The 274,474-nt window shown below is 45.2% G+C and overlaps 1 protein-coding gene across 3 annotated transcripts; it reads right to left on the minus strand.

Annotated features, from left to right (window-relative positions):
* Positions 1-790: 790 nt before the first annotated feature.
* SLC8A1 (solute carrier family 8 member A1) lies at positions 791-115,449 on the minus strand. Of its 3 annotated transcripts, XM_050316963.1 has the most exons (8): positions 113,594-115,449; positions 27,152-27,255; positions 25,002-25,022; positions 24,169-24,186; positions 22,386-22,516; positions 21,446-21,545; positions 16,217-16,492; positions 791-13,633 (listed from the first exon to the last, which is right to left on the minus strand). In XM_050316963.1, the coding sequence occupies exons 1-8, from the start codon at positions 115,426-115,428 to the stop codon at positions 13,257-13,259; spliced, it is 2,862 nt and encodes a 953-aa protein (XP_050172920.1). In that variant the 5' UTR covers positions 115,429-115,449; the 3' UTR covers positions 791-13,256. The 3 variants fall into 3 exon arrangements, with proteins under 3 accessions (XP_050172920.1, XP_050172922.1, XP_050172921.1); XM_050316965.1 differs by lacking the exon at positions 25,002-25,022; XM_050316964.1 differs by lacking the exons at positions 25,002-25,022; positions 27,152-27,255 and adding an exon at positions 27,600-27,706 and having other exon boundaries at positions 113,594-115,448.
* Positions 115,450-274,474: the final 159,025 nt, after the last annotated feature.

The raw sequence follows: 274,474 nt of genomic DNA on the forward strand, positions 1-274,474 counted from the left end.
ACCACTGGAACAGGTTTGTGCCTACACGGTGCTGCTTCCTTCAAGACTGCGGCATATTTTCCGAAGGATCTGACCTGTGTGGAGTATACTACTGTCTAGCTGGGGAGCACATTGCTGTTAGCCAGCCATGGAGTAACATGATCCCATGGCTGGAAACCAAAGCTAGAAAAAAACCCCGCTGTATGGCTTCAGCAGATGCTGTAGGAGCAGCCGTGGTGGGGGATTTTTCCCGATACGATATCAGGATGGGATGTTGGTCTTCAGCAACATGCTGCAGCTGTGGGGCAAATGAGTGGACAAGGGGCAGCTTTGCGGCTGGGGTGTCGTGCAGGAGGGCAGATGGCATGGTCTTGGGGTTTTTGTAAGGAGGAAAAGCATCCTGGAGTCAGGATTAGCAACATCTCTCCCCTCTCTCCTCTGGGCTGTCTGACTGTGGCAGGGGCACCCACCCTCTCCCTTCCCACCCAGCCTGTGGGCACAGCAGAGGTGTAGGGCCTGAAGAAGGTGCTGTGGAGTGCCTGGTCCCCAGAGCGCTGTCACTGCAGAAGCATCACGTTTTGCTTGTCATTAATCATTGTGTTCTGCAGTGATAATGGCCCATCTGAGCCAGGAAAGATAATAGCAATAAACGGACATCCCTAATTCCAATTGTAGCGGCTGAAAATTGGTTGTTGCCTCTCGCCGAGGGATAAAAATGTAACGGAGTCTTGATTGAAAAATTCTGGGGAAGCAGCCTTATTTTACTGCTTTGCCAGATTAAAAAAAGCCTCATACATAAAAATAGACAAAATGAATGGAGAATTTACAAACATCTATATTTTGTGTTAGGAATTGTGATAAAATTAGGAAAACAGCTGAAGACACTGATTTATACAACTGTGACTATTTCAGGCAATGAAGGTTTACATATCACAGTTTAACAAGATAAAAGGTCTCCCACAGAATACATAGATGACAGACAACTCATCTGAATTTGACATAACACAGCATCAAATACAAATGTAATGTGATGAACAGTGCCAGGTCATTCCCCAGTTAGGTAACATACAACCTCTTGAATAAGGCAGTTCAAATATAACTCTTAATTCAAATCACAACATACCCAGGCAGCATGCAGGGAAAAGTAATTTATTTTGTACATTGGAATGACACAACTTGCAACATGTTTCCATTTTATGTAGTTAGAGCAACAGGATATAAACCATTCAAATTATATATATATATATATTTATATATATATCTGAAGTCAACAGTTGTCTTTACTGGAATAAAGATTATCTGTTTTTGGTAAAAATAAAACTATTTGAATTCGCTAATTAACAAAATGCACAGTGATCAGAAACCCAATTCTTCTCACTATTGTCTTCCCTGGCTTGCTCGCATTGCCCTGTGATGCAGCAGCTGTGCAACCCCAGATTCAGAGAGTTCCTTGCAGAGAGGAACAAAGATTCACTGGCACGTGGATTCCGCTGCTGCAGAGTGTGCCACCCACACCTGATGGACATCAGTGCTCCCATCACACCCATATGCACCCCATGGCTTGAAAAACTGCTTTTCCCATCTCTGATTCTGGGCACCTGCCCAATAAAAAGCACTTACACACGTGCCAGACCTTTGGGGAGTCAAAAGTTGAATTGCATGTGGAAACACATTCACTGGAACGGGCCTTTCATTCCTTTATTACCAACTAATTCCTCCAGACCTTTATGACCAAGACATTCAAGAAACTGTGAATCTGCTCAGCAATGAAAAAAATCTGAGCCAAAAATCTCTTTGATATGGTGGTACCTAATGTGGCTGATATTTCCACTGCAACAGACTTGGGGATCACATGGGATAATGAAGACTTTTTCTAGTATTGAAAAGTTCTTTCAAAAGGAAGAGATGAAGAAGGAAAAGAAGATTTTTCTCTATAATAAAAAAGATTAGTAATTTCTGAAAAGACTAATCTAGGCAGCTTCTCCCAGGTGAAGGGCTGTACATCCCCCTGTTTTAACTGGATACCTGCAGGGATGGATCCTCTTGCTAAGGTGTCATGTCCCATGGTCGCTGAGTCTCCCTTGTCCCATCCCCCTGTGAGGAAGGGGACAGATCTGGATGTCAGCAGGATTGCTTCTGCCACTGGTTCAGGGCTGCTGGCAGATGCCAGGTGTGTTGTGGGAATGGCTTTGGAAGGGGCCAGACTTCGTCAGGCTGAAGCCTTGGGTGAGGGTTCTCCATGTGCCACAAGGCCTATTAAGGGCCAACAAGGATATCAAGCCCATAAATAATGAAGAAGCTGAAGTTTGGATGTGATGGAATCCAAATGCTCCAAGCCTGCAAATGGATTCTTGGGAGATGTCTCTCCTTCAGGTGATCTACACAGCAGCCACAGTAGCAGCAGCCAAGACCTTCCTGCTGGACAACTGTCCCAGGCTTCAAAACCCATCTGTCAGCCAGAGTAACTATGGGAGAAACTGGATTTTCAGAGTGATTGTTATGGGTCCTTTTTATCACCTTTACAAAGTTGTCTTGTGCCTCCCTACTACTCTATTTACTCCTCTAGTAAAAAAATCATTGGCATGTTTCTTTGCCCTTAAAGATACAAAAAAACCAAAAAATCTTCAAAAGATGTGGGGAGAAAGGTCCTTTCACAATGACATTCAGAGCAAAAAGAGAGAAATGACATTTTACAGATCATTAGAGAGCTATCTTTGGCAGAATATTTCAAATAAATTATTTTTACAAATATTTTCTGCAGTCATATATTTATTTTGAATAGATCACTTTCAACTATAGGGTCACTGGTTCACTACTCTCTATTAATAGGAAAACACCACAAATATAAAAATATATGAGCTCAGCACAACTTTTAGGCTACCACGACTGTGTCCAATAATTTCAAAAGTTGTAGATTGATACCACGGAAAATATGAAACAGGTTTTCTAACAGCGTGTGTCAGGTTAGAAGATCACAACAGCTCGTGGCTGCTGTAAAACACACCAGGGAGGGTGGCTGGCGCCGTGGCACGGGATTAGCGTGGGAAGGAGTTGGAGGAGCTGGATGCTCTGAGCCAGTCTCTGCCATCACCGGCCATCTTCCCATGGGGAATTGTCTCTCTCTGACCCCTAAGGCTTAGAGATGTCGTGCTGGGTGGTGGCTGAAGGGTGTCCTCCCTGGGCAGGAGAACTGGGGAGCAGGTGGGTGACACCGGGCTCACTGTGCTGAGGGTTCCTGACAAACCAAGCCGTTCCCCGGTCCCGTGCTGTGCCCCAGGAGGGAGCTCAAGTGCGGCAGCTTCCACTCGCAGAGTTGCCTCCTTTCACCTTTGCATGGGAAAAAGCACCGAGGGAGCCGCAGGCTTCGCCCTTGCACCGTGGCCAGATCCTGCCCCAGGCTGTCTGTAGGACCCCAGCAGGATGGTGACTCTGCCAGGAAGCCCAAACCTGAGCCATGGTGGCCCAAGAAGGGGGCTTGCCTGGTCCCAATCTCCCCCTGCAGCACATCCCACCGAGCCCACCAAACACTTAGATTTAAATGTTTCGCTTTGTTTATACAGCATGTACAGAATATACAGCATCGGACAATTATTTCCTAGTAGACTAGAAGTGTCTCCCAAGATGACTTCTTTTATCAACAAATATATATATAAATTGACAGTAATAAAAGAGTCATACCAACAAATATTATGGCTTTTCATATAAGTGTAGCTGCATTGTGACATTGAATTTGTGAGGAACCGTGACAGAGACAGAGAGATTGAGAGGCTCCAGCTGCTGAGCCTGGGGATGACCCAGCTTTGACCCACCAGCACAGGGGCTCTGCATTGCTGGGGCAGTGCCAGCTCGTGGCACCAAGCATGGCACAGGTGGCAGAAGGAAGGTGGAGTTGAATTTATGACCAATGCTCTGGTTCCTGTCACCAGGCAAACCAGTTCTTCTGAAAACTCTTCTTTCAGCCCTGCTTTGAAAAAATTTGGCTCTGTCCAGCTGGGGTCTGCCTGCTCTGTCCCTGGTGTGGGGACCAGGGGGCCAGTTGGGCTGCTGAGATCTTTCTTTCTCTCTCTCTCTCTCTCTCTCTGTGTCAAGGTTTGCACAAGACGTCTATCTGCCCTAGAGTACCCTGTGGCTGTGAGGTGGAGGACACACAGGATGATGGGTAACACAGGATGATGACAATGGCTGGGCTGACTGGTGCTTTGGGTGCATCAGGATGGGTGGTTGCAGCCTTCTCCCTGCCTGCCTCCCCCGTGCTCCTCCTGGGGTGATGGGGAGCTCCCCTCGGGCTGCTGAGCGGGGCGACAGTGGTGGCTGTCAGAGGGGAGCAGGAAAGCTAGAGCCATTACATCCAAAATACCAGAAGACAACTTGCCTTGGCAGTGCCACCCCCACCCTGGCATGCTGTGCCTGTGGGGGGGGAGTCACCTGTGCTGCAGGGCCGCTCATCTGCTGCCTGCCTTGTCTCGCCTCCTGGGATGCATCCAACCACCAGCTGTTCCCTTCCCTTCTTAGACCCAGAGAGCCATTTTGAGCTCTTTCTCTCTTGCACCCTGCCGTTCCAGGGGATCCTTGCTGCCTCAGCCATGGGGAGTGTCCAGCAACCCTGGGACAGGCTGTGCAGGCAGCTGCCAGCTCCCTGCCCGAGCATCCCTCCACTACTGAGTGGGGCAGTGGAAGAAGCTTCAGACGTGGATTACATCTCTGCCAGGAAAGATGTGTTCCCGTGTTCTCTCCAAGCTCACAACAACAGCCTGATTTTTAATCTAGAAGGAGGAGCAGTTGTTCAAGTGTGCAGAAATGACTTTGAGAACTGGAGTGGTCACTCAAGCGTTGAGATAATTAGGCCTCTTCATTAATGCAGAAAATTAGTAATGGATCTAAATTGCTGCTACTGTAATTTTTTGACTAATTCCCATCTAATTTCCCTCTCTTTCAAAATATCACGGCCACTCCCTGCAGGCCTCCCTGGCTGAAACCAGGGCTGATGCTCCCACGAACAAGCATGGGGAGCTCAGGTCTCTCCTCTGGCTCTGCCTGGCAGGGTGCTGGGCTGTGAGTGCCTCTTCCCTCACGGCAGTGATGTGGGGAGCAGCAGCGAGAGAGTACCATGAGGAACCCCCTGTCTCTGAGATGTGTGAGGTTTCCCAGTGACTGCTTTGCTCCTGGCAGTCTGACTGCTTTTTGCTGGGAATATCCCAGGGGCTTGTTTTTGGGGTGGGAGGTAGAACGTAGTATCCTCTGTGTCCTCTTCTTGCTTTATTAGCTGTGGTGTTCACACCTGGTGAACACCAGGTATACCAGAGACCTCTTCAGACAGCTGAGGGACAGCAGTAGGTGTAAAGATGCCATCACTGCTCAGTGGGCTTCAGGAAGTTCATGGTTCGGATTTTACAACCTCGTGCCAGTTCTCCTTAGCACAGAGACCCAGGATATAGAGGGCTGCAATTTACCAGACTCTGCATTTTGTGGGTTTTACTAGCATGTCTGTGTTCTTCCAGCTAGGAATTGTAGGAGAATTCACCAACTTCTGCCCTTCATCCACAAATAAAACTGTGCTGAATTGCTGAACAATGTCCTCAACAGGTAGCCTTGAGAGCTGGACTACGTGCAGAGCTGTGCCTCCTAATGCTTAATGCATTATGGAAAAAAGAAGTAGGACAAATGTCAGGGAAAAAATAAATAACATTTTCTTCCTTGCTAACGTAGTGACTGTAATGTAAGAGGTATTATTGCCACCTATTGCTCTCTTGAGCTGCTGAAAGAAGTGCATGTTTCCTGATTAAGAGCAAGACAAGCAGGTCTCCTGCAAGGCTCCCTGCATGAGCATGTTTTTCTCAAGAGCTCAGAAGATGAAGGAAGCAACAGGGGGCAAACGAATGAAGACACAACAGGCATCGGTTCATTCTCATTTGTACAGGGGGAGTTCAGCCAAGGGGTACCTAATCACAGCTCTTACTGCAGCAAAAGGCCAGGGCAATGTACAGGGCTGGAGCTGAAGGCAAGAGGCGAGGGAAATATCTCAGCATTACACAGAGCAAGGGGAAATCCAGTTCGCTACATCCCTGGGAGTCACAAAGCCACTAGTTTGCAAATGCTTTCATTAATGTTACCACATAAGCTTGATAGCAACCTGGGACACATTTGCACCACTAGGACGCAGTCTGTCCTGTGCCAGCACAGCAATTTTACAGTGACTCAGAAACTCTCCTCATTTCAAAGTATCTCTGCAAAGAAGCTCATCTGCCAGAATCTCAGATTTCTGTAAGTAAGGAGCCTTGTGGGCTGGGGTAGAGGGGTACACACTCCTGGGGATGACAGTGCCATGGATTGCAATGGCAATTTCTCTCAAGAAAATGGAGCAACAAGGCTGAACTGTATGCAGGTCTCACCCTGCTGTCATCTGTAGAATCTCTTCTGAGTCAGAAGTAAAGGAGAGGAAATAAATCCCACCTCAACAAAGAGGTCAGGAGGTGCAGGGAGAGTCTTCCACATCCTGCAAGGTTTAGGAGCTCTAAGAGTGGATAGACATCCCAAGCCATTGCAACTTAACTTTACTTAAGCTGTGCCCATTTTAAACAAGGGCAGGAAAGCCTTGACCCTCCAGTTAAAGCAATTAGTTCGTTCTGGAATGTAGAGGCAGGGTTGGGTTGAGGGGTGGAGCTGGAGCATCTGTAGGACTTGATAACGGTGGAAATTCAGCAGAAAATGTTTAATCTTCCCCAGACTCATGAGTGAAGGACGGTGGCACAATAAAAACTGTGCCTGTGGGTAGTGGCTGGGTGATGAGCAGGAGGGCCTCAGCAAGCTGAGCTCTGCCTCTGCTGCATGGAAATTTGCCTTGCTCCTTGGTTTGTAGGGGCTCAAGTCCACCACATGGGGTGGTTAATCTTTGTCCTGAGACATGGACAGCAAGCCTGAGCTAACAAGTGTTGTTGTTTGTTGCAGTAAGAAAGGAGACTTGTCCCACCACAGGAAGCCCTCATTTGTGGGGCAGGGGGGACACAGACTGCTTCTCTACAGGGGGCTTGGAAGAAGAGGCTCTACAGGGGCCTCAGCACAGAGCAAGGCTGGGCTGGATTACCACTGTGTATAGACAGTAATTTTGGTACCTTGAGATGGCTCAAGGCAGATGCTGGAGGACCCCAGCATCAGGTGGCATGTGCTCAGTGGTCCCCACTGTTACCTGAACTGGAGGGGGGCTGCATGCTGGGAGGGGCAGAAAGCTTTTCTAGTGCAGTACAGCAGGCCAAGGGCTGTTTTGAATCAAATACATAAAATTACTGTCTAGGGCTGGTGCCCATAGGCAGCCAAGCTAAAGGCTGTACTGTATCTGTGCAGAAATCAAGATGCATGTCCACACCCACAGTAGCTGGGGCAGAGGGACATGCTGTGACAGTGCCTAAAACAAGGTTTCCGGATCTGTGTGGGACCCCACAGCACTTCTGCCCTCCCTGTGCTCTCTAACAGTGGGCACCCCACCAGCAGCACCCAGCTCCACTGCTCAGCAGCGCTCCACAGCAGCTGCTTTGGGAACAGGGTGCACCCCAGTGCCCTCTTCCACACTTCTAGTGAGGGGAGACACAGCCTGGCAGCCAGCTTTGGGAAGGGGGAAGGAGCCAAGGGAGGGTGCAGAGCCTGCAGGAGAGGGCGGTAAACCACCCTGGGGACACTGGGCCTCAGAGGGCAGGGCTGGTTGTTCTTGAGATGCTCCAGAGAGACAGCAAGACCCTGCGGAGACTTCTTGGATGCTCTCAGGAGCATACCACAGAATCCTTCCAGTAGCAGCAAGTTTCTGTCTTTGCTGTTAACAGCTCCTGTTCGGCCAAACAGGTCCTTTTCCCTTGCAGTGTCCCTTCTCTCTCGGTGAGGGGTGTTGCTGGCTGGCAAGAGGCTCTTTGGCACCTCTAGTTCCAAAAGCAGAAAGGCTCAAGTCCATAAAAGGTGAGGAATCTCACTGCATTTATTGTCCCTTGGTGCTTTTTGCAAGAATACGGATGTCTCCGGATGCTTTCCTATGCAAGTCAATTTTTTTACAAGATAAACAGGCTTTTCTACAGCTGTGCAGCTTGTCTGTATAAGCGTCACAGTAGCTGGTCATTGCACACTCAGAGAGGCCAGAAAGGTCCCTGGTGCTCTGCAAACGTGCTTCCCCAGATGGGCTTGAGTGCCAAAGCCTACGGAAAACAATTCAAGGCTTTCTCCTGGAGTGACACCATCCAGCATTAAGTTTTCCCTCTTTTCTCTCTCTCCATTGCTTTCTGGCTATGCCCAGCTCTGTCCCTCCAGGAATGTAGCTGAGTCTCCTCCTGAGTTATGAATATGGTCACCAATACTGTTGCACTTGACTCTTACCCAAGCATTTAAAAATAGCTGTAACAATAACATATGGGCTCTGGTTCTCCAGTCCCTGCCCGTAGCAGAAATAGCCTGATGAGTTTACAGACTGCAGTCAGACTCGTGACCAGAGCGGGCTCAAGGCTTCCCTTCTCCCTTTTGTCGTTTAAGGGAGCGATGAGAGCGGGGAGGAAGATGCACAAATGACTCTTGTGATTGCCCCTCATCCCAGAGGCACCACAGGCTGCCTGGGAAGGGGTGACACACAGGCAGGTGCCTTGTTTGGAGATGAGGGATTCACATCTCTGGAGGGAGCGGCTCCTGTGCTGCCCTGGCACAGGTAGCAGTTCGGGTGGGCTCAGCCTTGAGTCACTGATGATTTGCTGCTCTTTTTTTTTTTTTTTTCCCCCCCCACTTTTTTCATGTGTTCAGTTTGTGGCTGGAATTTGCCTCCACTCCTGAAGAGCTGGGAATACGGTTTTTCCAAGATGCTTAGGGCTGTCTCTGGTGTGTTCCTTCTGCTTGTCCCCAAGTGCTTTGCAGTGGCCTGTGGAGCTATTTGGGTGTCTGCCTCTGAATGTTCTTTGCACCACGCTGCATCCTTTTCTGGGGAAAAGTTTACCTTTGGCTAGTGGGGTGCCGAAAGGCAGTGAAAGCAAACAGGGCAAGTGGATAGATGGAGGCCAAGAGTTTAAACCGCTGTTTCTGGCAACATTTCTGAACCCAGGCCTTTATCAGAGATGCTCCACGTCCTTCCCTTGTGAGAGAGGGTGGGAAGGCTGGCAGGAATGAGGAGGAGATGTGAGAACACTGACATGAGTCAGGGGACCCGGGGAGCTGAGCTGTGGCCCACTGGGCAGGCGAGCAGGCACGACAGCAAGAGGTGCCTGTGCTGGGACTGTGCTTCCTCCTGCTGCCTCCCAGCAGTGTGCCAGCCAGCCCAGGTGTCTTCTGGAGGAAGGCAGTTTGCTTTTGCCTTCGGAGAGTATGGTTTAAAGACAAGGCTGGTGCAGAAGAGCAGGCATGGCACCCTTAAGAACACTGGCAGGTGTCTGGGGCTCAGTGGAGAGGTCCTTCCCCTTGCTGCTCACCCGTGACTCCTCCATGAGCACTGGGCACACACACATTGCGCTGTGCATAACCTCGTTGAAGATGCCACAAAGCACACAGCTGGCAGGGAGTAATTGCATAAACAGGGCTGGTGTTTACCCTGTGATTTAGGCCTTGCCCTAAGCAAGCACTGCTCCATCATTCCCTTTGTAAAGCTCTGTGAGCAAACAGTTATTTACTGTCTGTTAACCTGAGTGGCTACACAAGTCCCATTTGGCTTGTTAATTACTTCAGTGACTACAATTCATTCTGAAGAAGCAAATGATGAGAGCAAAACACCAACATCACCTTTCAATGGAAGTAATTATTGGGTCAGAAGAGCTGCTTTGCTTTCACAATCCACTGCCTGTGAAAAGCAATAAACGTGACTGGCCATGCTCGAGGTGGCCTGGGGAGTGGAGGAGTTTGACTCACTCATCTGGGAGGGTGATGAGTGCCCACAGGGAGAATGAAGCAGCAGCATGGCTGGCCAAAAGCAGCATAGGGTGTGGGGAAGGGCCAGATTCATCTGAGAGCAGCCCAGGGATCATGTTAGATCCTTTGGCTGCCAGGGTGTGTTAGTTACTTGCTCTGCCACACATCCCCTTGCACTGGCAGGTGGGAATTCTAGTGCCTCTGGGCCTCTACACACATGGTCATGCTGCAACAAAATCAGCCACATCCTACCCTTCCTCTTTTTGCCTGGTGGCAGGTGTCTAGCCTGGAGTTTGAGAGTCAGTCACTGCTGTTGGTGGCATTCTGACTGGCTGTGCAGCCCCCATCCTGACTTTGCTTGGCAGACAGGCAGGAGCGTGGGCAGGACCCTGGGAGCACACACACCTCACCAGGAGGCTCAAGGAGAGCCCCACTAGATGAAGGCAGTGCTTGCCTGGGACCCATCTCCAGACTGGGTTCAGATGGTGTTTGAGTTCAGCTGGTGTTTGAGTTCAGCTGTTGGAGCAGGACCTCCCAGGCATCGTGGGGAGGTTTTATTTGGGGGCAACTCAACAGAGGCTGCATGAAACACAGGCAGCAGCAACATCCCTGGGCATGCAGAGAGTTTTCTCCTCCTCAGTGCTGGCTGAGCTGGGTCTGAAATGGCCCATGGCACCTGGACAGGGGCATGGTCAAGCAGCTGCTGAGAGCAGCCCAGCGTCCTGGTGTACTTGGTGACCTCATGGCGTGTCTCAGATCTGCTTTGGCACCCTGCCCTAGAAATGCATCCTCCCTTAGAATTAGCTCATGGCTTAACCTGAAGCAAGTCACTGTGAGGCTGTAGCAACAGCATGAGCAGCTCCATGTAACTAGAAGACATGAGCAGAAAGAGCTGCTAAGCACCCTGGGGGCACATGCACGGCTGTCCTCAAGCCTAGGACGACTCAGCACTGATTAGGGACCCAGCACAGGAGCAACTCCTGCACCCGGAAGGGTGGGTTGCACTGCAACTTTGTCCCTGGGTGGTTTCCTGCATCCCCCTGAGGGTGGAGTGGGCTGTGAGCCCCAGATGTATGGCAGCATACTGAGCCTGAGGCACCATGGAGATGGAGCAGGAGGAAAGGTGTGAGATGGGGCAGGAGAAGGTGTGCAAAGCACCACTACCCCTGTCAGTGGCAGAAACACGGTGAATGCAAACTAATGAGTAAAGGAAAGATGGGTACAAAGGGGAAAACAATTGGAGGGGAGAGAAGGGTTTTCCATAGAGAATATGCAGGAGCAGTACTGGATCCATCAGGAATCATTACAAACTTTATTTCTCTGTGCATTGTGTACCATTGATAAGGATCATCACAATTAGTGGACTCACTGCCTATAGTGGTGGGCAATACACACAAACTAAAAAAATGAAGCCAAACAGATGAAAATGAAATCATTGTACATAAAGGTAATCATAAACCTGAACAACCTGCACCTGTGTTTGATTCTCCCCCCAAAACAATGAAAAACAAAAAGAAAAACCCCTAACCCAATCAAAAGTGAAAAAAACAGCTCAAGGAAAAAAACTCCACAACCTCATATTCCTAGAGAAAATCTCACAGCAGATCCATTAAAATTTCCACAGATAGTTCAAAATGAGTACAAATACCCCCAGCCAGCTAGTCATGGTACAAGCATCAGACATGGTTTTCAGCTGAATGGGAAGAGCTCACCACAGACATGCAGGCTGGGAGTTTGCTGGCTGGAATGTCAGGAAACCTGGCAAAGGGCATAGGGTAAGAAGACATCTCTCAACACCAGTGCACAATGTCTCCTTCTCTGCTCGGCTCTCTACCCCAACCTGCACTAGAAGCATGGGGGGGGGGATGCTGGGTTACACCTCCCTGTCTCAATCCTTCCCAGCAATTTCGGATTCGGAGAGTGCAAAGTGTGGCCTTTTCCTGTAGGGCACGCTTCCCAGTTGCACTCTGCAGAGTGGGAGATCTCTTTATGGCCCTTCAGCCCTTGTGTTGAATTACTCTGCCTCCAAATGGCTGTGGGAAAGGACCAGCTTTGTGGACTGGTCCTGATGGCTTAACACTCAGAAACAGGGGCTATCACTAGACCTCTGGGGATACAGGGAACAGCAGGGGACCAAGGGGTTTTGAGGCAGCCACCGACTATAAAGGCAGAAAAGCATGGGAAATTCTGGGATTCAGCCACACTTGTCCCTCTTGGACTGCTCATCCCACTCGGGCTCCCTGGGACCTCGTGTAAAACCTTGTGTGGATAGTGGAAGCCTTCACGTTGGCTTCAGCACGTCAGAGGACCCCAGCCACACAGGTAGGCAGAGCCTGCAGTCTCTGGGGTTTGGGTTTTCCTCCCCTGAAAACCTACATCTCATGGCTGTTATTGCTTCTCATGGACCCATGCAACAAGCAATAAGTGGGGACAGCTTTCCGTCCTTTTACCCCCGCTAAGAGGAAACGAACAAACAAGCGAAAAACCCCATGGCAAAACCAAACTAGTTAAAAATAAATAAAAACCCAGTGAAAAGAAAAACGCTTGTATCTGCAATGCTCAACCCCCCACAGCTGGAAGGACTATCGCTATAGGTTGCTATATACAGATAGATTTCATTTCATTCATGCAAATGTTACAAGTACCACGACAGCATGCCCGAGGAGGTGGAGGAAGCGGGAAGAAAACCCCCACCACCCCCACGCAGCCTCGGCTTAGGACACTGGACATGAGGTTGCAGCTCTGCATCCCCAAAGCATGGAGAGGGAAAGGTGAGGGGCATGTGGGTGGGAAATGCTAGTTGTACACACTCCAAAACAAAACAAAAAAACCAACCCCAAATCAATGACGAGAACGGTTTGTGTTCTATCCTTAGAAAGCTCCCAGTTTCTCCTTTGCCTTCAGTTTGGTCTCTTGCTTTCTCTCCAACGGGGCCAGAGGGGATGTTCTCGAGTGGCGACGGCAGGTGGATGGCAGTTGGAGATCAGAACCCTTGCTTTCCTCTCCTTCCCTCACCCACTGCTCTGTTTCTCACCAGCTACCCTGGCCCTCCTAATTAGCGATGCACCCCGGTCACCTTCATATCCATCTTCCCAGGTGGCTGGTGGGCGGGAGTCAGCGGTGGAAAGGGGCTCGGTGGCCATCAGCTGCTCCTGTTGGTAGAGTTGCAGAAAGGGCCCTGCTGCTGGCTCCTGGCTGGGGCCACTGCCTGGGGAGGGGTCCTGCTGGCTTTGGGGTCCTGCCTAGTTCAAAGGATGCTCCAAAGCCGCTTTCCACCAGCAGGTGTGTGAACATGGCAACTTTCTTTTATTCTTTTTCTCTGTTCATTATACACAGCTTTATATCTATATCTATACCTATATATCACTCTATATAGATATATATAGATATACATATATTTGCTATCTCTTATTGTCCCTTTAGAAGCCCTTTATGTGGCAGTAGGCTTCCAGAGATGAGAAGAATATGTACAAGAGCCAGAGGAGGATAAACAGTGAGGATGTGAGCAGCTTGGAAGTCCGCGGCCCGCCCAGCTCACCTCCAATCTCGGGTCTCCGCCGGTACAGCAGCACACCCACGCTGATGAAAGCAAAAATGGTGAAGAGGGTGACGGAGAAGGCCAGTGTGCCAGGTGAGACTTGGAATGCTTGTCCGTGCGCCGCGTGGTAGATGGCTGCGATGGACCAGGCTACCCCAATTCCCAGGAAAACGTTCACAGCATTGCTCCCGGTGACATTCCCGATGGAGGCGTCTGCGTACTGGTCCTGCGTTGCTGCTACTTTGCTGGCAAATGTGTCTGCAAAGGAAAGGAAGAGAGAGAAACCCTCAGGTAACATCCAGGTAAGGAGGGAGAGCAGCCAGCCTGGGGACAAGTGTCAATGACAACACCTGGAGAAAGAAGGTAATAGGTAAGGGGACAGGGTACAGCCACTTCCATGAGCGCTCCTGAGGCAGAGCACAACTGGCCAGAGCCAGAGTGACAATCAGGGTCCAGAAATGCACAGGAGGGAAATCTCAATGTTCAGAAATATGGGGCTTCCCCCAGTTTGGCCTCAGACGTCCTGCAGTTCTTCAAGTGAGACAACACTACACTGCATTGGCCTCTTCTCCCACATCCACTAATTTGTTCTTGCAAACTTGCAAAAAACTTGGACAGGATGGAAAAGCTTTGTGGAGCCACAATGGTTTGTATTTATCCTTCAGGTCCCTTGAAGTTTTTTTTTTGTATTTCTGAGTTTGCTTTAATGTTGTCTCTCTGATATCTTTTGTCTCTCTGATATCTTTTGCCTCACTGAAGTCCAGTGACCCTGACACTTTGGTAAGCCAGAGGTCATCTTTCAACCCTTGGGAAGAAAAACCATGTAAAATGGTGCATAGTTGCCCAGGTGCTCCACTAGCTTTAATACCAGTGATAAAATTTGGCTGACCTTTTATATGGAAAACCTTGTGTCAACAGACCAGCATAACGCTGCTCTGCACCACAGGGAAGTGCTGATTTTACATCCCAACCCACTCTGGATCTGCAGGGGGAGGTGGCAGCAGGAAGGACTAGCCTCTGGGTTTTGCCCAGGTGAGTGCTCTCGGCTAACAAAGAGGAGATGAGTCTCTGCCATAGCTGCACTCCAAGATTACCTTGGGTACAGGCAGCCGAGTGTGGCTCAGAAAAAGAAAACAGTGAGGTCAAATTTCCTGTGTTTTGATTCTACGGAATTTTCCTTCCACTCCTTCCCAGCGGGGCTCCAAGGTGAGATGGCCAAGGGCAGTTTGGCAAAAAGATCCATGCAACATATATGGGCACATATAAGAACAGAGAGAGGGTTCATTTGCAGCAAAGAAATCAAAAGGCTACTTTATTTAGATTAAAAAAAAAAAGCTACCATGGAAATGCACCTGATTGCTAAGGAAAGGAAAAAAGGTACTTCCCTTGGTTCTCAGCCTTGGTCACGGTGCAGTAACTGTGGGGCAGTACTGATGCCTCTGTGGCTCTCCAGCTGCCAGTGTGGGAGAAGGAGTGGGACACACTGCTGGTGCCAGCCAGAGTGTGGTAAAACCCACATGCAATTCCACAAGCCTGAGCAGTGTTTTCAACGTAGGGAAGGTCCCTGTCAGTCTTGATTTCACTGCACACCCCTCTGATGCCTGCCTGTCTCCTGGAAAGCAGGTGTGGAGGAGCCCAACTAGCACCCAGCTAACACAAGAAGTCTGGGAGCCAGTTGAAACAAGAGTAGCTGAATGTATTCTAAAAAGGACTTCTAAAATGCCACCTTTTGTCGACAAAAGCAGGAGGGAAGATTTTCACCGTCAAGGGTGTGAAGCAGCCCTGCTACCTCCTGCCTAAAAGCTCTACTGCCAGAAGTGTAAAAAATACTCCTTCTTCTCAAACCTTCTCAGATTTGGGTTCTTTGCCCTGAATCTGTTCTTCCTTTTCGTTCTGCTGCTTCTTCTTTTTCCCTTTGATAGCATTAGGACAATTTCAGGATTTCTGAGCATCTGAGTGCTGGTAAGTTGAAGTTTGAAGGTGGTGAGGGATGGTGTGACTGATCTGAGTCGGGGTTGGGCTGTGTTAGAGACCCTGGTCCAGGAACCAGGCTCTGCCTGGCCAGCACAGGCCGTGGAAGAAGGTGAGTGGAAGGCATAAGCTTTCTCACACAAGCTGACATGGGAATTCCCAGAGCAACTGTCCACTGGAACCATCCTCTCCAGTGCACCAATTCATCCCTAAGTGAGACTCTTTCCTGAGCCAGAGGAAAAGGAGTCTGGGTTGTAGCAACCCAGAGTGCACTGGGAGTGGCACGTAGACATGGAAACTTGTGGTTTTCCCTCTCCCTGGTCAGTCCTCAGTCTCTGCTCCCTTCTGAGTCTGAGTGCCCATTTGATCAGGAACCATGCCAGATATTTGTGAGGCTTCAAGAGTTGCATTTCAAGCAACTCCCCCAGCTCAGCAACCTCACCTTGATCCATCTGAACTCGGTCTCATACAAAGGTGTCCGTGCTGGGCAGTGCACCCTGGGTATGGACTAGCAATTAAATCACCCAGGAGCAAGGTTAAAGCAGCAGATGTGTAAAAAGAAAGTGCAGGACTGGCAACACAGGCAGCATTTGAATCAAAGACCAACTTCCTACTCTGAAAGTGGACGCCATGGAGGCTTTCACAGAACTAGATACTTCACAGTCTTTGCAAGATAAAGGTCCTTGAAATACTTTCCATGGGACTGAACCCACATCCAGGATACTGGCTCATCTGAGGCTGAAAAACAACTTCCACACATACCTCAAATCTGTCCTTCGGGGTCCTGCAGAGCAGCGCTTTCCCAGCCCAAACCCAGACCCAGACTGGGCAGAGGTGCACCTTTACAACAAACCCTGTGGTTGTCCCTACCTGGCACCGATGTCCCCAGTGCGACAAATACGACGGCGGTGACCGAGTCCTTCAGGCCGATGGTGCAGCCAAAGTGGGATGCCAGGTCGCCAATGAAAGCTGTCAGGAGGCCGATCATGAGGATGGAGACAACAAAGCAAGCCCAGCCATTCCAGTAGTCTGTTGGGGGCACGAAGGCAAAAAGGACCTTCCAGAAGACGGTCAGAAAGTGCATCACATAGTCAAAGCAGGAGGGCAGCTTCTCCTCCCCACATTCATCGTCGTCGTCATCTTCCCCTGGGGAAAACCAGCAGTGCCTTATTAGACTTGCCCACCCTGGGGGAGGTTGGGCAAAGCTCCTGTGCATACTGCAGGCTACAAAATGCTGTCTCTTATGATTTGGGCCCTAGAAAGCCTTGACTTCCAAGTATCTTATTTTCTGGGCAACCATCAGAGGAGCTTGATGGCCTTTCCTTTCGCCTTCCCACAGCACAGAGAGACCCCCTGCAAAGGCATTGGTTTTAAAAAAAACACCTGCACTTCAGAAAATGCAGAGCCTTACGCCAGCACCTCTGCCTGAGTTTAACCATCAGATGCTTCGTGAGCCTCAGTCCCTGCTCAAGAGCCCTTTCCCCAGAAGATGTGGGAAATAACTGACCTCATACTGGCTGGAACTGCCTGGGGTAGGTGAACACACTGAAAGCAACATGTGCCTCACGGAGACTCCCCTAAGGAAGACCCTTTCAATCTTCTTTCACAAGTGCCAGCTGGTTTTGGTGGTTGATGAGCTGCTAGCTCTGGTGCTTCCCCTTACTTCTTCTGTAAACCAGGATCCAGTCATGGATTTTTGCCTGCCCTAGAACCGCCCTGGCCTGTCACTGCTGACTGTCCTTCCTTGTTGCATTTTCCTGCCCTTTCACATACCTCCCTGTGAGCTTTGTCTGCTCGTTTCTCTGTGTCAGATCTGACCCAGGTCAGTGGGCACTCCCAGCAAAAACAAGCACTTTCCCATTTGCACTCCTTTCCAGGTAGTTGTCAAGCACCCCAGGTCATGAGCCACTTATGGGGCATCATTTGTCACAGCAAAAATGCACTTTCCTTCTTCTCTTTTTTTTCTGTCCCTGATCCATGTCAGTGCTTCACTTCTTACCAATCTGTTGTTAATGCCTAAAATGCAAGGGTCATTTTACCAGTGCAAGCCTGCCAGCAGTCATGGCTCCACTCTGTTCACTAGGCATATTGTGTGGGTCAGACTCTGCCTCTCCTGGTGCTGTGCTGGGCACTCAGCTCCTCCTAGCACACCCCTGCTCATGGCTGTGGTCCCTGTGGCATCTGCAACTGGTCTCCAGTATGGATGAGGAGCTGGGGATGAGTCCTCATGCCCATCCTGCCTGATGTCCCAGGGGCTCTCAAACCCTGTGGGGGGCATGCTGCTGCTGCATGTCAGAAAAGGCTCTCAGGGAGTTACACATTCACAGCCATGGTCCCTGGACATGCAGGCAGGTTGTTGTCCAGAAGTCCTCCTGTGGGTCACAGGGAAAGAGTTCAGCAGACAGTGATTGCCCACTCCCCTGATTCCTTGGCCCTTTCACCCTACACTGGCCCAGCACATCTTCATCCTGTTAGTCCTGGCAGGTGTCTTGGTTTCTCCCTTCCCTGCTCCTGGCATTGGCAGTTCACCTGTCTCTCCAAAACCAGTCAGCATCCAGGGAGCCCCCACTGTGTGGAGCTGACCCCGCCAGTGAGCCCACTGGGGTTGGTGACCTCTTGCTTGACTCCTGCAGCTCTGTTGAGCCATCTCATGAGCCTGCTGGACAGCCTGTCCTCTGGGCAGCCTGCATGGTAAATGTGGAGTGTCCCCAGCCTGGCACAGCACACAGTGCCGGTGTGGTGTGATAGCCAAAAACTGCTCCTGCTCTCAACTGGAACCACTCCCAGACATGGAGGGGAGGTGATGCTCTTCCAACTAAATTAGGGGGAGCCTTCCCGTTTCCTTTAAGGAACAAGGATTCATTTCTATGTTGTGAACGTCAGGGATTCCAAGGCCACTGCAAATTGTGTTAAAGACATCCATTGCACTCTGCTTGGTGATTTTTTTATTGTCTTTGATACTTTTTTTCCCTACCAAGGATGTGGACCAACAGATCTCCTTGCACGGCTATTGGAAGGAGCTCCTTACTAATGGAAGGATTCAATATATAGTCCATCCCCACCAGACAACCTGAGTGAGTCTGGCCCTCCTTCCAGGGAGGATACCTCAGGATGGCAGAGAAAAGGGGCCAAGACCCAGAGTAGCCAAGAGCACCCAATGAAATCGGAGCCTCTGCTCTGCTCCACTACAGTGGGCGAGGGGACAAGGTCCCAAAGGTTTAAGGGAATGTTGGCTCTGTGCCTGGGAAAAGCAGCTTCTCTCAGCAGCTACAGTGCTAATCAGGCCAACATTCCAAATGAGATCGTGTTGCTATTATCTGCCCTGCTGCTGGGCAGGGCGAATGTTCCTCCTCTCACACCTCCCTTCACAATGTGAATCTCTGATGGAATAACAAAATGTATAAAGCCTCTCATGGGGTGAATAAAATGGTCTTGCTTGTATGCTGTGTACCAACATGTGGGTATCAACTAACCCCATATTCAAATAGTGGCTCTGTGCCACACCAACAGAGTTTCTGGGGGAAGCTGCTGGTGAGCTGCTTGCTCTGTTGATGCTCACAACAACAACAACTGCTTTCTGCCTCATCACAAAGGCGAAAAGTCAATCAGGGAATCAAGACATGGCATCCTTCCTGGGAAAGTGGAGGCCAAATGGACATCATCTTTGGAGCTTTACAATATTTGGCTAAATAAAGCCATGACCCTCCAGGGAAAAGTTCTACTCAGCATCCTGTTGGGGTGCAGCTTTGCAGACATTGCTCGTCTTCAAAGCACTTTTGCTGATGTCTCTGCCATAACTTGATGAAAAATTATGCGTTGCTTGGCTTCAAAGCTTCAAACTCACTATGATAAAAAACCATAGCTAATCATCAGCATGGTGTTATTATTTTGGCAGATATAAGTACCTATTCCTGTGTATAGTCATGAAGTTTTCCAGCCTGGAAAACCTACATTGGCCCATGGTTTTCCTTGATGCACAAAGGCTGCCACTGGCAAGATACACTGTGCTTGTGCTCATGCTGTAATTTTGCAGCAGGTATTTTAATCCCCTGCCAAGCTGCATGGCAGCAGGGCTGTTATGGACCTAAATCTTTATGGAGATGATGAAACAGACTGAAAAATGAACATGAGTGCCACTGTCATAGCACTCATCCAGATCTGTCCATCATTCTGTTAAGCAGCTCTCTTTTGAAGAGCTGGCCAGATCCAGTGAAGGTGACGTGAAATGCGGAGTGAGATTGGATGGTGAGCCAGGGGTGCATTCAGGAACAGGCTTGCAAACCCCCAGGATGTTTTTGCTGTGGAAGAAACTTTACAGCTGTTGAGTGCACACTAAAGGAGCTAGGGGTGAGAGGCTCGTGGATGGTGTGGAATGGCACGGAACGGTGTGGCACAGTCGTGCCTGTACCTGCACTGTCCTTCCACAGGCTTAAAACCTGCAGTTCCATCGCTCAGCCTCCCTTCAAATACTGCTGTAAGTTGCATATTGGTTTGGAAATGGGGTTTTAATCTTTCTTTTCTCAGCTGGGATGTTACATCGAAGCGGGAATGTGGGACTTTCGCCCGCTCTCCATGGTAAACTGCAGGGAAAAACCTCAAACTCAGCTTCCAGTGTCTAAGGCATTTTAACTTGTCTGGCAGAAAGGTTGAGGAGCTAAAGCCTGAGTATGTCCAGAGCTCAGAGACAGCCTACTGTCTCCCAACTGCAAGGGACAGTTAATGTCCACCAGAATATGTCCCATTTATTAAATGTTTCTTAATCATCCTGTTAGCACTGATAATGACTATATAGTCATGGTTGGAACAGGGATTTCACATAACTGTAGTCTTTACATGTGTCACAGAAACAGGATCCAAGCATCAGTGATTATCTTTGCCTTAACATGGAATGCAGTTAAATAATTGGTTCTGGCATAGATTAGTTTAGCCATGTTAGCTAGAAAACCTGCAGCAAGGATTGTCTTGCATGATATGTTCATGCTGTATCCAAAATAATGGGAGGTTCTTGCCTGGAGGCTCTGAGAAAAACTATGCTACAACTGAAGGGATCGCAATTTGAAGAGATAGCTGCTGCACAATGTCCTGTCCTTGTTTTCAGAGGCAGAGGTTAAATGGGACGGCCATCACTTTTAATTACTCTGTGCTGGGCAGACATTACCTTGTATAGCTGAGTTCGAGGTAGGAAATGTGAGTGTTCCCCCATGCATTTCAATGCACAATTAGCTAGATGAGCTTTAATTGCCTTCCCCAGAGATTTAATTTAAACGGGTTGATTTTGCCCTGATGTGTGCACACACAGCCCAGGCTGGGCTGGGAGGTTGTAACATCCAGTCAGTGAGTTATCCGTCTGTTAAAACAACATCTAGAGGAGATCTTTCTTTCCTCTTCCACAGATGTGGGAACAATAATCTATCCTGTACTGGGCATACTGGTAAACACGGCACTGGCACTGGCACTAGCAAGAACTGTACAGCAGGGCATTTCTGAGGGAAAGACAATTCTCCAAGATATGGAAGATATGATCATATATGATCACACCCAACCACAGATACTACATGTTGCTGCAGTTGTTGGGCTGCTGAGCCATAAACCTCCAGCCACAGGCGGCTGGAGCAGCAGGAGTTCCTGAAGGCAGGGGAAGTCAAGTGTAAATTTTGGCTCTCAGAGAGTTGCTGTCTTCAGAGCTGGGCACCCTCAGTACTGTGTTGTCCTCAGTGCAGTGGTACAGGGAGAACCAGGGATGGGGACCACTGCTGCCTAGCACCAACATCATCTGTGCCTGTCTGAATTTCGACACTGACTTCATCTCCCAAATCTCTCCCACTGAACTTAATTTTCCCCTCTGCCATCTGGTAACAGCCAGGGTGTTGTTCTGTCTGGTGCTACAGACACACTTAATGCAGCAGGTTCCCTACACATAAGACAAGGTGCTCTTACAAAAGGGTTTAATCAGCTGTCTTATTTATGCAGACACTGTAAATAACTCTGCTTCCTGTTCTGCCTCCTGCTGCTCCTCTACAGCCTGTATTACTGATGCAGCCAAGCCAAGATGCGAGCAAGGTTGATCGTAATTCACCTGGAGCTGTGGTCCAAACTCACCCGCGCTGACAGTAATAGCCTCAATAAACTGCTCCCTCCAGCTGTTTGTGCCAACCACCAGGGCCAGGTTTGTCTTCTTAATGAGCTTGTCCACTGTGTTCTGTGGATGGAAATGCAGAGGAGAGAATTAGGGACTATCAGGCTGGAGATACTGGGCTAAAACTCACTCACGTTAGTGCTTACAGCCATGCATTTATAGAAAAAGCTTAGGAGATTTTAAGCTCAGGTCAAGAGCCCCAGCAGCAAAACCAGCAACTCCCCTCGCTGCTGCTAAAAAAGACCTTTTGAAGCCTGCTCATGATGGGAGTTTGAACCATCTCAGAGACACGGTAAGGCTGGTCTGTTATTTTTTTATACTTCAGAAAAGTGGAAAAGAATGAAATGGCCAGTTTTCAGCTCTTGGTCTGGCACATGCATTCATGGCAGCTGAGCTGCACAACCATTACTTGCATTTAGGGTATCAACCCTCTGCACTGGGAGTCCCAGGCTTGTGGCTCACTCAAGACTGCCTGTAAGTAGGACCCACACCACTGTGAGAACGAGGATATGTTTTAAAGCAACCTGCAGCATTTTGGAGCTCAGTCAGCTCTTAGGCTCACCAGGTTGATGTTTTTGTATAATAATAACAACCACAAAGAGTTTGTGGGTGGGACAGAAAGTCCCTGAAGGACCATGGCTGTGGGCTAAAATGGACAGTGAAGATGCAGAGTGTATTTTAACCCACAGCCATCTCACTAGAGTAACCCTTAGTCTTTCATCATGCCTTGGCTCAGTCACCTCCCAAAGTGTCCCTTGGTCCTGCTCTGAGACCTTGTGGTGCCATGCGTTGCCTCACTTTGCCACAACACCATCCGCATGTGCTTGGCAATCCTGTGCCAACCCAGAAGGAGAGGCCCAGCCAGAGGGGAAGAAGAACAGGGTCAGAGGATGTAGAGAGTACCTTGAACTCGTAGGATTCCTCAATGATGATTTCGAGTTTGGTGTGCTCCCCCAGGACTGGGCGCCCCAGCTCTGCGATGCGACGCTCCTCCTCCTCCTTGCTGGTCAGTGGCTGCTTTTCCTCATTCTCCTCTGCAAAGCAAAGAGCCCATCAGTGAACCAGGCCCAGCTGGTCACTCTCTGGATCTGGCTTCCTGTCAGAGGGGGAGGTCAGGAAGCCTCCATGTGGGAGCATGAGCGACAGAACAGTGGAGAAGGAGGTCATGGAGCAATAGACACGATAGTTTTAGGGAGAAGTGCTAGCAAGAGGTCTGCAACTCATCCGAACTCAGAAGGAGTCCCGTTCATCCTTAGTGCTGGGGAATAGTTTTTTGCCTGGTACCTGCTGTCTCTCCACAGGTATTCTGGGAAGCGGAAAGGTTATCACTAAGGCCGCTCCATTTCCCAGCACTCCAGGTCTGCAATGGGGTATGGTCAGGACAATTCCATCAGCCTATTACAACAAGAGAGAGCTACCAGCAGCCCCAGGGCTGAGATGCATATGAAATCTTGTCTCTGCCTCCTTCTGAGCAGGGTTTGCCTCAGAGAGGAAGCTGGCAGTCAACTCCTGCTGTGATGGTGGGGCTGGTGGAAATAGTACTGGGCCATACAAGTGTGAGGAGTCATCCAGAGGCCAGTGCCTGGCCCCAAACCCTGAGAGAGCAGGCAGCAGAGGGACTACACAAGCAGTGAAGCAGGTCTGCACCTCCACTGGCATCCATGCAACCTCTGGGGCATGGGGACTGAAGCTCATGGCCTTCGTCACTGTCCCTTGTGCAGACCCCACTGAACTCCCTTCCAGTCCACTCGAGGGATAAGCAGAAGAATGTCAGTGCTAAAAAGGACTGGAGTTAAACTGTCAGAGGCAAACACCCCAGTCAGTCCACATGGGATTGACGTGACCCTCAGGTGTCACACTACAGGTACCTTGGATGGAGACCACGGTGCAAGAAAGAGGATGATCTCTAGCCTGGACCTTCCTGAAGACGGGTTTGCCTATCAAAGCGATCAGCAGGACGTCAGCAGGAGGGACTGCACACCCTGTGCAAACTGTCACCGTGCAGTTAGTAAACTAGTTCTATGTCACACGGGGTTAGTGTTGCTCCCTTGCTGGCTGCCCCTCATCTGCACAGACAGCAATGAGTTGCAGGAAAGCCCTTCTCTTCCTGCTGGTCAAAGGGACCCACCTCACTGCCAAAGCCTCCTAAGTCTGAATTATTGTTTTGAGGGCTACTGAGGGGCCGCTCTGCAATGTGTGGGACCCAGGATCTTCTCGTCCTGCAGTGGTTGGCTGAATGACAGATGCTTGGCTGGCTAATAACAGAGGAACAAGCCCTGCTGCTGGGTCTTGCTGGTGGGAAGGGCAGGGGCTAAAACAGCCATGGGGTCCTGCCCTTCCCACAGTGCTTGTGCACCCTGGCAGCTGCCTGGGGAGGGCAGAGCCCTGTGCACACCTCTGGTGTGGGCAGCAAGGAGGGGACAACTGGATCAAGTGGAGAAGCCCACCTTGCTCCCCCAAGGTGGGAGTTAGGTGTGTGTGGCAGGCAGAGCACTCTGTGAGAGGACGCTGTGTTAGAGGGACCGGCTGGGGCAGTGGGGCCGCAGCTCAGCGCCTTCTTACCATTCCAGAGTTTCCCTCCAGGACAGAACAAAAGCAAAGAGGAAACCAAGAGGAAAGAGTGGTGTGAGCATATGGCCATTACGAGAAGGGAAGTGGGGGACAGGGGAAGAGTAGAAATCCATACCTGTGATGGTGAAGCCACCTAGATGAAACCAAAAACGAGAGAGAGAGAGAGAGAGAGATAATAAATGAGGATTAGCATTTGCACAGCAACACGGACACCTTGCAGCCCACAAGGTGGTCCTTCCCTGCTCCATGGCCAGGAACTGTGGGCATGGAGGCTGCTTCCCAACATGAACCCCTGGGGATAGTGTGAGGAGATCTGAACACAGGCTTTTCAACCCACATCTGCAATCTGCCACCCCCTGGTATCCAATATATGCTGTGGAGGGGGTAAAACCAGTGTGAGTCTGCCCTGGTGCCATGGGTGCTTTGGGGAAAGAGGATGGCTTTGCTTCCCTCCCCAGCTGTCCTATCCTGGAAATGGCCAGCAAGGAAACACAAAGGCTGGGTAGGCTCTAAATCTTCCCAAGACAGGAGGCAAAGTTTGCGCTGTCTCTTCCAAAAGGACTGGCCAAGTTTCCTGTCCAGCCACAAACATCCCTAAGTCTCCAAGAAATCCTGTTTCTGCCACACCAGTGTTAGAGGGGGGTGGGGTGGGTTAATTTGGATGCCACAAGCCTGTATCATGGCATGTTGGCAGGTATACTATGGCTGTAACTGAACTACCCCTAAAAAATGCTCCTTGCCACTGCAGATTACCACTCGTTAATATTGGTGACTTTGGGGCTCTACTCTAAGGAGAAATGGGGCATTAGATACCTGAGTTCACTTAAATAGTGCTCATTACCCTAAAAGAGAATGCTGAGAGCAAAGAAAAAAATTCAAGCAAAATCAACTGTCTTCTGAAAATACGCAAACTGGAAAAATGGAAAGGAAAAATGAATGTGCGCTTACCAAGCTCATTCAACAACAGGGCTGTGAAGGAGACAGAGACAAACACAGAAGAAGAAAAGTAAATGAATAATGAAATCAAAAGGGATATCCACAGAAAGACACCAGATCCCAGGGCAGAGATTTCAGATCTGTAAAGCTGCAGGATACCATTAGTGTTAAGACAAAGGTACTAAAAATAAAGGAACAGAAAGTTTCATGGGATTGTGGATTTAAAATAAAAACCATTGCAAACATGGGGTGGACGTGGGATTAAAGGACATACTCCAAAAATTAATTTTCCCCCTTTGAATTTTATGTGCAAGATCTTCCATTGGTCTCGGAGGGGTTCTGCCCCAAGGGAGGACACAAGACGTCCCATGTGCAGCAGCTACTGGCTTTGACCTCCTCCAGCTGCCTAATGGGGAGCAACAGCTCCAGCACACAATTGTACTTTTGTCACATGAAATGAGGGAAGAAAAGTCTGTGGCAAGGCTTGGCTCAAAGATCTCGTTGCTCAACGTTTTAGGTCTCCAAAAAGAAAAAGCCTCTTGCTTAGTGCCCCGGTTGGTCTCGTGCCCCTGAGATGCAGACCCCAACAAAGCTCTGTGGCCCAGGGGTGACATTTCAGAGATGCCCTTGTCTCCAGATGGCCCTTGTCACCTTGCATTGCTGCTTCTTGTACAAAACCAAGTGCAAAAAGATTGCATGGCCAAAGCAGCAAATAGCATCCCTTAAAATTCTGACTTGTCTTCCAGCTAGTGAGTTTGCAAAGCTCAGCTTCTCTCAGTTTTCCTTAGTTATCTGTGTGAACAGGAAAACAAGAAACTTTATTTCCTTTTCCTTTTATTTTTAGCTAACACTTTCAGCTGGGATCTATAGAGTTGGTACCACAATTTTCAAACTTGGTCCTGGAAAGCATGTTAGCCCTTGCTGGACTTGCAAGGCTGAGCCCTTGTGAAGCTGGGCAACTCTGGAGCTGCTGAGTTGAGCTGTCCATGTGTGAATTTATCTTGGCAACATTCTCTATGCTCCATAGATGCCACCAGCACCATTTAGTGATACAGACTCCACCTGCAGTGCCTGAGTCATGCCAGTGTGTCTGATTTTTTTAGCCCAGCTTTTGCTTTGACCCAGCTGGTCACATAAACCAGCAGGAAAGCTGATGGTGGGGATGACGCAGCTGACCTAGACAGCCCCTGAGCTGAGGAGGAACGTGGCAAGTCCCTTCTCAGTGTGGGGACCACTGGGGGCCCTCTCTGTCCTGGTCAAATAATATATTACAGCCCCATGCCTGCTGAAGGGAATGATGATGTCTCAGAAACTAGAAAGCGGCTCCAAGGCAGACAGAGCAAATGAGGCTGACAATTTTCTACAAAGGCTTTAATAATAGTCCATATCTTAAGTGACTCTAAAACTGCTTCTTGCTTAGCCATGAATAGTGTGCAGAACTAGCTGTTGCCATTAATTTTCACCCTATTTTCTAGCAGAAAAAACACATGAGAAAATAGGTGAACTCTGCCTTTTTGGGAAGTTTTGCAGTTGGTTCAGAAATGTGATGAAAGAGGAAATTGTTTTTATTATTCCTGTGAGAAGCTATTATCCAATGCAGAGCCATGAAACTTCATTTGAGTATAACCTGATTTACCTAAACTGATTGCATCTCATGGTACTACCTGCTTGTGCTGTGATTTTCAGCTATTTTCAGATGCTAGTGCCAGCATAAAAAGGCTAAAATTACTACTCTGGCCATGCATTTTATTTCAAGCGAAAGCTGTTTTATCTTCTGATAAAAATGATGCAGCGTTGCCTTTTTACTTGTCAAGACTGAACGTTCTACGTGATTAAATGAAGGTGTAGCTGCAATGTGGCAGGGCAGTCACTCTCAAAACATCTCTGGGGGCTGTCGATGCTCGTTGTCCCCTGCCCAGGTGCCCCGGGGCCATCCTGGGAGGACGCCTTGCTCCCTGGGGGCCCTGGTGAGTGAGGCAGAATCCTCTCAAAATGACAGAGGAAAGAAAACAGAGCAAAAAGGTGCAGCGGCCAAGATTCGAAGGAGGGAGGGCAAAAATGGCCAGGAGCCAAAGTGCGAGGAGAAAGGAGTGTGAGAGTAGGAAGACACAGAGAAAGCGGACGGCAGCGTCTCAAGAGCTGGTCTGGTTTTACTCTCACACCTTTCACTCCTCGTCGTAGCCACACCGGTTCCCCAAGCACAAGGAAGAAACTGCACTCTTTCTCATACTCCTCACGGTCAAGTACTCTAAGGGTAATGAATTTCCTGTGGGAACACAAGACAAAGGCAAACAGATGATTGGCATTGCACACACACATGCAGTTCATGTCCACCCGGGTGCTGTGGTGACAGAGATGGTTGGGTGGGGGAAAGCGGCTGCACATCCCTCCTGGGGCATATGGGGAAGGGCAGGAGCACCCCCACCACCTGGCCAAGGTTGTACCTTGGTGAGCTGGGGAAAGGCTGCGTTCAGAGGGAATGGGAAGTGGTCTTGCTCCTGCCCTTTTCCATAGGCTCTGGGGATGTGAGCTCGGTGTTGCAGGTGCCAGACATGAGTGAGCCAGACAGGGACACACAGGCTGGGCTCAGCCCCGGAGCACGTCCCCCACCTTTCTTCTCACTCATCTCCACCAGCCGGGGCTCCCCGATCTCTAGGTAGAAGGTCTTGTTTTTCTCATACTCCTCATCATCTATCACCTTGATTGATATCGTTTTGCTGCAACAGAGAAGAAGAAATAGAGATTCAAGAGTAAGGGGGAAAAGGGAGGAGGGGAAACAGGGAGAGGAAGAGGAAGAAAAGGTAGAAGGGGAGGAAGAGAAAGAAAAGGTAGAAGAGGAGGAAGAGGGGGATGGAAACAGCAGGAGAAGGGGGCTGCAAACAGAAAACAGTGGTTTTGGTAGCACAGGCTGGAGGGACAGCACAGCCAAAAGCAAAGGCAGGAGCCAATGGGCCAAGCTTGCCTCAGGATGCGCACAGACCACAGGGTCAGAGCACCAGCATCTTGCAGGGTGCCATCCCCCCTGGCAGGGCCATAGGCCAACACAGCTGGGCCAACTTCCCAGAGAAGTGCCTTGGCATGGGGGCAGCATGACACGTCCCTTTCCAAAAACCTAGGGTATAGGACAGCCCCTTGATAGCTTGCACACATTGCATGGGCATGAGAACTAGGAACAAGCACAGACCAAGCCCCTGAAAGCATGATGCACTACTCAAGCTTGTGCATGGAAGAGACTCTGTCTCACCAGGCACAGCAGATCCATGCACAACATCATGTTCAGTTGCTCAGTTTGGACTTTGGAGGCTCTAATTTACAAGCTTGAAAGAGATGTTGGAGTACCACTTTTTCTGTGAAGAGAATGTAAAGGAAAAATGGTCTTTCTGGTTAGAGCAGGGTGATGAAAAGCTTCTCTGATGGTGAGATTTTACTTTTAAAATTTTGCTTCACAAGCAGCACATCCTTTCCCAAGCCTTCAAGGTTTAATTTTCTCCCGTTCGAGAGTTGAGCAGCAATTCTCTCTCCTATGACCCAGAGTTGCTGAATTTGCCCCTGCAGCATCATCAGGACAGGTCCAAAGGACAGTCCTTGCCTAGAGCACAGCCACAAGCACACACCACAGAAGATGAAAGCCTTGCAGGAGGCTGTGGCCACCCACAGAGAGGTTTGCTCCTTGAGCACCCAGTACAGTGAAAATTGCTTTACCAAGGGTAAAAAAAATTAGCACAGAAGAAGTTCTTCAGCTCTTTTCAGGGACTTACATAAGCATTCCAGAAACATCCAGCTGAAAGCTGCTTGCCAGAAGGTGCCCAAACCTGGGGTACAAGGGGTGTGGTGTGGGGGGCGCTGTGCTATTGTGATCCTTCCTACAGTGCAAAGTCCTTGCAAAGACAACATACGAGACAGAAATCCAACAGCCTCTGCTCCGCCCTGGAACGCTCTGCTCACTGTCATGCACTCATGGCATTGCTGATGGGACAGGACCTCCTCCTGGCTCTGACCTTGTCCCAGACAAGAAATAACAACACTAAAAAGCCAGTGCAGTGACTGACTGTAGCCCTGTGCTTGCTGCCAACCTTCTGACTGGGTTTGCTTTCCCCCAACACTTGACAGCATTGCTCTCCTGTGAATGCTCTTAAAGAAGCTTCCCAGTTACTCTCTCCCTGCCCAACCTTGTCTGTCTTGTCCTTCGAAGAAATGTTTCTTGTCCCATCCCTGGCTCCTCAGCACTTTCCACGAGCAGCCAGCACAAACCGAAGCAGCCCCAAGGCTGCTCTAATATATGATCAAGGAGGTTACTGGCGGGTCCCAGCACTGAAAACCCATAAACATGGAAGAAAGCCACGCTCTAGGGGAGTGAAATTCAGGCCACGCTGCTGTAATTTCTGGCTTTCTCCCCTCCTTGCACATCTGCACTGGCCACCCAGAGTCCCTCTGTTAAGCTGACAAGTATTTGGCACCAGAGTCAACATTTTCTACTCATTCAGGGTAAACACTGCAAGCACTCGGAGGAACAGCCAGGATGATTTCTTGTGCTGTTTGCTGTGAGTCAGGAGTGTATTAAGTTTGCCCTTCATGCTCATAATGAAACCATTTACTCAAGAGCAAGTGATGGCTGTGAGAAGTGTAACAATGCAGCACTGCTCAGTGTAATTGTATTTTATAATGAATATCTGTAATAATTTGTCCAGTTTGTAATTATTGCTGCAATAGGTTTGTACATAGGAAAAATGGTTACCAAGCACGCAGCTGATCTTACTCTGTGCTGATGAGTTAGGGGAAATTATCGTGTATTAAAAAACTAATGAAGGATATAAAAATGCTCTCAGCTAAGCTTTCAAGGAGAATCTGGCAGAATTATCGGAATGGCACAATTTCAGAAACATTACTAACAAAATCAATAATTTCCCTGACAACTCCTATTAAAATGTACACTTCATCCTGCCCTCATGTATGAAAAAATAACTTTATTCAGGGAAGTTAATTAAAAGGGATGCCTTCTTGAATTCTGAGGACAGCAGAGGTATCAAGATGTAAACTGCCTGTGGGTGTGCTCTGGCTTGCTGTGTGTGCCATTCCTCAAAGCTTCACAAAATAATTCTCTCTCTCACGAAAAGAAACCTGGGTGCCAGTTAAGAAGGATTGTTCTGATATTTAGACCCAACACCAATAGGACTTCTTTGAATAATGCAGAATAATGGGGCATAAAGTGCCACTGCCAGGAGGTGGTGTTATTATGCAGTTTTCCAAGTGATCATTCTAGGGCGTGAACAAGTGCTCCTTGTTAGGTAGATGAGCACTGCTGCTGTTTCTGCTGTAGAAGGCTGTTAGGAAAAAGGGTAGGGAGAACAAATGCCAAGTCCGCTCTCTGTATGAATCTCCAATCAGCAAGAATTGCTGAGGCAAATTTGTCCCTGTCCCTGGGATGAGACTGCAATCCCGGAGAAAAGGATTACCTCCTAATGGTGTTTGAGAAACAGCAAGTATATGAAAATAACACAGGCTATTCTTAGAGCATGCCTGATCTGCATCATGCTGCCTTTTGCCTGCTACAAAGCCCCTCTGCAGGGTCCTGCACGCATGTGGCCATGTGGCAGTGTTTGATCAGTGGAGGAGGAGGAGGATCAGGCAACCGCACGATTTATCCTGCCTCAAAGCAAGGACTGCTTTCTACAGTAATCTAGGCTGTGCACTCCTGTCACCCTGCTCTTCCTGGACCCTTCAATATGGTCTCTGCTTCTCACTCCTCTGCCAGGCAGAGATCTGCTGTAGAGAGGTGGCTGTGAGGATGTGAGCAGGAACAAGCTACCATGGGGCTGTCTGTGAGTCTGTGGAATTCAGCCTGTGTTCCCAGTGCCCTCACCTAGCCCTGTGCTCCTGCTGCGTTCAGGGTGTGGCTGTATCAGCCTGCTGCCTGCAGTCCTCTTTTTCAGAGGTACGTGTTGCCGTGCAAGGCTGTTTTCTTGCATTACAAGACATGGTGGGAATGAGACAGAGGTGGGTGGCTGGCAGAGCCAGTACAGCTTGGCTAAGGTTCACAGAGCAATGTGGACTGACTGCAGCACTGAGCTCTGCTGAGCTGCCACTGGGCTTTACCAGCTAGACAGCAGGCTGAAGAGACCCAAAGTCCTGACAGCGCAAGCACATACTGAAATTTGGATTTAAAATCTCTCTCTGACCTGTGGCCCAGAGGCCAGCACAAACTGTGATAGTGCTTGTACAACAGAAAACCAAAGGGACAATGATTATGACCTGGAACCCCCAGTGCTCAGTCACTGCAGGGCCAGGAACCAGAAGCCCCAAATCCACGAGACAGAGGGAAAAATCAGAAGATTAAAGCAGCCTCTAAGCCATTAAACATTTTCTTCTCCTTGTGACAATCTGTGGTCAATCTAGATGATGTTTCCAAGACGTCCCTTCTAGACAGAGGTCTAGAATCAACTTTGATTTGGGACTGACAGTGGTGTGTGTGCCATAATTTAATGTCTCCAGGAGCCAAACACTCAAGATCCCATGACTGTGCAAGACCACAGCCCTTGAAAAAGATGGATTTTTTTCTTCCTGTTTTGACCCTCAATCACACTGCCCGTGGGAAAAAGCAGTTTCTGGAGAATCTCTCCGACACATTTTGGATGCATGGGGATAGAGGTCCTGTGTTGGTCTAAACCACCAGCCTTGACACACCTCCCTATCCCTTCCTCCCTGCCTCCTGCAGGGACCCCCAGTGATACCATGGGGCAAGTTTTCAGCAACACACAGCTGCTGCTAGTCGGTTTCCCCTGAGCTAAAGAACCCTGCTCTGGCATGAAGACTGAGGGCCCATCCCACTGTCTGCACTTCTGTACCAGAAACTGCACTTCCCTGAGTCTGTAGTCAAAGCAATTGCTGAGGGAATGAGTTTCATCTCATTTCCGTGTACTGAAAATCAAAGAATAAAACACGTCTTGCAGAATTGCAGCTCCAGCTCTTCTCCTCTTCCAGACACCCAGCAGCAACAAGAGAAAGCTGGTAACTTGGGCATTCAAAGCTCTGCCCTCACTCCAAGTCCAATGCTGTCCATCAGGACTCATTTCAAACCACGATATTTCATTCAAACTGTAAAGATCTTTTGTCAGAACGTTCTCACACAACCCTTAGTTACAACAGCCCATGGAAAAGCCCTTTTGGCTGTTGATGGGGCACCAAAGAAGAGCTGATATGCCCCATCAGATGCAATGATCATCCAGCAGAGCCTTTTCTTGTGATAACTGCCAAAAGCACCTTGGAATAGGAGGACAGGCACATAGACATTATTTCCAACTGATCCTCTCCCAGTCCCAGATATTTGTGCCTCAGGGATTTCCTAGCCAGACCAGGTTTCTGTGTACTTAGCTTTGCTCTGCACATTTCTCACATTGCCCTTTGAGCTTCTGTAAGCTTTTGGCATTTGCAGTATCCCATGTGCCAGGGAGAGTAATGTGACTGCTAATGCCAGCTCAGTGTCATGGACAGCAAACGAAGTGATGTGCACTTGTCATAAGCATGGCAGCCCACCTGCCATTTTCTGGGCACATCTCTGGAAAGGGCAAGAGAGAGTGCCCAGATGTCTGCCTGCAAATGACACAGCACTAGCAGGACAGGGTTGCAAGTCTCCAGTCACGGGGAAGCAAACTGGCTTTGTGCGACGGCAAAGGTAGGGCAAAGAAGAGAGCTAATGCTTAGAGCAAAATGCCAGCTGGGGAAGGCACTTGCTTTAGCTTTGAGGTTGGCCCTGTGAGAACAAGTTGGACCATAAACCTTCTAACCCAGAGGCCTTCCAATCCAGAGATCTTGCCCAATTCAACTCTGCTGTGCACCTAGATCAGAATTCTCGCAGCTAATAAATCATCATTGTGCCCAGACCACCCACGAGCTGGAGCTGGAATAGCAAAGAACTGCACATAGTAACGGTGCCTCCAGTGGGCCAGGAAAATGACAATCTCTAAACACACAACTAATCAGCTGTTATAGCAGTCAGTAATGAGCTTGCCCATGAGAACATGGCATGCTGTTGCTGCCTGGACAGATACTTATTCCTGAATCAATAGAGAGAACAGTGCACTTACGCAGCTTGTCACCCATCCAGCTTCCACTGCTCACCCAGGAGAACTGCATGAATAGCTTGGAGGACTTTCAACTGCAGATTCATAGTTATAACATCCAGGCTAGGCAGTCAGGAGCGTGATCCTGCTGCTGCCAGTCCTGATGTCCCAACAGACAAACATTTCCCACACAGAGAACATTCAATTTTGGAGGGAGAAAAGCCATGAGGGGTACATGTTCTAGAGGTGACATTTCAAAGCCACATCCATCAGTGCTGCCTGTTCTAGCACTCACTTTCAGGTTCCCACAGAAACCTGCCACACTGATTTCTCATACATCTGCTTGTCAGCCAGTCACTTAATTAGCTGAAGTTAAAGCTTGCCATGAGAGATGGGCATGTGGCTTGGGAACCTCCCTGCCTCACACAACTCAGGTGATCACTGGGCACTGGACAGTGCCTGTAAAGAGGAGCAAGTGGCCTGCTGTAGGGCACCAGGCACCATGGGGAAGAAAGGTCCCAAATCATCATCACCAGAGCTGGGCACCACCACAGCCAGCCAGGGTCATGTAAATGGGCTATGGTCACAGTGAGGAGCCTGGACCAGACCCTGGGGCATGGTTGGAGCCAACTACCAAGAGCAAGGCAACTATTCCTCTTGCCATCCCCATCTTTGCTACGCTCTGCTCTCCTCCTGGATGTCCTTATCTGCTCTGTGAACCTCTCCAGAGGCTACAGGGGCTCAAGGCTCCATCCATGCTGTTACAGATGCAAAGAGACTTCGCTGCTCCCATGTCTGTCTCTGCAGCCCACAGCTCTGCTGACTGAGGCACCAGGGAGTGCTTCTGTGCACTTAGCAGCTTCACTGCTCGAATTTCTGACAGCTACTAGAGGAAGGAAGTTGTCTTTTTGCTGGGTTGGAAAAGGAGCTGATAGGGCTTTTCTTCTACCAAACTGCACCTTATGGTGAGGAGGTGGCAGCCTCACAGGCAGAGTGACACCCAAGTCTCTGGTGTAGGCATTAGTCGCAGCCACAAGGGATGTGTGCGTGGTGGGGAACAAAGGACAGGGCAACAAAATGCCTGCTCAGTCAACGCAGGGACAAACCTTCCTGAGGGACAGAAGAGGTGCAAAAATGGGCCAGATTATGCGAATGACCTTGCATAACACATTATTTTAACTATTATCCAGTGGTCTCTGACAGAGGAGAGGGTTCATTAGGGTTTCCTGTCCCTGCTGATGAGTTCCCATCTTTGTAAGATGTCCAGTGAGTCACCCATGCAGGATCCTTTGCTGAATCCAGCCTTGCTGACATGAAATGTCTGTACTTAATGAAAATTTTGCCTGCAGCACGCTGCAAACATGACAGGCAGGGAGAAGGAAAACCTGCCTGAAACGAAGCGTGACGCATGCTTTGGGAAGTGTGGATGTGATCTGATCTGATGTGGCAGCTTGGTTTGCTGGTCCAGCAGTCCAGGTCTGCATGAGGCTGCACAGTCCAATGCCTCCCAAAAATGTGATCGAGCACAACCAGTCTGGACACTGAAAACAAGGGGAGGGGGAAATGGTCCCTCTATTTTCCCTCTACCTCAGGAGCCAAAATTCATCTGGTTACTCTTATTTTCTTGGACGTCCTCCACCTCTTTCCCCAAGGTTTCCTGAATCAGTCTTTCTAAGACCACAGGGCTGTGTTGTCATTTCCATGTCTGCACAAATCAACTGCTCCTCTGGCCTCAGGATACGCTGAGTTTAAATGACGACATACGGCTCAGATACATAACAACGGCCTGCTCCAGAGCATCACTACCAGGAAAATCCCGGAAAAAGATCCAGCCTGCTCTTCCCTGGCCTTGCAGAAATACACAGTGTGAGAGGTAGTCTGCAGAGACAGGAAGACTGAGAGCTGTTGCTGCTTGAATAGCTGGGAGATGACAGGCACAGCTGATGCTCAGTGTCTCAGAAAATACTTTTCAGGAGTGGCGATTGCCAGGTAAGATGATTTCACATACTAGGCTGAATGCTGCTTGACTCTCCTCTTAGGAAGACTATATTGAGAAGTATTTGTCAGATCAGAAATGTTTTTTCTGGTGGATCATCAATGTTTGCTCTGAATTGACTGTGAATTTCATGCTCTGACTAATGCACTTCTTCATTCATCTGCCAATGTCACATCCTGCAAGAGGCCAGCTAGGTGAAGATGAATGGCACTCTCTTGATCTGCCCTAAACTAGTGCCTGAGCCTTTGGTGATGCTTAAATGTGTTTCCTTGTCCCAGGACAGCTGGAGCTGTGGCCTTCCCGTCCATGGCTCCGAATGTGGTAACACAGGACTAAACTGTTTTCCTGCTTTTTCCCAATCTCATTGCCATGCATGTCTAGTGAGGGTGATCCAGAGTCCTGAAAGCTACCTGAGTGCCTGGTGGAGGCAGTATCATTGGGGGATCAAACAGGAGAGATCCATCTAGATCAGTATCTGGAGCTCCAAGGACAACTTGCACAAACAGTGCAATACAAGTGATGACTAGAAAGGAAAACACATTTGATGTGAGTTTGATCAAAAACGCCCCCAGCAGCAATTACTTAAGGTACCTGGGAAAGCTGACAGAGCATAAATAACTTCTCCCCTGGCTTTTCACAGCCCTGCCCATGCCAGCTAAAAACTGCATTAGTCCTGAAAAGTTCATCCTGTGCTGCAAGCAAAGGATTGACTGCCCAGGGCTCAGCCCAGCCTAACATCCTTGCTCAGTATAAAACCCTGCAAATCCCGCTTCTAAGCCTACAGGGTCAAGAACCAAAATCTGACACTTCCCCCCATTCTGCCTTTCTGGGATTTTTTCCTGACTGACCTGGCTGGTCCAATATTTCATCGTGCTTTATTGGTGAGATTTGCCATGATGGTGGGATGGCACGTTGCAGGGAAGAGACACAGGAACACCTGAGAAGGGGTCTATGCTGGATTTTAAATCCCCACTAGAAAAACAAGCACGGTGAAGAATAAAATTGTGACAGGGTTTGAGTGAGAGAGGACCTCTGGGTCAAACCCCCATCGCTCTCCCTGATTGTCCTCATACACCTGATTTTCCCAAGGAAAGCAGCTGGAGACACATACAAGTGCTTCTTGCACCCAAATACATATGCAGATTTTCTTTGCAGCCAGGTTCCCCCTAACCACAATAATTGCTCTCACCTTTCAAATAAATATGAGTTGCTCCTCCCTGTGTGCACCTGGATAGTTGCCATGACAATATTCCTCAAACAGGAGACATCACTCTTATTGAAATGGCTTTGGTCTCCACAAAATGAATTTCAATGAGCAACTGCCAGCAAAAAGGACATTTCTGCAGTTCTGTAAATCATTTAGCAAACTTTGCTAAAGTAAAGCTGACTAAACAGAGCAGTGGGAACCATGAGAAATAATAGATCCATGTCTAATAGCACAGTTTCAGAATCAGGGATTCAAGGAAGTCCAAAAAACATCTGCTGTGCATGAACTGCTCCAGCAGCGCCACTGCAGCAGGACTTTGTATCAATCCTAGCAGTTTCCCTCCCAGGGAAGGCACATTTCAAATCCTGTTTGTCTGGGCTTTAGGGCAAGGGATTCTTGTTTGGGAAGATACTGGACAAGGGGGCTCGGCTGTGCCTTGCCACTCTGCCAGGGCTGCTGACAGCTTGCTCTGCTGCTGGAAGAGCAGCTATACATGGGAAAAGAAGACAAGGAATGTTCAGTGACAGCCGAGGTCATGCCACAGAAAGGGCAAACATCAGTACAGAATGTGCAGGTCCACTTTCAGAGAGCAGCATCCACTGTCATTTTAATTCCATCCTCAGTCAGGAATGCACCTGATTCCTCTTATTTGCTGGCTGGCCCCAAAAGTCAGGCCCCTCTTTTCAAGACACTCCTCTAAAACCTTTGGTGTGATGACCCAGATGCAGGATCAAAGCCTCCCAATGGTGTCACAGGAGTAAGCACTTCACCATGGCTACATTTATCATTCTTTGCCCAGTGAAGGATGCAAGTGACTGATGTCAAGACTTGGGCAGTTCCTGTGACCATTTCGTGCCACGCTGCTGACATGGGCATCACTCTGCTCCTCTCAGCAGCTCCTGTGTCAGCTTAACAGACCATGCTAAGCCGCACATGCACTCAAGTTGCAAACTGCAGAACAGAATGGCACTATCTCAGCCTGTGGTGCTGTAAGCAGTGTGATCTGTATTTGGAAGCACAGGACATCACAAGCAGAGGATGCTCTCTCTCCCTGGAGGGACCCCGTGGATGCTAATGGACTCCTTAAGCTACAGAAAAGCCTTTTGAACTTTTATGACCTTGTCACCAAGTGTCACACTCAACTTCTATTAGAAGAAGTTGTAAGTTAATTCCTGTCAGGGCTCTAGGGAGGTCCAAGCGTAATGTTAACATTTTAGCAATTTAAGTGACTGGCTGCAAAGTTCACTCTTGGTTCAGACCCCCTTTGGCAAGTCCCCCATGCTGGACCAGTATCAGAGGTTACCTGATGAAGTAAAAAACATGAAGCCTCTGGGTAACAGCATACGAAATGCTGTGATTATACAGGCTTGAAACATCAGGGATGCTCATTTCTGAAGACCATAACCCAAGCTGAGAGCTACACCCCAGTGCCATGCCATGCTGTCACTATGTCAAAAGACAAACCCTGCAAGGGAGGTGATCCAGATCCTGCATTCTTATCCCCTCTATCCAAGGATAAGGCCAGCAAGCTCAGACCGTGCCCCGAAGTACTGCCTTAAACAGTGACAGTGTTTGGACCATTAAATCAACAAATGACCCCAAAATCTCAACTCTAAATTCTTCACTAAAGGTGCTGCTTGGTGTTTTCACACTGCCATTTCCATCCTTCGGAGATTGCTCTGCCCAAGAAATAGCATGTATTGGGGTTGAATACCAGCAATGGGGTTGGTCTCTGCCTCCAGCCCAGCTAAGTCTTCAGACAGTTTGGTAGTTGTTTTTTCTTCCCTCTTCCTTTCCAATGATTTCCATCTCCAGAGGGCAGAAGAATAAAGTGTGTCAGCTGAGAGGGGATTTTTTCCTTGTCTTTTTGAACAGTTCCAGGTCTTTAGGAATTGTCAATGATTACCCTCATAGAGACCTTTCTGAAACTAATCTGAAAAGACCAAAGTCCTAGTAGACCCTAATGTCCTCAGGCAGGTGCTAGAAGCTGTGCAGGCCTGTGGGACCCATGTGGAGGGTGCTGCCACAGCAAGGAGTTACTCCCTGCCCCTGCTGAAGGGTTTTGCCACTCTGGCATTTGCAGTATCCTGAGAAGGGCTATTCCAGTCCAGTCTCCCTGCTGCTGGACACACTGGAGGTCAGGAGCATGTGGGCAATTTCAAGAGCCACAATTCACACTGTGACTGACACACCATCTGTTTACTGTAAAATAAATTAAACTGTGAAATACATCCCTCTCGACTGAAACCCTTCAAAAGAGACACCAGGTCTCCTGAAATCCCCAGTGATATGTGAGGTTAAAGCCTGTGGTGGGAGCATAAAAGCAAACACACGTTTGCTCCCTCCCAGTTCTGAGATAGGCAGGAAACCAATCCTATGAGGAGGACAAAAAAAATTCTGCTTTTGTCTCCAGTTACCAAGGAGATTGTTCAAACAAAGCTAAAATAAGAGGAACCAAGTGGCCAAGAGAAACGTGAGAGTGGAATAACACTCAAGAGCTTTGTGGCTGCTTACTGCCTAACAAGCTGGGCAAGGTGCCTGATGATGGGCTCAACCTTGGCAAGCAGCTCTTCCCGTCTTCCCAGGGGAAAATGTCCATATTTTGGTTTACATGTTGGGTGAAAATGGCAAGGAGCATTTGAAAAAGACAATTCAGGGAAGTCCTTGCCCACAGAGATCTCAGCCATGTGTCAGCCCCATTTGTGGAAATCATGGCAGCAGGACACAGCCTTCAGTGGCCTCAGCCTACACCTGTGTGTTCAGGCCATCAGAGGAGATCTTCCTATGGGAGCAAACTAAATCCAGCTGTACGTGGGGCTAAAAATTACACCTTTCGTGGCCAACTCATCAGCTCCAATGTCTGTCTATAAGTTCAGAGGACTGGCAGATATACTGAATACTGAATGGAAAAATCCTACTGCAGAGCCCCGTGGGCACACACGTGCTGGATTTGCTGCTGTGACAGTCATGGAATCATCGAATCATTAAGCCTGGAAAAGATGTCTAAGATCATCAAGACCAACCATTAAAAGTCAGAAGACAAAGACCACCAGACTGTTTGCAAAGACAGGGCTTTCTCAAGTCCCAACTCAAGTCAGGGCTGCATAGGGGCTGCCTCAAGTCCAGCTGCACATTTCTGTTATGCTGGGAACTACAGATGTTACGAGGATGTGGCGATTCCCACACAAACCTTAGAGCCTGTAAGCTGGTTTCCATCCCTCCGAAATCCTTAGTTAAGACAAGAAGAGGGAAAACTTCCCAGACACTGTTTCTTCAGCAGATCCTTGTACGTTACACATGCTCATCCGGATGCCTGGAGCCATCAGCGCTGTGAGTTAAATGCAGTGCCTGTCGTTCAGTTTGCCCACGGCTTTCCGCTATTTTAGAGACTGTTTCAGCTGAGTGATAGTTTGCCAGACTTTAGCCATTCAGACTGAAACTTTCTGTGTAGAGTGGCCGCTCCTGAGACAGTAATGAAAAGCCCCACGATCTCAGCTTTGGAAAAAAAACAGCTGCTTTGCCCTTGCAAATATTTTTTTCCCAAGCACTATATTGAGTAACTCCGTCTTCCTTATGCTTTGGTGCAGAGGATGAAACTTAGCAGAAGGATCTCTCCAGTGCTCAGGATGTGCCAATTTGCTTAAATTAGATCAAGTTCTAAGACTCTAAAAAGTTGCAAAATGTGTAGGCTTCTTCAAACTGGCAGCTCAAAGTCTTGGAAGATTTAATCTGCTCTGGAAATGCTCCATTCTTTCCCAGTGCCAAACCTGCTTTTGCACAGGCTGTGCCCTCAGCAGGGCTTTTCCTGTGCCTGGGAGCCACTGGGGAGCTGGGAGCTCTGGCAGCGGCAGGAAGGCTGGCTGGCCTGGGTACTCATGGCAAGGGCAGCTGTAAGGCCTAAGGAAACTCCACAACCAGGCCTCCTGTCCTCCTACTTACTGTTGGCCTCTGATCTACCAATGTCTTCAGGCACAATGACTTTGCATCAAGGACTTGGCATCCTTGCTGCAAGGATGACAGGCTCTCCATAGTAATTTTGGTAGCCCTCCTTACCAGCTTGTTCTAGATAAAAAGTGAAGCTTGCTGGGACATATACACTTGCCCCCTCATACTCAACCTGAGATCTGAAGGGGATGATTCTCCTTTTTTGTCTGTCCTGATCCTGAGCTCGACTTAGTGAGCCAGGGCTGCTGGAGAAAGCCAGAGGCACAAAACCAGAGCTTAACTCTGGACCAAAGCACTCGGCTGGGTAGGTGGAACCTGCTCCTTGTGTTGGCTGGCTGCAGGCGGAGTGATGCTACAGAGAAAACCCTGCTGCTCCCAGGAAGGGCAATTTGATACCAGAAGACTTAGAAGCATTTGAAGCACAAAGAAGAAGAAATGCACCTCAGTATTATGCTTGGGAGTTTCTCCCTAGCGTGGGCATAGTGGGAACCACAGGGATAGTTTAGGAGTTGTTGGGTGGAAGGAGGGCAGGAGGGAGGCCAAGGGAACAATGACTTCCTGGAGTCCTCACAGTGCAAAGTTGGGGAGGGGAAGAAAGATAAAAATAAAGGTAGTATGGGTTGCCTTTGGCTCCAGAAAGACATACTAGTGATGGCAATTACAGCACTATAAAAGAAGTTAGTTTTAAGAAATGTTCCAAAGACGCTGTCAGGATTCAAGGAAACTGCAGCAAAGTGTAGTAAGAGGAAACTAAACTGACCAAAACAACTAGTCAGGAAATACAGCTGCCTTTTACATTCTGCCCCTCTTCCTCTCTGAAACTCATTTGCTTTTCCTTCAAGCATGGACAGGTGCAGTTGTGGGATATTAATGCTTTCAAAGAAGAGAATGAAATCTCAGCAGGGAAGTCCATTCAAAGATAGGCTGAGGTGCCCTTTCAAATGCTGTGCAATGAAGCCCCCCTGCTGTCATTCATCACATCAGTTCACACCATCTCATCATGATATCTAGTTTTTGGTTGAATATCAGGATGTCCAACAAAGCATGAGCATATTTATTTACTACAGTCAGGTAGGGATTATCTAGTAGCCACATACAGTTAGAGTTTTATTTTCTCACCAGAGTTCGCATTTTTAAAGTTATTTAGGTTAAATTAAACCCTAACCACAACAGAGTTCAGGCATGGTGAGTGAGGGTTTCTGGCCATGTGCCTGAATGTGATGGGCCAGAAGCTGCAAGAACACCCAAAGACTCAGCCTATGGTATCATTATGTGCAGCAAAATATGTGGGGATTTGAACCAAAGCTGGAGAGAAGAGCTGTGAGGCCACAGAATAAAATCAAATTCCCCCCTGCTGCAGTTTTCAGCAAGTTTTGACTGCATTTCAAAATGAATCAGGAAAATCTCAGTAGCAAGTAGGGAACAAACCCCCAAAGTGCTTAGAGTATGGCAGCACCAGGAGAGCTGGGGTGAGTCCCAGCTCTGCATGCACAGGGCTCATCTGTTTGGCTGAGCCAAGGTGCTTGGGGGCAGCTGCAGCAGCCTTGGACTCGGGAGCCCTCCATAGAAGTGAACATTTGTTCACGGTCATTGTTTCCCCAGAGGAACCTTCACAGAGCACATTAGCAAAAGTCTCTAATTTTATTGGCACTACTCAGGGAAGATGTCAGGGTATGGAGAAAAAAAAAGTTTAGGAATTTGAAATGGTGCTGTATGCATTTGCTGAGAGAGATTTTCAATTTTCTGCCTCCCTTTCTGAGAGCTAGACAATGTATCAAAGAACAAGCTTGGGTTTTTCTTTGCTTTGTTTTTGTTCGTTTGTTTTGTGTTGTTTGTTTTGTTTTAAAAAAGAACCCTCTAATAGTGGCCTTTATTGTTTTCCAGTTTATAGCTGCCAGAGAGCCTGGAGGATTATTCTGCACAGAGCTATAAATGATGCCCCATATTAGTGATTGCTTTCACTGATCTTCGGAGGAAAATTCCAGAGTGACTCGTGAAGATGAGATTTCCATTTCTACAACTCGAATAAACAGCTTCACATCAAAATCCTAGCAGACAGGCAGAAAAACATGTTTCCATGGTCCCAGAAACCCAGATAAAAATGCCCAAGGTATATTCCAAGTGGACGAAGATTTGCGTGCAGTGGGCCCTGCCAGAAAAGCAGCAGACAAAAATGATTTCCAGCTGAAGAGCAGAGAACCCTGTACCATGTCCTTGGGCTAGGCAGCATGCTCCAGCGTGAGGGAAGACTTTTCCAGGGGGCAGAAAATGCCTACCTGAAACAGCTGTGCAATAAAAAACGTCAGAGGGAGACTGGTTTGAAAGCTGAAGATAGAAAAGATTTACGTCTGATTCACACAAGATCTAGGTATAGGCACCGATTCCTCTGTCTTTCCTGTGAGGCAGAGCAAGACCCACGTCAGCCCAGTCACTTCCCTGGTGCACATACGGTATCCCACAAATAGCAGGGTCATGTATATCTAATAGGCACTGGTGCACACACACATGCACAGCCTGGAGACGCAGCCTCAGACACTTGTAGCCTCCATGCTGGCTTGTACTGCTTTTGCCTTTTTAAGTCCAGAGCAGCCCTCTTTCCCTTCTGCTACTTCTGCTTGTGATCATCAGCCAGCCATAGGTTAGGGTTTGTTTTCCAGCTAACGGGCACACACAAACCCTGTAAACATGGTGTGTGGAGAAGGGATGGTAACGCTGCAAGCAGCACAAACCTGTTCGCTGACATGATGGGAGTTATAATCCCCACGAATTTTGTCTTTTATTAGGCCTTCTGTATTCACTCTATTATTCATGAATCCAGCCTCGTTTTCTCAAACTGCAGGGAAAACCAAGAGCTAATCAGGATGAATAATTTTTGGGCTGGCACCCTTCACCTGCTGGCACACCATGAAGATGCACCTGGTGGCTGCATGGATTTCCATGCCAGGGCTGTAATGAATACTAGAAAAATGAGAAATATCCAGGCAAATCAAGACCAGCTGTGAAAGCTGCAGCTGTTGGGAAAAATTTTACAAGCCTGTAGGGCTTCCCCTTTTCTAGCATGTTGATAGCTACAGGAAACAGACACTTCTTAAGGTTTTCACAACTGGGTTTCAGGAGGACTCATCAGCCTTATTAAATATAGTATTTCACTCTGTGAACCATTATTTATTTATTTATCTTGGCCCTGCAGTCCCCACAAAGCTGCCTGGAAGTGAGGAAACATGGCCTCACTTCATTTCAGACTGAAGAAATGCTCTGGATCTGCAAGCCAAAGGAAAACAGAAGTCAAGTTAAAAATATGTACATATGTATGGATATAGATTTGCAGTTATTCTTTGTGGCATTGGTTTGGGAATTTGTTCTGTTGCTTTCATTGTGTTTATAGACCTTCTTTCCAAATCTGATCCTTAGAGAAACATATTTTGTTACTATATTCATCAACCATTATGGCATTTTGACTTGCAAAGTGACAGGCCATTCCACAACCAGGACTGCAGCAAGGCCCTGGTAAATAAGAGAAACTAGGCTGGGAAGCGAGATATGTGCAAGGTTTGTTTGTATTGTTTGTAGCTGTTTATTTAATGAAGATTTTTGCACAAACTGGATTCCATGTATTGATGTAACCAAGTTTGATGCCACTCTGTAAGCGCATCCAGGTGACAGCTGATTTTTCCCACTCTCTCCATGCTGTTTGCTGCTTGCTTTGGCTGTGTGCTCAGACCACAAGTGTGTTTGTCCTGCTCCTCCGTGTGAACATTTTTTAAAAGAGTCCAAATGGCTCAGAGGAAAGGAAAGTGACCGACTTTGGAGCTGGCTGTGCACACCAGCCATTTGCACCAATTTGCATGAGATTTGCATTTCATCACTAATCACTACTCAAATGTGCAGAAAATACAATTTTAATCAGCTGACTGTGGGCAAACAAAGTAATCTCTCTCTCTTTCGAGCCAGCAATCTGTCCCGGCATCAGAAGGAGTGTAAATTGCCACTTAGATGGCCTGGGCTTTTCCCAGGCAAGTCAAGCTGCCAACCTGAAGCCTTCAGGATGCCCTTCTCTGCCCATCCGCTCTCCTCTGGTTCCCTCTCCCTTGCAGTGACAGTTTCTTCCAGGAAAGCAGTGTGATGCTCTGTGCTACCCATGCAGTTTTTACTGTCAAGTATATACCAGCATCCCAAAGCTCATACCTGCAAGCAGAGCTTGGAGGTATTGAGGCACAGGACTCATCCCAGAACTGTTGAAACCAAAGGACTTGTCCTCAGCAATGCCCTCCATCACTGGACAGTTTGGTATGTCCAGGGAACACCATTCAGGCTATGGGGAAGCCAAACAGAGTGGAGAAATCTGCTTTCACACCTGGGGATGGGTAATTCACTGGCAGTGGGCTTTGCAGGGCACCAGGAACATCTCCTGATCCATCAGTTTTCCTGTTTTTGCCATGGGTTTCAACTCTTTCCATAATCTGCATGTGGCTTTCAAAAGATGCCCCACTCTCAGAGGTCCCTGATCTGCACCTCTGTCCTGGGGGACCGTGTGGTGTCACAAAGGAAGTCACAGTCTAGTTTTCTTGCTGGGAAGGTGAGGCTTACAGGATCACCAATGCACTCCCATTTTCCTGCCTTGCCTCCCTTCACTCCCTCTCCTTGGGAAGTCCATGATGGTTTGGACTTTTCAGCCACGTTCAAAAATGCATTTTGGCACAGTGTTCTTTTTAGACAATAGAAAGCTCTGGGCTGCCAGCAGAATGCTGGGGACAGAAGTGGAGGTTCGTAAGCCTGGGGCTGAGATATTCAGAGAAATTCCAGCTCTGCTTGTGACCGACTGTATGAGGTTTCAGGAGAATGAGCCAGGCCAACATTTCATCATAGCCTTTGGAGGAGGATGTCACCCAGTCAAGCTGGCCCAGTGCCCAGTGGCCGGTGTCACCCTAATGGGCAATGGGCCAGTTCAGCAGCGCTCTAAGTACTGCCTTTTTAACAAAAGTATTGAAATGGATCTGGATGTCTGGCCTTAACATACCCAGATTAACCAAGGACTGGTTGGTTGCTCAGCTGCTATTTTTAGTTTCCAAAAACAGTGTGACCATGCGCTGCTCTACACTGTCTGCCTGTGAACACTTTCAGCTTGATTGACTCAGGAAATGATTTGACACAAGCATTCCTATATCTGTTACTCCTCTCCAATGTCCCCATGGTGCTCATCTTCCACCTCTTTCCCCACTTTGGGCTGTATTTCAATGCACAGGATTGAGTGGGTGTCTCCAAACGCTGGTGGACTGGTTCCCCAGAAGCTGCCTTGGAGCAACTGTGCTGCCAGGCTCAGTGGGATGCTTCCCAGCAAAACCACCCGAACATGCAGGTGGTGTCTCTGAGCCTCTGGTGCTTTACTAATCTAACAGACTGCTACATGCACTGCCTCTCAGGTTCATTTTACCAATGACAAAACACACTTTTGGAAGCAGCAGCTGTTCGGGCTCATGCACCAAAATACCTCACCAGCTTCAGAGAAGGGAGACTTGATGGGGCTAAACCAGCCATGAGGCAGAAATGGCTCAGCCACTTTGGATTTGCTTGAGCAGCCTTGGTAGGCGCCAACTGAAACGTCCCAGCCAGCTGGAGCCATCTGGAGGGCTGCCTGCACATCAAGATGTCCAGACCTGCCTGGAACACACTGCAAAAGGGATGTCCGACTAGGTCAAAGCCAACAGCTCTAGCTCCAGCTGCCTTTCTCCCAACGTCTCCAGAGCTGAGTGCTGTCACACCAGGCAGGAATGCCATGTTCCTCTTCCCAGATAGTTAAGCCACTGCACAGGCAGAAACTCACTGATAGGGAGGCGTGAAATCCAGCACTGAGCTCATGCTTAAAAACCAGAGGTCCTGCAGGACTCTTTATCTCTCCTGCTCCATGAAATGCAGTCAGATGAAGCTGTGAAAAAGCAGCCATGTGTTTTTTTCCCCCACTTGTGATTCTCAGAGAAAGACAAGGTCTTTAAAAGCTTAGGCAATTATTAGTGGTCTGTCTCTATTTTTGACCAAATCTCAGTCCATCCGAAGAGGACAATTAAGTTTGGATCTAGAAGTCGAAATCTACTTGAAAAAACCCACATTCAACCACACCCTGAAACTCTTCAATGTGAGTTTAAATTCCTGCTGGACTGGGAGCTGCTCCTTTCTAACTACTGGAAGTCAAAGGAGAAAGTTTTTTCCTCTGCAATTCATCATGATTTTTTTTTTTTTTTTTTTTTGGTCAGAATGTACAAGATGTAAATTTATTATGGGTAGATATTTTCTGCAGAACAGATGGGGCCCTGTTGTGCAGATCTGAGCGTTAAGCCTTTTCTGCATCACACTTTCCAGCTGCTCACTGTAACTCCCCAGCCAGCAGTAACACACAGCCCACACCTCACCCGTGGACACATCTGGTCTCATCATGCTGAGGACTGTGGTCGCCAGTGGTCCCAAAAGCAGCAGGGAGGATGGCTGCACACAGAGGAGCTTAGCTCTGGCTCAGCCTGGCAGTGGCTGCCACCAGCTCTAAAGGGTTTGGTAGTACAAGTGAGAATGCCCCTGCTGACACCAGAGACTGAACTGGCTCTTTTACCCCTCCCATCCTCAAAACCTCCTTGCCCTGGAGGAAAAAGTGTTGAAGGACGGGAGGTCACCAGAGACCCATTTTCTGAAATATGCTATTTATGACTGAAAATATGTCCATTTTTCCCATTTTTTTAAAAAAAATGATGCATTGCCTTGTCTTTGGATCCATTTAATGTAATTTGTGCTATTGGTACTGCATAAACTAAATGCAATATTTATATTGCATTTGCATTAACATTGAGCTTACGCAATATTGTTATTGCATAAGCTAGATGCTTATGAATTCAGTCAATTCATTTACAATCTTACTTCCTATGTTCGTAATAACACAAGGCTCACAATGCCCCTAAAGCACCCTCACTGGCTCCTTGCCAAAATGACTGAAACTCTCACTTGTTGTATGAAAGCGACCTCCCAGTCCTAAATCCAGCTGTCCCTGCCTCGCCAGTCCAACAGATCACAAAAGCTGTTTGGCCTTCTGGCCCAAATAACAAAGCTCCAATGCCTTTCCTCATGTCAAAGGTAAACTGTAAGACTCCCGTTTGTGTTGCACCACTCATCATGGTTTCCAGCTCCATCCCCCTTACATCACTCCAGCTAATCGCAGATGGACTCAGCAATCCCATCCCATCATGAAATGAGCTCCATGATATGATCAGTCCCCTAAAAATACTGCTGTTTCACAAGGGGGAGGGCCTGGGCGGGAGAGTGACAGCATTCCTGCTCTGGCATGTTTTGGTCTAGCCCTGCTTGGTTTTCAGCCTGTTCAGGGATATGGAACAGTGATCTTCCATCACACAATTAAATAGGAACCACTTCTTCCTGCATGGAGTCATCTGTTGTGGAGAGAGCGTGTGTGAGATGGATCCCCTTCACACTTGCCATCTCCAAGGAACATGCAAAAAGACTTAGCAAATCCCTTTTTTTTCCCAGGGAGCCATTCTCTTGTCCGCTGGCAACCTGGCTTTTAGGTGGGAGGATAGAGAATTGTATGTGAGAGGTCTGGGGACACCAGGCAGGAATTTCATGTCCCTGTGAAACCGGAGGGAAGTGTGCTGCTAGTGCCAGGTGTGGCAGGGCTTCCAAGTCCTTCCTCACACACTGTTCCTGCCAAATGCATCCATGTCATTTGGCTTTTCATTTCATCTCAAAAGCAGGTGGACAAAGGCTGCTGCTGCACCCTGTCTCCAGTCGGGGCTGTGGGCAGCATGAAGCACACATAGGTGTCTCAGACCTTGACAGACCTGGGCATGCTTTCCCCCTGAGTGTGCAGGATCACTCATCTTACAGACTGCCCATCCCCTTGATTAAAACATTTGTTATCCCTTTCTGATCTCCACAATCCATGCAGAGAGTGATGCCACTTGCCAGGTATCATTCAATTAGAAGCACGTAGGGGCAGGGTAGCCCTTCTTTGATGTACGCCCTTCCCCAGCATATTCACTACTGAACACTCTGAGCTGAGGTCACACGCACCCCCTGCTTCCTCCTGGCACTGCTCCTGCTGCCTCCATCACTCGCTCTGTCACTCCCTCCCTCCCCAGCAGCAGGGGCTGCAGGGCAGCCCTGACATTTATCCCAGGAGGGGAAGCTGAATTACGTCAGAGTCAGCAGTGAGAGCTGCCTCCTTGGCTCATCCCTGAGTCTTGATCTGCCAAGACAAACGCAGGCCGGTTGCAGAGGGCTCCTGGAAGGGTGCCCAAGTGCTCCTCTCACTTCAGTCTATTTCCTCTGAGGGCACACCTGGTGAAACAGAATTAAGGGAAATCATGCCCTCTCTCCAGGTACATCCCACATGCCGGCCTGACAGAGAAAGGACTACGAAATGTAATTAACACCTGGCCCTTTTTTCAGGGTTGACTTTTTCTTCTTGGGAGGAAAGGGAGTTGCGTGGTTGTAACAACCCTGCCAGTGCCATGGAAGTGCTGTCATGCAGCCGAGCCTGGGGACATTCCTGGCGTGGGTCCAGGCTTCCCAAGCAGAAAGCAGTGCTCATCCCTAGCTTCCATCTCCTGCTAGCCTGCCCCCATATGGCCTCAGCATGCCCCAAGGCATGGCTTGGTTTTGGGAGCAAGAGCACCAGAGCAATGGAAAAACCTGCAGCATCTCTTCAGGCAAGGATACAAAGAGTTGAGGAGCTGTTGGGAATCACTGGGCATGACTTCTGAAGTAATGAGGAAGTTGGTCAGTGCACAGGGATGTGTAGGGATTGCCATCTGGAAGACGACAGGGCATGCAACTTGCCCTGAATGCTGCATAAATGGCATTAGATCTTTGAAAGATGAAGGTGACCTTGAGGTGTGTTAGGGGATATTTAAAAAGCTCATGAGGTGCCAGTCATGGAAGAGGAAAGTTTTCCTGAGAAAAACTCAGGGTATTGGGGTGTAAACACCCTGTCTGCTGGGCAGGGGAGGTGATGGTGCTGGTGACACACAGGCAGGTCGGGCTGGCTGGCAGGGAGAATTCATGGCAATACAGTCCATGCAGCAGAGACCACATCACAACTTCTTCTGTGCCAGGGGAACACCTGGAGTTACTCTTGGATTCCCTCCCTATTTCCCCCCCCATTGCTGCAGCCTCTTTTCAGTGAGGGAAGAAACCTTTTCGCAGTCTGCATCAGCTGTCAGCTGCCCCGAGAGCAAAACAAGGCCAGAGCAGAGTCTGCGGTGCCGTGAGGTTTTGGCACAGAGGAACATGGGAAGAAGCACGCAGGTCGCAGACTGGCCCCAAAGGAGGGGAGTATGGTGCTCCTGTTGCACCCAGCACTTGATGTCCAACATAGTTAATGCCTCCTTAATCACTCATAAGCCAGTCCGCTCTGGAAGAGTAATAATAATGATAAAAAAAACCTCTTCAGTCTCTTTGCTTTTTATTTTTCTGTTTGTAAATCTCAAGGCCTTCAACAAAATACTGCCCCTGCAGAGTGAACTTAACCATTAACCTACAAAGAGCCAATGATGATTATGCCTCTGAAAATAGATTTTATCCATTCCTTCCACTCCCCTTTACTGATCTAGACACAAATGCTTAGTGATTGTTACTTGGCAACCATGGTAAAAATGTACTGAGCCACACGTGGCTACAAAGGATGAAATCACTGTCATGAAATTTCCAAAATAAGTACTGTAATACCAGAACACTTATTCCTAAGAGGAACAAATAAATCTCTTCCTTATATATTGTTGTTGGTTTTGGTTTTTAAAAATAATTCATTTTTTTTATTAGCAAGGCACACTTTTTATTCTTGCTTCTTTGTGACTTGATTCATTTTGTTTTGCTGTAGTGAGTATTGCATACATTTCTACGCACATACGGGCACACAACGTTCAGGAAACCATAGATATCCTCTCCTGAGGCCTGGCTGGAAATACAGAGTTGTAGGAGGGTTCACATATGGGCAGGGACATCAAGAGGTCTTTGGTCAAAGCGAGGTCAACCTCCAAGCTAGGGCAGGGTGCTCACATATCTGTACAGATACGTTCATGTGCACTCTTTACAGACTCTCAGAAGCAAGCCCAGAGCACATAATAAGAGGCTAATTCACCTGAGACTGCTTTAAACTAGATATCACTAGTGCAATGAAAAGCTGAGATGGATACCAGTTATTGATTAATCAACTGCTTGAAATTATTGTTGTCAAATATCCAACTCGAGTCTCTATAAATCCATTCTTCTCCTACGGCTGAGCTCCTGTATCCAACGCGATGTAGTCCCAGGGAATACCAAAACCAAGATGACACTTGTAGGAGATACTTTTCCAGATAAAAAACATTTGAGCTTTAATCTTTGATAAAATATTTTCCAGTGAGAAAATGTTTGTGTCATGGCTCTCATGAAAAACTCTGTGCCTTTGGACCTGGTTGAAAGCTGTCCTTGGTAGCCTTTGATTAATACATGTTTCTCTGCTGGTCTCTCAATAAAGCAGGGAAGCAATAGATGTTTTTGCTTTGCTCAGAGGCCTGAAGGCTGGCTGACTGGTTTCTGGGCAGACTGAACCCCACACAATCAGAAAGATCTAAAACCAATGCACACCAAGCTGAATTTGTCAAACAGAAGCCCTTGAAGTCATTTAACTTCTCACCAGGGAAATATTTAATTTCAGAGATTAAACACTATGTTTGGAGACTCAGAGGCAAGATGCAATACTGATTAGCATTTGTCTTAAAGCCTGATTATTCACACTGTTCCTCTTTCAGGGAATATACCTCTTTCAAGCTTGCGCATAAATCTGTGCCCACAGAACTGTTTTCTCCTCTGATCAATACCCATTAGTTGCAACTTTTCCTAGATCTGAGCAACAAGGACATCTCTTCCTCCCCAGGCCAGTGATAGATTGGATCAGCAATCTGAAATCAGATTCACCCCAGTTTTCAACCCACCTCATCCCCAGAGCCCTGTATGCTGCACTGGTGCTCCTGCTTGTCCACCTCTGCTATGCTCCCCTCAGCAGTCAGAAAGGCTACAAGGGCAGTTTCAGCTCATGCAGTGGGAGTATCTGCTCAGCTACCTTCTGCCTCTTAGAGTGGAATTTTGTTGTCAGTGAAGCAATCTCTACCATTTCTTCCCACAAGAAAGGGCGTAGGGAGCAGGATCTGTCACTTCTCTTGAGATATTTCCAGGCTGTTGCAGGCACTGCAGCACGCTTGCAGTGTGCTGTGCATTGAATATGCTGGTTTGCAACAGGAGAAGCCTTTCCCTGCTCTGCTGCTGCAAAGGAATGAAAAGCCCTGGTAGCAAACAGTGTGCTGTGAACCCTGCAAGGGGTCCAGCGTGGTTATCCATTGAGGATGCTCCCTGGGCACAGGCAGCAGGGTTTGTTCAGCCCATCACAGCTGCTGTTCTCTCCCTCAGTCTTCTGCGTCTCAGGCTCCTCTACTGCTGAGCCTGGGCCCCTCTGAGTCCCACCTTGGTGATATGGACTAAACAAGGAAAACCTGTGAGCCCCAGATAGACCCTACTCCCTCACTGACATCTCCAATCCACTCTCAAATACTGCTTTCCTGTACTTTTCTCTGGCTATATTGTAAGCACAAGTCTGGAAAAGACCTCCCCAGCCTTCCCTCTGCAAGGGTTTGGGACCAGCACTTCAAAATCTCTGGGAACCCCTTGCAGCCAGGGAAACGGTGGAGAAAGCAGCTTAACTGTGTGAAATGAGATGGTGCCAAATAAACATGTTCTGCCCTGTTTTCTGGATTCACCTTCCCCACTAACCTATGCCTTCCCCCTTGCAGCTGGCTAGTGGGTTCAGGCTCCTGGGAGAAGGATCCTCTGATGGATGAGTGGCCTATCTTCCTGGGATTTTGTCCTCTGCAAAGCCAGGGAGGAGGCTTCCCAGCTCCCTGCAGTTATTTCATGTCTTCTCTCCAAAGCCTTTGAAAACCAGCTGGCCAGAAATCTCATGGACACAGGGAATAGCTCTGGGACTCCCTAGCTCAGAGGGAGATGCTTTCATCTGTGAAGTGTAATGAAACAATGCTGAGAAGGTAAGAGATCCATATAAACAGTTCTAACTACCCTGCCCAGGCCAGCAACACAAAACAGCCTTAGATTAACAACATACCACAAAACCATGCACAGCATTTTGCATCTGTTTCCTGAAGCTGGGCTCTGGGTTCAGCTGGGCTCTAAACTCTGGCAGGAAACATTTCTGTTTCCTACTAGCACTTTAGAAATGGGTTTGAAGACTGGCTTTTTAATTGGAGAGAACTGCCAAGCTGTATCAAATTTTCCATACTTAAAAGCTGATTTTTCACAAGTGCCATTTTAAAAGATTCTTAAATAAAAAAAAATCAAAAATGTCCCCTGACCTGCTAAATTACATCTGCTTTCTCAACAGACAATGCAGACATGCAGAGCTATGGGTGACTAATAGGTATTTAAGCTAGTTATTATTTTCTTCTGGAAACAGTGGCAAACCACAAATGCTAATCATACCAGATTTCATTATCTCGTGAGCTGAAAACTCAGCGCTCCAGAGAGCTGAAGCACAGGGAGAAATTAAAACTCTGCATCTCAAAAAGACAAGCCCTACATGAGCTACTTTGAAGATTGAGGACCCCAACCCTGATGCGAGTGATTTGTGGGTATATAAAGCTTTGATTGCAAAGAGGTGCCCAGCAGCAGAGCAGTGTGACCATTAAGCCACAGCATTGTCCCTGACCCCATGGCCTTCTCAAGTGCTGTCTTGCCTAAGTGAGCACCCTTTTGATTTTACACCATGTTCTCAGGCTTTGGCACTACCTGTATTGCACTGAGGAGATGTGTGTTGAGAGCTACACGTGCACAGAAGTGCCCGTGGGCATGAAAGCAAAGGTTGTCCCTATAACCTTACTGGGCAAACTCATGAGAGCACAAATCTGAATTTCCATATTCCTGTACTACACCTCCAGCAGCCAAGGGTAATGGTGCTGCCTGCCTAAGTCTTTCTGAGCACACAGCAGGGCAGACACATGCACCTGAGTGCTCCTGGGAGAGCATGAGCGAACAGGTAATTTTAAACCATTTCCACACCGAGCTGCCATCACTGGGAGCATTCTGAGCTCAGTGTCACTTTCAAGATTTAGCCATAACTAAACCCCATTTTCTGGCTGACAATATTGGCATAAATGCCAGGCTCTGCCTGCCCCTGCTCTGCACTCCAAGGCAGACAAAGAGCAGGAGGAAGGATAAATTTCCATCAGTCTTACAGGCAGAAAGAGGAGCTGTTTCTGTGAGATTTTTAGATGGTGGGGTTTTGGTTTTGATTTCCCCAACACCTGGAACAAAAACATCATTTCCTATTTTGATGTCCCAAAAGCAGATGACCTCCCTGCCTCCAGGGCAGCCCACTACCCACTTGCCAGCAAGTGACAGATTAAAACAACCACTTTCACTGCAGTTCTCCAGTCTGGGATCTTTTTGAATCAAAATGAGACAGGCTATTTGCCAATTCACTTTTGAATAAAACGTGGCTTTCAGAGAAGGGCAGGAGGACAGCTGGGAAAATGACAGCTCCTCTGCTGTGCTGGCAACCTGTGGTTTGGGCATATCACACCGGGGTAAGAGGCACAGCAGCAGGGATGTGGCAAAGGGGTGACTTAAGTACCACAAGCGCCACAAGGGTCCTGTGCCCATCTTCTTCGACATCTACATCTCGCTCCTGCTTGGCTCATCTCTGCCCTCTTCTGTGCCTGCCTCAGCTTCCAGCTCTCTTAGGGAGCAGAATCCCAGTAAGCTGCTAGGACAAGCAGTGCAGCAGCAGTCTTGGGAAGGAGCCGACATCTGTGTGAGGGCCAAATCTCCTCAACAACAGGACATGAACGCAGAAACGTGACCAAGCACCACTTTCTCCATTGCCCCACTTTACTCTCCAACCCCTTCCCTCTCCCCCTCCACTGAAGACACCATCAGTCCATGCAGACAGCTTAACAACCAGCCCCCATTCTGTGTGTATCTCCCCAGTACAGCAGCCCCTATATATCTACTAGTTGAGCCAAAAGAAGACTGCCAGTTCCCTCCAGCCTCCCAGCCAGCACCAGTGAGGATCACGCTGGGGATGAGCTGTTGCTCTGGGAGGCAGCTCTCTGCAGCACAGTCAACGCTGGGGCTGGGCTGACATCCCTGACCATGGCCCCACTTCAGCCTCCTGTCTGCAGTGAGGCCAGTGGTGCCATCGGTGTGCAGCAGTGCCTGGAACTCTGACAGCTGCCAGAAGAAACTGATTATATTTTAATATGGTTTATGATTCCCTCCTCTCTTTTAAGAGCCCAGAAGCATCCTAGCGGTCCACTAGGTTCTGGTCAAGGCTAGTTTAGCAATTTATCTTCATGTATGGGACAACATCCTGCAATAGGTGATGAGTTGTGCCGACCTCCACAGGCATCCTGGGACACATGTGGACAACAGACTAGAAAATATGTTGCCTCAGTGGCTCTAAAACTGCTCAGAGATAAAGAAAGGAAAGGAGTAGAGGTAGGAGGTGTTGGGAAGGCAGCAGGTGTCAGAGGAGCCAGGGGATGGATTAGTTTGCATAATTCATTCCTGCACTTCAAGGGGAGGCTCAGGAGCCAAGGTCTCCTCTTGCTGAAGTTGCTTTCCTCTGTCAATGTGCAGCAGAGATGTGATCAATCATGGCCACTGCAGCTCCCCAGTGGCATTTCTAAGCGCTCCACTGAGCGGAGATGAATTAGAGATGGTCATGATGTAGCCGTGGGGTGCCCAAGTCTCTCTTCTGGATTCCCGCAGCTGCTGAGATCTATCCTCGCTCTCCCCTTGACCTGAGACAGATGATTTCCTGAGACAGATGGGATCAAGGAGATAACACTTGTACATAGCTACACCAGTCCTGATAACAAACTGTTAACAAGTGGTGTTTTCAGACTGTACCGCTTTTAAGAGTAGACTGACAACTCCGGAGTAAATAACATGGAGCAGATAAGCCCCAAGTGTTTCTCTGACTGTACAAAGTGCTGATCACAACCTGGGGCAGCGCTCAGCCTGCAGGCCACACACTGGTAAACTTAGCCATGTGGTCTGATCCAGCACACACCACCTCTGCATCAAGGTGACTCAGTTTCCCCTACCTCTATGACAGCATGACACCAGTCAGGCATTGTGAAGCACTCAGACACCTCTGAGCTGCAACTGCTGCATAAGACTCCAGGTGTTGCTGCAAATTGCTGAGCTACTGCAGATTTACACCAATGGCTTCCTTGGGTTGATTTTGGGTTGTGGATAGCAGCGTGACCAACTGGGATTTGGCCTTGTGAGCCTAAACAAGCTCTGGGTTTCCTGAGGGACCACTTCAGCCCTGTTGGTATCAGATGTTCCTCTGTAAGCATGGAGAAATCCTTTGCTAGGCTCATCCTCGTACAGAGTGCATTCCCCGGGGCTGCAGCTGCTCTTCACTCTCTGCTTGCCCAGCCATCTTGATCTGACGAAGAAAGCCCTGAATTGTGATGCGTTCCCTCCCATCTCTCTCTGGAGCCTCAGCTCCTGCAGGGAAAGGGCAGGAGAGCTGCATGTGCCCTTTGCTCCAGCCAAGGGCAAAGACGACTCTATCCTGCACGTGTCTGCTCAAGACATCATGGCCTCTGCCCAGAGGGATGTGTCCTGTTGAGGTCATGCTCCCCCATGCCAGGCACAGCTCCCAGCCACAATTTCTTTTTGACTGGGTTGCTATTTTTACTGAGTAATGCTTCTGCAGGTCATACAGCCTTCCACTCTGCCTCTGCTCAAGGAGCCATCAATCTGCTGGGCAGCTGCTTCCGCATGTGGGAAGGAAGGAAGGAAGGAAGGAAGGAAGGAAAGAAGGAAAGAAGGAAAGAAGGAAGGAAGGAGCAAGCACTTGGGCTGAAACATTGCTGGGACAGCACAGTTTGAATGTAGTCTCCTTTCGTCATCTGCAACCTCTCTTCCCCCAACAGCTTGGGGGACCTTTACTTCTCACCATCATTACCAGGGTCACAAACCTCCTGCATGAAGTCTAGAACAGCCTGCAGAGGCACCTGAGGAGCATGTGCGAACCCCTCCAGGGCATGACAAAAGCAACCGGGGCGATTTGTCATCGCAGATGTGATGGTTGGATCGGGGCGTGATCCCACCTCATCACTCAAGCTCGTAACAAGCACAGACTCGCTCCAGCTGATGCAAAAGGCATCCCCAAACAACTTAGGTGCCAGTGAAACCCTGAACATGCTAGGCTGGATCCAAGGGTCAGCATGACAGGGGTGAGTGAGAAGGCAGACATAACCTCGAACCATAGGGCAAGCACAAGTGACTCAAAAGCTGCAGAAGGAAAGACTGCTCCTGAAAGAGGAAACAAGCTGTGAACGAATGAAGCTACTGAGTGAGGAGGTTATGGTGGTGTTCGTGTCAAGCACTGCAGAGTCAGCCTGCAAATGGAAGGCAGCAGATGTGGTGGGAACAGGCAGTTCCCAGGGCTCCATGGGCTCTGCCATGTAGATACCTGGCCCCAGCACCAAGAGCTAAAAATACACAGGTCCCAGCAGACGCCTGGGAAAGAGTGGGTTTCCCATGGCATAGCCAAAGAAGCCGAGGGCACAGGGGGTGGCACTGAGGCACTAGGGCTGCTGTGCAAACCCAGTGTCATCCCTGTGAAGGAGCTGGGCTGGGAAACGGACAGGAGGAAAATGTGCAGATTTGTGCTTCCCATCTAGTGGACAATCCAGATCCATCAAAGACACCACAGCTTCAGTCAATGACTAAGGTTTGAGCTTTTGTTTACTTCCCAATGGAAGACCCTGCCTCTGTTGTCACTTCTACTACAGTGCCTGACAGCTCTCCAGGTTTAGTGTCAGCCCTACATGGACCCTTCTGGGTCACTCAGCTTGAGCAGTGCACCAACCCTCCCCATTTGGCACCACACTGCTGGCGTGACAGAGCAACCCCTCAAGCCCTCCCACCCTGCTCTGCTGCCCGAGGGCACATGGGCAGGTGGGCAATGGGTCACTTGCTGCCTACAGGAAGCCAAACACATTTTGTATGGGGCCTGGGAGATGCTGTGTGCATGACAGCAGGGGGACAGGGGGAGAAGGGAGCCTTGGGGATGGCTCAGCTCAGTGTTCCTGGAAAAGGGCATCCAGTGAAACTGGTAGCTCTGCTCTCAGTTCATTTTGGGGGGGGGGGAGTCATTGCCAATTCACATAGCCATCTGCCAAGTGAGGGATTTAAACAGATTATGTGCATTAAAGAGGTGAAGAGGATGTTGCTTATCGGTGCAGTGTGTGAGATCTAGTTTCTCCACTTGCAGAAGTACAGGTTTGAGTCAGTGTACAGGATTTGGGCAGTGGCATTATTGAAGTTGCCCACCTACCCACTCAGGTTTGCATGAAGGCACACACACTGTCTACAACTCACTTTGTTCAGAGGCAATGTTCTTGCCAATCTCATCATTACAGGATGATGTAAGTATATCATCCATTATTACTATTTTCATTCTTGACACATGGAAAAATTAATTTTCTTTTAAAAAGTGATGTATGAAGAACCCAGATTTGCCTGAATAATATACGAACCTATAATCTGGCTGTTACCCTTTGTCTGAAGCATTAACATTGCAGAAGGCAATTTAGGATGATTGCTTTTAAGTTGTAAAGCCAATGTTCAATTAGAGCATGAAATGAAAGACTTATCACTAGTACTGGCATAGAGATTTATTCACAGAGTATTTATTTTCAGCCATAAAGATGCTGGTTTTGTCAAAAGTGACATGTTTAGAACAAGCTGCTTTTGTCTAATATTACTATGAAAAATGGTTTAGAATCAAACATTTTTATATTTAGGATAATGACAGCTTTTTGTTAAAAAAATTCAACACCATACTTTGAATTTCAGTCACTGAGTTTGATTTGAGGAGGTTTTCCATTCCTCTGATGGGCCCTGCTGCTCTTGGGCTGTAGAGGATACTGTTCACCTCCTTTTGCTAGGGTGAAGGTAGTAAAAGCTGCAGTGATACCATGAATGTTTTAATGACCCACCAGTCTCCCACAAATCTGAAGCTCTGTTGGACCCCTGAGTGAACTGTGAATTATGTCTTTGTGAAATGCTATGTGAAATGCTGGGGATCACAGACAGCCTTCCTTCCAGTAAGCATAGAAGTAAGTCCAAGGTTTGTAAGAAAAAAAAAGCATGCCAAAGCATTTTTTGGTACCTGCCAGCATTGCCAGCAGTGCCTGGAGCATGGCAGCACAGGAGCTACGGAGTCCTTGTCTGTATGCTTGGGGCTTTCAGGCTACTTCAAAATGGTAATTCCCATTTTGCTTGCTCTTTTGGGTGGCCAAGACACCAGGCTTTCTAGGAGATCTCAAGAGAGTCATGATAAGGCATAGGTTTGTGAAGATCCAGCAGCTACAGCAAGAAAAACCGTGCACACAACACATGAGGTTTCACTGGGGAGATAAAAGAGAGACAAACAGCTGGCTGGTATGTCACGTCATTACACAACAGCTGTTCTGTACGCTGCAAGTGATTGTTTTGTCCCAGGTAATGCTGATTTTCTGCATACAGAGCCATTTCTTTGTTGCATGACCCCTAGGCCCCAGTATCCATTTGGGCCTGTGCTTTCCACAGGAAGCAGAATGGGGTCGAGCCACTGGCTGCACACTCAGGGCTTGCACTGGACTAGGCACAGAGAGCGACCACTGCAGGAATGACAAATAAAATGGCACTTTGCTGCTTGCTATGCCATTGGTGCTTGGAAATATCTGGAGGCCACTGATGGGTGTGAGCCACATGCAGGGGACAGCCATGGTCAGGAGGGCTCAGCCCACCCAGCGCTGGTGGTGGGGAAATGGGGAAGGCGCACATCTCTGTAATCTGCGTCTCCCTAACTCCCTCCAAATCAACGACTTCTAAATGGAGATTGAGGGATGCTGTGGGTCCTGGAGCTTTGAGAGAGCAAGGCCATCAGAGGGGAGAGGGGAGCCCTTCCCTTTGCTGGCTCCCATTGGTGGCAGCCACGATCTGCCTGGTCCCAGGAGAACTCGCCAGTACATCTTGTTCCTGCTTGGCACTATTAATTTGGCTAAGCAGTCAGAGCTGGCAACTCATCTGCACAGAGTCCTGCACGGAATAAAAAGCCCTGGTGTTGAGAAACAAGGCAGGGCCAGGATGGATTAGCCAGCAGGCTCAGTGAACTGCTCCTCTAGGCCAGGCACTGCCCTCCATACCTGTGGGTCTGTATATGTCATGCTCCTTGCACCTCCAAAACGCACCACCATCTCCCAGTTTCTTCCCCATTTACAAGCTGTGACCCAGCCTAGAATCTCAGTCCAGACCAGAGTTTAACCTCCTAAGACTACAGCCATATTGTTCTCTGATCCTCTCGCAGCACTGATGTAAACAATATGCATTCAAGCAGTAACACACATAACAGCTCTCTGCCAGCGTAAAATGGCCAAGTCCATCGTGCTTAACGGAGAGGCACTGATTTCTGCAAGGCAAACATCTGAACTTGAATTGCCACCAGGACTTTTTCCTTTTAGTGGAAATGTTATCCAGCCACACTTTCAGATACTTAGGTTGGCAGTTGTTTAGTTTAATGGTATGAGATGGCTAGTTAGAGCAGGACAGCTGGGTATCTGCAATTAATCTGTGCTTGAAACAGATTGAAAATGAGCAACACGGTCTGCTTGGGTCTTAGGTTGCTGATATGGAAATCCCAATGAAAAGATTAAAGGAGGGAAAGGACATAGCTCCAAGAGAAGTTTATTCCCACAAAAGAAATTGCTGGGTTCATTTATACAGAGCTGTTCCTCAAGGCTGTACTGGTTGTCTCCTTGCTGAGATCTTTCCCAGCTTCACTTTGCAGAGGTCTGGATGGATCAGAATTACACCTTGGTTCTGAGCAGCCTCTGGCATAAGTTTACACAGTGTCAAGAAATGAAAAAAAAGTACTAGAAAGTTTCTCGCAGTGAGAACATTTGTCACTGAGATATTTCATGGAATAAACCCTGGGCATGGGACCAAGAGAAGTAATTGGACTGGCCACGCTCCATGTCTAAGATACTTGTCTTGGGCTTTTCAAATGTGCAAAGAATATCAGCTCTTTCTTCCAGAGACCAAGAAAGAGAGGGGTTGATGGCATTTGTTTTTTCAGCTTGCATATCGTCTAGGCCTTTACCCCAAAGTCATGCTGCTTTGTCCCTTGAAATGCTGGCATCATGAAAACCTACTCTTTTATCGATGTCCTGAAAGCCCTGCAATGCACTGAGTCGCCTGCACAGTGTTGCCAAAGCAGGCAGGAGCAGGCAGGAGCAGGCAGAAGCCTGCCCACGTGGGAGCACGCCATGTGGGAGTCACGCTATGAAACTTGGTGAATTTAGCCCCAGAGTCGTGCAAGGACAGTGTCTCCAGAGAGGCACCTCACCACATGCCTACAGCTCAGGAGAGCCAACAGCGATGTTTGCAGCATGCTTTTTGCTGGCACCTCCCCCAGGCCATCCATCTGCGACCTCGGTCCCAAGGGTGCCTCCAAACTGCCAAGGAGCAGACAAGCCCTGACCCTTTGTGCACGGCCCCGGTCCCTACCCAAATTACTGACAGCTGGGAAAGGGAGGGGAGAAGATGGTGTCAAATGCAGTAGGAAGACTGACAGGGTAGAGAAGGCTGTGGCCAGAGATATCAACCCTGTTCTCGCACTGCCAGCTCTGCACAGGGAGAAACTGGCTTGGAAACGTGTCTGCTTCTCCATTCCGTGCTGTGGATTAAGCATTTAGGCTGTCACATGGAATGGACCCTGCTGCCTTCTGAGCTGAGCACTCACCCATCTCATTTTAAAAATTACTCTTATGAGGAGCTGGGGCCACGTGGATGGGCCCAGCAAGAGGCCAGGAGGGAGCTGAGCAGAGAAAAAGCAAATCCACAGCTTCAGGATTCACCTGGGACAGCTGTGAATTTATCCTTGTGTAGGCAGCTGCTCTTGCTTTGCTGGGCTTGTGGCTGGTTTTGGGGATCCAGCTCCTGTTGCAGGTTGAGGAGGCCTGGGGGGACAGGGATGGGACCTCCCTGGGAAATTCAGGGTCCAGCAGATCCACATGTTTGGAAAGACTGAGTGTGGCTGGCCTGGGCAGTAATGGACAGCCCATGCCAGTTGCATGCAGCCCGCCCTGGACTTGGGAAGCTGCTTCTTACTGCGCTAGCCCTTCAACACAGTTGCTCCTGAGGCTCCTCTGGCATTGCACCACCCTTCTCTACAGGGATGTACTTTTTTTTTTTTTCCTTTCCTTTTAACTAATCCTCCATACTAATATAAGCCGGACAGGTTTTGAAGTAAAATAATAGCAACGGAGGGCACCAGTTATTCAAGCAGTTAGACAGACGTAACAGCAGCCCTGCGATTAGAGACCTGCTGCAGTCCCTGCTGAGACTGCCCGTGCTTTTGAGGGGTGTTCTAAGGATCAGCATATTAAACACTGCAGCTAGCTGATGCTGTACTGCCATGTAGGTAAATACTCAAGCACAGATTAATAGTCAGCTTTAGGAGGTAATTAAAGGGACGTTGAGCCCCCCTTTTCCACCCCAGGCAGCACAGACCACTTGTCTTGGCCGTGGCTGCTGCTGCACAAACTCTGCCTCCGAACTGTGGCAGCGAGCTGAGACGGGTAGATTTACACAATATTTGTTTGCCAACAGGCGATCCGCCATCAATATTTAAAGCTGAATGAGTCTCAAGAGTGGGATGAAGAGCCCTTGATAAGGCAGCATCCATCATTTTGGTTTTTAATTTTGCGCTTGCTCACTCACTGCACAGCATTATACCCATATCAAGTAAATGAATAATGGATAAATAATTCACCAAATGGCTTATCCTCTTGATTCTCCCAATCATCATGAAGCTTGGGTGCCTAGTACAGAGATCCTGGAAGTACCAAGTGCAGGCAGATGGGGTTTGGGGGGTAGTACCACACTGATACATTACTAAGCACTTCTGAAGTCCCTCTGCTAATATAGCTGTAACTCCACAGCTGCTGAGCTGGCTTAATAAAGGCATGTCAAAGCCTCCTGTCTCCCAAAACTGTTCAGGGGTTTTCTGGAATCTCAGCAGCCCCTGAGACACATCTCTGTTCACTCTGCCATGCAGTGGGTGCTGGATGCCCATCCCTGCCATTGTCAGCATGCTGCAAGGGTGCTCAGGACTTTCTGCTGTACCATCTTTATGCTCCAAGAGTTAGACAAATAGAAATGCCAGCCTCTGCTGCCATGACTGAATAGGAAGGATAGGCTTTTGCTACCCCATGGGGCTGTTTGGCACAAGGGCCTTGGACACTGTATATCACAGCTCTCAGCAGCACCTTTCAAAGTGGCACTTTAGTTGAGGGAAAAAGGAATAATGCTGCCAGTGTCTGCTCTAGGAAAGGCAATGAAACCAAGGATGCAACAGTGCTGGAAAGCCCTCCCCATACTCTCTTGTGAGGCTACAGGCTGGCTGCACCCCACTCCACAGCCATGACACATTTATTTCTCCTGTCTCTTCCATGAAACAGGCTGCTGTCCAAGGTTTGGCAGGTCCTTTCTGCTCTAAGGCAGCGCTCTGCTCAGCCTCCACTTTCCAGAAAAAGCATCGAGGTCTGCAGGATATGGATGCCCAGTTCAAATGCTGCAGGATCATTTGCTGGAGTGCCCAGAAGCCTTATTTGCAAGAAGTGGTAACAAATGAGTAACTGGATGGTAAGAGCGTGATAGCTGTGGAGCAGGATTTACCATATATAACTTTTCTGCCAAGCTTCTTCAGGGACCAGACATTCATTCTCACCAGCCCCACAAGTCACACTGACACCATCCAAGAGACCTTTGTCTGTTTCCACCCTGACTCAGCAAGAACATGTCTCAGTGCTCAGCTGTGCACAGCTGTCCTGCCACAGGAATGGGGCATCTTGATCTCTGGTGATGAATAATTACAGCCTAATCCTAGGGCTGGGCCACCCAAACAGGCCCTACAAGCTGCTGGTGACCAAAAGCAGAGCTGTGAAGCCCCCAGAGCCCTGATGCCATCCATGGCTGGAAAGGCTCCACTTGCCCATGCTCACTGGGTGTTGCCATTTCTATAGCAGGGACAGGACCCTGCCACAGCACTGCCCCTTTGCAATGCTGCCATGGCCAGTGCAGCAGCCCAGCTTGCAACTCTGTTTTGAGATTTTAGACTTGGACAGGTCAGAAATCCCCAGCACACTGAGAAAACGGGGGAGAAGAACTCTGTCAGCAGTGCTGCAAAGCTTCCTTGGCCAGCTTCACCTGGCTACCAGACATGTAACTGAGCTGCTTGGGACAACCTTAGGAACCAACATGCTGAGACACATGTTCATTTACGGTGGCAAATAGAGAATCAGCACCATGTGCTTAGTACAAAAGGCTCAGCAGTTCCTGCTGGAAGGTGCTGGAGAGGTTTTCTAGTAGTCGTCAGCAGGGTCTGAACCTCTGCAAAGCAGTCAGCCTTGTGCTGAAAGCTTTACAAATACACCAGGGCTTCTGCAAACCCTGGTCGCAGAGGGATGTGCAGGTGGTGCCACCTGTTCCAGAGCAATATCTCATCCCCTCTGTCTGTAGAGATCCTGATCTGATGTGACGCTCGTGATCCAGGCGTGCTCTGGCTTCAGACAGTTTGTAAGACAGTTGCCTCCTCCTAACTTTGTGCATTTCTGGGTTTCCACATGAGATGTTAGAGCTAATCAGCTCCACCTGGTCAAAGTAAGCCAGTATACGTGGATACATGGCACGTCTTAAAGTTTAGCAAATGGATTCCTGAAACATGGATCCTGAAAACGTGGGAAACAGTCTTGGTTTTCCTGCTATATGGTTGCAGTAAGCAACCATTTTCCAATGGTAAACCACTTCAGCACATCTACAGTACTGTTTAGCTGGGGTTGGCTAAAGTATTTTCAGGCTGCAGACCACCAGCATACAAAGCCCGTGTACAAAGCACAGGTCACGAGTACCCTGTAACATGAGGCAGCACAAGGAATGCACAGAAATGCTTTTGGCTCCCGTAGGGAGCTTTCTGCTTCTCTCCTCAGTCCTCTTCTGTATTTCTCCCAACTGGAGCTGTCACACAGGCATGCAAGAAAACTCATTGAAGGAGTAAAAATGTTGCTCAGCTTCAGCAGGAAACACATGCAGGAAATCCCTGGCAAGCTATGTGCATCCAAGCAGTGGCAGGGAAGCCTCTCCACCAGAAAAAGCCTCCACCTGGCTCCAGTGCCACTGCAGTTTTTCAGCACTAGTGCTTGCAGGGGACACAGAGGTGTGCTACCCAAGGGTATTGTGTTAACACAAGGAGCAAGCTAGGACTGTAGGAAGAGGGGGGATCTCAAGCCGTGGTATAGCCTGGCAGCAAAATCTGACTACTTCTTTTTTTTTTTTTTAATAGCAACAATAAAACTCATTCTTTTGCCAAGTGCCTGTAGCTGTGTTTTGCCACGAGAAATGTTTCAGCACGTGATAGCCGAGTTCATGAGCTAGTGGGATAGTGTTTTTAATACACTTCTTTTAATAGGGAAAATTCACGGAGGTGCAAATGAACAGAGGTGTAAGAGATCCTTTGCCAGCCCTGTGGACAGGGCTCCAAACAGTGACAGCTGGGTCCAGGTCTCTGGCCAAGCCTGTGCCCAGAATGAGGACACAAAAACACGAGGGAAGAAGGGCACTTCACTTCTATTTCCCCCCTCCCCCCCCAATCCAAGGAAGAGAAATAAGAGCCCAGCATCAAAACAAAAAGTGACCAGATCCCTCCATTTCTTTGGTTCGTTTTGTGCTGACCTTTAACAATTGCAGAAGGGAAAACGGGCTGGTCAGCTTGCATCAGAAATTCACTGAAGTGGCTGGTGCATTCTCCTGCTTATCAAATCCAAGCCGCTTGGATAAGCCCTGTGAGCAATTAGTGCTACAACCTCCAGCCAAAAATTTTAGAAGTCCATTTGCATGCAGTTAGGAAGGAAAATGTTGATTAATTTGTTCTGATACGCTCCAGAAAAAAACACACAAATAGTGTCAGGGAGCTCAGGCAGATTATAAATTGCCTTGCTCAAGACTGTAAATATTGCATCCATGCCTCCCTGTATGTTTTAAAGACACATTCATGGACTGTGTCTGTGTGGAAGAGATTTGTTTTAATATTTTACTAAGGAATGCATATTTCATCTGCATGGTGCTTGCAAGAGAGAGATTTTTTATTTTGAAAAGCTTCTTCAGCTGTGAAGACAGCAAGTGTGGACGATACACAGACATGCCACTGCAATAAGCCAGGATGCTGCAGCTGCCCTGAGATGTGATTTAAAATGCACAGGGCAGGTGGGAGAAAAAAAAGAGGAAAAAAAAAGGAGAACAAGAAAAATGGAGCGGGTAATGGCTCAGCAGCAAGGAAAACAAGGCATAAAGCACAGTGCTGAGCCTTGAGCCTCTCCTCACCCCAACTGTAAGTGTGCCAGGGACCAGATGGGTCTGGGCACAGAAAGATCTTTAAGCAGCGACTGCTGCTAATTCAGGGCAATCACCTCTCCCCATCAATAGCCAGGATTTTACTTAGCAGGGCTAGCATGGCATTAGCATTTAGGGATCTTATCTGCATCAGGGAATGGTCAATATGAGTAAAGCTACTTTTCTTTTTTCAAACATAACCAAGTTTCACCCTCTATATTTGCAGAGTAAAAGCTGGAAGTGCGAACGGGGTACAGCCTAGTGGCCCTCATGAATCATACAAGAGCCCCCCACTGTCTCTAAATCAGATGTTGCATTCAGGGGTACTCTGATCCAGGGGCTTTCTTGCAGCACTGGGGCTGCCTGAATTGGTACTCCGGTATGGAGATGTGAAAGCTGCACCCCCTGGAAAGTTTCTGTTTCCCTCAGCTCCTTGCCATGACAGGCTACATGCTCAGCAGTGTGCACAGACAGCTCCCAGTAAGATATTTGCTGGGGGAAGCAATGAGACTGGAGTCTGATGCATTTGAAGAGCAGAAAGCAAAACCGCTTCCTTGCCAGAGTCAAGGACCTACCTGACCAGAGGGTTCCTTTTCTTGAACAGATTGAAGGAATGTCCCTGGCTCTGCACTACCAGAGAAACCATCACACTTGTACTGGAGAGTGACAAAGCCCCAAGCGACTCTACCCCCGTGACTGCCAGCAAAGCTGCAGACAGTTGCAGGACTGAAAGAAAACAGGGCGTATTCTGAGCAACAAGCAGAATTTTGGGGAGAAAGTTAGGAAGACACGCTGAAAGAGCTGCCTTTTAAAGAGCTGATAACATTTGCAGTATGCCTTGAAGAATTTTATCTATTTTTGTGCTGTGAGCTGAGCTCTGCTGATCTAAATCCAGATCAGCTTCACTTCACAAACGCAGCAGCTCTGAATTCAGCCTGGTTTAGCTCTGGCCTTTTATCCCTGGGAAATGTGTCCTGCTCCAAACATTACAGGAGGCACATAGAAGAACACAATGCTGTGAAAAGCACCAGGAATTCAGCCCTTGAAGCCAAAGGAGCAGGCACGTGCTCACAGGGGGTGAAATCCACGTGCAGCCAACTGCAGTTATCCTGAGACACTGTAAGCAATGGCTGGTTCAGCAGCCAGGCCATCCATTGAAGGCAGCTAAAACATGGAAGGACCTAACAGGAATAATGGCAACTTGGAATGCTACCAGGGATGGTGCTAACAATCATAGAATCATGGAATAGATTGGGTTGGAAAAGACCTCCAAGATCATCAAGTCCAACCCCTGATCCAACTCCAATTACTATATCATGGCACTAAGGGCCACGTCCAATCTCTTTTTAAAAACCTCCAGGGATGGTGAATCCACCACCTCTCTGGGCAGGCCGTTCCAATGCCTGATTACCCTCTCTGTAAAGAATTTCTTCCTAACATCTAACCTAAACCTCCCCTGGCAGAGCTTGAGCCCATGTCCCCTTGTCCTATTGTTGGTTGCCTGGGAGAAGAGACCGACCCCCACCTGGCTATAACTTCCCTTCAGGTAGTTGAAGAGAGTGATGAGGTCACCTCTAAGCCTTCTCTTCTCCAGACTAAACAACCCCAGCTCTCTCATAAGACTTGTGCTCAAGTCCCTTCACCAGCCTTGTTGTTCTTCTCTGGACCTGCTCCAGCACCTCAATGTCTTTCCTGAACTGAGGGGCCCAGAACTGGACACAGCACTCCAGGTGTGGCCTCACCAGCACTGAGTACAGGGGAAGAATCACTTCCCTGGTCCTGCTGCCCACACCATTCCTGATACAGGCCAGGATGCCATTGGCCTCCTTGGCACCCTGGGCACACTGCTGGCTCATGTTCAGCCTCCTGTCAATCAGCACCCCCAGGTCCCTTTCCACCTGGCTGCTCTCCAGCCACTCTGTGCCCAGCCTGCAGCACTGCAGGGGTTGTTGTGGCCAAAGTGCAGGACCGGGCACTTGGCCTGGTTGAACTTCATTCCATTGGAGTCAGCCCAACTCTCCAGCCTATCCAGCTCCCTCTGCAGAGCCCTCCTGCTTTCCGGCAGGTCGACACTCCCTCCCAACTTGGTGTCATAACGACAATGACAATCTGCCACTAACAGCAAGATGCAGGACGTACTGAAGACCTGTACCAAAAAAAGGTCTGCTTTGTGCCTCTGAGACCTCTCCACCTTCTAGCACCTGATTCCCTCTGGCCTTCTGTGGGACTGTACTGGCACTGGCAAGGTTTCAGAGCTGCACAAGCACTAAGCAAAGCCTGTATGCAGCTGCAAAGAGTCTGGCACGTTGCTCCTTGGTGCATACTCAGGCCTACTACTAAAAACCCTCCATATTTTTTATTTCTCTGGGTTGGAGAAATGCTGTCAAACAGAGAGAAAACATGAGACACTGCCGGCACTTGTCTTCTGCAGAGGTCAGGACAGTACTCAACAGCCTCAGAGCTCCATCCTGATGCATGCTCAGACACATCCCTCTGGTGAGCTGCTCCTGGCCGAGCTGGCTGGCTTTCAGTTCTCTGGTTTCAGCAACAGAACACCAAAGCAGGGCTCCATCATGGAGTGTCTCCAGGCTTGGATCAGCATGCACTGGAAACCACTGTTCAGAATGCTCAGCTGTATCTAAACCCAGCTGCTCACCCGGGAGCAGCAGGAGGGAGAGGTCTTCTACTGCTGCACAGCAGCTGTCCTTCAGTGCCTTTTCCAGGTACCAGCAGCTTATTTAGCAGACATAATCTGCCTGAAATTGTCCGCATTCACCACTTTTGCCATTGTATTTGTGTGCCTTGCAAGCTTTACCAGTTTGCTGGAATACAGGGAGCTGCTGCTGCCTGTTGGGAGCTGGTGGGGAACTAATGGGAATGACATGCATGAGTCCTGAAGATGGGAGATACCCCTCCCCTCTCTGCCAGGCTGCCCAAAGCCTGCTCCCCTTGCCTGCAATGACTGACTCTGGAGCATGATCATCTCCCTTAGGCTGGGGTAAGCAGCAAAGATCAGGAGCTTGGTTTCTGCTCCTCTTTTAACCTAAATTAAAAAAGCTTATAAAGCTCCTGCTTCAATATCCCCTTCTTGGATGCAAGCAAAAAGCCTGCAGGGCATAGGAGGGACAGCAGGCAAGCACCCCAAGGCACACACTTGTAACCCTTGGGGGACACCAGCTATTCCCCCAGCTGCTGGCAGTGAGCAGGAGGCCCCCAAGTCCACTGGATTGCAGTGAACAGGCTTGCTGCTTCCTCTGCTGAGCATGGCTGCCTCGAGGTGTGCCACCACAGCTCTCCGTTTCTCTGAGAAATCATGCACGGCATCTGGCCACAGATGTTTGGGTGGCCACACACTCTGCCTGGCCTCCAGCAGCCAGCCCCTAAGCAGAAAGCTGAATTACTCCCCCAAACACATAACCTTGTGCCTGGATGCACAAGGGAGGTCTCCAGCAAAGGCCAAGCACTACGGGCAGGGCGCTGCAGTGACCCAGGGTTTAGTTGTTGCATCTGCCTCTGGTTTCATCCCTGTCAACTGGCATAAACAATCAAATCAACATTAATAAGGGCATTTGGTGGAGGCTTTTAGGTTCTTATCTTGCTTTTAATGATTCATTCAGCTTTCCTCGGCTCTTGCAGCCCAAGCCCTCTCCATTCTTCCTGATCAAAACCTGCTGGGAGCCACCTCAGTACTGTCTGGAGAAATTAAAGGGATCTGGGCTACATACTGGCTGTGAGGACTAAAGGACCCATAAGGGGAGGAAGATTTTTCTATAAAGACACACAGAAAATCTGTCACATTTGCTTGAGCTCATTACTCCTAATTAGGAGCCCCACGGATGATGTAACCAAGATATTCCTGCTGCCACCACGTTCATCCACACTGCATTTCCTGATGGCATCATCCTTCACAGCCCTCAGCCCCATCCTGTCACCACCGAAAAACGGGGACATACCACCATGCTGTGGCCCCACGACCAGGCTAACGCCCTGCTGATGAGGTGGCCGCCATGGAGGGGATGGGGAAACAGAGGAGGGAGGTTCTTTCCCACACTGCATCCTCCATTTTCACATCTCCATCGAGTCCCGGCAGTGCTGCATGAAGAAAGCCCCGTGGCTGGGGGTAGGAGTCAGAGCACACCCCACACCACTTCACTCCCCACCTGCCACAGGCAGGAGGGAGCTCTGTGCCATGCAGCCCAAGTAGCTCTCAGCCCACTTCAACCAGAGCAGGGAAACCCTCTAGTGCATCTAGCATTTGTCAGGGCTCAGAGCTCTCCCTGCTCCTTGACACTGATATATGGTCTTCTTGTCCAGCTGCCAGAGGAACCCTTTATATCAGATAGCTTTTATCTCAAAATAAGCCCTGGAAAAATAACACAGGCTTTATTTGTCATTTACTCTGGGAAAGTTTTGAGCTAATAAATAAAGTGAAGTTATTTTAAAGAGCAGTAGCTTTCCTGAAAACTTCAACTCAGAGTTCTGACAGGAATAGCAATACCTCCGCTGCCTAAATACCCATTACCGCAGCTTCTGCAAAATTTTGTTTCTTTGGCTGCAAAGAACAAAACTTTGCAAATCAAATTGCTTTGCAGTCATGTAATTAGCAATTAGCTTCCTGGTGGAAAGTGATTCCCCCACACAATATTTGGGTGAATCATACCCAAGTATTTTTTTTTTTAAACTTGTATTTTCCCTGTGCACATACAGAAACACAGAGGCACATCAGGATCTTGGCCATGTTCTTCCCTTTAATCTGCCCTTCATTTCAAAGCAATTCAGACAAGAGGTCTCACCTCTTAAACCACAGGGGACTTCCATGTGTTAATGTTGGTATTAGCAATCCCATTGCCCCAGTGACATTAAAAGTCAGGGTCCTGCTTCTTGATGTCTGGCCAGGACTCCTGAGGACAGCTCAAGTATTCCTGCACAGTTTTGCAGAGCTATTTACAGTGCTTAAGCAAAGAGGTGAGAATGTAACTCCCCCAGTGGAGGTGTGGACATCTGGGAGGCACAGCACAGTGAAGGAGAAGGACCCTTCACCATAAGCTGAATTTTTCACCCTCTTTCACATGATAGATGAGGGCTATCACATCCTCTGCCAGGACTCACTTTCCCCTAAACCTCATGCAGCAGCCTGGGGAGACACCCCTTCAGGAACAACCATTTTTCTCCTTATATTCTCCTTTTCCTGGGGGACCATAAATGGCCTTTCATCGCTTTCCCAGTTGGGTAGATAGGCAGGATGATGAAAAAAATGAATGGGCCTCAGTAAATTCACCCAGTGATGCTGGCCAAGATTGAGTCCCCCTTGCCCAGGACACTGACAGAATAAGAAGCACTCAACGGAGCCATTGGAATAATGTATATCCACACATGTATCTATATTTTCATAGAATCATAGGACGTTTGGGGTTCAAAGGGACCTTAAAATATCATAGGATGTTTTGGGTTGGAAGGGACCTAATTCCAATCTCCCTGCCATGGGTAGGGATGCCACCACTAGATTAGGCTGCCCAGGGCCACAACCAACCTGGCCTCAAGTAATTCCAGGGATGGGACACCCACAACTCCTCTGGGCAACCTATTCCAGAGCCTCACTGGAGGTTACGCTGGCAAGTCATGTAAAGCTGGGCTTCAAAGTCATTTAAACTCTCATCAGTTCAGTTCCCGAATCAGCAAGAAAAACAGTCTTAGGTCTTTGCCCTGATAGAGAAGGCTTATGTACACTTTGGATCTAGTGCAGGAGTCCTTAGTCACCTCTCAAAGGTGACAGAAATCCCCACGGCCCTGCAAAGCAGGATGGAATTTGTACCCACGAAAGAAATGCAGGATGGGAGCCACAGGAGGGTTTTTGCTTTCTTTTCAGACTGGCTGAGACAGGGACCTGTGGGAGTAGTGGAAAGCTACCTGCACCCAAGGGAGAAAGCAAACAGGCAGGCAGGCAGGGCTGGTGGGTGCTTGGAGAGGATCACATTATGTGCAGAGCTGTCTCTAGGCTTCATTTGTCTGCAGCCTGCACCAGCCCTCTCCTGTATTATGTTGATATGCAGCTCAGCCAGGACTGCTTACTTCAGGTAATTGGCATTTCTGTTCACAAAGCGAATGGTTAACAGGGTACCCAGCGCTTCTTTGCTGGGACTGGTTTCCCAGTTTGAAGGGAAATGTGACTTTACTGAAATGGGAGGATTCTGAATTTTGTCCCCAGCACACACATTGCAGTGCTGCTTTGGGATAAAAAAAGCTCATAGTCTGTTTTTATGTTCTCTTTCTATTTAACATTGTTTCACAGAGACTCAGTAACAGCATGCATGACACACTCCATTTCTCCCAGCATGGTGAACCAAATTTTATGTAGAGGAGAGCTTCTCATGCTGAACAAGACACCAGACCTCACCAGAGCAAAACACTCCCCCCTTGGCTTTTCATCAGGTAATTTGCCACAAAGGGACTCAGTGTACATGCGGTTAGCTTAGTTTTATTTTCTAAATTAATAAAATGAAGGAATCTGACCCCTCTCAAGGTGGGCCTAAAGCTGAAAGGCTAGAACAAAAGGCAAGCAGTGCAGCAGCTCTCCTTGTGTTCACCCAAGAGGATACCATTTATCTTATTTCAGGATGTAGAAGGGCCAGACATGCTGTATGCTTTACGTAAAATTTGCTTGTGCTGTTCCTGGCCTCCTTAAGGATTCCCAAAGAAGCTGTTCATCCTCCTCTGCTGAGGGAGGCTATCTGAATCTGCAGCAGTGGTTTCACTTCACAGCCCACCTGGAAAACAGAGAGCTTGGCCTAGATCCTGCATGGACAGCTTCACTGTCTTCAGGAGGCTCTGGTGACTTACACCCTAGGAGGAGCTGGCTGTGTGTCTTTGGATGGGTTGCTGGATGGGAATTAGATTTGATTTTGTGCTTGCTTATTTGGGTTTCAGTGCACCAAGCGGGGCAGCTGCTGTGTGGGATGGGTGGCCAATAGCAATGGGTCTGCTCAGCCTCTTTGGTTTGCTGGCAAATAAAAAGGCCTTTGACATTTTGGTTTTCTCTCCTGCCTGTTCTTTAACAGGCTGAGGAAAAAGCCCATACGCACATACACACGTGTATTTGTCCATATGTGTATACATATACAAATATATTAATATACGTGCATATGCATATTTGACTCAAGCTCAGAGAGAACTGTGAGAACTTCCAAAGAGACTCAGGAAGGATGAGGGAGTGGGAAGATGGAGTCTGAAGAAACTAATGCCAAGCCAGACACATATCAGTGGCAAAAGACCCAAATAACTCCTACATGCCCTACATTGCAAATCAGCTGTAGATGCTCCTGAAAAGGATTTTTCAGCAGTCAGTCCAGCAAAGAACTCTCCTCTGACACCATGAAAACAAAATAAAACCCTTGCTCTGCAAACAGTAGATTGAAAAAAAATAGGATCAAACCAGCACAATGACATTCAGTAAATCGGCTGCAAGGGCACATACACGGCTTCTGGCACTCCACTTCAGAAAGGGGGAACATCAAGTAAAAGGGTGACAACTCAAAAAGGAGTGCAGAGATTTCCATACTAAGCCAGGCTGCACACAGTGAATTTGTTTAGCTTAAAGAAAAAGCAAGATATAAAAAGTCTGCCTGACACTTCTCATTTATCCTTATTTGACATGAGAATAAATGATCTCTTGGTGCAACGAAAAAGTAATGGATTTAAAAGAAACAAAAGGGTTTTTTATATTCTTACCTAAAGAGCAGCAAATAACTGACAAAGTATTGTTGAGGTCAGGAGATTAGCATGATTAAAGACAGAATCAGGTGCTAGGAGGAAAATGCAGTTACTTTAAATGAAAGCTTAGAAAAAAACATGTAAGCTTTTCCTTGTGTTTTTATAAGGAAGTATTAACAATATGCTTTCTCTTTCAGTCCAGGCCAGACAGCCAGGAACAAAGAACTGGCCCACCACACCATGCTGTGTGTCCTGAGTTAGGTGCATAGAAAGGGGAGATGTTTATGGGCAGGGAGTCAGGGACATGACAGCCCAGCACCAGTGAGACCATCACCATTACCTTTCAACTCCCATGCCCACCTTTTAGTAGAGTTGTTCAAGGGCCTGGTAAGAGTGGACCCAGAACAGGGGGGTGCTTTCTGCTCCTTTGGGAGAACCTACATGGCCAATGGCACAGTAATGAGAGGAGCCTAATGAATCCAGGCAATTACTGGAACATGTAACTGCATGCAATAAGATGAATAAAAAAATTTGCTTATGTCTGCAGACAGCAAAAAAGGGCTGAATTTACTGGATAAGGGGAGTAATTTAACTCCCTTTTCTCTGGACCATGTAAGATTCAGCATAATCCCTTGAGGAGGGTTTCCCCTGGCTCTCAGGGGATAGGATTTCATCCATCAGCAGTTTTCATCCTACGGCAACCTTATTTCTCTGTCCTCCCTCCCTAGCTTGACTCCTTTCAACCCTGTGCTTCACGGCTGAGTGCCTGGGTTGGAGGAGATGGTTTTGGAAATGAAATTACTGCAACATGCAGAGGGCAAGCAGGCAGCCCAGGGTGCACTTCCAGAGGTCACATCCTCCTGTCCTTTCCTATGGGAAAGTACTCTCTAAATCTGCTCACACCCTTCTCTAACAGTTTCAGAGCCCAAAGCTGACCAGCCAGTTACATGCTTGTGATGCCTTTCTCCAGCTGCGTTACCCTGGCAGGGCCGCTCTGCTGCATGAAAAGGAGGCTTTTTTCTCTCCTTGTCTTTGCTGGGACGCTGATGGTGTTGCTCAGAGTCAGAAAGCGACTCTCCCCAAGAAAGTACCTGCTCCGTGTCAGTGGTGGGAATATAGAAAGGGACAAGATCTTCTCACAGTGGACTCAGCTTTGCAGGAGGCTGGCTGCTGTGAGAAAAGATCTGCAAGCTGAGCCCAATGAAACCACTCTCCATGGTGTGGGGATGTTTGCAGAGTGAACAGCTTCATTTCTTAGCTGTGCATACCCTTGGATACATCAATATTTTCCTCTTGTGCCACAGAAGCACTGGCATCTTTCATGAAGAGCAGCTCTGGGATGATAGAAAAGGACTAGCAGCATCACAGGAACAGAGTGACTCTGCCAAGACCTTGCTGTAGCTTGATACTTGAACTGGGCACAGGACTAAGTTTGCTGGTACTCAGTGGGCTCTGCCCACCGTGCCATCCTAAGTGTGCTCTCCAGCAATAAAAACAGTGACTGCAGCTGGCTCGGGACTTACCAGCCACAGAAACAACATGGAGTTTTGCCTGGTACTGAACACGTGCAGCCATGACCTGGGCATGGTGATGCTGGCAGCCAAAGCAGGGGTGCACAGAGGCCTGCTGGTCACTAGAACTGGTCAGTAGCTCCCTTTTAATGGTCCCACCAAGGGGAAAAAAGACCCTAATGCTATTCCCAGCCCCTGCCCTGACCACGGTAACCCTAGTGGGCCACCATCTGTTGTCCTCTTCTGTTTCCTACAGGGTGATGAAAAAGATGGGTGACATGTAAAAGCCAGCCCTCTTGGACTGCTTGAACACACATGCCCTCAGGAAATCTCCACTGCAGAACCCCCTACAATCTCTTTAAAGAGAGTGGAAAGGTAAGATCTGTGTTTTAAACTGCTGCTTCGCTCCTGAAGGCAGTGTCGTTCACCAGATGGAGATCTGCACTTGCCCAGGCTCTCTGCAAAGTGATTTGTTTGTGGGAGCCTGCACAGTCATCTGTCACAGTTATGCCATGACCCTGTAGCCTGCAACTGCTTCAGGGGCCATCTTGTTGGGGACTTGTGTAAGGTGATAGGAATGGGTATGTGGTGCCCACCTGCACTGGTTCAGGGGGTACCACTAGCCCTATGTGATGAGGACATTGCTCACCTTTACAGATAGCTTAGCTAACCATGCCTGAATCTGAAAGCCCTAGTGCACGTTTCCTTCTGTCATTCTCTCCACCTGCAGCTCCATGGGCAGGTGTGGGGCAGCCAGGCAGGACCAAGACAGTGCACTGGCTGCACCTGGCAGAGCCCTGTGCTGCTTACAGCCAATTAGCCCAGCAAGGGGCTTTTCAGTACCGCTGAAAACAAAATACTTATGCAAGCCAGAGCTTAGGGGGAAGGTGAGTGGCCCTTGGTCCTACCAACTCACCAAGTGCCAAAACCCAGGCTCCCCAATAAACGTGAACAATGTCTAGAGAGAAAAAATTACCTTGACTTCTTCTTGTTGGACTCTCTTGTTTGCCATCAACAGGCTTAAACTGGCTTTCAGACAATTTAAGTTTGTGGTATTTTTCCAAAGGCATCACATGAAAAATGTTTAGAGCTGTTTAGCCCCAAAGCAGCTTCCAAACAGTACTGCTGAGGGTCTGGAGGGTTTCCTTCCTTGCCCCCCCCCCATCAGGGCTGTTTTGCCAAGGGCCAGTGGGAAAGTTTTCAGGTCCCTTCACTCACCTTGCATTGTCCCTGTGAGACAAACAGTGCCTTGGTATGGGAGTAGCTTCACCATTGGCCATGCAAGGGGAATCATATCTGGCCAAGACCCAGTTCTACCATGGCACCCGGAGGAGACTGGCTGCAACATATCCCCATATAAGTTATGGGGCCTGGGAAGGTCCTCTGCTCCCTGGAGGATCCATGCAGAGAAATTGGACTAGGGTTGTGGTAAAGGGAAACTCAGAGCTGGAACAGCTGGAACACCACTGAGACAGCATGAGGGCTCTGGGTTTTGCATGAACAGAGAGGAGGAGCACAGACTCACACCTGAGGACGTAGGCTGGGCAATCACACACCTAGGAATGGGCAGAGAAATCACTGCCACCAGTGGCTGCAGGGTCCTCCCCATTCCCTAAAACTCTGCCAGAAAAGCAGGGAAAGCAGGTTTAGGGGGCAGCAGCTGATAAGATGAAGGTGTCAACACTGAGAATCTAAGGCACTCATCTGAGATGTACAGAAGTGCAGCTGGGCCTGTCTCTGTCACATTCCCAGCAATTCCCCCAAAGCTAGGGATCAGACAGCTTTAAATATAAGGTATCTTGATCCTTATACAAGCTCTAACCCTACACTGGAATCTTGTGGGAAACAGCAGGAGCTATGGCTTTGCATCGCTAAGCACATCAACACATATTGGACATGCTCTCCTGCAGTCCCAGCTACTATTTCTGTCCCTGGGTTTCCACAGCTTCTTCCAGACATGCCAGTGTGGTATCCAATTAACTCATCAGTCACAGCTCCGCGAGCTTTGCTGGGTGCAAACTCTCAACTACATAAATAATAAATAGGAAAACTAACATCTTGTCTCCATTCCTCTGCTCCTTCCCATTGCAAATGCATCTGGTGCAGTCACCCTAGTGTGTGCTCTCTCACACACACACACACACACATACACATGGAGACACCAAGTGCCTACGCTCCAGTTTGATTAATTCTGCATTTGGTGATGAGTTCAGTTTGTGGCAAGGCCATATGCATGACAAGAAAATCAGGTTGGCTTTGGTAGACCTGATTTTCATTAATCTTGTTGCTTCTCTCTGCCTCGCTGCATAAAGGAGCTCAGGTTAATCAGAAATAAGGAGTCTCCTTTGTAGAGCTGGTGGGAGCATGCAATAGGCCTGCATTGGTTATTTTCCATATTCCCCTGAGGCCCATGTAGGAACAGACATTTAGTCCAAACTATATTACTTGGCTAACAAGATTTACAAGCAGTTTGAGATAATGCAATCATTTCCAAAATGAAGGAAAGACATTCTCTAAAAAGTAAAGCGGGGAGGAGGGAGCTGAGGGCTCGTTTTCTCAAAATTCATTATCCACAGCCTGGGTTTTGCATGAGTGTGTGTATGGTGCTTTCAGACTATGAAGACTGAATTAAGGCCAGCTCTGTAGATGTGCAGCATTATTTTTCATCTTCATCTGGATTTTTTCCCTTTCTCTGCCTACCGTGAGTCTTATACAAACAAACAACAGCACCTAATTAGGCTGTCCAACCTTTCCTCGTCACTCACTGTGTGTTGCTCCATGCAGCCTTCGTTTGTAAGCAACAGTGCAAGAGCAGAACATGTATCAATACAAACAGGAATGCTGAGCTAACGCAATAATGCTCTCCCAGATGGATGCCTGCATGTGTGTCAGATCCCCAGAGATGGTGCCTACTTCCTTATTCACCTGGAACTGTGGAGTAATGTGATTAGCTTTCCAAAATGATTGATAGTCATTGAATCGTAGAGATCAGAGATGGAAAAGCCAACTGCATCACACTGCTGTCCATCACTCCACCTAGAGATGCATCCACTCATAAGCTTCCTGCTGCTGATGCAGGATCCCTCCCTAGGGCTGAGTACAGCTGGATTTTAAATTACTTCAGCTGTGGGGTTTCCAGTGTCTCCCTGGAAGTCTGTGAGCTAACCAGGCAGATGTTACCCACCATACTCACAGTTCTTCCTCCCCAAAATGACTAATTTTCTCTTGCTCCATCATTATTGCTGAGCTCCATCATCCTGCTGAGTTCCCTGCTGGTGAGCAATCTTTTCTCAGCTCCACCAAGCTCTGCACACACATTTCACATTTCTGCTGTTTCGCTACAAGCAAATCCCTCAGGCTTTCTCTACTCCTGTGTCTGTGGTCCTCCTGGGCTGTGTAACAAACCATACCCATGCAGGCAGCTGAGGTTTTACTGCAGAAGCATGAGGATGGCCACAGTGGTCATGGTCAAAAGGGCAGGATGGCCAAGGCAGAGGAACTCTGAGATGGCTCAAGGACTGTGCTCAGCACAGCAGAAGGTGCAGTGAGATGTGACTGAAGGAGCAGAGGGAAGAACAAGGGATCAAACCTTGCTCCCCCCCAAAAAAAGAATGGAGCACATTAGAAATCCTGCATGGCTGTAAAGACAAACTACCTCCATGTGCTTGATTTGCCAAGCTTCACATGTACAACAAGGTCTGGTAAGTGCACAGGATGTTTAATATTAAATGTACTATTTATTATTTACACAGCAAAAAGTGCACGCTAAGGAGCTCTTCCAAGGCAAGCAATGCACTGAGCCTGGCCTGAAAATACCTTCTTTGCTCCTCCCACCAAGGCCAAGAGGAATAAACTCTTCAAAAAAGTCTGGGAACACATCCACTGGCAGCAGGGGTGTATGTAGGTCATGGTGATGTAGCAGAGCCTGGGGCCGCAGCCAGGCTGGCCAAGGCTGCCTGGGGCCAGTTGTGGCTGGGGCTCTTCCCCCCACCTTCTCCTGCCAACCAGCTCTGCTCACCATGTGGTAGCCCTCTGTGAGTTCTGTCCTGAGCTACACCATGGGAAAAATGTCCCGTCCTTGGTCTTTTCTGATTTCTGACAAGGTTTGAAGGCAGAAAAATAAATCATTTCAAATTAAGGCAATGCTGTGCATCAACAAAGGGTGTGAGCACAGGGGGAGCCTCTCCAGAACTCTGGACATAAGTGCAGGGGAATGGGACTGCGAGGCTGCTGGGAGAGATTCTTCCTAGAGATGATGGGGAAAACTTCCAAATCTGTTTGGAAATCCCTCTCATTTCACATGGTTACAAAACAGAGCTGGGTTGCCAATCAAATACAAGAGAGTTAAAGCTAAAGGTACCTGCCAAAGCCTCAGACCCAACCCCAGGCAGTGCTTCTTTGAAAGAAAAAAAATCATAGTTCTCTTAATTCGTCAATAGTTCAGATTCTGGCTAAATTTACAGCAGTCTACAGTAAACCAGAGGGTCAGTTCTGATCACTGATGTCTGCCTGCCGTCCTTGTGCTGCTGCTGGGAGCATGGATGGACCCTGCCTCCTGTGGCAACTTTCTCCTGGGATTGCTGGCTGTTCCAGATTGAGCCAAATCCAGCCCTCCCATGCCTGAGGCCCAGGGCCAGGCAGGCAGGCTGCCCCTCCCCATATCTTTTGAAAGTCCTGACTGTTTTATTTTGGAGGTATTGATAGCAGGAATCATCTTCTGAAGCAAAGAGTGGGTTCCTGGATTATGTCACCAGCAAGGCTTGTCTCCCAGCATTGCCACCGAGATGGCTGCGACATAAACGACAGCAATGGCTTCAAGGGGGTTTCGTGTTGATGCATTCAGAGCACCTCACTGCCTGCCTCCCAAACACAGGAGCTGTTTAGGATCCATGACTTTTCAAAGAGAGCAGCTGTGATATTTCCCCCCTGCACAGAGCAGTTTCTTCTTAAAAGAGAAGAAGTTAGCAGCAACAGTCAGCAGCACACAGTGTATGAGACTTTCAGCTTATCCCCACCATTACTACACCGTGATAAACCAAAGTTAGACACTTTCATGTCAGTGTTTCTCCCATATAGCTTCCATCAGAATCTTCTCCAGCACTTCAGTGCCTTTCATTCCTACACAGACTTGTATTTGTTGATGAGAAAATGAAACTCAAAGCTCCAGAAAATACATGTAAAATCCTATTGCACCCAAACACCCTGCAGATCAGTCAGAGGATGTGCCTCCTCATGACTTATGCTTATGTGCTTAGCCTCAAAATGCAGACAGAGAGCTGGAGAAATTTCCTCACCCAAATCCCACCATGATGAATATTTCTAAGTACACGTGATGGAAGCCCTTTAGCTTCCAGATACCCAGTGGTTTGCAGAGCGCACCTCAAAACCACTCACTGTTCATTGCCAGGGCTGCTTTGCACTGAGTCAGCAGAAGCTGCCTGATACACTAAAGCAGCTCAGAGTTCAACGTGATGGAAGAAGCAGCAGGCAAAATACTGTAACTCATCAGACAATGTAAGATATCATAAGTAATAGGCAGCAGTGGCAGTCTACAAAGTGGTTTATAAAGGGCTTGATGAGTTACTCAGCTGAGCCTCTGGATTACACACAAGAGAATCATTTCATTTCTGTCATGAAGCAGCCCATCTGCAGTGTGCAAGGAACCATCCGTGCTTCTCACATCTCGAGGACTTCAGATGAAAGGGTGAGAATAGCTGCCAAAACCAGGCAACACAAGGCAAATTTTTCACTTAGTCCCAAAAGAGATGATTATGTATGCCAAATTTCTATAATTGGGGAGTGCTTGATATGCACAGATGTGAAAAGCACTAAATGGACACCAATAACTGTGAAAAGTTCAAGAAGTGGGCTGTGCTGATTGATAGCTGCTCCCAAATTCAAAACCAGTTTTGGCTGGAGGCACTGACTTACATCTTATAAAGCTGCATTGATTTCTGCCCTGTGCAATACTGCTGAAATTCAGGGAAGAAAATATCTGCAAGGGGAACCCATAGTGAAATTGCATACTGTCAGGTGCAGAAGCTACAAGCACTCACTCCTCTGAGCTTATCCCACCATAACCTCCAGCATATCAGTCCTGCTTCCTCAACAGAGCCCCTCTGGCTATTTGCCTAGGGAAATCCTAGTGCTTCAGCTTTCCTAATCTCCCTGAATTTTTCACGAGGCTATCTTCATTCTGGCAACTCATGAAAGGTCCCTGAGTAACCTACTCTCTACTTTGAATTGCTTGAATAATGCAGAGATGCAGAAAAGCCAACAAAGAACTTTCCTTATTCTCCTGAGGGATTCGAGTCAGCGTCTTTGCATCCACCTGCAACAAGGAAACTTTTGCTGCACATGCAGCATGGGTGTGCAGGACACATTACATCCCAGGCATGTGCTTCCTTGCAGGTTCATCTGGAAACGCACAGCCAGGCTGATCTGGCAAAAAGGCAGTTGGCTTTTTGCAGAGCATGCATAGAGCCAGACTGATAGCCTTCATCCAGGACTGACAGGCCTCTGGGACCTCAGCCCTAATATTTCTCTGCTTGCATAGAGACAGCGTTTTGTGAAGGTCCTGCCTGGGGAGAAGCAGATTCCTGCACTCTGAGCATAGTACTTGGCTGAGACAACTGAGGCAGAAGATGAACTCCTAGTGGAAATGGCATCTGTGGTTTCAGAGTCACACAGAGACACCAAGCATTTGGAGTGTAACCACCCCAAAATGTTGGTCATCAAAGCAACATTAATTCATTAATTGTTTTTGCAGCAAAACATACAGGTGTGTCAATCTTACCAGGAGAGCTAGAGTACTCCTGGAGGGTGCTGACTTTGGGATGCACATGCAGTTCTCACTCTAGTAAAGCCCAAGCTATGCTGTGTCAGGGTCCCAGATGACCTTCCTTTCCCCCTTGTATGACAGGAGAGTGAACAGCTCTCATCCCCAGGCACGGGCTCTGTCGGTGAGCCAAGCTGCCGGGCAGAGAAGCCTTGGGGCAGGGGGGCAGCTGAGTGTGAGCCACAAGGTGAGTCCTGCTTGCTGTTATTGAGCTTCTGCTGGAGAGTAGGAAGGCTCTGCAGAGGAGTCTGGACAGGCTGGATCAATGGGCTGAGGCCAAGCAGTAAGAGGCTCAATAACCCTATGCAGTGCTACAGGCTGCAGGAGAGTGGCTGGAAAGCAGCCCAAAGAAAATAGACCTGGGGGTGCTGGTTGACAGCTGGCTGAACACGAGCCAGTGTATGCCAGGTGGCCAAGAAGGCCAATGGCATCGTGGCCTGTATCAAAAGTAGTGTGACCAATGTAGACAAAGGAGCTTCCAGAACAAACTGCACACAAATCAATATGATTTACGCAAATGTTCTGCTTTCTTTACATAACTCGACCTCTTACATACTTTCACTGCCCCCCTGCTCGTGATCACTTTCAAACTATTGGTTATGTGCTGTAACCCATGAACCGAGCATGTATTACTATCACACAACCTACTGGGTGCATAGAGATGTCCACGTGATATGAAGACATTGCTTTTTTCTAAAAAACTCCTATTTTTGTCACAGGTTTCTCTTTGTTTACATTCCTGCAGTCTCTTATCACTGTTCCTGTGATTCCTTTTCCACTGCCTGCAAATAGGTTTCTGGCTATGTCAGGCCCAGGCCTACATACTCAGCACTGGTGAGGCTGCACCTCCTGTATCAAATTCTGGGCTTCTCACTGCAAGAAGGCATTAATGTGCTGGAGTGAGTCCAGAGAAAGGCAATGAAGCTGATCAAGGTGTTGAAGCACAAGTCCTGTGAGGAGTGGCTGAGGGAACTGGGATTATTTAGCTTGGAGAAAAGCAGGCTCAGGGGAGACCTTATTGCTCTGTACAACCATCAGAAAGGAGGTTGTTGCAAGGGAGAGGTTGGCCTCTTCTCCCAGGCAACTAGTGACAGGACAAGAGGAAATAGCCACAAGATGTTCAGGTTGGACAGCAGAAAGAATTTCTTCACCGAAAAGGTGGTCAGGCATAGAAACAGACTGCACAGGGAAGCGGTGAAGTCACCATTGGTGGAAGTGTTCAAGAAACAACTGAACGTGGCACTTTATGCTGTGATTTAGTTGACGTGGTGGTACTTGGTCAAAGGTTGGACTCGATGATACTGGAGGTCTTTTCCAACATTCTGTGATTCACAGATTCTGTGATTCTGTGATTCTAAGCACCAGTGCCCTTCTGGGCTCTTGCCAGGAGATACGGGTTCATATCAAATGGAAAGACATTAGGAAATAACGTCTTCGAATTGCTTTGGATCACTGCTTTGCATTTCAGCTCACTGTGCCACCGCCTGAGAAAACCCCTGGCTGGACTTTGGCATTGCAGATACGCCTTCGGCATGGGGGTGGAGGGTCCTGTCTCACCATGAGGAGAGCCATTTCCTGAAATGCATCCCTCTCTCACATAGCTCTCTGCTGACTGATGCAGCATAGACAACAATCTTCAGCCCCCACAAGCTCATCTGCCTCCTGCTCAGCAGCAGCAGCAGCAGACAGGCTTTTGGCTGTAGATTTCATCAGCAGCCCCAAAGTGGAACTCAATTCTAGGACATTTCTAGGCAGCCCTCTGTTCCAGCACCTCTTTCTCTGTAGGTTTCAGCATTACCCAGAGCTGGTTTTAAGCCTTAAGGGTTTGGTTTAACCATGCCACAAACAGGCATACAACAGTACCCTGAGAATCACCTACTTATCAGAGGAGAAGAGTTTGTTGTGAAAGACGACAGAAGGGCCTGGGATCTTCTTTATTAAAAAATAACTTAAAGCAATCAAATTGTTAATGATAGTTTTTTTAAAACTCCGTGCTGCCATTGGTTCTAGCTGGTTGCAGGTGGGAGTCTCTGTGGCCCTACTGGAGTGTGGGCTGTGAGAGTGGCAGCTCTTGCACCATAGCTGACATTACCAAGCACAGTAGTGCAAGCAAGGCCAGCTGGATGCTAGACCAGCAGCACAGCAAGCCATACCTAGGGAGCAGTCTGGCTTCCCAAAGCACAGCAAAATAACCAGCACAGTTCAGTCCTCCCTCCAAATTCGTGACCATGAAACATCTGCGCTTTGCTGCCTTTGTCTATCTGCTTCAAAACAAAGACCCATATCTCTGATGGCAAAAAGCAAGGCACAAACAGCCACCCTTCACCCAAGAACCCAAAAACTGCCCAGGGAAGTGTGCAAACCCTGGCTTCTCCTGCTCAACAGCCAGTGTTTGTCAGTAAGGAGAGGGAAGCAAACCCTTCCTAGCTGAAAGATAGCTTCCAAGAGGGCTGTGGTGAGGCAAAGTGTTTCTATTCTGAGCCACTTCTCCTGAGGTCTCCAGCACCCAGATGCTTTCTCAGACCTTGCTTTAACTTCTTTGGAATGAAGCTGTGGGGGGGAGGGGGGCAGCCCATGAAGACCTCCTTTCTGGGGAGCTGCCTTTTGACATCGTGACAGTGGGCTTTCAGTTTCAAGGTGGTCATAGGAAGGCAGGGGCACACAACTGTGCCAAAGAGCTGTGGTCTCTCCTGTTTGCTCAGTTAGGTACACTTAATTCTGCAACATCAGAAGTGTCAGGCTTTCCAGTTCTCCTCATTTCCTAATTTATTCTCCAAAGCTAAGGCAGTTGGCTTGTTCCAGTGTAGCTCTTCTCCAAGGCAGAATCAGAGACTATTCCAGCTTCTACCAGCTGGGTAGTAAACCAGGGCAATAGTGTATTGCGGCAGAGGAATTAGCAAATGGAAAGGAAAGTAGAATGAGGGGATGAGCACAAATGAGAGCCACCACATTTGCAGTGATTTATTTTCAATTTCACTTATTAAAACTGCTTTGGGTACAAATGAACTTTCCCCACTTTGTTATTCCTCCATCTTGAGACTGGGCGACATGGGTGTTTTGACAGACTGCCTGGAAGCCTGGTTAATTTCCCTGGTGTTTCTCTCTGGGTGTGGTGAAACCACTGCTTCAGAGAGCAATGGCAGCCACGCGAGGCAAAGCCCTTGCTTTCCCCAAAACAGGTCTGTGTTGCAGTGCCCTGAAGAACAACTGTGCCCCCACAACTGTCCTGAGGCAATGCCGTTTGCACTGGCATCCACAGGGAAAGAAAACAGCAGGCAAACAGATTTCTGCTCTCTCCAAATGTCCTGCCATCAGAATCAGGGGACAAGATGATACAGATGGGTGCCTCTGGCTTGCTGCTTCAGGTATGGGACTGAGGGCTGTCAGGCTACAGAAGAGGCCTTGGCCCAACACTGAAACTGCCCAACCAGCACCAAACCCACACTGTCTTCCTGTAAGGCTTCGCCCTGACTGAGAGGCTAATGCCAGCATGGACCTGGAGTCAGCAGGACTGCCTGTTCTCATGATGCAGACGAGTTCTATGGCTGGTCACTTGAGACTTGAGAGCTGAGGGTTAAAAAGCTCACCTTTTTAATCCACTTAAGACCCCCATTTCAGCACTGCAGAATAAATGAGCTTTTGATACAGTCCATAACTGGCACTCCTTCCAGCTTGCAGGACCACTTCGGAACAGGATGTGGGATGTCCAGTAGAGCATCTCCCACCAGTCACAGTCTGGTCTTCAACATTTCCTTGAGTCCTGCTCAGTAGGTATTAAGGCTTGCTCTGAGCTGGAGTAAAACCAAGGCAAGGATATTTTGCAGCACCAGAATATATGGTGAGCAGAGATATCTTTCCCATAGAAAATCAAGCTGTTGCAGAGAGGTGCATCTCAATTCCTCACAAGTGGAGAATCTTCACACCAGCCAGCATAGGATCTCTTTGTGTGGGAAGCAAAAAGCAAACAGGGAGTTTCTTCCTCTTGCACTGTTGGAGACCACAAATATCTCCCTTGCAGGTGGCAAGCTGCCAATGTCTCCCAAATGTGAGCCATGCTCAAGAAACAATCTCGTTACATTAATAGCATCATCATCAGTTATCAATCAGCTTTTTTTTCTCTCCTGCCTTTAGGTCGTAAAAGTGTTGAGGACAGGTGCTCCTCCAAAGGATCTGGGTTCCTCCACAAGTTTTGCATCCATCTCTTCTCTTCAACTTGCTCATGTTGTCCACATTCCCAATGGTTTGTGAGACCTAATCAGCCAGATTCAGGAGCACCTACCATTCTGTATTTTGGACCCTAAACAGGACATACTGCAGCAAAACCAAGAAAAAAGGGCACTGAATTCTCAAGTCAAAGGCTTCTTTGAGGCAATGGAAAAATACCTACTTCCCATGCTAAACTAGGATTTGTACATCTGTCTTCAGTGTCTCGCACAAGGAATTATGTCTGCCTCATCGGCAGGATTTAGAGCTGCAGTCAGCTCAGAAAGATCATGAGGCTGTGTTTACCTTCTGACAGATGTACGGGTTTATCACATCCTCTTGTTTGAATATTCGTGCCCTGGAGTATATTATATATCCAAGGTGTCTTTGGGCAGAATTCCGGGAATACAACTGAGAGACGATCCTTGCTTTTTCCTGGGTTAAGCTTCCTATCCAAGCACAGCAGGACTGATAGCACAAGGCATGCTTAAGAATGGGTTTCCTCACTTGTGCGTGTACCATTTTGGGTCTAATTTACCCTGGCTGACAGCTCCTAATCTGACAAGTACTTTAACCAGACGTGTTTTTAGAGTACTTCCCTCGCTCATGCGTGCTGGGCTATATGGTTGCACACTGTGGTTGCACATCTAAAATTATGGTAGCTGATAAAGTGAAGGCAGAAAAGGCAGTTAGAGCTCAAGCAAAAGCCTGCCAAGTTTCTAATAAAATTCAAAACACAGCAATATTTAAGAGCACACACGAAGCCAGCATTTGTCTGTGTTTCAGTCTGCCTTGAAATCCCCTGAGCAATCAACCCACATGGAGGCAGCTTAAGGAATGGAAAAATCAGTCACTTCTATTTCTCATGTCTTTTTTAGTCTACAAAGTACAATATGCAGTGGGAAAATGAGATCCAAACCACTTACTCTGCAACGAAAGCAATTTTGGTTGTTTTCAACTTGAGAAAACTAATGATAGCACTTCCTAAGGCCTGTCAGGACAGAAGTCCATGGATGCCTGACCACTCACCTATCCTCAAATATGATCATTCTTAAAAGAGTGCACTTGTTCCCTAGCTCCCCAAATGATCCTTTAGTTCCATGGGTACATGTATTGTGATCCCAGAAACTTGTTCACAAGTGTAAGTAACAAAAAAATCTCTTCCTCCCACCATTACTACTACAGTTCTTAGTTATTTAGCGCTCCATTACCAGGTTTTTAGTCACTTCTTGTTTAATACCCAAAAGAGAAGAGGTATTTGTACTGTGTCTGTTATTGTATCTTCCATCTCTTACAGATCAGATTTGGGAGAGCTCAGCTGCCAAGGTCCCTGTTCACCCAGTCCTGCAATGAAATCAGTTCCTCTAATGGTAGAAGACAAACAGAGAGATGGTGGGCGAGTCAGGAGGAAGGTGAAGGTCACATTTATCTCTTGTATATCACTCTGTGTCAGCACATCTGTGTGCTCTGAACTAAGCCTGGAAGGAGAGTGCAAATGTGATTCCCTGATGGCTTCCCATCCTGAAAAAATGTCAGCGAGGACATTTCTCTCAACTCCAAGTGAGGAAGACAAGGCTGCTCTCTTCAGCATAACCAGTGTCCCTGCAGGCATTGCTGTGATGTGGAGGTAGGTCAGTGTGAGGCACAAGGCCACCTACATGACCTGCGGCCATGCCATGGACACCACTGGTTCAGTTACCCCACTCTTGGAGAAGAGGGGAAAGCCCATAAGAAACACTTCTCCACTACCAAAAAGTGCCTCTCAGAGGCCTTATCCAGGCCAAGATGGATAGAAAAATCCTTATGAAAGCTTTGACTAAACAAGACGCCAATGCCCCTGAGTTGCAGGTGGTATTTTTTGAGTCTGAAGGTGTTAAGTTGCACCCTGGAGTTCAGCACAATCCCTTAAAATCACCACTTGGTGTAATAAGACCAGTTTTCTAAATACCATAGATCACATTTTAGCTGTTTGTTTTACCAACTGTAATTCCAGTTCACGTGGTATGAGTAGTGCCCTGCAATGAAAAATACCTTTCTTTGTGACAATTCTTGCTCTAAATTTCATACCTGAAGGACTAATTGCTCTTATGGTTGGAGTTTTTCCCAGTTTTCATTTTGAATATAAGGAATCTCAGATCTTTAAACAACGTAGCATAAATCCCTACATTTCAGTAGAGGCCACTTGCAGCTCTGGCTTAAGGAAAATTTCTTTCTGTCCTCTAAATGTCCACAATTCTCTGTAGAGGAATAATATGTATTATCAGACCTGTCCAAAATATCTCATTAAAAGTTTTTTCACAACCCAAAACTTATCTCACAATTATTTTCTGAAAAGGTCAAGCCCTCACTATCCTCTAAACAAAATGTTTGAATACCACGTTTCTCCAGACTAATTTTTACTGTATTATTTTCAGTGTTCTTATTATATCTCTATTATTATTATTATTATTATTATTGTTATTGTTGGTTTTGTTGTTCTTATTGAAATATCTATTTCCCTGCCATTACTTTACATCCTCAGTGGTGCTGATTCCTACCCATTTCTTTTACTTTTCTTCCAGCTTTTCATTAATTTTTCAAAACTGTCACAAATGCAGAGGAAGGAAGACTGCTCTCTTACTTCTCTTTGCTAAACAGGTTTCTAAATTCTGAAATGCTACAAGTTACCACAGTCATGGTTTTACTTTTACTTTTGCCATACCAGAGATTACTTCCCATAAACCCAAGGAATTCTGGAAAAGATGGAGAGCAGAAAAAGAGAGCAGTTTAAAGAAAAAAGTAAGTAAAGAATTTCTTCCCCACCCCTCCCAGGGACTTGACAGTCCCTATGGTTCTGTTTGGAAAGATTGAATAAGAACCAGAAAGCAAAGAAAAAGTGAAGATACTAGGTTTTGGATTGGTTTGGGGATTTTTCCTGCATTACTCCAGCATTTTCTTATTTCAACACCGTGAGGTTTTATATTTTTTCCAGGTAAATGTCTTTTCCCCCTCTTCAATGAGCTCTACCTTTCAGATGATGTAATAACTTTTCCTATTTAATATTTCACTAGCCCACCTTGCATTTGTTTCCAAAAATAGGGCTCAGCACTTATTATCTCTGGCTATGGGAATAATTAACTCAGACAAGAGTCCTCCCCAGAGACAAACCTGCGCCATGCATCGTGTTTCCTTTTATCGCATCCCAACACAGTTCCAGAATTTTTTGCGCAAAGAAAATTGTAAGGACACAGACCACCATCTCCTGCCCTGGTATTTTGATTTCCCTACACTCAGGGCATACCCCAAAGGCTCCATCCTGGTGAGACACTGTCTCTAAGGACATGCTGCCCCCAGGAAGTAGAGGCACAGGCAGTTTCCTGGTTACAGGGTATTTGTCTTCCGCACCAAGTGTCCGTCTCCTGCTGGTGAGATACAGAGAATGAAAGCTCTGGGGCATTATCAGCCTAAGTCAACACATACTATTAATAATCATTACTTCTGCAGTGCATATTGCTTGGCACTCTCAGCCAGATTTAGCTCTGCTTTCTGCATCACAGTTGTACACATGCTCATTACCACGCAGTTTACAACCAATGCAATTATTTGGGCGATTACTGAAACTACAGATACGGGATTTTTTAATCTCTTGAACCATCAGAAAAACAGGGCTAGAAAACCTCCAGGCTAAAAAAAACCCCAACAATAAAGTGATTGTTACAGGGATTATATGATTTTTTTTAGCCCCATACTTGCTTGAGTGTTTGTCTTTTTTCTGGTTACTGGTTATTAAGGATTACTGCCCTAATCATGCTGGCAGTAGCATTGCCAGACCTCATTTTTTCTGGTGAGAAGGGAAGCATATGAGTGTGAGAGTGTGGGTGCTCCTGAGCTGGGGAAAAGCAGCAGCTCAGGGCAGGACTGCTGAGATGGGCCAAAGTGACCAGTTCAGCAGGGACAGAGGGAATCATTGCAAAGTGCCAGCTCTTTTCAGAACATAACTAAGTTTGTTTGCTTTTCATTCTGAAGCATAGCACTTAAGAGTCCTTTAAATCATCAGAATTAAGAGAGGTAAAAAAAAAGGAAAGAAAACCTGGAATAAGGACAAAGCAAACAGAAATTATGTTCAGAGAATGCTCCTGATACCTCTGAATGTCCCATGCTGGAGAGAAAGATAAATGCTAAAATCTTAAACTTTCCTACTTCCACTATGTGTCATAGGCAGGAAATCCTGGCTTTGCAGGGGAACACCATGGACTCACACTGTTTTGGACAATGACACCCTGTGTTTCTGCTGTCCAGTACCCTCTCCATCCAGCCTGATACATCTGTGTCCTTGTTTGGACCATCAAATCAATGCTCATAGGTTTTTAGAAAGCCCTGTGTCTCCCAGGTACTTGGCTCAGGACCTCCAAGTTGTGAGTGGCTGCCCTGGCTTTCCCTCACAATGCACATTAAGAGACACCGACTGTCAAGGAGGGAGGTGCCAAGCAGTACGAAAGATCTCAAGGAATTATTTAAAAAAAACAACTATGCCCCAAACCTCTGAGGTTCTATTCCAGGTTTGAAATGCAGTGTGTAGAGCTGAACCCAGCCTTTCAGTCCAGAAAACCCTAAAACATATCAGAAACCCTGTGAAGGTCTGTTGATTTCCCTCAGGAGACACTTGTCAACTGAAGCCAGCAAGAGGAGGCTGGGGTTAGGACACAGCTGCTCTTTTTCTCCTCCCAGCAGGTTCAAATCCCACCTGTGGGTTGATGAATTTCAGAAAGCTCACCCCCGATGCCCGCTGGCTGGCAGGGGAGTCGCAGCAATGACACGTGCAACTAGGTTCTTGCAGGCTGGTCCCAGACCCCTGTGCTTCCATTTCTCGTCTGCAAAGGCGAGATTCATGGTGCTGGCATTCCACTGGACGTGGAAATACTGAAGCAATAAGCTGCTGTGGGTGCTGTGAGTGAGCAAGTGGAGAGGTGATGCACAGGAGGGACAGTGCCACAAAGGTTGAGGGGGGACAGCACAAAAGTGTGTGGCCCACATGGTGACAGGGACAGGCACAGCTGCAGAGGAGGTGAAGGACAGCAGAGACAAAGGGAGGTAACCCCTCTGATGTGGGTGCTCTCAGGAACCAGCTCTGTGGTTAAACTGCACAAGGACAGCTGGTAACACACCACGTAGAAAGGACCCTGCATGCACCAAGAGGACTGGCTGGCAGGAGGGTTCCCAGCACAGGCAGGATGATTTCAGATCACGGAGAGCCAGGCGGGGCTGGGTAAATGCCAGAGGGCCACTGCTGGACTAGTATGGAAACAGTAGCAGGCTGGTTTTCTCTACATGATACCTGTGCTGGAGAACAGGAGATGACAGGGACACTTAGGGGCAGTAGCCTCGTTGCAGAGGGGTTCCCATTCACAGTATCAGGCAAACTGGAGATGCTGGATGCCAGGTCCAGCTACACACAGCAGGGCAAAGATTTTCCTCACTGCCCTCAGACACCTATTTTTAAACTATTGCATATGCTTCCTTTCATTACCAGTCGTACTCATTTGCTTTGAAAGGATGTTACAAATAAGGAGAAAGCCCCTTGTTAATTGACTGGATGATTTATTGCATCCTCCCTCTCTTAGCAGCCACACAGGCTTAAAAGCTGTAATGAGGAAAAGCTGCTCAGCTTTTGTTTGGAAATGAACTGGGTAAAGACTAATGTGGAAGAAATGAGAATAACCCCAGTTGTTGGTTACCTGTTTTTTTACTTATAGACAGCTCTTTGATGGGGAGGCCCCCAAAAAGGAGGACCTCACTGCATTGTGCTGATCACAGGTCAAAATTTGTCTGCCACTCTGTTGGCAATGTGTTTAGTGTTATTTACTCTGGAACATCAAAATTTCGTCTTGCTTGGCATCTTCTGGAAAGTGTAAATATAGACAGGATAAAGGGACAGAGATTTCCTAAAATCTTACCTACAGGCATTTTTTCAATGAATGGAAATACCCTTACTCTCTGCTAACCCAGAGAGCAACTTGTGCTGTCCTTAAAGTCAGTCCCAGCAACTGATTCAGCAAACAGGTTTCTGGATGCTTTCAGAAAGAAGGCCAGAAAGTACCACTGGGAATTGAGCTTCCCTGGGTAGTGAGGGAGGAGGAGGAAAATGATAAAAAAGCCTAAAGGAAAAGTTATAAGAAGTAACATAATGGAAAGGAGGAGAGAAAAAGAAGCAAAAGTGGAATCAAAAGTTTAAAACAAGCTTCGAAAGCCATCAAGGAAGCAGAAAATAAAATGAACCCCTGATGTCCAACAAGGTGTTCAAATATCTTGGTTCTGGCTAAGAACAGAAGAGGTCAGACAGGCAAACCAGAGGCATGTTATTTGGAGCAGCTTGATGGCTTTCTCTAGAGTTTAATAATAGCAACTGTATTTATATGACTAAAATGTTTTGTTAAAAGGCTAAGTACTGGTATGTCATGCTAGTCACTTTAATTTAAAATAAATTCAAAAAGTTCTCACTGGAAAGGCTTGCAGCTAACTATAAATATATGCAATATGCTGATGGATTTTTTTTTAAGCAAATTTTTTTAAGCAAATTCTTCTTCAGAGGCACTAAATTGCACAACTGTGCAGCGTTTCTGTGGCCCAAATTTTCAGAGGCTCTGGGAGTCAGGATCTCTAATTGATCTTGCTGCACTTTTTTTTTTCTTTTTTTTTTTTTTTTTAGCCCTTTTGCATGAGTGGCAGCTCTGGCTGGTTTGATGTGGGGTTTTGATACATGAAGAGATAGATGAGAGACAGAGATAAAGGGGAAAATGAAAAAGGAAGAGTCCTGGGCAGGGTGACACCCTTTTCCTTCCTATTACTCTGAGCACTGGGACAAAAAACTGGTCAGTCAGTTATGAGACTGAAAGCACTTGCCCAGGCTTCTGTCCCAGATCTTCTCCAAATGAGTGATGATGGCCCCAAATGCCCACTGCACTCATTACTTTTTCCTAAGATTGGAAACCACAGAAAGTTTCCTCCAGGAATGTCCAGCCTGTGCCCTGAACTGGCTGCACTTAAGGGGAGACATTATTTCATGAAATAAGGAGAGCTGGATGGTGAGCTGGATGGCACTTCCTTCCCTTACTTCCCTGACTCTGGGAACTCATTGCTGGTGGCCAACAGAGAGCAGGGCCCAGGTGAATCCCTTGGCTCTCGCAATGTGGAGATTGTCCAATCCCACCTCCCGTGCCCTGTGTGGCCACAGAAGTTACCTGCAGGCTGCCCTTTCCACTGACCACTTTCATCTCCTTCACAAGCCTCAGGACGGGGCAAAGTAGGTTCATCTGCATTTCAAACCCCAGCTTCTGCAAGCTGACCTAGCCCTGGCTACTCCACCAGCCCCTTGGCAAGCCTACGCCCTGCCAGGAAGGAGAAAGCAACCAGGCAGGTTTGAGACTGCAAAGGCAACAGTTTCCCCTCTTTCTGTGCTTGCAGACAGCCTAAAAACACAACCAATGGGCTTTGCATGCTCTTTCTTTGGCTCGTAAGAGTTGCTGGAGCGTGTGACATCATACATTTGTGTTGCCCTAGCAGCAGTCCCACAGCAAACCAACAGAGCTGCAGCACTGGGTGCCGAGGCTGGCAACAGCCACAGCCAGGGTCACAGCAGGACTCTGCCCTCACCCAGGACACTCCACTGAGCTCTCCTGTGGGTGATGCAGCTCCATCCCACCAGGGCAGCTGGAGGACATGCTCCATTCACCGGCCTTTGCCAGGAACAGAGTTTTCATTGCAGCTGTTGTAAAGGATAATTATGGTGAATTCCTTAGAAGGGACTGAAGTCAGCCTTGCTACCAGATAGCAGGAAATATTTATAACAGTAATTTCCAACTGCAGCCTTTCATCTGAAATCTAAACAGAAAGCTGAAATCCCAGGCCTGTAAGTTGATACCTTGGCTATATATGGTCAAAGAACTCCACGGGGGAGAAAAAGATGCTAAGTCCCTAGCAATACTCATACACACGTCTCCAAGAAGATCCATTAACCGCTGTAAAATTAGCAAGCCCGTATCGTCAATTAGCTTTGAAGCATGATTGTCACGCTGTAGCATTAAGAGCTCTGCTCTCCCAGGGATGTCTCAGCATGTCACACTCACAGCCACATGTATGACAGGGCGCAGCATTCTGTAAATGCACAGAGACATCCCCCAGCCTCATGCGCCTGTGACAGCAGTAGGGAATTATAAAGCTGTATTAACTATTGCAAAGTCATGGGGTTACCCACTGCACTCTCACAGTAAAGCACTGCCAAGCTGAGGCAGGGCATTTTACAAGACACTCACTGGTGAAGAGGAGCAAGGTGTTTTCTGGTATTAAGCTTGCAAAAATGAGAGCAAAAACAACTCCCACATGAAAATGGACTTAGAGAATCAAAAGGCATTGAAAAGTATTGCTTCAGACTCTACCAGTGACTGTGACTTACCCTTTGTGAAGGAGTTCTAAATTTCTTTTTGTTTTTGAGACCTCTCCATGTGTCCTCCTGCAGCAGCAGGAAATGAATGAACTGCAGAGATTTATTCATAGAGGTGCTTCCTCCCCAGTGTGAGGAACACGGCTTAGCACAAGGTTCTTCTTCACAAACTGGAGCCTGGCTGTGGGATAGTGGCATTTTCCTGTTGCCCTTCTCTGCTTTTAGCTGAGCACTTGCTAACCTAACACAACAGATGTCAGCTCTGTCCTCCCTTCCCCTTCAGCTTGCAAACTGTTGCCTACCTCGTGGTTTTCAGGTTTACTGTAATGCTGGAAGAGTCACTGATTCTGGCTTTGCTGTGTGGTTGGCAGGGTAGCGATGTTGCCTCTTAGGTGAGACACAGAGTAGGGATGTAATAGCTTTAAGCTGAAGGAGGAAGATAAATATTAGAAAGAAATTCTTTACTGTGAGGTTGGTGAGGCACTGAAACAAGTCACATAGAGAGGTTTTGGATGCCCCATCCCTGAAAAGTTCAAGGCCAGATTGCATGGGGCTCTGAGCAGCCTGGTCTAGTGGAAGGCATCCCTGTCCATGGCAAGGGTATTGGAACCCAAACCGTTCTATGATCCTATGGTCCTATGGCGTATGTTTAAAAACAGACAGGCTTGAAAAACAGCATTGCAGACTTTTCTTACAGGGAAGAAGAACAGGTTCATGGCCCCTGAAGAATCAAAAGCTTTGGCCCTGTGATATTAAATACTTTCTCTCACCAAGACACTGCTGTTCACCACAGAGATGGCGTCATGCTCGAAAGCAAAGAGCTGGCATTCCTGCTCTCAGCCTGCTGCATGTAGGTTTTTAACAGCTCACCCATAATGTTAATTGCAAACCAATCAAGTAGTTTGCCAACATGTATAAGCCTTGAGCTGGAGCTCACAACACTTGGTCCTCATCAAGACATCAGCCTCTGCACAGGACATCTCATAGAGCAGTCTGACAGGCATGTGCCTCTGGGGCAGCCTTTCCTTTTCATCACAGTTGAATGCCTTCCCATTATTTGCAACTGAATTTCAAGAAAACAGCAGTGAACGTCTCAATTAAAAAACAGAGACTATGACAGAAAAGTCAAATTTCCTTTTGTGAGATCTAACATGCTGTCTAAACCTGCTTATTGTTACTCGGCAAACAGCAGAAAATTCATTTCTGCATATGTCCCTGCCATATGGGGTGTCAGAACCATGAGAACCATTTCTGTTTCAATATAAACCTTCTTTTACTTCCTTTTCTGTAACTCATGCTATATCTCAGCAGGGCATGGTCATGAAACCACCAACCAACCACGTTTTGGTCTCAGTCAGCACCCAAGCAGCAGCAATGCCAGCTAGCTATGCCACAATAAATGGTGAATTTCCAGAGTGGAAACATCCATCAGACACAGCAAACCTCTTTGTAGTGATGGTTAGCAAGGAGATGCAGGCTTGAGAACTGCTGTTTGAGAGAGAACTCCCCCCGTAGCTTTGGTGGTAATTACTATGTGTGGTAGTTTTTGTTATTATTACGTGGGCTGCATTATTTGGCTTATCTAACCAGTGCTGGTGCACTCACAGCAGGAGCTCATCCTGCAGGCAGCACCAGGCTGTATGCACATGCACCACCACACATCCCAGTGCAGCCCGGGGCATGATTTATATCCCAGTAAAACACAGCTCATTTATTAATTTTTGACATCTGAGAACTAAGCCTGATGGACAGCAGTTCTCTCTGCAGGGAGCCTGCAAGGCCAAACCAGGAGCAACATTAGACCTTTGTAGGTACTCACATCACATTTTGGGGCAGGATGACTCAGGCCCACTGGGTTTGAGGCAGGGTACAAGCATCCTTCCCTTGAGTCTGTGACACTTAGGAGATGAGAACAGGAAACTGAAATGATGTGACAGAGGGAAGGCTGAGATGGAAACAGGGACACTATGATAAAAGACAAGTGGTCTCTGTGGGAAGAAGGGGTTTTCCAACCCCAGAGGAGGATCAGGTGTAAGTGAGGAGAGAGACCTCGATGCCTGCTGACCCTTCCCAGCTTCCTTATGTGAGAGCCCCTTTTCTGTCAACCCTCATTCCACATGCCTTGGAAGACTGGCTACCTCTGACTACCAGAGCACGTTGGTCCCTGCCTGTGTACCACTGCCAAACACGTGGTGCTCCAAACACTGCACAGGAAATGTGGAAGGACAGATCTGAAAAGGAAGGCACATCTGCTAGATATGCCCAACCACAAGGTTGGAGAGGAAAAAGACAAACCCCCAAAAGAGCACAGTGATATTTGCATGCAGGCTCATTCAGCACTTCCCAGGTGCATGAAGAGGCAAGAGCTGTACCCACTCTTTCATGTGAATATGCAGCATTCTCGGTAGAAATCCGAGTGTTACAAATATTTGTTGGATCTTCTCTCTAGAATTTCAGTAGATATAACCCAGGGGTTTAGCTACTTGGGAAAACTCTTCAAGTTTAACTGTAGTCTTTTATACTCCTCTAGACTTCAAAAATGCACTGCCCTTGCAGCTGGTATTTTTGAGATTTGAAAAGAACTCCCTTGCCAAAAGAGCAGCTGTAGAACCTACCAACAGGAGCGGTGGCCAGATGATTAGTCCTCCTGCTTCAAGGCATTTTCAACCCCAGTTGTGGCTCAGCTGGCTTCCCTCTACCAGGCTGCAGCCACCCTTGCAGCTCCTTTGGCAGAAAGAGGAATTATTCTCCCTTCACCTGGCAGGAGCTGCTCCCCAGGCCTCAGTGCCCACATCGACAAGGCAAAGGCAAACCAGCCTCGTGTTCCTGCCAATACACTTTCCTTTCTCCTCCTGGCGAAGTCAGTCCCATTAACAAGATAATGAGAAGAAAGAAGTACAAGCCTGAAAAAAATCCATCTCTGATGGGAGAATTTCAAAAGGCAGCCAGTTTCCAGAAGGCAAGAACTGTTCTCCACGTTAATTATCTGCAGAGGTGCAAGAAACTGGTTGACAATAAGAAATTAGGTAATAAAAGCTCTGATTTAACTCATTAAGGTTTCTGTTATGGCTCCAGGTATGTGTAGTCTCAGTGCATGCTGAATTTTATTTATGCCTGCATTGCAACCACCTTTGGAGAGCACTGCTACAAGGCACAGAGCGAGTGAGGAAGAAATTGAAGGTAATTTTGTTCTGCAGCTCAAGAGATGTGAGCCATTTCCACTATCACAGTATGCAAGCAAATATCCACCTCCCTCACAACGTAACCTCAAGCAATGTGACTGCACCCCCACAGCAGGATCGTGGCCCAGGGCCCTCCCAGCACAGTAAATCTCTGCAGGTCACTCAGTGTTAGCATTGCAATGTCGATTTCTGTCATCAGGGACTGAAGTAGGCAAGACTGACACTCTATTTTGTACCAGGTGTCTTCTGTAAAACACAAGCCAACAATCCCTCTAAATCTACGTGGTTTCTCCTCCTCCAGCTTTTTTAATGAAAAGCAGGTACCCTTCCGTGCAGTTTCCCATTTTCCTCACTTTCACTGAGAGCAGAAAATGCAACAAGGTAGTTGTGGGGTAAAATCCTCAATCAAACATTTCCTAAATTCCAGCTGTTGTAAAAATGACAACCAACGCCCTCTGTCCCACTGGAAGGTAAGCCTAATTATCTTTACAGGCCATCCCTAGCAGTTTTGACCTATGTAGCTATGTTGTATCTTAGACTAATGGTTTAGACTAATTTGGGATAAAACCTTTCTCGACAGCCAATCATTTATGTTCTAAATTGGTGGCCTCCATCTCAAACAAAATCTACCTGCAGCCAGCACAGACATCCCACAGAACAAAGAGGAAAACCTTGCTCAAATGTCAAGGTCACTCAGGATTCTTGGACACACCAGTAGGTAGAGGAGGTCCTCAGGAGACACAAACTGAGATTTCCTGGGAGGGTTTTACCTTCTTGGATTTTGCCTCTCCTTGCCACACCTGAAGAGAAATCCCTACACTGGTTCTCCTCACTTGCAATTGCCAGGGCTGCCTGACCTGCTGTGTAATGGGACTGATGAAGAAATGGAGGCAGGAGCAGGAGAGAGCAATCCTTGTGCTGGCACATCTCCAGACCCACTTTGCTCACATTGCAGCATGCCCCCACCCTTGGGAGGATGTTCACGAGGAAAGGGCTTCCCCTTATGGGTCAGCAAATGTTGTGCCTTCTAGCCCTCCTAAGGGTTTAAATGCAGGTTTATTATAGGGGTGACAGAAACTGGTCTGTCTCAGATTCTCCTTTGCCTAAAGTAGATTCCCACCACCCCTTTGTGTTAACGACACACTGCTCTTTCTGTGCTAGAAGTCATTAGTGCAGTGGTGTTGGGGAGATAACTGCTGCCAAATCAAGGCCTGTGCTCACAATAACTGGTGCAAAGAGAACATCATTTTACTTCATTTTTAATGACCCAAATGCAAGCCTAAAGCTACCCGCATTCAAATGCGTTAGCTGAGCTCACCCGTTCTCCTCTAATTAGTCCATGTGTCTAATCTCAAAAAGAAAAGAATGAATAAAACTTATGCCACAAATCAAAGGCCTCTGTACCCAGGAAAGGCTGGAGGGCAGGCACTACTCCCCATGGGTGTTCATGGAGATCACCACCATGCTGAGCTCTAGGTCCAAAAACGGCACGTGGCTTTGCGACTCCCACGAGCTCCTTTGCAGGATTTTCCATCACGTAACTAGGGTGCCAGAAGCAAATTCCTACTTGCAAAGAGCTGTTGCATGAGTTGCCTGATGATATACACCTTTTCAATGTATGGGCTTTTACAGAGAAATTGAGGTGCTGAAGTGTTGTTGCTTCACCTTCTGTCACAGTTGCTGTTAGCAGGGGTTTTCAAAACACTTGGTCTGAAATGCATCCCCTGCTTAAGTTTCCAGTCTCCCCCTTGCAAGCCTGAACTTCAATTAATTTCTTATGGCTTCCAAACTGGTTTATTCAGTTGCAGTTTTCCCTAATTAAATAATGTTCACACAGCTCAGTACATTTCCCTTCATGTACAGCAAGAGAATTTTAAACCTCTGCTCTAGCTGAGAGGGAATGGGTTAACACAATATTAAGTATGGCACTTTTCATGTTATCTCTTTTTCTTTTTCTCTCTTGCATGTATCCATCCACACAGAGTGTGACTACCAAAATACTGACAAACTGCAGGAAAATTCATGTCAATTTAGTTCTCCTTTTACCATCCAAGTGAGTTTTCTTGGCAAGGCCAGAAGTATTCTCTTTTCCTCATTGTTTTTAACTTTTCTTTGCTACCTAGAACCAAGCCAGCATTGTCCCTGCAAACACACTGAAGCTGAAACTTGTGCAATATCAGCTCAATGCATTTAAGATACAAATGTCAAACTCATTCTGCAGCAAGAGCCAAATAGCTTTTTCGAACTACCTGTTCGAAACTATCTGTTGCAAATGTGAACAGTACAACTCTGCCCTAAGGTTTGGTGGGACAGGGGCTCTCTGAAGAGTACCCTAAGCACTTTGCAACTCTGGAAATGCTCATCAGCAACAGAGAAGAACCATTCACATGAACCATTGTGATTTTGGCCCCTCTTTCATTTTTCCGTCCCGCTCCTTCTTTTCCGATTTTCATCATGCATTCATCACCTTTTACCTTACCCTACCTCATTCCCATACATGCATTTCCCTGGTTGGTCTTTCCCCTACTCTAATTGCTGAGGCATAGGCATATGCAGCCCTTAGGTATATGGGCACCTTGAGGTATATGCATCCCTTTTGGAGATGGCTGCAGTTGTTGTGTGAGACCATTTACTCACACCAAGAGGAAAGGGCAGTGGTGAGGATTAGCTTTAGCTGAGCTGTGCAATAGCTGCAGGTGACAAATGAACTGTGTCTGTGAAGCAGAACAGTGGCTGAACAGTGCCACACTCCCTTTGATGTATAGGATTAAGTGCCTGTTTTTTAAACCCTGAGAGTCTGACTGTATTTTCCAGGTCATCTCTGGTTTATACAGTGCGTGTGGCTAAGTGTTCAAGTAGGCCGCTGTGGCTCTCCCTTCTCACTGGTGCTGGACTCTGCTCTCCTCCATTTCACATCAGAAACTGAACACCTCAGCACAATATCAACACACCTGACCATGGGATTACAATGGCTGGGGGTAGAAATCAGCACTTCCCCTTCCCCACAACCACAGCCTGTCTGTCTTGCCCCTGTGCTTGTGCCCACAGAGGCAACAGACATCACCTCTCAGAGGTTTCCTCCCAGCACTGCCAAGCCTCTTGTCCTGCCTCACAGCTGGCAGCTAATAGCTTCCCAGCATCTCCCCTAAAAATGCACTACTTTAGCAGCATAATGAGCTCCCCAGGTTGAGTCTTTTACTGACTCCCCACAAATCACTGGAAGGACAAACTGCTGTTTTGGTTCATTAGCAAGTGTTTTGTAGAAATCTGTTTATATATTTGCAAGAGACCAACATGCTCATTCATACTAATGTAGGAATACTTGAACTGAGAAGCAACTTAAGCCTTCCAGCTCATCTTCCAGCTCTGCAGGACTGGTAACAGAAAGCAATTCTTCCCCCAAAGCATGGCAAATTCTGTGGCACACCAAGGACCAGACAGAGCACACAAAATAGTAGTCAGCACTTTTCTTAAAACCCCAGCTCTTGGAGCTCTGGGATTCAACAAGAAATTTAATTTTCACCTAAAACACAATGAGTGAAGCACACTCTGAGGTTTTAGCTCTTGGCACAGCAGAGGAAAACATCACCAGAAAGGCTCAGACAAATAAAATGAACCTCAATGGCACTGGCACCACTTTCAGGTCTTGTAACATTTTAAGCAGCTATATCACCAGGGAAGCTGTTTGTGACAACATCACAGATGTGACTCACGGGCTCTTTGCATTGAAAGGAGAAAGGTTCTGCGCCCAACAGAATGTGGGAGCAAAGACCAGGCAAAAGACTGTTAAAGAAACATTGCTGTCTGACCAAGATTTGAACTGTTGGGACTGAAGCGCCTTTGCAGTGGGCAGCTCCAGTGAACCCACGGGTGCCCTGCTTGGCTCCCACCACACATCACCCTCACTGTCAGACAAGATTCCCTCATGGGGTTGACCCCAGGTTTCCTGTAGCAGAGTCCCAGACGTCTGGATCAAGTAATTTAATCATGTGCAGTGACACCATAACAGCTTGAGTAGGTGCCTCCAGGGTCAATGAAGGAATGCCTTGGCTTTTTTATCCTTACAGTCTGTGCCTCTTCATCTCATGCTCTTTATACTCCTTACACGTGCCTCTTGGTCCAATGGCGATATTTTGTCTAGGGTCTTTCCACTGTTTATATGGGTTCTCTCAGACTCCCTGGGTCACTGGCCAGCGCTGAAGGTCCCAGTACCCTTTGTCAGGCAAAAGGTCAGCACCAGTTTATGGCCCCTGGCCTGAGGTTCCAACACATTTCCCCCACCCCTGGCACAACCTGCAGCTCGCAGCTGCACAATGATGTGCACCTGCACTAGGTGTGTTCCTCAACGAGGACAGGACACAGGGATGCAGGAGAAGGAGCCCTAGTGTTTCACTTGTGCTCTTTGAAGTTACTGACTTCAGAAGGTAGAAGCCCTTTGGCACTTTATATTTACAAATTAAAACAGGGACCATTTCCTTTGGCACCCAAGGCTGAACTAAAAGCCTTCCTTAAGGGTTTGAAGTTGCTGAGGAAGAGGAATTTTGGAAAACTTCAGGCTGGTTCTGCAGTTCTACTCTGCCAAATTATATGAATCCATCCAAGCTTTTGGATGTTCTGCATTAACACCCAGCAGCAGCTATGGGATGAAAGCTACTGCAGTCCACAAAGCTTGCTGTCTCAGCTGGAACAGAGCAACAGGGAATGTTAGAACATTTCCCTTTACAGGGAAACCAAATGGCCCTCCTAGATTAAAGAGGACAGGTGAAAGGATCAGAAGTCAGGGACTACGTATGTGAAGCAGCAAAGGAGCTGGGAGGGGAAGTAGCTGCTTTAATGCCTAGAGGAAACTGGAAGGAAAAAAAACGAAGATAACTTTGCAGCAGGATTTGTGGAGCATAGGGGAACATCAGCAAGGTCCTCCCTGGAGATACCAGGACACTCCTAGCTGGCAGGCACAGGGGCAGGAGTTTTTCTCCTGTATTGGGAGAAAAGGGCATAAAGATTGTTTATCTTTCTCAGACTAAGTATTTACAACCCTCTCCAACTTCCTCCTACGTTTTCAGGATAGCCTCTCCTTGCATAGGTGTCTGCAATGGTCTTGCTCAGCTGCATGTAAGAGCAGAGCAATCTCCCTTTCAGTTCCCAAGATTTGGGTTCCCATTACCTGCTCTAGGAGAGGGAGGACATCACACAGCAATAAGGAGACAGTGGTCCAAGGACTGGTCCTAGCTCTTCTCTTCAGATGTGTTTCGCAGGTAGAGTTTGGTAAGCACGGCTCCTAACCCACTGCTGCCTTCAGATCTGTTCATTAGCACCTTTGTGAGGGCTTTCCAAGACTGCCAGTTCTCAAGGGGCTGAGATACGGTGTTTTAATTGTATATAATTAAATACTGCTCCCTTATCTAGATTTCAGAGTTTACTGTTGGGGCTTTGGTACCAATGCTTTCTTCCCCTCTAATTAGCTTCCTTAATCTGTGCAGCCTTGCTTCTTCCCCCACGGGGACAGGGCTCTCCTGCAGGGAACTTGGTTTGCATCTCATTATTAGCAAAGGACACAGACAGAAGAAAAGCAGCTGGCCCTGTCCCAGATATCCCTTGTGAGCAAAGAGCCCAGAGTGGGTGGCCACAGGGAACCTGTGAAGGTTGTATGTGTATGTATGCGCTTGGTCTTCCTACTCTATCTGTAGGTTGCTTTGCATGCTATCCCATCACACTTTTGTGGCAGAAGACCATGCAGGATAGGGGCCACCTCATGATGGACATTTTTGCTTGGCTAGCACATAACAACAGGAGAGGAAGAGTTGCCAAGACCTCATCTGACCCAACGTGTCCTAAGAGACATTACATCTGGTATCATTTTGGGCAATGATCTTCTAAACTGTTCCCTGCTGTCAACAGAGGTCACCCACTCCCACAAGCTCCTTCTGAGTGGACCCTCTTGTACTACAAGGAAATTTTCCTGCTGACTAATCTGAATTGCTTCTGGTGCTTCCTCAAGACCCTGAAGACACAGAGAATATCTCATTGCCCTTTACATAGCTCAAGACTTATACCTTCCTTACGCCTCTCTCTAAGTTAAACAGCGCCAGTTGTTGCAGTTTCTCACCTTGGGTCGTGTTTCTCAGATCACCAGTCATTTTATGTGCTTTCCATTGGACTCTTCTTAACCTCTTCAGTGTTCAGATTGCTCAGAGCTAGACACAGTTGAGCAGAGAGAGCACAAGGATGGCTACCCCCCGCTTGAATATCTTCAGGATGACATCTGTCTTATTCATTGCAAGAGCATGATGTTGTGAGCTCAGATTTGGCTGCCAGGTCATAATGGCACCCCCTCGACTTGGTTGTTTCCCTCTCACTTGAACTTGTGCAAATGACTATTCTTGCAGAAACACTTTACAGTGCCTTCTCTTCAAACTAATTCACAGCCCATCTCTGTAAATCCCCATCTGACCTGTCATAACACTTCCAACCTCTATACTCTTTCTATCTGCAAGTTAGAACAGCAATTTTCTCTTTCCCATGCCAAACAAGCTCTGTTTCAGGGCACAAACCTACTGAACACCTTTTCACCCCCATCCAGTGACACATTTCTCTTTCCAGACAGGTTAGATCCCATCACCCCAGTGGCCCATTTAGCCAGGTCTTCCTTATGACAGTACTGAACTAGGCAACATTACAAGCCCTTCTGAAGCTCAGTGATATGATGACACTGCTTCTCCCTTCTCCAAAAGGCTAGCATAAAAGGAAATTAGGTTGGCTTGATAAGACTTGTTCTTGACAAATATATGCTGGCTGTTATTCATCTCCTTGTTATCTTTTGAGGTACTTAGAAATAATGCATTGATTTATTCTAGGCTCATTTAGGTACAAAAGCAGACCTAATCTAGCTGAGCTGCTTTTGAAGGCAGCTTCTGAGCTTGCCTGCACGTCACCTATTGCCTATGAAACCTTCCAGAGGGATTGCTAAGAGCCCCTCATGCATTCCCCTCATAACATGAGGCTAGATTTCAGTATGCCTTCTGGGTCTGCAGACAGGCAGATTACATCATCTTTGTCCTACACCCGCAGGTCTCATCAACACAAACATCCACTGCTTCTTGGTAGAATCTGTTGTTCAGCTACCTTCCCCTTCTGTCTCTCCATTTCTAAGGTGTGAATGTCCAGGATATCTCCTTCCCATCTAATTCTTGTCCAGTTCATGCTCTGACTGATTCTGATCCAGCACTCCCACACTGCTCTGTTACAATCCTCCCTACTAAACTGACCCATTTTCAGGTTTTTGTATGATTCTTCCTGAGTTCCAGGTCATTGGAAAGCTCATGAGTCAGGTAAATTGCCTGCTATGCTTCCCTCTCTTTCCCCTGGTAGGATGATTTGTGCCTGGGGCATTAATACTGACTTTGTTTACATTATTTTTACCCTATGTAGGGGTGATATCTTATTCCCCTAGGTTCTGTCACACACCCAGGCTAAAGTGTGAATGGAAATCTATTGCACCAAGCAAACACTTGGTTCCTGTGCAGACTCTGGTGCCAGGTAAAACCTGCTCCCTACCTGCTTGAGCCAAAGTAACAAGTTGTGTCTCAGATCAAGGCTCCCCTTCTCAATGAAACCAGGGCGTCTCTCCCCTGCTCACTGCAGCTCGATTCATTCCAGACTCCCTGCAGAACTGAATTTTTTCTGCCTTATACGCTGTGACAGGGCGTGAATTTGTATGAGAGCTGTGCAGTGTGAGGACAGCAGAGCTGGGCTGCGCAATGGCATTGCTGAGAGGGAAGGGAGGGCTGTGGCAGAGGACGCACATCTCCTCGGAGCACAGTGTCCACAGTCTCCAGACAGGCGTGTTGCTTGCCCTTATCTAAAGGCATGCCAGGATAAGTCATCTGTCACAACACTGGTGAGAGCAGTGCTCAGGATGCATGAAGGTTTTGGGGCAGAGGATGGCAGAGCCACGGCCACATGAGCTGCACGGAGGTGGAGGCGGGGAGCAAGTGCCAGGGGGAAGGGCAGGGATGCCTGCGAATGTTTGAGGAGCTGAGAGCCTGCCTGGGCAGTTTGAGGGGCTGATGAGGGCGCTAATAGATCAATGGAGTTATACTCCAAATTGTTTGCAAAGACTCAACATAAAACTATTTTGTTCTTTAGAATGATGCTTACTGGCACATTAAACCTGAACACGCAAGCACGTCGCAAAATGAGTTTCTTACTAGGAAGCAAGCAACCGAGTTGAGAGCAAAAGAGCTCACAGCAAATCAATCATTTTTTTGTATTTGTTTTCTGCTGGACCCAACAGAAAACTTCATGTCCTTCTTATGTCCCAGTCAGCGAGACAACAGCTTTGCCACCTGGTGACAGTGCATCTGGCCCTTGGGACAAGGGTCTCCGCAGGGCGTACTGGTCTTGTGGTTGAATTACAGCCATATTGCATGACCCCAAAATAGCACAGTGTGTGACTAGTGCACACCAGTGTTTTAACAGGAGCAAATAACCAAAGGAATCACTCAAGCTTTCCAACCTGCTAAGAAGTTTGCTGACAAGAATGTCATAAAATTTCGACCACCTCTAAAACAACCCCACAGGTAGTATCTCTGCATTGAACCCCACTCAGTTGGTCCCCACCCCTGTCTTCAGCCACCTGAAAGATCTGCACCCTTATCTAGAGATCTGCACTCAGAGGACCTTTCCCTGGACAGGACTTTGCTCTGATGGGGCAGGCATATGCCATCAGTTCCATCTTTCTCCTTTCCGCACCCAATTCACAGGGATCCAGCCATACCCCCATTCTTTGTTATTGCTTTGTTTCTCATTGCCAGACACGTTTTATTGTTACTTTGATTGTGTAGGAAGGAGTCCAGATATTATGGAAATGAAACCATATAGGGACTGGATGGAGGAGGCCCATGCTGGTTACCCTCTCACTTACACAGCAATGGGAATATTTTCTCTCTTACACTAAGATATTTTTAAAACAGAGAATGCCGTTATTATTTCTTGTCGCCCAGGATCCAGCATTGCCATTCTTGGAAACCAGCACAAAGCCTCCACAATGTCATTGTCAGAAACTTTATGAGCAGAGTTTCTGATATCTCCCAAGATGTCCTCAGGCTAAATGGCATTTGTGACTTGGAGAGGGCTGACCTTAACTCCAGCCATGCCCAAGACTGCAAAAAAGAGAACATACCCAGTAGTACCAACACAGCGAGGCCATGCACCCAGCATTGCAGCTGTGAAAGACTGTTAATCAAAGCTCCTCATCTGAGAGTACTGAAGAAACACAGGTGGTTCAGCAAGACCAGACTGTGGAGGTTAAGCTAAAACTGTTATCCTGTGGTGCTGGAGAACAGGGGAAGGAGCAGAGAGAAGGGATAGAGGTGACCTTTCCCTTGCATGGCAGCGATGTGCGTGTCCGTGCTAGTGAACATGTGATTTTGTCCCCAGCGTGAGCAATGCTAGTAGAGACACATACAAACTAGATCCAGGCATGGAAGACTGTGCATCGCCTCTGGTAGGCCTGCCTGACAAGGGCAGAGCAACATCACATCCCCCTGTCAGCAGAGAGCTGCCCAGTCGTGCTCTATCTGCCTGCAGCATGTGGGATTGATGCCTCTGGGCTCAGCCTCTCCCTCTGAGGAGGGTCTGCTTCTGACTCAGTCAGTTGTCTGGCAGGTCCAGCTTCTCTATGTTTGGCTTAGGGTAACAGCAGATGTTTCTCTGCCCATCTGCACAGATGCTTGGATGCCGTCTGTGGTCAGCTGTCTGCTTTTTGTTCTGTCACTCTCATTTTAAGCCCACAAATTCAGCCCTGCTGCTGCAAGAATACCAAGTGTCATCCACTGAGTTCAAACCTGAGGGCAAAGTGACGGAGGAAAGAAGCCTATTCCCAAGCTAGATGCACAACTTGAGCTGCACTTGCATTAGGATCCCATGTACTAATGAATTACCTCTCCCTGTTCAAGGATTTGCCACAGCAATGGATTCCACGTGCACAGGAGGGAGAGGGGCGGAAGATGGCTCTGTTGACAAAACCTGAATATCACTGCTGGTGCCAGTGCTGCTGCCAGCAGTGGTCAAGCACATGCCAGGGAAAGAAGGGTGTGCAAAGGGGGACAGGACTTCTCCTATCCCCCATTCTTGTCTCCCCAGCAAGGAGCTGTGCAGCAGTGCTTCGCTCCAAGATAACTTTCCCATGCCAACAGGCTTTGCTAGGGTTGTTGTTTTAATTTTTAAAACAAGCCTAGATCCTGCATTTTAGAAATTACTGCAATGCATTTAATAGGTAGCCTTTTCATAAAGGAGCACAGCGGATGTGTACACAGGCCCTGATGAAGCTAATAACTACCTCTCAATGGCTTTCAGGGAGTTATTACATATTTAAGATCCAAGCTCCCTTAATCAACCACAGAGATGCAGCTGGCAGCAGTAAATTGCCAACAACAGTTCATTACAAATAAGGAAACATTGGTTTTTCAAGGACAAAAACTGTGTCAGTTGTTCAGTGAGAGCTAACCACTCTTGTCCTCACCCTTCTCCCCCGCCCCATTCACCCCCAGTGATGTCCTGGCACAACTTCCTTCATCCAGTGACACAACTTTGCTGCCTAAGCCGCTCCACAGGAGACATCACCAAATCAAGTTCCTAGATTTCCTGACTTATTTGGGCAAACAGCACAGTCTGCAGCATCCCATGTTCGCCCTGCCCAAGCAAGCTACAGGCAGGACTTTTCCCACAACACCGCGACGATGTGCGACAGGAGCAGACCCACTGGCTTTTGCTCCAGGGAGCAGAGGACCAGACCAGGCCATGAGACGCTTGGAGACACAGCTGCACATATGTGCTTCACAGGCTTGAGACCTGTCTTGGGCACAGCACAGAGAGAAGGTCTGTGAACAACATGTGTTCACACCTCATTTCCTTGATGCCTCCTAACAGAAATGTACAGGGTTGTCCATGCAGTTTAAGAAAAATGCCCATGGCTGGGAGATGCTAAGCCATGGTCAGGAAAGACTAAACATTGTTTGAAAGAAGAGGAGAAAAAGAAAAGACAGCCCTATTATAGCTGCATCTTCCCCTCTTAAGAGGGTCAACCAGCTTTTGGACTTCAGGAACCAAAGCAATGATACATTTCAGACCCAGAGAACTTCTCCTCAAAAGTCCCCTGGAAAGGGAAACAGGCCCCTATGCTATGCCCCAGCATGGAGCAACACACCTACTCAGACCCCTGCTGTGGGCCACAGGGCTACCTTCCATAAGCTGGACTTCTACTGGGTGAACCAGGAGCACTGGATGCTCCTGCCAAGGATTCAAGCTCTAGATCCAGGTGGCCATATTTGTACTGCCTGCAAATCCCACGATGCCAGGCAATACTTCCAGTGGTGAGGGGAAAACACTCTCTAAACCCCAGCTGGGCTCTGGAAGCAGGCCAAATAAGAGTTTAATCTTTATTTGGTCTATTTTGATATCTCACGCTGTGCTACCATACATTAACCCTCTGCAAGTTGGGGCTGTTGAGTGAGGGGATGCACATTGGTCCAGCCAAACAAAGTGGGACCACAAAGAGTAAGAGAATGTGCCCAACAACGAAACCTGCAAAGGGGAATGTTTGTTTGCTTCCCCTTCAGCCTGGTTTACAGCTGTGTCTCTGCCACTGCAGAGGACACCCTGCTTTTCAACTGCCTCCTACTGCAAGGCTGCCCATGATGAAGGCTTTATTTCTTTTCTCTGAAGCTGCAGGCCACAGATGCAAAACTGAGATAGAGGGGTCCCAGGGCTTAGCAGGATATTGTTTTTACTGTTTCTTTAGAAATTCTTCACCCAGCTTCTTTTGGGAAAGAAAAGGGATACTTAGAGAAGCAGTACCACTTAGTTACCCTCCTGCCATAATCTATATTTATTGACATGGACATTTTTAAAGGGCTCTTGGGAGGAGCCTATGTGATTTCTGGGGACGCTTCCCCTAAAAAATCAGAGGATTTAGCTGGTGTTTTTGTCTCTGTTAGCATTTGGCTCCTAGATTTATGCTTCCAGAGAAATACCAAAGCTGACTTGGGCACGTCAGATTCAGTGGGCATCTCTGTCACTTCCTAAACTTGCAGCAGACATCTCTTATAAAAACAGTTAAACTATGAACCGTGAGATAATTTGACTTAAGATTTTCCAAGCATTTACAGGTGCTTTGGTGAAATACAAGTTTGACTGGTTGTCCACATAACTGTATGTGCCACCTTCCTCACTGACATAATTGCAGGAAAATCTTTTCTTTTAGGGTGTGTGTGCAGACATCTGGAATGCAGATTGTAATAGATCTCTATTTAGTTATCTCTAAAAAAATTATAATTTTTTGAATACGAAAGAAAACACTGTTTTCGTATAGCTTTGCATTCACATCTGGAAGGGGTACCCCTCCTGATGCTCAAGATAGAAAGGAGAAGAACTGATGGGATATCAGCTGAGAGAAGGAGTGCTTCCTCCTCTAATATAGGAAACTGGACTTCTTTTGAATTATTTAGCATTCAGTCAGGAGATAAAAATAGCCTGGCTAGATGAACCAGGGACCTCTTCTGTGATCACAATAGCTGTAGTGGGCAAGTGGGCAGGAAGAGCCTACAACTACACATCTCCACGTTCTCATCAAGAAAGCTTTAATCGTTAATGGAGATGCAGGACAAGGCTGGAGTCCCCTTGTTGAGGATGGTCCCAGAGGGAAGGTTCTCTCTAACACTTTAAATCATAGTACCTTGTCCTACAGCAATGTCTCAGAGCCCCAGGGACCCGTGCAGCACCGCAGAGACTGACCTTGCTGAACCCCAGTCAAAAATCTTAAGCTTTCCCACACAGCTTGGAACGATTTGTCATGCAAACACAGGTAACCCCTTTGCAAAACACATTTAAACGCTGCTTCTTTCACTTGGTAACATGCATCCACTGAACACACAAGCTGTATTTCAGGAGCAAGGAGTAGAAAAGCATCACCCCAAGAGGCAGAGCCAGGATAAAATATTCCACAGGAGGACCAGCATCTTCTCCATTACACCTCTTTTTCGGTAGCATCAGAATGAGATGTTTGTTTAAACGAACGAAGCAGCATGGCGTCAGCAGTTAAACAGCTATTCTGTGTACTCTAGGAAGGGGGACATCAACAGACTGCCAAATGGGAAAGACTCTCTGGACACTGCAAACAAACAACATATTACATAATTAGGCTTTCTGGGAACCAGAGGAAGGTCTCCAGAAGATCAGGGTCCTTCCAGCGCTTTCTAATTTTACTGGGACTTACCAGCAAGCCAGCCTTCTAATAATAGAGGCTTGTGCATGCTTTTCTTTTATCTTCGTGTCTCCCTGTACTGCCCTACCTTTGTTATTAGTGCCCCAGAAAAACACATCTTACTCAATTTTACCAAGCTGATTGATACAGACCTGAATGGCAGAGCTGAAGAGCCACTAAAGACCTTTAGAAAGGGCAGCAAAGACATCTCTTGGCCAACAGAGCATGGGAAAAACTGAAATTTTAGAACTCTATTGAATCCAGTGTGCTAGGGCATTGCACCGTTCTACATAACTGTGATTTAGCTAAAGCACAGGCACTATCAAGCAATGACAGAGTAAACAGGCTTTAGCTCTATAATCCACATATTGTGCTAGCATATCTTCTTTATTACCACTGGGGCGAACTCTTCCAAGGGAGGATGCCTGTAAGCGGCAGCTCAGTGTCAGGACCACTCAGCTTCTGTGCTGCAGGGCTGCCCTACATTTGTGCCTGCAACCATGGGCCTGCAGGAAATCTTCTGCAAGTCAGATTGTACCATCCAACACCTAAACATGGACTGTAGCACCTAAGTTTTAGACTAATATGTACTGCCTTTCAGACACAGTTTGGAATATGTACAATGAGTTTCATACTGTGCATGTCCTCTCCCACCTGAATGGAGAAAGTCCCCCAGTCAATAATTGGCCCTGCAGTCAACCATCTCCTTACTCACCATTCCCCAAGCATCTGTACCACACTGTGAACTCCTAAAATGGTGTTTCCTATGTATCATCCCTTCCTGTGATTACAGGGAGAGATAGTTAAAAGGCAATAGAGATATGATGGCATCTGCACAGAAAAAACCAGACAAGTTTCTAAGAAAGCTGGTTTCCCCTGTTTTGTGCCTGCAGTGCACATTCTGACAGCCAGTAAAAAGAGGAAGGAGGAGGCTTGCTGTCCTGGTGAGGGCACACCAGCACACCCCAGGAGGCCAGGCAGCAGACCCAACAGGATGTGGTCAGCTCGTTTCCAGCACACCCCTTGGTTACTGCCCTGTTGGCAGAAGTCAGCAGTGGATAGCATAGTAAAGGGAAGGCCACCACCAGAGGCAGTAGGCACAGCAGTGCCAGGGAGAAGGCATCACCATCCCACTGCAGAACCCCACATCACAGGACGAGCACCAACAGAGAGCACAGACACAGGTTTTGGATGAAGGACAGCACAGAGATCCTGACCAGAGTGATGGATACAAGACAAGGGGGAGTCCAAGCCCCTCTGAGCACAGTTGCAGAGCCTGTGTGTTTGGCCTGCCATGTAAACATGTCACATCCTATGAGAACTGAGAACAAACATCAAAGTCTAACTACTAGTAGCCCAGTTTTGCTAGTGCTGAGTGACCTGGATGAAAACTAAAAAGCCTGGGTAAAAAGTAAAGAGCCTTTGGGAGATATCCTTATAGCCTAGTTCATTGCATCTCTGCAGACAACTCCCTGCTTCTCCCAAAATGGGAAAAAATATAATCAAATAACTGCATTCCTCTTACTACAGTTATCATTCAGGAACCAGGAACCATGTGCTTTTGACCCTTGTGTGAGCAACATGCATGTTCTGGGCTCCAGATTGCTGGAGCTGTGAACCTCTTGCTCAGTTTTTCCCTGGGAAGTCAAAATCCCAAGTGGTATAAATCCTTTTTTCTCCCCTCTACTTTAAGAAGTTTTATGAAGAAGTTTCATTCTCCCTCTGCACATGTAGCAGATAAAGGTAACAGACAGAACACAAAGACCACTCTTGGGTCTGTCTCAACTTCCAGGAGACCACGGTAGTACAATACATAACACTCAAGCCAACAGTTAGCTCTCCTCCGACACTGCAGTGCCCTTTATCAGTGAGTGCTTTAAGTTCTATGCAGGGGTTTTGTGCTACATGGGTAAGTCCCTATTGGCAGGGACTGATCTGCAAACACAGACTTCACTGTAGGAAGAGCCTGAGGATGGAATAACAGGACTCCCAACGCCTGCTCCTCCCAGAACACCAGTTGGGCAAGGAAATGTCTTCGTGACATACCCAGGGATAGATGTTTTCTACCACGATTTATTGAGCTAATTTATATTCTCCACATAATGTAATAAGGCTACAGGGCTACTAATTTTTCCACTATCCACAGAGCAACACTGGAGTAGCTTTCAGCCTCTTTTTCACTTGCAAGCAGCCAAATGTGGCCGCAGTTGCATCGTAACCATGTGACTTCCCTACATGACAACATTTTTTCATGACATGTATTGGACAATGACGCAGACCTACAGCCTTTAGAAGAGGAGAGGGTGAAATGACCTTCAACAAAGCTCTGAGCAGTAGAACAGACTGTGGCCCAGTCCTGGATGACATGACCCTCAACAGGAAAGGGGAAGTAGGTACCACAATTCATACATTCAGTTTAAGCCCTTCGCAAGACAGGTCCTTGTGACTGGGTGGTCATAGGCATCTTGGTTTTGTTCTCTGCTCCACTGCAGAGCTGAGGCTATAGAGTCTGCTCAGCACATGGGTACAGTGCAGGAGGTTGGGCTCCTGCATCAGTTCCACCTCCCTGGTGCTGAATGGCAGAGTGCCCCGACCAGGCACTCTCTGGCCTGTTAGCAAGGCAGGAACGCAGCATTTCAGGCTCCCCAAAGCACATATGGCTATTCATGGTTTACTGCAATATGCTGGCACCCAAAAACCTCTAGTGCAGCTCTGGGAGCCAAGTGCATTTCATTTCAGGAGAAACAGAGACTGTAAGAAAAAAGTAAAACCTTCACTTACACTATCTCATCATTCTGGAACTCCAGCTCCCCACAGGTGTCTTCGAAGTCCTCTCCTCCACCTTTGGCTGAGCCTTCAATGGTTTTGTAGGGCACAATAACATTTCCTCGTGCACCAGAGGTTCGCAACACTTTCACTTCCATGGTTCCTACACTTTCACTGATGTGTGTTACTGGCTCCTCAAAGGTGAAGATACCAGCATGGTCATCATCAAAAATGGTGACAGTGGCAGTAGACGGTGATCCCAAGCAGGCGAGTGTTGAGACACGACTGGCCTCAGGAACGCCCTCATCTGAGGCCTCAGTGCTCACACGGACATTGCTGAGATGTACCAGGAAATTCTCGTCCTCCTCAAATATGTCATCATCGATTATGCCAACACGGATTTCCTTCTGGGTCTCTCCAGGCTTGAAGACCACTGTCCCTTCAGTGAACTCGTAGTCGGAGCCGGCATTAGCCGTTCCGTCCTCTGTCCGGAAGTCAACGTACACTGTGTTGGTCAAGTCGCCTCCCCGGCGAATGATGGTCAGGGCCACAGTGCCGCAGTTCTCCAAACACTGGTAGGTACCCTGCTCAAAATAGAGCTTGCTGATGGGATCATTTTCGGTCACCTCACTGTTGACCTCGTGCATGCTGACAGCTTTGCGGGCCTGGTCTGCAGCGTGTCTCTTCAAGATGTTGCCAGCTCCGGTCATGAGCCGAGTGGCCTGGATGCGGTAAAAGGCCCTGCTCTTCTGTTGCTGGCTCAGGACCTGGTAGTTGGCCAGCTCTATAAGCTGTTCGATTTCCTTGTCTGGGTGCTTTTGTTTCAGCTCCTTCAAGATCCGAGCCATTTCCCTTCTGGCTTCCTCATCATCCTGATCTTTCTCGTCCACTTCCAACACCAGTGTCCCATCCAAAAAGTTCTCCACATGAGAATTAGCAACCTTTCCGTCCATCTCAATATCAGCCTTGGAGGAGGGCCGGTCACCTTCATGCTCTATGATCATGCCTCTCTGCTTGCCAGCTCGGTATTTCTTGTAGACGTACTTGTAAAACAAAAGCCTCCTGTCAGCTATCCAGGCAAACACCACACAGATGGGAAAGAAGAAGAAGGTGAGCAAGCCTTCCCAAACCTCCACAATCCCAGGTGAAGACACAGATAAAATAATGTAAAGCCAAGTGTAGGCAAAGATGCTCCAGGCCGCCGTAACAAAAAACACTCGCAAGTGCTTGATCTTCCTTATCTCTCCATCTGGAACCACGTACACACATATTGCAATGATGACAAACATGTTAAAGGCAGCACTTCCCACAATGGTGCTTGGCCCCAGGTCCCCTGCTGTGAAGCCATGGCCGCAGACTTCGATGACAGACAGGAGAATCTCAGGGGCGGACGAGCCCAAGGCCATCAGTGTGAGATTGGAAACAGTCTCGTTCCAGATCCTCACAGTGGTTTTGCTGGTCTCGCCATTGGGCTTCTTGATGGTTATTTCTCGCTCTTGGGATGTAATGACTTCGATGGAGGACATGAAGCGGTCAGCTATGATAGAAACTCCCAGGAACATATACACCATCGCTACAAAATACACCGTTGCCCGAGCGATTTTGTCACCAAATGAGGGGTCTTGAGGTTCCCATATTGGCAAAATCACACCCTTTTTGCAGATGTACGAGCCAGCGCACTCCTCGGTGTCGTTCCCTGGCAGTTCACTGGGGCTCTCCGCGTGTATACCATCTGCATGGAAGAGCAACACCAGCACAAGGCTCAGGAGCTGAAAGCTCACTGGGAAGGTGGGTGGGTGAGTTACTCGCAGCATGGCCACTTCCTCCGAACAGATCCCAGACATCCTCATCCTGCAGGGACAAAAGGAAAGATGCATTAAGTGAGGCCAACCAGAGATAACAGATTTTCCTCTCCAGCTTCATTTCCCATTTTTCCCAAACATATAGTCAAGTTATCCCATTATGCAAGAAGACCCATCGAATGAGCCCACTTTGTTATGATTACTGATGTTTTCTATGTAGAAATTATTTCTAGTTCAGTCACCTGAACAAGGGTGGAATCAGATGCTACCAGTGGGATAGCACCTACCCCCTTTAGCAACTGTGATGTTTCTTTCTCTTTGCTGAAAGCCTATTTCAACTGCATTTTCTTGTTCCTCATCTAATTAAAGCCCATCATTCTGCTTCACAGCTGGCAGAAGTGTTTCCCATTTCAAAATTACAGTGCATTCTCTCACTGGAATTCAGGGTAAGAGCAGGAGACGGCAGAGAAATCTACTATCCCCTCATCCTGTTTAAAAAATATTTTTATACTTGCCATTTTAAATCACTGTAATCTATGTATTTCACAGCCTTTTCTTGCTCACAGTCCTCCTAAACATCTACTCCACATCAGAAATCTGCACAAAGTGAACTCTCAAGCCATGGCAAAACCTTATTTTTAACAGTAACTTGGTCATAAGGTGCACCAGAAGGGCAGTCTGTAATTAATGATTTTGGAGCCATTCCTTCCACAGCGCACCACTTTGCACCTTCCCAAAACTGAAAGAGCCCCATATGCATCGAAGCCTGGCTCTCTTGGCATGCTTAGAGAGGAAACATGTCCCTGTGCTCTTTTCCCACTAGGTCAGCTTTGATGGCTTCCCCTTCAAGGGCCTTTCTCACTCCATTTACAACATCAGTCATCAGGCATGACAGCCTGTACTTGCCCCTATCCTGCCTCAGGATTTTCCAGCAATGTAGAGGAGTTGTTAAAGAGGTTTGCAGTTAGTTAACAGTGCATAAACCGACAGAACAGATGCCTTTAAGTACAAAGAGATGCTTAGTGCAAAAATCGAGCATGCTCAGTGTTACATTCTCAATTTTACTAGCCAATAAAAGCCAGATCCCTAGTTATTAAAGCTATATTTTCTCCTTAAGGAGAGCCTTTGCTATGCTATGCTTCTCCAATCCAAATTAATTTAATCATGCAGTGCTTGAAATGTTTCTATAAAGAGAGGAAAATGAGTACATCGATACCTTGACTTTGCTGGAAAATACAAAAAGCTGAACTGGTTTTGCTCATAAAAACCCACGCCCTTGAAAGGAAGAAAAAAATGTTCAGCCATGAAAGGGTTTAACTTCTAAGAGAAGGATCTCATTTCCAGGCCCATACCAGAGATGGGACACAAGCAAGAAACCCAGCCAATGCCTCCTCAAGCACAGTCTTTGCAGCGCCTGGCAGGTCTCACCCTACCATTTGCCATCTGCCTGATCTCCAGCAAAAACACACCAGGTCTGACAGCTCACAGCTGCATGCGCTGGGAGACACAGACCAACCCATTCGCACTAAAGGTGGCACCCAGTGACAGCATCCCAGCTGTCATCTGGGCCCAGTCACAGTGATCGGGACCCAAACGGGATGGCTAAGAATACCTTCCCTCTTCCTTCTGAAAGAAGTCTTATTTCACAGCACAGCTTGGGACACAGGCTGCCTTTCCAGCCACAGAACAGGCTGCACATGCTGCAGTGCTGACTGCAATAGTACAGGCAGGCATTCCTGAGGAGAAGCATTTGCCCTCCTAAACAGGAACACACCAACACCTGTTTGAAGAAAAGCACCTGGTCACCACCACCCATCTCCTTCTCCCCCATGACAAATCACCCCTCCTTGTTACTGCAGGGGCATATTATGCAGAGACAAGGCTGTGCACAAGTCAACACCTGACTGGAGGAAGCAATGGGTACCATCCTGCACCCATGTTGTGGGATCTACTCCAAAAGAGGCATTGTAATGGTGGATCAAAGCCCTCTCCTCTGTTTGCTTTTATTTATGGATGCTGTAGTAGGATTATTGGTCTGGAAGAAAAACACTGAGAATTTATCTAGGCAGTTTTATATAAATGACATTTTCTCACCAGGAACTGTTGGTCTGCCTCCAACCCCCACTCCCCAGTTTTGTAATTAAGAAAAGAAAAGGGTACATAGTGGAGGAAATGAGCAAGTCAGAGAGCTGGGTGATAAGAACAGATAAGATGAACAAGAAAAAGCAAATCTCTTGTAGGAAGATAGATTTAAAAGAAAGTTGTTAGTGTTGGAAATCCTGCTAATGCTACAAAAAAAAAGTTCTTACTGCTGGATTCAGAAGCCCTGAACGTTGCACCCCTGATCACAGTCCCTGGGTGCCTTCTGCTTTCTCAAATGCAAACTGTAATCACTGCTTACAAACTCAAAGTAAAAAAAAATGAAAACATGACATTTGTAAAGAAGAGTACCTTGTTGTTGCAGGCCATTCAGCAGATAGCCAAGTTGAAACAGATGTGCATTCATGGTCATTGAAGGATAGCTGAAGCATGAATTAGTCACCCAACATCTGTACTCTCATATTTCACACTGCTCCAAACCAAATCACAGAGACATTTGATAAGGGGGCTGTCAAAACACAGGCTGACTTGGTACCTACTCTGTTTATCCCAGATAGCTTGTAAGTGTAGCTTTGTTTCCTTTTTAAATATGTAGGGTTAAAAAAATTCATTGTGGGCATAAGATATTACTCAGCTCCATGGTTCTTCAACCTCTCCCTCTAAAGGGTAGTATTTTCTTCAAAAAAACTCAAGAGCATCCACCTGCCCTTGTTCAGTTAATTTTTCTCCCTGTGGCAAGTCATATCCCTGCACATGTACAATTATTCAGAGCAATCAGGCATTGTGAAATCCCCTTGGCAAGAAGAGAAAACAGATGGTTCTAGAAAAAATATTATGCTTTGGGTCACTGATTTAGGTCATAGGAGAGTCCCATCACACTTTGGACCAAGTCTACAATCTCAAAAGGAAGTCTTACTGGAAGTCTCATCCAGAAAAAGAGACATGCATCAGATCAAATTAATAAGTCATTTGAACTTTATGTGCCATGTTCTTCCCTTTTAAACATTCTAATACAAGTTGGTTTGGGGTTTGTTTTTTTTTTTCTGTTTGGTTGTTTTTTTAAAATCAAGTCCTATATTATGTTACACAAGAGGAAAAAAGGTCTAGAGGTTTGCATTTGAGCAGTCCATCTTTCTGGCATTTCCAACCAACACGTCATGTACAAACAATATTTTTCCCTCAGATGGCAGGAGGTAAGAAATGTGGAACTTTTCTGGACAGCTCAGAGGCATAAGAAATGGTTGGAGCTTTGGAAGAGAAACCCATTGGCTGCATCAGTGTGCCTTCTTTGAGCAGCAGTAGTGTCCCCCAGCTCTCTGCTCTACTTTCTCCATCATTTTGTGGTGTGGTCATCAAACAAGATTGACATACCATCACCAGCCTTCCTGCTTAAACCAATTCACAGTGAAGCTCAGGAATTAGGGAGGGCCAGAAAATGCTTGTCCACAACATGCTAGTGACACACATGCAACCAGAGCCTGACACTCAAAATATCTCAGAGAAACAGTTGCTATTAAATCATCATAATTTCTTATCAGTACAATCCCAAATAAACAGCTTGGTCCCCAGAGACCCTCTTACTCTGCGTTTGCCTAGGGTCTCAGCCCGTGGTCAGCACACTGTGGTAGGAATATTCCCAGACAAATCATTTACATTATTCTATAACGAGAAGCAAGGTTACTAGAAGAACAGCCCTCCCTCCAAACCCAGCTCTGTTAGCTTTTCATTAAGATGTCTCAATTGCATTTCCCATCCTGGCCATCAATAATAAAAGCAAGGGCTGGTGCTGATGCTGGCAGCCCTGGCAAACCCTGCCTGCGGTGGTGCTCGTGGCCTTGGGGGCACTACCCCAAATCCTCTGGGATCAGATCGATCATAGCAGCACTGGGCAGAGACACAGGCTGCTCTGGAGCTCGGTGCTGGTCTTACATGTGTGGTGAAAAATCCCAAACCACCATCCTGGGCCAGCACAGCCCTGCCATAAGCACTGCCTGATGCTCAGGGACAGCACCCAGAGCCCTTTTTACCACTGCAGGAGTGGAACTGTCTTGGGGCTACTGGAGAGCTTTAAGGAAAAGCTAGAGCTAGCCAGGAGAGACAGAGCCCAACCTGGGTTCTCCTGAAGTTGCAGCTGAGCCCCTTCTCTTTTGCAACAAGCTCCCCAGGGGTGCCAGCAAGCCGCTTTGCACAGGAAGGGAGGAAAGCCCATGAGAGGCTGCGCAGCAAGCTCAGTTTAGGTGTAGTTCCCAGGCAATAGACGTTGCTCCAGCCGTTATTCCAACCTTGGTGTTGTGAAACACCAGGAGGGCAGTTGTTGCTTTCAGCAGGGCTAGAGGGCTGCAGAGATATTTGCCTCCCTGCTGGACACGGGAGCTCTAGGTTTTACAAATTGGTAGGAGAGAGCTCATGTTGCCAGCTCATTCTCCTGCCCCCCAGCTCAGGAGCTGCCAGATAGGGAGGAAACAGCCTTTTAGACTCTGACAGCATTGCTCCTTCAGGCCGGCTTGTCGCTGCATGCAAAATGAGCCTGAAAGCTGCTCTGGATTTAAACAAAGCACAGCTTTTGCTTTGCTGCAGCCCCCCCAAAAGTCCTAGCTCCATTGGGGCATTTCAGCCTTGAAATATCCACTGTAAGACTCTTCCTGTTATTTTCCTATGCCTTTGTATCACATACAGGTCTATGACCACTGGAAGCACCATATTTTTAAGAGTACTGAAAAAACACTAATCCAGACACTTTAGCTACAGAAGGATTGGGCAAGGAAGAAAATGGCCTGGGCTCACAAGGAATGAGTGGCCACACAAAGACAGACTGTGAGAGTTTCCATGGGGAATTTTTTCCCAGCATTCAATAGAAAACCTGTACAGAGCAGCTGTAACACAGCAGTGTTCGCACCATTACAGCCACTGCCGATGCTACCCAACGGTGCCTACCCCACTGTGACATCAGTTCATAATAAACATCACTACTGTGGATTTACTGGCAGCTTGTATGGAAGAAGGTGTCCTCACAGCTGTCCTCCTGGTGTACAGAAGGTTGGAGCATTACCCTCTCCCCACAGGGTGCCTGGTTGCTTGCTGGGGCCAGTAAAAAGTTTGCTGTTCACATGAGAGTGGCTGCTTTTCAGCACGATGTGGGAACACAACCAGGAGCATGTTGCAACACCATGGGGACTCCCAGACAGCCCTTCCACATCCCACAGTCAGAGACAGAGAGGACCTTTTCCTAGTGAGAGAGCACTGCTGCAGAGAGACAGAGAAAGCAGCTCAAACTGCCCTTTGCAAGTGTCAGAGGCAGGAGAAAGACAATCTCCCTTCAGCCAGAGGGGCCAAAAACTGACGAAGAAGCAGCTAGTAGTTACTGCAAGGCACAGCCAGCCTGCAAGCTAGAGAAACAGAGCCTCAAAGCAAGTTGGTTGCTCATTCTTCTTCCACTGTCTCTGGGGAAAAGACATCAAGCCCCAAAAAGGCAGGCTCTCCTGGCCAAAAAGTGTCCCTGTCCCCGCCATGCCCTAGGCTCCTACCCCATGGTCAGACCTGAAGTCTCCAAGTCGCAGAACCCCCTTCCCAGCTTCTCTTGCAGCAGAGCAGCACTTAAAGAGTCTACTACAAGCAATAACCAGAATTCCCAGGAGAAAGCACTGCATACCTTTCCTCCACACATGGGACTTACACTCACTGTCCCATCTCTGGAGGGCAGTAGACCTCTCCTCTCCTGCTGACCCTTCCTGGTCCTGCTGAAGCCTATACACCGTGCCTCATTGAAAGCAGCAATCTGCTTTACAGCAGGTAGCTTGGGCAAAGCCTGTACTGTGAAAAAAACATGACTATAGGAAAGAAAAACCCCACCAAATAAATTGTCTGGTCTCTGACCATCAATCAGCAAACCACGCAAGAGCCCAGGTCCAGCCAAGGGACACAAAACGGATGTCAACAGTCCTGCAAGGAGGTATGGGGTGCTTGGAGATTTATCTAGGTAGCCACTGTGCTGGTTTCACTACTGATCTTGGTGATGACCCCATGGCACAGCTTCGGTAAAACTCAGCTCCTGACAGCTGTGAGATTTAGCCATCAAGGTAGGAAGAAGACCCTACCCCCACACTGGCTGAACATCCAGGCCAATGGAGGAGGAAAGCTGCTAAGTCCAAATACTCTGTTGCTACTCAGGGCTGCACAGCGTGACGGCACTTTAAACACAGCTTGGAAAACCCTTGGCTCACTTCCCTGCTCCAGCTCTGCCTGGCTCCTGCTTCCTTCCACCCAGCTCTGCCACTCCAAAACAGGCACAGCCTGTTGGCATCCCCTGCCCATGACCCTCCAGATCTCCACATCAGGAAAATGATTTCCAGGCCATCAGCATCCTGATTGCATCAGTACAAAAAACATCAAAATCTTTCCAAATATAGTCAGAGGCACAGGCCCTCCATGGATCCAATCAAGTAAAACACACATCAGGCCACCCTGTTTTCTGTAAAGGACATTAAAAAGTAAGAATAATTATCAGTCTGCAACTGATTTTTCCAAGTATCCTATCTCTTCAATGAAGAATCCAATCTCCTCCCACAATGTCCCCAGCAACTCTCCAAAATAAACAGATAAATAGAGAAAACAAAACATCCAGGACATAAAATTTCAACCATATTGGTGAATTTGGGGGCAGCTTGCAGAGAATGAGCTTAGAAGTGTTTGTCAGGGAGATTACAGTCTTGCTTTTCATGCAATAGAGACCAAGTATCAAATTGTCCCTTTCCCCCACGACTCAAGATTTCAGCAAGGAATATGCCAGAAAATAAGAAGCAAGGGAGAAATGTACTACATTTCTACATCTCCCTTCCTACTCGCTGCTGTCTCCAGACCATATCTCTATCCTTACCACCTGCCTTTGGTCTCTTCTTTATCAAGCAGCATCAGGCTCTTCCCTATGATTCCTCCTCGGTTGTGAACACCTTCCTCTCTGCCTGGGGATCTCCCTTGCTGATTTAAGCACAGTGCAGTCTGCCTGGTCTCCATCGGCAGCAGCTTTGAGGCTGCCTTGCCGACAGACTCCCTGTGCGATCTTAGGGCAGCTCTTTATCTCCCTGGGCTCTGTGTCTCCCTATGTAAAACAGGAAGAGCATCTCCTGAGAGTGCTGGGAGAATAAAACACTGCTAATAAGCCTGAGGCTCCTGGGTAGCCTGGGAGGGAAGTATCTTCCCAGAGGTGACCCAAAGGGGCCAGAAGGGAGGAATTAGCAGGCCTGTTGCTTTCTTCTATGCCTGTGTCCATTCCTACCTCTGGGACGATTTTTGCATTGGGTTTGTAGCTGTGTGTGGATCCTCTGTGCAGCAGGATGCTCTCCTAGTCTCTGCAGGAACAGAAAGCTTCAAGGGAGCAGAGACAAATCCCCAGCCCCAGCTCCCTGTGACCATCCAGAGATGAAGAGCTGGGAGATGTCCATGGGAAAGTGTTGACCTGTGATTCAGGCATGGTACTACACAGAAGCTGGGCAGGTTAGTCTGGGCAAAGGTTCACCCTGGCATGCTTCATCCACCATCTATCTACATGACTGGCCCTGGCTGGGGAAGAGTGGCAGCACCTCCCAGCAGAGTCACCATCCAAAGGCACATCTCTGCCACGGCTGACTCTAGAGGGAGCTGAATGCTAGTGCTGAGCAGACACCCAGCTTTTAGACCACCAGATCTCAGGAAAGGGAATCTAAGCTGAGGTGTGTGCCAGGCCTTCGTTGCCTACCTCAAACACAAGGTTAACCACCTCTCCCTTCTCCTCAGATTCCCCCTCCTTCTCTGTCTCCCCAGGAGCTCTTTGCAGCACCAAATCTCACTTCTATTTGTAGCCAGGTTTCCTTAGGAAGCCGGGCATATGAAATCACAGTTTCCACGTCTGTCTGTCTGTTCACATCGCTCCCCCCTCTTTCCAATTTCAGCTAAATCACCAGAGGGATAGAGATAGCAGAAAAAGCCAAGTTCCTACAAGCTTCCTGAAAATAGCTGGAGAGATACCTCTGCAAGGGAAAGACTGGTCAGTGGGGTCAGCCCATACTGGATACCAGAGTCTCAACAGCACAGCACCCTGAGCATCCTGCAGCAGACCCAGGTGGAGCCTGGCTTTGCACAGCTGTGGGCACCAGTGTCCATGAGCTGGGAGCACATGCAGATTATGGCACGTTGAGCTTGAACAGGGCTTCAGGTTGTTCCCTGTACCAGTCGCAAGGAGAGCCGCAGACACGTGTTGTCTATGACCAACTTGTTGGTTGGCTGTCCAGTGATGCTTGTGTCTTGAGGGTCACTAGGCTTTACTACAGGATCTAAGTTTCTTTGGGATGCTGGAGAACAATGGCTTTACCACGGTAAGCCATCAGGACAGTATCGCCTCAAAACCACAGCAGAAAACCAAATTCTGTCCTAGATGCAATGCCAGGAAATTGCAACTCTGAAAGCCCTGAGCAGATCTGGACACTAGAAAAGGCAGAGAAGTGGCTGTGCCTTTACAACATCATTTAAAATGATGTAGAGACTCCCCAAACATAAGCCAAAGTTTGTGCCATGTCATGTACAGCAGTACCAGGAGAGAAAACTAGGTGCAACCTATATAAGTCTCAGGAGCAATTCACAGCCAATAAATCACAAAAACCTTAGCGAAAGTGGGGTTAGAGAGAAGAAAGCGAAGTTTAATCACCTTAAAACTGTGTTACTTGGTGCTGGCATTCAGAGATGCTTGACATAAAGAGTGCTTCCAACCTCCTCAGATATCTTGAATGCAAACCCTGGTACAGAGGAAGCTTTGGCCAACGTGGCTTCCCAGCTCTGACTCGGGAGTTGTTTATGTCTCCAGAGAAACAGAGCTGGTGGGGTGTAAGAGGAGTCAGACAATGTATCAGCTTTCCTGGGGAGTTGGTGGTGGGGGTTCATGGTTTGGCTAGCAGGTTATGCTCAAGAAATGCTACATTATTTCCCTATTTGGACTAAATGTCTATGTTGAACAAGGGGCAAAGCTGCTATTGAAGAATCATTCAGAAGGGAAGGGGAGAAAGAAATGTTTCATAGATGCTCCCAAGGGACCACAAATCCCTTTCTCTGGCGATATCCACCTTCCCAGCTAAAGCCATATAGAACAGCTTTTGTTTGTTTGTTTGTTTGTTTTTTTTCCTGGTTGCTACCATCACATCAACATGCATTCCTGCTTCCCTTTTCTAAATAAAAGTGCATCTCTTCTCTTTGTGGTGGTGACAAAAAGCATATGAATACCTAGGCAAGTGTCAGGAGAGCACTCAAAGAATCCCAGCCTCTCTTAGACTTCATTTCCATTGCCTGACTAGCAAATTTTCAACATCTGGGACTGGAGGAACATCTTCCTGCAAAGTGCAAGGAAAGAGGTCCCCTGACATCACACACTTGCACCCACATGCCCGTGACCTTGTGGGTTTACTACAGCTTTCATTTTCAGACTCCAATTCTCCCTAGTACTTGCTGCATTTCTGCAACATTTTGGCAGTTTGCTTTCGCCTTCGAGACAGAGCAGAGTGTGGAGTGGTTTTGCATGGCTCGGTGGGGAGGGAAGCAACAAGGCTGCGAATAAAGAATTAAACTCAAGATGACGGAAGAGCCCCAGCCATGCTTCCACCTAGACAAAGCCTGCGTGATGAGCGCTGCTTAATGCCAGCCCCTAATAACACATGATGCTCGAGACGAAAATGGAAATTTCAGCGTGGCTGCAGGTGCCTCCGACCACTCACCTCAGGAACCGCTTCAAGGCAGGAACAGCAGCCCTGCCCGGAGGCACGCACAGCCCCGGCCAGGCGGAGGCACCGCACCCCGCCGCGCACGGAGGGATGCGCCCCTAAGTCCCCCGGGGAAGGAGATTTGCTCCAGTCCCCTGCCCAGCAACGCCCGGCTCTTGGGGTAGGGGGGAGGCAACCCCCCGCCGCAGCCGCGCCTCCCTTCGCGACATGTCGCGATTGGCCGCCGGGGGAGGGGGGCGAGCCCCATCGCCTGCCTAAAGATGCCGTGGCTGGGTTGTAAAAAACATTCTCTGGTGTGTGTGGATGTGTGAGCATCCTACCCCCGCCTCCCCATCCTCTCCCACACGGCTCCGGGTCCCCCATCCCGGCTCCCCTCCCCCAGCCTCCCCGGCACTCCGACCCCTGTGCAGAAAGCAGTGTCCAGGCGCCGGGGACCTGTCGCGCTGGGCAGGGCCGGGGCGACGGCCGGTCGGTCTCGGTCCTACCTGGCGGGGGAGGGAGCGGGCGTCGCCGGGGCCGGATCAGCAGCGGCGGGGCATCGCGGCGGGGCGGGCGGCGGAGCCCCGGTGCGCGGCTGAGGCGCGGCGGCGGGCGGGAGGGAGAGAGAGAGGGAGGGAGGGAGGAAGGGAGAGAGGGAGGGAGAAGGGAGGAAGGAAGGGAGGGAGGGATGAAAGGATGGATGGAGGGAGCGCGCACACACACACACACACACACACACGCACGGGCGCGCGCGCAGCGCCCCCGGGATGCGCTCAGCCGGCCCGCCCCGCAGGCAGCCTCCCCTCCCTCCGCATCCCTCCGCCGCGATGCGCGGGCAGGGAGAGACCTCCCTCCTCCGCGGCAGCAGCTTCAGCCCTCCTCCTCGTCCTCCTGCTGCTGGAAATATTTCCCGATTTCCTCCTCGGATCGAGGGACTTTGAAAGGCAGGGCTGGCTGCGGAACCACCCCCAGCAGCCCTGCCCACCCTGCCCTCTCTGCCTGGGGCAGTTCCCCAGCCCTGCCCTGCCTGCCCCCAGCCCTGCCCCTCCTGACCGGGACAGTTCCCATCCATGCCCTGCCTGACTCCAGCCAAGCCCACCCTGACCGGTCAGGTCCTGCCCACCGTGGCTCGTTGCATCCCCCGGCCGCCCTGCAGCCCACCAGGGCAATCCTGAACCCATTTGCACTCCGCAGGAAGGAGTAAGCCCTGGGAGAGATGGCGAGAAGAGAGAAACTTGTGTGCATGTGCAAGGAGTGCCTTGCTGTGCCTGTCCCCGTGTCCCGCAGTGCTGCCCATGGCCCCCGTGGGGAGGCAGGAGGGCAGGAGCATCCCAGACAGACCTGGGTTGGGACTCACTCCCCTATCACAGCCTCAGAGTTGAGGTGTTTGCAGAGGACAGTGGGGGACATGGGGTGACAGGCAAGGAACATATGGGTCAGTTAGGACCTTCTAGGAAACTGCCCTCACATCTGGCAATTTGGGCAACCCTTAAACCCACAGACCCTCCTGTACCCACAGAAGGGTTATCAGCACTGGGGACGTCCTGCAGGGAGGCAACAGCCTGGCAGAGAAGGACTTACTGCACCTCAGGCTGGCCCAAGTGTCCTTCCTGTGGGCAATTCCCCTTTCACCATGCCTGAATGACTCCTCCACCCTTCACTGGCTCCAGCAAGGAGCAGATGAACCCATTGTCCCGCCCTCCAGGCAAAACTCTCTGACTTTAGGAACTTAAAATAGGACCAGAGCTAATATCTCACACATTGGTCGTTGCAAGTACCCAGTGACCTTGACTAGCCCTCAACGCCCAGATCCTCAGGTACAACAAGAACTGTGGAAAAGCAGAGACCCTCTTAGACCTTTTCCTTCTTATCTTGTTAGCTGTGCCTGTGAGTTTTGTCACTACTGGTGAGACAGAAACCCAGAATTTTATCTTTGGATTTTATCTGTGCTTTTCTTCCTTACTTTCAAAAAACATTTTTTTAAGATTTTTGCACCACCATGTCCTTCAGCAGAGACGGAAAACTATATTTCTCTTTTCAAGGTGAGGTGCAAGACATGGACAGTGTCACAAAACTCCTTTGTAAAGCACTTTGTGATGAACAGAGCAAGCAACAAACCAGCTACTTAATGTCGCAGCTGTTATTGATATTATTTAGATTTGGTCTTACTTTAAAAGCTTATTGCCTACATATGGAATGAAAGGCATTTCCATATAAGAATTTGGTTTAGAAAAAGCCCATGGTTTTGTGTCCAGTAGCTAACCGATTTTCTGTCTCACCTCCTTTGATTTAAAACACTTCAGAGGAAGGATAGTGTTGCATCTGCCCATGTGGGGTACTTTGATGGTACTCAATTCTCCCAGCAGGGCCATTGATATAAAATGAGCACAGCTAAATGTGTACAGCATGCACAATGCTGTGCTCTGATCAGGAACTGAGCAGAGCAGTGGATGTGTATCAGTGGCATTTGGTTTTGGCAGTGGCTACAGGATGCAAGGTGCTGCACAAGCTGGCCTGGCAAAAGGATAGTGTGAGAAGAAAAAAATTGGCATGGTTGCAGCGAACACAATCCATGCTGTTGCTTTTCACCCTGCATACTGAAATCTAATCACTGCAACAGTAGCAGTGGAACTCCGATTTTAGTCATAAAGTTCTCCCTAAAGCTTCCCATTTCCCTCAGTAATTTTGCTGACCTACTTCCAGCTCTTTCAGTGAATATAGTATCCAGCTTTTCTGGATCACCAAGACCAAACTTTGCTAATGAGGATCCACTGGTGAGCTGCCCTCTGAAGAGCCAGGCATATTCTCAGTTCCTCCCAGCTCACCTCTCTCTGCAGCTTCCAGTGAGTGTTCCTGTCTCCCAGTGCCTCCTGCTGAGATTCTCAGTAAGACTGCTTCAGCTGCGGGATTTTTGTGCCATTCGAGGGCATCTGAAGAAAACAAGAGTCTGTCAGTATTTGTGGTGATGCCCATTAGGTCCATGCAAATGAACCCTTTGTATCACCCAGCCTTAGAGGTTCTGGGACGGAAAAGGTGAAGCAGAATTATCCCACCTGAACACGAGAGCAAATTTCATCTGCTTGAAAAGGTTAGGAGGAATATGAAACTGGGAGCTTGGGATAAGATGTGCCCCACTTCCCAGTCCTTTACACACCCCTTTCCAGGGAATTCAGACCTTCATTTTTTACAGTCTCCAAGAGAAAGGTGGAGTTAGGCTCTGAAAGAAAAGAGTGGAAGTCATGGAGTAGGAGACACAATGAATCCAATTGCTGAAAGGAGATACTGTGTTACAGGACTGCTCTACACTGCAGTGTCCATGGTTCATCCTGCTTTTTCTCAGCCAAGCCTGCTGAAATAACTGTGACAAAATAGAGCCCTGCATGGGCTGTGAAATCTGCTGGGCAAGCTGAGCAAATGCTCCCATGGTCTCCCTGATGCTCTAGGCAAAAATGCAACAAGACTCCTCATGTCCTGACACAGCAAGTTTGTCACGGCGTGGGCACATCTATGCTTCAGCATGATTGCAGCCTGGGCTGTGCTGGGAGAGGTAGCAGTTTCCTCCAGCTACCTTTACTTCCCTGTCTCTCTTTGCAGTCATGGAAGTGAACACCTACCATTGCAAACATGCTTATAACCACTAATTAGTCATCTCAAAATCATGGAGATTCTCATGCCAATACTAGCAAATGGTTCATTCATTCATTCACTCACTCATTCATGCACACCCACAGCTCTCTCCGACAGCAGCCTGCATTTCTCTGCAGTTGCTGGAGGAGGTTTCTGGGTATTGTCTACATATGTAGAGCAGAAAGACTATTTGTCCCTGGAAAGAATGGGGTTAGTGGACTGTGGAATATTGAGCACGGGACAGAATGGCGAAGGCCAATTCTCTGCTCGATGCCTTCCGAGAAAAAGACATCTGAGCTGCTACACAGTTTAGAGGTAAGGGACACAAAACCTCAAGTACTTCTTTGCTTGAAAAATTTCTGCTTTATATTCCCTGTAAAAGAGACAAGAGGTCAGGGCAAGGTTAGTCTTCAGCTCAGCCAGAGCATGATCACCTCCAAGCCATCCTATTGCCCTTTCTTGGCCCTCTTTGGAACATATACTCAGTGGAATGCTTTGGTTTCTGCTCCAGCTTTTGGGTTCAGATAATGCTGGAGGATAATCAGTGAGTCCTCACTGGCTAGTTTTATCTCTGATCATGGTTTTCCTTGAGTCCCTCAGAAGATGCCAGAGAGGTCCTGCAGAAGCAGATGGGTTGTCACCTCTGGCTTACCATCCATCTGTCTTTGCTCCTCGCTGCAGTAGACTTGGGCATGTGCTCACTGAACATTCTCTGCCTCTCCTATACATGTTCTTGGCAGGGACCTGGAGAATCCTGGAGAGTGGTGTTTCTAAAAAAGATGCTCAGAAACATAGTTTCCAGTGATTTGAGCACTCACTGTCACTGACTCCTCCAAACCTGCCTTTGCTGTTAGGAGGATAAATCAGGCATTTAGAAATGTGGCAAATGGAGTGGGACATAGCAGTGAGCAGGAAGGGCAGTTTTATGTGCTGGACATCATATATTTCTTTTTGAGCTTTCCAGGTAGTGCCTCCTTAACTGTTTCTAAGTACCTGGTCTGAGTCCTGATGATCCCAGGGATGTCTGATTGCATGACAGTTGTCCATCAGCTGGCCAGAGGACTTAGATGTGTGAAAGGTATCTTCTCCCCTGGAAAACCGAGAGTATAGTTTGTATTCCAGGGAGAAGGCAGTGCTCAATGGAATGTTTTGGAACACCTGTGAAAAATCAAGGGCTTATGGTTTGCTGTCACTCCAATGCTTTTAGACCCTGCAGAGATAACTGGAGAAACCATGTTTGTGGTGCATCCAAGCTTTCCTTCGAATGTATGCTCTATGCTGTGTTTTATGAAGGTTTAAACAATAAATCCAGTGCACTAATTCATGAGCATAGCATTTATCAGCTTGGGAGAGAATTTTCCTGGAAGAAGCAGTGACTGGCCAAATTTTGCAAAGCACAAAAGAGTTTTTGCACTGGAAACCACCTGCTGCTTGAGATTTGAAAGAAATAGTTAGAGGAGCTGGATGTGAACTCAGGGAGCTTGGAAATGGGGAGAGTTGCATGTATTTTGCAAACATCTAGTCTGCGAAAAAAGCCATACACTCTTCAAATTCTTCTTCAGAATTTTTTCTTTTTGAGAAAACTGCTTTCTGGTCACCAGACATATACAGAAAAATTCAGTATGTGCACAGAATGACTTCAGCACCTGAGCTTATTGTAAGAGATGTACAACATGGAAACTGTCTCCTTACTCTTCTCAAAGTGATAGAAACGAAAAATCCTTCTGGCAGCTGTCATTTGTCTCAAGAGCAGTGCATGCTAATAGGAGCATCTCACTCCCACTTCTCAGGCAAAAAACAGCTCCTAGCTGGAGTCACTGAGTCATGGAAAAATGAAGTCCCCTGCTGAACTGCCCGGCCCTTAGCATCTTTGCCCACCAAAACCACAACACCAGTGAGGCTTTGTTTTGCTGTTACGAAACTGCAGAATACAGGAACTAAAAACACAGATGCAAGATCAACTGAAATGTGTTTCCCAGTGAAAGGAATAGCCTAGTGACTCTGCTGCCTCCCTGCAAGGGACCATGGAAGTGCATTGTGCCAGTCCTGGGGCAGGACTACAACCAAATAGGCACTAGCACTTTCCAGCTCTTTTTGCCACCATTCCAAAGTTGTCCTTTTGGAAAAAAAGATAGATTGAGAAAAAAATAATCCCCCTCCCTACCCAAATTCAGAATTAAGAAGTAACAAACACCATGTTCTCTGGATTTACCTTCTGCTTTTGAAACCTGAAGGTTTGGTGCTTTCCAATTTACTCGGCAGCCAAAAGTAAGTTCAAAGAAAATAAGAGTGATATGTAATCATACGACTCCAAGAGCTGAGACTTTTAGAAAAATGGAAGTGCAAGTGCTATATGGTAAGATGTGGGAGCTGTGTCCTGCAAACTGTAGACTGGGATGCTTCCTGAGCAGATCTGGCCACATGAAGCCATATTTCTCATTTGATCTGTGTGCAAGCGATTAGTGGGAAGTGCAGCGTGAATCAGACGTAGTGCACGACTCTGGCTGCAGCCCCTGATTGCGAAGGTAATTTGGTCTCCTCTTTATCATCTATTTGCCAGCCTTGAGCAAGGCTGGATATTCAGGGAAAATAGATTTTTTTTTATTAAAAGTGAGAAGTGACTGACCTCAGCTGCATAAAGCACATTATTTATATTTCATTTATATATTCCAGGTCAAGAAAGCTGGGGGAACACCTTGCTAAAACCAAGCCCCTTAGCTGAGAAGATGCGAAATTACTTCTTTTAAAGGGAAACATTTCTTCACTATAATGGACTCTAATCTGCTGTCCTTGAGGGTGGTCAGAAATCTTCCCTGACTCCTTGCTGTTTTGACTTTACCAACCTCTGTCTCAGCTCTGTCTTGTTTCACCTCCAAGTGGCCTTGCCTGGCTAGGTGTCCCTCCAGCACTGGCCAGTTCTGACAGAGATGAACCTGTGAATCCTGGGGACAGACCAGTGTCAAGGAACATGCTATCTGCTGTTATCAGCATGTAGCAGTCAATTTTAGGCCACAAGGACCCATGTGGCTGGGAATTTCTGTGCTCCTCATTCTTCTAAAGGCACCTTGGAGAACGTCCTGTGCCCTTGTTCCTGGTTGACTCTGCCACCGGAACAGCTGAGACTGAAGCATGGTTCTTGTACCAGTTTCCTTCTTTTCCCACAGCTTAAATGTTAGCCCACTGGCCAGGGACTAGCACTGGTGCACACACAGATTTTGCTATTTTGGCACAGTTTGCTCCCTTTATTTTATTTTCTTCTGAAGATGAATGAACCAAAAATGCGTGTCCTCTCTGTGGTGCGTGCTCAACAAGTGGTGAGGTAGTAACCAATGCTGCATGCCCTAAACAGAGTAATTGAAGCCCGGTATGTAAAGAATTAAAAAAAAAAAGAAAAAAAGGGAAAGAAACATGAGAAAACCAGATTTAACTTCCTGATTGCTTAATGGTTATGGGTTTGGGGATTTTGCTGCAGATTTTGGAGAAATGAAACTGCATCATTTGTAAGACCACATTCTTCTTTCAATGCTTCTGCTTACCACTCAGTTCCCCTCTTGGAATTTCAAACATGGCCTGTTTGAAAGCTGCACTGAGCTGAATAGTTTTATCATGGCTTTCTGGGATTGTGATGATGTTTTAAAATGATTGAAGAGGCTCCTTTGCCACCTTCCTCATGGTTAGAAATCCCCACGTGCCTTACAGAAGTCTTCTTCTCTTATCGGAAGATGAACCCAGCTTCTGGCAAATCTGTTTAAGGTTCTGAGGCTGTAGCCCTGTGTTTGTATGTGCAGGAGGGACGTGGAGGGATGAGTGCATATGTGCAAATTGTGCAAGTTCTGACTTCTTCCCTCTCCTGTATTTCTGCTTATCCAAATGAGCTCCTGCTCCTGCAAGAGCTCCCATCTCTTCATCAGGTGAGACAATATCCTGAGTGTAAGTGTCAGTGCAGGAACACAGGCTGCTGTGGAGTGTATGTGTGTAGGCTGGAGACCAGGGAGACAGGGGCTTGGGGGTTCAACCATTACCTGGCTGCTGCTGTGCCTCCTGCTCTAGCAGTGCAAACAGTGCAGTGTCAGGTTTGGAAGGAACAGCACGGATGGGAAGGCTTGGCTGTGTGGGGAGAGAGCAGAGATCTGTCAAGTGGTGTGTAGCTAGATCTGTGGTTGGTGGACCAGTGTCTTACAGGGCTTATGGGGCTGATGGGGAATACAGGCTTTCCTCTTTCATTCAGCTCCCTTCTATGTTGCACATGGAAGTTACTAAGAAATTTTCTGGCCTCTGCACCTCAAGACACCAGTGTGGTATTTTGTATTTGTGCCAGGGCTGTTAACAGTATGTGGCATTTTATTTGCTATCAGTAGACTCCAGAGTTAACAACTGTATTTATAGGACCAGTGGCACCAGGAAAGCAGGCAGCAGCTGCAGAGCCACCAATGGGAAGAAATAAGAGAAGTGAGAGATCTAAAAGGCATGATTCAAGAGGAAACGTTGTAGGAATGCAAACTGCCAAGTCAAGATGAGACTTGTGTCCATTCAAATCTGAAAGAATAGATGTTTTCCATTCCTTCTGTTGACAAGATAAGAAGTCAGGAGGTTAAACTACAGGCAGGGACACCAAAGTTTGGCACAACAAAAAGCTTTTCATAGCCATGAAAGTAATGGTGTAGGCAGCTGAATTGTCTGTAGAAAGGGAGAAGTGTGTATTGTATAACTGAAAGGTTTTCAAACAAGGATGAGCAAAGCTCAGTTGAGTTCAGATCAGGTGTAGGTGACCTAGTTCTCAACATCATTTCATCAGGAAGATGTATCTGAGAGATGAACAATCAGAAGACATTCAGCACATCATAAACAGAAAACCAAGGTTGTGTTTAATAGGCTGATAGAAAAGAAAAGACACCTTTGGGCTGTGGACAAAGGTTTGGTGTAGTAGAACAGTCAAAGCACTGAAAATTAGGCCATACTGGGAGAACAGGTCTAGGTGGCAATGCTATCCAAGCTCACAGAACCTGGGACCAGACTGACCTTAGTTCCAGGCTAGTGGCCAATTTCCTGAGTGGATGAGCCATTTAGCTACTGGGGAAAAGAGCTTGTTGCTGATCTGAAGCCCATGATATATCCCACTTGGGTTATGTCCTGTCAAGGTTTGCTTTAGTAGTTTAGGAATGGTATTCTCCAATTTAATACTCCCACTAAAATCATGGGCTGCTCCCCTTTCCTGTTCCCATTGGAGACACAGAAGGCAGATATTGAGATATCACAGGTTGAGATAAAACCTATTTACTGGAAACAGCAACAAGATAAGAAAATGAACAGTAACAGCAACACTATTAATAAAAAAAGTGTATAAAAGAGAGAGTGATTCACATGCCAGAATTCTCACTGTAGAGCTCCCAGCCTGACTGCAGCCAAACTCTTCTGACTGGAAGAGAGCCCTTCCTTCCAGAAGAAGACTGCCTTGCCACCACTCCCTGCACTGATATGAGGTGGCATCGAACAACCTTCAGGTCCCAGCCATGTGCCCTCCTGGCTACTGTAAAAATTAACCTTGATCTGTCCAGAACCAAGACACAGGCCTATATCCATGTAACTTACTTCCATTATCCATGTAACTAACTTCCACTACTGTTTCATGCTCAGACATAAGAATCTTGAAGCTTACTCAAACGCTCTCAGGAGATGGTGGCACAGGAAGTCTTGTGTTGGAAACATCTGTCCTGTGTTGGCAGTCCCTTTCATGAACTGTCCCACTGTGGACTGTAAACTGAGGTCTGCCCTGACCAAACCACAGCGCTGAGACAACAGCACAAGGGCACACATGGGAACTCCTAACAGCAAGAGACACACAAAGACTCCTCCTCTACTCTCTCCTTGTCAGACCCCACCTGGAGTGCTGCACATAGTGATAGGACAACGGTAATGTTTTTTAACTAAAAGAGGAGAGATTTAGCTTAGATAGGAAATTTCAATAAGAAATTCTTTACTCAGAGGGTAAAGCGTGACACTGGAACAGATTACCCATAGAAGTTGTGGCTGCCCTATCCCTAGAAGTGTTTGTTGGGGTTGGATGGGGCTTTGAGCAACCTTGTCTAGTGCAAGGTGTCCCTGCCCATGGCAGAGTGGTTGGAACTAAATGATCTTTAAGGCCTCTTCCAACTCTAACCTTTCTGTTATTTTATGATATTATCTTTGGTTAACCCTGACTTATGGCTATTTAGGGTACAACATGAAATAAAGTTATGAGAAGCTAGTAGAACCCACAGTTTGTAAGAAGAGGGGTATTATATGAGCAGCTGACCATACCTGATCAGTAGTTACATTAACTAGACAGCAGCATAAAAACTGGTAGAAAAGGGAAACATTGCCCATCACAAATGCAGGCACTTCCTTAATCACTGGCTGCAGTAGAAATTACCAAAGCAACCATATCATGGGTACCAAACAAGTGTATAAAGTCAGAAAACCTGGGGTCACCAAGGAAGAAGTAAACATAGGTGAATGGCTTGTGTGACAGAAGAGAGACTTGATAAAGGAGCAGAACCTGGGAAGAAAAAAAGACACAAAACCAGAATATAAAGTAAAGCAAGTGACATAGTCAGGACTGATTTGGGGCTGTTGGTCAGCTGTGTACTTAATTATGACAATATGATTAAAGAGCAACATATGCATGAGGCTGTACCTGAAGTCAGTCAGGTCATAAACATCTGCCATATTCAGCACACCTCCAGCTCTTCAAGTAGCACAGTGCCTTCCTGCAGATGGCTTTGTATGGCAAAGAACCAGCTGAAGTGCCTGCATAAGACACTGCCATAAAAGAAAGGACACCTGTCAAATGAAATCCACTCCAAAGACAAGAAATGAAGCTACAACTGAGGATGAAGGCAAGGCATTTGTGCTGGTGAGACATCAACTCTGTTAAGGTTAGAATCTTCAAACTTGTCTTGTTCTGTGATTTTCCACAGGCTATGTACATCAAGGCACGTTTCAAGATAATCAATCTGTCTCAAAGAGAAGAATGTTAAAATTGGGCATGTTTTTATCAAGAGGGACAGAAAATGTCTAGAAAACATGAGCAGTGGCATAGCTTGTAATGCCTACAAACTTGTCTTGTTTTGTAGTGTTTTTCTAGGTCTGGGCATCAAAGCATGCTTAAAAATAATCTGCCTGCTAGGTAAGAACATTGAAATTAGGGGTAAAGGGTCAAAAGTCTTTTTGATGCATTATTGTGGAGGTACATCTTCAGGGATTTTAACACGTGAGGCACTTTCCAGGTGCACATGAAGCAAGGTGCACATCTAGAACAGACTTGTCCCGTCCTGTAAAAATGCGAGGACTCTCACTGAATTATGGATCCTCTGGTGGGCCTTTGGTGATTTATATTGCAGATTTTAAGTGTCTAGAAAGAGACTGACTAATTTTTCTGAAATACTCATGATTTGTCCTGAATTTTAACCAGTGACTGATAACTTAATAGACAAATCGCTGCCAACTAAGCAGATTATCAGTGGCAAACAGTGCAAAGATTTCTCTGATAAAAGGTTTGAGTTCTGTACAAACTATTCTCCTCCATATGATCCTCATACACACTCACAGCAGAGAATCTTCAAGATATTAACTCTTTTGTTGAGATTAATTTGGACAATATGTCACACTTCAGGGGAAGGATGAGGTTATCAGTAGGGCTCTAAAATGCGCTGAGTATCAGTTACTCTTCCCCTTAGAATTTCACTTCAGATCAAATCAACTCAAGCCAAAAGGCAGATCTCTTAGTTATCAAGAAACTGGAGCATCTATTTTCCATAACCAGTGGTAAAAAAAGTAGAATCATAGAATCACAGAATATTTTAGGTTGGAAAAGACCTCTAGGATCACGAGTCCAGCTGTTAACCTAACACACCAAACTTCAACACTAAGCCAGTCCCTAAGCACCATGTCTATATACCTTTTGAATACCTTCAGGGATGGTGACTCCACCACTTCCTAAAAAAATAAACAGGATTAGTTCCAATACTGAGGTCTGGGGTACACCATTAGTGACGAGAAAAGCTTTAATGCATTAGTCTTCCAAGATGTGTTGTGGGCTAGGCCCAGTACAGAACATGGTAGAAATATAAGTACAGGGTATCAAACAAGGGTCCACTGTGGTGCTGGAGCTTATTAAGTTAAACCTTTGAGTAATGCAGCCAGAGAGTGAAATGAAGACACGTTTCAAAGCTGCATCTCTCTCTTTTTGCAGTATTTGTCCCATGAATTAATGCTACCAAGAAGATTTGGAAAACTTATGAGGTTTCCACAAGGAATTGGTTCATCAGCAACTTGAAAAAGCACACATGGGAGGTAAATGCTAGAATTTAAACTTATATTATCTCCTTGGTCAGGATATGGTTTCTGCCATGTGCATTTGGCTTGGGTCTGAAAGATGTTCAAGCAGGCAGTAGAGCAGCAGTAAACATCACTATTATGGACAGTCAATAAGATCTCCATTCTAGTAATTCAGCTAAAGATAGGGCAATCCAGAACATCTGTCTTGCTCCTGAACTGGGAGTTTATCCTGGACAGGAGATGCTTTCAGAGCCTTGCATCAAATAGCTGTGTTCTAGATCTGGGAGTTCATCTTGAAATAATAGTTGGCAGACCAAAGTAACTTACCATTTAACATGCTTCAGAAGGACCATATGGAATAAGTTACCCTAGAGTAAAACAAACACTAGTCTCTCACAACCAGTGTTATTGTTAACAACTTATTGGGCTGTGTGTGTTTTTCAGCAGCAACAATGACTCACTAAATAACAGGATAATACCCTGTATCACTAACACATTCTTAGGAAGGGTTTACTTTTATGTGTACATGTCGGCAGTCTCAACACACTAGCAGCAAATCCAGAAGTTTATTACCACATCTAGGACAGAAGCACAAGATCTCTGCTTGGAGCCCTTCTATAAGCCAAAAAAAATAACATGGGGTATTTCTCATAGCAAGCTTGCCAGACTGCAGCAAAAGCAATGAGCTGAGGAATTAGATGCTGGGAAAGTAGTTGTCACCTTAGATTTGCTTCCTTGTTCCAGTGTGTGGATATGGCAACTGCTGATGCAGGGAATCAGCATGGGAGGGGACTGTTTCAGAGAAACAGGATCCCTATTCCCTCACTAAAGCCTAAGCCTTGATGTATCGTTGCCTCTTCTGGAAACAGACATCAAATCAAGCTGATTTGGAAGGGTGAAGAGGTTGGAGGGCAAGTGATAAGACTAGTTCATCAAACTCTAGGCCCCTGCAGAAAGCCTGAGAGTGGTTTGAGCTGCCTTAGGTGGACAAACACATCCCCTCAGCTGCTTCATGAACCTTCAGGCTTCTGCCTGAGGCCTGGCAGGGTGAAATCATGCCCGAGTCACTCACTGTGGGTCAGGCCCTTCCATCAGCTGCACTAAGCTTATGTGCTGTGCCTTACTTCCTAATGCCTGTTAAGCTTTACAGATGAAACTCAGAATCTTGGTGAGATCTCTGTGTAGTCTGGAGAGACTTAGTAGGAGTATCTGGAGGAGTGTTTTCAGGCAGATTACATCACAGGATCCGAGCCCATCTCTCCATAAGTTAGGGACTGCCCAGGATGGCAGGATGCCACTTATCTCCTCACACATTGCTGTCCAGACAATCTGCAGGGACCCATCTGGCTGACTAAGAGGAGATCGTAACGGCATTCTGACCCTGTTGCAACAGACTGAAAAGAAAGCAGAAAGGGATGTCCTGATTCTGTCTGGGAAAGGGTTCATTTTTTGCAGTAGCCAGGAGGGGCATGGCTAGGACATGGAGGTTATTCTATATCACCTGAGGTCATTGCTGGGGGTGGGGGGAAAGGACCCTCTTCTGGGGAGAAGAGATTCCTTCTGGTTGGAAGGAAACATCGTGGAGGGAGTCATTCAGTATTGTCTATTATCAAGGGGAGGGGGATGTTTCTGTACGACTCATTTCTTTTCTTACACCCTCTGTCATTAGTATTGTCCCTTATACTGTTTGTTTTCTCATCTCATTGCTGTTTCCAGTCAATTTTTCTTATCTCAACCTGTAGTCTCTGCCTTTTGTGACTTCAATTGGAGGGACAACAGTGTGTGGCTTTAGTGAGAGTACTAAAATGGGGAGTATCATTCCTAAAACACATCAAGGGAATATTTTCTGTGCAGAGCTTCCAACAGCAACTCAAGGAAGCCTTTGCTGGTGGAGAGGCATAGAAAAGCAGGATTTGTTTCACAGGCCACATTCCTGCACTTTTCATGTTTTGTCATTTTTACATGTTTACATTTTCCTCTAATTTTCTGCTTTTGCTTATATAAGTCAGAAAGAAAATCCAAATCAGTGTTCCAATGAAAGGAAGGTCATCTCTCTGGAAGAGCAGGATGTGGTGGTGTCATGCAGGATTAGTCTGCACCTCCAGGGCATGCTGGAGTCTGTGGGACAACCTGGGAAACATCACAGAGGTAAAGCTTCTGGTGAAATTCATCTTGCACAGGGTGAGGGGCTTGAAAGCGCTGGGGGACTGCTGGTAGGAAAAAGATTTTACACACTCTTCAGTACACTGCATTCCCATGGAGAGTAAAATAACCTATGCACTGAATCTCCCAGCCTGATAGGGGAAAATCTATACCTGATCAGCACTCCTTGGCAGAAGAAGTTCCTGAGCATTTGTCCTTTTTCAGTATTTACAGATAAGTCATTAATCATTGTTAAGCTGAATGGAATTCAAGCCATTCTTCCCACTGTACCTTTACTCAAATACTGGCATTTTCCAGATTACCAGTTCTGTAATTTCCTTCTCCTGTGCCCACCATTTTCCACTGAAATGCACAGTCTCCCTCTCCTCTACCTCTCCCTTTCCCCTCCGCTCCACTCCGTGTCTCTGTAAAAGGTTCATCTAGAGAGATCACAAACTGAAACCTGCATTTTATAATAGCAACGTCAGAGTTCAACATTCCAAGGATTTGGTAAAGATCCTAAAAACAAACATCCCAAACTGAGGAGGAAGTTCAGCATCAAATATCAGAGAAATCCAAATATGTCGAAGCATGGAAATCAAAATAACTTCAGCTTTGCTCTTCAGTGACCCCATGCCATAAGAATACACTTATGATTAGATAACAGTGACAGTTGGAGGCCTAGATAAGAATAAACTGAGTTTTGAAGACCTCTAGGTTTACTGTATTGCTGCTATGTTTTTCCCCCATGTGTTGCCAGAATAATAGTGAGTTTCTTAAAGGATCAGCTCCAAAATGATTGACAGCTTTTGAATTGCCTTCTTTACCTGTAAATTGGCAGAAAACACCACCACTGCTTAAAGCTGTCATGTTGTTGCCTCTTCCCAGAGCAGCACAGATCAGCAGATGGTGGGTCTGAAGAATGAGGCTCATGGCTGGAGTCTGTTTGAAGCACACTGAAACAGCAGATCTCTGCAGCTGTATGCCTAACCAGTGGCCTGGAACATCTTGCTGAGTGCTTAGGGAAAAACATCCTGGTCACCTTTAAAACTGTGGTCTTTAGCTCTTTAGCTCAGGGGCAAGTACCTCTAAATTCAGATTATTTTCTCCTGAATTTGTAGAGGCTTTTTCCATGTGATGCTTGCAGCCTGCCATTCCTTCTAGAAAACTGTCTGTCTTTATAAGTCCTCTGGTGAAACCCTCCCTCAACAGATCATTTTCCCTTACCCTGAAGAAGGAGAGACAAGAATGGGAGGATGATGTTTTGGAAGAAAGAAAACCAAAGAAGAGAGCTGGCCATTTTCAGATTTTTTTTGAAACATCATATTCTTTAGTCCTCAATTCCTTGGCCAAACCAGATTTCAATTGGCAAATGGGTCTCCAGATTTCTAGGTTGGGATGAGGCAGAGCCATTGCATAGAGCACATTTTGCTAGGACAGAGACAGTGATGTCTGTCTGGACATGTGTATCTGAGTGGATCACTCAGAATCTGCTCCAATCTTCTGACTTCCTAGAGAAAAGACGGCGATGTTATCCAAATACCATCCTTCAGGAATAACCATAAAAATTTGAACTTGTCTGAAGGAGGAGGATATATAGTGGGCTTATGTGGTGATACATTCTCCCCCCCAACCCCGACCCCTCACAGACTCCACTAGGATCTGAGTAATGCTTGTTAGGCCTCAGCCTTGACGACACTTAGGCTGAGCTCCTCCAAACTTACCAGAAATACATTCTGCTCCTAGACAGTGCTGTGTTGTCTGATGAGTTCCTTGCTTTTCTAAAGAACGTCCTTGAAAACTTTTTGTCTAGGTAACGTTTTTTGTTCTTGCATTTTTAAAGTGTAAGAATAAAAAGTGTGGCTGAGATGAAAGGTTATTATGACTAAAGCTCACTATAAAGAGCGGTCCAATGTGGGACTCGTTGAGCTCTCTTGGGCCACAGTGGGCTGCAACCAGCGACCTCCCTCTGAGCTGAGACACCTCTTGGAGTTAGCAGTTTTCATGTTTCTTGGGGGATCCTGACCAACAGATCTTGGGCTGACATATCACTCCTTGAAACTCAATCCTTCATCCGTTGAGGAAAATGCAAAAACATTCAAAGTGAGTATTTCATAGAACTCGAGGGAAATTTTTCACTGGTCGCTTGTACAGACTCCTTATACCTGTGTGCATATGCTATATCAAATGTGCTAGGGATACTGTTTTGTTATATTCTTAAGTACTTTAGATTGATAAGTAAGTTACAGTTATAGTATAGTAAATAATATTGAAGTTAAGTTGTTAATAGGTTAAGTCGTAAGTTAAGTGTTAAGTTAATGCTATTGAGTTTTAAGTTATAAGTTAAGTGTTGTAAGGCCTTTGGGCTGTATTTCTTTTTGTCCTTATACCTTCTGTCTTTTCGTCTCAATTATCTCCTCCCTCCTTACCCACCACCACAACCACAGCCTCCATATACACCATCTTGCATTTATTTCGGTCCAGACAGATACTGACTTTACTGACTTCTTCTGTGTTTTTTTTTCTCAGTGTATTTTAACTGTTTAGTAAGCAGTAGAGTGAACCTTGCCAAGAACTCTGTTGTGGCATTGCTTTTATATTAAACCTACTTTTGCTGATACCTTTGCTGGTGATTTTTTGAGTGACCTTAAAACACTCGTTTCGTGATGGCTTACTTCATGTCAGAGCCAGTTTGCAAAATCCTTGCTGAGTGACTTCAGAGTGTAGTTCTCCACAGTGTGATTTATTTTTGAGGATGCTCTCTTCTTGGGCATACTACAAGTCACAATGATGGCTTTCCCTTCTCACAAGAAAGTCTGAATCCAGGGACCAAGGGTGGATGTCTGGTGCGAAGACTTTCTTCAGACGTGATGTCTGAAAACCAAGTGTGTGGGTTTTTTTTAAGAAGCCACTGAGATTTGGGAACACAAACCACCAGTGCATCTAAAAGGCTTGTGTGCCTTTGACTCCTTGCATAAGACACAAAACATATTCCTGCTTCCTCCCAGGCTAGGACAGCTTTACCTTTGTCAGTGGCTAGCAAGAACAAGCACTGAGCTCAGCTTTGCCCTTGATACTTGACTACTGGTTTTTGTGCTGCCCCGACTCAGCTCGGCAGCCTTGCTATGTCTGATTGTGAGAAAGTGCAGAGCTCCCCCTTCCCCCTCTCCTCCCTGCACTCTGGCAAAGAATGGTGCGTGGGAGGACCTCACGGCGGATGCTCAGAGACTGCAGCACTCATAATGACTAGTCACTTATAAAAGATGCTAGTGATACTATCACTGATGCTTTATATGAATATTTATATTAATGTCTGGGGTCTCTGAATGAGATCCCATCAGCTTTGCACAAGGGACCAAACAAACACTGGCAATACCTACGATTAATCAATAGTAAATATTAATAATAGCCGGTTCACTGATAATAATAATAAACATTAGTGATAACAAAGCCTGCCTGAAAATGCTCCTGACAGAAGGAGGGAAAGAAGTGGGGACAAAGGATAGTCTGCCTTGAGGCTAGCAAGCAAGAGATGACTCATGCCACCAGGGCTTTGTCTACCAGGCTGCACTGCCCCAGGCCCTGGACCAAATGGAAATTTCAAATTAAATAAATCCCAGCTTTTCCAGCTCCATCCTGCCACCCTCTTCCTGGCCTGCCCAGCACAGCTGTTGGGTAAGCCTTGCTCAGGGACCATATACATCAGTTACTCTTTGTCTCTGGGGAAAGGAAAGTTCATAGTCTAGTAGGAGGTGGGGGGGGGGTGGAGAAAGGGAAGGGGGATAATCGAGGAAGAACTTTTATCAGTAGGCTCACAGTAACCTATAAACCAGAACCATATCCAATAGAAAATAGAAGCAATCTGAGTAAGTGTGAAATTAACAAATATTATCTCATATTGATAACAGCAAAAAGGTGTATTTGTTAGTGACTCACTAGCAATTAAAAAGCTATATATTGACCCCAGTTACTTAAATATCGATTTCTGTGCTAGCATTTCTATAGGCAGGTGATATGATTTTAAAAGGTACCTCTCAAAAAATCCAAGTTTGCCTGGCACAGACAAATTTCAGCTGCAGCTTTGAATATTTTCTTTTCAGCACTTGAAAGGAAAGCAGACAAAGAGAAGATATGTATTTCAGTAAATGTAAAAAACAAGGAAGGTGGGAATATCTATGGAGATGCTTGTTAAATAAGTGGAAATGAGGGCCATACACATGGGCCCTCTCAACTGCAGACTTTGCTACAGAGTTACAAGCAAACACTTCCATTATGTTCTTCTTACGTAAGAACAAGGGAAAGCATTTTCATTCATGAGCGAAAATGTTTATGACATTTGTGGTCTAGTGATTCCCCTTTACAATCATCCTTCATATCTCTGGAAATCTCCTACAATTTCAGTCATACTCCTATTATTTTGAGATCTTTCTGTATAATTTCACTTTATGTGCTCCAGTGTTTTTTCCAATCTATTAACCACCTGAAAAATGACAAAGCTTTACCTAGAACTTTGCAGTGGGACTATGAATACCATATTATAACACCTGAGAACACATGAACTGTTAGCCCAAAGCCATTCTCTAGCATTTAAAGAAAAATCTCATGTTTAACTGTACAACAACATAACAGCCAGCTTTTAAGCCAGATCTATGAAAAGCTTTCTTTGTGCTCTTTTTAACAAAATGCTTGGTCAATAAAGCCTTTCTGCCAAGGGTATACTCTGTTTCTTTGACAGTCCCCAGTTCCCAGAGCTAACACATTTCTGTGCTAGTTTGAAGGAGACCTGTTACTTCAATGTTTTGGAAATATTCACAATAGCACACAGCTGTTTTCGCTGGAGTTGACTTTCACAACACTGTAATGGCTGTTAAAACTGTACCAAAAATCCTTTCACAGGATGTAATCAACCTCAAATCATTGAAACATTGAGAAACTGCCTTCAAGTGCCAAGAAAAACAACAGTAGTTTTAAACAAGCTCTTCCTAGTGTCCAGTCAGCTCAACCCAAACGAAACACGTTTCTCAAAACGAAAGTAGTACAGACCAGAGAAGAAAAAGCCCTTTCCTGTTTTTACGAATTTTTCTAAATGGAAACACAGAAAGACTCTGACACTGGAAACCACTATCGTCCTCTCCCGTCTGCCGAGGGTCTATCAGCAGTCAGCCTGTAAATCCAGTTCATGAGTGATAAAACGCTTGTTTTCCGACATTTTTCTCTTGCCTTTTTCAGCCACTTGGCAAGTTTCTGTCCCTCCAGCGGCAAAGCTGTTATATGCTGTGTTTCTTACTCAGACAGCTTAGCCATTACCCAACTATTGGAGCCATCCCATCACCCCAGATTTACAGCTTTTCCCAGGATGTCAGTCTAACAAAATACTTAGGTGTTCCCAAGAAATGCTTGAATTGCTTTTCACTTACCCCCACCGAGTCTCAGCAGTTGTGGGTAACGCAGAATGAAAAAAAGCCCTCATATGATAGTGTCTCTAAATTTACCAGAAAGAAAGAAGCTAGAGTGCTTGTCCTTTAAGTGTCTCTAAAGATGGTTTGCATAGCTGGATCTCAGCTTATCTATGCTTTTCTGCTTTTGCTTCCATACATGGATCTGTTCCCAACAGTAACTTCAAGCTGTCGAAAAGAAGCTATCTGGCAGCTCTCAGCTTCATCTGACACGTAAATGAGTGGCAATAAATAATTATATTTAAATAATTATATTTTCTGCTGTCTCTCTCTCTCTCTTTTTTTTTTTTTGGTTTGCACCTCAGAACACTTTTCTTTTTTTCCTTTTCCCCAGTCTAACGTTTTGCTATTTTTCCCAAAGTAATTCCTAGGGAAATGCAAACAGAAATGACCAAGGCAGATTTCTTTTTTCTCTTTCCTGCAGGCTCACATAATTTTATTCTCAGAAACTTTTTTTTTTTCCATTTGCTTTGCTTATAGGTCAGAGTTTTGCATGTTTGCTACTTGGAAACATGTCAAGGCAATATACATCATGTCTGCAGCAAAGGAAGGTTAAAAGTCAAATTTTTGGAGAGAGAGAATACAGATGAGCCATGTGACTGCTCCCAAATTAGCAGCAGTAGCAGGAGTAAGCATTCCTGTGATATTACAGTAGCCACTGTGGGACATGCTTGAAACACTGAAAAGTGAAGCTGCAGTTTGGAAGCTCCCTGCAGATGTATTTATGGATAAATCACCCTTGTTCTCTTTCCTACTTCCCTAGGCACTTTCCTACTTCCAAGGCTTCAGTTTCAGAAAGGGCTGTTAAAGAACAAAAATGTGCAAAGGGAGCCCTGTGGCACAGGTCAGGAAAGTAGTCATATAATTACCCTTAGCTCAGCCCTTTGTAATCTTTGCTGTGCAAACGTGGGAATGTTAAGGGTTTTGGTGAAAGGGGAAAATGTCTTTATTATTGTTTGTTACAGTGGAAGTTGGGAATAAAAAAGATATTAGTGACCTAATCAATTGCTTCAGGCTGGGCTCCCTGGATGAAAGAAAACTGGTGAAAGACATGTTCAGAAAGACTTAGATATCTAAGGTTGAATGCAGGTGTTCTTACTCTTGAATGGAAAATGGCATCCTCAAACTTGATGGGTTTGATTTATTGCAGGAGATGGAAATTCCTTGTATGTTCCCACACACCAATGACCTTGACTGCTTGAGATTTTTCCTGAACGTCTGTTGAACACTAGGCAGAAGGAAACTTTTTTTAAGAGCTCACCAGCTCCACCTTTAAAATTAATGATAAACTACACTATTTCATTATTATGTTACAAATTGTCCAGTTAGAAACACTGCTTCAAATGGCATATTTGACTGCTGCTGTTTGCTGTCTCAGAAACTGGAGGGAGTATGTGTGGGTGCCGTGGGTGCCCTGTGTGCGTGTGTGTGTATGTGTATAGATGGGGATCCTGGGAAATCCCCAGCATCTCCCCAGCATCCAAAACAGACATCTTCCTTGGGAGCACATCCCTGCATCCAGAGCCGGCAGAAAGAACGTGGAAGCATGCAACAGGCAGCAAAAGGATTCTCTTGGAGAAGATGAGCAGTTATGAAGAGGACCCTCCAGTTTTTAGCAGACCAGCCAAACGATTGTTGCCTGTTGTTTGGGGTGGTGGAAAGGACTGGGATGATAAAAACGCCTTCTAGAAATCTATCCTGGAGTTTCTCCAACCTCTTAAGAGAAGGAGCCAAGCTCACCCTAGGAGGATTCTGGAATGGGAATATATACCACTGTTGCCTATTAGACAGGTCTGGTGACTCAGGAGGTCTATGCTCTAGTACAAATGAGAGCATGATTCACCAAGGCATTTAATTCTTGCTTAATTTTAAATATTGAGTAACACTTTTGACTCCCTTGGGGTTATTCATGTGATTTTCTTTCTATGCTTTACTAGGTTGTCCAGATACAGACATGATGCTGCCACAAAGCAGTATGAAAAATAAACAAGATTTGGCACTCACATGTGAATGTATTTGTGTTTTACAGATATCTTGAGTTTCAGATATTGCTCCTAGGAAGACTTAGGGCCAATCAAAATGGACTAAGATAAGAAAGATTCAGTTCATTGCCTTGTATCCTCCCTTCCATGAAGGAAATGTTGAAAACCATAGCTGTGCGGTTTTTCCAATGCTGAAGAAAAATGTATGTGGCTTTGAGACTAACATGATAAGGCTGCACTCATAATTTTGGTAACTACTGCAAGGGCAAAGGGGTAGGCTGTTTTCTGGCTTTGATCTGCCCTTTGGCACAGCTGCCATGTGTCACCCTCTAGATGGGTGACACCACCCTCTTTGAACTCTTCTCCCTACACAGAGCGGCCAAAGAGTTTTTCAGATTTTCTGTCAAGAGCTTTTTCCATTCTCCCGTGCTGGGGGAGGTAAAGTTTGTATCAAGGCATGTGGGTAATAAGGTGAAAGACGTATCGCTGAAGCAAAAGGAAAAGCAGAGAGTGGTGTTGCCAAGCACTGAGTGAGCCACAGAGAGATGGAAATAAAGCATCACTGACCTTTGTGCCCACTGACTTCTCTCCTTCTCCCCGAAACAAGCAGGACAGAGGGAAAAAGTTCATCTTTGATTATGGAGAACCTCAGCAGCACTGCCTGGCCTGGCACCAGAAGGACTTGCAGAAGTGGTGGTGAACTCAGGGCTAGGATCATGACTAGTGTCCATGCCAGTTGAGGGTGGTTGGGCTTCATCTGCTGAAGCCTGGCCCCTCAATGTCCACCCCCCACCCCCTCCCCACCTGAGTCCCCTCCCAGGATTGCACATCTTCCTGGGGAAAATCCTCCCCAGCTTCTCCCACAGCATTTAGGCACTGCATCTCCAGGACTGTGTTCCAGGAGGTTGTGCTTTTTTGTGCCATCCATCCTTTGCCTGCCACTGTCAGTGCCGTAGCCGTGAAATGAAATGGGCCCTTGGTTTTCAGAAACATGAGTGCTCTTTCCCATGCCGTGTATCGCAGTTTCAAGTCACCAAAGAGGTGTTGAAGTGTCTTTTATGAATATCAATGTGGATTTCGTAAGAGTGATTTAAATATAGCTATCTGCTTTCCTGGGAGACCCTGTAGCTGTATTCTCACTGCAGCAAAAGCTGCACCATCTGCCCAGCATTCACAGCCGCTTCCCAAAGACCGCCAGGGACTTGTCATTCTGCATTTGGCTTGTACAGGGTTCCAAAATAAAGGCTTTCTGGGGAGAAAGGATGGATGGGCAGACTTCAGCACAGTCAGATGCACTGCTCAGGTGCATTTATGTAGCATTATGTGCTGGGAAAGCTGGACACAGCTCTGAGCAACCTGATCTGTGGAATTCAGTCCAGCTCTGCGCAGGGACTGGACCTCCAGAGGTCCCTCACAACCTTAACTATCCTGTGATTCAATGAGAAACTCAGTTTAAGATATAACCATATGGAAGAGGAATAGCAAGGAAATCTGAACTCCTAGGGCACCTGTGTCATTTTCTGTCTTCCTCTTGTATTTTGTGATTATCTGACAAGCTCTTTGAGTGTGGTTCAGCTCTCATTCCACATACACAACTTGTCTCCAATGTTGCTTGAACCTTTTTGTGCTGCAAGTGGAAATTCACTACTTCCCCCTTTTTCTTTATAGCAAAGTGATTAAAATGCAGTTGGGCCTGTGCCCAGGTAAAGCACAAGAAAGTCAGGCAGTCATTCTTTCTTGTGTTAAGTATGTAAAGCTTTGAAAGTGAATAAGACCTTTTCTGTTTAGGGTAAGCAAGTATGCCTTGAACCTGGGGAGTGTCCAATTCTTAGTGATTGTTTATTTCACCAAGGCATAAATTACTGTGCCTTCAGGACAAAGCTAATAGAAAAAATGCTAATTAGCGCTGGTCAAAAATTTTCCAGTGGAACATTTTTCTGTCAGAAACTCTCCTGATTAGTCAATGTTGAAATGTTCCAGAAGAACATGTTGATGTTGCTCAGCCTCAAATGCCACAGGGTGAGCTGAGGTGGGGTGGGAGTAAGGAAAGAGAGAATCCCTCAAAAAGCTCTTGCTGATCCCCTAACAATTTATCTGCTTGGCTCCCAGCCTTGTGGCACTGTTAAGGATTGGAGCTCAGGGCAATCTGCCATGAGGAAAACATGCTGATGGACAAGTCCTGAAAATTCCTGTTTCCTGGATGGGAGTCGTAAATACAGAAGTCAGGGGTCCTCTCTCATCTCTCCATCTCCTTTCACTGTACGTCAGCCTGGGAAGATCCATGTAAAATGGCACATCAACATTTCCAAATGAGATACTTCAGGCAGCTAAGTCAGAGCTTCTCCTTGGTTTCCAAAAGAAAAGGTTTGAATTTTGTTCTGGGATTTCTGCTAGAAGAGAAGGAGGAACTGCTCTGATATTATCTGTGTTCATTTGAACTCAGGCTTCTACAGGTGTAGCTTCTCCATCCCTGACATGTAAAATCTGCATGCAGTGCTGCTTTTCCATCTCACACTTCCTTGCCTTCTGACAGAGCTGCCTCTGTGACTGAAGAGATGAGGATCACAGCAGCGTGGTCCCTGTGATAGTCCTAAATTCAGAAACAGCCATGTGGGCTTCAATTTGCAGGTAACTTGAGGCATTTGAGGGCCTCTATGGCCAAACTGGGACTGAAAGGCCCACGAGCACAGGTCTGGTGGTATCAACTCACCCCAAACCTGCACTGCAGGACTTAGGGGCCACACATGCCATCAGCAGCATGCTTAGATGGTGCATGCACCAGTATATGTTTGTTCCTGGCTCTGCTTGTGCCTGCTAACTCCTTTGCTCCACTCCTGCTGAAATTATCCTAGTTCTTTGGCCTTCCACATTTCCCTCTTGCAAGGAACACCCCTGGAGCCAAGCACCCATGGGTACGGTGGTCGTGACCCTTCTCTTAGCTCGTATCACCTCTTCATATCCTAGGGCTAGCAGAACACGGCTTTAATGCTGACCAGAATATTGCAGAAACCAGGACTAAGGATAGTCTGAATTGCCAAGCATTAATATTTGATGCATTTCAATATTTAAAGAGCTTGATAAGATAATTTAAGAAACAGTGTCGCTTTTCAAAATTATTTGTAGGCAACTTATAATGGAGCAAATCTGCTTGGAATGAACAATATTTTGGCTGGGATAGACATATGGTTCAGACAGCTGCATACATTTATTTAAAACTACAGAGAAATGACAATTTTGAAATTCTCTGCTAGAAACCTCAGGTCCCAATAGGCCAGGCCTCCAGCCAGAAGAAGAAAGCAGAGGATCCAGACAGTGTTTCAGCACTGGTTGGGCTCAACAATTTTGTTGAAAGTTTTGCCTTTGAAAAAAAAAAAAATAAAAGAGACAGAGGATTTCCCTGGAAGTTTTTTTTTTTCAGTGAAAATATTTGTGTTGTCATCTAAACCTTGAAAACCACAGCTGGAAAAAAATGAGCTGCTGGTTGCCAAGGAAGAAGAAAAAAATCCTGCTTTTTTTTTTTTTTTCCCCCCTTGATTTATTTGTTTTCCTGGAAATATCCTGGTGTGAGTGGCTGCAGTTTACACCTGATGAGGATCAGGCCCAGTGCCGATGACAGCAGCATCACTTGCTTGATAAAAGCCATCTGGGTCTGCACAGAGTGCAACTGTGGCAGTAGCTTCTCTCTTACATATCACATAGCTGCTGTGTGCCTGAAGCAGAGGGCAGGGAGACAATGGCACAATCCATGTGACATTAAAATGAGCTGCTTTATGTAACACAGTATGCATCAAAAGCACCCAACGCACCACGGAAACTATGTGAGGGAAGCCAAGAAACCTTGGTACAATAGCACAAACAGAGACAAACAGTCTGTAAAGGATGGCACACTTGGTTACCAGCGAGGGAACATTCTGCGTTAAACAGTACCTTTGTTTCTCATTTTCTCAACCTGATCATCGATGGAAATCTCCAAATATGCCATTAAAAAATGAGCCTGGGAGCAAAAGTTCATACCTGCAGTGGATCCTGGAAAACAGGAGTTGCTTGTTTCACAGCGTATAGGAATTTTCTCCAGCTGCCCGCCTGGGGGCCAGAGAGAATCACCACACTTTCTTTTCTTCTCTAATCACCACTGTGGTCTAAGCCACTTCTTCAACTCTTTCCTCTCTGCTGCCCGAACACCACCCTGTTCTGTCAAATAGAATCACAGTCATAGAATACGCTGAATTGGAAGGATCCATCAGGATCACAGAGTCCAGCTTGTGGCCCTGCACAGGACACCCCAAGAATCACACCATGTGACATTGTCCAAACATTTCTTGAACTCAGACAGGCTTGGTGCTACCCATTTCCCTGGGGAACCTGTTCCAGTGCTAAACCACCCCCTGGATGAAAAGCCTTTTCCTGGTATCTAACCTCCCTGTACTGTTTCCCCAAGTCTTATCACAGGTCACAAGAGCAAAGAGATCAGTACCTGCCCCTCTACTTCCCTCAGGAGGAAGTTGTAGGCTGCAGTGAAATCCCTGTCAATCTTCTCTTCCCTAGTCTGAACAAACCAACGACCTCAGCTGCTCTTCATAAGGCTTCCCCTCCAGACCCTTCACCACTGTTGTGGCCCTCCTTTGGGTGCTCTCTAATTAGCTTAATGTCTCACATTGTGGTGCCCAAAACTGCACACAGGTGAGGCCGCCCCAGTGCAGAGCAGAGTGGGACAATCCCCTCCCTTGATCAACTGGTGAAGCTTTGCCTGATGTCCCCCAGGACACAGTTGGCCCTCCTGGCTGCCAGGGCACTGCTGACTCATGTTCAACTTGCCATCGACCAGGACCCCCAGGTCCCTTCCCACAGTGCTGTTCTCCAGCATCTCATTCCCCAGTCTATACACATAACCAGCGTTGTCCCATCCCAGGGGCAGAATCCAGCACCTGCCCATGTTAAATTTCACACGATTGGTGACTGCCCAGCCCTCTAATTTGTCTAATTTGTACTAGTCTGTGTAATTGAAAAAATCATTCTCAACATGCAAAAGGGGAAAGTGGAAAGTTCTGTTCTGCATGGCTTTCCTGCAGGATTGCTAGCTTAGTCCAAACTACTGCCCCGGCCTACAAACCATGACTAGCTCATAGCCTCGGGCCTTTGCCAATCCTGCAATTCGGTTGCTTTATATAGGCAGTACATAAGGGCAGTGCAGGGAAAGAATCAGTCTTGCTGGTGTTTCCTATGGAAACCAACCCATTGCTTCACAGATGCTCAGGCCAGGTGCACTGGCAACTTGGAGGCTCAGCCTGCAAGCAGAATTGGGTATCTCATTTGATATCTTTCTGTTCTGGTTCATTCCTGTGCAAAACAGAAGTGATGAGACTTCATTTCCACTGTGGTGTCTCTTTGGAACGAGGGGCAACTTCTGTCTGTTACTGGAGGTGTGGAGGCACTTAGAACAGAAATGTCTGATTCTGCTGGGTTCTAGGTACAGCCATAATGCAGTTAGGGAAAGCAATTATTTTTCTCCCCAGTGAGGCAGGTGGTACAACTGCTATAGCAAAAAAAAAAAAAAAAAAAAAAAAGAAAGCAGAAGCAAAAAAAGAAAACAGGAGCAAACATGACAGAAGTGTAGTAACACAACAGTTGAAGGTTTCAAAATGTTCACTCTCTTTTGATGGGTGAAGGGAAGAGAGAAGCAGAAAGAATGGTGTTGCACACCTCCAACCACAGCAAACCACCTAGGAGTAGGCACCCAAAGGTAGGTCTAGTTCAACCATGAGTGACTGTCACTAGCAGAGCTCTGTCAGTTGTTCTGCAGCCAGAGGGGATTTTGGAGCCCTGAATGGTTGAATATTGTGAATTTCATAAATGTTTCTTCTCTACATTTCTCTTATGGCCTGATACACCTTTGTCTTGAATAAACAGGAGACCCCATCTTTTGACTTCTTTCCTTGCTGTGAAACCATGACCAGATTCACCCAATCCAGTGGACCTGTCATGATAAAAGCAGCACTTTATCTGAAAAAAGCTTGGTCACAAAATTTTATCTGAAGATGCCTGTTATCCCAGGAATGGCAGAGGTCATTTTTAGCCCTATGGAATAGGAAGCAGTTCCCATCCTGTGTCTCAGGGGCTCCCTTGCATCTGTAGTCATGTTGAGGCGATGGGATTTTGAGAACTTTTTTCCAGACTGTTTTCATCCCTGAGACCTTGTTGGTGTGATAACATAATTCAGCACTTCTGTGGAAATAGTGCTTTTGGAGACAAACATTGTAATCAGGATGAAGAGCCACTGATTTGTATCGCTGAAATTAAGGAGACTAAATTCAGCAAAATCGCTTTCACTGGGAAAATGTATTTTCATCCAAAGCCACCATTATCCACTAGCTCTATGCTAGCTTGACAAAGCCTGTCATGCTTGAAGTCAGAGGGGGTGGCACCACTGCACCACCCTCATACCTCACATTTTCCCAGTCTTACTTTCCTCAGTATGTCAGTGGCCTCCCTGTTATGCTGTTATCTGTCCAGACACTTGCAGCGAGCATCTTTGGCTCCTAGAGGTAAGGCAGTCCAGAAACAGAAAACCTGACCCGTGCCTGTGCTGGAAGAACTGGCAGCTTGCCACTTCTTACTGCAGCACCCCTCGTTCCAGATCCTGCTGCCTGCTGAAGAGATTCAGAGTTTCTCCCTAGTGTTATCAACCTTGTATGGTCCATAGATGTACCAGGGCTCTGAGTGACCTGCAGGGTAGGGAGAGAACCTAGGGGTAACACTCTTGATGCCCTTGAGACGAGAGGTACCTGTGCATATGCTCCATTGACTTGCTATCCAATCTCTTGTCTCCACCCAAAATACATTCTATTAACTCCTCAGTGGAGGAAAGGCTTTTCCTAAGGCAGCTGGAGTCCTTCTTCCATCTCTGACAGCCTCTCAGTGCCTGCCCCTCTCTGTTTATGGTGCCCAGTGTTTCCCAGCCTCGTGTGTTTGTAGGCAGGTATGCCTCACTATAGAATAGCAACCACGTCGGGAAAGCCACGTGCTCCTGCTCATCATTCCCTTGAACTCTCTGGCCTGCTCACTGCTCTACTGGCCCTTCCCCACATATCCCAGCATCCTGGGGATTTGAAGCCCCCTCCTTTCAGGGATGGGTAGTGGGAGACACCATTCCAGCTCTGTTCATCTACCTTTTACCTCAGTCAAAAAAATGCCCCAATTTAGTGCGCTGGGGACTTGAGGTCCATGCAGTGTTTGAGGACAAAGAGTAAAGCTGAAATCACCTGTTAAGGCTTTCTTTCGGAGGCTGCAAAGGTCTTCCAGGGGAAGTGGTTGCCTCTGTTTACCCTCTGGCAACTCTGTGCTTCAGACTCTCCTGGATATGTGTGAGCCTTGCTGAAGGCAGCAGCTACTGCTATGGGGGCTGAAAAATGACACCTCCCTGTTGCAAAAGTACAAACTGGTGTAGATAAATATTCAAATCCAAAGATAATGCAAAGCTGTAATGTCATAGAATCATGGAATCACAGAATTAACTGGGTTGGAAGAGACCTCCGAGATCATCAAGTCCAACCCTCGATCCAACCCCACTGTGATTACCAGATCATGGCACTCAGTGCCACATCCAGCCTCATCTTAAAAACCTCCAGGGACGGTGAATCCACCACCTCTCTGGGCAGGCCATTACAATGCCTGATCACTCTCTCTGTAAAGATCTTCTTTCTAATATCCAACCTAAACCTCCCCTGGCAGAGCTTAAGCCCATGCCCTCTTGTCCTGCTACTGATTGCCTGGGAGAAGAGACCGATCCCCACCTGGCTACAACCTCCTTTCAGGGAGTTGTAGAGAGTGATGAGGTCACCCCTGAGCCTCCTCTTCTCCAGACTAAACAACCCCAGCTCCCTCAGCCTTTCCTTGTAGGACTTGTGCTCAAGTCCCTTCACCAGCCTTGTTGCTCTTCTCTGGACCCGCACACAGTGTTAGTGTGACTAGAATTGGATAACTTGTGCATAAATAGGACTAAATATGAAAGAAAGATATCTATTTGCCCATAAACCTGTCAAGGGTGAAACATTTCAGAAGCATTTCATGACCTATAAAACTGAAATACAAAACCTAAAAGTATCACTTCCCACCAAAAAGCATGAAATGGCTCACACTGCCAATGCTGGGGCCATAAAGCTGGATGTGTGCAGCTCTGGGGCATCCCAAGCTTCTCTTTTCCTACCTTCAGCCTCTATGAGTGGCTTCCTTCTTTACCACGTCTCTGGAAAGAGAAAAGAAAGCAGAGGAGAAAACAGAATTTCTTACTTCTGGGTATTACTGCTTATACTCCACATATTGCCACTTAATGCTGTTAAAGCAGTTCATACAACACTGGACAGATTTAATATGCAATTAAAATAATTACTAGGTAATCATTAATAATTTCCTGCATGTTCTCAAGGGTCTAAAAGCCAGCTCCAGGCTGGCAGAGCAGCAGTCCTACATGGCATGTCCCATCAACTATTACATGTCCTAATTTTTTTCTCTTCCCAAGACTATTTGCCCAAAATAATACAATCACAGAAACATAGAATGGTTGGTGTTGGAAGGGACCTTAGAGGTCATCCAGTTCCAGCACCCCTGCCATGGGCAAGGACACCTTGCACTAGACCAGGTTTCTCAAAGCACTGTCCACCTCGGCAGGAACACTTCCAGGGATGGTGCATCCACAACTTCTGTCTAAAATTTCTTCCTTATACCTAATACAAATCTCCCCCCTCTTTGTTTCACTCTCAGAAGAGAGGTGATTTTGCCTGCTGCTTCTGTTTGTACTGTCACAAACATGCCCCAGACATGTTTTTTTTTTTCTGTTAGTTGATTAAATGGGTCCTCAGAAATTAAAGACCTGCCTGAACCTGGGTGAGGAAATAGGTCCCCCCACCAGCCATCATGAACCATGTATTTGTGTGTGGGGAAGATGTTACTCAAGACAGGACATTTCAGGAACTTCTCAGGCATCAGAGACAACTCTCATCTTCCCGCTACTGCTCAGCAGCAATGATGCCCAGAGGACCTTCAGCACGTGAAGCACATCACTGGTCTTCACCACTGCTCCCAACATCCCGGCTCTTCTTGAGGCACAGAGAAGGGGATGATGTCAGCAGCCAGAGGAATATAACAGTATATGCTAGGAAATTGTCTTTCCCCATGGTGGTGTTCAGACAGGGGCATGGAAGTCCAAGAGAGGCTGTGGGATCTTGCTGCTTGGAACCCTCAAACCTCAGCTGGACATGGCCCTGAGCAATCTCATCTGAGCCTTACCACGGTCCCTTCCCACCTCAATTATTCTGTAATTTGCTGTATTTCCAAGATCTAAAGTGTTTGATAGAGGAAGTTTTCAGGAACTGATAGCTGTTGATTACCCACCAGGAGGCCCTGAGGAGATAGCCAAGCACTTCTTTCATGGAAGTGGGCTGGCTCCAGATTTACTCCCAGACATCCTAACATACATGCACTGTGTTTTGTCTTCTGCTAATTAAATATTCAGGATTGGAAGGCAGTGGAGACAGAGACATATCACTTGATATTTCAGCTGTGATTATTACAAATTCTTTTATTTAAATCAATTTGGAATTTATTTTTCTTGCTTTTGAAGCTGTCTTTGGATAGTTTAATGACATTACTTCTAGTGACTGCAAAAATAAATATATGACAACTCTTATTTACCAATGTCTCATGTGTAAGGATATTTTCTAATGCATAATAATAAATACATCCTTGTTAAGAATATATGATGATCTATAAATCAAAATTTCCAAGGTCTTTGGTTAGTCTTTGTGAGCCATGTGAGGAAGACTGCTTTCAACCTGTCACAAGCAATTCGTGCTCTGGGCTCCAGTAGCAACCACTGGCACTGAGGTCACAAGTCAGTTTCTATTCCATCCCTTTTGTTTTCATTTCCCCATAACTTTCTGAGACATTCGTCTCTGGGGCTAAAATTTTCCATGCTGAGCCTCTGCCTGAGGAGGGTTTTAGATAGTTGTATTTTGGGAGGAAAGGCAGTAAGAGGCACTACTTTTCCCTCCCTCCTATGGCAAGGACAGTGGGATAACATTTGCAAAGTGGCATGAATGTTCTCCTTCTCTCAAAAGAGATGGATTGAATCCATAGCTGGAAGTAGCTGGCTGAGGCAGGCTTCCAAGCTCGCAAAAAAATATTGTATCAAGTGTGAAGTCAAAGGACTTGCATGGGAAATAGCTCAGTATAGCCCCAGACCAAAACTCCAATCCTGCACAGGCAAAGCCTATTCTCATTTATGGGTTGCTCTGCTCCCCAGGCATCATCCTCATGACTGGGATAGGGCAGGGGGTTGGGACATCTCCAAGAGAGCATAAAAATTTCAGAAAAATGTCTGGACCTCCCTGATACTAGTAAGTTTTCTGTTTTACCATAGATCATGAGTATCCATACCCTGTTCACAGCACTTGAAAAATCAGGCTAATTAGGCTTTTGGATCAATGAGTTCAAGTGTCCTGCTCTCTCCCTTCCTCTAGGTCTGTCATTTCCACTAATGAAGGTGATGCTAATTGACAAAAGCTCTTTGTAAAAGTTAGCCCTTGGTTTAGAAATGGCCCACCTAACCTCCCAAAAGCATTCACTTCTTCAAAACCATTTTAATTTTTTGTGGACTTTTTTGGCTTCTAAATTTATTTTTGTGCTCTACTCTGAAAAAAACGGGTTCAGTCTGGAAAACCCTGGCTGACGGAGGTGGCGTCTTTGCATATACTCTTGCTCTCTTCTGGCAAAGCAGTTGCAGTTTGATGTTTGTCTCTCTGCCTGTCTGCTCCCCACAATTAGCCCTGGTTAACAGTCCTGCTGTACCAGAGCCTCCTTGGTGTCACCTCCTGGCTTGGAGGAGATTAAATAGCTCAAGCAGCTGAGGATGCATAAATGTGTGCTGAAGAAGGAAAATGGAAAGTATTAGGTTTTATGGCTTATTAGGTACAGTGACATACTTGGGCTTATGTAAAAAAATCTAGAACAGCTGGCTTTTAGAAAATGGCAGTCATTTTAAGGCTACCTTTTTGCAGATTTCAGTAGCCTGTTTTAATTATTGATGGTCTGATGGCCATTTGTTACTCTGTTGTATAAGAATGAGGTTGTTTGTGCAGGTGGTCTCCTGGATATGCCAAAGGGAAAGTACTGTGGTGGTCCTGGTCCAATGGGTGCCACAGTGAGTAGTTTGACCACATATACAAAGTACATGGGATTCCTGAGTTACTCTATTTCTATCATTTATGGCTGCCTCTCGAGGGCAAGAACTTCAGATCCACTTGCAGCCCACTGCAATATGCACCTGATGATGAGCCTTCTCTTAGGGAGACCTCATGATTCAGCAGTGTGTAGGCACATAGGGTTAGAGGGCAGGTGTCAGAAAACCTCCAGTGATGACCAGCATGTTTATGGCCATGGGGTTGTCGTCCTTGAGTGATCACATAGCACATTTTCTTCTACAGCGTAAGGTTTGCCAGTTAATTAGATGTGGTATCTTCCCACATAGATTTAGTAAGATAATTTAAAAAAATCACATAAACCCTAAAGTTTTTTGCAATGGAGTTTTTTAGCTAAACTCTAGCCTTCATTCAAAGTGTAGCTAGGTCTTCTAGGTCAAATGTGCCTTTTCAAGACCATACAGTTATTCTTAACGATCAAGCTCTTAAGGTTGCTGCAAGTAGAGGATTCCAGTTTTAATATATCCAAATAATTTTATGTCTGTGCTTCCAGTGTATCTGGAAGTAGTGTCAGATTCTTAACTTTAACCCTATTGCAGAGCTAAACTGCAGCGTGATCCTGCTAAGGTTTCCTATCTGCCTGCAACTGAGTCAGCTGATGCTATGACAAGCATGGGACCAGCCAGTGTTCTGTTGGCATCAGCTGGGGTGTCTCTGCAGAATGAACATATGTTCTCCAGTGCAGCCCTTTCATTTGCTGTTCCCTTATAAACTTTTATGGTATGATTTTTTCCCCACTCCTATATTAAGAACTTCGATTTTTCTTAAAATTTTCCCTTCTCTGTGGGGGCAGGGAAGGGCAGATGCCGGGTGACAGAAGCTTTCATTGATTGAAATGATGAGATTTTCTCACCTAAGAATAAAGTTGGAATAAAGACACTAGTAACTCGAACAATGTTTTGAAAGATCTCAGTGATTGTCAAGTTGTTAAATTTGCTGTATGGTAAAGAGGGGGGAAAATTAGATGGAGTTACATTAGTCTGGTGAACAAATCTCTGAAGGCTGCAGAGTCCTCAGAAATGTTCAGCAAATTTGATGGTGGCAATGGGTGTTGCAGGGAAGTGGATCTGCCAAGCACATTAGTAATAAATCACGATAAAGAAAATAATTAGTGGGGACATAGAAATAAGAAATGAAGCTGTGTAGGAAAGCATATTAATAAATGCTTTACAAGGTAAAGGAGGAATAAATTCTTATTTTCTCCAGGGAGAGAACTTGCCTGTGGAATCTTTTCCATGGGATCTGGGAGAATATGGCAAGCTTGCTGCTGATACAGACCTATTCTGGGTGGTCCAAACTGACTTGGGAGCTTCAGAATGAATTTGCAAATAAAATTCCCTTTATTTAATTTCAAAAATTTATTTAATTTCAAAATTATATCTATGCGTGTGGGGGAGCCTTCAATACGCTTATATGTTGTTTATCTCTAAATTATCACGTACCATTTACAAAGAAGATCTGAGGATTTGAGAGACTGCCGATAACATTCTGAGAACATCAGTTTGCAGCTCAACGTAGTCAAAAAGGAAAATAGGGTGTAAGTAACCAGGGAAAACCAGACCACGTTGTTATCCTGCTGTATAAACACCACATGTGCATCAGACTTGCTCGTGGTGTGAAGCTTTGTGCACCCTGTCTCAGAGAATACCATGGAAGCTGTGAAGGGACAGGAAGAAGGAATCTGGGAATCAAGGTATGGGTGAATGTTTCTTAAGAAGAATTTAAATGTGAGTGGGAGGAAAACAACTGAAAGGGCTGTAATCAGGTCCTTCATATTCATGTATGAGTGAGAGTAGAGAAACAGTAGCTGATGCTTCTCATGACTGAAAAATGTTCAAAGATTGTTTAAAGGAATAATCAAAGAGACTAAAGAAAGGACTTGATTGCACGGATCCTTCATTGCATAGAAAAGCTGTGGAGCTCCCTGCCAGAAGATGCTGCACAAACTAAAAATCTAATTGAGAGAAAACTTAAAAATAATTAGAAAACTCTTCCATAGTTGGTTTGTCAAAGGTTGTTTACCAGGATAATAATTCCTATGGCCTACGCTGTCAGCTAATATGGCAAATGTGGGCAAATATGACAAGGAATAGGCATTTGTGTGGTGTCTCTCCTAGAATTTGTCCCCAACAGCATGTGATCACACACAGTGCAGACAGATGCTTAATGGGTCTGGTCTACCTATCTGCTGAAAGAATAATTTTTGCCCGTGTATTTTCCTTCCTGCCAATGAGTTTTAAGGCTGTTCACAGAGGGGCTGTGCCACTGGATGAATTTACAGAAATAAGCATGGAAAACTCTGGTTGGTCTCTCCATTTTAGTTCCCCCAAAGAATAATGACAATGTAGCATTCAAGGACAGGTGACAGTCAGATTTTGCAGTATACTTGAGACAATAAATCTGTTTTGTTTTACATAAGCTCAAGAGCCCAAGTACAAGGTGTCTTGCAGTCAATGTTTTCCATGTGCCTCAGAATGACTTGGAACAAGAATGTGAAATGTGATTTAACAGTTTTAATGCTTGTCCTCAAAAGTGGTGGCATTTCGTGGCATGGAATCCCATCCTGTATATTTTTTTTCTGAGCCTGGGTATCTTTTAAAGCGAAAGCACTTTTCACATTTTGAGTTACTCTAGCAGTGACTGCTTTCACTGCTAGAGTGAAAGTGTGAAAATTTCTTTTTATTTCTACCACTTGCCAACCCTGTTTTGGCTGCTGCAGCAAAGAGCTCTCTCCATGGGATGTGTTACTCAGAAATGATCCGTACTATTGCTGAGATTTGGGAAGTGCTTTGATTTGTTTCCTGAACTGCTTCACTTGCAAAGAAAACCTGGTGAGCATTTGCTATTTGATGGGGAGGGGAAAAAACCTTACAGTGTTTATTTTATCCCTTTGCTTGACATGGACAATTTTGCATTTGTATATTTATCAGACTTTTAAAAGCTGGTGTTTCTTGGTACAAGCTAAACTCCCATGGCTCAGCATCAGGTGAATATACGGGGGCCGCCTATTGAAGAATACATCTGGTCAAGGGAGCTCGGCTTGCAAACTGCAGATTGAGATGAAGGAGTTGCTGTATCATTCAGTGATAGCACCAGCTGCTTCAGAATGAAGACTGAGTTTGAAACTGTGGGAGCCAGCAACTTCTCCAGTCTGGGAGAAGCAAAGTTTGGGGGAGGGCTTTCAAAAAGATGGGGGCTTGTCTACCTCTGAAGGAAGCAATGGATGCGTTATTGGATTCAACAGCCTCTGAACAGCACAACATTGCTCTGTCAGGGAAGAGTTCATCCCTGTTTCTGGAACAAGACAGACAGTGACAGTGGCTTGTCCAAGCCTGGCCTGGCAATGAGCTCCTCTTTGTACTTCAGGCAGGGCAGTTAAGAGCCTTTTCTGTCCCATTTCCTCCTGTATGCTGTGTACTGGCTGCTGAGAAACACATCCATAGACATGTAAGCTGGATATTGCATGGTCAGTTAGGGTGGCAGGTAGCACGTCTTGTTTACTGATCATGAGCATGGATACTGGTGGCAGGGATAACAAATTCCTGGCAGATCCCCCGGGAAAGGAAGATCATACTGCACAGGGTGGAGATAGAGATGGGGGGATAGGCTGGGAAAGGTCTGGCTTTGAGGTGAAGGTGAGGAGAGAGCTGGGAAAACAGCATATAGGTAGATGAAGAGAGTGGGTTACCCAGGCTAGTTGGGAGGGAGGTTGGAATGGCTTGAGGAAAGAGGGTGAATCAAAGTATTATAGATACTTAGATAGATACATAGATACATAAATACTATCAAAGACAGAGATAAAATAAGAGGAAACAAGGCATGTGAGTCTGTGCCACTTCAAATGTGTTTTTTCTCCCCGTAAAACTTGAAAGGGAAGCCCTAATCCCTGTTTCAGTCTCTGGAGCCAAATGTCTATCACAGCTTTTGCTTGGCAAAATGGGAATAATATCACCTTGGTGGTGTGGTGAAGACAGGTGCATTTACGGGACAAAATAAATGTTGTATTTTAAAAAAATAATCTAATACACAGAGGAGGTCATGACTTAGTGATGGACAGAGTTGCAGATTCATTTCTGGGGCCTTTTTTATTTGTTCTTTGCAGTGGGAGGGATGCCAAGGGTCTAAGCTGTGTTGGAAATTTAACTTAGAGATGCTCTACATATAAGAAAGCTTTAACACTTTTAGAATATCTAAATATCTCTCATCTTCATGGTATAGTAATTTATTATCAAGTCTTGTGCCTGGGGAAAGAGGAACAAATTGTGCTGTTTCTGCTTTTCTGTTGATAGACTCTGATTTCTGTCTAGTAGCTGTTCCATATGGCTTATTACTTTTACTACTTCTTCATATTAATAACATCCTTTCCTTTCTGACATGTATTTCTTATGAGAACTATCAATTCCTCTTACCCTCATCAGTGAAGAAGTCTGGCAAACATGTTTATATGCTGGATCAGATGCCAGTTCTCCATAGCAAAATGAAACTAAAGTTACCACAGCTGGTGTCTAAATCTGCTGACACTGCACTCCCCTGGGAACAAACTGATTTACTCAGTCTGTACTGAATAAGTGAAGCAGAGAGGTGAGCCCAGGTCAGGAAATGGACAGGGCAGGACCAATCATGATGCTGTGTAGTAGTTAGAAAAAAGACTTTAAATGAGAGGGCAATCTCACTAGCACAAAGGAAAGGATTCCTCAGTTCCCCTTTGGAGTTAACAGATGAAATGTATCCAAGGACAAAGACCAGCATTCCAAGGCATATTTGGATTTTGGACTACCCTTACACTTTGTTAATGGTCTGGGCTCTTTCTAGCACTGAATTGTGAAATCTTTGCAGACATAATTCTCATAGACTTTCTTTACATGACAGCAATTATTGTGATTGATATGGGCAAATGTGAACTTGAAAGAGCAATAACGGGATAATACAGCTCGATACTAAAGCAAATGTATTTTGAAAATCAATTTTTGAAATGAAAATTGCAAGAAAAGTCATGCAAGTGTGTGTCTTTGAGCCTGACTCCCTCAGTTTTGTCTGGCTTTTTTCCTGCAAAACTTTTAGCAGTGACCTCAACCGCACTGATGTGGATTATTACTCCCTCAGAAGGCTGTGCTGTGACAAATGGGCTTACCTGCTTATACCAAAAGGCTGGATGTTAAGGTATATTTTGCTGTATAGCATCTTATTAGAGGAAGTGAAAATGTTCTGGAACATGCTTACAAGTATCAAGGGGAAAAAGTGAATCCATTACAGTTCACACATAAAAATTCACTAACATATTTGTTAACTGACTTGCACATTTGTGTAAGTGAAAGAGTAGAGAGAAGATACTATATAGAAAAGTAAAATGGGCAGAAATAGCTGGAACTGTGGGTCTGGCCCAGCAAACAAGTTTGCAAACACATTTTCCAAGTATTCACTTGGCACTCTAAACAAAATATGTGACCAGTTCTTTGTAAATCCTTGTTAGCAGGGAACTGATCTGTAGCAATATTCTCATTTATCACCAACCTCTCTCCAAACTTCATTACCTCTGAATGCTGGTCAACCTCACACTACTTTTCCTACAGGTCTGAGTTAAATGAGAAAGAACACAGTGATTTTAACTGATATTTGTGCAAGATGGAATCATCATTACAGGCTTGGTGAAAATCCCTTTTCCTAGAGTTTCTGAAAGCTCCTGCTGTACAGGCTGCACTCCCCTCTGCTGGAGGGAAGCTCGGCGGGCGAGTTGCCTTGGGCTGCCAGTGGAAGACAGAAGCCATGCTCTTTCTTCAGCCAGGGAGGTTTTCCTTCCACTGACTGATGAAAAGTTCAGTTGAGATGAAAGATGCTCTGTCCTGTCCCTGGCAATGTATAGGGATGGTTTAATGGCTGTATTTTGCTGGCATGGATTTCTTTGTCCTGTTCCTGTAAGATTTTTCTCTCTCAGATACTACACTTAAGCCTGATGCTTTGTCATGCTGCTGTCTCTGAACACAAGCATACATCTTCAGTGAGCTAGCTGGAGTATTTCCCAGGTCTATGCCTTCTGGTAAACTTACTAGATTTTTCTTGCTAGTATGTATTACTATAGCTTTATCCAAATCCTGGAAAGAAGGTTTCATATGATTTTCACCTCCTCAATGCATCTGGATATATTTAGAGATGCAGTGCTCCAGGATTTGAACTAGCACAAGTCAGTGATTTGAGAAGACAGAGGCATACACAGGAAATAGGAGCACTTCTTTCATTCTAAATTCTCAAGAAACTCATGTGTACTTCAGGAAAAAGTAACGTAATGTGGGCCACCAAAATTTACCCTGGTACCAAATACTGATCTTTCAACAGCTCTGTTTGACTCCAGCAAGACATACCAAGTAGTTTTGAAGGTGCCAAACACTGTAGATTTGCCTGTTTCTCTGACTGTAGTAACTAAAACTGCCAGGGTGCGGGGCAGGGAGGGACGTGGGTGGGGCCTGAGAGAAAAAAGAGGTCAGCATCAGTTTCTGTTGGCAAAAGGACATTTAGCCTGATGAAAGAGTGCATTAGTACCCACTGCTTTTTCGTGATAATACCTCTATCTAGTAAGGGTGGGGACCACTTTGCACAGCCTGTCTTTTCTGGTGCATCCAGGTTTCTAGGAGCATCCGTTGCAATTGCTGATTCATCATTCACTGTGTCCAGAGTTTCTGCTGCTGTGATTGCAGCTGATCACTGAATATCTGAGCATGGCTGAAATTCCTGAGCAGGGACTAATGCTAAAGGAGAAGAGGTTAAGTTGTGCCTTCTTGCATTAAAGGCAAGGGCCTGTAGGACAAAGGGGAATGGCTTTAAACTGGAAGAGGGTAGGTTTAGATTAGATGTTAGGAAGCAAATTCTTCATTGTGAGGGTGGTGAGGCACTGGCACAGGCTGCCCAGTGCAGCTGTTGATGCCCCATCCCTGCAAGTGTTCCTAGCCAGCTTGGATAGGTCTGTAAGCAACCTGGTCTAGTGCAAGGTGTTGCTGCCCATGGCAGGGGGTTTAGAATTAGACAGCCTTTAAGGTCCCTTCCAACCCAAACCTTTCTATGGTTCTGTTGTTCTATAAAGCTACACTTTCTCTTGATTAAGACCATAACGCTCTATTTCTTCCCTGTGGGATAAAAAGGGAAAGTCACAGTAGGACAAGTTTATTTGGGATTTGTCACTAGAAACAGGATAATGTGGCCTTAATGATCAGATTTCCTGCTTTTGTGTGGACAGTTCTAACCACTGAATTTATTTGAATGATGTTGTTTTTTAATTAATGGTATGCCAAATTCAGCAAAACAAACTGTTGTGGAATCTGTTGTCCTTGGATCACCCCTCTGAGTTCAGGTGTTAGAAAGGAAAGACAAAACAAATAGGAAAATAGTGTCTTTTCACAGAAGTGTCGTGTCCTAGCCTGACATTGAGACTTCTTGGAGCTTTCCTTAGTGCACAGCAAAAAACCTGTGGTATTGAAATAATTATTAAGGAATTTCCTTAACCCATGGTTTTTTTCTGGTGTTGGAAATTCACTCGGAATTCTCTTGGAATAGGGCCATTACTTTACTGAAAACACTTAGTCCTTAATATCCATTTCTATAATCCTAAATAATCTTAGAAATTGAGAAATGGGAGCATTATGTCACTAATTACATATGAATCAGCACTTTTTACCAGTCAGTGATTTACAGGCTGTGATTTACAAGAACCCTCTAATTCAGTCTTAGACGTTTCTTTTAAGTTCTGCTTTTAGGCAACAGAATGAAGGGACAGCTCTGCCTCCTCTCCCGTGGATCCGAGGGATCTCTGGATCTTCCTGCTAGCATCAAGATTTTCTTGGGAAGGACCTCAGATCCCTGGAGCAGCCTGGGACAAAGGTAAGATCCTGTTGCATTTTATAAATAAAGCATTCTGGCATTAATCCCAGAAAAGGAAGTAGTGTTGCCTAAAATTACCCCGAAGCATGATCAAAAGGACTTTCAGTTAATTGAATCTCTCAAAGCTGACTGTCAAGTCCTATCACCTGTCCAATTATGGGAAAAATAGTTAAAAGAGAACATGATACCACCCACTGGGGGCAGAAAATTTATTAAAGCATCTTAGGAAAACAGTAATGAGTGTAAAAATGGCTGAAATTATACAACCTGTCACAGGAAGATGTGAAACTGGTCACTACAAGTCACAGAAGCTGGATATCTTCCTGGAGGCTATTGGCAAATAGACTTTACTGGATTACCCCAGAAAGAAGGATATCGATACATACTAGTGCTGGTAGACACTTGTCCATCCACTGATGGCCAGAAGCCCATCCCTGCCACATCAATAAAGCAAGAGAAGTAGTGAAAGTTTTCTTAAACCACATTTTTCCTAGGTTTGGAATTCCTCTAGGAATGTCATCAGATAGGGGATCACATTTTATTGCAGCAGTGGTACACAAAGTCAGCAAGTTGCTAGGAATGGCTTGGGATCTGCATACATTCTATAGACCACAGTCAAGTGGTAAAGTTGGATGGATGAATTATACCGTTAAATTACAGATAAGTTAAGTTTGTCAGGAAACCTTAATGACATGGGTGCAAGTCCTACCTATTGCATTGCTGAGAACCCGGGTCCAACCTAGGAGAAGAGACAACTTGAGCCCTTACAAACTGGTAAGGTGTGGTAGGCCTTATCAAACTCTCCACATTCTGGGAAATACACGTCGTTAAAGGAAAAATCGGTATTAATAATTATTTGATAACTTTAAAATCTACCCTGCAGGAACTTGACATTTGTGGTGACATCTCAACTTGAGGGATTGGGTGCTCCAGCTCATCCGTTGCTGCCCAGCAATTGGGTCTATGTCAAGTGGTGGGACTCTGAACCTCTGCAAACAAAGTGAAAAAGACCTTTCCAGGTTTTGCTGACCACATTTACAGCAGTTAAGGCTGTGGACAAAGGACCTTGGATACATTGTTCTCAAATTAAGAAAGATCCATTTGATTGGAAAGCTGAACAGACTGGACCATTAAAATTGAAAATCAACAAGAACACAGAATGATAATTCTCACCTGAGCTATTTCCATTTTGGTAGCCTGTTACACTGCTCAAGGATGGAATCAGAATACCCACTTAATATTGATGCAAAGTATTTCCAACATTCTTACGAAAAACGGTTGCTGGATTTGTACTCAAATGCTAACCAGCAGTAATGAGGGCTGGCCTTTGATTGTTATCCTGATGAATGAAACAAGCCTCAGTGAGGTTTTCAAGCCCCAGAACCATATGGCATATACACTCTCAGGAACGCTGGCAATGACAGGATCTGATTAGTGGGGATGGACCAATAAAAGCTACATGCCCATAGCTCTAAGCAGCATAATCCCTAACCATGAAAACTATATAGTTCCCTACGTTGTTGTTAATGTCATAGGAGTAGCTAAAGGCTAAAAAATGTATTTTTCCTTCATATTGTGATAGAACTAAGTCCAGGACAAGACTAATTTTTACAGAATTTGTACAGGAACTGGTAAAAACACCCTTTAGAATGACTCCTCCACATGGTTCAGGATGGTATTGGATATGTGAAAATGAAGCATGGAAAGATTTGCCCCTTGATGAGGACAGAGCCTGTGCTCTTGGAGCCTTAGTCCCACATATAACGATACTCAATTGGATTAATGAACAAGGCAGGTTGGTAAGAACTCACATAAAGAGAATAAAAAGATATAATAATCCCCTTGTTGAACATCCCATGGTCGTTTTGTTAGATGGCTCGTTCCTTCTTTAGGAGTAAGTGAATTAGAAAAGGCAATTACTAATATCTCAGCCACTACTGAACAGATTGAAAATCAAATCTTAGATGCTATCACAGCCTTACGAGAAGTCCATGGTTTGTTTCATGTGGTTCTACAGAACAGAATGGTCTTTGATGTTTTGCTAGCCTCAGGAGGTGTTTGCACTGTTGTTAATACCAGTTGTTGTACTTAATGTGGATCAAAATGGAAGAATTTTGTCACGGATCTTGATGAAATTTGGAAACATACCCAAACCTTACATCAGGTACCCCTTGATAATATTTCTTTGGGATTTGAAAATATTTGGAACAAACTCACTTCATGGCTACCACACTGGAATTGGCTAAAACAACTGTTTGTGGTAATTGTAGTTATCATTTGCATTTGTATAATAGCTTGTATTACAATTCAGTGCTCTAGTTATTGGAGATGCTTATGGTTTAAAATATGCTATAAATACTGAGACTTTGGTTCTAATGATCAAGTCTCAAGAAAAAGGGGGCAGTGACATCAGGGTTTAGAGGTGTAGCAAGAACTGATAGTATTTACAACATAGAAACCATATCTAGCTGAGCCAAGTGATTTAAAGAAACAATGAGCAGGGAGGAACTGAGGCAATCAGCCAGGTAAAAACCAGTTACTCTGTAACCAGGTACATCGTCTTGAAGAAGTTCACAGGGTGGTCACTTAGAACTTTGGGGGCTCCAGACAGAGAAGACCACCGAGGTCTTCTCAGTGAAGACCCTCAGAGACCTTGTGAGGATATGCATACATGCTAATAAGTGTTGGGAAATGTAACAGGTAACAGGAATGCAGGGAATGCAAAATGAATAATCATGTCATGCTGACATATGAGCTGTAGTGAAGACACCTTGGTGTGCATTTTGGTGAAATGATGACTAGTGCACCTGGTGCAGATTAAAGAATACCTGATTTCTAAAACTCATAAATTTGAGTCTTAGAGGTTTCTATTAAGTGCTGGGTTTTGGCAACAATTAAACAAATGATCAAAAGTACAACTTTTCCAAAACAGTTAATCCCAAATAAATTCCCAGACTTCAAGCCTTGCTGCATAAAATGAGCACTTCTCTAATCTACTTGAAAATTGGAGCTTGTTCTCCATAAAGAAAAAAAGGACTTTCAAATAATCGAATCATCTGCATTGGTTTATTTAATTTCCCCTGTCATTTCAAAGGGCTCAAAGTAGGCTTGTGTTGTGAATTTTTTTTTGGCACTCTTGAGAGTTATTCTGGAAATACTTTACCTACCTATCAGTCTTATCTTTTTTTTATGGTATTTTGCAGGACATTTGCACATACTCTTCTCCAGCTCTTATGTACACCCCACAAAATTTCCCAGATCACGAATGTGGGACACAGTGGAGTGTCACGTACTCAAATTCCTGCATTCCTGCAGCCAATATAATTCTCTTGAATTTTGCCTAGGATCACTCAAGCAGTTCCCAAAATAAAATCACTAAAGATTTTTGAAAGCCTTTCCTCCTATGCAGGAAGCAGCCTGTTTCAAATAATCAGGTCTAGAAGAGAGCTTCAGATGTTGTACCAAAATATGAAAATGTGTCACCATCTGCAGTATCTGCACTTCAAATTCAGTATCTGTATGTCAGGAAGAACTAGTGTTAGTGTGGTAATAAGTTATCCAGTGGTGAATGAATGGTCCTTTGCTCCTGAGCCTTTTTCCTGATACTGCCTTGTAAAGGGTTACTTTGAAGAAGATGACAAATTGAATTAATCCTGTAAGGAAACCGCATTTTGAGTGATCATTCATTTATTAAAGCAGAGTCAGTGTTTAACATTTCTTCAACACAGTATTAGAAGGAAGTGAATGAATTATTAAATGAACTATCTTCAAAAGTTCCCTGAGGCTTATATCATCTTGCACTTACCAAAAGCATGATGCCTGCTGTGCTCAGATAATCCATTTACAAAGCTTTTAAATATATTTAAGGGTGAGCTTTGTTGGTTTCTTATTTCCAATTAAACAAAGCACTGACTTCTTTTAGAAAAGCCTTTAAGAAGCACAAAATCTCATTGTTTAAAATAATTTTGGAAACTTGTTCCCAATTCCTAACAGCCCTCTCTAGTCTCTGAACTACTGCATTGTTTTTTTCTTGTTTTCCTATAATGTCATTTTGAATTAACTTGGTTTATCTTGAGTTTGCCATCTCTGATTACCTCATGGTGTTCATGGTGTAGTAATAGCATACATAGAGATCCCGTGACTCAGGCTCTGCTGAAATTGCAGGTTGCTAGATGGTGTGTGGGGTGCAAAGGAAAGGCACTTTTGCCCTGCTTTATAGATTCCCAGCAGTGTTGGAGGGAAGGACTGTTGGAGATCCATAATCTGACCTCCTGTCACCAACACTAGATCAGGTTGGCTGCAACTTTGTCACAACTCGGCAATGAAGCATCCAGGGGTGGAGATTCTCCATATCCAGTCTTTCTGGTGACCCAGATCCCAGGGAAGACATTACCCTGAAGGCCCAGCCTGAACCTGCTGGGCTTCAACTTTGCACTGTTGCTCCCTGCTGTGTTGTATTCCAAGAGTGTGGCTCCTTGTGCTGTAACTGCCCTTTGTGTAGCTATTGGATGTCTCTTCTGCCTCTTCATGGGCTACTAAAGTGCAGCTTGCAATTCTTTTCCAAACCGTGTGCTGCTTGGCCACCACTATGGATAGAGTGCTGAGTGTTGCCTTCTCCAGAAGTTCTTATTCTTTTTCTGCAGCTATTGAATGGTGGAGAAATAGGGGAGAAAAAAGTGCTCCATATAAATGTATTTTTCAGTGCTTTTGGGTGCTGTTGTAATTTGATTCTTAAAGGACTAGAATTAATGAGTCCTTAAAGTGAATAGAAACAGAAATGTCTGTGGGAAAGTCTCCAACACCTCTGTTAATTCTGGAAACATCCATGATAGTGGGATGGATTCTCAGCTTTCCTCAGACTCTGGTTCTCCTTGTGAACACACAAGTTTGCCAGTCCTGCAGATGCTGTCAGGGAGGACTTTTCAAAACTCTGGGAGTGTTGTCACTGAAGTCACCAAAGATCTTGAGGTAAAAGTGCAAATAATAATAAAAAAAAGGATCTCCCCAAGGCTGGTGATAAAATCGATTTGCTGATGAGGAAAAGATGAGTCTTCCAATGCCACGATGATTACCTCGTCAGGGACCAAAAAAGGTGTCTGCACCTTCAGAGGAAGAAGGTGGAAAGAAGTGCATAGTAGACCATGTGGATGCCTTTGAATGTGTGAAAAGCCTCACCACATATGATACTACTTTCTCACATAAGGTTCCTGAGTGAATACGACGGGAACTGGAAGCCCTGTTCAAGCAGAAAAACCTGATGAGGAGGTGTAAAACATCACAGCCTGTTATACTCTGAGTGGACAAGCCCTTCAAATTGCCTTCCTCTTGGGATTCAGCAGATGTTGGTTGAATATGAAGTCATAGTACAATCTGTCCAGAACAAGTTTCAATGGTTTATTACCAATGTTTGTTTCTTCACTGAGCTTTCAGATATAAGATTTTGGCTTTGGTTGAGGACTTGATCTGCTTAGCTGGAAACCAGACCTTTTTTTGCAAAACACCACTTAACTGAAGACTCAATTTTTCAGTGCAAATCACTTAATAATTGACTGTGCCAAGGTAGGCACCTCTGATGTCCCACTATGCCTGTTTCATTTGTGACCCATGGTGTTCCTCAGTGGGCTGAATAGCTTCTGAGTCATTCACATCTACTTGAGCTTTGCAAAGTCAACTGGAAGTATCCACAGATATTTTGCAAATAAAAGACAGGTCTCACTCCAAAGACCAAAGACAATCTACAAACTCCCTACCAGCTTTGGGGTAGTCAGGAATGTTACTTGAAAGCTAAACAGCCACTGTTGCTGAAGATATGTTTATACCATTTTTGAGTTGTAATTTGAAAGTGTAATTGAGTTGCAATTTGGAAGTGTAAGGAAAACAGTGCTAACAGTGAAGCAGGGACAACAAAACTCTTCTGGCAACCAATTCCAAAAGTACCATTAATCTGAGCAGCAGGAGTGGTGAGGTAGACATTTTAAGTCTTCTGGCTTGGCACTTGGGAATGGAACATCCATACCCCAGTAGGAGAAATGAGTGCTGGGAGGCCTATTGATCAACAGTAATTTCTCAGTATGATCATCATCTGCATTGTCTGGAAAATGGGAGTGATATGCTGTTTCAAGTTCTCTTTTAAAAGCCATCAAAGCTGGTGTCCCTCAGGGGTTGTCAGAGGGTGAGGCACAGCAACGTTGATGTGAAATCAGGCATCAGGGCCCATGCACTTTTTTCTGTCCAGCACCACTTTTTTTCTTAACATCCCACGTTTCACACATTTTTCATCCTACTCATCATGTTCTGGATTTGCTCTTGTTCACCTAGATGTGCATCCTTACGGTTACTGCCCCTCCATCTCATTCTTGCTGTTGGTCTGACTTAAGTCCTGTCTTGCTAGTTTGACCTGTCCTAGATATGCTGTATAATAGGCAAAATCCCAGACTCTCTTGAAGGCAAATTGGCATTCTGTTGGCCTTAATGTTGTCAGAGTTTAACCTGTTTATCTCTGAGGGAAATTTCTCATTAAGTAGTCAGTGGGACCCAACTAATGCAAGAGAAGTATTGCTGGTCTCAAGTGGGAGTTGGGCTACAGACCTCCAGCAGTCTTTCACCACCTTGGACTGCAACTTGCTGCTGTAATAATGGAGTCCATCACAAGAAAAGCACAAGCTTTCTCTCTTTAGTCAGATGATCTACTCCTGATAGGTACTACAGTAAGTCTAGAGCCATACATTGCAAATGAGATCCTGTGACAACTCTATTTGCTCTGATGGAGAACTTTGCCACATTTGTAAATGCTAAAGGAAGCAGGGAAATGAACATATCTGTGCTGACTGAGACTGTTTTGAATTAACTTTCTTTTTCTTTCCCTGAGGCAAGGTCACATGAAGATATTGGAAAGTTTCAAGGCAAAGAAACTCAACACCTTAAACTTTGTATAAAATAGAGTTTTAGGTATAGGAAACCCTGGGATATTTGGCAGGATGGTTAATCTCTAAGCAATAACTAAGGTTTTAAGTGTTTTCTCAGAAAATCTAAAGGTTTTAATTCTGGCAAAGTTATGTCAACATGCTGTCCATTGCCTCTTGGTGACTAGTTACAGAGAGCAATAAATGTTTTTGAACTCCTAAATGTGGGCTACATCAAAGGGAGAAGGATAAAGCATTAAAGTTCTTAAAAGCAATCCATCTCCTGACTTGGAAAGATGTGAATCTGGCAGACATTTCAACTGCCAGGTCACATATTAGCACAGAGCATCTGAGCAGCTATAAGCTTTGTGCAAATAGTTTGCCTCCGTATTGTGAAGCTCAGGTGGTTTGACTGAAGTCATGGAAGGGGCACAGTATTTATAATGCTGAGATCTGTCCTCTTGAAGCTCCTCTGCACCTCGCCTTGCAGGGTGAGTGGATTATAAACTTACAGTTGAGAGAGTTGTTTGGAAGAAGGTGAAGTGGAACTTTTAACTAAAATACACTACACTAAAATATAATGATACAGTGTTGTGGTCATAAATGTTAATTTTGAATTACGTGGAAGTCAATGTGGAGAAGACAACACTGTGCAGAGACTGGGTTTTAATTTGAGAACTACAACAGTTAACATTTAAGTTTTATTTTTTGCTTTTATAGATAATAATACCACTTTTTCATGACACATAAAGATAAAAAATTTGAACAGGATGTTGGTCTTTCTAAGGACTACTTTTCATTTTTAGTATAGTTTTTGGTGGGGGGAAGATGAAGGACATAGAGGGTTTTTTCTGTTCATCTGACTGCTTGTAAATTCCCATCTCTTGACTCCATTTGCCAAATTCAACGAGATCTAAGCAAAGGAAAGGGATCTCAAAGCTGTCAACCTGAATTATATCCCAGTTACCTGGTAGCTGCTACATTACTTTTTGTTTGCTTAATGAAAATTGGCATTTACATGGGGGTAATAGCTCCTTTTGGGCTCATATTCAGCTGAAAAAAGGCTCAGAGCAGTACTTGTCCCTCCCACGGTATCTGAGTTGTATGTCCTACAGAAGATATTGAAAAAAATTTTAATGAATAATAAGTCTTTTCAATCCTGAAAATTTTTAAATTAGCTTTTGTAATTGACTGCTGTTAATCATAGATGAGACTGTTCCATCCTGATGGTGTGAGAGGGAAGAAAGACCTTTATTTGGCTGAATACTGATTTTCTTCCCAGGGTTGCATTTATTGTGTATATTGTCAAAAATGTAATCCAGAGCAATAGGCACACAAGAAAACAGTGAGCAAAAGAGGAACGGAAAACAATGTTGCCAAGGCAACTTTCTCATGGTTTCCAAAGATACTTTAAAAAAAATCCTGAAAACATTAGTCATACTTTTTTTGTAAATACATTATTTTTATCTAATAATTTGGATTTTGTTTTGCCATAGCATAGAAAGCGTGGAGGTAGAAGCTGACCTCTCTGGGAAGAGAATTGCTTTCTTGGTGAGGTTTCAGGGCTGAGCTTGTAGTTAGCCAGTACTACAGCAACCTGGTGTGCCCATCAGGAATATGCTGAAAATGTGTGGACTGGGATGTTGTTATGCTCCAGGAGGTGCTGCATCATTATCATCCCAGGCAGAAAAGCATTCAGGTGCTCTGAAGTATAATTGAAGTATAATTTAAATGCTTGTTTATGAGGGTCAGCACTCTGAGGGAGAGGATAGTGGAGATCATTCTGTGTCCCTTCAGGTACTAGGAACTCCTACCTGTGTGGCACTGTTGGTCTCTGATGAGGGCACAGTGTGTCATGCAGAACCCATCCACAGAGAGGTTCCATGAGTTCAGTCATTTGACCTATTACATGATTTTCTTCCAAGAAAACAACTCTATGCACCATTTCTACTCTCAAACAGAATGCATGTTGCCATGAGAACTTCTTGCTGCACTTTTAAGTAAGGGCAAGTTCACACAGCTACATAGCAGCTGTGGCTGAGGGCCAGGTGCAGCACGTCCATGGCACATGGGAATTCCATCTGGGATTTGCACTTCCAACACAGAGTCTCCAGAGAGACTCTGCAAACCAGAGATTTTAGCTTTTCATGCTGAAAACTGTCCAGAATGTGCCGTTCACAGGCATCTTTGCACTCTGGTTTTACAGAAGAAGCTGTGATACTTTCTGTAACTGCACAGTGACTGCAATTAAGCTGTACCAGTTATTAATTTATTGTCCTCCCAGATACTTAATCTAAAACAGAGTATATCCAGCCTACCTCTCAAGAAGTACAATTTTTGGTGATGAAAATTTTCTTCTTACCCAAGCATGGTTAAGCGCAGTTAGGAAATCACTACCATTCCTTCTAATGCTGTGTGAAATATTTCTTCCCCAAAATGGGACATTTTAAAGCCATAAAAAGGAGAAACTTTTGCAAAGTGGAAAAATGAAATAATACTTTCTCTGGTAGACTAAGATTTTTTGCTTTGATGGCAAGTGATTTCTTTACTTGAAACAATTATCTTGAAGGAAAAATACAGAAAAAATTGTTGTGACTGAACAGACACTCTTAATCCTGAAAATACAGAGAAGGGAGCTTGGCATTTATCTGAATTATGTAACCAATCCCTCAGTGGAACTGACAAGATTTTCAGGAGCACGTCAGTCCCCAAATTCCTTGCAAATCCTCATACTGTGCATAGGGCCACAGAAATTTTCCAAGCCACTGAAGATGATGCGTGCACCCACTGTTTCTCCGCTCTGACCTGTTGATGTTCACATGCCTCTTCACACCACTGGTTTGAGGAGCCTGTGGTGACAGAAACTCAGGCTGTGACTGATGAGAGTAAATCTCCTACTGTAGTCAGTATATTGCATTGTGAACTGTGCTTCCTTGTCTTGCTGACTTGCTCCACATTGACTGCAAAGCTGGTTATTTCCCAGGCTCACTGGGAATACAGAGTTACGGAGCCAAACTAGCTAGTAGCTCACTCTAGCAAAGCAACATGATCAACCTGTGCTAAAGTTTTGTGTCCAAATTTTTGACCATTCCTTTCCTAACAACACCTAGGCATACCCAGGAAGAAATGCTGAAAACAGGAAGATTTGCATTAGTGATGGAGACTATCCCAGCCTAAATGACTGTGTGTATGTGAAAGTACTCCTAGCTGCAGAGCACCAGCAACAAAAGGCAAAGAGATTTCAGAGTGGAAAAGGCAGACTAAGACTGATGCGTGGTTGTTGTGCAGAATAGTAGCTGGAATTATCTGTGAAAGGAAAGGAAGAATAGGTCACAAATTGTCCTCCTGCTCACAGTATTTCTGAAATAAAAATTGGTGTAGTCCTTGCAAAGCCCTGGTGATTCAGGGTTGCCAACTGCCCAATGCTCTATCTGCTTGCTTTCGAGTGGTGGTCGTTTTGTTTCCTGCTAGGAATAAGAGTGTATGGGTCATACAATCAGTGTAAGGTTGAATTTCCTGCTCTGAAATGAATGTTGCTAATACAGGACCTCCGTGTTGCCTCAATATCTACTCTTAATGGTGTCAGCACAGAAAACTCATGCAAAAAACAACCGAACTGAAACACAACAGTTTCCAGCCCTATCCTTCAGCTTTTCTGAATCTATATACAAAATTTAGGAAGCACATGAAGTGTTGAGACAACAGCAGGAGCAAAATGTTTAGCCTACCTTGAATCTGAAGCAGATTGTCAGTTTTTCTGTAGGTTTTGGAGTGGTGGGCTTCAGAAATAACGTTACTGGCAAATTAGTCTCTTCCAGAGCTGATGTGTTCCTTCTGCAGGAATGAACCTGCCTTGTTTGTTTGCTGGATTAATTTATTTGCTAAAAGATATGGACAAATCATTTTGTGAGTGTAGGTGTTCAGCCACTTGCATCCTGGCTGCTGTTTACCTGAGCTATGTGACATTATCCAAGCTCACTGCCTGGAGGGTGGCAAAGAGAATAAACAGTGAGGCATGTCACAGGTAAACAACTCTTAAGTAGAAGTCAGGAGGCCTTACTCGACACAAGGACATTTGTTGTGGTCCATAGGACAAGCTGTGAGTCCTGTGATGTCAGACCAGGTATTTGTATCCATAAAAGTCATTCAGGATCAAGTATGACAGTTCATGTTTTATTTATACATTGTTAAGACACAGAGTCTTGTCTCACAACATTGTAAATAGTGGAAACATGAGCAAACTTGGAATGTGGCTTCAGGAAGTAATTCCTTGCAACAAGTCCTAGAGTCATTGGCTCCAAACTCCCTTCATCTGCTGATGTGAAGAGAAACGCCCACCCTTCTATACAGGATGAGGCACAGACAGGTGCCTGACACAGCCAGGAGGTTGGACATTCTCTGCTTTTGTGGGTGTTTTTCTAAAATAAAATAGGATATTTCAGTTGGAAGGGCCTACAACAATCATCTAGTTCAACTGCCTGACAAATTTTCCCTGCATATACAAACCACAGAGTTGTAATCTTCCTGCAAAGCTCGACCTTGCTTCCAGAGATGGTACAATTCCTTTTTCCTCTTGAGCTCCACGAGGAGTTCCTTGTTCAACCAAGCTGGTCTTCTGCCCCTCTTTCTGGAGTTACAACACAAAGGAACTGACTACCTTTGTGCTTCTAAAAAGGTGGTTCTTTAAGACTGACCATCGCTCGTGGACTCCTAAGTTCTCAAAGGCAAGGTACTCTGCTAAATAATGTCCTGAGCTGAAAGTCCAGGGTAACTACTCTGATGGTCTTTTTCTCATTACAGTGAAAATTTTCAACTCAACCCTTTTATTATTATTGTGGCCAAGACATCCACCTACCACCACATCCCTCATGAGTCCTTCTCTATTCACAAATAGAAAATCCAGTGGGCATCTTTCCTAGCTGGCTCATTGAGTACTTGTGACAAGAAACAATCTCCTACAAACTTTAAGAATTTCCAAGATCTGTTCATCACAGCAGCATGCTATTTCCAGCTGATGCTAAGTTGAAACCTTTCATAAGGACAAGGGCTACTGATCCAGGAATTTCTCCTAGTTGCCCGTAGAATAATTCATCAGTGAGTTAGCCTATCCTGGCTGGGATATTGGTAGTAGACACCCACTACAACATCTTCTTTGCTTTCCACTCCACTAATCCTCTCTACCACATCATCACTAACTGTGCAATAAAGCCTTACATACAGAGCAATATCTCCAGCTCACCTGCCCCGCCTATCCCTCCTGAACAACCTGTAACCCTCCATTCCAGTACTCCAATTGTGGCACTCATTCCATTCAGTCTCACTAACACCACTGATACTGCTCTGGGAACTGACCATTTCATCCTGTTTTTTTCTCACACTGTATGTGTTGGTGTACCAGAATTTCCCACGCACTCCTGAGCCCTTTGTGATCCTATGAGCAGTGTAAATGTTCTCACCAATATTTCAGCCCTCAGATAATGCCATGCCAACTCTTGGCTTATCTATTGTAATTCTGTTCGTATCCCCTTCCTATTATAGTTTCAAGCTTTCCTGATCAGGCCCACCAGCTTACACTCAAAACATGTTTTCCCTATCAGGATGGGTGGATCCCACCAGGCCCCAGCACACCTTTTGTCTCCAAGGCTCTTCCACAGTTTAAAAGCCCAAAGTTTTAGCAGACTCACCAGTCCAGAGTAAGGTATCAATATCCTGTACTTGCTTGTTTCTTCCAAAGACTCCCACTGTTACTGTGGGGATTGAGGTAAACACTACACATCATAGATGCTAGAGTATGTCTCCATTGATCAATCTCCCTTTCAGACTCTTGAATACTTCTGTTCACCTCCTCCTGCAGTTCAGCCACTAAGCACAGCAGTTCATCAGTCTGGTTATACTTCCCTCAGACTTTCTTGCTAGCTGTCTCTGCCCCTGGGAATATCCCTTCCCAAGTCTCACAGCCAGAAACCTGGGCGGATGCCTACTTTCTCTTTCTGGGGCTATGTTTGTTCTACCAGGTGCTGGAATCTCACAAGAAGCAGAAGACGCTGCTCTTTGCTGGGTGATCACCATGCTGCTGGCCAGGAAACATACATTGCTGCTGCTACTGCTGCTGCTGCTGCTCCCATGGGCCTGTAGAAAAAGTCATAGTGTCTAGGCCCTCATGATGCTTTCTGCATTGACTGACTCACTGTCTCCATCCAGTACATCTCCTGGTGCTCAGAACACCTGCTTTGAGTGTATTGTTAGCCATCCATCCCCAGAAGGTAATAGTGGTAAAGTGCTCCAGGGAGCTGGGTCAGCCACGCAGAAGGTTCTGTGAGACCTGCCAGTCCCACAAGAAAGGAAACAGTTTGGGGACATCAGCAGTGTGCTGCCAGCTTTAATTCAGGAAATGGGACTGTTCTCGGAGTCTGAAGGAGCTTCAGTCCTAGTGAAAGTATGGGGTGGTGCAGGTGTGACTCCCAGAGTGGTCCTGAATGGTCAGACAAAAAAATTTTCTTAACAATAGTGAAATGGATTTAGTTAAACTGGCACAGTATATCCAAGTCTCAGCTCTGAGCTGTTTTATTCAGGATTTAGTTCAGCATATTTAAAAGACTGAAAGGGATCCTGTGTTATCTTGTCTCTCTCTGGAGATTGATGCCGAATTTAAATTTACTTAAGATGAAAACATTTGTTATTCTTCAGAGTAAATATGTTCTTATATCCTCCAACTGATTGAGAATCAGACAGTTCAGAAGACAGAAACCAAAGGCATTTTGAACCATCCCTGTTTATGCTTGGAGGAGGAGTAATTTGTTTCCCACTCTTATGAGTCATGACTAGAGGTAGTATAAAATCCTTCAAAAAGTTTTGATGATTGAAAATGAGAGGTTTGTACCTTTTCAGAAAAAAAAAAAAAGAGGAAAGGATGTTATAAATAGGTAGAATTGTTATGATCTTATGAAAAATTCACATTTTCCATATAAGCTGACTACAACCTAACACACTGTCTATAATCTGCATTGTTATGCTAATTATTTACATTGCAGTTGTGCCTGGAGATCTTAGGCAGGCATTTGGATCTTACTGTGTTAGGTGCAGGCACATGGAAAATAACAAAGTGAAATGTCATCTTAAAGCTTGTTTCACTTTCCCTGCTTCCCAGGTGAGAAGGGAGGGCAGAGGTTAGACTATCCCTCTGACAGTCCATGTTGAGTGCTCCCAGTGTCAGCTTTTTCGAATTAAATTGTGGGTTCAAATGACTCCTCTGAGGGACTTGGTGCCATGTGCATCTTTTCTGTACAAAGCAGCTTTATTCAAGCCTTTGCTGAAGTGCCAACAATGCTTTAACTAGGTTGCTTGTCTAAGCCCAGGGCTGATGTGAATGAAAACTGTGCTGTCCCTGTCAGAGACTGCTCTGGCTTCTAGCAGTGTCTTATATTTTTCATGGCACACAGCCAGGATTCCATGGAATAATGCTTCTAACTGGAGCCTTTGCTTGGCCCCTCAGGAATTCATTTCTGCTCGTTGATCTGTGGCTGGTTTTTGAGCTGACCTTGTAATGATTCTGGGCATCAGCCCTGCCTAGCTGTTAGGGCAGTTGTGTTTGCTCCTCAGCAAGGACTGTGGGGCACTGTGGATTATTAAGCCATTATTTGTTTGCTGGACCTGCCTGGACTAAGGTCGAAAGCTTCTTCATGTGACAGTAGAGATACACTTTCTTCCTAAGAAAAATCAAAGTGCTGTTACTCACTGTGTGCAAAATGAGTGTTCAGGCACACACAGGGAAAAAACCAACACAAAAACCCAACAAAACAAAACAGCAACAACAACAACAAAAGGGCAAATGAAGTGAGAGAAGTTACTTTCAATTACCCAAATATCTTTTGTTCCATCCATGAAAATAAACAGATAATATGTGCATCCCTCCCACACTGGACATGCACATTTCGGATTTCCACAGACGAGATGTGAAGACTTTCTAAAAAAAATCCAAACAGACCATTTGTTTGTTTGGTGCTCTGTAGGCTGAGTAAGTGGTGGTGGTATGACACGTGCTTGCTTGCTCTGATGGTCCCCTGAACTTTATAAGGAGACACCCCCTAAAAGAATTCCTGTCCTGCAGAGAACTGTGCGGTCCTGACTGCGCTGTTACAATACACTGACATGTACTGGTGAAGAGTTCCCTGCTGCCCCAAAAGCCAGTTTGGATGCAACCAGCCTGTTAAGGAGGACTGTGTTTCACACTATAAATGCAGTTTGGCTTCAGGGTGAAGGCATGTCTGATTCTCTAGCTGAGGTGTAACTTTGTCCCTTTTCTTTCTCAGATATAGCATGGGATCACATGGGAGGAAATCTTTGACTGAGGATGCTTTAAACAGGACAGGGATATAGGTCCACCCTTCAGGAATTGGTCAGTAGAGCCAGGGATCGCAAATTCACATTTGCATTCACTGTCTTAACATTTCGTGTGTTTTTCTTTTTCTGACTAGTGCTCAGGAGACAGGACACACCACAAAGATGTCAATGTCCCATAAAACAAGGTGTTCAGTAAGCAGAAGAACTAATTAAAACTTGTTTCCTGCATAAATCTGGTTTCTGTCCTGTTTCCTTTATAGACAGTTTCTGTTCTGTCATTGATGATGCCTGTAGGTAGTAATAAATGACATCCATGCTCATTAGCCAGCCAGTGCACTTGTGCTGACATGTCACCAGCTGCTGCCAAGCACAGTTCTAGCAGATAGCAAGAACAATTTCTGGACTACTTTCATCTAGCCAGATGCTAATATCCACAAAAACTAAAGGGGTATAAAATCCTGGAAACGTCAGCTACTCAGTGAGATTGATTAGCGAGTTAAAATTTATTAGTGGAGGATTGAAAGATACATGAACAATGTAATCTCCTAAACATTGTGGATGTAAGAAATCAAGCGAAAAGGGAAAAGAAGAATGTGCAATCTGAGGTGAATACTTTTGTCTTTATCCCCTTTCTCTCTCTCTCCAGAAGCTTTGAGGTACCATAGTTTAAATTCCATAATCCTTTGATCAAAAATCAGAACCTAACCTAATGTTTTACACTTACTTAAATGCACCCTTTGCAAGAATGTTGTAACTTTTTTACCTTGCTCTCAGCTTCTCTAAACTGCAAGTTTCATATGTGAGTGACTTGCAGCACAGGTTACAAAAAGTTATCTTACTTAATTGGAATAGCAAAGAAAATGTTCTCTGGAGGATTCAAGAATTTTTTCTTAGTAAATAAAAATGTAGGTGAAGGCTTACAATACACTGTTGAGCCTGTGCTCCTATGATTTAGCGTATTGTAATTGAAGTGATATTTAAAACTAACTACATAAAATATGCCTGCTTCTTCTGAAGGGTTGGAGGGCAAATCCCTGTATTGTGTTGTAATTGATGGGATTACTTTGTCTAAAGACTTTTCCTGTGTGCGAGGCATTCATAACCTGGTCTGATGTCTGTTCACGGGGCACGTTTCTTTGCATGCAGCACCAAGTTTATACTTCATTTAGCCTCTGAACCAAGTCTTGTCACTTCTGGACACTGTAGACAAGTTCTCTTCTGGCTCCTGCCCTCTCTTGCATCATCTGATGTGTCCTATACCATCAAAATTAGGTACAACCCAACGTTGCACGATTTTTCGAAGTTTGCATGTGCATCTTGAATTGAATGCCTTCCAGGATATATAAGCTTCTTTCCTGACTGAGTGTGAGCAAAAAATTCCTTCTGAATGTCATAAGTCCAAAAGCATAGCTCTTACTCTCATCTCACTATCATTAGTCTGACTGGACAGTACTCCATGGTGTTCATTGCTCTGACCTATCTGAATTTGGCTAGCATTTTTAGTACTGTTTGTGTTTTGGGGACTTAGAGGATATTCCTCTTTCTTCTATTAGTCTCACTGGAGTAGTTCTCACCTCCTGAAATGGTAGTGGCATTTCTTTTCTATAGCAAAATTTCAGTTTGCAACCATTATGAGAATACTTTCCTCTGCAAATCTTGCTCAGAGTCCAGTAATAAGTGAGAATACAAACTGATTCAGAATGAGCCTCTGCAGACAACCCTACTCTGATGTGAATGCAATCCACTGGATGTTCAGATGACTCACATGGTTCACACCCAAAATCCAGACTCTTTCTTGAGTTTGCTTTTAAATTAATTTTGCAAATTGCTTGGTAGCTGCAAAATGTGCATGGAGTTTGCTTATGGTCACATCCAAGATCTTCAGAGTGCTTCATGCCTGTAAGATATGTTGATCAATACTATGAATGGGGTTAGACAAAATATTAAATCCTGAGTGAAAGTAAGTGATTTAGCAAGAAAAAACCCAGCAAAGCTAAACAATGAGCAGTTCCATTTTTGCTGCCCATTACCATGGGCTTCAGAACACATCCTGTGCTTTGATTTCTACAGCAGAGTCTGGTCTAATAGCTAGAGATGTATGAAATTACTGGATGAGGATAAACACAGTGGTTTTTCAAGTCTCAAACTTTTCTACAGTCTTCAAAAAACCAACTGAAGAACAGGTAGGTTTGTGCCAGGATGGGAAAAAAATTTCCAGTTAGACTCCATTTCCCTGAATGACATTAGAACCCTCTCCCTTTCCTGAAACCTTTGCAAGTGTCTGCTGATCTTTGTCTGGTTTAATTTCAAGCTTCTCTGAAATTCCAGAAGTGTTTTCAGCTTCTCAGCCCTTGCTTGTGAGGTCCAGCATGCACGAAACGATTTGTATTGTTTTATTATGAAGATATCCCCTCTCGTTTGAGTAGAGTGTTTGAAATATGTACTTTCCCAGTTTTATTTTGTAAACCAATTATACAAATAAGAATACTTGGTTGTCTTACAGAGTGCCCTTGGGATGAAAGGGAAGAATGCAGCTGTAATAGATGCTAAATGATTCAAACTAACTGTGCCAGTCCCTGAAGTATTATTACTGTCTAATTGTAACATATTAGGTCAAAACCACATTATTTTGGCAAATGTGAAAGGGTGGTGTGAGAGCCCTTCTTGTGTATGCAATGAGGAGTGCATCATCTCTCTTCAGCATTACTGGACAGCAACTGATGTCACTACTGAGTTGTTTCAAATGGCAAAGCAAACTCTCTGTAAGTAGCTGGAATTGTTAACCCGCACCAGCCAGTGTCACAATCTCAGTCTTGGTAAGAATGAAGAAGCACGCGAGATTTGTATTTCATGATCCAGAGTACTCAGAGGGATGAAAATTCTCTTGCCAATCTGAGTCATTTTTCTGGGACCTTTAGCAGAATTGGGATGCTCTCAGTTCTGGATGCTTGTCCCACCTCAACAGAGGAAAGAAAAACATGTTCCAGTGTATTGTTCAGATCTGCTTTAGAACAAAATTTTCACAGAGCTGGGGGATACCCTTCTGCGTTGATAAATACAGTATTAACAGAAAGATAACTTTGCCTCATAAATATATGAAAAATAATTTCACAATATAGCAGACCAATATGTTAGTGCTCACTGAAAGTACTTCAAGTCTGAATTTTGAAAAAAACAAGCTAAACAGCGCTTCTTTGAACAAACAGAGGTATGCAGATTTCAGCATTTGATTTGCTAAGGCAATAGATTGTTCTTTGTAGAAAAAAAAAGTGATCCCTGAAAGCAGTGTGCCTGCTCAGCATGTTTTAGATGGAGTTGACATGTCTTCTAAGGATTAGGCAACTATGTATATTATACATAATTATATAAGCAATCATAGGCAGAATAAATAGGAGATTAAAAACCCCCGAGAGTGGGTGTCTTCTCACAGCCTCCTTGCACTTTTAGTGGCAGAGCAAAGGAAAGGATATAGCTATGGTTTTCCCCATTTTGGTGATCCAGCAGGGAGATTGTTCCACTGACTTTGAGGTGGGGTAGGGGGCAGGCCCTTGCTTCCTCCCAATAGCAAGGTCATGTATATTTTCAGTGTGTGAGATCCTGGATCCGAGTCTCACTGAATTATTGATATGGGTTGGAACCAACTCGCTGTGTGTGTGTGTGCATTGGGGAAGGGCTGGGCCCGGACCTGCAGGTCCATGATACATAAGGGCCTGTACTCTCTCTCCCTCTCTGTCTCTCTGTCTCTCTGTCTCTCTCTCTCTCTCTCTCTGTCTACCTCTCCAACTGGCACCATGTGAATCACTGAGTCTTGTCGGTCACTATTCTCCTCTCCTTTCTCTCTCTCCTTCTCTCTAACTTTATTCCTCTTCATCTGTTTTCTTTCACTCTTTTCCTTCTCTCGTGGGCAACTTAAAACCAATGAGCTGTGTTTTACTGAAGCTGGTATATGGATTGTTTTAGTGGGTGTTTCCTGTGGAATGGGTCTTTGTACTGAATGCTTTCATGAAATGCTTTTCTCTTGGTTGTATTTTACTCCTGTAAAAACCTTTTACCAAAATACCTTATTTTTCTCACTACATCAAAAAGAATTTTTCTTGGAGAAGAGTGTGTGACTCTTTTTCTGGACACTAATTGGAGGTTATAACGAACCAAAAGGCTTTTAAAAAGTCTTAAATAACAAGTAACCACTCTGGGCAGTTTATAGCTTAATCCAGAGCGCAACACAGCACAGCACTTAAAATACACCCCTTATCTCCAACCTGTGATCTGTGGCTGTTCTCAGTTGTCTCTGTTGCAGCTCTTTTTTTCATTTGGAAAATCTACAGCACAGCTCCTAGTAAGGTTAGTTCCTGGGTGCTTTCACACCAGGATGTTCTTGCGAACTTGTCGTCAAACTTTTTTGAACCTTTTGTGTTTCTGGCAAAAAACACACTTAAACAAGTAATATGTTGAAGTTTACTCATTCTGGGTTATCTTCTTCTGATGGCTTTGCCTCTGCCATGACAGTGCCTGGATTTTTGAAAGGCAAGGTCTTTCTTACATTGGGACTGACATCAGGTTCCTTTCAGTGGAAGGAGAGGCAGTCAGGGCCTTTTGGCCCCAGTGAGGTGCCCAGAGAGAGTGGTCTTGTGGTTTGCTGCTAATGGATGGAGCTTTTTGGGTTTACTAGGGTGCACATGCAAACTAAGCTGCCATCCCACCCCTCATGGCCAAGACAGCCAAGTCTCTCCTGCGTGACTGGTCACTATGCTGCTAAGAGAATGGGGGAGCAGTTTGAATGGACTTTGATGAGGAATAAGTTTAACGACCTCCAGTATTTATCTTTGGTTGGAAGCCAGACACTTCTAGAAAATACATCTTCCTCATCATGCTGTGATGAAGGCCAGATCAGAGGAAAAAGAAACAGCTCTATTCAAACTCTATACTTCTTCTCTCTGGCAGTCCACTGCCAAGGAAAATAAACCTTGTTTTGGTATAGACTGAAGCATCATAGACAAAATTTGATTTCATTATTACATTTCATTTGTTTTCTTGGCAGTGCCTTATTCCTGTCAGGCTCCCTGATAATCCATTTTTCTTTTCATTCTGCTGCTTTTTTTTGCATCCAATTATGTTTACTTAGTGCCCAAACCAATCTCCTGTTACCAGTCATTCATCTCAAATCTTTCCACTCTATAGAGACGGCAAATGACTTGGAAAAGTCACTTGTGTTTTATTTTTAAAGGTCATTTGCCAATAACAATGCAAAGTCAAAGCTGGTTTCATACTTGGAGGAAATCAGCAAAATAGGCCATTTTTTTCTGCAAAAGAGGAACTCTACACTTATTTATTTGGACTTCATCTTTCTTCTTGGACTCTGGCTATTTCCCAGTGCTCCAATGACACTTGGAGAAGCAAACTGAATGGGGAGCCTGATTTTGAAAAGTGTTTTTTCATTTGCTTCGCTCTGGTTATGATGGTGGATACATTTTGACAGGATTGCTTTAAATCAGAATAATCTTACTTATAGTAACCAATGGTTTAATTGATGTCTTGTCTTTCTTTGTTGTTTTTGGCAGCAGCACACTCCCTACTACATGATGTCTTATCCAGCACTATTAATATACTAAGTTCAGGAGCACAAATCTGCTATCCATTTCATTTAAAAAAAAAATGTATAAATGACCAAGCAATGGGAATTTTCTGTGGTGTGACCATCAGTTATTTGTACAAACACATGCTCTTACAAGTGTCTTGTTTGAAAGAGAGGCACCAAGTAGTTGAAAAGAAGGGGATAGTTATTACAATATTATTATAAATTTTAATCCTAATTTTTGAAAAGTTGTTAGCTTCAGCCCTTACAAAGGTTTTTTTGGGAAACCTTGCAAATTATTTCCAGCTAGGAAAGGACCAAAATGTTGGAACGTGGCCCATCTCAGTGAAATTTAATTCTGGAACAGCAGATGAACAGGGCCCTACATACCTAATAGAAATAGATTGCTAAGTAGAAAGGTGAAATCCTACTAGTATTCCTACTGATGACTGGAGAACAGATTCATCCCTTATTAGACCTCAGGGAGTGCCTGCAAAGACTCCTTTCATGTCTCTGCTCCCAGAACCACTCATTTTGTCAGCCAACCTCTTTCCCTTAAAAGACCAGAAATTAACTGAACTGAAATATGAAAAGAATACATTTTCAGTGTGATGTCTTAATTTGTATATATTTCAGTTAGGTTTTCAAAAATTTAGATCTTTAAATAGTCCTGTAAATCCTGCTCTGAGATTTGCTGGAGTTTGTTTCTTGGCCTTTGGAAGGAGTTGGTTATTTGACTGTGTTAATTTCTTTCTGGTTATTTTCCCCTTCTCTCTCCCCTCAGCTCCTTTGGAAAGTGTTTTGGTTTTATTTTTTACACCAGATTCAGCAGCAGCAGTAGCCCTTGTTTCTTCAAATGATTTCAGCATGTTGTCCCTGACATTTCCCTGCATTTGTCTCACCTGTTTCTATTTGAGATAAACTTCTGTTTATGTGGCTGTAGAGAGAAAAGAATGTTAAAGAGTTCATAGTTTGTACTCTGCTCAGTAATTCTCCATCTTTCTTTCACTTGACCACCAGCTGAAGCCTCAGAGATCCTAAACATCAGGGAAAAAGGTTTTACACTGACCACTGCTTCCTAATTGCACTGGCTGATTGTATTTCACATGTGAGGCAAAGCAATCTAAAATCTGGAGTGTCCTTTGTCATGAGCAGCCTCAGCCAGGGATGCAGGATTAGGGTTTTTTCCTTTGGAAATTAGAAAATCAGATGCTACTGAAAGAACCTAGAGGTTGTGCCAGGCCTGCTGGCGCACGTTGTGGTGAGGTCTCATGAGCGCTTCTCACTGTGAGTCCTGCTTTTCATCAAACTCTTTTATTTTGCCACAAAGACATAGTGATGTGAGAAAGAGCTCAGCCAGAACATGCAGAAAGAAGTGGGGATGTCTTGTCTCTGTGCTCAGGAACACAGACTCACGACACCTTGCAGGTCATATCTCCAAGACAGCTACGACGTTAAAGCGGGACCTGGATGATAGAGGGGAAATAGCACACCCATCTCAATATCACGTCATCAGAAGTGGAAAATGTTGTTTGGAAGGGAATGCCAAGTGTGCAATGCTGCGGGGTGGTCAGGCACTCAGAGGAGGATGGCAGACATATGTTGAGTTTTTAGTCTTGGCTTATAAGCTGTTCAGCATCAAAGTGCATGCTTGCTCACTGGTGTGGGGAGGTGGGCCTCTTTCTGGTGCACAGTGACACCTGGAAGGTGGATGTGTAGCATGGACTGGGTGTCCAGCACTGGCAGCAAATGCTGTCTGACGGCCACGTCATGTGCCTGTGGTGGGAAAGCCTTGGGTGTATGATACCCTAAATGATGAGCAGGCAATGGGAGGGGTTTTACGTGATCAAACCTTCCCTACTTCCTCTTTGCCATCTACTCTTTCTCAGTATCTTTATCGAAGTTCAAAATCTTATGTGTGTTTTTATTGCTGGTCACACTGTGTGCTTGCATACCCCAAGGCACTCATGAATACTGTGGTTCTCTCCCATGGTTTGCAGATCCTGGTGGCTGTTCCCCAGTCCTGGAAGAGCAGGGTTGCAAAACCCAGGGAGCAGCATTAGAAAACCTTGGCACATGGCAAGCTGGGGGGAAGGGTTAATTATGGCTAGACAAACGGGTGTCAGCCCACAATGTCTGCCCAGAGGCTGCTGTGGCCTGGAAGAGTTATGAGAGAGAGAAATTGTATTATTCAGTGTCAGCTGTGCTGGAAGTTTTTCTTCCCAGCATGTTCCTGGCCTAGCTGAGGAGTGACGAACCAAAGATCTGCTTTTGAATTTATCTATATCAGATCTGATTTCTGCAGAGTTCTTTGCTGATTTTGTCCTGCTTGATGATTGTTGGGCAAATTGTGGACAGTCTCATGCCAGGTTTACCTTCCTGTCTGGTTGCTGTTTTGCATATATTTCTACTTTAAAATATGAAGTCAAGATAATTGCTTGTGTTTTGATGTCCTTTTCTTCCAGTGTTTTGGAGAGAAAAACTCACCTGTACTGTCAAAAATAAAATACATTTGTATAGAAATCAGGGATATTTTGTTTTGAAAGTATAAAAGCAAAACCAGCAGACTTTCAGGCTGCCAGCACTATCCCTCTCTCTACTGAAATATCCTGCTAGTTCCTATTGTGGAGAATACTGGCAAAATTGCTGCTTGTTCAAATGCTTCTCTCTAAAAGCAGGTTCCTGTACTAGCAGGCTGGAGGTCAGACTGATGCAGCTGGGCTGAAACAACCCCAGGTAACTGATCCTTCCTGTGGCTGGTAGATGGAGATGGGAGAGGGGGAGGCATGAGGACATGCAAGACAAGGTTCTACAGTTGTTTTTTAGAGATGGTATAGCATGCAGGAAGAGCAGTGCCCTGTTTCATGTCTGACTTCCTGGGTGCAGAGGGTCACATAGATGAATCAGGCCATGAATCAAGCAAAGAGCTACCCATGGGCTTTAGGGATGGGCTGCTGATCCCCAGGGTGATGCAGCATCACACTGTGGTAGGAAAAGATAGAGCCGTTCCCCAAGGCCAGCTCTAACCCCATTTGTCTTTTTAGCTGTGTTTTTTTCAGATGGCTTTCTGACAGGTCCAACACAGACTGACATTATCCTCTCCAACAAAGGACGTATTTGCAGAGGCAGATTTGAACTTCAGCTTATTCCCTCTTACCGCTGCTTGTGGGACAGTGTGGGGTGTCGGAGCAGAGAAACTTTGATCAGTAGTAAGCTGATCAAAGAAAAGGCATTTTGGGGACATGGAAACTATTTGTGGGTTGAATTTAACAAGTGGTCTTGTATGAGAAAATAGTTTCCATAAGTGCTGGAAACACTTCCTTTCAGAGGAGCCGTAAGCAGGTTTCCTATGTCATGTCATGCAAAATCAGAATGTGTAGTGATTAACTATAGACAGACTGTGGGAGGGATGATGAGTTTCACTGCAACACAATCAAACACCTCTTTTTGTGCCCTAGAAGTTTAAAACGGCTCCAAACACTTAACAGGTTAAGATATTTTTAATGTCAGGTGTGCCTTTGCACAATCGATCCCCAGTGAATAAGTTCCTCCTTGAGAACCAATCTGCTTTACACCATCTGCCAATGCTGCAGCAGCACCAGACTGTGAGAATGAAGGAACTGAGAAGATAAACTGAAGTTCCTTTCCCAACTCTGTAGTCCCAGTTTCACATTTTTTTAATTCCATAACAACTATAGAGTAGCTCAGAGCTCAGTATGTGAAGACCTGTTTGATTTGGCTGGTTTTGGCTATTAGATATGTAAATGCCATGACCATAATGGCACTCTCTCATTCATTCAGTTCCTGAGATTTGTTGGTTTGCCCAGTAGCCTCCCTCAGCTGTTCACCTTACTCAGATTATTTTCTTTAGTATACAGACTACATTAAAAAAGCTAAAACAATTTTTTCAGCTCCATATTAAGAGTATTTTTGAGCTGTATGTTTATAGTTTATGTTTTTCTAGTGCAAAGTCACATCCATCACAAAGTGGGAGGGTGCCATCAGTAAGAGTAAACCCATAATTCCTAATTTACAAGTTGGCAAAGTTGTAGTGTAGCTGTACACCACGAAAAACTCTACAACACAGATGTCCTAGAAAGCATTATTGTAATTTACCATCCTGACACCAACAGCTGATATATTTCATTTGGAGCCACTGGCCACTGCTTTCACTTCTTGGGGGCTGCTAATTCTTTTGTGTTTGCAGAATTGAAGTGTCTCTGCTGACCAAAGAGGGGAGGAGGCAGCAGGGAGCAGTGACCCCTTTGGAGGTGCCTGTGCCTATCAGTGACAATCTCCTGGGCAGGAAGGTAGGCACCTACTCAGGAGGTGGGAGGTGCACAGCTTCATGTATGGGAGCAGGCAGATGCAGCAGTGTCATATTGCAGCTGACAAGCTGGCTTTCCGGCACCAGGACCACCACCATATCTTGCTGCATGTTGCTTCTCTAAATTTAGCCCTGTCAGTGCCTCCTGGGTTAGCTCTGGTCTGTGTCTGTAGCTGGGAGTGAGCCAAGGACTGGTGGAGAGGATGGAATGCTGTAGGCCATAGCTCACACTCCTGTTTGATGCCTCACTGTCAGGGCCCAGGATCACTTGTCTCCTTACGTGGAAGAGAGAAGAAACCGTGCCCAGAATTAGAAAGATGTGCAGCTTGTTAACTGTGGCAGGGTGAATGAACTCTCCCATTCGTTACTGGAACAAAACTCAGTGCTTCAGTGGAGGGAATTAAGTATTTAACTCTTACACTTCTACTGTCTTTCAGCACATTCCAAATAACAAAATGGCTATAAATAAAGCTACCCTGCTAGCAAGCAGCTTAGGCTGGTGTTAGGAAGAAGAGATTGACGAATTTCTGTTCACAACTGAAATCAATCCTCAGCTCCCCTAGATCATGATCTTCTTTGGGGACAGCATCACCGTATCACCATACATTTCTCTGACTGATAAATAGGAAGCAGGTTTGTAAATGTGAGGATTTGAGTTTGGGAAATCCACTGTTCTGTGGTGCAAGGACAAGAACACAGTTATAAGGAATAGAAGATATTTCCTTTTGGTTTTCAATGTACTTTATAGGCATGTATGTGAAATAGATCAGCGTGTCCAAATGTCCCTGCTTTCTCATATGGTGAAAAATGACATTTATCAGTGTGGCTGAGTGTTAGAAAAGTCTGGTAACAACGTGCAACTGTACAGAGGTGGTATTTAGTAATGTGCAAATGAAGCTTTTCTTCCATTAAAATGCTGCTTCGGGCAAGAATGTATTGGTTTATTAGTTTTTTGGAGAGCAGTTTTCATTCATAATGAGAACACATATCTCAGCCACTGTTATTAGCGTGAACATGCTCTAAAATGAAAATAGACAGAAGGCAAAACCAGGAAGCTGTCAAGGCAGTGTTAAGCAGATTCAGATCTTGACAAGGTGGGCTGTCAAGTCTCATAATAGTTTTTAGGTACCATGGGAGGCACATGCTATGCAAGAGTCACTGATAACAGCAGAGTAGTCATCCACATAGAAATCAAACTGGATCACTCGGTGGTCTTCATGCTTGCTCTTCCCCCACTTTTCTTCACTGTCCTTGGCTTTTAGTATGCTGTGGACAGAATTACATTGCAACTTGCTAGGGGCTGGATGCCTTATTCTCATCTGTTGACTGAAGAGTTTTCCAGAGCTTACTTAAAAAGAGGGCTCCTTATTGCAGTGCTTTGCACAAGGTCAGCCTTTGTTCTGCAGATGGCAAGTAGTTTTCTTGGTCAAGTAGAAGGTGAAACACAAAAGTAAAACAGAGCCCTCCTTCAAGCAGTCACTTTGACTAGAAAAAGTACAAATTCAATTTAGTTTCCCTTCCTCTGGTCATCTCTGTTGCAGTATGCAAGCCAGAACCAGTGAATCTTGCTGTGCATCATTGTCACTCCTCTGCTTAAAACAATGTGTGGTCATTTGCACCCAGGCACCTGCACCATGCAGAAAGAGCAGCTCAGTATTGCTCTGTTTGCATGTTGCCTTGGCCATATGAATGCCATTGGCTGTGAGGGATAATTAACACAACAAAAACTTCTCTTTTAGATTCTTCTTCTCTTTCCTCAGCGTTCAGAACTGAAAAGCCAAGCAAGTGCTTCGCAGCCCCACACTGACACTAAATCCTTCGAGTGCAGGAGATTTGAGGCACTTGAGGGTTGAAACTAAGATCAGCCAGCTTGGGGCTTACATGACAAGTGGGTACACAAACAAGAACAGCCAGCATGTCTGTGTGAACTAGCAGAACCTCTGACCTCTCTGCCTTCCAGGGAAATATGTGCTAATGAATTAAAGGCAGCAACTTTTAAACTGTTCTTCTGCCATCCTAGAATCTGTTACTGAGGGTTCTCCCTCAGAGCTCTGAGGGTTTGTGTTAGGGAACCCTGACTCTTCCTAAAGTTTCCCCTCTGATTCCCTCCCAGCCTGACTGAGAAAGAAAAAAGACAGACACACATACACCAGCCTTGCTCCCCAAGTAACAATGCAATTGCGACCAGGTTGACAAAAACTAGATGTTAAATTATTTTTCCTTTAAAATCATCCAGTTGTTGGTTTTTTTCCTCTGAGATTAGAGTATTTCTTATACCAAATGAGTTTTGAGGTCATATAAATTGGAAATAGGTAAAATTGTTACCAAAAAAAAAAAAGGAAAAAAGGAACTTATGAACTTAAAAATAAATCTATGAATTACTGTTCTTTTCCCCTGTTTGCACACTTAACTACTTTTTGGTTTCCTCCTGACATGGAAATTTCTATTATGCTTGCAGCCTTAGCAGGAAAGCTAAAAGCAGGAAATTCTTCTGGATAATGTTCAGAGGAGCTTTGTAAGCAAAGAAGTAAAACTACACAGATATCTTAAGGCTCAGATGCTTCTTGAATTGAGCTGAAGTCCCTTTACCCTCTAACCTGTCCCTTTGGTCATTTAGTCCTTTCCTGTGTTTCGTGTGGTTGATCAAGTTGCATAAATTTCATGCAAGCTTCAGGATAATTGAAGTTTCTGCTGCTTTAGTGTTTGCAATTTTTCCTAAAGTAGTAGAGGTACTAGCTCCTGTGCTTGGTGTTTTCTCCCTGCTGTAACATGAGCTGCTTGACAGATTAATGCATGTATTTTCTTATCTGTCAGGTTTTATAGTGTGCTGTGTGCTCTGGGAGCATTTTTATTGCCTATCATTTTCTCCACAAAATGAGTGATTATTTGCACTTTTTTTTTTACTGCTGTAATAGTTCAGGCTGGAATTGACATTACCTGGGACCATCTCTAAATGTAAGCAACTTTCACAGAAGTATCAACTTGCTCTTCTACAATTCTGGGACTTTTTTATGTACTGAATACTTTGGTTCATAAGTAGAGATGTCACTCTTCCAAGCTGAGGAGAAAAAAGCAGTGCAGTCCCTCATCCTTTTTCCAGACTTGGATTTTCATCCAGGTCTACAAATAGAGCCTTGACTCTGCCTTGCCCTCTCATATATTGTGTCATGTATCTGTTCATCACCCAAAATCATATCTGTGTGTCTGCATGAGAAAATTAACTAATTAGTTATATAATAAATTAGTAGTAGTAGTTTAAATTTACTCATCAAATTAGTAGTAGTAGTTTACTCATTAAACTGTATTGCATGTTATATTCTTATATACGTATATAGTATTGCATGTAATATTCTTATATACATATATATGTTATTATAATCAATGTTCTGTTAAGGTTGGGAGACTGTAAGTTGCAGAATGGTTCATTAATCTGTCAGCATTGTAAACTGATAGTCATGTAGCTTGCAGTTCTTAAACTGGAAAGACAAATTATTGTGCCTGGCTGAATAAGTGTTTTGTATCTTACTTTTATAAAAAGCTTATTGTCTCATAGCAAGCATGAAGTAAGGAAGGGAAGGATCAAAGGGTCAAGAACAAGAACGATACAGAGTATCCAAGATGGACACCTGGAGATACCCACACACTAAGCTACACACTAGGCCTCAAGGACTAACGACTAATTAAAACTATGGAAAGGAAAGCACCTGGCAACTGAAACCAACCAGAACCAGACCTACAAACTCGGATCCAACAGAAGGATAACAAGTGACTTGGGAGGGGAACTGATAAGGGAATAAAAGTCACTGGTTTTGCTTACTGTGCTTGCGCGCCGTGAGTGGAGCAGCGGCCTCCCCGGCCACCCAGCGTGCTGTTTTGCTTATTTGCATTTTACATAAATCTTCAATTGATTTTTATTACTACCTTTCAGCCTAATTTCATTTACTTATAACAGTTAGGCGGCCCAGGAGCGTTTAAACACACGAGGCTGTTTTCTCAAGAGTCGCAGTGAGCTTCCCTTGAGCTTTCTCCAGCTCTGACATACCTGTGGTGGGGGGGCCGAGGTGGTGGGCGGGCGGGTGCTCCTGTAGCTGGGTGGTGGGTGGCGGGGGACTCGCTCCTTCTCCCACGGCCTGTTGCCGTGCTGCACGCATGGGAGATGATGCCACGCCGATCTGTGCAGTCAACCTCGTGGAGAAGCCATCAGGAGCTGTACTCCGACGTCGGAGCGGCGGAGCGGTTGGCGAACAGGTGGCCATGCGGGGCTAGGCCGCGGGACCAGGCCGTGCCGGGTTGGGCCGGGCGGGTGCAGGAGGGGGCCGGATGGACCTGGGGTCTCCCCGGGCCGACGGGTGGGTGGAGTGGGGAGGCCTCGTCTGGGGGGCTGCAGGTGGGCAGTGCGAGGGGGTCTTGCGGTGGCACGGTGGGTGGGTGAGGTTTGGGGTGGGTGGTGGGTTTCTCGGGGGGTTGGGGGGTTTGGGCTGGGCAGGGGCTGTGGAGGGCGCCCAAGCCTCTGGTGGCTGCGAGGATCTCTTACACGTGTGCCCACCCTTGCCCAGGGGTATGCCGGGATCACTCCTCTTGGGCATTGACGAAGTGGGGGTGGGATGTGATGGGCTTGGCTTGCCTGTGGCTTCTGCCCAGGAATGTGGGTTTTGTTTTCTTGTTGTTTCTTTTTGTTTGTATGGTTGGTTGGTTTTTTCTTTGGTTTTTGTTTGTTTGTTTGTTTTTGTCCCTGGGTTAAACTGTAGGAAGATGTGAAGGAAAAGCAGGGAGAGAAGGGCTTGTCCAAACTATTTCAGTATGCCCTTATGAGGTTGCGAGCTGTGCTGACGGTGGCATATGCCTCCGGTAGGGTCTCCCATGCCAGACAGGTCAAAACTGAAGGGTTAAATGTGTCCATGGGCAGGATGGGCTCACTAGCCTTCAGGTGGTCATCTAGCAGAAAGAATCGTGTCTTGTCAATATCACCTAAGGAGTCTTTCTGCTGTGCCTTCTGCAACCGGACTTGTCTATCTCACATTGGCCTTTTTAGCCATCAGTGTGCTTGTAGGAAGCGTGGGTAAAGCCCTTCTCAAATCTTCATTCACGAAGCCCGACCATGACATATCTACAGTTTAAAGTTTTGTGGCAGCTCATCTTCTCCAAGGCTTTGTGGAAGAGGGTCCTGGACTTTATCAGATAGAAAGATGTTCTGCTGGAGGGGAAAGAGAAGATATGTGACATAAGGAAAACCAGGTTTGGAAGAGGATTCGATTTACTAGCTGTTTAACCTACTTCCTTACAGGGTGCCTGACTCCTTAAGGATTGTCAGAGTTTCATCAGTCCCCAGCCATCTGGTGTGATTTACATCCATCCCATTCCTCTCATTTCCAGTTCCACAAGGCCAGGAGCTGGCTTGCATCACATTTTAGGCTGAGATGTGGATGATAATTGTATCTAGGAGAGGAGACTCTTCAACACAGTTCCTGATTGTTTAAGCTCTTATGAGATGGATATGTACTGAGATCTGGGGATGACAGGTCATGGAACAAGGACAAGGAGAAATACTTGCTTCCAGAGACCACCTGTTGCATTTATTACAGAGCTGAAAATTGGTGAGGAACATCCTGTGAAATTGAAGAGAAGTTTCAAGGTGTTACATTGACTTAGTGTCTCAGAGAATAACAATCTGTGCAAGAATTGCAGATGGATGCTACAGTTTAGAAATGAGAAGGCTGAAGAGGAATATAGTAAAAGCATTACATTCATAAAACAGCTTCTCCTAATCTGTGGAAGGGCCATTAATTGTTCTTTGCTAAAGAGAGCTAGGACAGTCTCACAGGGAAGAAGAGAAGGATTCACTTTGGCAATGAAGTAGCCAAAGGCAGTGCAGAACAATTTTGACTTCACAGAAAAAAAACACTGAATGTACTGAAAGCTCTTCAGCACCCCATTGCTTTTCTGCTTATGATCTAGCAAGTTGTCAAATGAAATTTGAAAAACTTTGTAGGAAAAAAAGTGAAAACAGTCTGTACCTCAGGTGTTCACGTGGCCATGCTCCCCACCTACTATGTTTTGTAGGACTGCAGAAGACCCTGAAGTTCAAAGGAAGGTAGCTTATTGTCTGTCACCTGGGAAAATGAGATTTATAAGAGTGGATGCTCAACCTGCCCTTCAGGGAGTCAGTTATTGAAATCAGATCATTGCATTAATGGTAGCATATGGAGACCCACATCTTGACCAGTGTGAGGGTTACACTGACTTCAGTGTTAACAAAATCAAATGGAAAGAAAAGCAAGCAAGTGACCAGGAGAAAAGCACAACATTGAGGAGGGAAAAAAAGGGAAGGAACTGAAGACATAAGAAAACCTGGAAACTCAAGTAAACTGTATACTGGGTTTGGCTCGGACTGTTGAAGGTTGTACATGCTTCATTCTTAGAGATTTTTTTTTCCCCTTACTCCTGTCTCAGTCATTATTAGTTATTTGTGCTGCTAAGATCTACTGCACAAAGAGCTGCTTCAGAGGTCACACCTGCAGTGTTCCTAGGGTCTTAATCTTTGGGACAGAAATACATACATCAGATTTAATTCCCCTCCTCAAAACTGACACTATCCAGACCACTAGGCTTTTAAATATGGCCTTGTGGTCTTTTTATGATTGAAAAATGAAAATAAAATGGCTTCATTCTCATTTCTCCCCCCTTCAAAACAAAAAAAAAAAAGGCAGCATATTTATGTATCCGTATCTACAGATGTCCCTTTATATATAGACACTCTATCATATATTTAACTACACACTCAAGTAACACCCAGATATTCAAGCTTTCCCCGTCAACATGAATAGACAAGAAAAGGGAAATGCCAAGATAAAGAGACAAGTGTTGCTTTCATATTTCTAGACATATTTCTAGGCTAAAAGCAATACCACAATGTTGGTCTTTTAATAAAAACACAAAGTTGTTTCCAGTGCTTTCCACTCATGGAAACCCTCTGTCAGAGTTTGAGAAAAGCTTTCATCTGAACAGAAAAAAATTGGGATTTTGCTGGCAGAAAATCTGGGAAATCCATCCTCTGCATTTCTTATGCTGCTTCCAACCTGCCACTCAGGGTTCTATAAAAAGGTAGACCTCTACTTCTCCATTTTTTTGTGAAGGGATGTGAGAAGGACAGTGGCACAGGACAGAGGAAACTGAATCAAGAATTTAACACAGCAACAACTCCAGTCATTTGGGGAACAATCAGCCCATTTAGAAAAAAAGAATCACATAAAAGTGTGCTGGATAACAACATTGGAAAATAAATTACAAAGGAGAAGCTGATACTGTAAACAAAGCCAAGTACCCAATTAGAGATACTCAAGGCTTTTATTGTGAGAAAGCCAGTTAATCCAACAAAATCCTTGTTCATTTCTTTTTTAAAAAAGCACAAAAAATTCTGTGCCAGAGAAGCAAACCCCACAGAGGAGTTATGTTTTACCTCCAATGAAATTTAGCAAGAGGGTAAAGAGCAAGATTCATATTTTCTGGAGAGCTTTTGTTGGGAAAAAAAATATCTGGGCATCAAATCATAACATCAAACCTAAGGAATAGCAGGGATGGAACACTCATGCTTTGAAAATGAAGCCTGCACATTTCTTTTTTTAGGCTATCTAATCAGCTTTGCTCTGCCCCTGTGGCTGCACCACTGCTCTTCAGTATTGTGTCCCAAAAGGGCACTGAAGCATCTGAAAAGCACCTTTATACTTTTGCAGCCAGAGAAACAGCAACGTGCCCACAGCAGAAACCTCACTCCTGGGCCTTCTTCGTTCAAGATAGGCAAGTTCCTGGGATGAAAGCAACAAACATCCTTGACTATGACATAGGTGTTTTATAAGTAGGCTACCTGGGTTGTTCTGCAGAGGAGAACAGTGCAGTGAGACCCGTCAGTGCACACAATTTAGGGTGTAGGGAGATGGCAGTGCATGCTGGAATGGGTACTGGAGTCTGGTACTTACAATGCCTGACTCCGAGCAGGACAGACATATTCATCTTCTGTTAGGATGTGTTATCCTAAATAGAGTCAGCTGCATCAAAGTCATCAGTCAGGAGAGATGGGCTAATGCTGACAGGGCTGCAAGTGAGGCTGCTGTGCAACCTGGCCATGGATGAGGCGCTGTGGTGAGAGAGGCAACCAGGGGACCACAAACTATTTCCCATTTCAGCACAAGGGAAAAGCCTGGGGAGCATCAGAGGTGCACTGCAGTGCTGTTCCGAACAGATGGTTGGTCTCAAACGCATTGTGGGATACCAGGAAACCTCCAGAGACTGAAGTGTCTTTGCCACCAGTCCCACTGTCCAGAGGTGGAACCCAGCAGCTCTCCAGATCACCTGTCACACTTAGAGGTGAGCCATGTTATTGGATGCAAAGGAAGAGGGGTTTGGAATTGCGTAGGGCTTCCAGGATGCTTAGTGGGGAACCAAAGGGAGGAAAAAATGGAAGATTTTACCTTGGCTGGGGAATGTCTAAGAACTACATAGTCCCTGCTGAAATTGCTTGAGTTGTTTGAAGTCCTATTTCTTGGGCTGACAAAGGGGCAGGTTAAAAAAGTAGACAGTTTTTAGAGATAGTTGAGGTGCTTCTTCTCAGTCTGTAGATTCAAGATACAAGATAATCAGGAGGGTGTTGGATTAGTCATGATTTGCATTTTATGGAAAGTTAAGCAATCCAGCTTTGACTCATAGTCAGTGATAATTGAGGTAAAAATTTGTAGGGACTATGAATTTCAATTTGAGAATTAAAAAAAATTTAAAAAGGAATTATTAAGCATAAATGCACTGTGGCTTACTGGAGGACAGCACAATTTCTGACATTTCTTGTAATCTGGATAATGAGAAGGACATTTATACTCACAGCAGGAACACTGTCATAGTGTAAATTTCCTTGATGATCTGTATGAAAAGCAGCAGGTGACTAAGGAAAAGAAAGCTTATTAGTTTTATTATTATTTAGTTTTATTAGTGCTGGTTGAGAACTTCTGGATGGTGTACTTGCTGACAGCAAATCTGGTGTTCATCAAAACTGAAATTTGGTGTGAACATTTTAGTGTTTCTTTCTCAAGGATGAATATGCCCTGCACATCCCAGACCAGCTAAGACCACTGAAGCTTTCAATCCCCTGCCAGAGTTTGCTGGCATCTGCATTGTGAGGTTATAATTCTGCCACTGGCAACACAGAGCTGTTGCTTTCCTGAAGGCCTCGGAGAAATTACAGCAAATGCTTTGTCTTCTTCAGCATCAGCTCACTGTCCTGATGACCAAAAATAACCCTAAAGCCAGGTTTTCTTAAGATTTGCCAGTCCAGAGAGAGGTAGAGTTGAAAAAAAGGAGAAGCAAAAACTCCAAATAGGACAATAGAGAAAAGCAGTAGTGAAAAAAACAGCCAAAGAGGTTTCCTGGTCTCTGCTGACAAAGAGCAGACATCCTGATAAATGGATAGGATAATCCTTTATCCATTGTGTGTTTCATCTGTAGGTTGTCTCTGACATATTACTCACCATTAAATACCTGCCACCTGTGCTTGAAAGGACCTTTGTATTCCAAAAGGTACAAGAACATCCTGCTGAGGTAATCTTCTAGGCTATTTAGGCAGCTCTCTTGCTGAACTGTGTCCCTGAGGACATTTTGATGTGGAGTTGTCTTAATTGTGAGCCACTGTGCGATATATACAGCTGTCTGAATTGGATACCTCTTGTGGAGGAAGATGATGAGCTGCTGCTGGGAAAGAGAGGTTTTTTTGGAGGTCCCAGCACCTTGAATCCTCTTTACTGTCTATACACAAATACTGTCCTAGCAGCTGTTGAGGGCTGTTGGGCCTTAAAAGCCTTGTGTGCTCTTGGGAAACGGAACAAGAAAACACCTCTAAAAACTCCTGGGGACATCAGTACTAAGCCTTTGTCTGAGCAGCGGATTGAGTGTCAGTTTGGTACATTACTATCACTTCTTTCACACATATGGAAGAAAAATATGTGTCCCATGGCTGAAGGAAGGGACCTATGTAATATGTGACCTCTGCTATACTGATAAATAAATGTCACCTCTTCAGAGATGGCTGAACAGCCTCATGTCACTCTCAGGGATGCCACATAAATGCAATATATGGCTTTTCTTTGACCTTACCAATGTTTAACTTGGTCTCCTCCACCTTATTACTTTGGTTTGATTAATTTATAGATAAGGTTTTTCATTTTCACAAAGTTTCACTTGTGATGATTTTCAGTAACAGGGTGAAGCTGCCTTCCCTGTGTAGACTGTGCATCCATCAGAAGAATCTGCTGCCCTTTACAGGCCTGAAGTCCTTTGGAAATCTGTCTTATGCTAAACTTTTTTCTTGAATACTGAGCATTTTCTCCTAAACTTTCTCCCAGACCTCCCTTGCTTGCAGTCACCTGTGAAGGACTCCTGAATAATTCAGCAGAACAAAGTGGCTGTCAGTACCCTTTGCTCAGCACTGTCCAAAGTTGAGCCATGCAGTACCAGAGGCTCCATCACATCCTCACCTGCCCTTCTGGGACACATAGAACTCCTAGACCATTTTTTCCTCCACAAAAAGACATCCAAATTTTACTAATTGTATCTCTGTTCTGTATCAAGCAAGCAGTTAACTCCCAATAATTTTGGGCAGCAACCACCTTCCCACACTTGTCAAGGTGATGCCAGAGCCTGCAGTCAGCAGAGGCAACCCTGTGTGTTGACATTAGATATACATCCTTATAGCTGCATATGCGTACTCTATTGATGAATAAGTTTCCCTCTAAAACTCACTTTTCTAATTCAAAAAAGGCACAGAAGACATGCCCTTTTTATAGAGAATTGCAAATTACCTGTGGGTACCATTAATTTAACAGTGGGTGTTGCATACAACAGTTCTGGGTCTGTTTTAACACCAGCCTTGCATAGTCACTGGGGCAAGGTGAAGGTTGGACAGAGAAGGGCAACCAGTCTGCCATGTGGGGCTCTGCAAAATATCTTCTTTCAAAAGCATTTCCAGAAAAAACCCCTTTGCTGACAACCCAAAATGACTGACTCCAGTTTCCCCAGTGCACATCTTTCCTTGACCATAGGCAGATTTCAACATGACGATGCTGGAAGCTCTGATACGGTTTTATGTGCAAGCCCTGTACTGTGCAGAGAAGTTGTGGATGGCTGCAAGAGTCCCCTGGGAAATATACCTTCACTGTGAAACAACCCATGGGGAAAAAGAACCCCAGCCTGCTGTAACAAGCACAAGGCACTTCTTCCAACAGAGTCCTTCATGTGAACCCTGCCCCTGGAATCTTGCCCTGCTACTGGTCCTTGCTCACTCATTTGGAGGACAGCAGGTGATAACGGCACACATACACACATATAGATATACATTCATATACAGAAGTATATGGGGGGGAGAGGGGGTAGGTACTGACACTGGGAAAAAATTCCAACATCTCTTTTCAAGCCTGTAACACTCAGCTCTAAACCCATGAATTTTACTATGCTGCAACTCAGACTTCTGGTTTTTCTTTCTGCCCTGAAATTCATGATGCCTGGCTAATGAGCTTAAGCATGGCTGTCAGGACAGTAGCTGCAGTGCAAAAGAGACAAAAAGCTTCAGTTTGCTTCTGGAACAGGCTTTCCTGCCTATGGTAACAGAAAAGGATGCTTTGGTTCATAGAAAATGAGCCTTTCCAAATTAATTTTGCTGGGCATGCAATGGCATCTTCCTGTCACTGTAAAATAAATTCCTTCTGAAAAAAATCCTGTTTGATAAACAGCTCTCAAAGTGATTTTGTCAGGTCAGAATTTAGAAAAGAAATCTCCTGCCTGCAGCAGGTCAAAGTCAGGGAAAAATAGAGATGGATTCTATCAGCTAGAGGCAGCTGGGATTTTTCCATCCTGAGTGCCCTTTCTTAACAGTGTGGAATGCTCCCAAAGCCAGCCACTCTGAGCATGCTTCATGCTCAATTGCTGCTCCGGTTAACTGAGCAGGAGGCAAGGAAAAGCTGTGTTCTGAGTGAATCCTTAGAGCTGGGTCCTCGCACTAGCTAAGCAGGGCCCCTGGAAGAGCCACATCCTTGGACTCAGAGCAGATACCCTATGCAAAGACACGCTCCAGGTTCACTAAAGTGGGCCAAGTGTATCTGCTCCATAGGGCACAGACATCCCCTCTGCGTTAAGCAGGCCTGGGTGAAATGACTTGCTCTGTTTGATACAGGATGACAGGCCCCTGCAAGCCAGGGCAGGACCTTTGGGCTGTCAGCTGAGGAGTCCCAGATCTGGAAACAGGCCAGGCACCTCCCTGAGGACCAGGAGCTGCTCAGCTTAGTGCAAAGAACTATGAATTCTTTCTATGTGTGTGGGTGATGCAGCCTGGCCAAGCAGGGATAACATTTACCTACCTGTAGTGTACAGTGTTGCATAGATATGAACAGTGTCTGTGAAGCTCAGGTTGGCAGGCAGGCTTAAACTTTCCTGCCACTCCATTAGGGGTTTTTCTTTTGGAATCTTGATGTATTTTTTATTCTGATATCCCACAGCAAGTGTCTGTGTAAGTGTTGCTCCTGAGTGGCTGGTGCAGAATACGGGCCAAGTCCAGATTTGCCACTGGATGCTATGGCATCCTTGCTACCCATTCCTTGTCTCACAGCCTGCTGAGAGCTTCCTAGGCTCTGACCTTCCTGCACACATCCCAGATATGTTAACTGCCATTGCAATTTTATTCTCAGCCTGCTCAGCCTATAAAATAGTAGAAATACACCTTTCCAGTACACCTTGGAATAAGCAGATTTTTTTTTTTTTTAATGGATATATCTGTGCAAGTTCAGCAGGGTCAGGAGACTGTTGCAACTTGAGGGTCATGAGGACAGCCTATTTGTCTACTCCTATGATTTCTAGAGGAAGAAGACATCAACATGATCAAGGTGTTTCTGTCCTAGCAAAGGGCTCCTTCCCAGTGCCACAGTCTGGATAAGTGAAGCTCTCTAGGCTTTGAATTGGAACATGCTGAAAGCTTGTCTGCCTCAGACCTCCTCCTACCTCCACTCTCTTGGTTCCACAGAGATCAGGTTGTTGGCTATGCAATGTTTGACAACCCTGGGCCATTAATCAAGCTATTATTTCCCTCCATTTTCCATTAATCACATGAAATGTATCTTCCCAAAGTATTATTTACTACTAGCTCATCTGTAACATATACTCCATTTCCCTTTAGAATGAAGGCCCATTCCCATTCTGTGGCATTGCTGAAGGGTTTTCTAAAGCAGATGGTACTACCACCATCTTTTTCCAGGCCCCTTGCAAACTCTCACCTCATCCTACAGTCTGTCTATACCTGTCTCTTCCAGCCTTGTTCAAGTGGTGGGCACTTACTGTCTTACTGTTTCTGCAGCCAATAAAACCTTAGGGTGGGAGTTGTGAGCCCACAGGTATCCTTACACAGAGCTCTACAAGTCTTATTTGCCCCAGATCTCTTTGTTTCCAGTATTTGCCTTTTCATTTCCATTCATCCAATGAAAAGCTTCATTTGGCTGTGCAAGTCTTTCTCTGCTTGGCAAATTAAAGCTGTTTTGTCAAAGATTATTTCTGGGTCTTGTAGTTCTCTGTCTTTTGCTCTCAAGCCCCTTTGTTCCATTCCCACTGACACTAACCATCCTGTTCCATTTTTATATGTACTACTCAAGTTCATGTGCTGTTGCTATTCCTCTCTGCCTACATGTGATGAAGAGTCTCCAAACCAATTTCAGAAATCAAGATCAATTGTCACCTCTTTGACTAATGGTCAGTGATACCTCCCAGTTACTTACAGAGGGCAACTGAGCCAACCATGAGAAACAGATTTCAGGGATAGGAACAGAAGGAAAGAGAGGAAGGAGGGAAGAAATGAATGACTGGAATGGGGAGAGAGACGGAAAGAGTCTGCAATCCCACAGTGAGACAGAGAGTCAGAGTCCATGAAAACTGAATGAATTATTGATGAAATAATAAAACTTTTCAGGGATTTCTATGCTAACTAATAACTGAGTTAACTCTTATTAAATGGCAAACTCTCTGCTTATGCTACTCAGCACCAGGTCATGATAAAAGCAGCTCTGTTTTCTTCTAATCCACACTGTGCTAAAAGCTGTCAGGATTTGTCCCCAGAACTCACACACAGAAAAAGGAGCTCTCAGTTTTCCTTCATGCTTCTTCTGTTATCTGTACATTAATCTCAGCAGACAAGAGAGATGTTGCCCTGATGTGAAAAGTCCTAGCCACATGCCTACATGAAGTTCAAAAAGGCAACGGTTGAGAGACTTCAGTTTGCCTAAAGAAAAAATTAGTTCTGCTCTCACTTTTAAAAGTGGGGCTGCAGAAGCTTACAGATGTGGGAAGCATCCGGCAATAAGCCTGCTCAACTCACAGAGGAGAACACAAGAAATGAACATTTTTTAATCTTGGGGTAGATAGCTAGGTATTGCAGTGACCTTAGGAAAGGCAGACGTCTGCCTCACTTGAAATCTTGGATCTGAACTGTTCTGAAGTGACATGCTTCAATTCAGCGAGAAGTTGTCACATTCAATCATATAGCCTTTAGATGGAAAGGAAAAAACCTTTGCTGTTCTTTGATTAGCCTGGAAGGTTATCGTAGCCCCATGTTATTTTTTTTTGTCTATGAGCAACATGGCTATGAGGTTAATACGTTGAAGATATTCTACAATGAATAAGCCTTCAGAGTCTTAGGAAGTGGTTGTTGGAGAGAGAAAATAAATTTTTATAGGGAAAGCAAATATGTTCTATCAAACTATCTAGTGTTCCCAGAAGAAACAGACACAGTTTCATGTGTACAGACCCTTCTTCAGAACAGAAAAGCAGCAACTTCGAAGAAAAGCTCGGATTGCAGGTTGGTCGTGTCTGCTCTGAGGGTATAGTGTGTGACATTTCCTCTGGTGCTGACAGTGCTTCTTTCAAGCAAGGAGTTTCCCAAGAGTAGTTGTATAGAAAAAATCAACGGTATAGTAATTTGCAAAGTAGGAAAGAAGTGCATTAGTCAGGACAGGCTAAAAGCTGGTCCACACTGGCTCGGCTATCAAAGAAACGAGGAAGAGCTTCTTTACTGAGTGGGTGACAAGACTCTGGAACAGATTTTCCAGAGGCGTTGTGGAGTCTCCTTCACTGGAGATATTCATGAACTGCCTGGACACAATCCTGTGCCCTGTGCTGCAGGATGACCCTGCTCGAGCAGGGAGGCTGGACCAGTTGACCCACTGTGGTCCCTTCCAACCTGACCCATTCTGTGATTTGGTGATTCTGTGAAATAAACTTTCAGTTAAACAGGATAGTGATCAGTGCTTGGATGATTTGAGAGAAGTGGTGTGTGGTGGGTTGACCTTGGCTGGCTGCCAGATGTCCACCAAGCCACTCTATCACTCCCCTCTTCGGCAGGATAGAGGAAAAATATAGGACAGGTATGACATGGATCAAGATAAGGAGAGATAACTTATCAAGAATTGTCAAAGGCAAAACAGACCCAACTTGGGAAACACTGATTTAACTTATTTCCAATTAAGCAGCATAAGATAATGAGAAATAACAAATTTAAACACATCTCCCCACCCCTACCTTCTTCCTGGACTCATCTTCACTCCCAGCTTCTCACCTTCTGCCCATGAGCAGTGGGATGGGGAATGGGAGTTATGGCCTCTTCACAACACTTTGTCTCTGCTGCTTCCTCCTCCTCCCGCTTTTCCCCTACTCCAGCATGACATCCACTGCTCCAGTCTGTATTCCACTGGATACATCCTTTGCAACCTTCTCTAAGGTGGGTCCTTCCCATGGACTGCAGTTCCTCATTAACTGCTCCAGCATGGGTCATTTCCGTGGGGTGCAGTCCTTCAGAAACAGTCTCCTGCGGTGTGCGTTCCTAGTGGAGTCACAGGTCCTGCCAAGAGTCTGCTCCAGCATGGGCTTCCTGTGGGGTTGCAGCCTCGTTCAGGGCATATCTGCCCTCTCCAGCATGGCATACACCATAGGCTGCAGGTGGATATCTGCTGCACCATGGAAAAAGACACAGCTGTTCACAGAGCTACAGACTCACAGAGATGCTGGTCAGAGGGGACCTGCTTGGAGCTGAATTCTCACCAAGGGCTAGATCAGGGTAGCTGTGGTTTTGCTTATGTGAGTTCTGAAATCCTCAGCTCCATCTCACCAGTGTCTGGGGATGCACCGCCATCCTGGCAAAAAGATTTTCCAATGCCCTACACAAACATCCCAAACTGCAGCTGTGGCTGTTGCCTTTGTTCCATCACCTCCACCTACCAAGGACGATTTGGCTTCGTTGTCTTGGTATTTACCACCCAAACTATAGGCTGGGAATTTGATGTCCCGTTGGTTTCTGATTTTCCAAATAATTCCTGTCCGTTGCCCTCCACTGCTCCTTTTATTTCATACATTCTAGGCCTGGATCATTTTGGTAGGGAGCAAGTGGACCGGCAGTCTGGGCTCTGGTGGGATTGTGGAGATGTCATATCCAATACCACTTTTGCAAAACTGAGTTTACAGGTTCAGTAAATTTCCAAGGTCTATTGCAGATATGGAGCAGCCCTTCAGTTCACACGTGCACCAAGGGAGTCACCGAGCTGTGGGAAACAGTGTTCCTTGCTATGAGTTTGGATAAAAAAGCTTGGGCATAATGGAACTGGTTCTTCTAGATTTGGGGATCACAGAAATGGAAGCTGTGCAAGTGGTATCTGGTTTTATAATAAAGGCATCTGGGGTTTAAATTTTACTCTTCGAGAGTGGAATTATTTTGCTTTCTGATGTTCTTTGTCAAGCAACTGACTAGTGTTGTTGGGCATCATGATCTCACAATAATCCTGAAATGAGGGCAGCATTTTTTCTGAAGTGGTGAGTCTGCCATACCTATCATTTCTTCTGTATATACCCTAGAGCAGAAGTCAGCAGCTGCAGACAGAGCTGTTTGCCTGCATCTTCTCAACTGTTTTTGAAAGGATAACCTATATTAGCCAACCTTGAGTTTAAGTCAGCAACAAAGCTTTCATTTCCTGGAACAAGAATGTGCAGAAAAGATCAACTGCTCCTGAAATCCATGGGCTCCTAATCCTTTTAACACCTCATAATCAGAGTGCACAGGACGCCGTAGGAGAATCTAGTAGAAAAAATTAGCAAGAAACAATAATGAAATATAAAAAATGGAGCTCTGGTAAGCTCCTTAGAGAAGCACATTTAAATCTTCTTTTTGAAGTTGTACATTCAGAGATTTATACACTATTACAAAACTAATCAGGGTTCTGAAATATTTAATATCACCTTTTTTCATTACTTATGGTTACATAGCTTTTCACGTGTTACATTCTGTCATTTTCCTTTATCAAGAACTTTACATCTTTTTTATTTATTTTATGCAGCGCTTTTCTTTCCCTCTTGAGCATTTCAAATTTATTCCATGCTTTATTCACTGACTAGTTAACTTATTGTCTTTGAGAATCCACTGCATAAAAAATGCCTTTATTCCTTTAACAGTGAGAGTCCAGATGTTTCCAGCTACACTGAAGCTGTATTTTGCATGAACCTATAAAATCAGGGTATTAAAAGACTCTAATTCCCTCCCCCCAAAGGAATTGTATTAATGTCACAACAAAGCAACTAGATTTGAATCCTATCTCATCATCTTCACTCAAGTTTTAAGTTCTCAGTCAGATCAGTGGGTCTGGGAAAATATTAGTGATTTAGGCATTTGAACTGGGATTTAAAATCAGCTGAAAGAGGTTATATGCACAGCTCTCATTTTGCTCATATTCTGTAGTGCAGGAAAGAGATGTAGGACAGGATTTTCTCGAACTGAGAAATACCTGGAATATTTTCACTATCCTCCCAACTATCCCATCTCTCTTCTTCATGTTTTGGGTTAAAATAAATTGTTTGTGTTCTTTAAGTTGATAGATCCCCATGTTAATGTTGTCATATTCTAGAACAAACAACTTGTCTCTGCCTTTCTGCTTTAAAACTTCTCACACTTTAATACATTTGGAAGTTAGAATTTGGAATTTGCTATATCGCTCTGGCAATAAGCCCAACATGTACATTCAGATACATTTATACATCAGATTTTCCATCTGCAGCACCAAAATTAAATACTTGCTGCCTCTCAATGATTTCATCCTCATTTCCCCTACTTTCCGTCTTTCTTTATGCAAAGCTTTGCCTCCATGAAGATGTTGGTGAGCAAGATATATATCTATCTATATAAAGATACATATATATATTTATTAATCTTAGCTAGGGACAATGGCTCAATTTATACATGTAGCTGTAGAACTGGTGTGTTATATAATCAGGAGCAAGTTAAATACACTCCTGTTTGTGTCCATAGCTGACCCTCAGCTTTAACAGCTTTAACAGGTCAAAAAACTAGAAGCCTTACAGAAGGCTCCTAAAATCAATATCTGCTCACATATTTTCAAGTGCCTGCAGCGGCACACACATCCCTGTGACTCAGAGTAAGTTGTGTTTGCAGTATCAGATTGGATAACCTTCATTTTCTCCTTTGCACATTCTAAAGTGCAGCAAAATGTGTTGCTCCATGAGAGATGACACAGCCTCCAGCTAGAGTTCAGTCAGGTGAGGGGTTACTGACAGTTTATCACAGGCAAAGGAATCTCTGGACTGCTCCAATGCAGCCTATCCATTCTGAAGCCTTACCATGCTCGAGTTTAGCATGGTTTCCTAGGACACAAGGCACATGTGATCATGCTGCCTGTCAGGCAGTTGCAGCTCAGAGCACTTAAGTCTCCTGGCTAATCTTACCCAAATTTGACAGTGGTCTCACAGATGTGGAGTACCTTGACATTTTGTGGAATGAAATGGACAGGGACAGAGCAGTCTTCACCATGGCACCAGAAAGCCTGCACTGTAAGGCCAGTCAATGTGAGACATCAGGGGAGACACATGCTTCATCTCAACATGCTGCTAAGCAGGACAAGCATTTCTGGAAGAGAAAAGTCTTGGGGGAGTGTGTAATTTGTGACACATAACTAGGCCCTGTCTTCCCCAAATCAGCTGGTACTGAGGTAATCTAGACCTAAAAAAGGGCTGTAGCTTCCTAGGGTGGGCTTGTGCCATCTCCAATAGCAAACAGTGGTGGTGATTCCCTGGGAGGTGTCTGTGACTGTCAGGTGAGCGACGTAGTTGGGAGCAGACAGCTGGGCTCAGCTGCCCACCTGGGGACTGGTCACTTCAGGATATGTCCTGATTTCTACTTAATACGGTCACAGAAAATTCTTCTTCCATATCCCGTGTGTACAGAGAATACCGAGTACGTAGCCTTGGAATTTATGAACAAGATCCATGCACTGTCCATCTGCATTGCCTTTGCCTTTTAGATTCTCACCACCTAGGCCCCCTCCTGCTGCATACAAAGCTGATCCTGTTTGTTATGGCTCTACTGGTCCATGCACAGTCCAGCTGCACACTGTGGGTGCAGTGTTCGTTTTGTTTCTGGGTTTTATTAGGAAGTGGTTTTGTTTTCTTTGGCAGAGAGAGTTTATATTAATGATCTGGTTTGAGTTCTATTCCTTTAATACAGTCAGCTGTCAACAGCATTATGCTACCTCTGTACCCCCGACAGTGTAAAGTGCCTGTTCTGTCCAACACTGGCCGCTCTTCCTCCCCCAGGTCCAGACCTGATAAATAAAACAAGCCCTTTGGCTACCCTGAGACAGCTGCCCAGCCCAGGTGCATGTGGGAACAGTGCAAGAAATACACCCAGAGCCAGCAGTTACGGATAATGACAGTGCTACCCCATTTCCAGGGCACAGCATTTTGGAAATGCCCTTGCTCCTCCCACCAGTGTGAGTGTGGAGCATGTTACCTAGGTGAAACCATGGACAGGGATGTTGTGAGCAGCACAGGAAAACAGCCTTGGCACAACCACACACCCCTTTGTGTGCAGATTTAACTACCATCCCTGCAGCTGTGCCAAACCAAAATGCCTGTCGTTCTGGAGTGTACAGACCAACCACACCAACTAAACAGAGAAAACAGAGACAGACCTCCTCTGGAATTTCTGTCAGATTAGGACAAAAACAAGGGCCTTGTGAAAACACTTCAGGCCTTGCTAATTGGCTGTGGGTCTTCCCCTTACAACTGCCTCCCACTCAGGCAGGGACTCTGCCACGGGCATCCTGGTGTTTTCCTTCATCAGACAGCTTTGTGGCAGGCCCGCAGATGTTTAGAAGGTTTTCTGTACAGCCACTTCCCAGGGATTTATGGACCAACCCCAACTGCTCATTCTACTGCAGCTTAGATGAAAGGATGGAAAAAAGCAGAGATAATTTTTCTTTCTTCTGTCTCCTGGGGGCTAAGCCATAAACACACACTCAGAGCATACCTATAATTTATCTTTCTTTACAAGCTAAATGTTCCTTGTAGAAACTCATTTAAAAAACCAGCTCTGGTTCCCATTCCCCCTCCCCCTTTTTTTTTTTTAATTGTGTCTTATTACAGCATAAATGTTCTAACCACTATTCTCACTGTTCTGGTTGATTATGTGACTAAAATACAGTAATACTTGTCTCCTATCATTTTGTCTGGTGCCAGTTAACTGATAAAATAATGATTTAGGGTATGTTTTACTTCTTATATTTTACTACGTTCTGTAAAATGTTGAGATGAGTCATTAAAACGCTTTTCTCTCCCATTTTTGCCTTCTGCTTGTGATTGGGGGCAATGCAGCAAGTCACATGTCTTGCATGAGCTTGGGGGCCATCTCCTTAGACACAGATGATTCATGCAGAATGAAACACATCATCACCTGGACTCTGCAGGACTGATCAGAAGAGAAAATGTGTTTTTACGAGATAATTCTGGGGCGATTTTTGCAAAACCCAAGTGCTTTGAAAATGGAAATATTTGGAAACACAACCTCTGTGACTCAATGGTCCTCAAGTCTGGACATCTTCACTCCTTCACTCTGCTGACAAGACTCCAGGATAAGGGGATGTATCCTTCTGTCTGGTGGGTACTCATGACACCTTGTTTGCTCCAAGAGAGGAGAATGGCCACATGAAATAACTGTGCTGAAATTCCCACAGAGGTTCCTGCAAGTTATTCTACACTGGCAGACTTAGACTGGGGATGTTTCAGTAAAAAACAAGCTCCTTCATAGAGCAAAGGGTTAGAAAGAAGTGACTTAACCAAAATGTCAGAGGAAATGCGGGAGTTAGGAGAAGAGGGAGCAGACCAGAACGAACACTGCTATCTCCTCCAGCTTACCACACCAAAAATGTCACAGGTTTGACTGACACACAAAATTAGTGCCCTGCTGTACTTTACAGCAATTTTGAACCACTGTCACAAGCACAGTGCAGAAATACTGCTGACAAGCAGGTTGGGCCAACAGTAAGGGAAAACAAAACTGAAGAAAACTTTGATTTATCAAAATTTTGCTGTCATACAGGAAACCAGCCCATAGGGTTACGTGAAACTCTGCCTATGGCCTCATCTAACAAATTTGTTAATGGTACAGTACTGAAACACCTGTTTAGTTTGAATTCACTGAGTAAATGGAGAGTTTGCTTTATTTTAGTGCTGACGTGGAGTTGAAAGTATAGAGACCAGAGGGGAAGTCTGTGTGTCCCACTGAATACTGTGAACACTGAGCATTTTAAAAGTGATGGAAGGATGTTATACCTTTTGCCAGTTTGGGAAGATCATTGAAAACTGTATCAAGAGACAACTGGTGAAAGAGATAATCTTTATTTAGCCAGCTAAAAAATACATCATACACAACTTCATGGAGAAAATTATTGTTTATTTATTACAAACTTTTGTGCAATACATCTTCCTTTCTTTCAAGTCCTATATAGGACTCAAATCCTATAAAGGGGAGGTGAAAAAGGATTCCTTCTTTAAGTAAGGTTTCCATATATTTCAGGAGGTTTTAAAAGGAGATGTATGGAGACAACTACATGTACAAATACATGTCCATATAAATATTCCTCTGTGTGTCTGTGCATATGGAAACACATTTGCTTTAATCTCTGAAGAGGGTGGAAAAGTGATTTGATGCCTACATATTTTTACTTGTCTGCTGTTAATTCACGTGACAAACTCTGGACTATGGTAGCTGTTCTGGGAAGTGCCACTATGATAACTTATTGTATAACTTCTTGTTCTGGTTCCAACCAGAACAGGGTTAATGTTTGCAGTAGCCAGGAGGGCCATGGCCAGGACTCTGAGGTTATTCTATACCACATCATGTCATGTGCAGGGGATGGGGAAGGGGGTCCCTTCCAGTCAGGTACAGGGAGTTGAGAGGTCGGGATAACGTTGTGTTCTGCATGGTGAGCACTTGCATGTGAATCATTCACCTCTCTTGTACTCTGTTACTAATATTGTTGCTGTTACCAGCTGTTTTCAGTAAATTGTTCTTGTCTCAACACGTGATCTTTACCTTGTGTGCCTTCAATTCTCCTCTCCATCCTGCTGTTGGGGAAAATGAAGAGGGGGTGAGCGAGAGGCTCATGGTTTGGGGTGTTTCAGTGGGAACAATTAATTGGGGAATACCATTCCTAAACCACGACACCTCTCACATTCATTTCTGAATATTCAGGCATGCAAATCACTGGCTGTATGATCTCTAAGAGATAAGTTATGAAGTGTGAGATTTTTTTCCCCATGGCATGTTGGATGAGGAAATTCCTGACTGAGCTGGAACCAAAGCAAGAGAACTCATTATTGATGATGGTTTTGTTCATGATGGCTAACATCATGCAGGTCCATCTGCAGTTATTTGTAATTCCAGCAGGAGTTTTTCATGGTATTCCTGTATTATTCCTATATCTGGGCTCACAAAGCCATAGACTCCTTCCTGCTCACAACAAGTAGTACAACCAAGATCCTGGAGGCAATCTGGTAGAAAAATATTTTGTCTTATTATTGGAACAGCAGTTGGAATGAAGAAAGACAAAAGAGGTAATTGGGAAATTGTATCCTCATCTGCAGGCTGGAGATAGAGAAAAATGTGCTCCGTTAGCAGTCATTCTTACCGTCTTTGTGACAGCTTCCAAGCTGAAAATGTTATCCATATGATCAATGAGAAAATGTATCCAACAGAGTTACCAAGAACTGAAACTGCCTATTGTCTCAAACATTTCATATTCCAGTAGAATTACATTTCTAGGATGTATCTGTCCACCTGACACATATGTCCTCTCTTCCCAGATATAAGCAGCACACCTGATATACATGTGTTCCTCTGAAAAACAACACACATATGAAGTTACTTCAGAAAAGTCCTGTGCTGAGCCTGAATTAAAATATGGCTGTTGTGCTGTGTGCACAGCCAGCATGGACTGATGAGCCTGTTTGGAAGTTATGAGACTTCATTTGTAGTTGCTAATGTGAATAAAATGTTCACTTCTCTCTAGCAGCTTTTCTGCCCCTCTTTCCATCTACTTGCTATATTTAGGTCATACCATTTTCAGAACCACAGATGCTTGTTACCAAACCTGTGCTGCAATGGGGTCCTGGAGTGATCAGATGATTGCTAAAAAGAAATCAAACCTTAGATGTATGATGTCTTAGAAGTGTACAATAGCTTAAACATTTCCCCTTCGGACCACTGTGGCAGCTAACCTTCTCCCTTCGTTATTCAGCTACAGCCTGGATTGATTGGCAGGTGATCTGTATCCATCCCTGCGGGTATTTGGCAAGCCATGGGAATGCAGTGGAGGTCTGTGAGATTGCGTATGAGGGGCAGATCAGCTGAGCATGTGCTGACATTTGCCAGGTTATTCCTCAGAGAGCCAGGGACTGGATCTGAGAGCCCTGCTGGATGATACTGTGCCAGTGCTGGGGCACGTGGGGCTTCAGAGTTTGCTCCAGATGAGCAGAGCAGAGCCAGAGCACAGCTCTTCAGGGCAGGCTGCAGAAGAGAAATATCCAGGGAAAAAGCTGTCAGCAGGAGGATCTCTGTCTGGGGTTTTGCAGGCTTTGAGCTGATCCAGAGGGAATATCAGTGTTTCCCTTACCTCATTTCCCAAGAAACCTCTAAAAAAGAGGGAAAATGAGAGAGATGGAAGAAATCAAAGGTTTTGACTGGCACCTCCTCCCTCTGTTTCGGACCCTGTAAAACAACTGAAGGCCTTGGCATATCTGGACTCTTATATTTTCCATCAAGATAAGTGCATTTCATTTATGTCACACTTTTGAATACGCTTACATGCACAATGAGCTGTGTTGTCTGCCAGGGAAGGAAATGGAATAAAGCAGAGCTGGCCAGGACGGTTGTTCCAAGACCCAGCAAAGCCTGGCTGCGTTTTCAGGTTATTTAATCTCCTCACTGTTTTATATTAAAGGGATAATGGTTACAGACAAGAACTGCTGAAACCTGTCAGGTAATGATCAACTGGACAGTCTTGCAGGTCTGGCTGTAAACCAAGATATGACTCCCAGGAGAAGAGGTCCCCAAACACCTCCCCCACTCTTTCTGTGGAGCTCCAGTATGCTCCAGCCATGCTTTTGATAGAGCTGCTGCCAGCTGTCAGTCAAAGGCGAGTTCAGGACATTGCAGACTGCTCTTGAAAAATGCCCATCGCTTGGGCAGGAGCATGGAAAAAACTTTTTGTCCCTGTTGTGCCAGCATGGGGAATCCAGAGCTCCTTTGAATGGCTGGGGTCATGCGACAGAAACACTTGACCAAGGCTGTGCTTTGGTTCAGGCTGACTAAGGAGCAATGGATCTCATGCCCTGTGGTGAACCTGCGACCTGGAAAGCTCACGGCTTACATGGAAGGATGTGCATGCGTAAAATGAAGACATCTCTCTTGTCTATACTATTGACTAGCAGCCAATTACTTCTTTCTATAAATATTCCCATCAGGATGGGCCCAATCTGAGCTCTCCCTGATGCAGCTGGACTGCATGCTAGGTGACTCTCCCTTCAAGCAGGGACATCCCACAAACTTCCTTGCTGCCAGGGAGGACTGGCTGTGCCTTGGGATGGGAAGCTGGGCCTAGTGTGAGGACCTGTAAGCCTGGCAGCCTCCTGAGCTTTGCCATATTTATCTTTAAGCTGCTATTGTTGCCTGTTTGCTGGCACATCGTGCTCTTAGGGTGGATACCCAGTGTTACCTGACAGAAAGAAACAGGCAGATTTACTGGGATCGCTGGAAAAAAAAAATCCATCATTTGCAGTTGATTTCGCTGCTGGCATCCTGTGCATTGATTGAATCCTGCTCCACGGTTTCTCCTCACAATATGTGATTGTGTTTCTCACACCAAGACAGGCACATTATTCATCAAAATACAGCATTAAACTAAATAAATTACTCATAACTTTTTCAAATAAGTGAAGTGGGATTTACCCTCTCCTTTTCCCCTGCATTTCCTGCAGTGCTAAGCAAAGGCACCTAGTAGCCTAAAGGGATATTCCAGACATTAATTTTCTAGCTTTGTAGCTACATGTTTTCAGTTTTGCAGGGACTCTGAGCTGCTCTTCTAGTGGAATGCAGAAGGGAGCTCAGGCTGGATACAAGCATATTGTGCACAGTAATGGAGTGCAGGATGGAAAGGCTACAGTATTGTTCCCACCAGCAAAGAACCTGGCGCTACCTGGAGATGAGCCTGATGCCTTGGACATTGCCCCTCCTTGGGCTGATTTAACACTCACACTTATTTAGAGGCTAGGTTGGCATAGACAATCCTACACCTGCTAATATACAGTGAAATCCTGAGGTCCACAGTTTCAAAAGGACCTTTATATGTCTCTTATAGAACCTTAACGAAGTTTACTTCTAAGAGAGACAGTGAAATGGTCAGAGCAATGGAGTCATGTGAAGGGTTTCAAGAGTGCAAGGGTGCTCAAGAAGCTGGGATGATGAAAGAGTACAAAGGGAAAAGAGAGAAAAGACTCTACCTTTGATGAAAATGCCGGGTTTAGGAAATATTTGTACCCTTTCTCCCAAGGAGATCAGATTTTCTGAAGAATGGGGGACTTCCTGAAGAAATGGGGGAGAAGGTGTATGGAAAAAGCTAGGATTGTCTTCTAACCTCTCTATTTGTTTTGATCCAGGTTAACCTAAGCATACTGCATCTCAAGCTTTGGTGATGCTCTGGTTTTTCATAGGAAAAAAATTATGCTTGGGGAGGCAGCCCTAACTCCTCATGGAGCTGAAACAGAGACTCTCAAAACATCAGTTTCAGGGTTTATGTTTTTCTGATGTACCTGTTTGCTGTATAATAACTGGGGCAGGGGCAGTAGCAAGAGCACAGCAGGGATTCTATGTGGTTAACCTTTGCAGGTTTTTTTTTCCAAAAGTGAAGAGATAGGTAGACTGGAATCACAGAATCACAGAATAGTCAAGGTTGGAATGGTCTCAGTATTGATCCTTGAGGAATGCTACTGACTGCAGGCAACCAGCTGGATTCTACTCTGCTGATCATGACCCTCTGACCTTTGCCATTCAGCCAGTTCTTGATCCACCTCACTGCCAATTCATCTAAATCACTTTTCCTGAGCTTACCAAAGAGGATGTTATGGGAGACAGTGTCAAAAGCCTTGCTGTTGGCAAGGCAAATGATATCCACTGCTCTGCACTCATCAACCCATCCTGCCATCCATCCTAGAAGGCTATCAGATTGGTCACGCTTGATTTGCCCTTGGTGAATCCATGCTGACTACTCCAAATGACATTATTTTCTTTCACATACTTGGTGATGACCTCCAGAATTATCAGTTCAATAACTTTTCCAGGGGTGGAGGTGAGGCTGACTGGCCAGTAGTTTTCTGGGTCCTCCTACTTGCTCTTTTTGAAGATGGGAATAACACTGTCTTTTCTGTGGTCATCGAGCACCTCTCCTATTCTCCATGATTTTTCAAAGGTCATGGGAAGAAGAAGAGAACCTTGCAATAAAACTCCGCAACATTCTGCACTACAGCAGAGGAAAAGTGAAGCTTGTCTTTGTCTTTCAGTCCCAAATTGCAGGACCCTGCAGGTCAGAGCCTGAGCTGGAAGGAGAACCTCAGGGATGAGAACTCTTGTCTGCCGTGAGTTTGGGGTTGTATTTCAGCCTTCCTGCCCTCAATTTCCCTTGGATACCTGTGGGTCAGCCCAGCCTCCTTGCCATGGGTCCAGCTTATCAGCTACTCTTGCAGTGCCATTTCCCCTTTTCATTTGTCAATTCCTTCCCCCTGCAAGCAAATTCATGTGTGGTCAGTCTCCCTGCTCTTTACTCCTTTCTGCTGCTTTACCAAATTTTAACACTGTGCTGAGGGACAACAGTCAGACTCTCTGCACAGCTGGACCACTTTTAGTACTAGCTTAGAGTAACTGAGAAAGAATTAGGAGAGAAAATCAACTGTGTGTGTATGAGATCATATGTGTCTTCAGGGGAAGAGGTGGTGTGTTCTTTAATTAAAAACCCTAATTGTAGAGAATGTTTGCAGCCTGAAACCTGCAATGTTACAGAGTTCAGTATGATGGGACAGTGTACCTTCCTTCCAAAATGCCACTGGGTTAAACCATGTTTCCTTCATTAAACAAGTAGATTTCTAGGCTTTCAAGGGCTTGAAGTCTCACAGCCTTTGGCCAGCATTTGTTTCAGACACTAAAGTGTTCTTCTTTGTCTAGCAAAGACATGAATGCCTGGTTTTCCACTGATTCAGAGCTTCCTACAGCTCCTCAGCTGTGTGATGTCTTTGCGATGCTTGTCTAATCAACCCTGCAAGACAAGAAAATATGTTGACTTTTTGGTCAGGAAAATTCTTCATTACATCCTCTCTGGGCAGCACAATCATGGTCCAGTCACCTTCTCAGTATCTCAGTTCAGCTCTGGGCAGTCTCAGGAGCAAAAACAGCTTCCCCCATCTAATTCAGGTGATTGAGTGAGTCTTGGATGTGTTTGATAAGGAAGGTCTGAGAGGTAAGATTGCAGTGATCCCACCATCCAAAGCACTACAGGGTAAGATGAAGACAAATTTTGTTCGTCCCTGTCTTAAACAGTAAAAAACAAAATGGACTAAGGCAAAAACCTTTTTTGTTGTTGTTGCTGTTAAAATGAGAGGAGCTGCCAACAACTGGCTAGGGAGATTTTCAAAATATGATCAGAAGTGGCTGTCTGTGCCTCTGTGGGCAGTATACTATGTAAGAAAATTTCTTTTTCTCCTCCTCCCTGAGGTGATTTCTTTGGGAAGAAAGCAGTCAGCAATTGTGGCATTAAAGAGATTGTCTTTAGATCTCTGAATAGAGATGAAAGGGGAGCATTTATTGTCTGCAAGCCACTGCTTCTGGTTTTCTGCAGAATCAGCCAAGTAGCTCTGCACTAGTTACACTTATTTCAATATCTGCAAAACTTTCTTCTTATGGAACAGGGTTGCACAATTCCTATTTTCAAAGAAGACATAAAGTTTCAGGAAGAGCAGCAGACATCATCAAATATATTAGCAGAGGATCTCATGTCTTGTTTTCATGCTTTCCTTGTTTCAGAAGGAAAAATACTGCAAATCTGAAAAAATTCCCAAGGAGAAGATTTATAACATCAAGCCCTACCTCCATTCCATCCCCAAAATATGCAGTAGCTGCTTCTGCTCAGATGATGCTTAAGCTGTAAGGTCAGCTTCCTGTGGTTCAGGGGTGCTTTGCAGGGTGCACTGCAAAGCATCAGGAAAATGTGGTTGTATCTGCTCCATGCTCTTTAGTTTCACTGTAGAGCTGCTGATCTTTTGCTCTTATCTAGGTTCCTACAAAGTGAAGGATGAAACTTAGGAACTTTGATGATTCCTATTATAAGAGAAATTGGTATGTCATGTTTAGTTCTCCCACTGCAAGAATTTCACAGGACAAATTAAGCCATTAAACTAGAACACAGGAGGTTAACAGAATGCTTTCATATACAAAACAACTATGTCAGAAAAGCATCTTTGTCCACAGAAGGGAGTTGATTTGGTATTTCAGGCCCTATCAGAGGTGACTTCTTAGTGGGACATCCTACTTAGACCAATTAATATCTGGACTGGCCATGCAGGGGAGCCAAGGCAGTGCTGTCTCATCCCAGGTGGGAGCTAAAAATGTTGACTGCGTTCAGAGAGAGCAGGGGAACAGCTATCAACCCCTTTAACTGCAAGGAGAGAGGGAAGTTGTGCAACTGTATATGTTATAAAGAGACACAACTCTACCTGACATGCTAAAAGGTAGTGTCTCTGGCTAATTCTTCCCATGGGACAAATTCTCTGTGCATTTATGAGAAATCCAAGGTTCAGAACTGCTTATTTTTATGGTGGGTTTTTCCCCCTCTTTTTTATGTTTCTTTTTTCTTTGTTTCCCACCATCCCACTAGTTAACATCTGCGTTGTACTCTAAGATTTGAAAAATCCAAATGGTAAGTTGGTATTCCGTTCTATATAGAAAGCAGCTCAAATTTAACTTTAAGAATGTGTCAAGAGCTGTAGCGAGGCACACACAACAGGCAATTACCCCGGGGAGCATCAGTCCAGAATGTCCTGGTGCAGAATACAAAGAAACATGGCACAGTACCTGGTAGTATCCAGTCTTAAGACTCAAGGTGAAAAAGGAACAAGAACTCGAGGCTGCTATTGCAAGCAGTAACTGGGGGAAGCAGTTGGCAAGGCACAGGAAATTCTTCCAGCTCGTATCTTTCAGCTGTTCATCAGAACAAAACCCTAAGTCAATATTATTGGTCCCCAGAGAGGTTCAGGAGATAAATTAACATAACCTCATAAATGACAAGCTTTCATAGTCATTTCAGTCCCTAGAAATTATCTATTGCTCCTTTATTACAGTACTCTTTAGGAGCAGTCCCAGTATTTCAGGTGCTCCTACATACCATGTAACACAAAACAGGGTTACCCAGCTGGGACTTAAACCTTTGTTCAAAATCAAAACAATCTTCATCTCTTTATATTAATAAAAAGGACAAAACATACATGAATATAACTCTTCCTTTCAGAGCTTTACTCATGACACCATCCTCAAGGGACTCCTTCAGCAATGGCAGAACCTTGGTTTCAGAGCTGAAGGTGAGGATGGATAGGAGTTGATTGTCACTAAATACCCTGGCAGCAAGAATGGGTGTAGCTCTTTCCAGGCTTTTGTGCAATATGATTTATATCACATCTGCTGCTGCAGCAGAGTATGTTGTATTTCTTGTCAAATACATGGCAATCAGTGGAGAGTTTAAACAAACTGCAGAGATACAGAGTGGGTTTGGAAGAATATTTTCCTCATTTGGATCAGAAAGAGGAGCTCTTTGTCTTCTCAAGAAATTTATTTACAGAAAGGTCTAGAGAAGAAAGGGAGGAGAACAGAAGCACCTCAAGTTTGGAAAGAAAAAGACTCTAGATGTGAACTATTTTTCTATGTTAGGAAATGCTGTTTGTTGTTTAGCTGTTGCTCTCACTTTTTAGTATGCCTAGTACACACTTCACTAATTTTGAGCAAAGCCCCTCTTGAAAAAGAAGTGATTCCTATGTGCATAGAGCTTTTCAGACTTGAAGGTCTCAGGTGTTTTCATTGTCTTTTAAAACAGCTCAAGGTTGTGGGGATATGATGAATAAGAAGGACTAAACTGCATTTTATTGTTTATGGGAGTTCACAGTATGAACAGCAATTTTCTCCTTTGAGGCTGGACTATTGTGTTGTGTAACAGTGAATTAAAGATACCCGCAGAATGTAAGCAAGATGCCTCTCACCTGTATTGTCAGGATTTTATAGTCATAACCAGCCTGCTGAATTCCTCCAATGGGCTTGCTTTTCTATTTTCCCTCCTTTCTGATTGTTTTTAGGGATGGTTTGATTTTCTTAGTCTGGAGTTTGGGCTGTGTTTTCCTGAACAGAAGATAGAGAAAACCCTGACTTATGGCTTTACAACAAGACTGCTTGGCCTACACATGCAACGCAGGGTGTCTGCATGCTGCAAATAGTCTCTCAAGCATCAATGATAACTCTGATCTGTGCTCCCAGGCTGGGTTCTGTAGTCCTAGGGCTTTCCTGATATCAGCTACAGTGAGATGCACTGTTTCACCACTGTTCCTTGGTTGTTTCTACATGCTATTTTTTATTTGCCCAGGCCGGCAGTGCCTTTTGTTACTGCCTCGCATCTTCCAGAAGAGTCTTTCCAGTCAATGCCGAGATGGCAGGAATTAAGAACTTGGACTATTTTCTGCTATAGAACTTCAGCACCTTGTCATCCACCCATCTCCTTCTCAGGTGTTCTCCCATCCTGAACTACGCTTTGAGCAGTCCTTATGGGACGTGATGTATTCAGGTAGAAATCGCAAAGTTTGACCATGGGGTGCAGGAGCCCCTTCAGAGCAGATATCAGAACAGCTGAAGAAGTGTGGCCTCCCAGGGAGAAGAGCACAATACAGACCTACAAACAGGAGGTAAAATAGGCAAAGGGTCTGCCAGCTCTAGCCTGGTCAGGGCATGGAGCTTGGTGTGGATGTGGCCTCTGCCAGTAGACAGACCTGTACTTTGAATCTGAAGAAGCTGAGCCTTCAGGCAACAACAAAATGCCACCCTACTCTCATTTCAAGGACCTCTGAATTGTAGAAGAGAGAGAGAGAGCTGGAGACTGCCAGGGATCTTTGCTGGACAAAACCAGCTATGGTCAATTTTTCCGTTTCTTTCTTCTAAAACCTGATTTAACTTGTGCAGTACAAAGATACTTTAAAAGAATATTTTGAAGTACCAAGAAGGAACATGGAACCCAGCTGGAAATAAAATGCAGCATTGGTGCAAAGGAAGGAACCCAGATAATAAATGGGTCCAGAGGAATCAGCCTTACATGGCTGCATAGTATTTCTTTGGTGGAAAAATGGTGATGATTGGTTTATTGTTAAAACAGTCCATATTTCTCGTGGGAAGTAACCATGCAGACTAGTAACACTAACATAAATAGAAATTCTCTCCAGAAATTGTTTCTGAGAATGCCAACAGCCTCTAAATAGTAGCTTGCTCCCTCCAAATAGGCACCACTGAACTTGCAAATTGATGTAATTCCAACAATGGGCCTGTAACTTTCCTCTGCAGTCATGCTGTTGATTTAACAGGTAAGAAACAAATAAGTTGCAGAGAAGGCAGAGTTACTAAACACCTTCTTTGCATCAGCCTTCTCTGAAAAGATCAGCCCTCAGGTATCTCTGATACAGGAGAGAAGGGTAAAGAAATCTTGGAAGAAAAACCTTCCCTTGGTCAAGGAGGATGGGGTTAGAGAACACCTGGGCAAACTTGACATCCACAAGTCCATGGGTCCTGATGGGATGCATCCATGAATCCTGAGAGCTGGTGCACAGCATAGAAAGGCTTCTCATGGTCATCTTTGAAAGGTCATGGAGATCAGGAGAGGTGCCTGAGGACTGGAAGAAAGCCAGTGTCAACCCAGTCTTCAAAATGGGCAAGAAGGAGGACCCAGACTACTGCTGGGCAGTCAGGCTCACCTCAACCTCTGGGAAAGTGATGGAGCACTTTGTTATGGAGGGAACGTCTACCTACATAGAGGAGAACAAGAAGGCGATCAAGAGTAGTCAGCATGGATGCACTAAAGGTCCTGCTTGACCAATCTGATTGCCTTGTACAATGAAACAGCTATCTAGATGGATGAGGGGAGAGCAGTGGGTATTGTCTACCTTGGCTTTAGCAATGCTTTTGACACTGTCTCTCAAAACATCTTCATAGGCAAATTCAGGAAGTCTCAACTGGATGAGTGGACAGTGGGGTGCATTGGGAACTGGCAGAATAACAGAACTCACAGGGTTGTAATCAGTGGCACAGGGTCTTGGATGAAGGGCCAGATGACTCCTCAGCAAGTTCAAGGATGACAAAAAGCTGGAAGGAGTTGGCCGATACCCCAGAGTGCTGTGCAGCCCTTCAGAAGGACCTTCAAAGGAGATGGGTAGAAGATGGAGATATGGACAGAGAAGAACCACCTGAAGTTCAACAGAAGCAAATGGAAGGTCCTCTACCTGGGAAGAATAACCCTGTGTACCAGTACGTGCTGGGGGACGACCTGCTGGAAAGCAGCTCTGTGGAACAGGACTTGAGAGTTCTAGTGGACAAGAGGCTTGTGTTGTCACGAGCCAGCAGTGTGCCATTGTGGCAAAGTAGGCCAAGGGGATTCTGGGATGCATTAAGAAGAGCACTGCCAACAGGTGAAGGGAGTTGATCCCTCTACTATCCCTCTACTTAGCCCCAGTGAAGCCACATCTGGAATGCTGTATCCAGGCTCTTCAGGACAAGAGAGACATAGACCTTCTGAAGCAGATCCAGCAGAGGGCAACAAACACGATTAGGGCACTGGAACATGAGGAAAAACTTCTTTACTGTGCAGTGACCATGCACTGGAACAGATTCTCCGGAGAGGCTGTGGAGTTTCCCTCACTGGAGATACTCAAGAATCATCTGGTCACAATCCTCTGCCAAGTGCTTTAGGCTTGAGCAGGGAGGTTGGACCAGGTGACCCACTGTGAAGCCTTCCAACTTTATCCATTCTGGGATTCTGTGATTCATATTTAACACAGTAAGGCAAGTAGGGTTGGATTTTACTTTCACAAAGATGAGATGTCATGGCCAGGTATTACTTATACCAGAGAATATTTGGGAGGATGGAAATAAGGAGAATAAAAGATAGGGTTTGGGCAGAGCTTCCACTTTGCTGCTACTAGAAAATGTTGGGGATATTGGCAGAAGTCCACGTGTGTTTTGAAAACTTTCTTTTTCTTCTCTTAACCTTTGCATAACCTTTATTTCTACTGTAGGTAAATGCCATTTAAGCTTTCTGAGTGGAGTTTGTTTCCCTCTTTATAATAAAGATTTTTGTTTCCTTTTCTGTTTTTGCATAATTCCCTAAATTTAAGTCAAAGCACCATTACCACACAACTTACAATTTTGTTCATATCCTTAAAAATTAATTGGTTTTATAGAAGTTCTTTCAGATACTGACTCCTCTATGGGTGCTTTCATTAAGACATAGTGGTTTTAAAATGAGGCATGGTTATTCACCATCTGTCTTAAGCATACATAGAATTATGGCATTTATTAACAACGGTGCTAATGACTGCTTTCCTTGTATTTCCCAAAAAAGTCCTGATTTCCATGTCTGCCTTTCCTTCTACTGTACCTCAAAGTTGAACAGTGGCTTATTTTGCTTTGTGATACTGCAGAGTGACCCCACGAAACTCTCAAGAACCAGAGTAGAATCACACTGACACCTCCCTAGGCACTTAAAACTGGCTATTTCCAGGTGACTTCTGATTGAGGGACAGCAAGGGTGTGTACAAGGGACCATCACTCAGCTCTTCTGAGATCAGCATCTGGGCTGGACTGTCAGCACAGAAAATTTCCCAAATGTTTCATGAAAGCTGACAATTAATACAGTTAAACTGTTCTCTGCAGGGGATGTGGTGCGGCTCAGGACAAACTGACCTATACATAAATTATACCTAGATATTCCTTTTCATGTGACTCTTTAGACTTTTGGATTGAATATGCCTTCTTCCACTTTATACCAACAACTCTGTGATGAAGCATTGCATCTGAATTATTTCATTTCACACCTGGTTTCCTCTTTATATTAACGTTATTTTATGCATTTAAATTTCAGGGGAAACTAAACAGAAGGCAGCGTACCAAAGCAAATTTCACAGTCTCATTTATCAGTGCCACTTAAGGCGATGCTCTCTTTGCTGAGTCAGAAAGCTCATCCGTGGATTTATGACTGCCTGCTGTTTGGAGGAAGCTTTCCTCAGTCGTGTGATCTACGGCCTAAAGAGACTTTCCAGTCACCTGCTCTGACTATCCACATGCTTCAAGCATGTTCTTGCAGTGTTAAGGATGGTGTTGATAGATGTCTGCAGCAAGGCCAACAACATGGCATTTGAAGGACTCAGTTCTGTTGTGCCTGATAACGAGCTTTCGTGCAGAGTGCCTAGGCAGCTTTATTTGCTTCTGTTTCAAGTTGGGCAATGCAAAACTGTTTCCTTTCAAGGTCATCTCTAGGATGCTGCTGAGTTTCCAGGCCTAGTGCTAACTAAGATTTGTTCAAAGAAAATATATGTTTGACTTCATCCAGCCCTTTTTTGGGTACCAGTTGGCTTTGCTAGTAAAGAAATAGTGTTGTCGAATGATGCTTCTGCTCCTAGTTTTGCTGGGAACAAGAGACTGACTTTTCTGGGAAGGCAGCAGGCTGGGTTAGTAAAATCAGCAACCCTTCTGAAATTTAAGTATCTTCCCACCAAAGGTCACTTCTACACAGTTATTCACTTAGAGGTATCAATTAGACAAAAGAGAGATGGATTTCAGCCAGATACTAAAAAGTAACCCCTGCTCATGTGGTTTATTGGCTGCAGTAGAAAGCCTGTTGATTTACAGGAGCATACTTAAAAGGAGATCCAGATCTCAATGAGATGCTTTAAAGCAAGGAGTTATATATGAGAGTTTCATGAGTTGAAGGTGAGGGTGCAGCCTCCAGGCAACTAAGAATTGGTGAGTAGTTGAAATAAGCTCTAGAATCAGTGGCTTAGTAAGGTACTCGCTCATGCTAGGCTGGTCTGGCTCCAGAGGCTTCATTGGGACTGGGACCAATTGGTCCCAGATGGAGTGTTTTGCTAAAAACCAGCCTATATGGACAGCCAAGTAAGTCTTAGCACCTGCTCCACCACCACTACTCCTTTTCTAGTTTTGCTGCAGTTTTGACAATCCATTTAGTGTCAACAGACAGCTATTCCCTTTCTGATTTTGAGGGGAATGGAAGGATGCTGTCAGCATGAAAATTTTATAGGGAAAGGTGGCTGTTGTTTTTTACCTGGGCTGGGCTAGCAAACTGTAAAAACCTGAACTTGGAACTGGGCATCTGAAAGTACAATTAAATGGAAGTCTGCAAAGAAAATTATACATGTAATTTCCAACCAGACTGTGTCAGTCCAGCAACATTATTCCTGTTTGCTTCTGTTTAATTGCATTACAGTGAAGAAAACGGGGTGTTGTACACTTCCAGTGTATGATACAGTCATTACTCCTAATAATTTACTATTTAAGAAGGTGACTTTTCAAATAATCCAAATTACTGGAATGTTAATTTTCTCTCAGAAAAGGGCCAGACTGATTAGGATTATTTGGAACCGTGTAGGCCCTATGTACGTGCTCTATTAGTGATCATTTGCAATCCCTCAGAAGTCCATGAATCCTTGGGTTTGGATTGAAAACCACTGCCCCAGATAGAGAAGCTGAAGCAAGTTGCTTATGTAACCCAGCTAGGGGGAGGCGAAGTTGCTGGAATGAAATTGTCTATTAAGAAAACTGAACCTTATGCAATTTGTCAAATGGTCACATCCTGTTATGGTAATTTCTAAATAAGCTTGCTTCACAGGCCAGAATTTTGTGCTGAAGTCTCAGATGTGCTTGTTTCTGCTCATTTATGTGAGATTAAATTTTTTCTTAACTCTCTTTTGTCATATTATGAATAGGCACTGTAAACAGTGCTAATGAAGCTGCATCTGTTATCTTGTAGTACATACAATTAATCTTCACCAAGTACAGTGGAAATAGGCTTAATTTAATTTTAACCTTCTAAATGTTTGAAACAGTGTACGTGATTTAATAAAAGATGCAATGTGGATGAGCCGCAACGTCCGAATTGGTTTTCATGGCATGTTCAGACTTGGAAATGGACTGTAGGTGTACATTTTTTGTAAGGCCGCTGAATGGCTATGGAAAGTGGACAGGAGAGTCTGAGACTGAATTCTGAGTGCTGTGTTGCACCTCCAAGCTAGAAAAGCAATAGTATTGCACATTGAAAGGGCAGGGACCGCTTGGAGCAGTGCTCTTACCTGTATTGCTTTTAACCATGAGGGTGTAATTGTTGGGTAAGGTTTGGCCCCATAACACTGAGGAATACAACTAGTGGAGGTATCTCCTTGTGCAGCTGCAGTGCAAGCTGCAGGTTGTTCCTGAGGTGGGAGACATGGCTGGAGACCCCAGCAAGGGGCCCTGATGTTTGCCTAGGGGGGGCCTGAGGAACTGGCAGGGCAGGGGGGGTGTCCAGTCACCCGCAGACTCTGTAGAACTCAAATTAACAGTGAGAAGACCCCAGACTAAGTATCACCATTGGAACTGTGTTACAAAATGTGAGACATGTAAAATTTTCTTAAAAAATACTGTTCTTTGATGTTTAACCTTTGTATACTTTCAAGACTAATCAACAAGAAGGGAGACCTAACTCATGAAACAGAGAGAAGCTAACAAGCAAACTCTAAGTGATGCCCACGTGTTAGAAAAACAAATTACTTGTTGGTAGAATTGCCTTGTTTAAGTTTAGGGTTGGACATGCTTCAGTGATCTCAGGCCTTAGGGAAACTTAACAAGCTTGAGAAGAAGCATGTCCCACTGACAGTGGACACAATGAATGCAGAATTTTTGGGACACAAGGACATTTGGCAGAATTCCCAAGATAAGGAAGAAACTAACAAAGCCAACTCAGTAACTGTGCTGAATCAGCTCCAACTGGGTAAAAGGTAACTCTGGCAGAGGGAGATCCTGATCACTGACTCAGAGACCACTGACTCAAGAAACCAAACTCAAAAGAACTCAAAAGAAGAGAAAGACTGGTCTACTTAGCATGAGAATTGAGAATAGAAGATAGAATACTAATTAATAAGAGACCTGGATAACTTGTAGCCAATGAACAATAATTCCTTTTTTTGCTAAAATATATAGGTAGTAAAAAATTTTGATTGCTGGTGTGCTTGATTCGTGGAATGCCAGCAAGCACCCAACCTTGTGCAACTCTGAAATAAATAATCAACGTCTCTCTCGAGTGTATAATTATGGGCTTGACGCACACTGAGTAACCAGTCCAATATCTGTAGACAACAATGGGAACACAGACCGTGAGGGTACAAAAACCTGGGGATTCCTTTGTTGGGGGTCCCTCCCTGGATGCACCAGCTCCAGCTGTTACGGTGTGACTGCACCACAATTAAGTTAGAGCAACCAGACCTGTGGGACTCTGCTATGGGAAACCTGAAGCCACCTGATGAGCAAAATTCGTCTCTGGGATGTGTGGTGGGAACCAATGAGGGCACCCGCAGATCTCCCTGCTGTGAAGGGGCTTTGCTACCAACAAAGAAAGTTTGGGGTGGTGAGCGTGTGACTCCCAGAGTGGTCCTAAATAGTCACATAGGAAAGTTTGCTTAGCGGTATCCACAGAAAGCTTTACCTGCACACATGTGATCCCCTCCCTGTAGTGTCAGATCAGCTTTCCTAAGGACCTCACTCCTGGACTTGGGTGCTTAGGTGATTCTTGGTCCTAGTGTGATGCGAGGCTGGACTTGTTGCGTTGAATCCTCTCCTGTAACTTGCATCTCCTGCCTGTCCAGCCCCTGATGAAAAGGAAAGAGTTGTTCCAAACTTGCTCCTCAAGCCATGAGACCTTCTTATCCGTGGCTTGGAAGAAGAAAAGCCTGTGATTAATTAATAGCAGATGTAGTGGATGCTGGGTGTTTTACTGCTTTCACTTCTCAAGAAACCTGTCTCAAGCCTTTCTGACAAATTTAGTTTAATCTGCAGGAGGCCTATACATATCTGAGGAACTGCAGTGTATCACTTTATACGGCCAGTAAGAAGGATTTAATTTTTCTTATTTGATTTCATAATGATTGATTGACCAAACTCTGGTTTGCTAAAGAAACTCTTTTTCTTCTTTGTCTGGATACTAAATTTACACCTACAATACTTTAGAAATATTCTGTATAGAGGAAAACCAATGGAAATACCTTGGCAACACACTTATAATAAAGAAATAGGTCACTGTTATATATTTTCCCAGTCTTCCTGTGGAATGAATGTCATATATCCTGAAAACTAAATACAGCAATGTGCATTGAATGCTAATGCATAGATTTCTCTATGTAAAAGTGTAATAGATAGATCTTCAGAAAGTCTGTAGGGGCTCAGTAAGAATTTTAAAGGTAAGTTGTTGATTACATCTAAAATATTGCAGGCCACTTAAGGAAAGTGGTCAGAGATAGTCAATGTATCCCATATTTCTGTGAATGTTGTAAAGGGTAAGGAGTCAGAAATGTTTAAATTGGAAGTTCTCTGCTTGGGATAGTGTGGAATATACCACTCAAGATAGAATTAATGACTTAACTATCCCTGTCTTTTCCAAAAAGGTTCTTATCAATAACTTGCTTTGATGCTTTAGTTACTTGCATCAGGAATATTTCTGGTTCAGACATAGAAGAAGGATGCTCAGTGAAGGTAATTCTAGCACAGCTTTAACTGTAGTGGCACAAAGACTGATACTGAAATATTGTAGGCTTTGCCTTATTTTGCACCCTCTTATGTGTGGTATAAATTGTAGGAAATCTGAAGTTAGGCAGCTGCTAAATCTACATGTAGGTGACTAGAAACAAGCTGAAAGACCTTTCAGGAGCCTAATCATACTATAGAGACAGTGCTATCAACATCATACTCCCATGTGCATGCTCAGTTTGTTGCCTTGTGCTAGTGATGAAACTCAGATCCGTAATGCTTCCAATTACCAAGTAACTAAACTTGTTGTATATCATCCAGCCAGGCCTGACTAAAATGGCTCCTCTCTGCCTGCCCCTAGACCGCCATAAATAAAAGTAAATTAAGACACAGTCCTTGCTTTGAGACATGACCTTGCAAAGATGTAGGACATTTTTTTTTCTCCCCTGAATTCCACTGATTGAATTCTTCAGTCTCAGCACTTTTTTCAGGCTGGGGGAGAGGCAGGGCGGGTAAACAACTGGTCCTGTTGTATTGGCAGCAAAGAGAAGGCTTGGGAGGGAAAGTCCTGTCCTTTGGCAGTGCTTGGGTCTCACAAGGAGCTGCAGGACTTTCTGCCAGCAGGAACAGGGCCAGTCTCTCCCCCTGACCTCTAGGAAGCAGAGTGATGTAGTACTGTGGGAAGGACAGGCCAGTGGCTGCAAATTACTCAGCTGATCCATCAAAGGCTGTGGCTGACCAGCTGCTCCTACAGGCAGAAAAGCCAAAAACTGACACATCCCACAGCTCTTGTTTTGTTGTTACTGCTTTATTTTTGTTGTTTGGGGTTTGTGTTGTTTGTGTTTTTTATCTCACATCACTGAAATTCATCTGGTGCCCAGATATTTGCTGGCAGAGGTACATGGGACCACTCAGTAAACAGGAATGGCCAAGGTGCAACACAGGCTTGGCAAAGGCTTGGTTCTTTACTGACCAGGATCCCAGTGACCCAGGGAAACTCTCAGTGAGCAGACCTGTCCCTCAGTCCCTGTCTGTTTAAAATATCACTTTCCACTGGAATGGAGAGGGGTATCAGATGCTCCTGAATCTTCAGAAGATGCTCTAGTACATGCCACATGATACCAGTGAGGTGCTGGGGCAGTGCAGGATATTGTTGGAGGGTGAGGTGAGTGCTAACAGGATACCCTCGCCCTCGGCTCAGATGCAGCAAAAAAAAATCCTTGCTGTCCGGGCTGGAGCAAACCTTCTCAGTCCAGGTGTGCAGAGAAGCACTACCCTGCCCCTTCTCCTGTCCCTCTGATCACTGCAAGGCTCTCAAGAACCAGCATTGGAACAGAGAGGGCAGACTGCAGGCAAGACAGGGAAGTGGTGCGTGGGGAGCTCTCTAGCAGCTCAGTTGAACTAATGAGCTAGTCCTGTTAGCTCTCTCTTCAGAAAGCTCATACACGCAGAATTAGCTCTTGAGGAAAAGGGAGGCAGCAATTTTAAGAGTCCTAAGAGACTTTTAAAAGCATAAGCTGTATTTGAGCATCAAAAGCTGCAAATGTTTTGAGGTTAATTGAAAGATGTTTCAGCCTGATTTAATTTGTTCATCGCCCTGCTGAAAAATTATGTATCTCTGTGACAAATGTGGGTGCCTTTATGCACTTGATTCTAATTATTGATAAGTAGGTGTGAGCAGTAATAGTACCCAACCTTTACTTGGGGATGGGGGGACGAGCTGACAAGTGTGTTTAATCACCAGGACTTTACTGACTGTGCATGGGGGCTAGAAAACCATGTTATTTTAGGGCTGGGAAAGCAGGCTTCTTAGAGGAATTATCCTGTGAGAGGCCTGGGACTGAAATTCCTTCCTGTCCATAAGCCAACTCATCAGTTCTGTGAAGACAATCATAGATCTGCCATGAAGTCAGATCATTTTGGGGATCTCTGACTGTGCAGCAGAGATATTTGTATGGCTCTTACCTGAATGTGGTGGTTTGACCTAGGTTGGATGCCGGTGCCCACCAAAGCCACTCTATCGCTCCCCTCCTTGGCTGAACAGGAGAGAGAAAATACAACAACAATCTCATGAGTTGAGATATGGGCAGGGAGAGATCATTCACCAGTTAATGTCACAGGCAAAACGGTCTCAACTTGGAGAAATCAATTGAATTTTTTATCAATCAAAAGGTTGTAGAACACAGATATGAATAATTTTTTGGTGGTAGCACAGCAGGGAGGAACTTGGGCTAGGTCAATGTTCAGTTAGAGGCTTTGAAATTGTGTTGTGGATGTTGGGACCAGCCAAGTTCTCTCTTCTGAGGAAGGTTTTTCACAGCTCTCTGCTCATTTCTGTGCAGGTCTTTAGCCTGGGAAAGATGTCTTGTTCAACAGAAGATTGTTCCGTTCAGAATGTGGTACATAATCTGTGTTGTAATTTAGTTTCCAGTTCTGGCTGTTTCTTTCTCAAATAAGTTTGATGGCAAGAACAGGAGTTGCACATTCTGTTTGTGGAGTCACTTAGTATAAACAGAGTTTAAAAAAACCCCAGAGGTGTTACTGTTAGGCAGTTGCATATTCTTCATACAGAACTATCCTTCTGGGCAGCCTTCCAGAATTTAGATAATTTCTTAAAAAATTTGACACTTCACAATGCTCTGTGTGAGCCTAGCTTGTAGCAGAATACGTAACAGTCGTTCCAGCCACTGGACACTATGGTGATAAGGAATAGTAAGAATTCTTTAAAAAAATAAATCCTTGATTAGTAAAAAAACAACACCTGATGCAAGATCAAGAGTTTAAATGCTGGAAAGAGATTAGATTTTTTTTCCTTTGTTGAATTACCTAAGTAACCTATTGCTCTAACAATCTTTCGATTTTTCTGATAGAATGGAAAATGTTTTGCAAACGAGAAGGGTTATGGAAATAGAAATACTGGGGTTTCCAATCTGATTCTGTAACAGGGACAAATAAGGAAGGAAAAGCAGGAATGAATGCTGTTGAATTTGTGCCTAAGAGTCAGCAAGGCTTGGCCCCTTTCTCAAATTTGCTGCAACTCCATGAAATAGTTGAAGCTGAAAAATGAGGTTTTCAGTGATCATCCAGGTGCCCTGTCACATTGTGACAGGTAAAATGGGTAAATAGACTTTTTATTAAATATGAAAGTGCAATTTAACAGAAAACAAGAATATTCTGAAAGCTGGATGGAAGCTCCTGACAAAGGGATTGCTAATTTCTTTTTTCTTTAAATTGTTCTGTTATTGTTCCCCACAGTAAAATGTACATGTAGGTTTCTGAAGCCATTAGCTACAGTATGAGTATGTGGAGCTCCAGATGAACATATTGAAGGAGATGATGCTAGAGAGGGGGAAGTTGTGTGTCTCAGCCATTGTTTTTCCTGGGTCATAGAAGCATAGAATGATTTGGGTTTGAAGGGGCCTTGAAGACCATCTAGGTTCAACTCCCATGGCATGAGCAGGGATGCCACACACTAGATCAGGTTGCTCAAATCCCCATCCAGCCTGGCCTTAAACACTTCCAGGGGTTGCGTATTTATAACTTCTCTGGGCAACCTTTTCCAGCACCTCATCACCCTCTGAGTAAGAAATTTCTTTCTAATATCTAATCTAATATCTAATCTATCTCTTTCAGTTTAAAGCCATTAAACTTCATCCTATCACTGTGCTCTCTGATAAAAATTCTCTCTCCATCTTCCCTGTAGGTCCTCTCTAAGTTTGCCATACTGTCTCCCCCGAGCTGGACAGCCCCAACTCTCTCAGCAAGTCTTCACGAGAGAGGTGCTCCAGCCCTCTGTTCTCCTTTGGGGTCTCCTCTGGACCCACTCAAGCAAGTCAGTGTCTTTCTTATGCTGGATTCTCCAGACCTGGACGCAGTACTTGAGGTGGGATCTCATGAGAGCAGAGTAGAGGGGGAGAATCACCTCCCTTGAGCTTCTGGCCATGCTTCTTTTGATGTGGCCCAGGTGCAGGACCTCATACTTTGCTTTGTTGAATTTCATGAAATTTGTATGGGCCCATTTCTCAAGCCTGTCAGGGTCCCTCTGGATGGTACCCCTTCCCTGCAGCATATCAACAGCACCACACAACATGGTGTCATTCTTAAACTTGCTGAGGGTGGACTCGATCCCACTGCCCATGTTCCTGAAAAAGATGTTAAATAATAGTGATGTCAATACAGATCCCTGAGGAATGTCACTCGTCACTGGTCTACATTGGATATTTAACCATTTACTGTTACATTTTGAGGGTGACCACCCAGCCAATTCCTTATCCATTGAGTGGTCCACCTGTCAAATGCATGTGTCCCCATATTAGGGACAAGGATGTTGTGAAGAACAGTGTCAAAATGCTTTGCGCAAGTCCAGGTAGATGACGTCAGTTGCTCTTCCCTTAACCACCAGTCCTGTAACTCCATGGTCACGGTGGACTGGGCTGTAGCAGAAGTGTGTCTAGAGCTGCAGACAAACACCACAACCACAGGGAACATAGCCTTTCCAGGATCTCCTCCTCAAGGAAGTTTTGCAATAACTGTCCTTGTCATCCTTTAAGGCTTTTTTTTTCTTTTTTTTCTTTTTTTTTTTTTCTGGTTGCAGTGCTGAGAAGAAAGAGGTACAAAAATTCCCTGGGGTAGGGGGGTTTCCAAGCCTGCTGAGAAGAGCAGAGCTCTCTCGGGATGTTTTGTGCCCCCAAGATGTGCTGCAATACAGTGCACAGAGTTCATGGGGCAAGTGCAGAGCTTCTCAGTAAGCACAGCAGTAACAGCTGCTGATACAGGTCCTGGTGTTCTGGGGGCCTGTGGATAGGCAGCATTATCAGCTGCCTTGTTGGTTAAAGTGAACTTGGACTATAGAGACAGGTGGGAGGTCAGAAGTGCATTACATAGACCTATGTGAAGCTTCCTTGACTTCCCAGTATCTTTGCTCTGCAGAGGCTTCATCTGAAGATAGATCCAGAGCCTATCCTAGCTCTCTCATCCTGTGGTTTAGGAATGGTACTCTCCAATTTAGTGCTCCCACTAAGAGTCTCCAAACTTGCTTGCTTCCCCCTCCCCCTGCAGTGGGATGGAGGAGAAGAAATGGAGGCAGAGTAAGTCAAGATCATGGGTTGAGATGAGACCAATTTACTGGAAAACAGCAACGAGATAAGAAAATGAATAGTATCAGGATCCATACTACTGAGAGAGGGTACAAGAATGATTCACAGAGAAATGATTCACATGGAAAATTCCCCAACAATGGACAATACGTGTGGTTAGAAGAACGTTCTCCCAGTTACAGCTAAGGCACAAGGGCCTCTGGTCTTCCACTTGCCACTGCAAGGAAGGTGGAGGTGCTCTGGCAATTTAGGGAAAAATTTTTAGACTGAGGTTTCTGGGACAATCTGTAGACTCCCTGAAATCCTTTCTCCTTTGGCAAAACAGCAAAGAAAATCTCTTCTTTATGAAAAACTGCAATTTATCCTTTCAGCTAGCTAGAAATGCTTCTAATTAGGATGATGAGGGAAGGAGGACAGTAACAATGTTGGGACAATCAACATAGTCTGTTCCATCTCCACGTTCCTTCTGTCTGTTCCTTTGTGAAAGGGTTAAACTCAGGGTGCAAGATCACTGCATTAGCCATGGCTATGTGTCTGTTGTGGGGTGTATGTCCTCCCAATAGGCAATCCCAAGCTAAACTGGTTTGAGAGGGTGTTTGGTCAGCTCTCTACTGCTACATCTTTGGGTTTTTCCATATTTTAAATATGTCTCTGGAAACTAAGTGTGATGCAGCAGTTCCTGTTTTTGTATCATGTCTGCACAGCTGTGATTTTGAGTCTGCTTGGCAGGGTGATGAAATTAATTGCAAGGAGAGGTGTGAGTGGGTACTTTACCACTCTCCCAACTTGGATAAATATACTGACTGTGCTGAAGCTGACACAGTGGGAGAAGGACTGCTGAATCACGTACCCAGGGTTACCCATGCCAGGATATTGCTAGGAGCAAGCCTTGTATTTTCCAGTAGATATCAGGTTTAATGGGCTAATGTTAATTAGCACAGCTCCCCAGATTTAGTGCTACTATGGTTTCCTAAAGAAGTAAGACTTGCATGATCATTACGCCTGTCTGGTCTTTCGTCCACTCCCATTAATTCCTGACCGTGGTTGACAAACTCGACCGATCTAATGAATGAGCAGAGTTCCCAGAGTTAATGAATTTCTACAAATACTGAGAACATTGTTGGCTAGAGATGGAGTCCTGATTGGCTCAGAAGTTTAGTGCATCAGCTGGCAGTTGACCCAAATAAGCATCAAGGAGAGCTGCAGGTTGCGCCCTGTCCTACTGAAGGGGGAGATCAGCAGCAAATATCTTGTGAGACAGAGAGAGAATTTGTGAGTATTGTAGTGGCAAAAAATACAGAAAAAAAAGTTAGATGATGCAAATATTCTAGAATAAATTCCTCTAATTGTTAAAGTGGTCTGTATAAGAACCAGAAAAGGAAGGAGAATTCCCAATAAAAGTTTGCACCTTTCCTATTGCTGTATTGTCCAAATACCTTCTAGTCCTATGTGAAGGTGTGTAGCTAGCCTCTATCTTGTGTGTCTTGTCCTTTCTTCAAGTATGTCCTTTCCAGCTGCTGTTCCAAGCCAGCCTGCTGCTTGGGTTCCTGGTGCATGAGGTGAAAAAAGCTGATGTGATGAGATGAAAAAAGATCACACATCAAGTGACCTTGATTGGAACACATCAAGCATTCCAGGAACATGGCTGTGCCTCTTCAGCTTGGTGCTTTGCTTTGGTAACTTTTGAAGCTTGGTTTGTTTGGGAGTTCTGAGTTGTGCATCCAGCTCGAGTGGAGCTTCTCCTTTGCAAATTTTAGTTTACACCTGGACACATGCCCAGTGCCCCCAGAGATAATACAAACGCAATAGGGACTTGGACCTATAGAAGAGTGAACCTGTGCTATTAGTTTTGTTGTGGCTTTGTTATTTCACAGCACATCCAGATTCTGTTAAAATGAACTTGTCCTGAAAGAGAATGCCCTGGAAGAAGGATCTGAAGAGGTGGTTTGGCATCTGTCAAAATTGGTGAAGCCCTACTAGGACAAAGGTGCAGATGTTCTTTCAGATGTGTGAGGATACTAAAAAAGGAAGTCTGTGAATAGCCACCAGGCACTGTTTATCAGCAGTGAGAGAGATCTTGGATTCACGTGGTTTAAATGGCCACAGGGTCACTACAAGCTCCAGAGAAGACAGGCACACTGCAGGCCACTTTGGGGCAAACACAGCAGCTGCTTGGTGCATGGAGTCTTGGCACAGTCATCTTTGCTGTCCCCAGTAAGTATATGCATGTATCTTTCTGAGACGGATGTTGGGAAGCAGCCCAGAGCTGAACTTGTCCTGGTTAGCCAGCGTAGGCAAGTGGGCAAGTGGGAATTTCCCCAGCTGTGAGTGTTCAGGTTCTTGGTACATCTACCTGGGCAGAGCTGAAGGGTCCTGATCGGCTCAGAAGATTAGTGCATCAGCTGGCTGTGAAGCCATCATTAGAATCAGGACAGTAACAACTTTTCTGGGGCTTCTTTCCCAGCAGGAGAGATCCTTTTGGCACTACACTGAGGGGCATAAGATAACATGGAGACGTGCCTGGGTGAAAATATGGAATGAAAAGCTACACAGCAAGTGGGAAGATTGTGGCTGGAAGTGCAAAATTACGCGTGAGGCCTGGTGGTAAATCTGCTTCATTGCTGCTCAAACGCTGGTCACTTCTGTTGCTTTGTCGTTGCTCTGGGATACAGGCAGATTTTGCCAGCCTTTGGGCACAGTAGAGCAGAAGGATGACTCATACCTAAAGAATGATCAGGTTTTACATTTAAAAATTTAAGCCACAGATGGACATTTGGATGATTTTTTAGAACAAATCTGTTTCAAAACTATCTCTGAAGGAAGACTAGTTGAGGGATAACCCAAGCTATTCTGTGACTATTGATATTGATTGTAACTGCCTGGCTCTCACATCCCTCTTTTTGTGTGAGTGAACCAGCCTGATGTAGATGTTGGCTCAGGGAATGATGCCATTGGAGAAAATGCCAGTCAGCAGCATACCTGGTTGTCATTCCTGCACTTTGTCATTCCAGCTCCTTACTACACTATGGTGTCATATTCAGAGATGCTCTTCTGTGAAAATCTGTCAATCCTCCAGCTAAGGAAATTAGTCCCCTTCTTCAACAAGACGTGTGTCTAAATCTCCCAGATACCTTTTAGGAACTTCAGTCTTAGCCCCTCATCTCAAAGTATATAGAGCACATCAGCAAAGATTTGGGTTCTGATTTGATGATGTCTTAGGTATTTCATGAAGAAATATCAGGAGTTAAGTGAGTCATTCAGACTGTTAAAATTTAGGAATTTTATGGATACATATTATAGGGAGAAAATGCAGAGAAATTACTAGACTTCAAATTAGTAGGCAAGACTTACATCAAAGCTATGCAAATTTGGGTTGGATGCTGAACAGACATCTTTTGTACTGTGTAACTGTTGCAGTTAATCATCCACCAAGCTCTTTCAGCTCTTGATATCTTTATTATAACTATAAAGCTATAGTCGTACAATTATAAACTCTAAAGCTTCTTTCTGGCAAATTATTTGTTTTGGCACAGGCACAGTTGAGTGATGGTCAGTAGTTGGTTACAGAAAAGGATGAACTTGATGATCCCCTCGTCTGTTCTGGAAGGAAATCTTATGGATAAATAAGACTTTTTCTTCAAGGTTTTTTTGCAAATAAAAACACTTCAGTATTAATTAACATTAGTCTATTCCCTTTTAGTATTTTCCTTCTAGTATTTTCATGAAAGATTCATCTCTGCTTTTATGAACAATATTAAAATAGGTCTGTTAGCATCTAATGTGGAGAGCCATCTTTTAAAACTGAACTTAAAGGCTACCAATATCTTCCATCTGCTTCCTTGAGAAAGAAAAAAGAGCCGTAGCCATACTGACCACTGGAAGTAGTCAACTGCAAACTTCACTATTCAGCTCTTGTTCTTTTTTTCTGCCAAAGGGATTTTTATTTTGTGAGTGTGCATAATGCAAGGCTGATGTACATCTTGGAGGCACAAAACTTTGTAGGAGGCAAGAAGTAAAGCAAACCAATGGAGCATACCTTTCTGCAATGACAACACAGGTAGTGAGGCCCACTGGAATTTCGGTTCTGATGGGTGTTTCTGAGGAATAGATATGATACAGGACACACTGGAAATTGCTGGAAAATTTCCAAAAAGATTCGTTTGAGTTGAAGTGTGAACAGTCTGTTTGAAAATCTAGGTCTCATGCTGGGTGCTGTCAAATCTCACACTGGTAATTTCTGTTTCATTATAGAAGGTGAGGAGTTCAAAAGACCTCCAGGATTAGGTAATGGACCCCGCCTGAGTTAACAGACCCCTCCAGTCAGCTCAAACCTTTTCTGAAAGGGTGACTTGGCCCTTCCTCTCAATCAGCTCTACTTAAACTGTTATTCCAGCCAGGCAACTCTTAACATATTTGAAAAAATTTGCCACAGGTACTAACAAACTTACCCGCACCTGGGGATGTGTGCACAAGAGTGAGAGTTGCTGATTGGTTGCTTTGCTGCTTTTCCTGTGTCTCGGGTATGTTCTTTAACTTCCCATGAATGCATAGAGTGCTCTCACTCAGATTATCACTTCTAGTTCTAAAGAAACCTGTCTTGGAGGGGAAACTGCCCATCCTTTGCGTCCTGGGCATGCACCTTTCTACAGGAATAGCAATTTCTCAGTGGAACTGCAGATGAATGGTCTGTGGTGATCTGAATAGGTCTGAGCTGTCTGTCTGAGTCCTGAGGGAGTTGCAGGAATGAGTGCAACTGCTTGTTTGGGGTCTGTTGTCCAGGTACTCAGTCTGAAGCTCAAAGTCTAAAGCACTGCTGATTACTCACACCCCCAGCATGGTTGCTTTTGTTTGGGGGGATTAAGTGGAATGTCATTTCTAGAAATTGAGGGGAGGAGAGTGTTAAACGTCTCTCTAAGACAGCAATTGCTTGAGGCATGTTGTTACCAGAGTTTGTGTGTATGAGTATTGACTGGGGCTCCTAAGATGCTTTTGTGCTCAGCTAATCATCACTCTATGCTTGATCTTAAGACTATTTTTGCATAAAGCCCATAATGTTTAGACTTATTAAAAAAAAAAAAAACCAAAACAGCTCTGAATGATTGTGGTATTTTTCCCTGCCAGAGCACTGGAGCCTAATTTGGAAGCTGTAATCGTTGCAATCCTTTCACTTTCTTTCCTGGGGTGGGTTGGGAAAGGAGGGCATGCTGGGTTAGGAAGGACACATTTATTTTTCTGTGTGAGCTTCTCTGGAAGATTGGATGATTTCCTCGCAATTCTCCTTCAGTTCAAAGTTGTTTCTTAGGATAATTAAATTCACATTGGTTTATCAGAGCAATGAACTCGAGCTGACTCCTTCAACCAGTGTGCAACTTATATAGGGAGAACTACATTTCAGCTGCCTTGTGCAGCGCTTAGGAGTATTCTCAAAATAAGGATACAGAATTAAATACAAAACCAAGGAGTTGAACAAGGATGGGTTTCAAAAGGTTGTGCTTGTTAGTGGTGCAGGAGGTTTTCTTGTTTTCATACAGTGGCAATGCAGCAATAAGAGGTTTCTTCATTATGACTCCCTCTTACCTAGTCAAATTCAGCTCCTAAGACTCTGTCATCCTGTTCTTGTCCTTGTCAGTTCTGGTATTAACTAGGACAGTGTGACACAATATTGTGCCACCTCCTGCTGCTGTTACTCATCTTTACTATGAAAGCTCCTTGGAAAAATATTGCAGCTCACCACCTTAACTAGACTTTTATTTTAGCTATTGATTTTTCACAGTTTCTTTTAACACAGAAATGAATATGTCAAAAAAAAAAACCCAAAAATGTGAGAGTTTTGTAGGAAGAAATTCTAGGATTGTTTGTTTGCCTAGAGGAAAGAAGAAACATTTTAATTTCAGATCCATATTGGGTTTTTTTCTTTACCAAAAGAAAGAATAGCTTTAAGGAGGGGGAATATGTTGCTGTTGGGAGGGAGGTTGGTATTTTTATGTGTTTGGTTGATTGGTTTTTAATTTTTGTTCTTCCTGCATTAAAAGGACTATATGTATAGTGAAATATATATTTCGTAGTCTATACTTTCTAAGATAAGGTCACCTGTCTAGTGGGTGAAGAAAAGATGGTGAATGCAGTTTTTCTGGGGTTTAGTAAGGCTTTTGTTACTGTCTCTCACAGGATCCTTCTGTAAAAATTTTCCAGCTGTGGGATGAGGAGGTATATGGTGTGCAGAGTGAAGAACTGGCTGAGGAGCAGGGCTCAAAATGTTGTAGTGAATGGTGCTACATCTGGCTGGTGATCCACAGCAGTGGTGGACTTAGTTCTATTACCCCTTCTGCTCAATATATTGCTCAACAGTCTGGATGCAGAAGCTGAATGCACCATTAGCAAGTTTGTTCATAATAAAAAACTAGGAGATGCTCTTGGCTCTTCTCTAGACAGACTGAAGTATTGAGAAGCCATCACTGGCATGAAATTTGACAAGGACAAATGCTGCATTCGATGTCTGGGATGGAGTAACACTGGACACAAGTATAAGGTAGTAGAAGGGTAACGGAAGAGCAACCTGGTAGAAGGAATCAGGCTCAACGTGAGTCAGCAGCGTGCCCCAGAAGACAAGAGGGCAAACCCTCTCCTGGGATGAAACACAGTGTAGCCAAACTGTGAAGGAAGGTGGTTATGAACAATGCAATTGCTGACCCCTCACTGACTGATATCCAGACCAACCCCAAGCACTGATCAGCAGCTCCCAACCAGCTCCCCCCCGAGTTTACATACTATGTTTACATACATCTATGATATGGAATATCCCTGTGGCCCAACTGGGTCAGCTGTTCCAGCCATCCTTCCTCCTGGCTTCTTGTGCAGCTCCTCACTGGCAGACAATGGGGCACTGAAAAGTCCTTGACTTATGGTAAGCACTTCTTAGCAACAACCAAAACAACAGCATATTATCAATATTATTCTCACCTTCGATCCAAAACACATCACTGTACTTGCTACTGCTGATTCCAGAACAGTATCCACCCTTTATTCCATACCATTTACGTCATACTAGTTCCCAGATTTCCCACTATGTCATCATCTTTCCAATTTTTTGATAGATAGACGCAGAGAAATCATCTCCTTATTCTGTGAACTAGCCCTATAAAAGTCCATTGAGTGCATTTACTCAATGGCCTTGTGCTCCATCTATCCTAACAGTTTATCAGGTAGGAAAGATGGTGTGTGGTTTTGGGTTGTTGCATGTTGAAGCCAATTCTCATTCCATTACCACTGTTCTCATCCAGTTTAATCTAAGTTCATTTTTTGTTAATTTGGTGGTCAAACGGGAGTCAAGTTCAGATCCCCAGATCTGTCACAGTGAAGACTTATGCCATCACCACACAGCGCAGTGTGGTGATATAGCCACCACAAAAGTGATAATATACAGACTTAGATGGCAATTAGCATCATATAATTTATTCTCACCCAAAATGAAATCCCCTTGAGGCACACACCAGACTTCCCTATCCTCCTCCTGCGTTACCCACCAAGTGCACCCAGGTCCTTGAGCAAAATGAATTCCATGGATGGGTTTCCCTTTGCCTGGGGCATGAATAACCCCATGCTGTTTTCCCCAGAATGTTTTTAATATGCACTATGGGACTTCTTTCCCTTTTTTGACTGGGCAGGGCAAGCCTGATTGGCACATCCAGTAATGCTGACTAAGCCCGTGGCCTTTGCTAAATGTATATCCCAATTATTTAAGGTCCCACCACCCATTGTTCTCACTATACTCTCTAACTATCCACTGCATCATATGATCCTTCTGGAGGCTACTAGGGAATGTGATACATCCACTCAATGTCCTGTTCTTTGGCCCAAGTATTTATGAAGCTAATTTGAAAATGAGTCTATTGTCTGAGGCAACATGGGCTTACCAAGATATAAATATTTCACCCTTATGTTGGCAATCCAAATCCACCTAAGCCACATATCCTTTTTTCTAAAAATAAATTAAAACCCTTACCCTTTTCTTAAATCTTTCTTAATCCATTTATTACTGTTAAGCAACTTGATTTTTAAGGACTTTTTTTTATAGCTGGGAATGTATTCCACCCTAATTTTGTGTTCAGGATTATTGCAATTAACTTTTGGAAACTACTGATAACTAATTAACTGTTGCTTGCCCTTCGGATTTTTTTCACATTCTTAATTTCCTTCCAGTCACCAAATGAGTCAATTATTTATATCTTCTGAAGTTTAAAGATCAAAGGCCTAATGTTTTCATTCATTCAGTAGGATGGAACATTATCAATCATTCCAAAAGGAAAAATTGCTTTTCATGGTGGATTGAAGGCCAGCATTTGGAAAGCATGCCAGTGAGGAGTAAAACTGCCTGTCTCATTTTGTTTGCTTTGATTTCTAACTGGCTCTTGTCGCCTCTTGGGACTGCCACCCTGTGCTCTGATAACTTTGTGCAACTCTGTTCCAGGATGGCACCTTGCCTTTATAGCAACTTTGTGTCCTGGGAAAGCAGCTGAGGGGCAGCAAGAAAACTATCTTTGTTCAAGAATGACAATCTTGTATGCTGCACATAGAAACCTCATTCCCCCAAGAAACTTAGTTTTGTGGTTCTTGACAGAGCCAGGCAGCTCTCGGAGATGTATGGCAAAAGAACAGTGAGCTGCAGGAAGCGAATTTCCAATCAGACTTGAGTAGCAGGGAAAATTACCCATTGGAAGTGATGCAATGCTGAGACAAGCCCATCTCTACATTTCTGTGATGTGACACCACCCATGCCTAATGTGGTAGGTCTTATGTGTATTAATTCTTTTTGTGACAAACAAAAAGGACATTTATGTGGCAAGGAGCTTCACAGGTAAAGAGAGGGACAAGGAGCAGAAGAGAAAATTAAGAAGTAAATGTGGCTTCGTAGTGGTAGGTTGTTTGACCATCAGTCTTCTCCACCATGCAGTTCTCCACTGAAAAGTTTAATATCCCAGTTGCAACAAGCAATTTCAGAACAGTGAAGCAGCATGGGATGCCTCTATGGATACAGAAAAAAAAAGAGGTTTTGGCAGAACCAAGGTCTAAAGTGGCTCAGTGTCCTCACATAAAATTTCTGTGGGGAACCTTTATTCAAGGTGGAGTCTTGCTGCCTGCATTTTTTTTTCTGCTTTTATTAGTTAGATGCAAAGATGTAAGTTGTATATGCTTTGTTTTGCTTTGCTTTGCTTTTCCCTTTGTCTTATATGGAAGTAGTTTTCTGTAATTTTTTTTTTTTTCCCCTAGGGAACTAGGAACAATGAAAGTTTCAGTTTTTAAAAAGGTGTAGGAAAAGACTTGGGGAAAAAAAATATTGCTTTGCAGGAGAAGGAGAGTCATTGGGAGAGTGAATGTGACTAAGGAAGAGAGATGGCATGAAATAGAATAGGGTTAGTGCCAGATACAAATCCACTGGGACTACTGGGTCACTGTGTCTGGAAAACTGGGGGCAGGCAAGCCCTGAATGAGGAAAGTAAGGAAAGCAAAGACTGCCAAGCGAATGAGAATGAGGAAGGAATGAGACTGTCCACTGGTGAAAGGAGGTGTGGTGTGCCCTAAATAGGAATGCTAGCAGAAATCACCATCCTGACCTTGGGTGGATGTGGAAACCCCAGCTCTCTATCTAGTTGGTCATGTTAGGCAGAGGTTTTGGTTTTCTGGAGATTCCCCCATATCCCTTGGGCAGAGTATGGGAATGAGAGCAAAGCAGGAGATGCCTGGAGAGTAAGGAAGTCAGGAAAGCAAGAAGAAGGACATATATTGACATCCCCTTCAGATGCCAATCACGGAAGAGCCTCAGCTGTGAGACGTGCCTCTACTTTCTGGTCTTGTCTTGCCGATGGTCAGAGCTGCACTGATACTCCAGGAGCTCAAGAGAGCAGTAAACAAGGACTACCAGGGAGAAATCACGGGTGAACTCTTATTGTCACTGTACTCTCTCAGAGGAAAACCTCTGCTTAAACTCTAGCCTATGGGCAAGAATCTTTTAACTCAGGGGTTGCAGGAGTCCTTCAGTGGTGAGAACAGGCTGCCTTCCTAACTGCTTTCTCAAACTTGCAATCTTCCTAACTTGCAGTCTCTGAGTGACAGTATCTAGAGTCTTAACTGCGACAATTTCTTCTATCAATCTCATACGCTGACATGCTTTTTTGTGTGTCAGAGATGGAGGAATCTGATTTTCCAGAAGCTGTGGAGCAGAAGATGTTCTGTGGAAAAGCAGGCGCTTTTTCTTTCACCTGCACTTTTTTCCACTCACAGCTTCCTTAAAGTCTTGCTTTATCTCTCCTCCTTGTCGTTTTCTCTTTAGACAAGCATCACTTGCACCCTCTCCCTTAAGGAAATTTTCCATGTGCTGCTGTTTCACCTATCAGAAGGGCAGTTGCTTATCTGGGAGCCCTGGCTTCTCTTTGTTCCTTAACTCAGCCGCCTGTCACCATTTGCAATAAGCAGATGTCTCTTTAGAGGATATGGCTGTTAGATGCAAGTGTGCTGTCATTATTAGAAGCTGTTCTCACCTAGAAAGATATTTCCACAGAGAGATGCAAGACTTGCCAGTATTTTCTTTCATAGCAGTGTATTTAATTCTACAATACTGCATTGAAATGAGTGAGTCCTTGTTCCTATTAAATCTCTTCCAGGTTTTTTTTTTTTCACTGTTCAGGTATTTTGCCGTTTTCTTGGGGAAAGAATTACAGCTGTAGCATATTTGCCATTTCTTGTGTATCTCTATCCGGTTTTCAGTTCAATCTGAGAAAGGTTTGTCTTGCACCATACAAATACTTCATGTTGGGAAGTCCATAAGGAAGACATGCCTGTGTAATTTAACCCAGGGGCCAGGAGGAGTGTACTACTCAGTGAACTCATGCTGGACCAGAAAACACACTCATTTGTTACACGTGGTCCTGAAAAGTCTGGCAGCCAAAGCACAAAACTTGTACCCAGGACAGCTTAAAAATCTGTAAATGGGGTGTCAAGACTCCCAAATACCTTCCAATCCCTTTGCACATTTGTGGAGGCAACATATTTCTGTCTTTGAAGTTATATGCTCAGACAGCTCTAGTTTTTACAGTTTCTTTCAAAGTAAAAGTGGTGAAGATTTTTTTCTTTTTTTTTTTTTTTTTAATTTTAACAGTCTCTTCCTTAGCATGTGTAAATCGCCAGAAGCAATCTAAGAAGAAGAAGCAATTTTTAATTAAGCCACATGTCTCTGCAGACCTTCTTTGTTTCACGTCCAAACTCTGCCTTCAGAATGCCACCTTTCTGTATCTGCAATGCCTACCCTGTCTTTGGGCAGCAGCTACTGCTGAACTGCTGTCCTTGGGTTGTCAGGCAATCGTGGGTGCTGATGGAGTTCTTTGGAAATATTTTTAAACAGTTGTGTGTGTGCATCCTTGGTGAGCTTCTTTACTTATTTAACAACAAACAAAATATCAAGGACCTGAATTCTGGTTATGCCAATACTTGACTACCCTTGAGGACCTGCTTATGGGTGGATTTACCAGGCAAGCTACCCAGAAAAGTGTCTACTCACTTTTGTGATGTGCTTTACAAAATCAAGTCAGGAGAACCTCTATTATAGAGCAGATGGCTACATGTAATCTTCTATGCAGGTTTTCAACATTTCTACACACCAACACGTCTTTCATTCACCAAGGCACAATATGAGATACTTTTGAGGGTAGAAAATTCTGTTTAATGTACTTGAAAATGTATTTGAAGTCCAGCACAGAAACATTTTCGTCATGCTCAGCTCTGACTGAATCTGCCTTGTTTTCTCAGGAGAAATGCTTGTGAGGAAGGAGAGCACTCTGAGATCTCCTTTGATATAATGATGAAATCATTGCTGTATTTTGTACTCCATCAGGCACACCACTGTGCTTTATTTGTATTTTTAATGCAAAGCTATTTTTTATGTATCAAAACTGGCAATGAAATTAATATACAGTATATAAATGCATTATATAAAAAGAAGAACTCTGGCAGCTGCTTTAAAGAAGTGATTAAAGTTTAAAAGGCAGCTTGCCAGCAGAAGAAAACAAAATAAACTCATTATTTACCATGGCTACACCACTAATGGAGTGTAGAAATTATTTTATTAATATTTCTGGTATTTTAGAGGCCACTTTTGTTTTTTTTTCTTGACAGCTACAAAAGATCTGCTTCTTTACTTGGAAAGATGATTACTCTGGAAGTTAACAACAGCCCTTTCTGTGGTAAACCTAGTTGCTCTGGCAACTGCTTTCCATCCAGAATATAATACTCAAGAAATAATTCTCTCCCTCCCCTTTTGGGCCAAAGTACTTGTCTGTCAGCTCCCTTTACTCCTCTAGATGTTTGTGGTATTTCTTCTAGAAAATCTGTTCAGAGGTGTTGGTCCATCAGGTGACTGAAGCTTTCCAAGAAGGGCACAGCCAAGGCTTTGGCTAACTCCGAGTAAAAGGCACATGGACTTTTCTAAGTCTGGGAGGTATCGGTATCGTAGGCGGCAGAAAAGACTTTTCCAAAGTCCTTGTGCTAAAAGCACAAGGATGGGGCACAAAACTGCCTGAAAGGCACCTAGACCTAAACTTGGCCATTGTCAGCCAGATCTTTATATCCCTCACTAATTTTCTTAACAGGCTGGAAGCTAGCACCTCCCTGTGCCACTCTTGTAAGGCTATTGACCTGATAAAGATCATCTGGCCCTTCAAATAGCAGGGAGAAAATACATTGGAGAGCTGTGACCACCTGAGAATTTTTTTTTTTTTTAAATATTAGTGATGCCTTCTGCTTCTGCATATGGTGCTTTGTAATAATTTTAGTGGAGCAAAACCCACAACTGTAGCTAGGTCTCATCTCTTCAAGCTCATCTGTCAGAAAAAGTATCTCATAATTAAATATTACCTTAGTCTATTCTAGGATCTAGATTTATTCCTTCAAGGCTTGGAACTAATTACAGTCAGGTTTAACCTTAGCCTAGGCAACTGTTTCTGACAGCCCTTGAAAATGCTAAGTTCCAGAGGCTGACCTTTACTTTTTCAAACAGTTTGGATACAAACTTGTAGTAAGGTACAATTTGTAGTAAGGTACAATTGCAGGTGCTGCCTCTGAGGAATTTTAACTGGTGCTTTCCTTTTAAATTTAAAGTTGTGCAGTGAGCTAAGGAGGTAAAAAATGCTTAGGCAACTTAGCATAATGTAGTGAAACAGTGCAATCTGAATGAACAAACTGTGTGCTTTCCAGGCCTTGTAGAGCATTTGACACAGTCCCGTTGGGTCAGGGGCTCCTGCAGTGAGATCCTGTCCCTGTAACTGGCCCAGAAATTCTTGGAGAGTATTACAGCCAGTCTACCTTACTACTAGAATCATAGGACTGTCCTATTAGCTTACTCTTGTCTCTGCACATAGTAGGATTTGAGCACCAAGTGTTTGCTGCTTCCATCCCAGGGGTAAAAATGATGCTCACCAATCTCCTTTTATTCCCCAAGTCTGAGTGAGGGAAGGGACACCTCTCTCTTATCTCTTTAAAGGAAACTACTACTCCAGGTGGCACATTCAGGAAAGTGCCTGAAACACGTTTTTTTGGCAGTTTTCAAGCTTGATTTTTTTAGTGGAATTTTTTGGAAAAAATTTGCTTGTTCCTTTCTGTCTTTACTTTTGGTTTGTTTGTTGATTTTGGTGTTTTGTTGTTTTAAAGCAGCTGCTCAGCCCAGAATCAACTTGGTTTTGCCCTGCTGTAAGGTAAAGGAGAATTAGACAGGCCTTCTGGGCAAATTTCACCTGCTCTCACTGTTAGAAGTCCCTGTCTCTGTTCTATGATGAGACTGTCATTATTTTCCTCTAAGCAACCTGTGTTGTTTACAAACGTGCCTTTTGTCCATAGGTGTGAAATACAGAGGTGCTGTTTCACAGCTAGGAAAGTTGCACTGCAGAGACTTTTAGGGGCTCTGTCCTCACGTGCCCTTGGTCACTTGTTTCCAGTCCATGTAACTTGTCCAGGGTCACAGATGTACCAGTCCCTCCAAGGCTAGCTTTCAACTGAAAAACTAGGAAATGGCAGAGTTATTTTGGACAGTGATTGAATTCTTAGGTACTGCCTAGGGCCAACTGAAGGACAAGGAAGCGCTTGGAGGGCGACCTATTTTTCCTGACCTGTGACACTGGCTGTACCAGGCTGTGCACTTGAAACTCTGAGAAAATAAAATATGCTAAATACAGTTTTATCAGATAAGAATCTCTCTCCCAGGCAGAGATTAGCCAGAGAGTGAGCTGCTCTGAGCAAATTACCATTATAGAAATAATAAAACAAGTTCAAACCTGTTTCTATTCATCTGGCAAGTGCTTTCACACTAATAATGGAAAGGGCAGCAGTATTATATATTAATGACCTCCTTTCCATTGTTCTGCAATGTTTCCAGTGTAACTGCACTTCATTAAAAGGCAACCTTTCTCCTGTCCTTAAATAGTAAATATAAAAAAGCACGTCAATATTTTATGGCAGCTAAGGCTGCCTGCTACCTATAATTATAGTCAATATTGGGCTGGAGAGAAATTACTTCATTTTCTTAACGTTTCATACATGGAAAAACAACCAGGCTTTTCCTGTATTTCTAATTGCATTGACTGGCTCCAGGTGAGTGTTCTTTTACAAATTATTACCAGGCCCTGGAAAATGTGGCACTGAAGTAAAACCTCTCAGCTAAATGCCAGTCTTTGTTGCAGGCTATTTGTGCAAGTTTCTAATCCCAAGCCCCATTTAGTCTAGGGACCCCTGGTTCCAAATTCATCAACATTAAACCTTGATTAAACTCTGCCTGGAAAACAATGAACCTTTGCTTTCAAAGAGAGCAATGGGAGCTCTCTCTGCTTTGATGAGTACCACTTGTGTGTTGTGCCATTCCCTGCACCCCTGTGATCCTGCTGGGAAAGGGACAGTGGATGTCTGAGATCTTGGATGAGAAAGAGGTGGAAAGCAACTTCTCTCAGCTAATGAATTATAGGTAGAAGAGAGAGAGCAAGGGAAAACCATAAGTTGCAGGGATTTCTCTCTTCCACCATGGGCTGTCTTGTTTCTCCTTTGGAAAGGAGTGTTAAGACTGTGAGACCTCAGGCTGCAGCCTTAAAGGAAGTGAGTCCAGCTTGCTTACATGTGTATAGAGGACCAACAGCTAAGGGCTACAGGACCCTGAACTTGAAATAGAGATGAGAGATCTCACCAAGATTAGGTGTCAGAAGAATTGCTACTGAAGTTTTGTACTGAAAGGGAGAGGTGAAGAGCATTTTCTGGTTGATGCTGCTTGATGAGGGGAGTTGAAACAAGGGCACTGTGACCTCTACCTGTCACAGTTTCTTATTTCCACCCCCAAAAGCCCTATCTGAAATCTAGGTAACATCATTCCCAGGTCCTTTCCTAAGCAGCCTGGGCAGGTTTACTGCTTGGTTTTCCCAAAGAGATTCCCAGCCTACTAAAAGCAGCACTTGTTTTGTAACAAATGATATGCTTTTGGCTGTGTGCTACAGAGAAACTACATCTGCAGACAACTGTCTTCCATTGATGTCCCTCTCATCTCTCTCCTGAAGGCTAGCAGATGTATGTCTCTGTGTTTCAGCTTGCTTCTAGCTGACGCAGCCCAAATTTGGGGGGTAGTGAGATATGGACGTGGACTCTACTGATTCATTAATCACAACTGGCTAGAAATATGTAGCATATGTGGGCTGCCTGGAAAGGGCCAAGACTTGGATCATGTGCCTGGGCATGTCAGTGTAGAGCAGCTCGACATTTTCAATGAAAAGATATGCTTGAAAATAGAAATTGTGCCAAACTGCACAAACTTGCAAGACTTGCAAAAGATTTCAAGAAAGTCCCCTATTTGATTTTTCCTTGCTGTAATTACCATGTGCCTGTGACACTGGTTGTGTTGTCAAATGAGTAGAGGTGATTTGTGCACAGATGATACTCGAACTGCAAGGACTGACAAAATATCTACAGCGTTGCTAAATCCTTGCTATAAGTCTAAAATTTTTAACATGCTTGAGCACATTCCAGAGCACAGATTTCCTCATTGCTCAGTGACACATGCACGGCAAACTTACACACTCTTGCATTACTGCTGGTTGCCACAATACACCTACCATATAGGCAATCTGGGTATGTTTCTACTATGTCAGAATAAAGTACAGTTGATATGAAAGCTTTGATTGTTAGCCAAGAAGAGGTGTTGACCTGAGAAAGAAATTACTTCACTGTCTTGCCAGAAATACCCCATTTAAGACTACTGTGTATTAGCCGTATGTGTGTGTGAAAGCTGATGGACTTAATGCACAGCTAGCTCTGACACTGGAAACTGTGGACCCCTTAACTGTGTGGTCCAGCAGGACTAGGATGCTGGAGGGCTGAGTTTTCCATTGTTGAAGAGCTCTGCCCATTGTTACCAGAGCACCTGCAGATTCACGGTGTCTGGCACCTTTCCATATAGGCCATATATCGGCGTGTCTGATCACTGCAATTGCTGTGGTTTTGCGCACGAGGCCTTTTCTTTTTTGCCATGTCCTTTTCTTTCACAGGAATGCATGTGGCAACACCCCAGCATTCCCATCCTACATACAACCCCTCCTTATTTTTGCACACAGCAAACATGTAACGTGGTACAGTGGAGGTGGGTGCTTGGCTGTGGCTGGGCTGAAGACCAGTGAGCTGAGCTGCTCCAGGGCTGGCCCTTGAATCTTCTCCACAGGTTGCTGTCATGTCCTCCTTTTCAAAAAACACAATGAATATATGTAATTGTTTTGATGTTGAGGAAAAATCCCTAACCCTTCACAAATTATTTTACAATCTCTTCCTATTTTAAGGCACTTTGTGATACTTCTTGAACATTTGACCCCATATTGTTTACACACCAGCAGGCAGTGTGCCAACCACTGAAGCTGGAACAGGAAGCAATGACAGTGCAAAGGCTGCGTCAAAGTCACTTTGACTTGCAGAGCAGTCTAGATTTCATTCCCAAAGTCTTCCCACTTCCAACCTCCTCACTACAATTACAGTTAAGGAATCAGTTATTTGAAAAACTCTGGGTTTCTTCTGTGGTTTGGCTTGCTGTTGCATACAGGTTCCCTTTTTCTTCATTACTTCACATAGAATGCCAAGCAAAAGTAAACTTTATGCCCATCTAAGAAAGTGTCTAGGACCCCCTTCCAGAGAAAAAACCACACCTGTGTGTTAAATCAGCTCTTCAAAATCATTGCAAAAATTTTAGAAGGACAGTCGAGTATTATTTTGAAATAGAAAAAATCTAGAATTTTCTTTCAGTTACTTGAGGAAAAAACACTTTAAGCAAGTGTTCCTTTACTATTTTTTTCTTGTACTTGGAAAGGTTTTTATACAAATGTGAAAATTAATTAGGATAGAGAATGTAGGATCTTGTTTATGTGAACATATTTGTTGAAAGTTTATGAGGGCTGAATATTGCAGTAATTGATGTGTGCTTGTATTTCAGTTTCTCATGGATGCCATCTGGTCCTGTTAAGCTGCTCTGTTGTTTTATATCTTGTGTTGTGCTGGTTCATTTCTCTTTCTTATGATTTTGTGCTTACTGTTGTTGGGAGGTGGAGGGAGTGGGAGAGAAGGAAGTGTGGACAAATTGGAGGAAGGATGAAATATCTGCAAAAGTATGAGCACAGGATTGATTAATTCAGTTTGTATACCTGCTTTACGTTAGGGACTGGCAGCATGTGACTAAAAGGATGGCTATATCTCAGCTTTTTGAACAGTAGTCAGCTAATGTTAGGAGTGGCAGAGAACATCTAATGAGCTGTTAGTGAAAAATATGAATCTTTTTGTCCCCCGCAAAAAGGGACTGCATTTTCATAGCTGCAAATATTATGTGTAGAGTGAGAATTCAATTCTTCTTGAAAGGGCAGTATCTGGACAAGGCAACCACTCTGCTGAGTGTGCTGCCTGGTCATGCTCACCATCCCTCAGCAAGCTATCTATTTGTGGGTAGTGATGCTTTTTTCTTTTTCCCATGTCCTGGTGTAAAGGAGGAGTAACCAACTGCCTGGAACCCAAATCAAGAGGCTCCAGATCTTCTATGCCCAAGGTGTTACCTTTCCATCCTGAGAGCTTCGTTCCCTTCCTGCTACAAGGAATTCTTCATGAAACAGACCTCATTTAGTCCCTCTATGAGCTGGCTACCCATGGGCAACTCTGCATTTGTACGTGGTCATCTGGATCCTGTTTCCGTGCCACTCCTTTTCTGACTCTCCACCACCAGCTTCCAGCCTAGTACTGTGTTTTCATCTCTTTGATCACAGATTTTCCCTTCTACCTCCCAGGTCCTCACCAGTGAGTGTTAACCCTGTTTTTGGGCCACCAGTTCTCATCTCACTCTAAGTGGGCAGCAGCAGATCTATTGCAAAACTGGATTCTATTCCAAAGCAACACACTTCTCTCCCCATGGTAGCTTCAGGGACAGCTGTCCAGTGTAGGGACAGCCAGGACTAGTCTAGGACTGGCCATGTGCTCAGTGGACAGCCACTACACATGTGTTGATGGGTTGACTGGCTGTCACCTCCAAGGGAGTGCTCCAGGTGATTATGATTATGGTATTTTAGAGCACTGTGTATTGCTTTGGAGAGACTGAAATTATTTGCAAGAGTTTAAAATCTCTCTCCTTTTTTATGTCACTTCTTAGATATTAGAGCCTTTTTACTGCCCACACATGTACATAGTAAGAGAAGTTCAGATTAGAAATGGGCAGTTTTGACAGTAGAAAAGGTATAAATTCTACTCTTAGCAGAGCTGGTTGGGAATGGTTCAGTCTTCCTGGGGTGAGGGGAAACTGCAACTGACTTAGAAGGCATTATTTGCCACATGATACTTAAAAAAAAAGGTAGAAAATTAGGATGGAAAATAATAATATTATTTTCTCTGGGGTGGGCTCACTCAGCAAACAACACCTCCCACAACATCTTTTCGTAACATACTTGGGCACAGACCCCATGTGGTATAATGGAATCATTTATTGCAGTGCTTTCATAGTTTATATATACCGTTACATCAGCAGTAAATTCCTATTAGTAACTTTTCTCTATATCTACTTTTTAGTTCAGCATTCACTGTCCATGAAAATATAATATTAAAGCAGTTTCCCACACACAAGGGTACATTTCACCACGTCTCCATTTATCTTGCCAAATTCCCCTCTAAGTTTGGTGTCAGAAGCCCTGCGCTGTAATTCTCAATCTAAGTCTCCAAAGGGAATGAGAATAAAGATTCCTTCCAGAAAAAAGCTGCCAGCACAGGAAGCTCCATGTGTGCATGGAGTGCCAAGAGTGGCTCACCAATTGCACAGGAGAGATGGATGGTAAGGGCTTTTTTCCTGACTGGAACTTCATTTACTTGGTGTCAGAACCTGTGTGCTGAAATGCTCAGTCTGAGTCCCAAAATGGACTGAGAATGCAGTTTCCTCCCAGGCAAAAGGTGCCAACACAAGAAGTTCTACGTGTGCATGGGGTTCCAAGACTGGCTCACCAATTGCACAGAAGAGATGGAGGGTAAGAGTGTTTTTTTCCTAGGTGGAACTTTATTTGCTTGGTGTCAGAACCCCAGCGGTGAAATGGTCAGTCTGACAGCCAGAAGGAATGAGAATGAAGATTCCTCCCACACAAAAGGTGCCAGCACAGCAAGCTCTATGTGTGCTTGGAGTGCCAAGAGTGGCTCACCAATTGCACTAGGGAGTTGGAGGTTAAGGGCTGAAGTTCCTCGATGGAACTTCATTTGTTCGGTTTCAGAACCCCCACACTGAAATGCTAAGTCTGAGTCCCCAAATGGACTAAGAATGAAGATTCCTCCCTGACAAAAGGTGCCAGCACAAGAAACTCTATGTGTGCATGGAGTGCCAAGGTTGTCTTTCCAATGCCGCAGCAGAGATGGAGGGTAAGGGCTTTTTTTCCTGGCTGGAACTTCTTTTGTTTGGTGTCAGACCACCACGCTGACACGGTCAGTCTGAGTGCCAAAATGGCATAACAATCAAGATTCCTCCCAGAAAAATAGTGCCAGCACAGGAAGCTCTATGTGTGCATGGACTGCAAAGAATGGCTCACCAATTGCTCAGGAGAGATGGAGGGTAAGGGGTTTTTTTCCTGGGTGGAACTTCGTTAGTTTGGTGTCAGAAGCCCTACATTGAAATGGTCAGTCTGAGTCCCAAAATGGTATAAGAATGAAGATTCGTCCCAGAGAAAAAGTGCCAGCACAGGAAGCTCTACATGTGCATGGAGTGTCAAGAGTGGCTCACCCATTGCACAAGAGAGATGGAGGGTAAGGGGTTTTCTTTCTTGGTTGCAGCTGTATTAGTTTGGTGTCAGAACCCCTGCACTGGAATGATCAGTCTGATGGCCAAAATGAATAAGAATGAAGATTCCTCGAAGAGAAAAAGTGCCAGCAGAAAAAGCTCTATCTGTGTATGTAGTGCCAAGAGTGGCTCACCAATTTGAAAGGACAGATGGAGGGTCAGGGCTTTTTTTCCTGGGAGCAACTTCATTTGTTTGGTGTCAGAACCCCTGCGCTGAAGTGGTCACTCTGACAGCCAAAATGAATAAGAATGATGATTTCTCCCAGACAAAATGTGCCAGCACAGAAAGCTCTCTGTCTGCATGGAGTGCCAAGAGTGGCTCACCAATGGCACAGGAGAGATGGAGGGTAAGGGTTTTTCTCCTTAATGCAACGTGATTTGTTTGGTGTCAGAACCTCTGTATTGAAATGGTCAGTCTGAGTCCCCAAATGGATTAAGAATGAAGATTCCTCCCAGAGAAAAGGTGCCAGCAGAAAAAACTCTATCTGTGTATGTAGTGCCAAGAGTGGCTAACCAATTGCACAGGAGAGATGGATGGTTAGGACTTTCTTTTCTGGGTGCAACTTCATTTGTTTGGTGTCACATCAATTGCGCTGAAATGGTCAGTCTGATTTCGCAAAATGAGGAAAGAATAAAGATTCCTCCCAGACAAAAGGTGCCAGCACAGGAAGCTCTTTGTGTGCATGGAGTGCCAAGAGTCACTCACCAATTGCACAGGAGAGATGGAGGGTAAGGGCTTTTTTTCCTGAGAGCAACTTCATTAGTTTGATGTCAGAACCCTCACACTGAAATGGTCAATCTGAGTCCCAGAATGTCACAAGAATGAAGATTCCTCCCAGACAAAAGGTGCCAGCACAGGAAGCTCTATATGTGCATGGAGTGCCAAGAGTGGTCACCAATTGCACAGGAGAGATGGAGGGTAAGGTCTTTTTGTCCTGGGTGGAAATGCATCTCTTTGGTATCAGAACCCCTGCAGTGAAATGGTCAGTCTGATTCCCCAACTGGACTAAGAATGAAGATTCTTCCAAGACAAAGGTGTCCAGCACAGGAAGCTCTATCTGTGTATAGACTGAGAGGATTGGCTCACCAATTGCATAGGAGAGATGCAGGGTAAGGGCTTTTTTTCCTGGGTGGACCTTCATTTGTTCGGTGTCAGAACAACCCCCACGATGGAATGCTCAGTCTGAAGGTGAAAATGAATACGAATGAAGATTCTTCCCAGAAAAAGGTGCCAGCTCAATAAGCATTATGTGTGCCTCTAGTTCCAAGAGTTGCTCACCAATGGCACAGGAGAGATGGAGCGTAATGCCTTTTTTTCCTGGATGGAACTTCATTTGTTTGATGTCAGAATCCCTGCACTGAAGTGGTCAGTTTGACGGCCAAAATGAATAAGAATGAAGATTCCTCCCAGACGAAAGGTGCCAGCACAGGAAGCTCTGTATGTGCCTGGAGTTCCAGGAGTTGCTCACCAATTGCACAGGAGAGATTAAGGTTTTTTTTTGTGGTTTTTTTGTGGTTTTTTTAATGTGGAAATGCATTTGTTTGCTGTCAGAACTGCTGTTGTTAAATTCTCGATCTGAGTCCCAAAACGGAGTAAGATTGAAGATTCCGTCCAGAAAAACAGAACCAGCAGAGGGAGCTCTATCTCTGCAATGGAGTACCAAAAGCGAGTCACCAATTGAACAAGAGAGATGAAGGCAAAGGAATTTCTTTCCCAGTGGGAAATACATTTGTTTTGTGTCAGAACCTCTGCACTGGAATTGTCGCTTTTCTCTGTTGCAGCAGCAGAGCGAACTCTTTGGACTCTGCAAGCCTGGAAGCACTTCAGCGTCGAAGCAGCTAAGTACAAGGCACCTCTGGAGAAATGTGTCAAGAGAGAAAGCTTGTCAGGACCTATACTTTTCTAATTGCAAACTTCTAAACACTGGCAGTCCCTTTCTGCTTCGAAACCCTTCCACTGCACACATCTGAAGACGTGGGGCATCTTCTTCTCAGCTGGGTGCACTCTGAAGCGCTTTCAGGCTGGCAGAGTCCAGAGAGTTCTCTCTGCCACTGCCACACAGGAAAGCGAGACAGGGTAAAAGACTGCTGCCTTCACCCTGCTCCTTGCCACCGTTCTGATACACCACTGAACACAAGAGCTAGGTACTTTCCTTCTCACACAGGCAGAGTCCTTTCTTCTCTGCCTCCCACAGATCTGACTTGATACCCTTAGAGAGGCCAGCAGATGAGCCCATGCCATATGTCCTAAACAGAAACCCCACAGCTAAGTTTCCTCTCTCTCTTGAAAGCACAAAGCACCACACCAAGCACTGCACTTCTTCCCTCCACATACCAGGAAAACTCTCCATCACACAGCCGAGATCCACACTGTGCACTACAGTGATCCACAGAGATCCACACTGTGCACTACAGTGGATCTCGGCTGTGTGATGGAGAGTTTTCCTGGAAGTGAAATGCTTGGTGTGGTGCTTTGTGGTATCAGGAGAGAGGAAACTTAGCTGTGGGTTTTCCTTTTAGGACATATGGCATGGGCTCATCTGCTGGACTCTCTAAGGGTATCAAGTCAGATCTGTGGGAGCCAAAGAGAAGAAGGGACTCTCTCTATGCAAGAAGGAAAGCGACTAGCTCTTGTGTGCAGTGTGTAGCTGAAGGGCCGTGAGGAGCAGGGCGAAACCAGATGTCTTTTGCCCTGTCTCACTTTTCTGTGTAGCAGCGGCAGAGCGAATTTTCTGCATTCTGTTCAGTCTGAGGTCTCAAATGGCATAAGAATGAAAATACTTCCTAGATAAAAAATGCCAGCACAGGAAATTCTTTCTGTGTATGGAGTGCCAAGAGTGGCTCACCAATTGCAAAGGAGAGTTGGAGGGTAAGGGTTTTTTTCCTGGGAGCAACTTCATTTCTTTGGTGTCAGAATCCCTGAGCTGAAATGGCCAGTCTGAGTCCCCAAATGGACTAAGAATGAAGATTCCTCCCAGACAAAAGGGGCCAGCACAAAAGGTCTATGTGTTCATGGAGTGCCAAGAGTGGCTCACCAATTGCACAGGAGAGATGGAGGGTAAGGTCTTTTTTTCCTGGGTGGAACTTCATTTGTTTGGTGTCAGAACCCCTACGCTGAAATGGTCCGTCTTATTCCTCAAATTTTCTAAGAATGAAGATGTAGTCATTTGATGTAGTGATGTGCATCCTAAAATCTGGAGATTTATTTGTTTAGGGTTCTCTCACTTTTAACCTTTTTAGGGCACAGTCACTTGTTTGAAAATGATGTTGGATGTCTAGAGAAGCTGCAATACTTGATGAGGTGCTGAGTTGTCTTTTCTGGGAAGGTTGCAAGATTTGGCTAGACAGAGCCATGACAGACCTGACCCAGTATTGGCAATGGTCTTTCTCCAAAGGCAGGGCAGGTCTGGAGGCCTCCTGATGTCCTTTCCAATCCAGTTACAGGCAAAAAGCTCTATAACACTGGCAGTGGCAGTCGAAGGGTGGTTCTTCCCTGCCCTTATCAGATACACATGGAAAACAAACTGAAAATGGTTGTTCTTTATCATTCTCGGCATCTACAGCTAATAAAGGCTTTACACAAGGCTTATAGGCCCAAATGCTAGCCCACTGTGGACAAGCTTTCCAGACACTAATTTAGTGCTGGATGAGACAGTTTTTCTTTCAAGTTAGGCTGAGCTCTTTTTTTACTGCTCATCCTTGGGCTGACCAGGCTGCATCTTCTGAGATATAGCTAACAGCTGTATGTTTGTGGCAGCCAGGAGAGACAATGGCTGGGGTAAATGCGTGAGAGCTTTGGTTAAATTAGCATTACACATTACATCCACTGCAATTAGGAAACAAAAAGAAAAGATAAATCCTGGTGAAGGAAAAGGTGCCAGAACATATACTGATATTTTTACCTTACAGCTTCTCATATTTTCTGACTAAGAGAACTACCACTTCTTACTTTTTTTTTTCCTCCCCTTATTTTTTTTTTCTCCCTCCCTCATGGTGGTTTTTTTTGTTTGTTTTTTCATTTTGGGGGTTTGTTGTTTGTTTGTTTGTTTGTTTTTGGGGTTTTTGTGTGTGTGTGTGCCTGAATGGATGGAAATCTCTGTAGCTTATTTTAGATATATGTTATAATATGATATATTCTAAAATGTGTCATTTGGGGAAATTGGGGAAACCACAACACTCCCTGCTGCTGTCTTTTGCTTTATTTCTGAAAAACTTGAACACTATGCCCACAAGGGAGTTCTGGAATTATTTGCTCAAATTCCTATTCTCCTCTCTGATCCTGATGCTTTGTTTAGATTTTATTTATTGTGAAGGGACACCTCCTGATACCAGTGACAGAACTGATGGATGGTGTCAGTTTGTAGGCTGTATTTGTAGACACCTCAGCACTTGAGGAAGACCACCAGAAGACTTTGAGATTCTAAAGTAATGTTACCAAATGAAAACATCCTGGGCTTTGACTGAGATGATCCTCATGCAAGTCAAAACAAATTTCAAAGTGTTACACTCATAGTGTAACATCTGCTCTTCAGAAGGACCTGAAAAGCTGGAGAGATGGTCTGATTCCAAATGGATAAGGTTCAACGAGGCAAAATGCCGGGTCCTGCACTTTGGCCACAACAACCCCCTGCAGCGCTGCAGGCTGGGGACAGAGCAGCCAGGTAGAAAGGGATCTGGGGGTGCTGATTGTCAGGAAGCTGAACATGAGCCAGCAGTGTGCCCAGGTGGCCAAAGGCACCCTGACCAGTATCAGGAACAGTGTGGCCAGCAAAAAAAGGGAAGTGATTCCTCCCCTGTAGTCAGCACTGCTGAGGTCACACCTGGAGTGCTGTGTCCAGTTCCAGGCCCCTCAGTTCAGGAAGGATGTTGAGGTGCTGGAGCGGGTCCAGAGAAGAACAACAAGGCTGGTGAAGGGACTGGAGCACAAGTCATGTGAGGAGAGTCTGAGGGAGTTGGGGTTGTTTAGTCCGGAGAAGAGGAGGCTCAGGGGAGACCTCATCACTCTCTACAGCTCCCTGAAAGGAGGTTGTAGCCAGATGGGGGTCAGTCTCTTCTCCCAGGAAAGTAGAAGTAAGACAAGAGGACATGGACTTAAGCTCTGCCAGGGGAGGTTATTTTTGATATTAGGAAAAAAATTTTTACGGGGAGAGTAATCAGACATTGGAATGGGCTGCCCAGGGAAGTGGTGTATTCTCCATCTCTGGAGGTTTTTAAGATGAGGCTGGATGTGGCACTGAGTGCCATGGCCTGGTAACCACAGCAGTGTTGGATCGAGATTTGGACTTGATGATCTCAGAGGTCTTTTCCAACCCAGTTGGTTCTATGATTGTTTGAATACTGATTCATACTTCCTGGAATGAGGAGTGCTGGGGAGGGATGTGCCATATTCTTTGTAGCTGTTAATATTTTATGCCTTTTTTTTTTTTTTTTTTTTGTGATTGTAGTTTTTTTTAACCTGTCTTAACATGAGTTTTGTAAAATCATAGTGGCATTTCTATCACTTCTTCATTAGAGTAAATTTTTTGTAGCAAATTTTTTGATTTCTGATGAATCATTGTCCAAAACTACTAAGAGATCCACTGGGAACCTTTGGCAAGTCGAAAGAACTGAGCAAAGACCAGAAGTCACGCAGGAGAAGCCAAAATCAGAGAAGGAGTACAAAGCAGTGAGATAGGGAAACATTCAGGTAGGGCTGTTCCCACTTATTTTTTTCCCAAGCTTCTTCATCCATTTTACATAGTATTGTTCTGATAAAGGACAGCAAGCAGAGCTCTCTGGAACTGGTATGTAAAATTTGCTGTGGAAAAAGCTTTGCTTGGACTTGCAATGGAGATTACGGTACTGGCTCCTCTGAAGTGGTATTGTAAATCTGATATCAGGCCTAGTGACTGAATTCAGGCTGGCCTTTCCTGCTGGCCAGACTGAAATTTCTGGCAGTTCAGCAAACTGTGTTGCCTGGGCTGACCCACAGAAAGAGGATATCATCTTAGAGCGCTGAAAATTGTGCTGCTGTGTGCATGTGCGTAGTGTCCCATTGGGAAGGGTAATTAACAACCATAAGAGCGAGTTAGAGAGAGCTTTTCCCCTAAAATAGATAAGGCATGGAAAGGGGTAAAAAAGAGGTTGAGAACCCTGAAAGGAGAGAGCTGGAGGAGAGTTTCATGGAGGAGAGTTCAGGTGGCTGCAGGATATGAAAATCCTCCCACTGCTCTGATTTGCATAGCAACTCTTCTCTTAGTTCCTAGAGTAATTCCAAAATAAACTCTTCATTTGTGAAGGGCCTTTTTCATCAGAAAGCATATGTGTAAAATCAGTGCCAGCCTACAGCAGACTGATGTCTGGGTTACAATTTGAGATATTTTTGTCTTGCATCTTCCTATGACAGAGATTGCATCTGCAGTGGCTGTTCCCCACTGAGCCAAAGGAAGACCCATCCAAGAGTAATTGCTCAAATAAATGTGCAGATGAGTTTCAGAGAAAGGCTTGTAAGGGAAGGAATAAACAACAAGAACACAACAAAGTTCCTTTTCACCTTCAAGCTGGACCAAGCAGGGTTCTTACTCTCTGTCCGTGTACAGGAAAATTTTATGTTTGCTGAGAAGGTAGTTACAAGCTGATAGGAATAAACTTAAATTTCTTAACAGGGCAGGTTTTGGTGCAGTGCCCCTTCTGCCCACAGAACTAATCTGAGACTTTGGGCCTTGGATCCTGTCCTTGCCCTGTTTACCTACTGCAGGAGAAAGCTTTAGAGCTCATCTGTTCCTCTTGAAGCCATAATACATTCCAAAGCACATCTGAAGTACTATGTAAACCAGGTTTTCCTCTATGTCCATGGGTTGCTTACCATCATCAGCTGCTCTACAAGTTGAAAGCCATGAAAAGCCCAGGAAAACTTATGAACCACTGGCCCATCCTTCCCTGTGATTTGTCTTTCTCTCCCGTTTTCCCTCTGAAAACCAGCCTTTCAAAGGGCTTTCTGCTCCTGCACCTGATGCTTCCTTTCAGCCCTGTTTTCTAGGGCCCTTTTTCCAGTGGAGCACCATGATTTCTCTTGCCTAAAAATGTGGCTCAGACATCTGTCTCTGGGGGGTTGGCAGCCAACTGTCATGGCTGCAGCTGGGAGCTGGGCTGGCTTAGTCATTCTCCTGTGAGTAAGACCGATGGGAGATGCAGGACACAGCAGTCCTATGGCAAAATGGATTTAGCAGTTAAGGCTGCTGGATTTTCCACCTCAGAGATGAAATTCAGTTAAATTACAGATTCATCCCCTTGCCCTTCCTGGAGACAGTGCACTAGGAAAACTAAAAATCAGAATCTTCTTCCCCATGCACAGAAAACAGCTCCTGCCGACAGTGAGCCTGCAAAGAGAGAGAAATTGTGGGGTAGCCAGGGGCAGGAGGGGAATAAAGCAGACCCAAGATGAGTTGAGCTGGGAGGACAGTCCTCTGCTGCACTGGTTGGTTACAAACTAGGAAATTTATCCCCTCCTTTAGAAGGCAGCTCCCCACTGCCCAGGCACCTGGGCTTTCTTGTGGATGACCTGACTTGGAGGCCTCGAGGAGTTTTCCTCCCATACATTCATACACAGGCACAAGCTGGTGGTCTCCAAAACAGGAGCCTCATCCAGGAGATGATCAGATCCTGCTGCAGGGATCTGCAGCAGCCTGGGCCCATTATTCCCACTATTTTCCACAGTAAAGAAAGAAAAGGAGCAAAGCCCACACATTTTTTTTTTTCATCTGGTAATATTTCTTTCTCAATAGCATTTACAAGAGAGAGGCTGAGCAGACAGAGAGACCGACCTTTCTGATTCCCCGACCTCTGTAAGGGCATCAGATATTAAATATCTTCTCATTTGTGAACCTTAAATTTTCATCTTGGGTTTTTGCTGTTAGCATTTTTCCATATTGAGAGCAATATTCCTGGAACACTTCTAGCAAATACCTGAGCACTTCGTTAAAAATCCCCAGGCCACATAGCTCTTAAAATATGTCAAATTTTTTTAACTAGAGGAGCGGTTTGTTAAAGAGGATGGAGAATTTCTTTAAAGAGCAGAGAAGGTGATAAAAATAATAGGGGAAAAATCTTGGAATGTGCCATGGTCAGACTATAACGAGCTGATGAAATCTGACCCTGGAAAAGATAACAGAGATATCAGGTATTATACCTGGGGCTAATCACTCTTGTTATACCTTTCCTGTAGTTCTTTCTAAGAATGGAAAAAATGTCTAAACCTAAGTGACCTGAAACTTTGTACCAAAGCATGCTGAAATCCAGGGGAGTCTCTAACTGCCTTCTTCAATTGCCTGATACATTACTCTTGTCAAAGGAATAATTACAAAGCACACGAGGCTACTCATCCACTCATAAGGTACGCTATGCTCAGGGCTTAGGGGCTTTCAAAGCAGGTATTTTTCAAATTCTCCGGGAGCAACTGGCAATGCATGGTCTAAGGGAATGCATACACGATGAAAAGTCAATTACATTTTTTTTTCCCACATATTTGGTACCCCAGGAGATGCCTTAAACTTGAGTAATACGGAACTTTAGAGCCTGTCATATCCTCCAAGCAAAGTATCTTCAGTCCCTCAGCCTCACTGTCACAAGTGTGAGGCAGAGTCCTTGTGCCTCTAGAACAAGGTGGCTTTTTTGTGCTCACCTACCACTGTATGACTTCTTCCTATCAGGTATAAAATGCACCATCACTGTGGAAAATATACTGGGATAGATTTCAAATGTGTTGCCCATGAGGGCAACAACTTCCCATCACTACTATGCCCAGTCTCAGGTGACAGAGTGACCTAGATGTGACTCTGCTTCAGGCCACCAGCAGCAACGTGCACCAGTGAATGTGACTGTGGCTGCCCAGAGCCTCACTGAAGCTGAGGAGCCCAGAAGCTGAACTTCTCCCTTTGGGGAGGAGAAAGAGTGGTAGACCCTCAGCAGCAGCCAGGGGAGCCAAATGACCTATGGTTGTCTAATAAACATTTCTGCTAATCACAACCTATTTCCACATATTGGGCATGACTGTTTCCAATGAGATGCCATCTGGAATAAAGGCAATTTCAAGTGTGTATTTAAGCATTCAGTCACTTTTAGGGAGCAGACTGGAATGTGGAGGTTACACATTCAGATATTTCATAAGCTCATATACCTAGAAGCTAAATCCTCCAGCTAAACAGATTGTGCCATATTAATTCAAAACAGTGCTTTGACAAAAGCTAAGCCCACAGGACGTCATCTAGGTCATTGTTACGCAACAATGTATACACTGGCAAAGGATAATCTCCCTGCAATCTTAATAAAAACGCTAATGCCTTGCTACCTTCCTTGCCTACCCCAGCCACAATTCACGGAAAGAGGGATTGGTTTCATAGGAGGACAAACAGCGCAACAACATGCTAAGGTCTCTGTGCTTCAAGTAGTTCTTTGCCCTGGGGTGTTTCTGTGCTCACACAGAGCTCCGAACACAAATGGGGTCTCCATCCACCTTTGGATAACCAAAAAAAAAATAACTGTGATAATCTACCAGCTCTTTGAAAACTGATATGTGAATGTGCTGAGTTTGGCTTTTCTTAACAGTAGCTAGTGTGGAGCTGTATTTTGAATTTTTGCTGAACACAGTGCTGATAATATAGAGATATTTTTCTTATTGCTGAGCAGCGCTTACACAGAGCCAAGGCCTTTTATGCTTTCCATAGTGCCACGCTGGCAAGTAAGTTGGGTGTGCAGGGGAAGCTGGGAGGAGACACAGCCAGCACAGGTGACCCAAACAGACCAAAGATTTATTCCATACCACATGACATCATACTCAGTATATAAAGCGGGGGGACATTTGGACTGATGGCATTTGTCTTCCCAAGTAACAACTGTGCACAACGGGGCCCTTTCCTCCTGGAGATGGTTGAACACCTGCCTCCACATGGGAAGCAGTGAAAAAATTGCTTGTTTTACTTTGCTTATGTGTGCAGCCTTCCCTATTAAATTGTCTTTATCTCAACTCATGAGTATTCCAGCTCATACGCTTCCGATTCACTCCCCAGTCTTGCTGGTGGGGGAGGGAGTGTGCAGCTCTGTGGTGGTTCATTGCTGACTGGGGTCAAACAACTACAGCGAGATAAAATCAAAATCTGTTAAACAAATTCACAGATAGACTAAAGCCATTTTAAGTCACTATGGCAACAGAAAGGTCTTCATAATTACAGCAAATTATATTTATACTCGCTTCAGGGAAATGTTCCTCGACCTTTCTTCTTCCAGTTAATTGATGGACATTGAACTTAAAATACCAAAAATCATTGCAAAGACTGCAATTCCTTCTGTGTATATTCCTAGCTGCAAACTAAGCTGAAATCTTGTTTAATTGTATTGTGGACTCTTAAGTATTTAAAAGTGCAGGTACCTTTAATCTTTCTGGGAATGGACTTGCTCTTTTTTTGCAGAGCTCTCTGGTGTTTATAGGCAGCAAAACATTGTTCTGAGGAAAAGGGGGAAAAGTGTGGTAGTCTTCTTCAGAGAGAAAGGCTAAAGACCATAAGCTTTTCAAGGACACCTTATGTAGTAGAGGAATATGGTGTTGGTGTATTTATCCAAATTTTTAATGTGCTTTTTTTCAAGTATTACATAATGGCTTTAAAACAAGAGCAGTAGCCTGGGACTGTCATTTCATAGAATCATAGAATCAACCAGGTTGCAAGAGACCTCCAAGACCATCAAGTCCAAACCTTGATCCAACACTGCTGTTGTTTACCAGACCACTGCACAAAGTGCTACATCCAGTCACATCTTAAAAACCTCCAGGGACAGTGAATCCACCACCTCCCTGGCCAACCAGTTCCAATATCTAATCACTCTCTATTTTTTCTTAATATCTAACCTAAACCTCCCCTGGCAGAGCTTAAGTCCATGCCCCCTCATCTTACTAATAGCTGCCTGGGAGAAGAGACCAACTCCCACCTGGCTACAACCTCCTTTCACGGAGTTGAAAGTTATGAGGTCTCCCCTGAGTCTCCTCCAGGATAAACAACCCCAGTGCCCTCAGCCTGTCCTCTTAGGAGTTGTGCTGGAGTCCCTTCACCAGCCTCATTGTTCTTCTCTGGACCGGCTCCTGCACCTTGACATCATTCCTGAACTGAGGGGCCCAGAACTGCACAGAGTGTTCCATGTGTGGCTTCAGCAGTGCAGACTGCAGGGGAGGAATCACTTCCTTTTTCTTGCTGGCCACACTGTTCCTGAGGCAGGACAGGTTGCCATTGGCCACCTGGGCACACTGCTGGCTCATGTTCAGCTTCCTGTCAATCAGCACTCCCAGGTCCCTTTCCACCTGGCTGCTCTCCACCCCCTCTCTCTCCAGCCTGTAGAGCTGCATGGGGTTGTTGTGGCCAAAGCACTGGACCTGGCACTTGGCCTTATTGAATCATCCCGTTAGAATCAGCCCAACTCTCCAGCTTGTTCAGGTCTCTCTGAAGAGCCCTCCTGCCTTCCAGCAGATCAACTTGGTGTCATCTGCAAGTTTGCTAATAGTGCACTCAATCCCCTCATCCAGATATCCCATATCGGTAAAGACATTAAACAAAACTGGGCCCAACACTGATTCCTGGGGGACACCACTGGTGACCGGCAGCCAACTGGATGCAGCACCATTCACCACAACCCTCTGGGCCCGGCCATCCAGCCTGTTCCTAAACCAACAGAGAGTGCATCTCTCCAAGCCCCAGGCTGCCAGCTTTTTCAAGAGTTATGTTACAGGAAGTGGCTTTGCTGAAGTCCAGATAGACTCTCTCCTCATAAAAGGAAATCAGGTTGTTCAGACAAGATCTGCCCTTCCTAAACCCACACTGGCTGAGTCTGGTCCCTTGTAAGTCTTGTAGGTGTTGTGTGATTGCACTTAGGATGATCTGCTCCATAAACTTGCCAGGCACTGATGTCAGACTGACAGGCCTGTAGTTTCTGGAGTCCTCCTTCTGGCCCTTTTTGTGGATTGACATGACATTCACTAACTTCCAATCATCTGGGACCTCCTCAGTGAGCCAGGAGTGCTGATAAATGATGGAGAGAGGCTTGACAAACTCTTCCATCAGCTCCTCTGTCACCCTATGATGAATCCCATCCGGTCCCATAGACTTGTGAGGATCCAAGTGGTTGAGCAGGTCACTAACTGTTTACTCCTGGGTTACAGGGTGGCTATTTGGCTTCCTGTCTCTGTCTACTGGTTCTGAAAGCAAGTTGTCCTGAGGCCTTACCTGTTTCCTCTGCACTGGTCTCAGGACTCTACTCTTTAGGCAAGCAGACTCCCCAGATGCCAATCCTCAAATGCTGACAGAAACATCAGCCTTTTATCCCCCCATTCAGTGGAAAAACCTCTCAACGTTTCCATCTCCTGAAGGCCGCATGCAGAGGTCGCCTCTCTCTCCTCAATAACTCGAGCAGTACAAGCTCTCTTTCTTCGGCAAGTACCATCTCCAGCTTCTGGCCAAGTTTTATTTTCCTTTTCTGGATTCTGTCCAACTTTTCAGCAGCCTTTAAAGAAGCAGAGGTTGGAGTCTGGCACACAGGCTTCTCAGGGCTCCTTGGCACAGATGGTGCTCTGCTGGTGCTACCTGGGCACAGCCAAATACGGCAGTGTCCCTGTTCACCACAGCATCTCAGCAATACCCCCTCACCCTTCCTGATACTGTCCCTCACTAACACAGGGATTTGGAAATTAGGCCAAGACTTTTTCTTTCCTTTTTCCTTCTGAAAATAGTTGTAGATAAAAACCACACAGACTGAGACTGGAACCAGAGAAAACAGAATATATTTATTTGATTGATATTTTAAGCAAGAAGCAGCTGCCTCTCCCCTAGTTCCTCTGATTTTCTCCTTTCATGTAAATGAAGTGGCATATAACCCTTTGATTAATCTGGGTTTAATATAACTACAAAAATAAATTATATTCTTCATTGAAAGCCATGCACTCCATAATTCACATCCCATTATATTTAATTGGTAAAAACTACAGCATGGTTTTTGCACATCCATGCCTTCAAGGCAGATAAAAGAATTTGGGTGGGATGGGCAATTGATCCTCCAGAAATGAGGTTAAAATATTGTTTTTTCTTTCCACTTCATAATAAATTAAATATTGTAACGGTAGCATTTCCTGCATGGTGGATATTGTCTTTCCGATCCTAATTAAAATGCATTTCTTTAAGTGGGATATAGTTAACTAAATGGCTCATCATTTTTATTATTTACGCCATTATACATTCATTATACATACATATATGTAATTTTATGTAGTTCCTGGTAGTTTCCTGTTCATCTGAAATTGTCAGCATGGATAAACCCACTAAATAACAGTGGGGTTATACTTGTCACATAACCAGGTTATAATCCTTTTAGCATGGTCTTTGTGCTTTGTCCTAAGACCACTCCCACACCAGAGCCCTGCAGGCTACACCATCACCCTCCATCAGCAGGCACCAGCTGATGCACCCAAAATTTTGGAATTTTGGGTTTCAGTTTATTTGTATCTGCTGAGGATTTGTGTCTCCTGTAGGCTGAGGATAGCAAGGTCATTGCCATACCAACCCTCCTTCAGAGCAGTGGCCAGGTGGCTTCCAGATGTTTAAGCAGAAAAATATTATATGCTGAAAAACCTGACTGAATAGTAACAAAAAAAATTGTGTGCTTTGGTTGCCAGCTATGAATGCTTCTCCTAGACTGACTGACACAAGCAAGTGCAAAGACTCCAAGTGCTGGCTGTGGCTTTTGCCACAGTAATAAAAAAATTGTCTGTAGTAATAAAAGTTTTTGATGAAAGTAGAGGTTTCTCTGGTGTTAAGGAACTTTTCTGGAGCAATCTCTGTGTTCACAGGTGGAAGCTTTGCTTCCTGCTTCCTGTTCAGCCTCTCTGGCTTTCCTAGCACCATGGGACTTGTAACCATGGGAAACATACAGTCACAAAATGGTTTGACTTAGAAGGGACCTTTTAAAGGCCATTCACTGCAACTCCTGCAATGAGCAGTAATATCTTCAATTGGATATTGTGGAGAGTTCTGGCAGCAGTTCTCCTCATGATCTTGCTGCAGGAAAGGCTCAAACTTTGCTCTGCAATGTCACCACGCTTGATGTTACCTAGAGAAATCTTTTTCTATCACTTCATTTTTTTCGGATATTAATTTATCAAGAACAAAGGGGAATAGTTACATTTAATATGGTGAGGCTCAGGGAGCCCTGTTTTGGCAGACAAACTTTTGTCTACAATGGTGCTGTTCACAGCTCAACACGTTCATTTTTCTCTCATTTTTACAAACCTGTGACTGAATGGAGGGTTTTTTATTTTCTTTTCATTGCTTCCAGGCCTTTCAAAGGTTTGTTGGTACTGATTGAAAGATGGGTCCACTACATCAAAGGCTTCTGTCAGCTGGAGAAATCCACCGGAAAGGCAGCCTGAGAATCACTTTTAGAGGCAGAGCAATCTACCAGCCCTCTGCATTCAAAATCTCTGAGCCTTGCCTCTGAAAGCTTGGGTATTTAAATCCCAATATGGATAGAAACTTCTTCTGTTCTGGCTCCTGGCATTCATTTCACAGTTTCAAGCCTTTTCACTCCATTTCATTAAAGGAGAAGGAGAAGGCAGAAGGAGAATAGCACAAGCTGAGATTCTGATCATGCACAGAATTAACCTATTTCTGCATGTGGATATGTATACATGCTTGTATGTATACATACATATACATAGGTAAATGCAGACATATACATATTTTGACATATCTATATAGGTATCTATACATAGATACCTATAAAAATATAAAAATATAAGTATATTAATAGATATAAGTATATATAAAAACACACACACATATAAAAATATATAGGCATATAAATATTAGGTACATATATATATACATATAGCACTTATTTCCAAGAAGAATTGTCCATTTTTAAATGGTCTGTTTTCACAGATCATCTACTACACAATTTCAGCACCTGTCTTCCTGAGCACAGATGGGTGCTTTACAGATGAAGGAGCTGGCTCAACCACAAGTTTTGTCCTGGAGCTGAGAAAAAACCTACTTTTTCCAAGTTGTCTTCCAGGACATTTTTCTGCTACTCACCTCTGCCTCCTGGTGTGCTGTTGCTCTGATTTGAAATGAAAAGAGTTATATTGACATTCCTCTACATAGGAAATAGCCAGGCTATCAGATCCAGAGCACTTGTGCAGATAGAAGCACAACAGCAAATGCATGGATTTTTCCCGTCTTTTCTCATCCATGATATTGACATTTGGTTTGCCAGAACCTTCCTGAGCCACCTGCTTATAATTCTCCATCTGTGTGGAGATAACAGATAACATAGCTGGTGGAGACAACATAGCTGGTGGACAAATCCAACCTAACCAAAACAGAGTGCCCTGTTCTCCCCTGACCTCACCTCAACAGCATGGAGAATGATGCAAAATCAATGCACTTTATTTTAGATGCAGAGAATATAAAGTCTACAAAATCCAGCTGTGTGAGAGTTTATACCTGTATGCTCAAGTGTGTGCTTGTTGAGGTAACAACAGCAGAACATCTTGTGTATATCTTCCTAAACAAGTTCTCCCCTTACCTGAGGATATTCGCCTGCCACTGGGACCAGCACTAGCTTAGGTGTCAGGCCAGGATACCGCATTCTAAGTCATTCCTGGAGCCTGCACCTAGTTAAAAGCAAACAAGCTTGTGAATTAAGCCCTTCTCCATTGTCGTGGCTGCCGAACACTGTCTATGTTTTCATCCCTCTCCCCATTCATTCAGTTCCTGCACTGACCAGCAGCACACAATGTAGGTATGTACTCGGCACACCAGGACACTGGTGGTCTGCCTCATCTCTACAGTCCTACCCAACGTCAGTTTTGGTATTAGGAGAAATCCAAATTATTAATCTTCTGGCCTCAGTGCAAGTTAGTTCAGTTCCCTCATGATGCTCCAATTCCTGACTCATAGCTAGACCGATGCCAACACAAGGTTATGTGGACCATGTTTTTTCTTGTGCCTTGGCAGCCTCCATGGCTGGCAGTCACCCTCTGTGAAGATCTGGGGCTTGGCTACACCACCCTTCTAGGAAGATGCCAAACTAATCATCCCAAATGTAAGATGTTGGCACTCTGTTCAACTCCTGTTGTCAGAAGAGGTATTTCTCCCCAGAGTCTACCAGGCCAAGAGAGTGGAGAGTACACAATACTGTGCCAAATCTCAGTGATACTGTTTAGATTGGGAAGACAATGCTGATTTTTAAAAAGACACATTTCTGTTTCTCTCCCATTCTTCAACACTCTCAAGCACCTAGACATGGCTGTCAAGGACTCCTTGTGGTGACACAGAGAACAAACAACAGATTCTAAGTCTCCTGATGATCACACACACAATCACAATATCACCCATGATACTGTGTGACTTTTCCTTTTAAAACCCAACCCAGCAACAGAGGAAATGAAGCACCACTGCTGCTCCAGCATCAGTGTGCATCCAGCACTCTTCACAGTGACAGCTCCTTTCAGTTTCCAAGCAATATCTGTATTCCATTCTGGATGGCACAGCTACTCTCGGTCTCTTGACTTACTGTATATCTACCATTCATTGACTTCCTGCTCTGATGCTCCTTCTGGCACTTCTGCAAGCAACTGTCAGGTTTTCTTTGCAAATCTCTACATGCCTGGAATCTTCTTCTGACTGTCACTGGACCAGGCAGCCCTTCTCTTAAAAAAAATACAAGAGAGTCAGAGACTGTAAAATCACTGCATGAATCCAGCTGACCTGCAGAAACCTGTATAAAATGACAATCCTAAATAGTGTTACTGACCCTTCTGCTCTAACACTTGGTGTCTGTCACATACCTGGAGGAAAAATTCTATGAGTAATGAGCAGAGCAAAGGAAAAAAAAGACCTTTGCACAGGGCATGAAGGATGAGAACAACTTTTTCTTTGTGGACCTATTTGCTCTTTTTTAGTTAATAAGTGCCATGGAAATCCAAGTCCTGGGCTTGTACAGGCCTTGGGAATACAGGCAGAAGGGTCAAGAGGCCAGTCCACCCCTGTCTTGTCTTTTCTCTGTGCTGTTTCCTGTTGTAATAACAGTACTGCAAGGAAGCAGAAAAGTGAGAAGAACAGCTCCCATCTGCCACAGCATCACTTCTAAGGATGCCAGAGCTGCCTGTGCCACCGTACTGCGTTCAGAATAGAGTCACTGCAGCCTATCTGCTTTTCTTGTGGAAGGCAGGTGTTGCTTGAATTATATCCCTCCATAGATTAAATAGTCTGTTAAAAGAAAGGTAGTTTGTTGTGCCCAGAGATTTGTTGATTCCATAACAATTCCCTCACCTACTATCAAGATCCTATTCTATAACATACACAGTGCAATGCCTAAAGACGTTATTTTCCAAGACAAACAGGTGCCTTACAGCGTGCGTGGGAGTTTCTTTGCCTTGACATTGCCGATTCTTTTTCCTCTAGTTCCACTTAAGGGTTGCCCTGGATGTGCTCTGCACAAGGCAAACAAGGAAGGAGCTGAGTGAACCTAGCTGGTAGAGCACAGTTGCATTTTGCAATGCCTTAAGAGCCCTCTTCCGTACGTGCAAAACAAATACATTGAAAACAGTGAAAATGTTCAGTGTCTGATTTGACACAGGTTAAACACTTGCCTAAGGACCTCAGCACTGACTGGCTCATTTATGCTCAGAGAAGGCCTCTTCTTTACAGCTATGGTGTGCCACGTGCCTAAGTTCAGTGCTGTACCTGCTAGTGCAGAGCACACTGTCAAGAGCTGGTCTTGACCTTGAGCTAGACCAGTTTTGCAGAAATCACCATTTCTGGTTTTGGGTCTACAGTATTTAGTGCAATAAACATACTTGGGCTAAAAATGCTGAGATACTTCTCATATCTTGGCTGGTGCCTTTTTTATTGTGCCCCCAGTCGGGGTGTGTTTTGTGAGCTAAGGAGACCTGCACTGGGCATATAGCTGCTGGGTCACACTAAACTATGGGGTGCACAGCCACTCTGCCTGTACCTGTCTCCTCTTCTCTCCACATGGCTGATTACGGACACATTCTCATCCTCAATCTCCTTTCAGGTTAGTTCTGCCCTGACAAAAATTTGGCTGGCCTATCTTTTTGCTATTTCAATTTTTTCCCCCATCCATCTCTTTTTAAGAAAAAAAACAAGGAAATCGGGCTGTTATGGAAGGAAAATAAGCCCAGAGGGAAAAACGCTTCAATAGGAGAAGAAAAAGAGAGAGAAATACTGCTCTCTTTGGCCTGGTAGTAGGCAGGAAAAGCTGTAAGTCTCTGGGGAGGTCTTGTTACTGAAGATCAAAGAGGCTCAAAGCAGAATTGCCTGCTTTGGAAAAAATCTCTAAAAAACTCTTAGCTCAATCCACAAGCCATTTCCTTTTCAGTAATTTAGCCTGTTATATATCTTGTGAGCCTCCTTTCAAGCAGTGAACCAAAAAGTGCGGATTATGAAGTGGGATTTTGTGGCCCCATGTATATTTCCACATATGTTTATGCTCTGAGCAGGTTGTAATTCTGAGGGAAGGGCTCTTGCAAAGCAGAGACAGTAGCATCCAGAGAAGTAACGTGTTATGCTGCAAGCACAGTGCTCATAATTTTTAATCACAGGTGAGCTATAGGCACATGAGCAGAAAGGCATAAACCAGAACTACCTCATAACGAGAATGTGTATCAAGAGATGGAGCCAATGGGCCTGACCAGTATTGCTGAGCAAGTTAAGTCAAGATCTTCCTTGCACACAGGTGCTTTATTTCTTTTTTCAGCATAAT

Source organism: Myiozetetes cayanensis, unplaced genomic scaffold, assembly GCF_022539395.1.
Source record: "Myiozetetes cayanensis isolate MyiCay16 unplaced genomic scaffold, myiCay2020 scf2-11, whole genome shotgun sequence".
NCBI lineage: Eukaryota > Metazoa > Chordata > Aves > Passeriformes > Tyrannidae > Myiozetetes > Myiozetetes cayanensis.

Bases quoted from the DNA above. Each gene is read 5' to 3' on its own strand.
- SLC8A1 (XM_050316963.1), bottom strand. From the start codon at position 115,428: ATGAGGATGTCTGGGATCTGTTCGGAGGAAGTGGCCATGCTGCGAGTA. The intron at 27,256-113,593 runs GTAAGTGAAGGT...GTGTTCCCACAG, and splicing joins TTCCAGAATGATGAGATAGT to GAAATTCATTACCCTTAGAG. The intron at 13,634-16,216 runs GTAGGGACAACC...TTTCCTTTGCAG, and splicing joins ACTGGGGACATCGGTGCCAG to ACACATTTGCCAGCAAAGTA.